This window comes from Pholcus phalangioides, unplaced genomic scaffold (assembly GCF_987345545.1).
Source record: "Pholcus phalangioides strain wild (caught in Gottingen) unplaced genomic scaffold, Ppha-v1.0 ptg000008l_1, whole genome shotgun sequence".
NCBI lineage: Eukaryota > Metazoa > Arthropoda > Arachnida > Araneae > Pholcidae > Pholcus > Pholcus phalangioides.
The window spans coordinates 24,876,150-25,158,950 of record NW_028301601.1 but is presented as its reverse complement, the minus strand read 5'-3'; the positions used below and the strand labels follow the sequence as shown (position 1 = coordinate 25,158,950).

The window sequence follows — 282,801 nt, the reverse complement described above, 5'->3', positions numbered from 1 at the left end:
CCAGACAGAATAAGTTTATGCAGCACGTAATTAAGTTTAATATAAAATGAATATTGTTTTTGGTTGATATCTCCTGAGGAATTTTGAAAATGTATTCGAGCTGCATACATTTCTTTTGAATTTCATTTCACTGATGTTATTCGAGTTTATGCTAATGATTTTTATTTGGCATTAATACAATAAAAACTAATGTTCATGAATTTTACTTATCAGTCAACATATTTTTGCACAGCCCATCAGTGGGTAGAGATTTTTGATTAAAACAGTGCAGATTTTTCTGCTTTTATCAATCCCAACATAATATTTATCACTGCCATTTATTAATACGTGATCCAAAACGTACAGAAAAGTGAACATTTAATGACTTTAAGAGGATATTCCATGTAATTTTCACAGAAATGCATAGAAAGGCATAAAATATCGTTAGATAACATAATTTAATTCAAAAAATAGTTAAATTTTTTCTAATAGGGGGCATATTTTCACTCTAGACCATTAGAGCTAATGTAATTATTTCAAAAATAAATTGTTCATTATTATAAAATTTCCTTTGGCTTTCTGTGAAAAAAAAAAAATCGAAGAATCACTGCAATACAATATATGTTACACAACTAAGTCAGTAGTTTTGGGCTTAATTTTTCCAGGTTTTTGTTAACAGTGTGTTATATCCAAATTATTTTCTAGCGTAAGAGATTGTTTTAGGTATATGTTATATCCACAGTGTATGTTTTAAGCAGAGTATTTAATAACAGGTAAAAATGTATGGAAGTGACTGGGCCAAAAATTGGAGATTACAAACTGTACTGAAATCCAGGGTATGTTATAAGTGTACTTGACTGTATATTGAACTAAAATTTTGTTATACGTTTAACTTGAAAAATTTTATATTACTGATTATATTATTTACCTTGAGGATTTTTTTTATTTAAAAAAAATTACATGAGAGAAAATTCATTAGATTCCCAGAGTTGAAAAAACAAAGAAAAAAACCTTATTGGATAAGATAGGGGTCTTTAACCTTTCAGACACGGCAGGCCAAATTGACACTTCCCATGAACTTTGGGCCACCAACTGATGTAATTTAGTGGCCCCTTAATAGAAAGGGTGTATGGTGCCCCGAGTTAAACAGGGACATAAGTAATACTCTTATTTATTCTGAAATTGTTTCTTTTATTGATTATCAATTTTTATTAGTTCCAAAATAATTTTTTTCACTTATTCTGAAAAAGATTTTGATTAATCGTTGATTTTAAAATTGTTCTCAGAATTAATTCATTTAATGAAATCACTTTAAATGATTATTTATTTTGGTAATTCTGAATTTATTTTCCTCTTTAAATCATTTCTTTCAAGAATTATGTAATTATTCTTCTATTGATTGTGAAATGATTTCTATCAGAAATTATGAAATTATCTTATTGATTTATAAGTTATTTTTTCACTTATTCTGAAATTATTTGCTTTGAAAATTCTAAAATTATTCAAGTAATTCTGAATTGTCATCAATTTTCATCAATTCTAGAATTCTTTCATTTTCTAGAATGATTTCTTTGATCAATCTTGTATATGATTATTATTTATAATTATTAATAATAATAATTATATATATTTTTTTTCATTAATTTGAGAATTGGTTTTTCAATGGTTTCACCCATTTTCTGAAAATAATTGGTGGGCTATGACAAAAATCTCTAAGTACCAAATGTGGGCCACTGGCTATACGTTGAAGACCCCTGGGATAAGCAGTGACTTCAAGAATTTAATGCAAATGTGATAGATCTCTGAACTTATAAAGCTATATATTGTGTGCTATTTATTATGGGGAAATTATAGTACATGAAAAAAGAGAAATTTCTTTGAAAATGGGTGATATCTCACACACACACACACACAGAGAAAAAATATATTTGTAATGTAAGTGCTAAACTATGAAATTTTTGTTTTCTAAATTAAGTCTCACACCTTCTGAAAAAAAATGAATAAATAACTGCTCTCTTTTATAAAAGATAGTTTTTAAATTTAGCAAATGTAGCTGACAGATTCTACTTCCCCCCCCCCCCTTTAGTTTAAGATCATGAAAGAAAAGTTAGGTTAGCATATTATTTTTTTAATCTAATTTTTTTCTCTGAAGTGAAAGGGGAAAAAAATTATTGAGGGCTGTCTTGAATGATGCAAACTATTTAGGACAAGCAGCAAATTTTGAATAAAAGTATATATTTTATATATAGAAATGTGAAAATTTATAATATTTTTAACTAAAGAAATCCACTTGCTTAATTAAAAAAAAGTTAACAAAATTTAAAAAAAATGAAGAAAATTTTTTCTGAGGAAAGAAATGTGGATTGATAAGAAGGCGCTTAGTGTTGTGCTCGGTAATAGTGGGGGACAGTGTCAATAGCTCTAAGTTGTGTAGTTTTTCCGTTTGCTAAAAGTCTTTTTTTACTGATCATTTTAAAATTGACATTTTTTTTTGCATGTTGGAATCATATTTGCAATTCCATCATTTCTAAATGGTTTTATTAATAATCTCAGCAGTATAAGGTTATTATAGATGTTTTTTCTATTTTTAAAGCATTGTCTTTTTCGTCAATAAGTAGAATGATGTAATAGTTAAGAAGCTCTGGTTATACCAATGGCTGTTTTTTTTTTTTGGTTTTGTTAATTGCTTTTATCTCTTGCCATATTTATTTAAAAAAACGTAGCAACAATTATGTTTTTGAAAACATGATTTTCGGAGCTTGCTATACATGTGTTTTATTTTTGAAAAGGAAGTTTTTCTTAAACAGTTGATGGTTAGTATGCTGGTATTCAACTGAAAGCGGTTGGTACAAAGACTTGAAAACCAAATATTCATAAAACACTTCATAATCTGTAGAGCACTCCTGGATTCAAGAAGAGGTCTTGTCTTTCCATTTGCACAATCCTCAGTTTTCTAGATAGATTCAAGGTTTTTCAAAATCATTGCCAAGCTGGGATTCTCAAAGGGTCCTGAGACTTTTTTGATAGGCCTATAGAATTCAGTAGCAAAATAGTCCAACTGATCCTCTTGAATTGATATAATTTAAATTTTTGGAAAAAAAAAAGTAAATACATCATAAAACATAGAGCACCCATTGATGTGCAATTACATTTGATTACAAATATATTGGATGTGTTTTCCCATTACGGTACTTGTTCTAAGGAAACATGGTGCAAATGTTGTGATACGTATGCTAGAATACCATATTATTCTTTTTCGAAAAATTTTACTTAAAAGTAATTTCAAATTTTTATAATTTTTGACAAAACTGTGGTGTCTGTATACAGAGCTTGTGATATGTTATCCTATCTATGTCTGTGTCTTCATACAGTTATTTGACCAGCAGACTATATCTTTCTGCAACAATTGTGTTCTATGATTTTTGCTGCTACCATCAAATTGCTGTGTATTTATGCATTTTATGCCCTTTCCTTCAGCTGCAGAATGATGTTTCCTGCATCAGGGTTGGACTTTGGCAGGCAGGCAGGTATGAAGGGTGCGGCCGCAAAAGGGAATAAAAATGCTTGGATTAAATTTTCACTTCAATTTCTTAACAAAGCAATAACTTAAAATTCAGTCCAAGATAGAGAACCTCTAAGGCTAAGGGAAGATAATCGGTTTTCTAGCCCTGACAGCCATAAACCTTCAAGTGCCTGGGGGCGCACTTTTTGTTCATATTTATTGCCAAATGGCTTTTCTTATGGCCATGAAATAGTAGCTGTGCAGTCATTCTTGGAAGGGAATGTGAACCTGGAGGGCACCAGAGTACCCATGACACCCTGAGGTATTGGGAAACCCCCCATTCAGAAGGGCAGCAATGTTTTTTTGCACTGGGTCACAAAATGCTTAAGTCCAGCCCTGTCTTGCATAGAATGTTAAACTATGTATGTCCATTTGTGGAAGGTTCAAAGTCGCACAAGTGATGGGAATCTGGGTTCATACCACAGTTACACTTATGTCAATGATTGGAAAGACATCTTCCACACAAAAATAATTGGAGCACTCTGTGTAATAAAATCATTTCATTCCTTGGAGAAATTCAAATTTGGAGAATTTGTTTCAGAGAAATAACTTAATGTAGAATAAGTTAATGGAAATATATTTGATCATTGCTGGACAAAACATGTTGTGTAAAGACTACTGTATTTGCGCTTAATGTGTATATGTGTGACTACCTCAGCAGCTGTATGGACCATACTGAGCTTTTTCTCCATCTGGCCATTAGAAATTGAAGTTAAATTTATGCCTTCAACTGAAGGCCAGGGGAATTTTCAACAAAAGCAATAACCTATGTACAATTCTATAACATCAGGGATACTCAAATATATGGTCAGTAATAGAAGCATAGTTTTATATATTGTTTTCATTTATAGAATACATGATAAAGCATGAAAATATGGGAAAATTTAGTTTATACAAGCATAGTGGTTGAAGGAATATTTCGGAACTAAAATGTACATTGGGGTGCACCTTTTCAGTTCCTGGCCCAAATATGTTTTATTTCTGCCAGTCATGGACCAGAAGTTAGAATATATATAAGGTGACATATGAACCACATTTTATGGGACATTCACCTTAATTTTGGCTGTTCTGACTTTTCTTATAAACTGTCAGTTTTTTTCACGATTTTCAACAAATCTTGTTTAGATTTATATTAATAAATCAATAATTGGTGATGGCTTGTATAGATCCTGATGTCCTGAATTTTCCGTAAAGAAAATTCCAGCCTTTTATTACTGATACTTTATTACTGGAACATCTTTCTAGAGCTGGATGAAACCTCTTCGTGGGCTGCATTTGGCTCACAGGCAAGAGGTGGTTGTGCACCCCGATCTACATCAAAGCAAATTTGAGAGAGTTGGATGAATATTTTTGTTTTTTCTGGTATTAACACTGGTCATTGGAGGGAAAATTCAGTCAACTGAAACTAACTTATACAACTCAACATATCCTGGTGATGCGATCACTAGTGGTAATGCCAAGAAGTGATTTGAATTTTGTATGTGCTACCATCTATTTTCAAAGTAAGGAAGCACACAATGCGGGAATGGGTACATGTATCTACAGAGTATTTGAGCAGCTGTTGTTTGATGTAGAAGAGTTTTTTTTATTTTATGACAGCTTGTGTGTGTTTTTCTGATCTAAATTTGTGGTGAAACCAACTTTATATTGCCATGATAAGACACTGGTTAGCCATTGGTATGTAAAGGAAAAAACTGTATTCTCGCATAACTTTACATTGAGAAATGTCAAAATTTTATTATTACATGGCTGAGATCAGTGATGGGCAAACTATTTCAGGAATGGGTCAAAAAACAAAAAGAAAAACTTTATTCCGGTCAGACATATTCTGGCATTCATTCATAATTAGAATTTTTATGCTTGAAAGTGAAGTGGTGGTATATGTTGTACTCTTTGAACACTGTCACAGTTTCATTGTGATTGAGGCGTAATGGTTTATCCTTTACAAGCTGCAAAAATAAAAATATTTTAATAACTTTATGCATGTTAGGGTGTGTTAGGGGAAAAAATGTCTGAGTGTTCAATAAAGATGCTTTGTTTAAATTTGGAGTTTTAAATTAATGAGCGTCCATGCAAAAATTTTGTTCAGCTTGAACAGTCCCCTAATGTTTTGAGAACTTTTGTTTTTTTAGTCACCAAATGAACTTCCTCCATGTAACTTTCATCACTTGAACTGTTCCATTTTGGTACATAAAGCTTTTTATGATTATCCATGAAAGCTATATGAGACTGAAGAAAAATGACGACTTATTAGGGTGAGCACTTACAGAGGTTTCACTGTACATTTCACATGTGTGTAAATTGTAGACCCAATTAAATGAATTTTTTTAAACACTGAAATTTAAAATTTATATATATATATACACACACACACATACACTATTGTTTTTAAATCCCAGATGGAACCTCTAAGTGAGCTGCATCTAGCCTGCGGGCCATAGTTCGCCCATCACTAGCCAAAGTAAATGTGATGACTATACACTGTTTAACATTGTCAGCCTTTTCAAGAGCATTATTTAAAAGGAATAAAAAAACCTGTGATTATGTACGTATTTGAGGAAATATTTTACAAACATTTGTTACAGAATAATGAAAATATTACAGCCCTAAACTAGACTTTTTCATTATAGTTTCTTCATATTTTTTGTAAAAAGAAAATGAGTTTAGCATAGAATTTTGATACACGCATGAAGCTGTAAATAGTGGCTGTGGTTAATAAGCGTTCCCTCTCAGTTTTTTTTTTTTTTTTTTTGAAGTTTTTTGTGTGTGAAGGCATTTTTGATATACATGGCACGTAGTGGTGACTGATGTGCCAAACAATGTTTTCATAAGCTCTAGTTTGCATTGAAGAATTTCACTATTCATCGGGATTGACAGACTATTTGAGAATATTTTGTGATTCCTATTAATAACTATCTCAAGCTGATTATGGCTGTAAATCTCAATGATTATTATTTGTATTAATCTTTATCTCTCCTGTACTCTTTTTTTTTTTTTTTTTTTGTTCTGATATGTACCTATACATACAGTGAAGTAGCTGAATTCGTCCGGATATTGAAAATCCGAAAAGATGTGTATATTGTTAAATTTGTGATTCACATTTTTTATACTGAAAAATTTATGAATAAAAGTTATTTCAGATGTATAATGCTTCATTGTCCAAAATTGATTAGTGAGAAGAAAGGAAAAAACATATTATGCATGTATTTTGATGTTGTGAATTTTCTCTTGTAAATACCATATTTACTATCGTCGAAAGTTTCTCGAATTATATTGTTTGTAGGAATCATAGTTTGATACTATTATTGTCGTTGCTAGAAGTGTAGGCTCATTATAATGCTGTAATGTAGAAGTAGAACGTGTTTCATTTTTATTTGGAAGTATTGTGCATTACTGTATTATTCAAGGAAAGAAACATCATTCATTTCAAGAGTGTAATACATTTTTTTAGTATTGAATTGTCTTATTGTTCCTTTAAAATATTCAGTAACACCGTACTTGAAAATTTTAATATAAGAGAGACTACAGAGAGTAGTAGATCAGAGGAATTTGTCCCTTTTTTCTGAATCAATTTGCGACACGAGCTTAGATAATACAGGAAGCATCAGGATATTGCTTAAAAATAATAATACAATAATATTTTATATACAATTCTTCTCTGCCATTTTCTTTCCCGGCTTTCATTGAATTTGTACATTGTTTTGGGTATTTTGTATTTCTCAAAACACATGTTTTTTATTATTATTGATTTCGGATGATATTTTGATTGAAAAATTACTTTTTGAATATTTGCTCATTATATATATATTATGTAAAGGGTTTCTTTTAGTGTTTTGTAATATAATATGCCAAGAGAAATATTGAGTATCGTATTCAAGAGAGAATGTTGCGAACTGGAACTATTTCTTTTCATTTTGATTATCTGTGGCAATATTAACTTGAGTTGTTATTATTATTGAAGTTTCATTTCATTTTCACATTACGTCTACTTGAAGGGATATTCACTCATAATACATGCCAATGATTGGTTCAAGAGGACAACTACTAAAAAAAAATTTCATTTTTGAGTTGTGAACATCATAAGAACGGTTGGAAACGTCTCTAAATATCCCAGACACACTGCTTATGTTTTGGCCTTTGTATTTGTATAGGCATACGAATATGATGATGATCTCTAATTTAAAAAGTGTCTCTGCAGAATGCAAGCAGACCTTCAACATGATATATAACACAAATTTGTGCCCCTTTCACTTCTGTACTTCAAGACAGATGACAGTACCAGTGAAATCTGACAAAATAAATATGTATAAGCCAAGCATACAAACAAACATGTTCAGGCATGAATGGAATTGTTAGAAATTCCTCAGAGGAATGTTTATGAGGTGCATGCATGGGAAAAGTATTCATACAAATATCTGTCATTCATGCGTTTCACGGAAAGTGTCTGGACAGTTAATTCAGAAATTGCAGTAAAATTTGATTGAGGAAAATTTATTTGATAATGACACTTTTGTAAAATAATGATTGGGGGACTTTTTTTTAACTGCAGCAGTAAGTGAAATATCAAATTGTGTCTCTCTTCAGTTTGGTTAAAAAATTTATCCTATAGAAATCGAATAAAAATTAGCTAAGATTTCTGTGATTCCCTTGAAAAATTTTTCACCATTTAAAAAACGTGAAGAGTAGTATTCACAGTGGGAGAAGGAAAAATTCTTCTCTCACTGCGGGAGCGTAAAAAAAAAATTCCCCTGTTTGCAGTTTTCTTTTGTGAAAGAAAGAGGGCACTCAAACTCAATTGCAAATTTAATACAATAGAAAAAAAACGATACACAAACTCAAAAATCTGGTTTCAAACCATTATCAGAGACAAAATAGTGATTGGGGGCAGGCAAGCACTGTACCACTACTCAATTTAATGTACACCCTCCCATACAGTGCAAGTAAACCTATCGCCACCAGATGAGAACATGGTCCCTTAAGGGGACTTCAGCAGAAGCAAACCCATCAAGAGAATAGAGAAATAATTTTAAAAAAAATGTAATATACAGGGTGAGTACATAATTTCCCCTTGGCACACTTTATTGGCAGATCAGTTTCCCAAATTTCTCGTTCCGCCACCCCTTCAGAAATTTTTCCCCTCTCATCAGCACCCGACTCAAGCCAACCCATAGAATCCCATATTATACTTGTAACTTCTATCACCACCCCTGGACTATCCATTGCCCACTTCGGGAAGCACTGTTGTAGATCCTAGATGCATATTTCCAATTAAAAAAAAAGAATTCAAATGTGTTGACCTCAGATATACCTCATTGATGTTGCAAGGGATTGTGTAGTTATTTAAATAGAAAAATTAGAACAGCATAAATATAAGGGAAAGAAAAGTTCATTATAGGTTATATGCTGTTATTTTCATATTTTTCTCAGATTTTTTAATTTAAATATCTCTTATGAATATTGCTCTTAGAAACATGATTTTTTTTGGCATCAGAAGAGACAACTACAACTTTCAAATTGGGTTTTTTGGCACAGTGTGTCCGTATAAAAAATTAACATTTTTATTTTAATAACTATACAACCCCTTGCAACATGAATGACGTATATGAGCTCTCTACAGTTATTTGGATAATTTTTCCAACTGGAAGTATTCCTCTCGGACAGTGTTTCCCAAAGTGGGCAATATCGCTCCCTGGTGGGCGATGAAATGGTCCACCAGGGAGCGATAGAACCTACTGATTTTACATAGGATCCTATGGGTTTACTTGGATTGGGGGGGCGATGGAACAAAAATTTTGGGAGACTATGCTCTAGGATCAACGATTCGCCATTAAAATGCAGTAAGGGGAATTAAGTACATAATCACCTTGTACATGGCGTATGCCATCTATGCGTCATTTGAAGAATTTCTTCTTGGAAAAAGAAAAATTCAAATCGTCCTGTGATGATTTTAATTGATCATCCGTGGGCGATGGGAGCACACTGAGGGTTAAACACCACCACTGGTCTACCAGAAGTCCAGCTAGTCAATGCTACTTACCGGTGAAAAGCTATATACTTTGATTTTTTTTGTCGTGTCTAAGCTTGAAGGGTTTAGATTTCGGCTGCTATGAAAGAATTTAAATTCTAGCTTTCTATGTGACTGGACTAAATAGGCCTTGAATGAGATTTGACTTGCTTTTTGATTGTAACATTTAATAATGTAACTGGTTTTTTTTTTTGATGGAGGGGGCTGTTGGTGAGAAGGGAGTAGACTTCATGTGAAGATGAAATGAACTCGTCCGTAGTGTTATAAGAAAAAAAAAACCATAGGGAAAAAACGCAAGGGGTATTTTATTGTTGAACAAGAGCTAGTAGTACAATTGTTTTTTTTTTTTGTGATTTTTCGTTGGAATTTGTATTTATGTGTCATGTAGAGTGTTTAATAAAAACCTATTGAACAATTTTTTTTTTCGCTGATGATTCTCTGTAATCTTTGGTTTCACGCCAACATGCTTCGTGTGCGGAAATTCATCTCCAACAATTCACTTCTGGAAAATTCACCGCCAAGAATATTCACAGCAAACAATCGATAAAGTGACGCAGTGAGTGGATACATGGGCATACGCAGGATTCAGAACTTTTTCTTGTGTGTGTGGGGTGGGTGAAGTTAACCTTTTTCCTGCAGAATAATACTATGATGGTTCCCCCCCCCCCGTGTACGCCTATGAATTGGTAAGTGAATGGTTGAGCAAATGATCGAGTGAGTCACTCATACGTTCATTCACTTCTGGTCATTCAATCGCTCTCTCTTGGTAATTCACTCATACGGTTACTCACTCACTAGCTTACTATTCGCTAGCTCATTTAATAACTCATTCGGTCACTCACACATTCACTTTCTCAATTACTCGGTCATCGGTGGGACACTTTCACTGATGACGAACGGTTATCGGTGATTTGTTTTTCAGTGAATTTTACTAGCGGTGGTTTTTCCGTCGGAAAATTGTCGGTGTAAATCAACTGCTTCACATAGGCCCAGTTCTGCCTATAAAGATGAAAAAAAGGGGGGGGGAAGAATAATCAACTATATATAATAATGGGTACAACTGAATAATTTGTAGAAATTAAAACTGGCAAAGTTTACGTTTTTTCCTGTGAGTAGCCATCTCGGCAATGAGAGCGATGACGCTGGCCGCAATACCAGCTGCCAAGAGAGCGAAGGCCCCTTGGATGTCATAGATGGACAGCGAGAGGCCGTCGTTGTCGTTTTTTGGGTCTTCGAATGTCTGGTTACGTACTGTCAAGGTCTCGATCCATTTTTCTAAGATCCCCGATTGACGCAGTTGATGGATTCTGGAAATGAAGTTCCTCTAATTTAGCATGAAAAAAACCATATAATTTTCATAAATGTGATTAATTTATTTCTGGACTGAAACATGCAAGTTTTTGATTTCTCCCAAGATCATAGCGAAAATTTTACATTTACTCCAAGGTAGGATTACATTAGTTTACATTTGCTCAAAGCTAGGGCCAAACTCGTGTCCAGTACAGCCCAATAAACTTTCGCAAATATTTGCATTCCAGGACACTCTCCATGTTGTGACTTGACATTTTTCGATCAATGTGTGACCAGACGGATCGGAAAATAAGGCGGTTTCTTTGATTTGGGGCGAGAGCTGCGCAATGCCCTTGAAACGGCCTGGCCGCGGTGTCCGGCGGCTTAGCGCTTGTTGCTCCGCGGGGATGTTGCTTGCATACTCCGGCAGAAGTTAGAAATTTTTAGGAATATATGGTCTGGGTCGTCGTTCTAGGGAAGAAAAAGAAGCCTACAACACACACATTTGACAAGGGCCGCAACTTGATGCTTGGTCACCCGAGGCAAGCGCCCATTTTGACGCCCCCTTGTAATGTTGAAGAAGAGGTTTTAGAATGAAATTTGCGCCCTCTCGGATCTAGCGCCCGGGGCACGACACTCGTCTGCTTCCTCCTAGTTGCGGCCCTGCATTTGACAATCGTGGAAATTGGTGGAGCGGCCACACTATTCACCCATAACCAATCTTAGAACGTTTTGGGCCAGTCTGGACTCGCATCCATGTACCAGCCAAATAGATGTCCATGGCACATTTAAAAAATTAATAAGTATAAAGTTACTTCTCCACACACTGTTCAGCCTGGCCCAATAGTTGTTCGTTCACAAATATTTGCTACTTCCGATGTTTGCTTCTCCCCCTCGCCCTGCAATTAAGCACCAGTGGCATAGACTGGCTACACACCGGCCCAACTTGGTCCAATGTTTCTTGGCGGATATTTGCTTCCAGAACACTATGTTGTATGTTGCAACTGTTGGCGTTCTTCGACCAATGTGTGGTTAGACGGGTTGGAAAATCGAATAGGAAGGCAGCTTCTTTGACTTTCCTTTCTACGAAGGTTTTAACAACTGGATGTTGCGAAGATATATTTTGGAAAGAGAGAAAATTCAACTGCCCCTGCGGGGAATCGAACCCACGTCCTTTCACTTTCCGGGTGAACGCTAATCCTTTCTATAACTTCCAGCCTCCTCTTCAACACGATACTTATATAACATGAAAATTCTAGCATTTACAATCTTTACTTCAAAATATGGAAGACAGTTGACGCCACTAGCAAGAACAAGCATAACTGACAATGGAAATATGTTAGGGCCATGCGTATAAAGGCGCGTGTACACTAGCGCGCAGATCATGCAATGAAAGCCTTCGCAATTGGTTGCTCAGTAATTTGTACGGTGTTGTGAACGATTCTTGAGCTGTTTTCACTGGACCCACCTGCAATCGGTTTTTTCAACGAACACAAAGAAAAGAAAGGAGCACAAAGGAAGTTGGGTGTACCCACGAGCGGATTAGAACCGCTGCAGGGGGTCGTGCGTTGCAAGATCGGCGCGCTAGTGAACATACGCGCCTTAACATACATCCTCATAATACGTTCTGACATGCACCGATTCGTTAGAAAATTCAACAGAGGAATGTGAACGAGGTGCATGTACGGTCATAGGCGTAAACTTCTATAGGGCCCATGGGCTCGAGCCCCCCCAACATTTTTGAAGACGCGGCTCAGCCCCCCCAAAAATTCGTATGAGTATGGCTTATTCATTTTGCAATGATGAAAAATTTTTTTTTAACCAAAAGTTGTCCTAATTATGAATTAGTTAATGGAAACAATCTGCTCAAAATTTTAGTTCTTTTAAAAAATCTGGATGGTCTTTGGCTTTCTTGTTCCATGACAATACGTTTATCTCATTTCTTCCCTGCCGTTCAATCCCCAATTGCACCCTCCATCGGTTTTCCAATCCTGCCAGAAGGCACGGCTGAGAGGAAGATTCTTTGAGGTGTTGAGGGGGCTCTTTCTTCTTTGCCTGTGGCAAAAACTGAGTGTCTCTTCTTTTGTTCACTGCGACCGGAGGACGGCCATGGCACCGACATGAAAATAAGCCCAAAGATGCATGGTGGGGGGGAGGGGGGAGGTTGAAAATTGGGAAGCAATGATATTGAAACCGAAATAAATTACACTCTATAAATAATAGGTGCCAGAACCTAGAGGCTGAGGCCATTTGAGCACACCCCCCCCCCCCGCAATAAATTTTGTAAGGGGACTGAGCCTCCCAGTAATTACTGAAAAAAACCATTGTGCAATGCATTCTCCCTCTCCTTTGTACACGCTTGAGTCCCGTATATGCGGGAGGACCAATAACTTTTTGGCCCCCCCCCCAATGTTTTTTTGAAAAATATTGGGGAAAAAAGCACATTCTAAATGCCCATTCATAACAGATCTTGAGGACCGATGCCGAAACATTTTTCAGGGGGGGGCTCAACCGCCTTACAAAATTTTTTGGGCTCAAATATCCTCCACTCCTAGGTTCCGGTGCCTCTGAGGGGAATCAAATAAATAATAGTAAAATAAAATTAACACACAAAAAAAAAAGAAAATAAGAAATGAATGGAAAATTTCAAAGCCCCCTGAGCCGGGTACCATTGCATTCTAATACTAGGAATATGAAATTTCCTCCTTATAAATCAGGGATTCTCAAACTATCTACGTTAGCAGCACTCTTATATAGAAATTTTAAATACGGTATTTCAATAAATGTTGAAGAGAGGTTAAAAGGTGAAATTTGCGTTCCCCCCCCCCCCTGGTCCGGCACCCTAGACATTTGACCCCTCCCCCCAGCCCTGTTTCCAGTACTCCAACACTTAGGTAGCCAGGGCCGGAACTAGGGAAGAAGGCAGTTTTCACAGGCGGAATTCTTGTGGGGAGTGCTAATTCTGGGGGGGGGGGGGGTGGAAGAACGAAAAATATCGTTTCGATCGTTTTTTTAGTGGGGAGAGGGTGAAAAAATTACATACTCTTCCCTCCCTCCACGACTAAAATGATCCTGTCTCCGTTGGACCGGGCTTTTGGACAGATCTTTCGCGAGGACCCCGATTTTTTACAGGGAAGTGCTTGGACCTGTCGTAAGCGTAACTTGTATTAAGTCGTATGTTAAGTGCATTAAGTCGTAACTTGTATTACCTGTCGTAACTTGTTTTAAGCCAATGGGATCGAGACTCCCCCCCCCCCTCTTATTAATTTCGGAGAGCTGGCTCAATCTTCCCCTCTTCCCCCCCCCCCCAAAAAAAATCGCATGGACACGTTTTCCACACCTAGACTCGGAATAATCACGTCACGTCAGTACAGTGAGTTTCGGCCTTTATACGAAGCTGTGACATGTTAAAAAAAAAGTGGCGATTTTTCCACAAACACTTTTTCCGGCCATTTTACAGGATGCGACCTCTATTTATCGGAAAATACTGTAATTTTTTCTATGTTCCATTGCAAATTAAATTGGGGAATTTTTCTAAAAAGGATGTAGTATTTCTTACTTATGTTATTCAAAAAATTGTGTTTATTTCAAAATGAAGAATTATTCTCAATGTTTTAATAGGGTTCCTCCTTTCCCGATCAATTATTTTTTACGGACGAATTTCTATTTGTCCAGCCGGTGACCGCAAAGAGGGGGTTTTACATACCCTGTTTACGTTCGCAGCACTGTTAGAAATTTTAAATATCTTGCGGCATCACAGTCGATCTCAAGGAGGCATTTCGATGCTTTTCCCCCCCCCTTTCCCGACAATAAAATGATCTTCACTCCTAGTTACAGCCCGTCCGTGGCATCTAGTGGCGTGTTTCCCGGGGGGGGGGGGGCACTCAGCGAGCTATAAGCACGGCCATGGACTCCCACATACTGGAGAAGGGCTTCTAGCCTGGGATCTTTGGCGGACTTTTAATTCCATGTTTTTTTTTTTTTTCATGATAAAGGGGCCGCACCTTCTGCAGCTGACAAAGAGCATTTCAATAGGGTTCAGTTTCGGCTGCTTCAATGCAGGTTTACTGAATACAATCACCATTTCCTAATTAGAAGGACGGGGAGTGTATAGCGTGTCGCTTTTATGTGGGGAATATGTCACCTGGAGGCATCCGTCCATATGGGGACCTCCCTTCTGATCCTGAAAACTACATTCTTCTTGACGCCGCCGGTCAAGGCTTTAAAAGCTTTTGTGCTTAATGGATGGCCATCCGTGAAGGACGCCGACATAGATGATCCTAATTGGAATATAAAGAAATTACGGTGGTGAAGAAAAATCTAGACGAGGTTTGTGATTCTGCAAAATAAGAATAGCTGTGTTTGGAGCCACTTGAAGTAAACTCCTTGTTTTTCCACTGAAACCCCCCCCCCACCCCCCACAAATGTTGAGATAGACAGTTCCACAGTATTTTATGGTTTGTGTGGACCACATTCGGTTGTGCACGTACAGTATAAACCTTCTGTTAGTAAAACATGTTGTATTACAAGAAAACGGAAAAGTTCCTCGTGATTCCGCACAGTTTCCTGACAGAAAAAGTAAGCAATATTAAATATAGTTACACATTTTTGATAAATTCCTGCATTTTAAGCATTTTCTTTAATGATAATTTATTCAGAATCTTCAAAAACAATCTAGATTTTGCAGCCCTCTAATACTTATAATCAATAAAGCGTAGTATAAAATAATTTTTTTTCTGTTAGACACATCAATAAATTAATAAAACTTACTATATGTCTTATTTTTTTCAATCATATTTAAAATTTATTTAAGAAAAATTTAAACTCCATTTGGCTTGCGTACTTGTAAAAGTGACAATATTTGAATCGAGTTTTTAATAAGAAATTTATGCAACTAAAAAAATTATTATTTTTCTAATTTAAAACCTGATATATGACTCAATATATGAGAGTAAAATAAATCTTAAATAAGTGACATGTAATTTGATTTTGGGGGAAATATACACTGTATCATAAAATATAAATAAATAAATACAGGGCTTGACAAAAATCATTAAAAAATTTAGGCACCAGCCAAATTTTGTAAGAGCCAAGCATGGTTTTTTCACGAGAAAAGTATCTTAAATAATCTTTTTTCAACCTTTCTGGGAATTGATGACCCCTTCCCAGGGCCGCAACTAGATACTTTGTCATCTGGGGCAATTCGGAATTTTGGCACCCCTTGCATGTAGAAGAAGCAGTTAAAGGGTGAATTCGACTCACATTCTGGTCCAGCGTCCGGAGCACCAGACCTACCTGCTTTCTCTAGTTGTGGCTCTGCTCCTTTCTATGTTGGAAGACAATTATGAAATCGGAAAATTTTGAGCCATCACTAGATTCTGATTTAGCAATCACATATACAAAATTTTAGGCGCGAATACAGATTTTCCAGTCACCATGGTGACCTGGCACTTGGGGTTTGTCCAACCCTGGAATAAATAAAGATGCATATACTGTTCTAAATATATTTTTTGTATATAGTCATTTTCATGACCCCGCCCAGGGGATTTCGGGATTCATGAGATCTGGGGGATCCTGGGAGGATATACTCAGATTTACGGCATGACTAGATCTGAATAAATTGCCTATGGCGATAGACCGGAGTTGTGCTCGTTTCAATGAGAGAGAGAGAATGAAAGTATATTTTTACTTGGACCGTGATCAAACTAGAATGGGGCTCAAGGGCAAAGGCTACGCCCCCAACAATCAAATAAATTTTTGTTAATTAAATGCTTTTGGAAAATTGGCACCAACTCAAAAATTCTCTGGAAGAAATTCCGTGTTCCCCCCCCCCCCAATAGATTGGTTTTCTTGGGTAGCTCATGCTCAGGGGTATCCCATTCCAAGGGCGTAGCGAAGAGGAAGACTTGGGGGTCTGGTCCCCTCGTCCGAAATGTGAGAAAATGACCGAAAAAAGGGAAAAAGATGACCAAATCTATTGTTCTATCACTTTGGTCCCCCCCTGCCGAACGAAATTTCTGGCTACGCCCTTGTCCCATTCACTTTGGTAACAATACATTAAATGATTGTTATACAGTCGAATATCCTGTTATAACGAAGTCCAAGAAACCGGAGAAAACACTTCGTTATAAAGAAATTTCAGATTGTTTGCATTGTTCCTATGTATACTTATTAGAGGGATTAGAAAACCATTCGTTAAAATGATATTTTCGCTGTAACGGTATTCGTTAAAACGGGATTCGCCTGTAATTAGAGCCCGAATTTTCCACTTAAAAAAAATGGCTAAATATGAACTAAAACTGAGAAAATATGTGCTAAAGAACAAATAACCAAGCAAAAAACGCAAATGCGTTTTTAAATGCATCTTTTCTATTTATCTCGGTGCATATTCATTTGCAAAAACATTCTCATGCAAATGATTTCTACATGTATTTTATTTAGGAATTTCTAGTTATTAGTACAAACAACATACATTCACTGACCAATTAACATCTTTGACTCTTGTCGCAAGAGCCTCCTAATTCCTGCTTTACCCAGGGCCCTGCCTGTATACACTTCAATTAATCGACGTTTTCACTTCGATTCGAACTCCCAAGTCTTTGGAAAACACCTTTTCTATCAATCGAATCACATAATTTTTCAATTGGTGAAAACGTGTCACTGAAATACAGTGTTTTACGGTTTTCAAAAACCCATCATGAAGAAACGTTGTAAGCGGAAAAACTAAGCGGGACCGACTGTAGTTTCTCATGCATATTTTTTACTGAAAAAGTAATAAAATTTAAGATGATTGACTGGTTCAATCAGGGCTGCAACTAGATGCTTGGTTACCCGGGGCAAGCGCGCATTTTGACGCCCCCCTTGTAATGTTGAAGGAGAGGTTTTAGAATGAAATTTGCACCCCATCCGGTCTAGCGCCCGGGGCACGAGACCCGCCTGCTCCTCCCTAGTTGTGGCCCTGTGTTCAATGGCTTTTGACAGGTACTGAAATAATTATTGAACGGGCTACGGTATGCTGATAGCCAGGGCTGTAACTGGGATTTTTGTCGCCCCCACATTCGATAATTTTGTAACGGTGTTCTCTGTCAAGTAAAGGACGTTTTACATAACGTTTAAATAACACTTTTTTTTCTGTTGAATCTTGAAATGAATACCGTAAAAGTGCTTGAGACTTTAGCAACAGTAATGTTATGACAGTATTATAAGTATATTTCTTCTCAAGCATAAAATTTTGAATCAAAACGACAGATTTTCACAAAATTTTTTTTCGGAAACGTCTGTAAAAAAAAGGTGGGGGGGGGGGTAATTTTCGGAAAAAGTTCGTTTTGCAGTACTGCTTTCGCATTTATACGACGCGTCGTATAAACGAGGTTCTATTAGAGCCGGAGCCCCCCCAACATTTTCAATAAGTTTACGCCTATGTGTACGGTTAAAAGTAGTTTCCAATCTTTGATTGGCGATGACGGGGGGGGGACCACACTACTCTATGACCAACCTTGTTACGTATCGGGTCAGGCTGGATACGAGTGTGGGCCTAGCTTAATAGCAAAAAAGTGATCTGAAAATGTGGTTTGCAGTCTGATTGCCATGGTCAAAAAGTTTTGGAGAATAAAAAATAGGTATAAGGCTCTCTTAGAGAGAGAGTAGATGGTGGTGAACCATAAAACCTTCAAACAACTCACAGTTACGCACTTTTTTTTGACTACGGATAAAGAGGTGTATGTGCCCACCCAAAAGACCATTGAAAATTTTTTTATAAATTGTAAAAAAAAAAAAAATTAGAAAAACATTTGAAAACTTCCTCTCTTTGCGCAGTTTTTAGACAAATTTCCTTTTGATTAAAATTTTTCTTGTTGAAGGTTTCTCCCCGAAATTTCTCTGGAAGAGATTCCGTGTGCAACCCCCTTCCCACAAAACGTATATCTGTAACTCGAGTTAAATTTAAAATGACTCCTGATATTGCAGCCCTCCTGCCATTTATTTGCTGCATGGAATGACGGAGTTTTTTAATCGCACGATTTTCCTGTTGTTTTCAAATATTTTTTTTTTTTACTACGAATTTAAACGGTAAATCTCTATTCAAATAAATGACGCCATCTATGCGTGAAATGTTCAGGCATTTCATTTTTTGTTAAAATATAATGTTTGATCACAACTTGCATTTTGCTGCTCTTTCTTACGGTATACTTTTAGTATACCTTGTTATACGTATAAATACTGCTAGATATATGTTAAGATACTGCCTCCAATCATAGGGTTCGAGAGCCGGAGGCACCGGACCGGCGCAGCCGGCTCTCTCTAGCGTGGTCCAACCCCCTCGGGGTAAATGGCTTACATCCCATAAGGGACAGAGCCTGGGCCTCGACGGTGCGCAGGGTCATCCTCATATAATTTTTGTTTTTCACACTATAAGTTCATAAGAGAGAGAGCCCGCTAAGAGTCTTACCTGCGATCCCACCTAAGACATAAGCTTAGGGGCCCTACTACTTTCCCATACATGCACCTCGTACACATTCCTCTACGGAATTTCTAACGAATCGGCACATGCCGGAATGAGTGGTCTGAGTATATGTGTGGCCCTAACGTATTTATTTTGTCGAGTTGCGCTTGTTTTGTGTTTGTGCCGCCATCGGTCTTCCATTATCTGAAGTAAAAATGGAAATGCTTGACTTTTCATGTTATGCCAGTACCGTGATGTTGGTCTGTTTGCTCTCTTCGGAGAGACTTTTTCAAATTGCATTCGACTTTTTCCGGCTTGCATTCGCACCTCGAAGCTGGGAAACCACAGAAAACCAACTTTAGCCGACCACCACTGTGGTGTCAACGGGGTTCGAACCTGGATCACTGCACAGGGGTCCCTACTACAAGATCGGGAGAGAGCATGGGTCTCCGTGCCGTTCCCGACTGAGCTCATGGTTGGGACTCAAGAGGTTGGAGCCCCATCATCCTATTGGAGGCATATATTCACGAATAAAACGCTTTTATTATAACCATCATTAGAGCTCCCGTGCAAGAACTCTGGCATGTTCTTTGAATAATTACGAAACTGCTTTAAATAATCATGATGACAATCATTGAATCGTAGGTTGTTTATATGAGGTGTCGGTTTTTTCACACTATAAACTCAATATTGAGGAGTACCCACTAAAGATATAAGTTTACGGGGGGCTGGCTCTATGATGTTGGGGGGGCATGATGTGCACACAGATACTCGCGAGGAAAGGAAAAATTTTATTCCCACAAAAAATGTGCCCTCTAATTTTGTTTCTTCCTGATGGAGGGCACATTGTCTTTTATTTCACCTGCTTCTCTGTGCAGAATTTCAAAATAACATGTTACCTTATACAATATAGGGCATTTCATTCTACATGGCAAAAAATTGCTGCATATATGTACATGGAAGTATTCTCATTTATAGTCATTTCTAGACTATAAATGTCCATATTTTGTAAACTTATTAACCATGAAAAAGTGATGCCAGTCTTAGGTACTTTTGTCCTTAGCCAACAAACGGGTAAAACTATCATTTTATCAGCCAAAATATTCCTTTCAGAAAACAACTATACAGTACAGGATGTATTATATTGAGGAACATGATTAAACTGGAACTTCTGCTATCTATCAAATAAAAAATACAATACAATCACTAATGTATTCAAAATGGAATTAATAAAAATAAAAAATGTGTATAAAAAATATAATATTATGATAATATATAACTTTCTAAGCAATAATGTTATTTAAATTTTCAAATTTGCTTCATAATTTTAACAGTTGATGTTTATAAAAAGTAAAATAATATGAGTAATAAAAAAATTTGACCTACTCGATTTCTTATAATTATAATCGAAAAGCGTATAACACAGAAATGGATTGTTTTCGATTACAATTATACGTTGCACTTTGTATTGATATTATTTTACTGTACAAAAACATTAACTGTTAAAAATTTTCATTGAATTTGTTAATTTTATTTATATTATTACTTAAAATATTTTTTGATATCGCATTATATTATTTTTCATTTTTAAACATTATTATTAATTAATTTTTAAAGATCATTAATGGTTGTAATTTTATCTGATAGATGGCAGAAGAAGGTCATAGTTAAATGATATTTCTCAATATAATGCTGTACTATACTGTGTGTGTATGTGTATTATTTACTAAAAGCCATATTTTGGCTGATTAAATTTTCTTTTTACCCATTTATTGGTTGTACATAGAGATTCTCTCTGCTGCGCAGAAAAAAAGACCTGTGCCCACTATCTGGAGAATAAAAAGGACCCTTGGTACCACCAAAATAAAAAATTTTATTCAGCTCAACATGGTTTTTCTCTCATTTCAATCTAATTTTCTCACGAAATTCGAGCAATTTACTAGGACCACATAATTTTAGGACCTCTGATGCCCCCTTCCGGATGAGGATTCATCGTTTTGTTGCCTGTGGGCTATACAAATTTTTCCGCAATTCATTCATCCATTCTAGTCCATTGTTCTTGACTATTCATTTCCCCAAAACAGCCGTCCCGGACTATAGCCTGCTTAACCAACCTCTCGTACCGTGTGCCACTCACTATCTTTCGGTTGTTCACATGATTTCACACTCTCTAGGTCGCTGTTTTCATCCCTCGCTCACCAGGTCATTCTTTTGGTCACTCATATACTTGCACACAGTTTTGGTCACTGCACATTCTCTACGTTAGTCATCCAAGTGGTCTGGATTTTTTTAAAGCGGCGCTATCTCATTAAAATTCAAAACAAAGACTTTACGAATATCAGCAGCTAGAAAGTTTTCTTTCTTTTAAAGCTGTCCGGTATCCGGGATATTTAAGTATTCGGTGGTGTTTGATTATGCGGAACCCCAAGAGAACTGTCACGGAACCCCCCCCCCCCATGTCCTAAATACTACTAGGTCTATCCAGGAGGCTTTGGTGGAGCCCTTGGCTTCCTCAGAGAGTCCAAATAAACACACACACTGATGAATTGATTTTTGTTTCAGAATCCATTTTTTTTTCTTTTCTGAAAAAATAAAATCCGGAGTGTTGAAATTGTGAAAAATAAGGGAGAAATTTCAAATATGTATGAGGAGTTTATTATTTATAGTTTTTAAATTGCATTTTTAATTGGGGGGGGGGGGGTTGCTGTATTTTAGAAATACAGTCGAATCCCGTTATAACGAACTCGAAAAGACCGGAGAAATCACTTCGGTATAAAGAAATTCCGAGTGTTTGCATTTTTCCTATGTAAACTTATTTGGGGGATTAGAAAAGCGTTCGTTAAAACGAGATTTTCGCTCTAACGGTATTCGTTAAAACGGGATTCGACTGTATATGACATCCATATTTGTTATGGACATCTTTTTCTCAGCCACCTCGATGGACATTTTGCTTGTTGTGGCCTTGTATTTGTATTTGACACTTTAAATGACATCCGTAACGAGGATGTCTGGTAACTCAAATATTGCAAAATCTTCAACTCTGGGAAATTGAAGAATACTGCTGTCTCCTGTGTTTAGAAATTTTCGATTTTATATCCAAGAGATTCACCATTGTAATTCGGTTGAAAACTTGCGATTGAGAATTTTCAAGTTTTTTCTTTCAACAAAAACTCTCACATGCACCTTGTAAACATTCCTAATATACTGTAATTGAACCACTCACTTCCTGTTGAACAGTTTCAGGTATGGGAACCCCTTACGGAAAGCGATCCCATATCCGTAATTGACGAAGCTTTCTTTGCCGAACAGGAAGAGGTTCGGATTACGGACGTCCGCCTTGACGGTCATCTCACCCCCTATGTATGCGTAAGGGCGTCGCAGTACTTCCGTCAGCCCTTCCGTGTCGTGCACGACGTAATTAGATTCGCTGGTGTTCATCGAGCACTGGATAGCTCGCAGCGACGCGGCATCCGATTCCTAAACAAAGAGGCATCTATTAATGAACTTCTTCTACTCTTCTTCCATTAATCATTCTTATTTAATCGCGGAAGCAGGGATGTATAAATAATAGAGAGCGTTCACTTACCATGAACATTCCGTACTCGGCAGAGTCCCTGATCGTTCCAGCAACGTGGGTACCTCTCTTTATAGCTGCGACGAGTTCTTCGACGGTGTCTATGGGCTGTTCGGATCCAGGGTTGGCCATGAAAGACATCAGGTTGCCCTTATAGGCACTGACTACAGTCAGGGTGAAGAGCCACCATCCGGTCAATAGCAGGCGGCTGCTCGAGTCTGTCACGTTTTCGGAACCTGCAATTCAATTAGAATGATAGAATGACATCAACCGAATAAAAGCTTTCTCTCTACACTGAGTCAATGCCTATACAAAGTGATTGCTTCGCCCCCACATCTTTCCTTTCCTATATATTTCTTTCTTGTTTCTTATTTTCCACCTGTAAGTGAATTCCATGATTTATAGGTTTTTGAAAATCTCCGTCATTGCAAAGTGGCCAGTCTTCGTTTATGAGCCAATACCTGCCTAGATACTACGTCAGCCATCGCGGGCGTATTGAATAAGCCGGATTGTTCGATTCGTATACGACAGAGGTCTTCAACCTTTTTCTAGTCGCGAGCACTGTTTGTACCCATCACCAAACGAAGAGCACCCTTACGGCAAGTTTATGCATGATATCAGGATGATTTCAATCATTCACAATACAATTTGCACAAAGTATTTACTTAAGACGCTGATCAAGTACTCGCGAGCACTACATTGGACATGAGCATCGAGCACTCTGGGTGCTTCATATAGAGCACCGTGTTGAAGATGACTGGTCTACGACAGAGGTTCTTAACCTGCTGTGTTGCACGAACTCTTTGTATAGCCTAGTAAGACAAAGAGCATGAAACCCCGCTTCCCCGTCAACAAGATAAAGGCCACACAAACACCTTTACAGAATAATATTTAGCATAAATGACGCAAAAACTTGTTAATGTTTTTCTCTCATACAAGCTCATGGATCCCCCTAAAACTTATCCGAGGATGCAGAAGGGGTTCGTGGATCCCCGATCAAGAACCTACTGCTCTATAAAATACACATAATCAGTAATGCCTTTGTTTTTCACCTATTTTCCTTCTTACATATTACTTTTTCCCCTATTCCTTCTCTGCTTTCTTTTCTCAACTGTTTCTTCTCTTTCATTGATCTGCTTTCTGTTTGTTGTCCTCCCTCCTCCATTTTCTTCTGCTCTCTTCATTCGCACCCTTTCTTTTTTCTGTTTTTCCTCCATCATTTCATTGTTTTTCTTTCTTTTCGCTTGTATACTTTTTCCTTTATTTCCCTTTCTTTCTATTTTCTATTTATTCTGTTGTCCGTTTTACATTTTTCGAATTTCTTCTTTTTTATGTTTCTACTCATCTGTCTTCACCTGTTGTTTCTTTCTTCTGTTTCTTACTTTCTTCTTCTGTTTCTTTCTTTCTTCTTCTGTTTTATCATCTTTTTCTTCTGCTTTATCATCTTTTCGTTTCTATATATTTCCCTTTCCACTCTTCCATAATCTTCCTATTATTTTTGGTTTTTTTGCACATTTCTTATTTATTTCATACTCTCTGTCTTTCCTATTTTTCTTTCATTTCTCATCCCCACTTTCCCCCTTTTTTTCCCCGTTTCCTATTATTTTTCATTGGCAAAAAAATTACGGTAATTATACTACTAAAAAGTCACCGAGAACAAGTGCTGTAAGGTGGTTGAGAGAAAATGTTGCACCATATCACATAATTTTGACATAATCTCTTACCTTGAGATACAGTCGCCCTAAAAACTTGGAGGAAAGCATCCCAGAGCGACAGGCTCTTACGTGCGGGAAAAAGTATATCTCGACTGAAATTGTGCACAAAGTACAAAGCAAATCCGAGTACCACGATCAACACCGACAGGACGATCCAAACCTGCAGAGAAAAATACCATATTATCCATAGTATGAATTAAATCTTCTAAATATTGCTATTTGGTTTCAAAATGGAATGAGGATTATTATTTTTAATCAGAGCTGCTCTCAGGAGATTGCAACAGGTGTGTTCGTATCGGGCCTTGCGCTTTGTGGGGCCCCGCACTCATGGTAAATTATTGGAGGCTTTCTTTCACCCATTCTGCAATTATTTATACCGTTAATTCTGAATTTTCATCAATTTTCTGGGATTTTTCGTCTCCCATTAATTCTGAATTCTCGTTAATTCTGGAATTTTATTCGTCCGTTAATTCCGAATTTTCATCCATTCTGGATTTTTTTAAAATAAATTCTAGGATTTTTTGTCTTCCATTAATTCTGAGATTCTCATTAGTTCTGCGATTATTTCTTTCGTTAATTCTGAATTTTCATCCATTCTGGGATTCTTTTATTCTTCTGTTAATTCTGAATTTTAAAAAAAAGCAAATCTGGAATTTTTGGTCTTCCTTTAATTCTGAATTTTCATTAATTCCGGAATTTTATTCTTCCGTTAATTCTGAACTTCCATCACAATTCTGAAATTATTTCTCAATTCCGGATTTATTTCTTTTACTTATTCAGAATTTTCCTCGGTGATGGAATTATTTCTTTTAATTATTTTTGATTCATGAAGTGAGAAATTTTCATTAGTTTCGGGAATGGTTTTTCGCATCAGTTAAAAATTACTTTCAACGCCCAATTTTCATCAATTTTTGTGTTAATTTTTATTTAGTTGCGTATTAAAAATTTTTGTATTAATATTCCTCACTATTGCTGTATATTCTAAAACAAGGGTGGCCAACATTTTTCCAAGCCATGCCAGAACCAAGATTATTTTCGATGTGCGTGCCACTCTACGGATTTTAACGTGCAGACTATACGACCCGTTTCTACAGGACATGAGCATTTATTTCTGTTCTTGTAAAAATTGCCTGGCAGTCCTCTCATTTTCAAAAAAAATGTTCGATTAGTCGCTCTTTTGAGTTCTAAATTGTTTCCATTTTTGAGTCATAAATTCCATTATCGCAATGCAGATCGTGTATGTATACGTATATAGGTAGAAGAAGTTCATCTTACCTACATGTTGAGCATAGCCACCGGAATCTGAGGACTTAGGGAGCTTGGCCCCCACCTCTACAATAAACTTTGCAAGAGGGCTTAGCCTCCCTACCCGTAAGATTTCATGGGTATACAATGTAATCTATATATATAAAATTGATTTTCTGTCTGTCTGTCTGTATGTGTGTGTGTGTGTGTGTGTTCTCAATACAAATCTACAATTTTAGATCGATCGTCGCCAAATTTTGCATATATACCAAATGGGGACCCGACTTGAACGATAGGCTACTTTAAAATTTCGTCAGAGCAGGGCAAATGTCCCAAACGGGCAAAAAACTGTAGGGCAACATGGTTTTTGGGCCTCAACAATCACTTTCCGAACGTTTACTTTGGTTACCGTGGTTCCCTAGCGATGCGTTTCAGACGGGTGTATGCCTTTACAATGGTTTGTCACTTCTTTAATTCTGTTAGTATATGCATATGTATAATATACAAGATATACAAAAGACTGGATGTTGTGAAGATATTTATTATTTGAGATTTTAATTATTTTTTAAGGAAGGAAGAAACTCATCACTGCCTCTACCGGGAGTGATGAGTGATGAGTTTTTTCCTTCCTTAAAAAATAATTAACATCTCAAATAATAAATATCTTCACAACATCCAGTCTTTTGTATATCTTGTATTAACAAGTGGAGAGCGACATTCATGTCATACGTATAATAGTTTATGCTTTTATAATGGTTTGATACATTTTCAATCCTGCCAGTAACGAGGCTTTTTGAATAGACGTCATAATCATCATCAGCATCGTTTTGAGGGTCAAGAAAAGGGTGATCCTCATAGAAATCAGTGTTAAAATTGCCGAATTTACTGTAGAAATGCTGGAATTTTGTGGAGTTTTCTGTCACATAAATAATTTTAAAAATTGTATTGAATTCTAGATTTCTGAAATATTGAGTTTGATTAGAGATATACGAATCCCGGGGGATTAAATATTAAGTAATTGACATGAATGTCGCTCTCCACTTGTTAATACAAGATATACGGAAGACTGGATGTTGTGAAGATATCTCACAACATCCAGTCTTCCGTATATCTTGTATTAAGTAATTAGCTGGACCTACTTTTGAGTTGGATATCCATGCAATCTTCTCAAGCATGAAAATTAATGTCTCCGTATTGTCTTTTGATATTCAACTGCATAAATTCATATAGTTTATGATGTTTTTTAAAATTAATTATGGGCCCGTAAAGTACATCGAAGAAATTCCACAGCTTCAATTAAGCATTTTTGAAAGCTGAAACAGGCAGAAATGGATAACTTGAAGTTCAGGGGAGGGGGGATCGCAGTACTTAGCGCCCCTTAAAAAAAGGAAAAAATATATATATTCGTTTCTATGTTTCTTTAAATCTAGATTTGTTTATTTCATGAGTCGCACAAGAAGTCGCCATATTGGTTAACTTAGACACGGTTTGCATGTCCCTCAAAGAAAGAGGAGATATCACGTGATCCAAACAGCCTCATTGAAGAAAACCCGGGCAGCGCCGGGTATTATAGCTAGTTGTATTATATAAATACATGTGCCCTCCATGCGGACGATCCTGAACCTTTTACAGCACATGATACTTTCAGCAACTGTTAACTTGATGAGTTAATTAAAGATAGTTAATCTTAACGAGATGAGTTAATTGATGGTAGTTAGGGAAAATCGAAATAGTTTATAGATATTATATAATAGTAGTAGTGATTCATGGAAAAACGAGCAGAAAAAGAAAGAAAAGTAAGAAGTTACAGTGAAGGTAAAAGAAACCTACTATAGTATAAGAATGTAGGTCAGGAGGCAAAATTTTGGGTAATAGTGAATCGCATGAGATGGGAAAGTTTAATCCCAGGAGACAGACTGTTGAATTTATGGGAAAAGCTATATTTTGGAATGCAGTTGTATGTAGTCGGAGATAATGAAGGAAATGTAATAAAACGGGACCCTAGTTGAGAATGTTAGGTGGGTAAAATAATATTCGTGTCAAGCTGAAGACCGTGGCACTGGAAATCTTATGAAAAATAAGATAAGGCTAATCTTTGTCGCTGGTCAAATGCATTGATTTACGAAGGAATGTGCGTCTAGACGGTTTCTATGGACGTGGAGCGGATCTAAAGTAAATGGTAGGGTCAAAGGTTATGGGAATGTGAGATTTTCCCAGAGAAGGAGATGGGCCAATGAAATTATGTTTAATACTAAAAAGTGGTTCAGACGGGAAAAGAGAATTTCAAGATGAGCGAATGGAAAGTCTTGAAATAGCGCAAAAAGGTGGAGTTGAAATTATCAATCAAAATATAAAGAGATTTTAACGGAGAGAGAGAGGAATTCCGCAGACTAAGAGAGTTTGGAGTGTTAGATCAGAGGGAGAGGGAGTCAGAAACTTAGGACAGAAGGATGACGTCGAAGAAATTGTGGTCTAGGATCTTTAAAGGGGTAAGTGATGCTCAATATGTATTGTCATGTTTTTAGAATAAGTGCCTCCACATCACTGAAAAAGTTAATTGTTAATGTGCATGTACCTGTGTAATCTGTAATGAATCATCATAATAATGTAAATAAATTCAATGTAAATTTAAATGGGAGTATACGTAATTATTTTCAAGTCTCTCAATAACTTCTAATTAGATTAGAATATGTTTAACCCTGGGTTACTACGGGGATTTGGGGTTGCTCTTCACTATAGAAGGAGACCTCAATCTCAGTAGGAAGTTACACAACGCGATGGGAATAATAGTACTGGCTTAAATGTAAAATGGGAACTGGCTACTAAGCATAAGGGGAGAGTCAACAATGGTGCCGTGACAGTAACGTTACATATAAATGATTTTGGAGACTTGAAAATAATTTTTAAATGTTTATAATTTTGTTTTCAAATAAGTTAATTAATTGAATCTGGTACTTGCACTCAATTAAACACTAAACAAAATGAGCCACAGTAATGAAGTAGAATCATCCGGTGACAGAGCAGCTGTCAAAATAAATACAATTGCGGGTTATTTAGGCCTCCTTAATAGTTTCTCCGGTTCAGAGCCGTCTTATCCGGCGGAATATTTCCTCCAATCTATAGAGGAAATTGGTAGAATTGCGGAATGGGCAGATACAGAAAAATTGATTGTGCTTAAAGCAAAATTGAAGGGAAGAGCCGCTGAATTTCTGGCAAACAGTCCGGAACTAAGAGAGGAAAGAAATTATGAGCGATTCAAGACAGAATTTTTGAGACATTTCAAGAATGAATTTCCTTTAACTTACCATCTCCAGAACTTTACGGGATGTAGACAAAAACCGAATGAATCGGTCAAGGATTTTGCCTCGCGTGTAAAAAATGCTGCTTTCGGTTTCCTGCAAGGAGCAAATTTCAATAGTCCAGATGTTGAACGATTGGCAGATCGTACTAAATTGTCACAATTTTTAGCGGGGCTGAACCCTAAAATACAAAAACATGTATTAAACCATGACCCCCAAGATTTGGCCACCGCAATCAAATTTGCTGCCCTTGTAGAGGGAAATGAGGGAATTAGTCGTAACTATGGTACAGTAAATGCCATAGAGAGGCAAGCAACGGGCAATTCTTTTGAATTGAACACATTGCAGTCTATGTTAGCGGAAGTAGCGAAAGAAAGTATGCTCCAGCGTACATCAATGGAAAAATTGGCTCAAGAATTACGAGAAGTAAAAGAAGGAAATGTCCTTGCTCGTAGGGGAAGAGGGGTCCCACCACAAATGTCAACTACCCCACTTCCAGCTCAACGTAATATGCAGAGGTTTGAGGTGCCTCCGCGATTTTCGGGTCGAGGTTCCCAGCCGAGAGGGAATCTCGCGTGTTTTGGATGTGGGTCAACCACCCACCTATTGCGATTGTTTTCGCAGAGGGAATCCCCGTCAGCAGCAGGATTTTCGTAGGGGACAGGTTTCTTCCAATAACTGGGGCACTAGGAGAGAGACAGGGTTTTGTAAACAGCAGGTTTTCCGACCTCGGAAGTGACGGTCATGGGGTAGGGGAAGACATGTAAATAGAAAAGAAAACATTGTATATAGGATTCAACAAAATCAGGTTAGGGGTTTTCCTCTACCGATTGTGACAGTGAAAGTCGGAGATATAGAATTTTGTGCTCTTATTGATTCTGGTGCTTGTATTAGTGTAATTGATTCTAGTATTATGAATAATATAATGTGTACTGTGAAGTGTCGTCAATTAAGAAATCAAAATATTGAAATTCGTGGTGTAACTGGCCAGACGTTACCACACGAAGCGTGTTATAGCATACCTATAAATTTGGGAGAATTCAAAGTGAATCATAAAGTATATGTCTCCGAGTATGAGCTGAGTAGGGATTATAAGATGATTTTAGGTTATGATTTTCTCCAAAAGGGAGATTTTGTTTTTGATGTCAAAAGGGGCATGTTAAAGAATAAGTTTACAGAAATAAAACTATTGAATTCAGGGTGTGCTACAGTGTCGCAGACAGAAAATGTATGTGTAAATTTAGTAATGCCTAATAAAATTTGGGTGCCCGCGCGTACTCAGAAAGTGATTACAGTTAATGTGCCAGGATTTGAATATGGAAGTGAAATAGAGGTTACGCCAAGAAACAATAAGCTGAGTGATTTGTGGGTAGCAAACTCAGTGGGAAAAATTGACGAGACTGGGAAAATTCAGATATTAATTTCCAATATGTCTGAACAGCCCAGGCATGTGAATAAGGGTACAAAATTGGGAACTGGAACGATTTCGGAACAAGATGATGTTAGAGAGGCTCCAATTCCATTACGGAAAAAGACATTGCCTAGACTGTCGGAACAGGATTTTGACCTAAATAATTTATCACCGGCAATAAAAAGAAAATTATTACCATTGCTCTTGAAATATACACATGTATTTGCCAGAGATGTTACGGAAATCGGGCGAACTACGTTGGCAAAGCATAAAATACCGTGGAATGGAACGCCGATACAGAAATCCCCACGATATAGAACTCCGTATCATTTAAGAGCGGAATTAAGGGAGCAAATAAACGATATGTTAGAGAGTGAAATTATTTCACCATGTGTCAGTAGTCATCCAGCTCCCACTCTTATGGTACGAAAGAAAAATGGCGGGTATCGATTGTGTGTTGACCTTCGTAAGACAAATGAAGCAATTCAATCGGATGAATATGCTCTTCCGTTAATTCAGGATATTTTGGCACATTTAAATGGCGCTAAATACTTTAGTAGTCTTGATCTTTGTAGTGCATATTATCAGGTCGAAATTGATGAGAATGATAGAAAACATCTGTCTTTCAGCAATGAAGAAGGGTGTTATCAATACAATGTTGTACCAATGGGGTTAAAAACAGCACCGGCAGCATTTCAGCGTCTAGCTGACAGTTTATTGTCGGAATTACATGATGAACATATTCATTGTTTCATCGATGATCTTTTGATAGCTAGTCCTGATATAGAAACCCATATCCAGAAATTAGAACGAGTTTTTCAATTGCTTGAAAAGTATAACTTAAAATTAGCACCGAAAAAGTGTGATTTCTTGAAGAAAGAAATTAAATATCTAGGACATGTCATTTCCGAAAACGGTGTGCGTCCACATACCGATAATGTAAAAGCAATCGATGAATTTCCACAACCACGCACAGTCAAGGACTGTAGACGTTTCCTCGGAATGTGTAATTTCTTTAAGAAATTTATACCATTTTATTCGGATTATGCAAAACCTATTACGGATATGACTAAGAAAAATATCACATTTACATGGGGTCGGAGTCAAGAAGAAGCTTTTCAGTATTTAAAGAAAGCATTACGAAATCCACCGGTATTAGCATATCCTAACTTTAATATGGACTTTATAATGTCGGCGGATGCCAGTAAGATAGGAATCGGATGCTGTCTATATCAACGGTATGAACAGGGAAATCATCCTATTGCATACATGTCCCGAAAATTTAAACCGGCTGAGCAGAAATATCCAGCAATTGAACAAGAATTACTTGCCATTATGGAGGGTATCAATTATTTCAGACCTTATTTATTAGGTAGACGGTTTACTGTGGAAAGTGACCACAAACCATTGAAATACTTGCTTAACCTTAAAACACATAATCCGCGATTGACGAGATGGTGTTTGAATTTGTCAGAATACGATTTTGAAATTGTTCATAAACCGGGTCGTGACAATGTCGTCGCCGATTGTCTAAGTCGACAGATAAATACTGTCGAAACTCACTCGACTTCGTTAGAAAATCGAATACGCGAAGCGCAAAAACTGGACCCACATTTAAAACCAATTATAGACATGTTAACTTCGGCTAATGCAGAGCCAGTCAAAAAGATGGTTGAGGCATATTTTATGAAGAATGGTTTGTTATGCCATTATGCTTCAAAAGACATTAGGCCTGTCAGAGAAGAGTATATTGAACAAATTGTAATACCGACTTTAATGCGAAAAGAAATATTGGAAGAAATTCATGATAATTTGAGTAGTCACATGGGTTTCGACAAAACATTTGAAAGACTGCGTAGTCATTATTTTTGGCCGGGATACTATAGAGATTGTCAAATTCACGTTAACACTTGTCGCATTTGTTTAGAAAGACGAAGCCATAATCCAAATAAGAAAGCACCATTGCAACGGAACTTTATTCCAACCGAACCGTTTGAGCTAGTTTCGGTAGATATTATGGGACCATTCAACGTAACTATGTCGGGGAATAAATATGTTTTGGTCATGATGGACAATTTTTCTAAGTTTATTGAAGCCATAGCATTGCCAGATACGAAATCTGAAACGTTGGCGAAGACATTTTATTCCGAAATTATTGCACGATATGGACGGCCTCAATTTTGTCTTACAGACAGAGGTGCAAACTTGCATAAGTCAGTTTTTCGTGCCATGCTTGAGAAGTTGAAGATCAAACCTTTAGCTACCTCAGCATTGCACCCCCAGACAAATAGCAGTAATGAAAGGAGTCATGCGACAATTACGCATACCTTAGCGTGCATGATAACGGAAACCGAAGAATGGGATGATATGTTACCCCATGTTTTAATGTCTTATAGAAGTGCTGTTCATGCGGTGTTAAAGGAAACACCACATTTTGTCCTCTTTGGAAGAGATATGGTAACGGCAGGGGAATTGTTGAAAGAACCACCAGTTTTTAATTATTATGCGCATGAACAATATGTATTGCAGCTGCTGCCAAAGTTACAGAAAGCACATGATTTTGTACGTTCTAGCATGCTGCAAGCAGCAGAACGTCAAGAGCAGTATCGCGACAGAACGGCTGTTGACAAGAAGTTAAAATTAGGTGACTCCGTATATTTATTTACCCCGGGGAAACCCAAAAGAGGGGTGTCTCATAAGTTATGTAGGCTATCCACGGGACCATATAGAATCATTGAACAAAAATCTCCAGTGTTATTTAGAATAAAAAACGTACATAAACCAAAAGATATTCAACTGGTCCATTCGGATAGACTCACGAAAGTATCATTACATAGGCCATATGACCCATTTCCTGAAATGAGGGAAAATGAGTCGCAAGTGGAGGACAGGTCAGAAGTAGAAATCGTAAGTGCAGGGGGAAATTCAGACGACGAAGAGGAAAAAGAAAATGAAGCCAATGGTGGGGAGTTACAACTGCCTGAGTTATGGCATTCGTACATAATCCCCAGAAGACAGACGCAGTTGCCTCCGAATGCAGAGGGGGGAAACCGAAACCAGCTGGGAAACCATGTCTCTCCAGAAAGTTTTCACGTAGACCCCCAACAGTTATCTTTTATTGATGACGCGTGTAGTGTAAATGAAACCGAAAACGAAAGCAGCTTAACTGCCGCGAATGTGGCTGATACTCAGTCAAATTCAGAGGCAACACGTTACAATTTACGTGCGCGCAATGTGTATGGTAGAGTGCAAAAATTGAATTCTATTGACAGGATGGCAGAAAGTACCAATCCTGCTGGAGATGGAGAGTTGGAAGGTGGAACTAGTAATGATGCGAGTAGCAATAATATGAATATTGCTGATAAATTACTTGCTTGGATGGCACAACCTAGTGCATCACAAGAGTCGGAAAAAACGGTGCTGGACCGATTAGCTGATAAATTGGCGAGTAAACTCTTAAATGTCATTGAGGTGAGGAATTGAGAAAAAAAAAAAAAATCCAAAGAAAATTTAAAGTAAATCATATTTATTTAATGAATAGTAATATTAAATTGACTTAATGCAGTGATGTGGAGGGACTAAGGAAGCATGGCAGGATTTGTTGAGTATGACTTCTCCATTTTAAAAAAAAAAAAACAAAAAAAAACACAAGCATTATACCTTAAACGCATTCAATTAATTTCAGATTTTGGTGCTGGCGCTATTACCAGTGGTGGCGCTCAAACACAACGCAGAATATTGTTTGTTTAATGAAGGAACTAAGAAGTGTTCCCATGCGGTCCCCAAAGAATACCTCGAGTATCTCCCACGAAATAGTTGTGCTATCTCAAAGCTATGTAGTCAGTGTGACCAGAAAAAGTGGATTAGTTACATTTGGTCACCACTAACGGAGGAGAAATTCATTACACCTCGCCTGTTCACAATATCACAAAATGCATCATTAACTGGAACGTCACGAATCTTCGAATGTGATAAGGATGGATTTCCTTGTGCGTGCACTACTCAGTTGCCTTGTAATGGAACTGCCGAGTATTGCCAAGAAGTAAATTGCAGTAGGGAATCAGCATGCTTTTGCCACATTAAGGTTGGTCGGTCCAATATTTTTCATTATGACGGTGTTAAAAGAATTGATGAACCCCGCGTAATATCCTTAACATTTTGTGAGCACCCATTAGAATACTCACAAACACATCAACGTCATAGAAGGTCGCTACTTGATGAAGAGGAGGCAATATTCACCTTGAATGGTGAAACTTTGGAATTTCATGATCCTATTGTGGCAGTGTCATCTCCAGGACTTTTGATCGTGCGTAAAGAGGGCCTGGAAACAATAATTCACTTTAATCTCACATCTACTCAAGCCGTAGTTCCAGAAAACTTTCTTCGTTTTCCAGGGACATTGCGATTTATTTTCGTAGCCGAGAAAGGCGGTCACACGATACGAGAGGAGCTGCACGTCAATGGTCGTACGATATGCAGAAAGTTACCGTGCTTCTTTTGTATAGCAGCATTTCAGCATTTGAAATGTCTTCCAGCAACGGCAGCATATTTCGTCTACACCCTGTGTATATTGTTAGCTTCAATAACAATAATTTACTTAAAATCCGCATTGGTGGCGATTATCCAAGTGGTAAAAACAACAGTGGTGGTTGTTTACCAGATATTTCGATTGATTAAAGGAACGGCTCGAATTACGATGATAGGAGGTGCTCATGTGGGAAATCGTTTGCGAAACTCAGTACAACAAACGCAAGAGTATCTTAATCGTGTTGGGATGCCAGAGCATGCAGTGAACATGCTGGTACTAATAGCATTATTTGCTATGGTGCAACCCTCATCAACCCTATGCAATAATCATTTAATCGTGCAATCGACTACGGCAGAGTGTGAAGATGTTCACGATGCGCAATCATGTAAAATGACCACTCAAGCGACGGTGACACTAGAAAATTTACATTACACTCACTGTTTATGGTTTCAGGATGAAAATAAAAATAATTTATTTTCATTGAGTATCAAACTGAATAAAGTTAGATGCTCATGGAATACTCAGAGGATGTACTTTACATTTCCCACGGAATTGAAGGCGGTAGCACAGGTAGCGTGTCCTCAAAATGTTATGTGCGGTTGGGGAGAACACTGTGTTTCTGGTAAAAGGTTCTCAGCCGAAACAACGGAATCTAAACAGTTTCCGGGAATTAACAGATGTATTGCGATTGATGGAGGTTCATCGTCGTGTCATATAATAGACTCGCAGCCTTGTTTATTTTACAGAGCTTTTCTAGTTCCAGACTATCTCCGTACCTACGAAATCAGGGCGATTACAGGGTATACTTGCTCATACGATCTCGAAATGGAGGAAAGTATGAACGGAACATCACAAGCCACTGTGATGAATTACGCGATGTCTACAACGAACGGCATAAAAATAAAAGTTCTAGGAGCTTATGATCAACCGACTCAACTTATACAGAAGTCGCTCATTAGGCGTGTCGGGAAACAACGTGAAGCATATATGGAATATGTTTCGCCAGCAGGGGTGCCTCAAGATAACGCAATCGGGCAGGTTCAAGCAAATGCATCACTAACAAAAACTTTCATTTTCGCGGAAAGTAGCATCGTGTGTAGTGCATATGAGGAGTTGCTTCGGTGTGACATGAAGAATTCCGCGCTCAACCGTATGATTGATAGCAAAGTCGCTGCGCTTCCTCGCACCATAGGCTATCATTATTATTTCATTGATGAAAATGAGCAGTTGAAATCGGAGCTGCTTTTCACCAAACCTGTGAATGTGCAACTCATCTTTGACAACTATAACATTGTAGTTGAAAGAAGAACAGTGTGTCCTAAATTTCAAAGTGAGGAAATCACGACAACTGGCTGTTATGCCTGTGCGCCACTCGCCAGAATGACGTTCATGGCATATTCGACGTGTGCTGAGGGCATGGTGACTGTCAAGTTTGAACGAATCGAGGTCGCTACTAGTACTCTGAGACTACAATCTACACCCACTAAACAGATGATTGAATTCAAGGCGGAAACCAGGTGCATTTCCGACAAGCTATGTCTCTATGGCCGTACCGTACATACCTGCCAGCCGCTGTCGTTTTGCTTAGAAGCTGCAGACATTGAACTGTTGCATCCGAATTTAACTACATTGCAGTTTTACGCAGGACAAGTATCTCCTGATCGTTGGTTTTCCGGTTGGAATGGACTTCCCAGTACATTCCTGTCACACTTTTCAAGAATTATCTTAATGACATTTCTAACGATATTTATTTTTATTTTCAGTTGTTCTACCCTTGTTTCTCTATGTAGACGATAAGAAGAAATGGAGAAGGTCATTGTATATATGATTTATTTAGGTACAAGCAGACTCACCTTATGATTCTCCCATTGGAAGATGATGCTAGCGAGATCTGTTGTCCTATCACATATTCTATTTTTCAAATGGATTTTCTGTTTATCATTTATGTTTAATTGCAAGCTTTAGTTGAGGGATATTTATTCATGTGCTAGTAAATTTAATATTTTAATGTTTTGAAAGAATATATGTTATTACTTATGTAACCCTTAAGTATTTGTGGACCTTGAAGTCAAATAATTTTAGTACTTGCATGAACATAGTCGATATGTGGTGAAGGTAGAAAGTAATAATCATTCTAGCTGAAATATTTGAAATGTTATAGAAAGAATTGCATTATATGGTGTTGTAAAATGAATGATATAAGTATGATTGTGTTTATCATGAAACAGTTATATGTTTTTGAGTATGACTTGCCCCAACCCAGCCTAGTATAGTATACAGTATTGTTGTTTCAATTCAAATCAACAATATGATGAAAGGGTAAATGGAAGAGGAGGAATGATTCAGTAGTTAACTAGTCCCAGGCTGAGAGGATTGAAAATTTGCTGTGAGCAAATTTTTCCGGCAAGGGGAGGAATGTTAACTTGATGAGTTAATTAAAGATAGTTAATCTTAACGAGATGAGTTAATTGATGGTAGTTAGGGAAAATCGAAATAGTTTATAGATATTATATAATAGTAGTAGTGATTCATGGAAAAACGAGCAGAAAAAGAAAGAAAAGTAAGAAGTTACAGTGAAGGTAAAAGAAACCTACTATAGTATAAGAATGTAGGTCAGGAGGCAAAATTTTGGGTAATAGTGAATCGCATGAGATGGGAAAGTTTAATCCCAGGAGACAGACTGTTGAATTTATGGGAAAAGCTATATTTTGGAATGCAGTTGTATGTAGTCGGAGATAATGAAGGAAATGTAATAAAACGGGACCCTAGTTGAGAATGTTAGGTGGGTAAAATAATATTCGTGTCAAGCTGAAGACCGTGGCACTGGAAATCTTATGAAAAATAAGATAAGGCTAATCTTTGTCGCTGGTCAAATGCATTGATTTACGAAGGAATGTGCGTCTAGACGGTTTCTATGGACGTGGAGCGGATCTAAAGTAAATGGTAGGGTCAAAGGTTATGGGAATGTGAGATTTTCCCAGAGAAGGAGATGGGCCAATGAAATTATGTTTAATACTAAAAAGTGGTTCAGACGGGAAAAGAGAATTTCAAGATGAGCGAATGGAAAGTCTTGAAATAGCGCAAAAAGGTGGAGTTGAAATTATCAATCAAAATATAAAGAGATTTTAACGGAGAGAGAGAGGAATTCCGCAGACTAAGAGAGTTTGGAGTGTTAGATCAGAGGGAGAGGGAGTCAGAAACTTAGGACAGAAGGATGACGTCGAAGAAATTGTGGTCTAGGATCTTTAAAGGGGTAAGTGATGCTCAATATGTATTGTCATGTTTTTAGAATAAGTGCCTCCACATCACTGAAAAAGTTAATTGTTAATGTGCATGTACCTGTGTAATCTGTAATGAATCATCATAATAATGTAAATAAATTCAATGTAAATTTAAATGGGAGTATACGTAATTATTTTCAAGTCTCTCAATAACTTCTAATTAGATTAGAATATGTTTAACCCTGGGTTACTACGGGGATTTGGGGTTGCTCTTCACTATAGAAGGAGACCTCAATCTCAGTAGGAAGTTACACAACGCGATGGGAATAATAGTACTGGCTTAAATGTAAAATGGGAACTGGCTACTAAGCATAAGGGGAGAGTCAACACAACTATGCCCACAGAGGAAAGACTAAACAGAAACGCATTGAATAGAAAGAGTCATCACCAAAAGGCCCGGATGTCGTTGCCCTAAAAAATCTTGAACATCACAGCATCAAAATCATATGTAAATTTTTTTTCAACGTTCATCAAAAATAACAATTTTTCTAATAAATGAGTTATAATTCATAAATTGGTTAGAAACACTTTCGTTAAGGCCCCCCCCCCTCCCAACAAGGGTGGGGCTGACGTGCTCAGGCCCAGGGGGCCTGGGACAATTCTTATCATTTTTTTAAAATTCACTATTGAGAGGCCCGAAAAGAATCTGACAGGAAGAGACGTGTTGGTAGATATGAAGGCCACGACTAGCGTGCCTGCTGGGGAAAGGGGTTGCAGATAAAACGAAAAATAACCCCCCTCCCCCCACTCCCGAGAAAATATTCCTAGAAATTCAAGCATAGTTTCATAAATGCTCAATGCAATCAGTATTCATATAACCATATAACTTTTACACTCCTCTCCATTGTCAAAAAATTTAAAAAGTGAAAAATAATATCCTGAAACGCCCCGAAACTAAAAAGAAATGCCCTACAGTAAAAAAAAAAAAAGCAGAAAAATGCAGATGCAAAAAAATGTCATCAACATCCGGGTCCTCGTCATCACATAATCAATATTTTAAGAATACCTACCATACTAAATATAGGTTTGGCAGCCTACAAGCCTGCCTAATTATTTGTTTAAGAGTTAGAATTTCTTTGATTGAAAAATGTGGAATAGAGAGTTCTCCTTTAATTTTTGAGAAGCATACGCGTGCCACTCCTGATACCATGGCGTGCCACGGCTTGGTCACCCCTGTTCTAAAATAATAAGGGCCAAAAGAAAACCCTCCCCTACAAAATATGTAAAATTGGGGCATAGTGTGTGTGTGTGGGGGGGGGTCTTAAACATTTAAAGCGAAGGAGGGAAGACGTGGTCCAGGACTTGCACCGCCACAGAGAACAACAAAAAAGCTCACTAGAGCTACAAAGACTTTATTAGAGCTCCTCGATGTAAGTTTTGTATATAATAGAAATTTTTAAATCTGTATATACTTTTTTTTAATAATGTGTTTATATTCATGTAACTGTATTTTATATGCATAATAAAGCACCGGACACCGCGTAGCCCCCTCATCCGGGGCAATGACTAAAGCTGACAATGGTCGATAGAGCCTGGGCGGTGCACGGTACGAAATGAAATGAAAACAGGTGGGTCCGAAATTGTTGCGGCGCACCTGACCCCGCGTCTGGTAAGGGCGACCCTGGTTGTAATTGTTTGATTTTTCTCGGTAAATTGTTGCAAGCGGTATCTTACGTCATAGTTGAAAGGCCAGAACACGACCATCGTCTTGGACATCTGGGAGGGAAATCTGGTCACGAAAGTCGTGCGGTCGAAGGCGTAGGCGATGCTGAAATCGGCGACGGCGTACCGGTCGGGAGAGACTGTCATCCCTGACATGGCCGCATCAACTTCCTGATAGAAAAAAATCGAAAATATTACTCGCGATGTTTTTTTTATGATTGTTAGATGCATGTAAGGTAAGTTACCGAGATGCAGTTATATACGAGAAGTATTACCTTTCTCGCAATCATTCCCATCATGCCATTCCAACGGCCGTGTTTCACTTGACCCCAGCTTTCGTCTGCGGGTCGGGAAACCTCGTACCTGGTAATACAGTTGAAAAGAAAAATACCATGAACATATGAAGCACATCTTCAAGCTACCGGTAACCAAGATAAGTTCAATGATTTTGAAAATTAATTAACTTGTGCTATTTAACTTTGGAAACAAATAAATTTGAAAATTTGAAAAAAAAAGTGAATTCAATTCCAATGCGGGAAATTTCCCGTCGAAAAATTCACCGAATGGAAAATTCACTACTCGGGAAGTTCACCGCTCGGAAAATTCACCGAATGGATAATTCATCGCTGGGAAAATTCACCGACAAAAAAACTCCCTGACATCAGTTCGACATGAATGAATGATCAAGTGAACGAGTGAGTGGATGAGCGAAACCGACCTTGTTTACTAGAGTTAACTCACTCACTTAATCATTAGAATTCATTCTATCATTCACTGACTGGGTCGCTCCCTCTGTAACACGGATTGGTTAAAATCCTGAATTTACCCAATCCATGTCGATCTAGAATCCTTTCACCTGCGATTGTAGTTCAAACTCCGTCGCGCTGTGAATACGAATAAGAAAGATCGTTTTGGAGGATTTTTAAATGAACTCAGTCGTAATCAAGAACTTTTAAAAGATTTCTTTAGCAAGTTTGATTGTAGTCAAAATAGTCTAAAAAGGTTTCTTTAGTGAGTTTAACCATAATCAAGATCTTTTGGAGGATTTCTTTTGTGAATTTATTTATTACAATATTGTTGGGACCCTTGGGCCTATACAAGAGGACGCGATTGAGAATGACAAAGATATTGTTTAATGTCAGACAAAAAACTAGTGATAGTGGGAGATTCTACAATAGAGCTTGGGAGTTTGTTCCATTCACCAATGGTATGAGGAAAGAAGTTGTATTTAAAGCAATCAGTGGAAGCAAAAATAGGTTTCATTTTAAGGGAATGGTCGAGTCTTCTAGAGATGTAGGATGGTTTGGCTAAGATACCAGAAGTATCCATGTTGAATTGACCATGGGAAAATTTTATAGAAGAATGTTAATCGAGAGAAATGAGAAGAAGAGTAGAGAGAGGGAGGAGATGAAGTTCGTTGTTAAGTTCGGACACAGAAACGAAAGATGACCAGCAGTCGTGAACAAATCGGGCGGATTTATTTTGGATTGATTCGGGTTTGTCTATATTACTGAAGGTGTAGGGGGGGGGGGGTCCCAAATTTCAGCGGCGTAGGAAAGGACAGCGGAGATGATAAGTTTGGTAACAGAGAAGTCTGATATTCCGAGTGGAATGTTTAAGATTGCGGCGGAGGAAGAAAAGTTTGTTAAGACACTTCTGGTAAACGTAGTCAATATGTTTGTTCCAACGTAAGTCGGCTGAGCTTATGACACCGAGGTATTCGATATGTGAAACTTGGGATAACGTTAAATTATTGATGGAGTATTCAAGAGGAAGTAATTTACGGGTAACTTTGATATGGATGGTTTTTGAGATATTGATTGGCATTTGCCATAAGGAACACCAGTCAGCGATGGAAGCCAGGTTATGTTGGAGAAGTTCTTGATCAGATTGATGGTGAATGATACGGTAAATTACACAGTCATCAGCAAATAGTCTAGTGGTGCAGTTTTGAGGGATGGTGAAAGTTCATTGATGTAAATTAAGAAAAGTAACTGGGAGAGGACCGATCCTTGGGAAGGGGTGGTGTCCCAGATTTTACGGGGGCGGATGGTGAGTTATGATCATTGAAATGGGCAAACTGTTTACTGTGTTTTAGGAAAGCCTCCACCCAATTAAGTAATTGTACGTTAAGGCCAAGGCATGAGAGTCCTTCGAAAATTTTTTATCGTAATCAAAATCTTTCAAATACTTTTGTAATCAGATCTTTTGCAAAAAAACTTGTTGCAAATTCAATCGCAATCAAAACTATTTGAAACTTTTTTATGTGAACTCTCAGTCGTAATCAAGATAACTACTACCATCTGTTGACGGACTATCGAATGAATCAAAATGTATATGCATGCTCATCATTTCGACGACAGATGGTATCGAAAAATTTTGATACATAAAAATAGCTGGGATCATCAACTAGGATGAATTAACACGAGCTTAACTGACATGATTCATACTGAAACACCAAGAACGTAACTTACGTGAAATTGATGGCCTTTCCGATGGTGTCCAACATCAAGACATCCGAGCCGTGATGCTTTCCATGGCTGTTTTTCCGTCCGGACACGTAGAATGGGAAGTGCTGCAATAAGCGAATGAAAACACACCTACTTAAAAAAAAATAATATTTTTTTTTTTTTTTGCATAATTGTGTTTCCCTTGCAGTGGGCAGTGGCGTATTTACGGTGGGGGGTTAGCGGGCTATAACGCAGGGCAGCAAGTTCGAAGGGGGCGGAAAATTTGAGGAATAAGCGGTCAAGAAATTTTTGAGCCGATATTGCCACATGGCGATGTGGCCTGGATATCTTTCGGTCAAGAAAATTATTAGAATGGAAGAAGGACGACATAATTTGTATGACTAAATATATTCCTAAATATGTCTCAGTGAGTGACGAAAAGAGAGTGACCACCTAGAGAGTGTGAAAGCATGTGAATGACCAAAAAAGTGATCTACAGCGTGTGGAAGTATGCGAATTATCAAAAGTATGATATCCAAGAGCAGTGGTGCTCAACCTTTGGAAGCCCACGGCCCAGTAAATCTCTTTTGTGTAAGTGAAAGGCCCGGTCATATACAAAATAACGAGAAATTAATGGGAAAAATGAAACTGCGAATCACTTACGGCCCGGTGTGACTAGTGTTATGGCCCGGCGGTTGAGAAACACTGGCCTACCATGCGTAAACGTGTCAGTGATCAAAAGAGCGACCAAAAAAGCAAGGAACCATGTTAGTGAGTGATCAAAAGAGTGACCTATATCGTGTGCAAGTGCGTGAGTGAGCAAAACAGTGTGCAAGGACCTGTGTTTTAGGACCTGTGGGTGCTCGACTTAAGTTTCATGTAGAATATTTTGATTTCTACATTAATTCATGGGAGTGCTCGGGCCCAAGCTAAAAAATACTGTGGGTGATCGAGTGCAGTGGTCCCGGCTCCAACGCCACTGACCATGTGAGTAAATAAAACAGTGTGCAAGCATGTGAGTGGCCAAAACATCGTGTAAGGATGTGAATGACTAAAAGTGTCACTTAGAAAGTGTGTGAGTGACTTGGAGACACAGGTGCACTTGCAGGAGTCGCGGGGGAGGGGAGTTATAGCACAGGGAGGAGAATTAGATTAATGAGCTGTCAAGAAAATTAGACTAGGATTGGTAGATAAGGGTGGAAAAATTCGTGCCCACAGGCGGCTAAACCATGAACGCGCCTGTGGTAATGGTCGGCGTTACCTGCTCCATGGCGAACTTCAGCTTCTCTCCGTTCATTTTCCTCAAGCTTTCGTATCGACTCTTGCCAAAGAAATTGTCGTAGTTCCGGAAACCAATGTTCGGTGACCACGAGTTTATGACGGAATCGTTTCTATCGGCCAGTCTCAACGAGCCGTTGCCATCTTTGACAGGTGTCACGATGTCGAACCTCTGTCCGGAAACGTTCACCGCAAATGCGATCTGAGAATGATGAACGGGAAGCGAACGGGGAACGTCCTCGAGTTGGGTCGAGTTCTTGAAAAGGACGATCCAATGGATCTTCTCGCTGTCCCGGAACAGATTGTCCGTCACTACCTGAGGAAAGAGACCATCAAGGAATGAATATTTCAACATTTTTCTGAAAATGTTATATATCAAGGCAATATATACCTTTTCTAGATATTACGTCGAGGTGATCTCGGAAAGAAAAGTCACCAAGTCTTCGCTGGGAATCGGAGCCGCCCTCGGATGGAAAAATTCTGGAATTCTGCTTTTTTATCTAGAAAGGAAAAATTCTGGAACTCTCTGCATTTTAATTTTTTGGAATTTCGAATTACGATAAATTTCTAAAATTATTTCTTGTATTTATTCTGAAATTTCGTGATTTAAATTTTCTGAATTTTACTGATTTTAATTTTCTGAATTTTTCATGATTTTAATTTTCTGAATTTTTCATGATTTTAATTTTCTGAATTTTTCATGATTTTCATTTTGGGGCCATTCAAGTATTACGTAAGCAGATTTTCAGCCATTTTTGACCCCCTCGCTCCCCTTGTCAGCAAAAGTCAGCAAAACACTGACCCCCTCCCCCTCCGTCAGCAAAATTTCGTCAGCAGCTTAGAATATTTCATATCTTCAAAAAATGGTGGTTGATGATGACGTAAGCAACCTTCAAACCCCCCTCCCCCCCTTGTCATCAAAAGTCAGCGAATCCGAAACCCCCTCCCCCCCCCTCGATGCTGACGTAATACTTGAATGACCCCTTTCTGAATATTCATGATTTTCATTCTCTGAATTTTCATGATTTTAATTTTCTGAATTTTCATGATTTTAATTTTCTGAATTTTCATGATTTTCATTCTCTGAATTTTCATGATTTTAATTTTCTGAATTTTCATGATTTTAATTTTCTGAATTTTCATGATTTTAATTTTCTGAATTTTCATGATTTTAATTTTCATGATTTTCATTTTCTGAATTTCCATGATTTTCATTTTCTGAATTTTCATGATTTTCATTCTCTGAATTTTCATGATTTTCATTTTCTGAATTTTCATGATTTTCATTCTCTGAATTTTCATGATTTTCATTTTCTGAATTTTCATGATTTTCATTCTCTGAATTTTCATGATTTTCATTTTCATGATTTTCATTTTCATGATTTTCATTTTCATGATTTTCATTTTCATGATTTTCATTTTCTGAATTTTCATTTTCTGAATTTTCATGATTTTCATTTTCTGAATTTTCACGATTTTCATTTTCTGAATTTTCATGATTTTCATTTTCTGAATTTTCACGATTTTCATTTTCTGAATTTTCGATTCGCCCTCTCTCCCACAGAATAGTCTCCCAATAAAAAATTCGGAGCTAAGGGAGCCCGCGAAATTATCAAGACGTCTCTGGCCCCACCGTTATTTTTGCACTGGGCACTGTGTCTGGTGAGGTCCAACCTGTTGGGAATCGAATCCAGTTCTTACAAACCGGGAAAGTATGCTACCGTACACACCGGCCACTGGAGACACGACCCTTCCTTCTGTATTCCACGCCCCCTAGCTGGGACGGTAGAGAGAATGAGAAATAAATAATGCAGGGCCGTGTCTCTAGTGGTGTAAATGGTGTCGCACTAGCATGGTTTGCAAGAGCACCTGGATTCGATTCCCGGTGGAGACCAGATGACTTTTCTTTCCGAGTTCACCTTGGCATAATATTCAGAAAAAGTGTCTATATTTCTCTTTCATATAATCATTAATTGAACGAACATAAGCACTGTAAAAATATCTTTTCTTGGCATTATATCATTGCTGAAAAGCAGTTGTTATCAATAGCGTTAGGCAAGAGTAAAAGTGATTTTTACAGTGCTGTAAGAAAAATCCAATCAATCGAACCATTGTTGAAGCCTCAGCGCTTGCAAGAATTTGAAAATATTTTCGTTGTTGTGAATCTTTTAATACAGCAAAACCTGTCGAAGTTGGACACATGCGGTTCCACTGAAATCTGTCCAATTTGGAGAGGTGTCCAAGATATAGAGAGAGGTACAAAGAAATATTTTACGGCATCATTAGGAGGATTCAACTAGTAGAATAATATCCAGTTGGAATAGTATCCATAGTTAGAATAATCTACTAATTAAAGTCTTCTAATGATATATTATGACCAAAAACTAACTATACTCACAAGCAATTAACCTTTTGAATAGGTATTAGACAATAATTATAAATGTGACCGCCAATTTCGTTGAATATTGATCCGGTCAATGTTCGAAATTTGGACTTTGACTGGCCATTTCGCAAAGTGGCTAACAACAGCTTCAAATACATTGCCAAATATTCAAGCCGCTGTGGTGGTTGAGTGGTTATAGTGACGGACTCGCATCGCGAGGATCCGGTTCGAACCCCACCGGTGCCACAGTGGTGGTCGGCTGAAGTTGGTTTTCTGTGGTTTCCAACTTCAAGCCGATCTCCCCGTTAAAAAGTCTCACCACAGAGAGCAACAGGCCTGCAACGTTACAAATATTCAATCATTACACTTCACTCCCAATTTGAAGTATAGATGGCAGCACTGAAATATCAAACACAACACTAGCTATACACTCAGACTGTTAGGTGCACTCACTTTTTCCCAGACTCTGCCACGAAGCTGGGCTGGAAGAGATCTCGGTAACGGGATAAGTCCGGTGGCAGAGCCCCTGGCGTTCATTCATGCCAAGTATTCCACACAACGCACATAGTTAGCAGACAATGAGCTTTGCCTGTTCAAGATAAGAAACCAGTGGGGGGGGGGGGTTGTCCAAGGTAAAGAGATGTACAAAATATAGAGCATTCCGGACATGCTTTGATATAGGATTATGGCCGGTTTCACACAAAACTGTCCAATTTAGGGAGGGAAGGTGTCCAAGATATAGAGGGAGAGGGGGAGCACCCACTACAGGGTGCTCCATAACTCTACCGCGAAGATGAGAAGAGTGATAGCACATGTCAAGACAAAAAAATTTTCCAATATCCCCTCATTAAATCGAATTTCCACATATGCTGAACATAAGTCATTTGCGATCCTAGGCTCTATTGCAAAACTTGCGTGTGCTCTCACTCCTGTCATTTTGGCGGTAAAGTTTCGAGGGCTCCCAGTACATGGTATTGTTATGGTTAGCAATGCTTTTGATGTTGAAAACTTTCGATTGAGATCGAATTCATGATGTTCTTAAATGATATCTTCCATAAATTTGATTATTGCGAGACGCACGTCTTACCATTTCGTATAGTCCTCGAACAGAATCGTTGTCATACACGATTAGGACGTTGATTTCACCGTTGTCGAACAGCAGCTTCTCGAGGATCTTGACGACAGATTCGGAACTTCTACCGCTTGTTGACGACGAATTCCGACTGCGCATCGTGATCAAAGTCCCGCTGAACTCATGCAACAAGAGGTCATCGAAGACGGACACTGAATGGCAATCTGCTCAACATAAACACGTAGCGAATTATTATAATTTTCATTTCATGTTAACTCAACGTTCTCATTGTTTAGGAAAGTCCTAAAATCAAGATGTAATTTTTCGGATCTGTCATCTTAAAATCGTACTTACCTTCGTTGCGAGTTGTGATGACGACCAGCCATCGCCATTCTAACACTTGTCGCATAAGTTCTATCACGAACTGCCCGACTGAGAAAGCACTGAGGACATCTGGTGGAGAGTTTTGTACCGACTCTTGCTCTGCTAAAGCTATTATGCCAATGATAACATTAAAAATGAATTGAATAGTTTGTTTTAACAATTTATTAAAAAACATTTTGATTTCAACACTCGACAAATCATTGATTGATTAGAAAAATATTATTCTTTGTATATTTGCAAAAAAATTTTTGGTATAACTGCTAAATTCTATAGTCACACTTTCACTGGCTTACGGTACTGCTCTCTGATACCGAAGGCCGCTAGTGACGTTAGTCTGGACTAAGGCGATAAGGATTTTCAAGTGGCTATAGTCTCGGGACCACGTTCGCAGAATTCTCACGAATCGGAGTTCACCATGTCAGCGTAGTGTGTGTAGCGGCCTTTACACGAGTACAAATGCTTAAATGTCTCAATGACAATATTGGTTTTACTCACATTATGCCATAATACATAAATAAATGACACAAGACAATACACGGTACAATTGCTCATTACTGATACTATATTAAATGAAACTTAACACGAAAACCTAGGCATTTACCATTTTCACTTCGATGGGAAGCTAGCCCCTGACTGTGCTGGACTGGGTTCGAATCCCATTTCGGGCATGGATGTGTATACTAACACTAACAAATTCCCTGGACAGATCTTACCGATCTCTTGGGAATACGTGACGATCACGTCATTTAAAAAAATATATGGCAGCACCAGAGAGTACAGCATGAAACTTACCACTGCACCCGAGTGATGCAAAGATGCTTGTCTTCTACCAAGAAAGTAATCGTGAGGGCCCACGGGTTCAATCAAGGGGAAGAACGTAGAAAAGCAATTTCCTTTTGATCATTCTGGTCGCACCACGGTCATTTCTACACACGATGGCTAATTAGACCTGGATCGACAATTTATTGCCGATTCCGAACTGCAGCCTTTTTTTTTATACTCACCGAGTTGGTTGGTGCGCTAACTCCTCACTGTGGGAACTCCTGCGGTAGTAATATTTTTCTGTGATCATGTCGCCGTATTTGTTGTACCCCTGCGTCAGGACGAACCGGGTATCGAACTCACGACACCTCTAAACATTCTTTGGTACTTTAGGCGAGTATCTTATCGACCTTGGATACCGCGCCCAAACTTCTTTAACTACCGAGCCTGGGGATACCAGCGATATATATAGATGGCGCTTTCATTTCTCACCCAACTCAATCGGTAAAAATTGCCGTAGGGTCATATCGCCATACAGCAATTTCTATTTGGTGTGCGGTAAAATAGTAGTAGTAGAACATAAAACATGCATATAACTCTGAAAACATACACATTAGAGCCGCAAATACATTCAGAACACATATTTCGGCATGTACCAATCCGTTTGAAATTCCCGAGAGGAATGTTTACGAGCTGAATGTACAGTTATAGTATTAGTGGTGCCTAAGATATTGCAATGAGCTCTAGCCTAAACAAAAACAATTCCACAAGAATGTCTTTAAAATTAAGTGACTATTGCAGTTAATGAATGAATAGCTTGCCTTCGACTTACCAATAATCTGGGATATCAGAATCAGTTTGGTGACCACATACTGATCTTTCATAATCCACGGACAGAGCTAAGCATTTTCAAACAGTTCCTGTCTACTCTTCGCAGCTCGAGTCCCTGAGCTAGAGTATTTTAGTGCTGTCAAAGGATACTCAAGCCAACGATGGCTGCTGCCATCAGCGAAAGATTCTATTCGTCGCATCGTTTTTTCTTTTCAATGACAAATTGGGAAGCTTCGATGAATGTCAGAAATGATAAATATAACAATGACAACGTTTTCCTAATATAGGGGCTGGACATCTACCACCATTCGTACCTCATTCGTCTCTATTGTTATCTCGGCATCTTAATAGATATTTGGTAGAAACGGAATGATCGATAAACTCGAGTTGCAGCTGTGGCTGTTTCACAGCCATTGATAAGCGTGAATGCGTATAATTGGATACTTTTCATTCGATATATTAGAACATGACTGCTGTGACACGCAATAGTTTGTCGCCTTTCTTATTATACGTAGAAATGGAGCTGAGAATACGTTATTTGTATGATTGATATACGACCGGAGCAATAGGACTTCAACTGATAGATACAGAATTTACCCTTAAACGAGTAGCTTTGCATAAATACAAAAGGATTCTTTAGACCAGGGTTTTCCAACTGGTGATATCTCATCAACCGTCCGTCGTAGAGATGTGATTCCAGTTTAAAAAAATGCTCAACAGGCATTCAAAAATTACACTGTACCAGTTTTGAGAGTGAAAATACAGCGTGAAACAAAATTAAAAAAAAGTCTAAATTTTTATACTGTCTCCCCGTGCTCTAACTTCCAATTAGAAAGTTGTTGCCCTGTGTCTCTCTTGATGCCAGCAAAAAAAAAAAATCCATGTTTTTAAGTGCGATTTTTACAGATATATTCGAATTCGAAAAACGGAGGAAATTTGTGGAAGAACACCGTTTAATGAGAGTAAAATGGTTTTTCAGCATTTAACGCTGCTCTTTCCCAAATTTTTCCTCTGCTTTTTGAATTCGGAATATCTCGGTCAATATTGCACTTAGAAACATGGAATTTTTTTGAGAGACAGAGCGCCAACTTTTTCATTGGAAGTTAGAGCACAGGGGAACAGTATAAAAATTTAGATTCTTTTAAAATTTTGTTTCACACTGTATTTTCATTCTCAAAAGTGGTATAGTGTAATTTTTGAGCACCTGTTGAGCAGTTTTTTTAAATTGGAATCATGCCTTTACGACAAAAGGTTGGTGAGATAAAGGTTGCGCTGGCATTTACGGGACACTGTATATACTTCAATACATTCATTTTATGGGTGATTTTTTAAGCTCTATACGGCCTATTTAAGGCCCTGTATAAGCAGTACGATTCGAGATAGAATTTTTTTAAATTATTTTTCAGGCTTTCTATATATACGTGTCGTCAACTACGAAAAAAGTTATCAGCTCGGAAAAAGAAAAAAAACATTGAGCATTTTTAAGGGTTAAAATGCTTCCTTTATGAATGTCATATTAAACGACTTGAATGTCTTTCAGAGGATAGATAGGGCTCAAAAATTATGTTTTGAGTAACATGTGGGACTTGGGACTAGCCACTGGAGTGATATACACCCGTGTGACTCCCCACCTGAAACTACGGTGTACCCCGATTATAACGTTGTCAATAAACAGTCTTACAAAATCATTGCAATCGGGAAAACGCTTCAAATGGCAAATCTCGGTAACTGTTAGTAAGAGTAGGGACCACGAAAATAGCACACCTTACTCATTACACGTGACTTATCTTATGAGTTGTGTGACCGTACATCTCGTATTTTCCCGTAATTTTAGCCCTTTCAACTTTTGTTTAAAAATGTCCCGTTTCTTCACGAATTTTTAACGAGTAGCCAACTTCATTTTTAATTCTTATTGAAACCAAGGATTGAACTATTAGCTTGATTCACCTATAAATATGAATATTCATGTCATATATTTATCACGAAAAACGTTTTATTTCGTGGAATTCATTTTAATTCCACTGCAGTTTACAGTGTAGAGCTTCATTTTTCACCATTGGAGATTTTTTTTTCAGTGATTTTAGAAATAGCTGGCTGCTTTGATTACCTTTGGCATCATTTTTGGCAATAATTAGCAATGATCCGTATTTTCTTGTATTTGGAATCACAATTTTCCCCGAAGAAGTATGGTCAGCCTATTTGTTGCGATGATTAAGTGATGAGACTGACCTTTATTACACATCACGAACAACTTATTATAATTATTATGATATTTCGTGAACAGATGGCGCTTTTGCAAATAATTTTTTGATTTGTGCTGCTGAATGTTTAGCATCTGTGTTCATATAACTCAACGTAGAAAAATATTTTCACCATGGGGAACAAAAAATGATACTAAATCACCAATCCGTACCTATTGGTTTTTTTTTCAGTAAATATAGTATGCATTATGAAAATTGTATAACTATAAGTGTATTTGTGCGATGAGACGCATTTATTAATTTGTTTTTTAAGCATTAAGTTCATGTCTTAATAATTTGTTTCCTTATGCATATGTCATATGCTCATGCATTCCATATAGGACTACGTGACGTATGCCAGTCTTATAAATATGAAAAGTATACAAGCGCAGCATAACACCATTCTTCGTCAGTTTACCAGAGCTCCAGGTATATAAGAGGGTAAAACACCCGGAAAAAAAACTCTTGCCCTAACATAATCTTGTACCATATCAAGTGAGCTTGCAATTTTGCAAATGCTCATTTTGACAGGGTACGGTTATCTGAACGCTCACATCTTAGAGATATTGTCTATTCTGACCCTAGAATCCCCACAGTACACTCAAAGCCAATGGACGTGCTGAGCGTGAATTGGTTGATGATTTTAAGAACGCAATCTATGCAGGGTATTTGTGTACAAATATAATTAATTAGCAAAAAAAAAAAAAAAAATAACCCCCCCTTACCTCGCTTATTCATATGGTTACTTCTATATCTTATTCGTGTATATTATTATTTCTAGCTTGCAGTTGTATTTTCTCCTTATTTTTACAATGTTATCAATATGGTTCTTTTTCGTATTCTTGATTATTATTATTTTTTGCTGGACAAATAATATATCAAATTCATGTGATATTGCAATTTCTGTAATTACAATACAGAAATAGTGTGTATTATGTCTTCAATTATAACTTTTTCCCTGACGTTCTTGAGTATAGTTATATGACCGATGTGCCAGTCCATTACTGTAGTGCCGACTGAACTTGCTCAGTCAGCAATTTTGGCTCACACCAAATTTTAGCATGAACTGATCTTGTGTTGATTAAATGTCTCTGATTAGTGTCTCTTAATGTTTAACATTTTATAATGTTTGTGTTTTTGGATATCATAACATCAGTTACTTTTCCCCCCCTTGTATGGCTTATAATTCTTTCGACTGTGTTGTTTTGTTTTATGTCGATGAGCACTCATTTTGTGAAGATATGTAAACAATCCTCTCCTGGTTTCATTCTTTACATATACCTACAATACACAACTTACGCACATGCACAAACTTGTCTTTCCCCTTCACATACCACCAATGGTGATCTGTAAGTCGCCATACAGCCTGTAAGGGCTGGGAGCCGACTGAAACGTTCAGTTATGGTCTGGTATAAATTTCCTTCAATTTACTTGCAAATTTATATATATTTCGCAATGCCAGCACGTTTCTGCGTGGTGCTGATCTGGTATTCGCCAACACGCATCAAAATTCAATTTTACTCCTCCGAATTTCGCTGAAAGAAGTGAAAAATACTCCGAATTTTTAAGTAATTTTTTTTAGTGGAGTTATTTGTCACTGATAAAGAAGAAAATACCCCTCTTTTTTTACAAAGATACCCTTAAAATTTTGGAGAGTAGTGAAATTACTCTTCAAAACAGGCCCGTCATTTAGGGAGGCAGGGGGAGAGCAGTCCCCCTGGCTTTTGAAAATACACTAAAAATGGTATATATATAACTTCCCCCCCCCCCCCCGGAAAAAGTTGAAATGACGGCCCTGCTTCAAAATTAGATTTTCGGATAACGTTGCGCTGATCTTATCCACTGACTTTTTAAGATGTCATAGACAATACAGTAAGACCTCGGTGTAACGTCGACCACTCTTAACGTCGCTTTGCTTATAACGTCAGTTTTTGGAAGTCCTACTAGTGAATAAATAGCATGTTGGTTTTATTTGTTATTAAAGTTGCCCCGCTTTGAAATCATTTTTATTCGGTCTCTGACTTTATGCAGAGGAATCCCGTTCAGATTATGTTCAAGAGCCCGGATCAAAGCATTATACATTATGAGAAATCGCAAAACTGAAACTTCTCTGAAAATGCCTTTCTCCCATATTTAGTCGAACTTGGTTACAACGGCATCAAAGATTCAACGAAACTTTGACCTTTCTATCCGAGGTGCCGTTGCAACCGGCGTTTTTTTTCCAAGACATTTTTAAAAAATAAAAAATATAATCAGATGTAATCAAACACAAAAAATAAAGTTATTTCTCTATAACCATATCTCATCGAAAAAAATACAATGAATTTCAGGACCATAATAAACATGGGGCATCACCAATTCTTGCCGAAAAATGTGGCCAATTGCCAGCGAAATTGCCGACATTTTTATCGAAATTTTCTAGGAATTTCTTGGAAAACGGGAACCAAGTGACGAAAAATGTGTCATTATGTCCAAGGTCGTTGCATTTTCATCGACGTTATAAGCAAAGTTCATTAACATTATTTCCCGAAGGAATTAGCCTGGGCCACCAATTATTCACTTTACAACAGAGGGGTCGTGACAACAGAGGTCGTTTTAACAGAGTTTGGCTGTACTTGGAGAAAGCATCACAACATAAGTTGTTTTATTTGCGTGTTGAGTTTTGTTATAGGCTACTGTAAAAAAATCATAACTGAAGAAAAATACCCACAAAATTTAATTGTTTAAAATCCATATCAGCAAAATCACGTAAAGGCCTATGATTGGCATATTCTCGCCAAGAAAATTAGAGGCGAAATTGCTAAGCATTACTTATACGTAACCCTTGGCGAGGAAAGAAGTGCTATAAAAAGTCTCTGCGGTGATTTAGGATGTATTTTGTAGGAAGAAGAAAGGGTAAAAAAAAATTACGAAAAAACATCATTAACCAACATAGGAAAATGACATTGTAAAGCAGTTTATGAATTGTGTAAACCACCTTTATTTCCGATTCTTGTAAAGGTTATGAATTAAAGTAAACTTCGTTAAAAGAACGGGTTTTATATATAAAAACAATCGGTTAAGGTGGAATTATAGGAATACACGGAAATATTCCGTTTACGGGTCATATGAATGGCGAAAACTGTCACGTTATATCCATAACATTATTCTGTACGAGAATCAGCCGGGACCTCCAACTATTGACGGTATAGCCAAAGTTTCATTATAATCGAGTTTGTCTGTATTTTTTTTGCTGATTTGACTTCTCTAAGTAAAGCAGATAGAGTTGAATATTCTTTAAAAGCTTTCTGAAAGGAAAAGAGCCGATACTGTACATTTTTTTTACTGGGAGACCTGCAAAATGATTTCAATATACTTTTCCACTCTCCAGTAACAACGCTGTGGACATTAGGAAAAAAAATACAAAAGGACATGATCGTCGCAATTCAACAAATTTGAATTTGTTTCTTGGCCGAATTCTGAGAGATAAATTGCCAACTAAGGTCCACTCTAAAATAGTCATAACTGACTCAATGCTTTTTTTTCGTATCTATCAAAAATCACTTTAAAGATTATGGCTATTTCGGTGAGAATATGCATGAAAAACTATTCATGAAAAATTCAGCAACGCGTTTTTAGAATCTACAGAAACTACGTGGATTCGATAAATGGAAATTATGTCGTTTCGAAGAGATTTGAAGTCCGAGTTGAATTGAAAACGTCGAATAATTGAGGTTGTGCGTCGAATAAATGAAATGCCTTAATACTGTATTAAAATTGGTAGGAATTAATCGAATAAATGTGGAAGTCGTATAAATGACAGACGTGAAAATGACGTTCCAATGTATTGCATGAAGTGGCTCCTTATACAGTTGAACACCAGTATACGCACCATAAGTTTTTAAAGGTCCCCGAAGTAATTTCTCAACAGTAAGGTCTTTTGCTCGTCAGTGAAACAAAGAGTAGGCTTTCCCAATCCTTCACGAAAGACTTCCCCCTGCTCGTCATTGAAGCAAAGTAGTTTTCCCTACTCATCATTAAAACAAATCATGCTTTCCCTGGTCTTCAGTGAACAAATTCTCCCCCCCCCCCCGATCGTCATCAAAACAAAGATTTCCCTGCTGGTCACTAGAACAAACTGGGTTTTCTTGCTCGTCACTAAAATAAAGCTCAATGTCCTAAGGCGAGCTCAACTAGGAAAGGAGAAGCAAAAGAGAGCAAAAACTCGCTTCCTGCTCGTTTCCTTGCTCATCACTAAAACAAAATATGGTTCCTTGCTTGCCATTAAAGCAAAGTAGGTTACCCTGCTCTTCACTAAACAGAGACTTCCCCTCCTCTCGTTCATCAAAACAAAGACTTCCCCTGCTCTCGTTCATCAAAACAAAGACTTCCCCTGCTCTCGTTCATCAAAACAAAGACTTTCCCTGCTCTTTCATCAAAACAAAGTAGGTTTATATAACTCTGAAATAGAGTATGTTTTCTTGTTCGCCAATAAGACAAAGTAGGTTTCCTATCCTCACTAAAACAAAGTAAGCTTTCCTCTAGCCCATCCTTAAAATAAAGTAGGGTTTCCCTGCTCGTCACAGAAACAGACTTCCCTTATTCGTAATGGAAACAACGCAGATTTCCGTAATCGTCACTGAGACATGTGAATTTCGGCAGCATTAAAAACAGAGATTTCTCTTAGAATCTGTTACCTGTTTTATACATATACAAAACACTGTTTTGAGCTGTACCAACGCTGCCAAATGATCTTCAATGTTCAAATGCGAAGTTTAAAAAAAAGAATATTTCAAAAACATATAAAAAGACAACAGCGACACGAGTAACACACTCATGTTTTTATTGAAATTTTCTCCAATAAATTTTTCCTTTTCAAGACAGCGAATAAACATCACGTTTCACGAACGTCATTTCTCTCATTTCATTCTCGAAATTCACGGTCAATTATTGATTATTGATTATATGATTGTCGGAAAATACAATAATCTATTCACTGCCGGTATATCGAATATATATATAAACACCCTTGTTATATATTTATTTCTTTTTTTTTTCTGGAAAAGAACCAATTTTTTTTTTGCCCATCAATAAAACATAGAGACATCGATGCCATCGAAGCTTAACAACAAACGAAATCGAACACAGCAGCAAATTACATTGCACCAAAAAACTCTTCATCTACTATATAAATTACATCATCATCATCATTATTACCCTGACTTGATATATATATATATATATATATATATATAGGAGTACATATACATATTTAAAAATATCTCGATTTTTCGCTAAACACGAATAAACATAAAATTCGCTGTATACGAGTATATATCTGAATTTTATTTTACCCAAACAACACATACAACGTCAACACCTTCCAAGAGATCTAAAAATTTTCATTTTGTTTTCCTCCTCATTAATAAATCTAACACTAAGGCTGATGACGTTAGCCAATGATAATAATTATAATAATATGTATAATATATATATATATTATATATATATTGGTATATATATATATATGTATACTTAAAAAACAATGACGTCACAAAATATATCAGGCACGTGATCAAAAAAGAGCTTGTTGGTACAAAAAATGATTGACATTTGTACGCAATGTAACACATTTTGACATCAAAATAAAGGATTTATTTTTTGCTTCATCTAACGATTTATTTCATGTCGGATTTATATTTCTGATGACGAGGATTTATTTAAACTTGAAGCTCGGATTAATGCCGCGGATTTATTTCGTCTGACAAACAGACTTTGATGGCAGCGGCAAGAACAAGAACGCCATTTTTTTTTTAAATCTAAAAATTTATTGAGTAATGTGATTCCTTGTACACGAATATAAGTATTATATATGCCATTTTGTATGCATTTGTATATATATATATAGGTATAACAAGAAGCTATAATAAGTTGATACTTTGCCAAAATATAGCCGTTAAAAGTATTAGGTAGGCTAATATATTTGTTTTGTTTTTTTAATACTAAGTAGAATCGTTTCTTTTTTTTTTTTTTGGATTTGATTAATATTCGTTTCAAAGTTCCGTGGGATTAAAGAGAGGGCGTAAGAAATTCGTTTTGACATCTATTACTTTATTTTTCTCATGTACAAATACTTGGAAAATTATGGAATAAAAAACAACGAATCACATTCCGTAATCGAATCACGAATCGCCATAATTATGAGCGTATTAACGTTCTACCGAGTGATTTCGATTGGTTGAGCGTCACGGGGTTTAATCTGAGATAAGATTCAATGTCGACGCTCTACCGAGTGATTTCGATTGGTTGAGCGTCACGGGGTTTAATCTGAGATGAGATTCAATGTAGGGAAAATACTCGGTTTCGTAACACTGGAACAGTATTTTTTTTTTGGCTGTACGACTTGTCAGTGAAGCAACGTTATGCTTCGTGACTCAGCATTGAAGTTAACTTTGCTACGTGAGAGTGGAATCAATACGTTCACTTGGTTGAAATTAACGGGTTTAATTGACTGAAATCAGTTGATTAACTTTACTGGACTCAATGAATACACTTGGTTGAAATAGATGGGTTTTACGGGGGTTTGTAGGCTGAAATCAACGGGTTTACGTGTCTGAAATCAATGTTAAATTGGTTGAAATGCTTACTTTTGACTAAAATCAAAGAGTTTACTTGGCCGATATCAAAGAGTTTACTTGACTGAAATCGCTGAGTTTACTTGACTGAAATCGCTGAGTTTACTTGACTGAAATCGCTGAGTTTACTTGACTGAAATCGCTGAGTTTATTTGATTGAAATCGCTGAGTTTACTTGACTGAAATCGCTGAGTTTACTCTGTTGAAATAAAGGGTTAACTTGGCTGAAATCAATGGTTTTTTTTGGCTCAAATTAACGAGTTTCTTTGGCTTAACTTGGTTGTTTACTTAATGATAATTGAAATTAATGATCTTCTTTGCCTTTCTTGGTTATTTACTTGGCTGGAATCAATGATTTGCTGCAATAATTAGGCTTACTAGGCTGAAATCAATGGGTTCTTTTAGCTGAAACCAATGTGTTAACTTGGTTCAAGTCAATAAATTGTTGGATGGGTGGTACAGCCATAAATGGAGTTTTATTTAGCTTTGGGGGTTTTTTTTGATGGGTTTACTTGGCTGAAGTCAATGTGCTTATGCAGTGGCTTAAATCAGTTAATTTTCTTGGCTGAAATCGATAATTGGTTCAAATTAATGGATTTAATTGGCTAAAATCAAGGATTGTTGAAATAATTTGATTTAATTGGGTGAAATTAATGGGTCTGAAATCATGAAATAAATGGTTAAAAATATCAGTGCCCACATAAAATCAATGATTTTCATAGATTGGCTTATTTAGCTAGAATTAATGGGTTTACTTGACTGAGAGAGAGAGAGAGAGAGAGAAATCAATGGGTTTACTTGACTGAAATCAATGAGCTTATTTGCCTGAAATCATTATGTTCACTTGACTGACATTCATGGGTTCACTTGACTAAAATCCTGAAATCAGTGGCTTGCTTGTCTGAAATCAATGGGCTTACGAAACAACATTGAAGTTTTACACGGCTAAATCAATAATCAAATCGGTATAATTCAATACTAATTTTGTATCTTTCATTTTACACAAGATTTCCTAAAATATAAATCGGGCTCAAGTGGCCCCAAAAAATGTTTGAACCCCAGATCTGTTATCAAATATATACTCAATGATCAAACTACGAGACACGTTCACAACGGAAATAAAACCCATAACGTGTGACCCCGCAAAAAATTTTCTTTTTAAATAATTCACATTTCTCTGAAAATATTAGATTTGGGACCCGTCACGTATTCTCATAAAAATAGTAAGGGAGGGGGAAACAAATTTACAGAAAATTTCTATATAAACAGAAACACACACAATAGAGCATTGTTTGACCTAATCGTGAAGGGAAAAAAAGAAAAGAGAGATCTTATATAAAAATACGTGATGGTCATTTCCATCTTATCCGGTCGTAAAGCTTGCTTGCATGGTTGACCACAACGCTGGGAACGTGATTCTAATAAGAAATATATACTGGGAACTTTTTCCTCTAAGAAATCGGATTTATTATTGTTTTTAAATAATTTGACGTTCTCCTTTTGAAAATGATGACTGTAAATCCATGGCGCTATGGATCCATTTGTTAGAAATTGATTTATATTGAATTATCACTAAATTATATGACCTACTTAAACGAATATTTGGTTGGTTCATTTAGATGACAGTATTTTGTGCGCATAACACACACGTCTCAGACACTAATGAACGTTGCGGTATGCATCAACTCCTTAGAAATTCCACAGAGGTTTACGAGGTTCATATGCGGTTTAGTAGAACTCAGCAGTCTTCTACTATTCATGCAATTTGAGAATGATGGTCGAAATTCAGTAATGCGTACAGCTTGCATAAGAGGCCGTTCAAGTATCACGTGAGCGCGCGATGGGGGTAGGAATCTACCTTTGCTGACAAAGAGGGGGAGGGGTTCGAATGATGGTTACGTAAGCAATAGGGTATGAGAATATGGCATTGGGAGATGATCTATGATTTCTGAAAGTACATATGCAAACAGGAAGGCCTTATCCTTCAGGTACTTGCAAGTAGAGGGAAAAAAATTGATCTGCAAAAAAATTTTTTTTAACTGTGAGGGGTGTACGTTAAGAGTTTCACTATGATTTTTTTGTCGAGTACCAGCAGTGATGAACCGAAGCACTCTACTACAAAAAAACATTTACTTCAGCTGAAATTTTCTTGGCATGCCTTCAAAAAGCATTGCTAATTTTTCTTAACAGATTTTTAGAAAACAGAAATAATTACCTTACAGAACACGATTTAACTCATTTCGTCTTTTCTCAGCCCGATACTCTTGCGACTTGAAAACAATTAGTGGATGATATTTTAATTATTTTAAAGATATATCTTAATTATATTACCTAGTCTGAATAGCCATCTTCAAAAAAAAAAAAAAAATCACATCATCACTTATTTTTTTATAACTTAAATTATTCTTAAAAAATTATAATTCTTTAGTCTTTAAACTAATTCCGATGTCGATTTTTGCGTCGTTGCAGCCATTTGTCAATGTCATTGGACTGTTTCCGGTAACTGCCACAAGATGGCGCTTATATAACAGGAAGAAACGGTTTAAAAGAGTTCCTATTTAATTCTCGGATCAATAAAAGCTGGGAGAAAAGGCCTTTTTTACTTTATTTTATTTATTTTTTCCTCACCGAGAATTTCTTTTCATACTTATTCAATCCATACTTTTAACTCTATTTGGAGAAGAAGAAGAGACGGGAAAAGTTAGCGAAATCATTGCCGAGTCTGGTTATTTGTGGAAAAGAGACACGTCTCTGAATTTTTTTGGGGAAATTATATTTTTCTAACAAAATATTAAAAAACATTTCTCATTTTTTAAATTTTAATCGGACGTGTTTCTTCGAATTTTACAGCGATATTCGAAACCCTGCCATTTTTTTTAAACTTTTAAATTTCGATAATGGATACGAAGTGTTTGGGAAAATTTATATTTTCCTGCTAGATATGCACATGGCGTTTCTGAACTTTATTCTTATTGGAACATTTTGTGACTAGTTTTTTTCGCGTTTTCAAGTATTCATAATGGATATATTTTTCTTAGAATTTTGTTCTGAGAGAGAAATGAAAATTACAGTCGTTTTTGGAATTTCTGAATAGTGTGGAAATTTTTTCGTAAAGTGTAAATAAATAAATTAATAAAATTACCAAATTGAATGTAGATGATAAAATGAATAGGTAAATTCAGTATAACTGAATGTGAGATCTGCTTCTCAAAATCAAAAACTAGGAAAATAAAATTAAAAGGAAATTAAAAGCAAATTAATGTTGCATTTCATGAAATATTCATGCTTAAATTTATAAAAAAACATACTGCTAAAATTACTTGAAAATTTATTTCAGAATTGATAAAATCGTATTATTATATTGCAAGAAAAATATTTCACTATTATGGTTAAAATATTATATATTTTTACTTTATGTTAAAATACTCTGCAAATACATGCTACTTAGAATAAATAAATGATGAATTAAGGAAGAAAAATAAAGAAAATCGTGTAAAAAAGTTGATACAATGAAATTTTAAATAAAATAATTCATTAAAACAGTGCTAAATTTAATTAGTTTTTAAATCTAATTCAAATTGAGAAATAAAATTAAATAGAAAAAAAATAAATGAAAAATAGGTGAAGGTATAGAAAAGTATTCGAAATTGTGTGCTATATGTAAGCAATTATAAATGGAGTAAAAAAGTTTCGAAATAAAAAAAAACTAAAATTACAATTAGAAATATATTGAAAAAGAGAAAAAAGTATTAATAAAAAATAGTAAAACAAAAGTTTGGAAATTATTAGAAAAGTAAATCCAAAAAAAAAAAAAAGAAAAAGGTAAAAAATTCAATTGTAAAGCAAAAGAAAACATGAAGAAAAATATGCAAAAATGACAAAAAGCAAACAATTAATGAACAATTTAGAGGAGTAAAAAATAAAAATAGTGGAAGAAATATATGAATTATAGGAAAAAACCCAAAAATAAAAAATGTGTAAAAAATGTCCAGAAAAATAGATAAGAACAAGTAGTATCTGCGGTAAACTGAAAAAAAATTCAGAAAATATAAAAAATAAAGCTTCTCAAAAATAATATATGATATAAATATATATAAATGAAAATACTGCAAAACAAGATACAGAAAACGAGAAAAAAAAATGTTGGTAAATGAAAAATAAGACTCAGAGAAGTACAATAAATGAAAATATCAATGTGATGGGAAAAAAATGGAGAAAAGTTTTGAAGACATTAAAATTTCTAAGGAAGAAAACTTGGAAATATTTGAAAAAACAGGTGTAAAGGAAAAAAAAAAATCGAAAAAAATTAAGGAAAAGAAGAAAAATCATGATAAAAAGAACAAAATTATGAAAAAAAATACAAAGAAAGAGAATTATACAAAGAAAGAGAAAAAAAAAGAAAAAAAGTAGAAAATTATGAAAAAAAGAACAAAATAATGAAAAAGATGAGAAATATTACGAAGAAAGAAAAGAAATATGAAAAAAAGTAAGAAATTATGAAAAAAGAGTAAAAATTATGAAAAAAGAGTAAAAATTATGAAAAAAGAGTAAAAATTATGAAAAAAGAGTAAAAAATTATGAAAAAAGAACAAAATAAGGAAAAAATGGGAAATATTACTAAGAAAGAAAAGAAATATGAAAAAAGTAAAAAATTATGAGAAAAAAGAGTAAAAATGTAAATTAAATTAAATAAAGTAAAGAATTAAATGAATTAAAAAAAAATTGTTAAAAAACTACAATCCAGTAAATGAATTTTTTTACTCCAAGTATAACCGGATATCTCATAAATTTTATAACAATTAAATTAAAAATAATTGCAACTTATGATTCAAAAGGTAATCAGGAAAATACTTGTTAGCTTACTTTAATCGAAAAGTAGATCAACTTTGCCCAAGAATAACAAGAAGTCACCAACGAATAAAGCATAATATGTATTTTTCGTGTATTTGCCTTATTCCTTGGTGACTTCTTAATAAGCTTACTTTTAAACAAGGATTTGCGTAATTAAGAGAGAGAACTCGTCATCAAGATTTATAAAAGTGTGTGGAAATGCCTTTTCGATGACACTCAATCATTCGAAATCATTGTCTTATACAATCAATACAGTCCAAACGCATTACGGAGAGTTAATTAACTGAGTTCGATTAATTTCAGGCCACGTTAATTCTCCCACACGCAGTTTTTCCCCTAACAATATTATACTATACATTTCAAGCTGCAAGAACACATCGGATCATAATGATACCACGAAAAATAATTTTAAAAAAATGCAATACGATACCGCACAACAATCACACAAAGCACATGAAATCAATTAATACAAAGCTCAACGGATATCATTTTTCTCTCATCGACATGATAGAGAAAAAAAATTGAAAAAAAAACATGAAAATATTTAAGTAAAAACTTAAATTTTCTTCTTTTTGTTTTTAGCTGAACTTTGGAGCATTACGCACTGAGGTTGACATAGGAAATCAATCGATCGATTAATGTTTGCTATTAAATCGATCACTCAATTCGGATAACTCGATTAATTGGCGAAGCGATCTATTTTTTTCCCCCCGAACCTATCGATCAATGAACGACTCTCTGGATCTGTTGGTGTAAATCAATAATTTATGGAACCAATTGAATATATGGATTCATATTTACCATTAAATTCATTTTTTTTTTTACTATTGAACAAGACATTAACCAGTAAGTGGATATGTGATACAGTCGAACTTGGTTAATTCGAATTTCGGATAATTAAAACATTTACGAACTCCCCTTAAGTCTTCTATCTAATTTAATGCTAAAATTTCTTGTTTAATTCGAACTTTTTAGATAATTCGAAGTTGGAGGGAAAAAAATCATGATTTTTGAATGAGAAAATTTATATTGGGAAAAATTCTAGAGGAAAATTTGAATTTTGGATCCCTGTGACTTTGGACTAATTAACCAAGTTCGACTGTATTAATTACGTAACCGTGTAATTTTTATTATTTAATTGACCGGTGCATGTATCAATAATATAGTCGATCTCATTACCTGATGGGTAACTGGTAGATATATAGTCGAATCTCGTTTTAACGAATACCGTTATAGCGAAAATCTCGTTTTAACGAACACTTTTCTAATCCTCCAGAGAAGTTTACATAGGAACAATGCAAAAACCTGGAATTCCTTTATACCGAAATTTCGGTATAACGAAGTGATTTCTTCGGTCTCTTGGAGTTTGTTATAATGGGATTCGATTGTATTTGTTAATTCGAGGGATGTTTAGCCAAATATTGGCTACACTGCTGTAGAAATGCCATGCAACCGGGCCAGGACACGTCATTTATTCTACAGGGACTGTCTACTACCACTTAACCATACATGCACCTCATAAACATTCCCCCGGAGAATTTCTGACGAATTGGGTTTACATGCAGGAACGTGTTGTGTGCGCGTGTATATGCGTGGGTCCCAATGTATTTGTTGTTGATGGAGTCATCTATGTAGTGTGTTGATGTGTTTCCTACTGCTTTTCCGCACACCAATTCTGGTCATATCGCCATGCATCAATTTACTATGGATCGAGTTGGGTTGGAAATAAAGATTTTCTCATCTCAGATTCACTAGGGAAAGTACTTGTTATTTTATGTTCTACCTCAGGATCGAACCCACAAACCTGAAGCCATCAGGTTCGTGGGTTCGACACCATCAGATGGTGTCCCCTGAGGCGAGAAAGAGTTCTTAACCAATGGGTCAAATTACCCAAGTGGGCTGAGGGCCCCTGAAATGTGTCGTACAAATCCACTTTACAATCCGGTTATAAATCAGTATGTTGCGTCACTGGTTGCAAAGGTCGAAATGATTTCGTTGGCCTGGGCTGGGTCCCAAATATTTTTCGGGCCATCATGTGAGCTATGATTTTATATAGAATATTTTTTTTGGGATAGGTCGCACTCTACACAGGAATGCTGAAAAACATTTATCCCAAAGTATGAAGAAATATATGTAATTCGATAATTAATGAAGAGTAAATGATAATAATTAGAGGAATAATTCCAGAATTAATGAAAATTGAAAATTAATGAGAGAAATAATTCCAAATTTAATAAAAAAATAATTAAAAATTAACGACAGAAAATAATTCCAGAAAATTCACAATTTATGAAATAAATAAATTTTAGAATTAGCGGAAGCTTTCAATAAATTGGGGCCAGCTGTTCTATTCGGGGCTTTCGACTCAGGCTCTGTTGGCCCACTTGTTGAAAACCCACGGGCAGGTGGTATCAGTAATTTCGAAAACTAAATATTTTGTTAATCGGGGGAATATTTTTATAACAATTATTAAATGAAATAGACCGATATCGGTCGCGAAATATTTTGGGCCGTGGCTGAAAAAGGTTAAGGAAACTCTGGACTAAAGGGTAGGAATGTAACTAAATGCTGGTTTAATGACATTTCTACAGCATTTCTTAAGCAATGTGATCGTAAAAAAAGGCATCCCTCGCAAATTTGAATCTGGTTAGTCAGCTGTTTCGGCAAATAGATTTGATGCATCAGTGAACATTTGCTGGCCAACTAATCAATTGGTATATTTCTTTTTATCGCCGCGATAACCAGCAAAGGCTAATCAATCATCATACTACCCGTGATAAATGTATCAATCGGTTAGTTAGCCAGCCGACAGATTGATTGATAGATCACTTCGACTATCTCGAAAAAGTTTTTCGATGTGTTCTTCTCGCCCCTGGAAACGAAATATTTCGGAAAGACTCGATGATAAGGATGAAGGATGCCAAGCTGCCAATGTGCGCCAAAATGCTCAAGTTCAGCTCTTATCACACTTCTCAAAACTACGATGAACACTCACTTGGATACCACCTGCACCATACGATATAACAACGGCACCAAGCACATGTACATACATACAATACATACGCACGACGACGACGACGACGATGACTACTATCACGATGACTAATTGGAACGAAAATATATTGTTGCGTGTATGTGGCACTCGAGATACCACGAACCACATTCGTTATACGATCAGAGGCTGTCTGGTCTGCGCCCTGCAGCACAGCGACGCGCAGAACATTCTCAGGTTGTACCTGAACTTCGGGCTCATAGTGACGTACACGACCAGCTTCCAGATGCAGTCCGAGATCCCGAGCCACAGCAGCCAGAAGTGCAGGCCGTGGTTGTCGGTCTCGGTCCCGAAGGCGACGAGCTCGTAAATCCTGAACACGAACCACGGCATCCAGGTCACCCAAAAGATAAGGACCGACGCGAAGCACATCAAGTGGTCTGGGTTCGACAGCGTCTCGCTTATGGACGTCGCATACTCCCTCTCCTCCTTCGTGAGGCACCTCCTCAGCCTATATATAGTACTCAGGATGTAGTAGTAGGTATAGACGATGGTCAGAACGCACGGAACGAGCACTAGAACGGCCAGGGTTATGCTGTACGGCACCATGTTCCCGAGGTCCAGCATACACACGTAGCCATGACTGTAGAAGCGACCTTTGGAATAACCTAGCAGCGGCGGACAACACAGGAACACTGAAGTCAGCCACGTAAACACTATCCAACACTGACATCTCGTCCTCGTTTGTATGACATCGTACCTGAGGGGCTTCCGGATGGCCAGGTACCTGTCAACCGATATCCACATGAACGTGTACAGACACACGGACCAGAGCGTGAGCGATACGAAGCCACTGATACGACAGATGATGTCGCCGTAGACCCAACGCTGAACGATTGCCGGGTAGACGGACAGTGGAGTGACCAAGACGCCACACAGCAGATCGGCGGCCGATATCGACAGGGTGTAGAGGTCGATGGCCTCCTTGGGTCCCTGCGATGTCGTCACCGTCGCTATGATGAGTACGTTGGCCGCTATGATGGACACACACACGACGAGAATCACGGCTGCCTCTACGATGTGCTGGACACTGATGGTGTCTACGATGTAGCCGCCGTCATCCATCTGGGAAAGATGGCGAGAAGAGCGATGGCGTCAGGCAATGTCGATGGACGTCAGTGATTTCTCTGAGGGACAGCGTAGACTTGATCGTGCTTTTGATGTTACGGTTGCTCCGAGTGAGATCTTCATGCGTTTTTATTGGCACCTGAAGAGAGAAATGAAATGTTAAAACCAACAAAAGTGAAACAAAGGAACTAAATAGTATTTGTATCGAATTCAATGTTCGATCATTCGATCGCCAACATCGAATAAGATTCAGTTCGTGGGCCATTGTATTAGGTGCGATCAAATGAAAAGCTGACGAGGGAAGCAAAAAAAAAAAAAAAATACACAACATATTTTTTGCAAAAGCCGAATGTGGTGTTTTGCGCAGTGCGATGAGCGTGATATCAAGTGAGAGATATATCAACATGGCATCACGTTTTCGTTGAAATAGTCCTTGATGAGAGTCAGTTTGAGAGTACGCTGGCCGTCTAGTTCAGTTTCAGAGCTTCACTTCGATGACCAAAGAATTCAATCAGCTGCTGTCTTTGAACATTGTCTTCGAGAAACAAGAAACTCGACCAGCCGGTGCCTTTGGTCCTGTTCTTCGCGATGAAAAAAAAATCATCCTGCTGATGTCTTTTGGTCCCGTTCTTCAATGAGCAAAGATCACAATCAGCTGCTGCCTGTGGTACTGTTTTTCAATAAGCAAGGAAAACAATCGGCTGCTGTCTTTGGAGACTTCCTGTTCTTCGATGAAAAAATAAGAAAACACATCTGCTTATGTCTTTGGTCCTATTTTTCAATGAGCAAGGGGACCACAATCGGCTGCGATCTTTGGTCTGTTTTTTCAAGAGAGTTCGTTAGCTGAAGTTTTAGATCCTTCTTCGACGAGCAAAAAGCTAGATAAGTTGCTGTCTTTGTTCTCGCTATGACACTATATAATCACGTGTCCCCAGAAGAGAGACTTTCACTTTGGCCAACTGCCAGAGTCCAGAATGCTTGCTTGGAAGATGAGAATTCTAGACAGCCCTCTGAACTTTCAACATTTGTAGAGGTTGATTCGATTCCTGGACCGCAACCTACATCTACTCCACAATAAGACACGAGCTGCGGGATCAAGGGGACGGCATTCGCGCTCGGAGGACCCGTCTTACGTGCCAACAAGAGAGGTAACACGGTTACCTATTAAAAAGTATAATTTACGGCCAAGAAGACATGCATCGGTTGTTTCATCGACACCTAATAATCGATACAATTTACGCCCAAGAAGACAAGTGTCAACTGTTTCATTCTTTTCCGGCGGGTGTGAATGAAATGGAGATGCCGGACATATAGACGTAAATTTATATCTTATTACAGCTTGATTGCTGAGATTGGTATATTCTAGATTGGATAAACTCACTTCCAGATTCTATCACATACAAGACAAAAATTATTCTTTGATTATTTATATAAGGACTATTACGATTACGGACTGATTATCTGTGGATGCAGTCTTCTATATGATCACAATTTGTACGATTATTTGTTCCAGATTATTTATTGTATATATGTATATCATTGTTATTTTAACATAAATTAATAAATTTCCGGATACACCCATTCCCCGGGAAAGCTTCGATATCTCTCTGAGATGGGAAGCGGGGTATGTCCGGTCCTTCAATGTTCAATGTCTTTGTTCTCGTTCTCCGATGGCCAAGGACCCCTAGTCGTTTGTTGTTTTTGGCCATATTTTTTAATTTCAATCAGCTGATGTGTTCGGTCCTGTTTTTCCATGAGCGAGGACCACAATCCAATGTAAACTTTGGTCCTGTTTTTTTTTTCAATGAGCAAGGAACCATGTTTTCGTTCACGTTATGTTCATGTTTTTGATCTTGTTCTTCGATGTAAGGACCATACACAATCAGTTGCTGTCTTTGGTTCATCTTTTTGAATTACCTCAATCAAGTGAAGTCTTTGTTCATGTTGTTCAATGAGCAAGGACCACAATCAGCTTCTGCCCCAGGGTCATCGATAATAATTGTCGCAATGACCCCTATCAATAAATAATACAATTGCCAAGGACAGCTGTGTGACTTTCTTTTACACGATAACCGTCAAAATATCAACGGATCCACTGTCAACAGACTATGATACTCGGGGCCGCAACTAGATACTTGGTCGGCCGGGGCAAGCACGTATTTTGGTACCCCTCCCCCCCTGTAATGTTGAACCCCCCCCCTGTAATGTTGAAGGAGGGATTAAAGGGTGCAGTTTGTGCTTCCCTCTAGTTCAGCGCCCAGGGCAACAGACCCGCATGCTTTCCCCCCAAGTTGTGGCCCTTGATTTGCTGCAAGACATTGCAACACTTCCACCGTGCCATCAAGAAAAAACTCTTTGAAATATCGAATGCGGGTGTTGTGTTTTTTTACGATAATTCTGGCTCACATTTATACCAAAAACAACCAATATTTTCATAAAATTTCACGTAGTTTTTTGCAACACCCACCCTACAGTTCAGACATGTCACATAGTGACTATTGCTTGTGTGTGTTTGCCCTCTTCTTTCTCTCTTCAGAAAATATCTGAAAGAAAAGAGATTAAACCGAAGGGGAAGTCCGTCGTGGAAAATTAGTTACTATCACAGTCCAAGGACTTTAAAAAATGAGATTATTTACTGATATCACAGACCTAAATCAACCAGTTCTAACTGGTAAGAATATTTTTCTGTCAAGGACTGCCGTCACTTTTTTGCTAGGTCAACCCTGGTCTAGTCTTGATGAATGGTACTGGCTTACGCAAACTTGCTATGTCGCAGTATCAGTTGGAGCACGGTTCGCAACGGAAGAAAAACCAGGCCTCGGTATAAAAGAATAGGGAGAAATTTCAAAGAGAGCAACCGACAACGACAAGTTATGTCCCCAAAGTGCGCCGCCATATTGGCTAATTCGGTGTCACAGTCTTTTCGAAATTTCCGGTGCAAATTATGATATCGTTGCGGCGTTTCGAAAAATTCGGATTTTTCCAGTTTTAATTTCACACCTCCGTGATCACATGCAAGTTATTACGCATAATTTGTACACCACTGAAAGAAGATTAACATTTTGTGACTAAAGCACGATAAATGTTCACAAGTTACTGACCACGCAGGTGTGAAATTGAAACGCGGCGTTGAAATATGAACACGTCAGAAAACGATTCTATTGTACGTACAGTAATTTCCTGCGAATAATAAGCGGATTACACATTGAAAAACATCTGAATTTCTTAGAGAGGATTATAGGCCCCTCTTCCCCCTGCGTACTGTCTGAATTTTTTTCCCAGATACTGGAAATTTTTTTTTGTTGGAAAAATGAATGTGTATATATGGGTGAGAAAATAGAATATCAGGCATTTTTTTTCAATTTCGTCACTAGATGGCGCTTAAGAAGTTTTTGTACTCTTGCTCAAATTTTAACGCCTTTTTATACCCATCATGTCAATTCCTGCGCACCTGCAAAAATAATTGACGAAACAATGGCTAAGAGGATATATTATGCCACAAAGGCACTGCAGTATCTCGGAAAGACCGATTACAGCTTTGGCATTTTTTACAGCTTGGAGCCTATTTTAAAGGTAGAGATAGAAAAGCGCACAAAATAAAATATATATATATATATTAGGGACCGCATCGTGGGGAAAATGACAAGAAAGACAAAATATACAGGTTTTTATGTACTTAAGCGGAAAAACAACGAATAATTATACAAAAAAAAAAATAATAATAAGTAATAACAATGAAAAATAAAACTAGACTAACACAAGACTGCATTGTTCAGGGCTGATAAATTGGTTTTAATTTTTTTTTAAATTTTCAAATAGATCGGTATATAGCCCAAACAGCAGTTAAAATAAAAAAATAAATATGTTTGATTTTGGAGTTATATTCGCACTTGATACTTGGTTAAAATTGGAAAATGCGATTCTTGAGCCGAAAAGTTCTGTAAGTGGGGCATTCGGAAAAAACGTGCTCCCAAATTTCACTTCTCTACGTAGATTACAAAAACTGCATATTCCGAGAGATCCACTGTGAAATATTTATTTCTCAGTCTAATAGCTGGCGAACCAAAACGAAGCTGTATTGATACTTGCTTGAGACGTATTCTGAGTTAATTATTAAATAGTCTTTCAAACATGAAAATGTTTTTAATTGATCTATAGCACACTGCGGTATAGGAAGTTTGTAAAAAACTGAGGATCTTTTTTGTTCACCCTGCAAAATCAACCGTTCTAGGACGTAGGGTTTGTAATGCTTAATCACTGCGAGGTTAAATTAAAAAGAAAAAAAACTGTATCCAATCTCGTCAAAAATGCCCAGCCAATTGAATTTGGTATCGTGGTCATTTATAAGTTTGTTGTATAGGTTTTTCAGGCAAAATTTCGGTAATATTTTACTTTTCGTGTTCAAAATCCGCAAATAGATCTTGAGCAGGAATTTTTTTTTCATTATGACTGATACCTGGGGTTGACCTAGTTCAATACGGAGACAACCGGGAATATACACTGCTCAAAACAATTAGGGGAGCACATGGTTTTAACAAAATTACGCAAAGATGTATACTGCCGTAACTGTGAAATTCGATTGCGCGGTATGTATATTTTTTTGAGACAAGGTGACTTGAGGATGTCTCAACAACGTGATTTACCGGAATCCATGGCATGGCGTGTTACAGGCAGACTGGAATCCGGGCAAACACAACGTAGTGTCGCGGACGCTGTTGGAGTCGCCAGAAGTGTTGTTGCAAGGCTGTGGAATCGATTCCAAGAAACACGAAATGTTAGACGTCGACCAGGGCAAGGTCGGCCACGCGCCACTACAGCAACTGATGACCGGTATGTACGGTTAACAGCCCGTCGAAACAGAACAGAGAATGCTACGCAGCTGCAAAGACGGTTGCTCTTGGCAACAGGACGAAGGTTGTCCAGCCAAACAGTACGTAATCGGCTTCATGAGGGAGGGCTCTATGCACGTAGGCCAATGGTCTGCATTCCGTTGACCCCACGCCACCGTGCGGCCCGAAGAAGATGAGCTGCTGAACATCGAGATTGGGAGCAACATGATTGGAGCCAAGTGCTGTTTACAGACGAGTCCCGATTCAGTCGGGAGTGTGACACCCGACGTGTTCTGGTATGGAGGGACAGGGGCACTCGAAATAACCCCGCATTCGTTCGTGAAAGGTCACAATACAGACGAGCTGGTTGGATGGTATGGGGTGGAGTCAGCATAGGCGGACGTATGGACCTGCATATCATTCGGAATGGCACTTTGACGGCCCGAAGGTATGCAGACGAGATACTGCGATCTCATATCATCCCTTACGCTGGAGCCATTGGAGATTCCTTTGTTTTCCAGGATGATAATGCCCGACCGCATAGAGCTCGTCTGGTGGAGAACATGCTTGAAGCTGAAACAATAAGCGTATGGAATGGCCAGCGTGCTCTCCTGACCTGAATCCAATCGAGCATGTTTGGACGACGCATTGCTGCGCGACCAAAGCCGCCTGTTACTGTCCGAGACTTGCAGATTGCACTTCTTGAGGAGTGGAACAGTATTCCCCAAAGTTTGATCGATAACCTCATCGCATCCATGGCAAACAGGCGTGCAGAAGTCTTAGCTGTTCGAGGAGACCACACGCCCTATTGAAACTCACGCATCATGTCTAAACAGTACTTTTTTTTTATCGTTTACATGTAACCAAATTGTTGCCCTAAATCATCTTTTCATGTTTTTTCCATATTTTCAAAGAATTAAAGCTTAATTCCAAATTTTTTTACGTCTTTTTTCTGTATTGCGCATTGATACGCGTGTACTATCCATTGTATCCCAATACGTGGCTGTCTCGCACGGTTTTCTTCACTTTTTCGCTTGCTCCCCTAATTGTTTTGAGCAGTGTATATTGGGCAAGACAAAAAATTTTCTAAAAAAGAGTGGAAAAATATGTTCAAAATCATCTAAAAATTTTGATGCCCATTTACTGGGAAGAACTGATATAACTAACGAATGAAAGAGTTTCAATGCTACTACTTTTAACTGAACAAACCTTTGTCAATATCGGCCAAGAACTCATGACCACTGCTTTGGCTTTTGCCGAAAATATACAGTGCCAAAGCTAGAAAATTGAACCCCCAAATACGCATAATTTTTTCCCTTATGAAATCGTGATCAAAAATCGTTTTAATTTCGTAACATTTCAATCGGTAGCTCCTGTAGCTGTGATCGAAAAATTCAATCTTTATTTTTTTTAATTAAGGAAAAATTAGTTTAAAACATATTTGTTTAGGAATCGTTATCTCTGTGCACGTATGAGTTTTTGAGAAGTCACATATCATTTGTTTATTTTAATAAACAGTTAATTATTAAAAGTTAATTACATTAGTCACCAGCCATTTCATATCTGGCGTGTGATACATCAATTCTTAAGGAATTTTTGGGTGTAGAACCAGCACCTCCTAGAGATAGAACTCCTCCGAAGTCTGCTTGTGACGTCAGTAAATAGTCCATTTTCCCTCAAAATATTCAGGGGAAAAAATTCCCTACTCTTGCCAGTATCATCGTTGTGAGGGAAAGAAATGATCGGGCTCAGAATTGGCGATTTCTATGCCCCACATCCAATCACTATGCGGTATTTGTGAGCCAATCATAAAGATTCTACGCCAAAATAAGAAGAAACGTAATAGGATGCCGTGTTTCAAAATGTGGCAAACTTGCTAGGTAGTCTGAATGACATTTATGGCAAATAGTGCAGAGGCCTTCAGAACCCGAATCTGTTATTAAAAATGCGTTGACACGTAAGGTTTTCATGTGATTTAGATTTTTTTAAATATTTTTTAAAGGTTTTTGGGTTGCTTGTATAGAGATTTCGTGACGAAATACATTTATAAAATTTAATCTGTGACAATCTTAAACTATTAGTAATCACACATATATACCACACGGTGAGTCTGTAATTTGGAAAGCACTGAATCACAAACTCCACAGGAGAGTGAATTAGACGCCCGATCTTCCAGAAGAGTACAGACCTGATTATGACACATCAACCCTAACTTCATAGAACAGAAGGACCTGGAAACTAGTTCATGTGATTTTATTTTTCGATTTAAAGCTTTCTAAACAGCGAGCTGAATTTTTGAGTTCTGGGTTGAAAAAAAAATTGAACTTTGCTGAAGGAACAAAGATTTCAATTTTCAGATCAAGAAGTGACTGTTTTTCCTATACATTTTGAAATGCAGAATTAAATGTGTGTTTGTGTTTCTCGACATAAAAGGGCTGATGATAGAAATGGGTGTTCAGTATGACCCACAGGAGGGGTGACTATTGATTCTAGTAGTAAAATCAGGTTAAAAGCAGTTTCATTGCATATTGGTAACGCCTTTCAGTGAGCTTATGCAGTGGATAAAAACGAAACATATCAAGGCACGACTGCTACTGGAGGCAATCAGATATGAAGATTATGAGTGCAGATATGTTGTGATGGTTGCCGCCCTTTTTACATATTTACAGGGTGGATTCACAAAATACTGCTGGTTTTTTTTCTGTCTGTGGGACAGCAGAGACACCAAAAGCCACTACGAAGCCTAGGAGTGGCCCGTGAAAAGATCATATATCATTGGAAAGAATGTATATAAAAAAAGAAAAACTCCACTGGTTGAGCCAAGTAATTTTTGCCAAGCCCATTTTACTTTCACTTTATATAAAATTGGGCTTAATTGAGAAAAAAGCTGTTGATAAAGGACAACAACAAGAGTATGGGATCCAAAATGCCATTAAAAACTCAAATACAAATACAACGCCACAACAGGCAAATTGCCCAACGAGGTGGCTGACTTAAGAACATCATGGATCCCCGAGCCATTTGTTGGAGGTCCTACCTACTACTGCTACACCCCGCCCACACCCCCCCCCCCCCCCGTGGAACCCCCAACGAATCGGTACATGCGGGAATGTGCGTGTGCGTGTAGTGAAACCTGACGTGAAGTTTTTTTTTGTTTCTCTGTAATGCTTGTTATGTGTAGTGCTGCCATCTGCCACCAGTTTTTCTAACCATGAGTGAAGTGTTATGATTGAATGATTTATCGTTGTAGGACTGTTGCTCTCTGTGGCGAGACTTTTTAACGGGGAGATCGGCTCGCATTTGCGCCTTGAAGTTGGGAACCACAGAAAACCAACTTCAGCCGACCACTATTATTCTGATTTCTTTCGAAAATTTTAGGGACTTTAGCGATGAATGACGTGAATGTGTGTGTGCTTTTAGCAAGGCATTCTTACTATGGAGCATTGCTATCGGAGACATTGGGGCCCTTCAATGATAGGGTATCGCTGTTTGTTTTTAATGAAGGGAGATAGATGATGCAATTTAAGAATTTCAAATCAAATGCACCTAAAACTTTTGAAATACATTATTAAGTTTACAAGCTTTTGCAGAAAAATTAACTGGAAAGCATCAGTAAACTCTGAGAGCTCTTTTTTTTTCTCAAATTTATTAAAAATCAGTCAATATTAGCCAATATTGCATTTTTGTATTGTTGTGATAGTTGTATATCGCAAAACTGTGACGTAATAGAGAAAAACTGTTTTTTTACTGAATTTTTACCCCTAAAGTTATGTAAATCCACCTATTTGCTAAGCAGATACAGAAAAATAGGTTTATTTTGTTGACTAGTGTTATGTTACAATACGTTTCGATCGCTCATAGAGGATTAGGAACTATTAATGATGAGGATTTTAAACCAAAAGTTTGCAGCTGCGGTTATGTATATAGGAAATGTGGGTATTATGGAATAGGGGTGAGATTGAATATACCCCGGATTTTTAATCCACCTTCAATTATGGCCGCCGAATGGAATAGTAATAATCTCCTTCAAAAGCCTCTGATGCTCTACGTCTACACACACACACAGTTAGCGCGTCACGCGATTTCTACCATCATACAGACTGCTATAGGTGAAGCTTTGTTTTTAAATTTCCAGTAATACTCAGGCGAGTATACAAAAGTGTTTATTAATTACTGAAATAATGCCTCATGGTTTGTAACTAATGTAGTACATTACAGGTATTTTATTGTGCTGTGCTCATTTTTTGAGCTAGTGATTCTTTTCGATTGCATATAGATGAGAAGCTATATTTTTATTGATGGTGCGTCTGGTTTTATATGGAATGCTATAAGCATAATCTGAATTGGGTTTTGTACCATCTACTGTATCACGTAAAGTACTGTAACACACTGTGGGACAGTAGTTCTCTACCTTTGGAAGCCCACTGACCAGTTGATTTATTCTTTTGTGAGGGTAAGGCCCTGTCATACACACGACTAATAGGGAATAAATGGGGGAAATGAGACAGTGAATCATTCACGGTCCAGTTTGACTGAAGTCAGGGCGCGGCAGTTGAGGAACACTGGTATAGAGTATCTCCCTTCACAAGATACTTTCGGAAGACAGAGCAGAAGTCTGGGAATAACGTGTGTCGTGTTCACTGTGGGCTCTCTTCGACAGTTCTTGGCGGAGACGGAAGATTGCGTCTGTTACTGTTGTAAATGGACTATGACCCCACATCATCAACTTTAAAGCAAATTATGCAATTCTTTTATATTTTTCATTGTCTTATAAGCGACATATTTAAATTATATTTTTTAATTTTAGTTGCATAGCTCTATTGTGAACTTCCATTTTCCATACTATCCGACTATTTCATATTACTACCTTGATACCATTTTTCAATACCTTTTTATCCAGACATGATATAAATATTTTGAATGCATTTGTTGATACACACCAAGGTTTTTTAATAGCTGGCTGATGCGAAGATAATTTAGGAAAGAGAGGAAATTTTTTCAACTGCCCCCGCGAGGAATCGAACCCTCGTCTTTTCACTTTCCGGGTGAACGCGCTAGACTACAGAGGCAATGAATATCTCAATCTTTCTTTGGAGCTCGTGTGCGTTCACCCGCAGAGTGAAAAGGACGTGGGTTCGATTCCCCGCAAGGACACAGTTGAATTTTCTCTCTTTCCTAACTATATCTTCGCATCAGCCAGCTTTTAGAAACCTTCGCATGCAAAGCGAAGAGTGGCATCATCTTCGGACGTTTGTTGATGCAAAAAAAAAAAAAAAATTTACGAAAATACAGGTTTAGGGTTTCTGTCCTCTTTCAAATTGGGGTCATCGGAAAAATAGAAATGATATCTCTATAATCCCCCCACACTTCCTATACAGCGGCAGAAAAAATTCGAACAGAAAATAATAGTCTTAGTAAGTACTTGGGGGTCGTTCAAGTATTACGCAAGCAAATTTTTAGCTATTTTTGACCCCCTCCCCCCCTTGTCAGCAAAATTTCGTCATCAGCTCTGCCCCCTCTGAATCCAACTCATATTTTCATAAAGGGTGGTTGATGACGTAAGCATTATCCAAACCCCCCTCCCCCCTTATCATCAAAAGTCAGCAAATCGGAACCCCGCCCCCCCCATCGATGATGACGTAATACTTGAACGGCCCCTTGGATATACTTTGTACATTGATTTTATATAAATACGGATGCGTTGCAATTCCAGGAGTATTTTTCAAGACAACGTCAATATGACACCTTTTCTAATCACGGCCGATACGTAATGACTAGTGCCCGGAAGTTTATCCACTAAAAACGGTCCGAATAGGCAGGCAAAAATGCACTAAAAAATAGACATTAATAATTAATGGAAGAAAAGAAAAACAACTAGCAGCCTAGATAATAAATGCCCAAAAAACTGGCAGAAAAGTGGTTGAACTTACTCCGTTTTTACTATTTCAATTATAGTTTATAATAACTGCATTATTTTCAAAATTAAATCGATTTCATGCCAACATTCATGTCTAACATCATCCGGCCACAGAAAGGTTAATGCAGGGCAACACTAAGTTTTCCGTTGTGATCTCTCAGGATTATGTTGATTCCAGGGCCAGCATTACCAGACGTGAATCCCGCAGAGAAAATGATTGTGAGGCTCTTTCGGATACGAATAATTCTTGTTTATTTGTTGCATTATTTGGAAAATGCATTAGCGTAAGGGATATTGCCACATACGTGGGCAGATACTTCAAGTGGACGCACGTGTCACACGACTCCGAGGGCGTCTTTGGTCAATTCAACGGAATACAAAATACTTAAATTACTTTTAATGGTTATTTGCAGCGAATTTGTGTGGTGTAAAAAAATAAAATGATTCCCAATACAATATTGGCCCCAAAGACCAGAGCCCTCTGAACTCCCGCACGGCTTGGGTGAGCCAAGACGTTAACTGATGACCTCTTGGGACCGGGATCGATCAGCTATGCACACACACACATACACAATCCTTTCCAATACATGAGCAAGATATATGTTGTATAAGGAAAAACAAACAATTTTGTTAACCTTCTCTCATACACAGCTGCGTTCGTCTGAAACGAAAACATTTATGTCTAACATCATCCGGGCATAGAAAAGTTAATGCAGGGCAAAACTAAGTTTTTTCCATCTCTCCAGTACTTACACCTTATTCGTGTTTAAAAGGGCTGGAAGGGTGGGAGGAGGAGACTTTCTGATAATAATAAATACTAAGAGTTAGGGATTTTAAAAATATCGTTTTCTGAAACTCTCCATGCTCAAAATTTACAGGTTCTACCAAATATGACCTCGAAAAAACTTAAAACAATGCTGAGATAGACATTTATGGCAGGAAAAATTCAAAAAAAAGGCGTTTTTGAATAAAAAGTTCGTAATTAGGCAAAAACAGGCATTTATGGTATTTTGTCGGAACGTCCATGGTTTAGTAATGACTTTAATATAAATGATGAATTTTTTTTTTATATAAAAGATCACTCACCACTTTCTCAAAGATAATCAGTCATTGACGACAGTTTATTCCACCGATCACAAAATGTCGGCCACACAATCACACTTCCACTCTGTAAATCGACAATGACCTCTCCCAACAAACAAATCTTGAGCGTTGAACGTCCAAGCCGTTCGTTTTGGAGCATTCCCAAGGTCGGCGAAATTCACACAAACTGCATCAGTAATTGATTAAAACAAAAGAAAAGCGCCAACGTAAACTGCAACGAGTCACGGGAGGGGACCTAATAATTATTATAATAAATAATGCCCGCCACGTAGCAAATAATCACGAACGAGTTCATGTAATTCTTGACCTTAACATTTTTTTTTTGCACTAGAGAATTCTATTGCTAAGAAAATGATTCTTATTCTCAGAGCGCCATCTTCGCGTGACATTATCGAATGATCATTACCCGTAAACAGTTATTTCATATTAAGGTTCACTAAGTATTTGGGTTCCAAAATTACGTATAATTACGTTTATTAGCTCCTGAGAAAAGTGGGGCGGAGCTCATTTTCTCTGTAAATGTTGTGAATGTGATCGTAAACAGTGGCTTAAAAATCTCAATCGTACCAGAAAAGTTGGAGACGTCACCATTGGCGATAACTTAAACCTTGATTGGTGGTAACGAGCTACTAAACCACACATGTACCTCGTCCACATTCTTCCGGAAATCGGACCTAACGAACTGGTGCACGTTGGAATATTGCGTGTTGTGAACCTATCCGTGAGGTTTGTTTCATGCGTAATGCTTGTTACCGTGCTGCCATCTGCCATCAGTTTTTCGAACTGTGAGCGAAATGTAACGGTTGAATAATTGTGTCGTTGGAGGCCTGTAGCTCTCTGTGGCGAGACTTTTTAGCGGGGAGATCAGCTCGCGTTCGCGCCTCGAAGTTGAAAAGCGTAGGAAGGTGGTAACGAGCTGCCGATTTTTTTCGAAATTAGAAGGCGATACAAGCCTTAAAATATAACCACGATATAATGCACATTCATTAAATCCTCTGATTTCTAACTGCCAAGGTGAACGTTAGATGGCAGCACCTACTTATTACAGTGCCACTAAAGTGCTTTGGAAATGTGTTGCGTCACTCAAGTGATCTATAAAATATACCATAGGTCGCTCGACAGATCTGTAAGTATGACACGAGTAATTCAAGTGATCTGGAAATCTGCCGCGGGCCACGTAAGTCATTTGGAAATGCACCGTGGGCAGCTCGAGCGATATCTAACTGAACCCTGGGTAATTGAAGTGATTTAGAGCTGCACCAGCTCCTGGAAAGTGCTCTGGAAGTGTGTCACGTGTCACTCACGTTATCTGTGAATATGCCGCTGGTCACTCGTGATCTGGAAACGTGTCTCTTAGTTCACTTTTACAAGATTTATTTCGAGGTCGCGGGCCGAATCAGATGAATCCCAATGCTACATTTGGCCCGAGGGGCATGGATTGAGCGCGATGAATTAGATCAGCGTTTCCCAAAGCGGGCGTGGAAAGGTCCCGGGGAGCGGTAGAAGCCTTGTGTTTAGTACAGGATCCTATGGGTTGGCTTGAGTTGCGAATGTTTCTCCGACTGTCTCGGGAATGGACGGAGATAGAAGGAAGGTGGGGGGGGGGCAATCCCCCCAGTGTCAAAGTTGGAGTCGGCTGATGTAATGTACATGTGCATATATGAGTTGCATCATCATCACCATCGTGCCCCCCAGCAATAATGACCGTGTCCCCCCCCCAGACTTTCAAGTCTATCTCCGCCTATGGTCTCGGGTCAAGAGCCAATGTCTAAATGATTTCTTTCATCAACTGCTTAACACATCCGACATTGAATTGGTGACGATAGGGTCCTAAGATACATTTTGACCAACTAAATTGAAGACCAAATAAGAATATGACTTACATTCCTGCGACCGAAACGTTTCTCCAGCACCGAACTGGCAATGGCTCCCTCTCTAGCTCTCGTGATGGAAAATGACATTAAGCACAAGCCTCCAGGAAACATTTATAGCGGAATAAATATGATTCCACTCGTCCCCATTTCTAGTTCTCATCATCAAATGCATCTCCATTAGTTACCCCCCTCCCCTCCTCCACCTTATTCACTCACATACATAGAGAGAACAAACACTGCAATTTTCTTTTCCCCTCTCAATCGGTTTGAACGATTGGCTCACGTCATCTCCAGCTCATCCAATCAACAAAAATGATGAGCGGGAAGGAAAGACGAATTAGAGACAAGGTCAAGTCACGACGATGATACAAGAAGAGTTTTGGTTGGTGGTGTCTTGTTTCTTTTTGGTGTGTAAGGTTGTTTAATGTGATGGCTACGATGTTGGAATAGCATAACAGCTATCGTCCAATCTGGAACGCTGATGTGAGCTGTCGAATCAAGAAAGGCGTAGTATAAAAAACACTCTGCTTGATTAGCTTTATTCATGAATACTTTAAAAAGTATTAACTTCTTTCATAATTTACTGATGGGTACTGGTTATCTCTGCGTGTGTGAATAATTTATCTCGTGAAGGATAAATATATTCGAATTTATTCCTAATTTTACAGGAAGGAAAGTGAAAATTTCTCGTGTTAAATTTATCAGAGGGTCGCCTTTTTTTGCAAGTGGTCGGGTTTAGGGCCTGGGTATCCATAAAATAACTGTTGTGATAAGGTACTAGATTGAATACAGACTTTTAATCTATTGAGAGCCCCCGACAGGCCCTAACTTTCAACATGGTACTTGCATAACATTAAAATTCCAGCATTTAACATCTTCCGTTCAAAATCTGGAAGTCAGATGGCAGCACCAGCAAGAACACGAAAAAAGCCCAATCCTGACAATATAAATACGTTAGGGACCACGCATGAACTTAGAATACACATTCCGGCAAGTATCGATTTGTTAGAGATTACACAGAGGAATGTATACGAAGTTCATGTACGGCAAAGTAGTAGTAATAGTAGTTAGGGAATTAATTTGGTTCAGTAGATATATAGGGACCTCTTCCACAGAAAATCCTAGGCTAGGAGTTTGCTTCGTGGGTCTGTTTAGATTACAAGATGCTTAATCAGATCACGACTTAATGCTTGAAGCACAAACGCATGTCCAGTCAGCCGCCTAAATCCTCTCAGCGGCATTGACGAGTTATCTCGCATTAGGAAAAGCATTTTATTTTAGAAATGATAAGCCAGATATTTTGTAAAGTTGGTTTCTCAGTTGGAAAATGGAAACAATATATTGGTTAGATTCGCACACATGAACCCGATAGGCTTATTGGTCCATCTCCATGGCCCTCAGATTCTGTCAGACCAGACAAGGCCCGGGCTCTGTCCCTTCCAGGACATAAGCCCTTTACCCGAATGGGGAGATCCTCTGGGGGCTCTTACATTTTGGAGTCGAGCCCCTACTTTAGGATCGTTGTTGGGCTCCAAAGGTAGACCGATCCTTTTGCTAATTTATGACATGGCGAAATATAAAAATGATGGTAATTATCCCGGGCCCCCAAAGCTGAAGCCTGTCCCCCCCCCGAAACTCAGAAGGAAGTCTACTTCATGAAAAAAGATATGGCATTTTACGGGACATTTTTATGGGGTTTATTTCTTTCTGCTATGCGTTTGAAGGGTTAATACATGGGCTTCTGATAAATTTGCATAGCAAGAAATATCAATTTTGATAGACTTGAAGGAAAAGGGGGAGAGGGACAGTGCAATTCTTTTCATGAGGGCCAATGATGCTCCAGCATCCAGGTCTGTTGAAAGATACTTTGTGCGTTCATCATGCAGTTGATAGTTTAGTGATGAATGATTGATTAATGAAGTCAGATAGAGACTTTGATTAGAATTTCAAACATCCCGTGCCAACCCTTCCCGATCTCGAGGTTCTTTAGCAGAACACACTAAAGTGTAGTGTCACGCTAGATGAGTATCAAAGCCCTAAAACAAATTTCAATGTTGTAATTTTATCTAAATAATTCACGGCACTTGTGATCATTGTGCGTAAACACATTGATACGAGTAAGGCCGGGATTACACTGTAAAAGTTTGATAAAAGTTTTTATAAAACTTGGAAAAATGCAACCAATAATCGTACCCCGGTTACATTCGCGCAAATGCACCCGATAGGCTTATTGGTTATATTTTTTAAGTTTTGTAAAAGATTTTTTATCGAACTTTTATAGTGTAATCCCAGCCTTAGGCCGGGACCTCTAAAAGTGGCGCGAAACTTACCTACGTCATTATTGCGACAATCTCAGAGGAGGCTAAATTTCTCCCTTATTCGTGTCAATGTAAGGTTTGTTAATATACGGCAGGAGATAAGAAGATTCATGCATATTATTTCAATTTTATGATATTAATTCAAAAATGCAACCAATAATCGTACCGGTTACATTCGCGCAAATGCACCCGATAGGCTTATTGGTTATATTTTTTAAGTTTTATAAAAGATTTTTTATCGAACTTTTATAGTGTAATCCCAGCCTTAGGCCGGGACCTCTAAAAGTGGCACGAAACTTACCTACGTCATTATTGCGACAATCTCAGAGGAGGCTAAATTTCTCCCTTATTCGTGTCAATGTAAGGTTTGTTAATATACGGCAGGAGATAAGAAGATTCATGCATATTATTTCAATTTTATGATATTAATTCATTGCAAAATCAATTTTGGGGGTTCTGACCCAAGGGAGGATGTAAAGATAGATTCCATAACCCCCCCCCTCCCCCCCCCCACACACACACAAATTTGAAATGAGATTGATTCTAGAAACTCTCAACGTCTGATATTGATTTCAGAACCCCCGACTTTTGAAACTGGTTCCAGAAGCCCGTAATGTAAGAGTGTTAATATATGGCCAGAGGGATAAAAAGATGAGCTTTATGTACAATTTTTAATTTTTATATTATAAATTCATTGTAAAATAAATTTTCGGGGGAGGAAGGACCCTTTCAACGATGTGGTGGTCGAGTGGTTATAGTGACGGACTCGCGATGCGAGGATCCGAGTTCGAACCCCACAGTGGTGGTCGGCTGAAGTCGGTTTTCTGTGGTTCCCAACTTCAAGGCGCAAATGCGAGCCGATCTCCCCGTTAAAAAGTCTCGCCACAGAGAGCAACAGTCCTACAACGATAAATCATTCAATCATAATACTTCACTCATAGTTAGAAAAACTGGTGGCAGATGGCAGCACTACACATAACAAGCATTACACAGAAACAAACTTCACGTCAGGTTTCACTACACGTACACGCACATTCCCGCGTGTACCGATTCGTTGGAGGTTTCGCGGGGGGGGGGTGGTGTATGGAGGCGGGGTGCATGTGTGATGTAGCAGTAGTAGGTAGGGCCTCCAAAAAAATGGCTCGGGGATCCATGATGTTCTTAAGTCAGGCACCTCGTTGGGCAATTTGCCTGTTGTGGCGTTGTATTTGTATAAGAAGGAGGGGGGGGGGTAGGTATGGTTTTTAGTTAGATATCTTTTTGTTATTTGAAAATTCGGAAATTTTTGAAATTTAGTCTAAATACAGAAACCCTGAACTTTGGAGATTGATTCCAGAAACCTCCAACACACACACACACACACATTTGAGAATGATTCCAGAAACCCTCAATGTTTGAGATTCATTTTAGAAACCCTAACGTTTGAGATTGATTCCAGAAACTTTCAAAGTTCGAGATTGATTTTAGAAACCCTGAATGTTCGAGATTTATTCCAGAAACCCTTAACCTTTGATATTGATTCCAGAGAAACGTTTTTGATTGATTCCAGAATCCTTCGGGGGTTACACTACTAGTATCAATGTTTGCCTTCATTTTTAAGTATATATGATCTGTCTACGGTAATTATTTTGTAATGAATTCTTTCTATAGGGTTAGTGAAATTTCATAACCCAAGACTGTCAGACCAGAGAAGACCTGGACTCTGTACCTCCAGGGATTTTAGCCTTTTACCCAGTTGAGTTGAGCCGTGATGGGAAGAACCCAAGACTCTGGAATCAAACACGCTCGGGCTCAAACTCAGATATCAATTTTTCTAATATACTCGTTGACCGCAATTCATTTCACGGCCATTTTCCCTAAATGTCAAGATGCTTAAGTACGAAATGCCAGAAAAAAAGTTTCAAGTGGAGCTGTTTTCTGGAAAGGATGGGGAAGGGGGGGGGTGGAATTATTACATATGTAAGTGGATGTAAGAATGAGAATAAGAGAAATTTTTAGGACGTTCGCCAGAAAACTCATTGTTCGTTGCCAGCACCGAGGGAGGAAAGAAAAAAAAAACTTAAATCGATTTCGGAAGTCATTTTGAACGAGTAGAATCTTCCAGAATGAAGAAATGAGAAGAGAGAAAGAGGATAAGCATACGAAAGGAAAGAGTTAGGCGACATTCTTTGAGCGTCTGTGAATTTGAATACATTCACACCTTTATTGTTCATTTCTGAAAAGCGCGGGGGGGGGGAGGGGGAGGCATCCAATTCGTCATCAACTTCTTCAATAAACGTCCCACGCATCGTACGTACTTTGATTTCATTCGAAGATTTTATACAGATTATAAGCACTTCGAATTCCAATGGGAAACTTAGTCTAAGTACATACATCACGAGTATGCCGTCACTCCTGAGAAATTACGTATTAATATTTTTTTTATCAATTTTTAACAAGGAGATGACCTCGCATTCGAGCGTTGAAGTAAGGAGCTACAGAAATCCAACTTTGTCCGACGGCCACTGTTCCACCTGTGGGTCACGATGTGAGTCGTAGTCTTGAGTCTAAATCTTGAATCTGTCACGTTGACTACACGACCAGCAACAACCACCGTGCTCGGTTGGTAATTTAAAGTAAGCGACTCTTTGTATTTATAGTTCCTCTATCGAACATACTTACATGTGAACTTCTACTATTTTTACCAGGCTCCTAACATTCTGGAGCGGAATTCTATTATAAGGTGACACTGTTTTTCAGGGGGGGGGCGCAAAATGTTATGCATCAGTTTTTTACTTCAAAACGCTCACATAGCGTGTATGAAAAATTTAAAAACGCTTTTCCATGTAAGATAATGATACAAGCTAAACATGTGATGAATTTTGAAATATCTACATTAAATTGATTCTTTGTAACTAATTTTCAAAGTATAATTACTGCATAATATAAACATAAACAAAGCATATAAACATATGCCTTGGGGGTCATTCAAGTATTACTTCAGCATCGTCGGGGGGGAGGGGGTTTCGGATTTGCTGACTTTTGATGACAACGGGGGGGGGGGAATTTGAAGGTTGCTTACGTCATCAACCACCCCTTTTTGAAGGCATGAAATATTCTAAGCTGCTGATGAAATTTTGCTGACGGAGGGGGGGAGGGGGTCAGTGTTTTGCTGACTTTTGCTGACAAGTGGGGGGGGGGTCAAAAAAGGCTGAAAATCTGCTTACGTAATACTTGAATGGCCCCTTGTAGGAAAGTACTTAACAGTTCCATGTCCCTTTAAAAATAAGGTCTATTATTGGGCATACAAACTGAAGAGTACTGTAACTTTTTCAATTTTGAGACACTAATATCAGTCGACATCTCCTTGAAAAAAGTACAAAAGTAGTCTCTCCACAGACGCACAACACAAAACTACAATTAGCAAAGAATCCGGGCATCTGCCACTTCCGATCCGGCTGATAGATGGCAGCACCCTCAAACATCCAGAAGCACAAGCGCTAACAATAATTCTTTCCTGCGGGTTAAAAGCGTAACACCGTTAATAGCAGCGCTAACTGCGACCGGAGCGAAACGAATGGTAAAAGCTTTTCCTCGCTTATTTTTTTTTTTTTTTATTTATATTTAGCCCCTCCAGACCCATTACTCCCTGTAAAAAAAAAAACACGCTGTTTACTTAAACTAATTTTATTATACTCATAGACTATAAAAAATAATAAAGAAAAAGAGGCGAACATGTTCTCATAAAACTTTGACGTGACGGGAGAAAATAAAAATTGCGGATACTTTTACCATTAGGAAGTCCCGGCCGTCGGGAACAGTAAAAAAAAAAGGATTGCGACGAATAACTGCTATCATAAAAATTGAACTAAAACAGACATTGAATAAAATATAAGCGTTACGTATATGGGGGGGGGGGGAGAAAAGCGTTTCCTTTCTTGTCGTTTTCTCAGAAAATAGGAAAGAAGGAGGTTATCTATGTGTTTACGATTTATCTTTTTCATCTCATTTAGTTCCACCGTGTTTGAGAGAAGTAATAGCTAAGTTGGAGGGGGGGGGGGTTGCCCTCCGTGTTTGTGACACTTGGAATTTATGGAGTCCTGTGAAGTTTCAAGGAAGAAAAGCATTATTGAGAGAAGTAAGGGGGGAAAAGATAAATATTCATTACCCCGCGAGGGTAATATTCCTCCCTCCAATAAAGTTTTGCTGGAAATATATCGCCTGTAATTAATAATACGCGATGATGTATGTATTGATGTCCCGTGTCGATTGGACGATTTGAAATTTGTCTTCTGGTATTTATTCATCTATTTAAAGCGTTATTGAAAGGTCGGGTTGGGTTTACGTCACAAAGGAAAAAAAATAAGAAAATTAATTTTAAAAATATTTATTATCTTTTATGATAAAAGATAATGAACATGAAATTTGTGAATGTATGTGAATATGGAAAATATAAGTGTACACAAATTGTGAGTGGATTAAAGTTTGCATAAAACAATTAAAATTGCAGAACGAAATGCAATTGACATAAATTTTAAATAAATTAATACAAGTTCCATACCAGAATGTTTATGAGCATAAATTTTAATCAGAATGTTTAATCTGCATATATAAATTCAGGAAAAATAATAAAAATTGTGTAACAGAATGCAATCTGCATAAATTAGAAAATAAATCAAAGTTTCATGAAACTCGGAAAGAAATTTATTAAAAAAAAACCGAATTGTGAGAGAAATACAGAATAAATCGCATGGGGAAAAATAGAAATTCTGAACGAATAGAAAAGACATAGCATTAAAAATAAGAAATTACACAAAAAAATATAATAGAAATTTTAAATGAAATTGCTTAAAAACAGTTGAAAAAAAATTGCTTGGGGAAAAAAATAAAAGTAAATTGCATAGAAAAATTTGAAATGAATCACATAAAAAAAACAGTAAGTTTGCATAATGAAATAAAATTTCATTAAATACTTGTTGCCTGTACATTCCGAGTTGCTATTTGAATTTATACATACAATTTGGAAAAGTATCGCTAAAGAAAAACTATAAATAGAGCCCGGATTTTTAGGCACTGAAAATGGTCAAAACAGGCTGGAAAAAAGGCACTAAAAATGCCTAAAATAGGCACTAAAAAAGTATTCATAATTAATGTAAAAAAAGAAAAAAAACCGAAAGCTATACGATATTAAGGGTCCAACACCTGTCAAAAAATTATTTGCCCTGACACGATCTAGTGTTGCAATTTTTGATTATAGTATAACGGCAATATTAGCCAAGTTAAATCGTGTCATACAAAAAAATAATTTGGATTTAATTGAATATTTAATGTGTAATTGTCCATCATCCAAAATAATACTGGCCGAAATTGACAAATAATTATATCCAAACTATAATATCTTCAAGGCGAAATTATCGAAAAAAATTGTTTTCATAATAGAGACGTATTTTTCCTCAAAATTCTCAAATTCCAAGCTTTATATTCAGTCGGTCTGTATGTATCGAGTTTAAAAAAAAAAGATCTTTCGCATTTCGGAAATGATTTTTACATATATCTAAAATATCTTGCTGTCGAGGACCACAACAGACAAAATGCCCAACGAGGTGGCTGCATGAGTTGCATTCCTGAAACAAAAGCATTCATGTATAATACTGTCCAATGAAAGTCCAGTTGATGCAATAGTGAATAATTTTGATTGAAATTTTAATTCTGTTTATTTTAACTCTAGAGCTTTTACAATCTCGATGCGAATTCGACGGTATGAGTGTTGCTATCTGAAAACTATGTATAGCAGTGATTAAAAAGTGCCAACTTCTCTATGCCCAACAATTGGCGTTTTTTTCTATTTTCCTATTTTCTAATTTTCCTATCTCCTTGGGCACATGTCTGTGTTTGAAAAGATCGGAGGGGAAGGTTCTTTCCGATAAGATTGAAAAAAGAACGATTTTAAAAGAATGACGCTTCGAGGTTCTTAATGCTAAAAATATATGGCCTCTAAAATTCATGAACGAACATAAAACAATGTCGAAATAGGCATTCATTGGCAGGAAAAATAAAAAAAAAGGCATTTTTCACAAAAAAAATTTCAAAATAGGCAAAAAAAGGCATCTGTGGCATTTTGCCTGAACTTTCGGGATCTAATAATAAAAATGATTGTTTGGAGGGTTTTTTTATGATGGTCGAGAGGAAAAAAAATCATGGCATTCTGATCTAAAATTCGCGAAGAAATATGAAATTAAAAAATGTTTAAAAAATACCGATTGAGACTACCGATGGTAATTTAAAGTACCACTTAAATTACCTTTAATCCCTCCCTCCATAACATCTTCTACATACGTTGTTGGGAGTTGGTATTTTGAAGTACACATGTCCATTTCAAAAAATTAGAACATCCTGAAATTGCTCTAATTGGAAAGCCCAAATTAACAGTAAGGTTGAAATTTCCATTTTCATCTAAGAGGCTCTTAGAGAGTATATCGGTAACAAAAAATTCGTATTAAGTGGATTGAATGCGTTTTTAAATGCCAAATTATTTTTTAAACTTGGTTTCATAAAGTTATAGCATTCCACTAAAAACGGATTATCTCATGAATATATTCATGCAAATTTACGTCATTTTGATTGATGGTTATGTGTATGCTAACCTAGTATAGTTTAATGTTCGTACTACCGTTACTACTACGAAACTACATGTGTATTTGTCTGGACAGTATAAGAAAACACGTGCTGATATTGTACGAATACATTGTAAACTGGCCATTTTTGGCCTTGACTGTCAATTTTATGCAAGGCATGAGATTGATTTGCCTCGGGCACGGGTCTGGATTGAACCTCGTACATGAATCCCCCATGCCGATGTACGAATTTCCAAATTCCCAAAAAAAAATCTACGTATTCCATTTACAAACGAAGTCTTCAGCTGCTGGAACCAAAAAATAGAGACTAATGAATCAGGACTTCTCTGGATGGAGGTGTGCATTAGTCTCTCTGTACTGTTTGATGCCAGACTTGTATGAAGACGGAAAATTCATTTGCCATCAGGACTTTTCCCATGTGAATTGCAGTAGCATCAATATACCTTCTTCGACAAGGTCAAAATCTTGATGCATCAAGTTCACGGTCAAGACCAACGATGGTCACTGTACAATGTCATCACGACAATATCAGCACTCGTTTTCTCATACTGTCCAAGCAATTGCACATGTATTTTTGCGCTTGCAGAAACCAGGGAAAACATAAAACACGAATTCAATCAAGTTGATGTAAATTTGCATGAAAATATTCATGTGATAATCCGTTTTTGGTCAAACCCTATAAGTTTTTGAAACAATTTTCGGGTGCTCTAATTTTTTGAAAAAAAGGAGAAAAAGTAATTTGGCATTTCAAGACACACTCAATCCACTTTATGCAATTTTTTTTTTCCTACCATATGCTAAAGGAGAACTTCGTAGAAGATGAAAGTGCAAACCACTATATGTATATACCCGCATCGTTGGTAATTTTGATAAATACTGAAAACATCACTTTTACAGTTGATAATGCATAATAACCACAAGTGCCTTGGTAAATTTGATAAACACTTGAAATTTACCGCCTTTATCTGTGATTATGCATAATACCCAAGTGTAATTGATTAATTTGATAAAAAAGAAATAAAAATCCAGCTGAGTCTTGTATGTATGGTGAATATATATAGTCGGACCTCGATATAATGATAACAAATTTTACGATCGTACCCCGATATAATAATAAAATGCATGTATGAATTATCATGTAAAGTATATATATATCATATAGTGCGATTTATCATGTTTACCAACTACGCGACGCTTTGTTGTTATGGATAATCACCGGTAAAAGTGATAAACTTATGGAAATTTAGCATATTTACCAATGACGCTTGGATACTATGCATAATAACCACATTTACGTAACAGGGATAACGGAGTTTTTTACCATGAATTTGTCACGAAAATGCAAATATACGCTAGACCTAGAGAGTTAAAACACGCAAATGCATATGCATTTGCATAATTTTTCTTTTTTTGGCATTAATGCATATAAATACATAAAATCAAAGAATTTCCAGAATAAGTGCTATTTTTTAAGATTCATTTAAGCACGATAACATTTTTTTTGTAATTTTTCCAATAAATATTGCTCATAACGCCGGTTTTTTTCTTGCAGGGGGGGGGGGGGCATTTAGCGAATTAATAGAGTGGTTAGTATTTTCCAAATATCAACTGTTTTATTGTAACGATATTTCTTGACAAGAACTTGTGAGCGCTGTATAACTACTTTATGATCACCAGATAACAGCACAAATGGGAAACAACTAGTTTTTTAATTATGTTAATAGATAAAATTCAGTTAGATGTTCCATCCCTGTAAAAGTGTATACTTCATTACACTTTTCCGTGATGCAGCAAAACACTGCTTCCAACAAAATTCTTCCTAACAAATGTATAAAACAAATTATGGCCTTCTTTGTGGTAAAATAAATGGATATTCATTATGATGTTCATTCAGAACGTATGAATTGCTATTTTTTGTTTTTATTGCAAGCGTGTAGTGCTGACGAAACTTTCAAATACCAAGTTAATTAATTCATTATGTGCTAGAAATTTTTGGAAAAAAAATTGTTTTTTTTTCCGTTTTTATTCTTTAATTAGCACAGAAATGACCTATAATGTGATGACTTATGATGCTATGGACAAGGGCATGCGCAGGATTGACCTTTGCGGGGGGGGGGGAGGGGAGAAGAAACTCACCATGTTCCAGGAGGGGCACAAGGAGTTTATTAATTTGAACTTTCAGTTACTGGGCTTCAAAAAGCATTTTAAATTAGCAGAAATCAATTAAGATAGCACATAAAGGTTTCTCTAACTTTTCAAAATTTTAGTTATTTTGAAAAGTTATTTAAAGGCATTTTAAAATTTTGATTGTCTTGGTGGGGGATTCTAGTCATGGACAAGAATTAAAGCATTGCTGAAGAAATCGTAATCGAAAATATTGTTTAGCAAATTTCTATCAAAGAAAGTAGTTAAGAATTTATCACCATGGGAAAGTGATTGAAAAATTATTATTAAGCCATTGTTCTCGACAAATTATGATCAAGAAAGCTTTCGCAGATGAATTGTTTTGTATAGATTTCGTCGAAATATCGGTGAAGAAACAAAGACCTAGAACAGTGTTGAACGAATTTCGTTCGACAGCACTGTTGGGAGAGTATCAATCTACAGCATTGTTAGAAAAATACTCCTCTAAGCATCGAGAACAACCGAACAATATTTTTTAGAGAAAATTTATCAGGAATATTGTTGATAATCAAGAGCATTTTTGGGAAGGAATGATCAAGAGTATTTTTAAGTCAAAGATGATAATTGAAAACATTTTATTGATTTAAAGTAGCAATAATCGGAAACACTATTGAGAAACTACAAAGCGAAAGAAGTGTCGGTGAAGTAATTAATCATTAAGAGCATTGAGAAGAACATTTTCTGAAAAAACATGAACAAAAACATTGTCAGAGATGAGGGAGAGAGCTAAAACAACATTTTTGGAAAAAAAATATTTGTGAGAAAAATATTTATCGAGACTTTTGTGGCGAAATTAATTAAGGGGTCTCATTCATACCTTTCAACATGGTGAAAAACTGTGCTCTAATAAAAATATCATTAAAAGTACTATTTAACCATCGATTTATTTCAAATTTTTTACACATGTTTGTGATTGTATGTGCTATCCTATGCTGTTATAAATTTTTGCATATCTTAGTTACACAAGGTTTTGTAAATTTTCAAAAAAATGCATTGAAAACAGCGTGCACTCATGATAAAATACCATGACATCAATGTAATTGAATAAAAATTGATTAAAAATAAAGGAAACTGTTCAATTCATGAAATGAAGCAAAAAGTTGAGATTTCATTAACCCAATCTTATTTAAAATTAAATTTTGATTTAAAAAATTTTGGAATTTAAAATTGAATTTTGATTTAAAACATTTTGGAATTTAAAATTGAATTTTGATTTAAAACATTTTGGAATTTAAAATTAAAATTTTAAAATTTAATTTAAAATAAGATTGAATCACTGAAATCTCAACCTTTTGCTTCATTTCGTGAATTGAACAGTTTTCTTTATTTTTTATCAATTTTTATTCAATTACATTGATGTCAGTATTTTATCATGCGCGCAAGCTGTTTTTAATGCATTTTTTGAAAATTTAGAAAAAGTTGGGTAGGTATGTAAGATATGTAAAACTTTATACCAGCATAGCTCATACAATCAAGAATATGTGTAGAAATTTGGAATAAATCGATGGTTAAATAGTATTTTTAATGACATTTCTATTAGAGCATAGTTTTTCACAATGTTAAAAGATATGGGACCCCTTAACTGCTAGAAACCAATAATAGTCGATAAAAATGCTACTGATCATTCTTTAAAAAAAAATTTTTTGAAGCATCATTTTGATTGTTAAAAAAAATTTAACCCTCTCTACGCGATTCGTCTCGATAAAAACGTATTGAAAATTTTTTTTTGTTACAGAAAACGGATGTAAATTGGTGCTGTTAGCATATTTTTAATTAAAACGATACAGAGCAAAACAGCAAATTAATTAGAGTGTATTTTTTGGTCAAATAAAATGGTTTATTAAGGGTAAAGTATACAGTTTGCTTTTATTTTAATGTTATTTATGAACATAAAATCTCGCTTAGAAAATTTCTATATTTTTTACGTTGAAAAAAATTTTTTTTTAAACAACCAATGTCTTGATTGTTTTAATTCCCCTCAATTTTGTGCGATTTTATAAACCTCTGAACACATAAAAAATTTCAGCAGCTCTCAAAAAAAGGATACAAACAAGGAATCAACTCTACTCAGATAAATTAATTTTCTACTGGAATGAGATACTAAAAGATGCATACAAGAAAAATTGCGAAAAAAGTAAGTATGTTACGGTAAATATGCGATATAAATATATTATTATGCATAATGACCGGTTATTAAGCATATTTACTAATAATCTTGGTAAGTTTGATTAAATTTATCCCTTTTACCGGCGAACATGCGTAATACCCGAGCATCGTTGGTAATTTTGATAAATACTGAAAACATCACTTTTACAGTTGATTATATGCATAATAACCACAAGTGTCTTGGTAAATTTGATAAACACTTGAAATTTATCGCCTTTATCTGTGATTATGCATAATACCCAAGTCCAAGTGTAATTGATGAATTTGATGAAAAAGAAAAAAAATCCAGCTGAGTCTTGTATGTGTGGTAAATATACTTGTACACTGAAGAGCCAAAAAAACTGGTACACCTGCTTAATATCGTGTAGGTAATTGACACCATGAATCCTGCAGGGCTGTCCATAAATCCGTAGGAGTAAGAGCGGGTGGGGATCTCTTCTGAACAGCACGTTGCAAGGCATCCGAGATATGTTCAATAACGTTCATGTCTGGGGATTTAGGTGGCCAGCGGAAGTGTCTAAAGTCAGAAGAGTGTTCCTGGAGCCACTTTGTAGCAATTCTGGACGTGTGGGGTGTCGCATTGTCCTGCTGAAATTGTCCAAGTCCGTCGGAATGCACAATGGACATGAATGGGTGCAGGTGATCAGACAGGATGCTTACGTACCTGTCACCTGTCAGAATCGTATCTAGACATATCAGGGGTCCCATATCACGCCAACTGCACATGCCCCATACCATCACAGAGCCTCCACCAGCTTGAACAGTCCCCTGTTGACATGTAGGGTCCATGGATTCATGAGGTTGTCTCCATACCCGTACACGTCCATCAGCTCGAAGCAATTGGAACCGAGACTCGTCAGACCAGGCAACGTGTTTCAAGTCCTCAACAGTCCAATGTCGGTGTTGTCGGGCCCAGGCGAGGCGTAAAGCTTTGTGTCGTGCAGTCATCAAGGGTACACGAGTGGGCCTTCGGCTCCGAAAGCCCATGTCGAAGTTGTTTCGTTGAATGGTTCGCACGCTGACACTTGTTGATGGCCCAGCATTGAAATCTGCAGCAATTTGCGGAAGGGTTGCACGTCTCACGTTTAATGATTCTCGTCAGTCGTCGTTGGTCCCGTTCTTGCATGATCTTTTTCCGGCCGCAGCGATGTCGTAGATTTAATTTTTTACCGGATTCCCGATATTCACGGTACACACGTGAAATGGTCGTTAGTGAAAATCCAAATTTCATCGCTACCTCGGAGATGCTATGTCCCATCTCTCGTGCGCCGACTATAAGACCACGTGAAACTCACTTAAATCTCGATAACCTGCCATTGTAGCAGCAGTAACCGATCTAACAACTTTGCCAGATACTTGTTGTGTTATATAGGCGTTGCAGCTGGGTCCTGATTGGTTCCATATCTCTTTATTTGCATACTCATGCCTGTACCAGTTTTTTTGGCTCTTCAGTTTATATAGTCGGATTTCAATATAATGATAACAAATTTTACGATCGTACCCCGATATAATGATACAATACGTTTATGAATTATTATGCAAAATATATCATATAGTGCGATTTATCATGTTTACCAACTACGCGATGCTTAGGTGTTGTGGATAATCACCGGTAAAAGTTATAAACTTATGGAAGTTTAGCATATTTACCAATGACGCTATGGTACTATGCATAATAACATTTACCGTAACAGGGATAACGGGGGGGTTTTTTTACCATGAATTTGTCACGAAAATTCAAATATACACTAGCCCTAGAGAGTAAAAGTAACCTAGCATATTATATATGCAAATGCATATGTGCATATGCACATATGCATTTGCATAATTTTACCTTTTTTGGCATTAATGCATATAAATACATATAAATACATAAAATACACAAAGAATTTTCAGAGTAAATATTGTTCATAATGCCGGTTTTTCCTCCGCAGGTGGAATCTAGCAAATCAATAGAGATGTTTGTATTTCCAAAATATCAACTGTTTTATTGCAAAGCTATTTCTAGAGAAATGTCAAACTTGTTCAATTTTTTTAGAAATAGTATCGAAATTTTTTTGTTACTGAGCAGCTAAAACAAACTAAAAATTATAAATGCCTAAATAAAAAATATGCAGAACTTTTTTGCAAATGCAGTATATACATATGTGGAGATATATTTTGCAAATGGATATACACACTAAGAAATATAAAATATGCATTTTTTAAAAACATATCTGATTTTTTGCAGGGGATTGTTTTACTGCATAGCTTTTCATTTTCGGTACATATTTGGTAATTTTTTATTTTTTTAAGAATTTTTCAGTGCATATATTGGATTTTTTAATGCATGTTTTGGCTTTTCAAGTGCATGTTTTGGCTTTTCAAGTGCATGTTTTGGCTTTTCAAGTGCATGTTTTGACTTTTCAAGTGCATGTTTTGACTTTTCAAGTGCATGTTTTGACTTTTTTAAGTGCAAATTTACAGATTTAGAAAACATATTTCATCCCTTTTTAGTGCACATAATCCATGCTCTGTGAATCACATTGTAACGTATTATTAAAATGAAGATTATAAATATAGAAATTAGATTATACAGTGAATTCAACAAACCTCCCACATTATAAACGCTCAATTTTTTCTTTCTAGTCGTGTGGGGTCATATTTTAATTTCAATTTACCATTTAAAGTTGTTCACACATTCTTCCGACTATGATCTAGTTTATTATTTTGGAGTCACGGTGATGAAATTCCAATCTATTATAATTGTGATGAGATCTGTACGATTTGCAATTCTATACTCAACGGTAATATTGTACACATCCCATTTGATTGTTATTTCTTCCCGAGTCTATGGTAACAAATATATTCCACCACATTGTGAATTTATTGATTTTACCGCAGATAGATTGATACAATTAATAAAATAATAATTCATAATATATAATTTTTATATTATATATACATAATTTTTTATAACAATGTTTGCTTGTGTTCCAAATAGTTTTTCTTTCCTATTCCTTTTTAAACAATTATGATGTATGAGAGGTGTTGTGTCTGTGTAACGGGATGATGGCCTATGTGCAAATAAAATGCTATGTTAATAATGGTATAATGGCGAAAATTCGTATGATCATAATTATTTTGTGAGTATTATGTATCGCAAGAAATTTCCTTTTTATACAGTAATTTGGCCATTTTATGTATGCATACGAAATCTTTACAATCACTGCACAGTGTTAATGTGGATGTGTTTCTTTGTATGTTTCTTGCATGAGTATATTTCAAGGTTTATATATTGATAAAAAAGTTGTATGTAATGTTAGTTATATATGCTGCGGTAAATGTGATAAATGCGGTTGTTATTCATACTTACCGATCGCTTTGGTAAGTTTGATAAATTTATCACTTTTGCCGGCGAATATGCATACCTAAGCGTCGTTTGTAAATTTGAAGTATACATGAAATTTATCACCTTTATCTGTGATTATGCATAATACCGTAGTGTAATTGGTGAAGTTGATGAACATGAAAAAAATCTCAAATGTGTCCAGTATGTGTAATGAATATAGTTGGATCCTGATATACTGATAACAAATTTTACCATCGTACCCCGATATACTATATAACAAATTTTACGATCGTACCCTGATATTGTTATACAATACATGTTATGAATTATCCTGCATAGTATATCACATAGTACGAATTATCATGTTTAACAACGACGCGACGCTTGAGTATTATGCATAATAATGCTGGTAAAAATGAAATTTTTTTAGTGCTTATTAAATTTACCAACGATTGGTATTATCCATAATTGGCGATAAAAGTGATTAATTTAGGGGACTTTATCAAACTTACCGAAGTGCTCGTCGATTACGCATAATAATCGGATTTATCACATTTACGGTAACATATATATAACATACATATATATATACTAATAAGATAGAATGTAAATGCATACATAACTCGCTATTAAACGGCTCATTCTATTACTTTATATTTTGAAACAGGAAAAAAATTATGTTAATTAAAATCAGTTCCATAACCATCAATTAACTAATTGTTGAAAAATTTATGACGGTTGCCATTTGACAAGCAGAGGTTAGATTATTTTTTGTAGACCTACTGGAAGGACACCCTACTCCATGCATCTTCAACCCGCTGCTGGCGAGTACCATGGTGCTCCCTGAAGCACCCAGAGTGCTCTATGCTTGCGTCCGATTTGGTGCTCGCGAGCACTTGATCAACGTTCTAATTAAACACCTCGTACAAATTGCATTCAAGGATTGAAATGATCCTGATTTCATGCATTCGTATGTCAAACGTGCCGTAAGGGGTGCTCTTCTTTTGATGATAGGTACAGGTAGTGCTCGCGATTAGAAAAAAGTTGAACACCTCTGCCCTAGTCCCTTTGGGGAGTCAGTCACACAGTGAATATTCCTAATTGATATATTTTTTGTGATTCCGTTTTTGTCTTTCCGCACAAGTTTGTCATGCTTTTGCTGTTGTCGAATTAAAAAAAATTAAATTCATTTTTATTAATTATGAAAATGTAATCAATGTTCTTCAAATAGTTTTGTCAATTAAAATTATTCAGCTAAAAAGTAATTGAGATTCATAATCGAAGGTAAATTCATAATTTCAGAGAAACAACAGCCAGAAAACTAATAACAATAGATAATATGTTATTGATAACTCCGCCAAAAAAAAAAAAGTTACTGTTAGGATTGTAGCTTAAAAATCACTTTTATTTCGAATTTTTTCAAGAAAGGAAAATTCCCAGATCCGGAATCAATGGCATAAATATGAATCCCGAGTCATCAAGAAAACATGAGCTGTTAGGAGAACGAGTTGAAGAGACGGTGATTCTCTCTTGTTTCCTCACACAACCCGTAATTTATGCAAATGCAATGCCTATAAGCCCCTCACTTCTCGGCGATGCGAGCATTTGGAGAAGATATCCGTCGGGAAGGAAACAAAAAAAAACCTAAAAAAAAAACTCAAAGGAAAGCCACCATCACGTCCCGAATGGAATAAAAAATCGTCTTCTCCACAAGCTGCAAGACATCGAGTTGAACTTTGACCTTTTACGTGAACGACCGATCTTGTTGTTTGGTCACCTTCGCGCGCACGTGAATCAGGTGCGAACCTTTAGTAAGGCATTTATTGATGCACATTGTTTGGCAGGGAAATATATAATAAAGTTCACACTTCAATTAATTAATTAATTAACATTCTATGGTCCCGTGTATATATTTGAATATACATGAGGAATACGTGGTCAAAAAACCAATTAGACCTATTTATTTTCTCGATTTCTTTGGTATTTTATAAAGTGTATACATCTTTTAATGGTTATTTCCAGTACAAAATACGATGAATCAAAGAACAATCAAATGGGGAATGTGTACAAAATATTACCATTAGTCCAGAATTACAAAGGGTACAGATCTCGTCACAATTACAATAGAATGCAATTTCTTCTCACTGTCACTCGAAAATGATAAACTAGATCTGAGTCCGAAGAATGTGAGAACAACTTTAAATGGTAAATTAAAATTAAAATATATATGACCCGAATTAGCAGCAAAGAGAAAATTAATTGCTTATTATCAGGCCAGGGTGTTGTTCACATTTGCATTTCTTAAAGGCTTTTTGACTTTTGGGGCATTTTCTCAGGTTTCTTTTGTCATTTTTAAGATATTTTTTCACTTTTAAAAATTTTTTCAAAATAAAAAGTCGGCTAAAAAATTTTTCAACAAAAAAAAGCCTTACTTTCAATCACTTAAACTTGTATCTTCCTTTATAGATGACAAACAAAGTTTAGAATCAATTCCAGGTAAAATTTAGTATATAGTGAAAATTCCAAGAGCTGGCCACACTTGGCTAAACAATACACTAAATTGAATTCAAGAAATTTTTGTCCTATATGGGATGTTGGGGGGGGGGGGGGAGAGGAATTTTCATTATATAAAAAGGAACTGGTATAGGACTTGCATGTACTGAAGACGGAATTTTGAAATCTGCAAATTCATTTTGAATGATTTTGATCCGTGAGAATGCTGCACACAGTAAGATTTTCTAAGCTTTGTTTTGCCCTGGGAATATTGAAGAATTGTTGACGTGCATTTGATCAATATTCAGCATTCTGGTTTCCACCATTTAGTCTTTGCAGAAAAGTATGGACCTTATTAATGCTATCGATAAAGTGCTAAAGTGGGGTAAGCCAATTTTCCATCATGAAATTCGTAAAAATAATGGGGTGGAAAAGCGAACTTGTTGCCTGCAGAAAATTTTTTGATGTGTTTACGGGAACGTCTAGAAGTTTCGAAAAATCGAAGAGAAATTGACACTGTGAGTAGATCAGATTCCCCCCCCCCCTAAATATCTCCAAAAACAATTGTTTTGTTTGTTGTCTTTCCAGAAATTTCTATTTTGTCTTTAGATTTCCCAACCCACTCATAAATTATTGGAAAATTTTTTGATGAAATCTAATGTTAAGAATATGAATGCGATTTTCAATGGGTACTAGAAGAATTTTTTCTTTCAAAATAATGCTTGTGTGGTGTCCAGTTTCTAAAGAAAATTGTGTTTTTTAATAGCATTTTTTGTCATTTTTGGGGAATTTTCATTTCAGTTTTTAAGGCATTTTTTCGAATTTTTAGGGTATTTTTTCGAGTTTTTTGTGAAAATTTTCTGGTCATTTTTCAGGATTTTTAGATCAACAACATACAGGCCTTGATTATAACCTTTATGGTTATAGCATGTTGCAATCTGATTTATAGAGCATGGATTATATGCACTAAAAAATGGCAAGATATACTCTCTAAATATGCAAATATCCACTTAAAAATGCCAAAATATGCACCTGAAAATTCCAAAATATCCACTTAAAAATTCCAAAATATCCACTTAATAATTCCAAAATATCCACTTATAAATGCCAAAATATGCACCTGAAAATGCTAAAATATGTATTAAAAAAACACAAATATGCACTTAAAAAATTATTGCTCTAAAAAAATAATGGTACGCTAAATTTGGGTAATAGATAGGGACCATACATAAGGATAGCTATATTCGGTTAGAATGTTTTACTTGAGATTCTTAGTTAAAAAATTAGTATTTTTTAATTTTTCTGATTGTTTAAGGGCAACAAAACATTTCTTAGTCGACGGACATCATCATCAAGACTAAATTCGCTTTATTAATTGCTTTTAAATAATGTTTAATTTTTTTTACTAGCAATGCTGTTGTTGCTCTACCAGCAACGTTGTTGTTGTTGTTATTTTCTCAAACAAAATGTTTCTTGTTTGGTTTTTCTACTTTTGCAACTCTTTCTGGATATATTCGAAGAAAAAATAAATTAAATTTTTTATTTCAGGTATGCAAAAATATATCACAGTAAAATTGCCTCAGAATTCTTTCGAAAATGTTCCCTATTACTGTTGCTTCTAGACTATGCTTCCGATTGTTGCTTCTTCTAAACAATGTCCCAATTGTTGTCTTCCTGCAAGCCATCCCGAGTGCTGTTACTTCTTGAGAATGTTCGCACTTATTGAATACACTCAATTCCCTGAACAATACACTCAATTAATGCTTCACTCAATTAGAGCACTCAATTATTGTTGCTTCTCGACATGCTTCCGATTGTTGCTTCTCAACAATGCTCTTAATTGTTGTTTCCCGGCAAATCATCCCGATTACTGTTGCTTCTGGGAAATGATTTTGATTACTGTTGCTTCTCAGCAATGCGCTGCAAATGCTCTTAATTATCATTTCCCTGCAAATGGTCCCAATTTCTGTTGCTTCTCAGCAATCAATGCTCTTGGTTGTTGTTTTCCGGCAAACACTCCTGATTATGACGAAGTACGAAAGCCGGGATAGCCAGATCTGGAGATTTCTCTCTATACTCCTGATAATTGTTTTCCTGCAAATGCACCTGATTATTGCTTCTCTGGAAATGTTCCTGACTATATTTTCCTCACATATGCTCTGCCAGCAATGTTGTTGTTGTTGATTTTCTCAAACAAATGCTCTTGTTTGGTTTTTCTACATCAACGAATATCTGATTTTTCTCCCCAACAATGTTTTTCTCTTTTCTCTTACAATGTGTGTGTTTGTGTGCATTTCTTTTTTCCTCTAACAATGTGCTTGGTTTTTCCGTTAACAATGTTTTTGTTTGATTTTTCCACTAGCAATGTTTTTGTTTGATTTTTCCACTAGCAATGTTTTTGTTTGATTTTTCCACTAGCAATGTTTTTGTTTGATTTTTCCACTAACAATGTTTTTTCCGCTAACAATGTTTTTCTTTAGCTTTTCCACTAACAATATTTTTCTTTAGCAATGTTTTTCTGCCAACAATGCTTTTGTTTTGTTTTTCTCCAGTGATATTCTTCTTCAGAGTTACTTCTAAACAAAGGTATTGTCCATTTCTTTCACAGCAACGTTCTTGTCAGGTTTTTCTCCTAACGACATTATTATTTGGTTCTTCAACAATGCTCTCGTTCAATTCTATGAAAATATTTTTTCTCAGTACTTCTGAATGCTCTCGATTTTCACACTCTCAATACTTATATCATCCGATATCATCAATATCGATACCAATACTCTCTCTCCCTCCGTCTCTCTCAACAGTTCTTCCGATCAATAGTTGCTAAATTGCTCTCAAACGAAATTGATTACAGTAAAAGCAATGCGACGAGATATTTATTAGTCTAGAAACTAGGTTTTCGATTGATTTTGTTAGATCATGTGGTAGAAGTTTTTAAAAATTGTGATTTATTTGATCAAAACTAATAAAAAGAACTAAAACATGCTCGTAGATTTTTTTTAATATTCATGTGTTTGAGCCATACACATAGAAAACGATTCATTTAATGCTCAATAATCGACATGCTCATAATGTTTTGGCTTGTTGGAATATTTTTGGAAGCATTGTTAGAAGTTTTTGCTTATTTTGATTTGGAATTGATGTTTCAAAATGTTTTTAGAGTTTTAATAGTTTTTAACACAGTATTAGAAAACTCGGTAGAAAGTTTGATTTCATGAAATTTTATAGAAATTTGATTTCTATCCATATCATGTGTAGTGGCTCTATATAAATAAAACTCTTAATACCACTAAAACACAATTAAATTCTCGAAGTTCACGAATTAATTTTTTATTAATATATACATATATAAACATATGTATTTTAAAATTTTTGAATTTTTAAGATAGATAGGATAATTTTATTTAGTCAGTGTTGAAACTCAGACACAAAACATTTAGGGGCTGATAAAACTTATAAGCCCACGAAAACTTTGATATATGTTTGTAGGTACAAATAATAACGAAAGAGAAAAATTCACATATACAGGGTGATCCAAAAGTCACGCAACCCATTCTAATATATTTCATTTTCAAAATTCTATCAAGAAATAAATTAAAAAAAAACACTGTATAGTTCAAATAATACAACATTTGTGGATACAAAAATGAAGTTTATTTCAAAATGTTACAACGTGCATTCAAATTGTGAGCCTTTTGCGTGAATGCAAGCTCGCATTCTTTTCGCCAGGATTCTAGCCACTCTTCTCAGAGCACTCACCTTTTCAATATTCGATTGAATGCTTTTTTTTAGTTAATCAATGAAATGGGGGATTATTCTTGTGCTCACGTGTCCTCACGAGAAAAAATCAGGAGATTGTTTTCAGGGTCCGGTAATCTTGGTGGCCACAATCCTTCTGTAATAAGGCGGTCATCGAGAAATGCGTGCAGTAATCCGTAAACGTGCAGATTTTCGGTGCACCTAATTCTGACATTTGATCTGATCTGGAGCTTTCATCTCCGGAGCAATCCTAACACACGACAGGGTTAAACTCCAATTTCTTTAGTTTTTTTTTTCCTTTAGCTCACGCATCCCATGCTAACTCAGTAGAGATGGACGCCCACTTCGTCTGCAACATTGTCTTGCGGTCTTCAACATTTACAGTTTCCCGAAAATGGGACACTAATCGGTAGAATGTTGTCTTATTTGTATTATTGGGTATATAAACATTGTTGAATTCACTTTTGTACGCTTCGATAACGGCTTCAAACGAACGAGTTATTTGCTTCTGAAACAAAAAGCCATCTTGATCATACAACAAACAAAGAGCCAGTGAACACAAAAATCAGTGCACATAGGAAATTTAAAGAAAAAAACGACTTTCCATCTTTAACAGTATAGTGCAGCTGTCTATGAAAACTTTACATTTACAATAAGTACAATTTCAGAAATTAATTTTTTTATAATGGGCTGCGTGACTTTTGAATCACCCTGTATAATATTAAGAAATATGTGGCAACTGGAATAGAGTTTATAGACAAAAAAAAAATCCGCATTTTGCGACGTATGCAACATAAAGAACGATTACATTACAATGTCAAATAGATAACTTAAATCTTCTTGAGTTAACAGCGAAGATTTTAAATTTTTAGCAAAAGATATACATTAAGATTGCTCACTTATTAACTGATGAAGTAAATTAAATATTTTGAGAGCTAACTGAAAGAAAAATTTTTGGGAACGAGTATATTTGGCCTTGGTACCTGTATAGTGTGACGTCTATAAATATATATTTTTTAGAATTATGTTTAAAAGACAAATCAATTTTTATTAATATTTATACAAATTTTTTTATATTAGTAAAATATTATGAAATCGGAAATTTTCAGTGTATATTTTATTCAAATATTATAAAAATTATAGAACAGAATGCCATACTTGATAGAAATACTATTCATAATTTTCGCATTGAAGTAAAGTTAAAAATTCCTTCTAAAATTTTAAGAAGGAATTTAAAAACTCAAGATTTTTAAATATTTGTTAAATAAATTTCGAAATGAAATGAAAAGTCTAGTTTTCAAATTTATTCGAAAAAGAAATGAAACTCAAATTTACGAAACTTTCTTTTCCTACACAAGTTTTCTTCATTCATGTTTACACAAAAAAAAAAATTACTTGTGCTGTTATTCAATGTTTGAACTTTCGTTAGCATGAAAACATTCTTTTGAAACAATTAAAATTCCAATTTCAACTTACTTAAAATTGAAAACAAGTAGAGAGGTAATTTTCTCGTATTTGAACATCGAGTTTCCTGATTAACGCAAATTTCCATGCATATTTTATTTATTCATATTTTCTTCTGAATTGAAGAACTATTTTTCTGCATACTACTTAAAATTTTGAATAGGTTATGATTTCTTTGTATTAAATTTTCTTAAATTTTTTAGTTCGGACATTTTGAATCTCTAATTTTTCTAATTATGAGCTTCAAAACGTTTGATAATTTTTCTTCAGCGGACGGCAGTTCATAACTTTGTTTTTTAAGAACGTTTTCATTTTTAACACATACTCAACTGATTATCATAAGTGATTACATTAATGCGTTTGAATCATGCATTTTTTCTGGACATACGCACATTGTCCAAATTTTGTCAACATGTTTTTTTTCAATGTATAGTAATTGTTGACATTGCATCGTAATAATCTTTGTACAAAAATTTACTAGTTGAACCTCTTAGTTTTAAAAACATGAGAATTTTCTTCTTATGAATTATACTCTGATAAATCTAACAATCGTACATTTGGTTGATTTTATTATTATTTGTATAATTATCACAAAAATTAGAAACTTTGCCTGGTTTTAATTTATACAAAAATTGCCACGTTTTCAAGACAAATAAATTCAACTGGTCGAATGGTCGACGCGTTTCGGCTCTTCAATGGAGGACCCTTCATCAGGACCTCGTGGTCAGAATTCACACGAATTTGTATAATATCTGAAAATGTTATCTCGTTAACTAGTGATTTCGTTTGAAAAAAAGATTCAATATTTTAAGGGGACTGTTTATCTCTCTCATCTAATGATCAATTTTGTGTAAATAATTACACTTTTTAAATTCATTTTATAAAATCCAAAAATGTCTCATTTTTATAGGAAAACTTTATAGGACTAATTCATCAAACAGAAAACAATTGTTTTAATGAGGTTTGCATTATTAATTTTTAATGTTCCTAAAAGACGGTGTTTCTGGATAGAAATGCATGGGGAGCCAAGAAAAAAATGTTTTTATAATGCGGATTTTGTTGAAAATAATCACAATTTAAGTTTTAATGCCAGTAAACAGCAATAGAAACTTGAAAGAAATTATGTTTTTCAATAATTATATAAGTATTTTGAGAATGTGAATCTTTTTCTTCAATCTTCAAGCAATATTATGACAATATTTGTAACGAATGCAGATCTAAAAACAATAATAAATTCATCCTAACTCCCATAAATAGTAACTTTTTTGTAAGAAATGTCTTCATACTGTGGCTTTTGTTGGAGATAATCGGAGAATTTGCTTTTTAATGCAGGTAAACACCAATAGAAACGTGAAAGAAATAATGTTTTTCAATGTTTATATGAGCATTTCAAAAGATTATTAATTTTTTCTCATCAATCGGTAAACAGTATACTTGTTGCGGAACCAGATCTAAAAACAATCATAAGTTCATCGAAACTCACTTCAATAGTAACTGTTTTCAAAAGAAATGTATTCATTATGTAGATTTTGTTGAATAAAATCGTAAAATTTTAATGCCCTTAAATAATTACAGGTAGTTGAAAGATATTGTTTTTTAATAATGATATGTTTTAAAATTCCATAAAAAAACATTTAACCTTGATGCGGTTTCTGCATAATACTTAGCAGTACCGAAAAATTATGAATACAAACACACATTTGTTTTCATCTTTTATAATCTTGAAACTAGAATTTTTAGTTTTAAATTGTTCTGTAGGGAAATACAATTTTTTCTCACGAATCTTTAAGCAATATCATGGCAATGTTTCTTTGGAACACAGAGATTAAAACAATCATAAATACCTTTAATTGTACCTTTTTGGTATAAAATATTTACAAAATGTGACTTTTCTTGAAGATAATCAGAGTTTATAATTTAATGTCCTTAAATAGTGATAGAAATTTGAAATAAATTATGTTTTACAATAATTATATAAGTATTAAGATTGAAAAATTTTTTCATGAATTTTTAAGCCATGTTACGACAATGTTTGTTGGCAAACAATCACAAATTAATCACATAACTCACTTAAATAGTAACGTTATTTACTAGAAATGTTTTCATAATGTGGATTTTGTTGAATATAACCGCAATGTAGGTTTTAATGCCGGTAAACAATAATAAAAACTTTAAAAAATTTATGTTTTTCAATAATTCTATAAGTATTTAAAAATTGCTAATTTTTTCTCATCAATTGTGAAGCAATAATGCGACAATGTTCTTTTTTTTATCACAGACCTAAAAAACAATCATAAATTCGTCAATATTCCCATAAATAGTAACTTAAAACATAAGAAATGCTCTCACAATGCGAGTTTAGTTGAAGATAATCATAGCTTAAATTTGCAGGCTCTTAAATAGTAATATAATATAATATTAACTATAAATTTTATAATTATGTGCTAATTATTTAAATTTGATGCAGTTTCTGTATAATACCTTTCAGCATAAAAAAATAATAAAAACAAACATTCATTTTTGTCTTTTATAATCTTGAAACTTGAATTTTTAGTTTAAATCATTGTACGATAAATTAATTTATTTCTCATTAATCTTTCAGCAATATTATGATAATGTTTTTTTAGGAACACGGACCTAAAATCAATCATAAATTCATCATAACTCCCATAAATAGCAACTTTTCTTTTTCAAATAAGAAATGCCTTCATAATGTGTCTTTCGTTGAAGATAACCACAATTTAAAGTTTAATGCCGGTAAACAGTAATTGTAAGAAATTACTTAAAATTACAAGAGCTTATAAGAAATTATGTTTTTCAATAATTATAAAAGAATTGAGATTTTAAATTTTTTTTTCTCATCAACCTTCAAGCAATATTATGGCAATGCTTGCTTGGAACACTCAGTTTAAAACAATCATAAATCCCTTAAAATGTAACTTTTTGACATAAAATATCATTAAAATGTGCCTTTTTCTTAGAGATAATCACAGTTTATAAATTCATCATAATTCAATTAATTACTAACATTTTCTACAAGAAATGTGGAAAATGTTCAATCAAAATCACAATGTGATTTTTTGGAAGTTAATCAGAACTTTTGATCACAACTTTAATGCTCTTAAATAGCAAAAGAAACTTAAAAAAACAAGTTGCATGTTTTTAATAATTATATAAGTTTGAAAATTATATGCTAAGTATTTAACCTTGAAGCAGTTTCTGCGTAATACCTGGTAGCATAAAATTTATTTTTGTCTTTCATAATCTTGAATTTTTATTTTTTAAATGAGGTGCAAGATAATTGAATTTTTTCAAATAAAATATTTACAATATTTTACAATACATATTTGCATTATTTTAACAATGCTTGCTGGGAACACAGACCTAAAAACAAATATAAATTCATTATAACTCTTTAAGTCGTAACTTTTTTATACGGAATATATTCAAAATGTGTCTTTTGTTGAAGATAATCACAATTTAAATGCCCTCAAATGGCAATAGAAACTTGAAAGAAATTATGTTTTTCAATAATTATATAAGTATCAAGATTTTCAATGATAAGCCATAGTATGACAATGTTTGTTGACAAACAATCCGTTTTTTAAGAGAAATGTTTTCATATCGTGGATTTTGTTGGAGATAACCACAATGTAAATTTTATCGCAGGTGAAAAATGATAGAAACTTGAAAAAATTATTTTTTCAGTAATTACATACATATTTTAGGATTGATAATTTTTTTCTCATCAATTGGTAAGCAATATTATGAAAATTTTTGTGGAGAATACAGACCTAAAAACATAAATTCATCATTACTCCCATAAATAGTGATCCAAATGATGAGAAATGGCTTCACAATATGAGTTTTGTCGAAGATAACTATAGTTTAAATTTTCAGGCTCTTAAATAATAATATAATATCATATGATACTTGAAAACAAATTATGTTTTTTAATAATTATATAAGTATCTCGATTGTTGATTGTAAGCTATATTATGACAATGTGTGTTGACAAACAATCATAAATTCATCATAACTCACTTGGAAAGCAACGTTATTTAGAAATGTCTTCTCTCATGATGTGATTTCTGTTGAAGATAATCACAACTTAAACGCTCTTAAATAACAAAAGAAAAGTAAAAATGATTGTTTTCTAATGACTATTTAAGTTTTAAGATTGTAAATTAAATATTCAAGAACTTAAACAATATTGAAAAGAATAAATACGTTGAATCGAAAAAATCAATTCATGTTATTTTCCCATAGGAAATTGTCGGAAACAACTTGTTGTTTACCGAAGAGACACCGCATATGTTTCTGTATAAGTCAATGGATGTGTGATACCGTATAAACAAAGCTTACCTCTGATTCTTCCTTCCGGTGTGATTTTCCTAAGACATCTTGGACAGGGTCTTAAAATTCCTGGCTAAAGAGGGATAAAAACGCGTGACGAGTCGGTCTTCCAAGGAACATCGTCGACATCATAATCCACGTCGTCCCCACGGGCAGCATCATCAAACGCGAGAGTAGAAAGATCCCGGTCTCACCCAACACAACAACCATGACAAAACGATGGGATTTATTATCGGAAGTATCGCCCGGATGAAGATGGTGGGGCGAACAAGTAGGGACCCATGACCACGAAAGTATAGTAGATACCGGGGAGGCGGAGGGGTAGAAGGATGTTATTGATTATTTGTGTGTGTTATTACACCAGCCTTTATTCAACTTCCGAGATTGTCCGGAATCCGATTCTCACTCGGAACAACACCGCACGTACGAACGATATCGTCCATCATTATCACGAGTGGACATCCGAAGACTTGTTACTTCCGTGAATTTTTATGTGATGCGAACACGTGGCCGTCTACAATATCACTGCGGTTGTTGCTACCCTATGAGAGATGGAGGTGGGGGGGGGGATGTGGAGCCGCCCCCCCCCTCCCGTTCGTTCCCTCCATCTCCACTCTCTCAAGACCCGAAAAATCCCTTTCTGCCGGAACGGGACGTTCTGGAATTCCCTAAGATTTCCCTTAAAAATTTCCCTTTTTTCAGAAGCACAAACGATAAAAAGAAAATCATTTATCATTTGAGACGAAAACTGAATAAAGTTCTTCCATGGGTAAAAAAAGGGGGGGGGGGGAGATGAAGTATTTCGCGGAAATAACTCGACAAAATACGGCTTTATGTATTATGGCGTATAAATCACCATATTTATAACTGTTTTTTTATTTTTCTTTGGAATTTTCTCACGTTTCCTTGATCTTAGAAGAGAGAATTCCTTTCTTCCATCTCAATCATTTTTAAAGATGCTTTTCTGGAATGTACTGTAGGTTGGCGGAGCAGCTCTTATTGGTGTTCTTGGTATTCTTTTATCGGGATAGAGAAAGAGATGACTATATACAGACGTGACGCCTGTGAAACTTCATAAAATGATTCAGTACCATGTTGAAATCATGTGGAAAAGACACAACTTCGCGTATTTGTGAAGCGTTTATAATTTTTTTGGTCAGCGTTCACTTTTAACCCTTGCGGGTTGATTTTTCTCACTGTGGAATTTTTTTTTTTTTTTTTTTTTGAGCGTAGGAAGTTATGCCCTCGGTCAAAAGATTGTGTAAGTTTTGAGTAAGAAGTATTGTGAATATGAACTTTGGGGGCGGGGACTTTCATCAGAAGGGTTGAATTTTCAGGTGGTTTTTAAGGTGACTTCCAGGCGAAAGTGCCTGAGGGAAAAGGGTGATTTATTACTTACAATTCAGCAATAAAATTTTGAAAAAAATTGCATGTGAAGATGAATATACCCTGCTTCATCGTGGCTGAAAAAATTTTAACGAAGTGAATTATTTCTTCTTAGCAAAAAAAAATTAAAAATATATGGATTTGCACATTATGTAAACATAACATTTGTTTCTAATGTATTTTTTGAGTGTCAAAAATGCAAAAAGCATCTCGAAAATTCCAAAAAATGAAATTTTGGTTTGGATATGATATAAAATTGAGAAAATAAATGTTATTTCACTGAACTGAATTTTTGGCGAAAAAAAATTATGTTGTTTTATTTATATGTAAAACTGTGATATTTTTAGTACTTCAGCTAGATATTGTATACTGCTTGTATCAACACGCAGTATTTCATGCAGATTGTAACTTTGACATTTTTTTGTGCGATGAACTAAAAGTTTTGAATAATAATGAAAAATGTTTGAGATATCATCGTTTACGTGTTAAAAAATACAAATTTTTTCTTTAAAAAAAATACTTCATTTATATTTTCAATCCAAAATACTCATATAAATCAACTAAATTTTCAAACATATCTCTTGGCTTTTAATTCATTCCACAGAGCTGTTTAAAATACAGTGGGAAATTTACATAGAAATATTTTGAAAAATGATTAAGAAATCATGTTCTTCGTGGTGAAAAAGCAAAAAAAAACAAAAAAAAAACCCCGCAAATCTTTAGAAAACGCATTCAAAGACTTCATATTTCAATCTAAGATAATTAAATTCGTTTTACATTGATTCGCAATATAATTTCGCTTCTAGATATTGTAGGAGTGAAAACGAAAGCGTTTTGGATTTTAGAATAATTGCACTTTTAAATGAACACAGAAACGATTTCAAATTTTTTGTGAAATTCGTGATTTGAAGGCAAGCAGTCACTTCAAAACTTTCATATTTAATTCACTACAGTCATAAAATCATTTTTATATGGCTATTCAAATAAACATTAGTAATTTAAGAAAGTTGAAAATGTTACTGTTAGTTGATTTGTTCATTCAGTTTTATTTAATTCTGACTGTGCCTGTAAAGCCCCGGTATTTGATTCGCTGCAATACAACTAATATTGCAACAAAGCCACGTTACTACACGAATTTCAAAGGACGCAACAGGTGAAATGCCCGTCGCTAAGAAAGTAACGGCGAAAGCGAAGGTGGATAAAGAGATAAATTGAACAATTATCATAACAATAATACCTATAAAAAATATTAATGCGAAATATACACTGTGTTCTATAAATCCATAAACAGATTAAGAATTCATAAAAAATTGAACGAATTGATGTATTTGAAAGCAGTTTGAGAAAACGATAATCTCGCGTAGGAGGACCCTTTTCTGGTACAGAAAAAAAAGGTAGTTCAGGTTTCCATTGATAGAAGACACTGCGTGAAATCTAATCTCTGAAAATGTGGAAATCAGAATCCTATAAAATGCGGGGTGTACGATAAACAATTCATTGCTGTTACTGGTGCTTACATAAGGATTTTCATTTATATGTTGACATATTGATGGATAAAGCACTAGTGACGAAGTAGTTTTACATCAGCCGCGAATCAACGACTGAAGCTTTACGAAGTTCAAACTTTCACTCACAGATTGCTCTGTATCACAAGAAAATTCGACATGACACATAAATACCACACGCATCCGTGAATAGTTCATGTTCATTACGATTTGCGTTATATAAAACTGTTGCATGCCAATATGAGCGACTTTTTGTTTAGCTCGGGGTACATTTAAACTTGTGAGAGGGTGCTTATATTAAAATGTAGTAGTTTCATGTAACGCAAATCGTAATAAACATTAATTATGCACCGTTTTTGTGACATTTCATGTATTTTGTCGAGTTTTTCGTGATACAGCGACATCTGTGAGTGCAACTTTGAGCAATTATTTTCGATTCATGAAAAAAAAAATCCCCCTCCAGCCCATGACATGATGAGTATTTTCATGCAAACCGCACCTTTCTACGGCATTTTTTTTTATTAGTTTTAACATGTGTACAGGACTTTTTGCCCACCCTGTATTTCTTCCATATTGTATACAGGGACGAAGTATAGTGGTTAAAATGCAGCAATCCAAAATAAAAGCAATCGTAAAGCAGCCTGTTCTATGATCATGTCGATACAATACAATGTTCATTATATTGCGACCATCAAGTTACGCTGTAAACTAAAAAACCATGTTCATGGTACTCACACGTGTTAATTAGCAAAACGAAAGGAGAGACCAGTTAGTACAACCACGCCTGTACAGCCTTAATATTTGTTTCACGGCATTAAGAGTATATTTGCGGTAATACTAACATGCAGACATACAAACATGAGACGTACAAACTTTCATATTGCGTGGTTATGGTTATGTAGGTACTGAGAGTATTCAGAGTAAAGTTTCACATTCCAAGGCCATCTTAATGACACACCCATTTCAAGATCACGTCTTCACACCGAGGGGGGATGACTCCAATGAAGGACTCATAGTACAAATCCCATATGATCCCATAGTCACTAGCCGCCGCCCCGGCTAGTGATTATGGGATTTGGCAGAATGATTTCAGAAAGATATAGAAATTGGTAGGCAGTAATTTCGAGTTAGGTAGAAACATCATTATGTCATTTTGCTCGGGGGTCCATGGTGCTTTTTCGAAGCCCCTGTTAGAGGCACAATTCTATGACGATGTATTTGACTATTATCATCATGATAAGTGACATCAAATGATTTTATTTCCGCAAAATATCCATCCTGTTTTCTGGTTATTCACCGGATTTCACTGTCCTCAAACCAGGGTCGCCCTTACCAAACGCAAGGCCCTTTAGCCCGATTTATTTATTTTTTTCTGTAAGAGAGGGAATCAAAAATTCACGAAATGAAACCATGGAAATTCAGAATAAATGGAAGAAAGAATTCCAGATTATTGATCAAAATGCACCAAAAGAAATAATTTCAGACTTGAGATGAAAATTTTCAGAATGAAAGAAAGAAATAATGCTAGAAATTGATGAAAATGAATATATAAATGAAAAAAATGAAAGAAATACATCTGGACTTGATAAAAATTCCGAATAAATGCAAGAAATGCTTTCAGAACTGATGAAAATTCAAAATAAATGAAAAATAATTTCAGAATGATCAAAATTCCAGTACTCCAGAATTACTTCACTCATATTTTTGAAACATATGACAACCATATTTTTATGGGCATCTTTTTATCAGCCACCTCGTTGGGCATTTTGCCTGTTGTGGCGTTGTATTTGTATTTGTATAGTTGGAAAAACTGATGGCAGGTGGCGACACTACACATAACAAGCATTACTGAGAAACATACTTCACTCCAGATTCACCACACGTACACTCACATTCCAACATGTACCAATTCGTCAGCAGTTCCTCAGAAGAATATGGATGAGGTAAATGTGTGGTTTAGTAGTAGTAGTAGTACTCCACAACTGATGAAAATTCAGAATTTATTAAAGAACAATTCCAGATACGGTAGAAATGCAAAATTTAGGAAAGAAATAATTCGAGAATTATTTCTCTCTAGATGAAAATTCAGAATTTATGAAAGAAATTAATGCCTCCGAAAGTGCGGGGAGGCCCCTCAAACTACGCGGGACCTGATGCGACCGCACCTGTCGTACACCCCTAAGGGCTGCTCTGACTTACACTCCTGTCGATGATCATGAAATAATAGATTGTTCATTTTTGCTGCTTATTCGACAAATGTCACTGTCTCTTTACAGAATAAATCTTTCACTTTCACAACTTCCAAAGATCGTGAAAACTTTGATCCAATGCCAAATAATGAAACTTTAGGGTCTATGAATGACTTTCAATTACATAGAAAGCCTCAAAAATGTGGACATCTATTGAAATTGACATTTTTACACGCATTAAAAAAAAATGAAATTTGATATTAACGAGTGAATAGCAATTAATTAATCTGTAAATCAATGAATGAATTCTCTAGTATCTAAAAGACACGTTAATGAGTGGGATTAAGAACAAAAAGACAAGGGTGTAGCCAGTGTCGTCGACAAAGTTAGGACCGACTGTGGGAAGGAAGGAAGGACATTTCAAAATGGTGCAATGTCCAGACGGACATCGATTTTCTCTAGGTGAGCTTTTGGCGGCTCGCACAGAATTTAAAAAAAGAGAGTGTGCCGATTTATCTCGCTTAGTTCAATAAATAATTTGCATTGATTTACGATTATTAACAGCTATTGTTCCTCTCATAATTGTTTCAATTTCAGTAATTATTGCATGGGAACATTTAATTTCAAAACTATATTAGAAAAACTACAAAAAAAAAAGAAGACATTGTATGATTTTTTTTTTCTTTTGTTATCTGCAATACCGTGAAACCTCTTTTAACGGATACCCCCCTCAGATGCGGTCACCCTTCTTTTACGGCCAAATAATAATTTCTCCTCGTATACAGAAATATGCATTTCAAACCCCTGATTAACGGTCATGTTTTTTTACGGATGAATTTTTTTTGTTCTGCCGGTGAACGCAAAAGGGAGGTTTTACTGCAGTAAAAAAATGTTGTAGGAAAGGGAAAACGCTTTTATATGGTTGAAAATGAACTGTTGGGGGAGAAACATTGTTATCATGGTAAGCATTTCAAAAGCCAACGTTAACGTCTAAGATAAGAGAAGTATTACTGTTAGCACAAGAAAACTGATGAGTATTACTGATGCACCTTACAAGTCAGCTGTATTAAACTCCTAGACTAAAGTTACTATTCTTTTTCGGCTGCGACCCATAATCACCAATATAAATAACAGGAAAAAAGCGGTGTCCGTTAATTTTGGCTGTTCTTTCCCAACTTTCCTCCGATATTTGAATTCGAATATCTGAGCGAATATTGCACTTGGAAATATGAATTTTTTTTTGTTGGCCTCAGGAGAAACAAGGCAACAACTTTCTAATTGGGTTTTTGAGGACAGAGTGTCCGTATAAAAATTATTATTTTTATTTTAATAACTAAACAACCCCTTGCAACACGAATGAAATATCTGAATTCTAGGTGAAAGTTGTTAGTTTTGGCGAGTTCTGACCATGAGTTTAGTTACTCTGTATGATGCATATTATGCTTAGCACACGTACTGGTAAGTTTGAAAAACACGCAATTCAGTTACAGCTCACTTCTTTGGTGGTAGTAATATGGTAGTAAGTTGCCTCAATGGAACATTAGGCTACTTCACCAAAATACCGACTCAGGCCACACCGCTGCATTGCAATTTACTGACATTAATGAGATTGGTTGGAAATCAAGGCACTGTCTATCGGTGTGGTCGCCTCAAGCCGTTAGGGAAAATATCTAATCTATATCCTCCCTCGGGATTTAACATGGGACCATGACAGCAACCTTCACGTCAGTAGACGAGTATCTTACCACCACGCCACTCGGGCATCAATGCTATTAGGCTGGGTTATTTACGTGAAGGTTAGCCCCGTTAAATAAAAACCAAACGATTTACAGAATGTTTCGGTTTCGAATATTTGTTATTATAGTCTCGAAATAAAATTGGTTTGTTAGAAATATCAGAACATTCTCATGTACACCAATCCTCGCTACCTTAAAATTTGTCCCACTTGAACTCACAGTGTGTTTTCACTTTTTCTTAAATATATAGTAAAATTTCTAGTAATTCAACTACTTCTAATTCCTGCGTCTTCTTATCAAGACTGAAAGACTTTTCTGGCGAGTTTCGTCCTCAAGACATTTCATCGCCTTAACGAAGACTAGGCAAAGCATAAGGTCATCTCGTTACTATCATTTAGAAAGTACAAATGTAAAATTAACTTAAAATTATATAGTCAGATAACTTTTTATTAATTATTCAAAACATTAAAACAGATAGTTTTAATGTTTTTATGATTATTTATTGCTTTGAAACTTTGCGTGAATACTCGTGAAGAAAAAGATTTGGTGTAAAAAGCCAGTTCTATTCAAAAATTATAGGCTTTGTGGCAGGGTTCTTCAATGTGTGTGATAACACACATTCTTCCTGTGGGATAAATGTGGTACTCGGAGCTCTTCTCTGTGGCCTGTGGACAATTTTTTGGGAAATAGCTGAAGAAGGTTGAAAGCAAATAATAATCGATGAGGCCTTCATTCCATTGTGCATCTGACACATTACCTGGTCCTTTTATTCTGGAACGTCTTAATATCATCCCTCTCCCCACGAAAAATGTGATGTTCCGTGGTCCCGGAATTTTTTGGAGGTCCATCAGTACCAAATCTCATCATAAAGCCAGTCACCCTCCCGACACTACGCAGAGGCGCAAGCAGTATTGACCTTTGGAGGGGAAACCGAGTGCGGGTCAGTAGGCTAAAGGAATGCCTTCCAGAGTAATTCTGTGAGTAACTAACCTTCAAAAAGCATTTCAAACAACAGAAATTGACCGAGATAGCATATAAAAGTATTTTAATGTTTTTTTATAAAAACATTTTTAAATATTTTTATTCAATGATAGCCTTGGGAGGCACGTGTCTCCTATGCCCACCCGCCCCCACTTCGTACGTCTCTTTTCCGAGACTTACGGGCCATTCCCGAATAGGCCAATGCGTTAAAATGGCCTTGGTTTAATAGGAGGTTCTGCTGGATGCTGAAAGTAGTCGTTTTACCCGCAATGTGTCACTCAAAATTCACTCGCTTCATTTCTTCACGTCTGAGTATCTTTCATAGCTCTCAGTGCCCCCTCCCTCCAACCACCTGTTGTGGCTTCTCCCGGAACTAATGAAAATCGGGACTGGAAAAAAAAAATCAGAACTAATGAAATAAATATTGAAAATTAATGAGAAAAATAATTGGAAATTAATCACAGAAAATATCTTCCATTTAATTTTTCTCCCGTGGCCTCCCTTAGAATATTGCAGGACCGCAAGGAATCCATTGAGTCCATTGAATCCATTGAGAAGTTGTTACACGAAGCAGTATAGGTTACACCCCCCTCAACATACATTTTCTTGATCATTTCATATGTTTTTATTGCCGTTTCACTCTAGACGAGAACGAAATTTGATTTCTTGAACATGGTTTGAGTCTAAATAAGAATGATGACCTATTTTTCTCTTGAGATTCGCTGAATCGTGTTGCAAATTGACTGAATTGACTGCAAAAAAAAGCCGCCGAAAAGAGGTCTATTAAAATTCGTAATCCCCATTGTAGTAGTTTTGATCATATTATGAGGTGATTATAATCAAAAATCATTCTCACTCAATGTCTAATCGATCTGAACTCGGTGCTATCTTAACACATGAGCCCATCCAGGATTTTCCCTGGAGATACAACTGCATTGGGGACTTCATTGAAATATGAACCAGTACTGTAGTGCACCACAAAAGTTTTGGCACACAGTATATTCTTTACTAAAATTCAAAATAATTGGTAAATTTTGTTAATAATTTTATCAACGATCAGAAATCATGTGCATACTTATTCTAAAACGCATGAGGTAAAGATTTCATAAAAACTGAAACTTCAAAAAAAAAGATTAAAAAATTGAATATATATTACGTGTCTCAGAAGTATAGGCACAGAATAAAATTTATGCAAATTTCAATATGTCACGTAAACTTACGCCCCAAAGGGGGTGCATCTGGTGGTTGCTACATGAACCTTGAATATTTTCGTGAGTCAAGCACCACGCCAAAATTCCCTCAGTCCTCAAACGAAGAAGTATTGTGGATATAGGTACTGAGTTCACAAGGTAAATTTGTTTATGAAATTTCTATTTAATTAAATATATTTGAACGGGGCATCTATAGAGTGCTAGCATGTGGCGAACATTATGAACCAAAATCGAGATCTTGAAGACCGCGATTGACTGGTTTACGTGGCGCCCGAAAAATGCGAAGACGTTCTTCGCAACAAAAACATTCGGTTATGATGGAGAATCCTCATTGGCATTCTTAAAGGTAGACAGAATTGTCCGAAATTCACCAAGAAACACTTGAAAGTCATTTATTACAATTTTGGAGAAATGTTGGGTTTCCAACTAGACTTTTCAGCACGATGGTGCTTCCATTCAGGCATCAAAGTAAACGAAAGATTGGTTCAGAACTAAACACGTCTCGGTCCTGGATTGACCATCCTTCAGTCCGTGCCTCAACCCTATAAAAAACCTATGCGGTACCCTTACACGTGTAGTGCATAGCAAAGGAAAACAATATTTTTGTTTCAGTGCTGAAAAATGCAATTGCGAATGCATTGCTTTATTTTACCCAAAATTACTGCATAACCTTGTACTTTCGACGGAATTACGTGTATTTGATGTATAAAAAGCAATGGCGATCACATAACTTACTAAACAAATTTTCATGATTTCTAAGAAAAATTTTTAACATTTGTGCCTGGACATTGTTGCATTTGATTGTTGAGGCGCACTGTATGTTTGTTGAGAGTAATAATGAAGTTGGTAGGTAAACAATTCAAGCCGGGTAAGGCTCTTCCCCTAAAACATCACTCATCCCGTCGCCCCCAATACTGTTGAAACATCTCTGCATGAACCTTCTCGCTCATCTCATCACACAAATTTAAAAATAAAATAATCCAATAATAAATAATAAAAGAATAATAATCCAGTAATATAAAAATCCAGAAATTAAAATTTTTGCAACATGAAGAAAATTTAATTTATAAATTTTGCTGAGAATGTTACCGAAAAATAAAAATGGAGTATGTAATCACTAGCAAAACTGCAAACTAATTGCTTCTCAGGTGGCTAATTAGGAGCAATAATAACAATAAAATTCTTTAAAATCATCGCTAAATAATTAGCTCAAAACTCGAGAGCCGTTCACAAAGAAATCACTCGAAGCAATTTGATGATTTCATTAGCCGTCGTCGTTTGTTATTTTCTGTCCCGATTTCCGGAAATAAAATAATAATAATTATCATAATTTCAACAACAACAAAAAATAAATAAATAAAGAGAGAAAGGAAAGTTGGTTTTTTTTGTGTGCAAGTTCGAAATTTTCCCTCGTTTCCTCGGAACTCGGATGAAAAATCCCTATTCTCCGAGGCTGAAAAATCCCTATTCCCAGGGATTCGGATGACGGCGATCGCGTTGCCATGGGAACGCGGAGGGGCGTGGGAATGAAGTGGGTGTGTGTGTGTGTGTGTGTTCGGAATCCCAGAATTCCGAGCACGTCGTATATATAACACACTGCCCTTCTCCTTTATTTTGTGGATTGAGGAAAAAAACACGTCTTGTATACGTTTGGAATGATCATTGTGTAAAAATTTTGGAATCCCTTCAAGATGGTGTGAAAAAATTCTTGGAAAAATATATTTCTGATTTGGAAATGAAATATACGAATCGCGGAAGATTCATTCGGAGAACTGTATAATTTTTCAAGGGGATTCTTCCAGTTTTCATATTTTTGTGAAATTTTGCTTAATACAGTCATAAATACAGTAGAATTTCTTTTATCCGGTTTAGCTGGTCCCAAGAATCAGTGTTTTTGAGAAAATCTGGTTCAACAGGGAAGATTGAAAGTAGTGGCAAATCATTTACGCCAGTAGATTTCAACGCGCATCTCGAGGGGCCTTAGAATTTATTTGCCGTGGCACAACAACTATTTAGAGAAAATACATAATTAATTAACAATGAAAAATTATTAAGCCCCCAGGACACTGAAAAACTGTACTGATAAATTTAGAATTGTGAAATTTTTTTTCGAGTTTCTCACCAGTCACATTATGCATTTCATACATTTCCCCCATAGGGCCAATGTGACGAATTCGCCCCCCCCCCTCCGATCTCCTACATTTTAGATGAGAAAGTACAGTATCTAAAAGGATAAAATTCGTAGAAAAGCTGAAAGTACTTTAATGCAATTTTTTTTTTTTAATTATTGAAAGAAATAATTTCATGATTAATAATTAATGACACTGAACTCTAGTAACGACCCTCTCTAATAACGAGACACGACCTTGTGTTTCACTGTAGTGCGTGAAATAAGGAAGGCAGGGTCGTGTCTCCAGTAGTGTAGATGATAGCATGCTTGCCCAGTTTGCAAGAGGGCCTGGATTCCAGTCCCGAAGGAGACCAGATGACTTTCCTTTCCGAGTTCAGGAGTTGACGTAGAGACATTAGTAGCCTCTCTTAACGTCAGCAAATGGAATACTTGTGAACTCGCTCGGCATAGTACCCAGAAAATATCTGTTTCCTTTACTAGCTAGAGTTTCCTTTGATACTAGCTTCCCGAACGGGAGAGGAGGGGATAGTCCATCTTCGACATTTAACCTATGCCACTATATGTACATATTTTTCAGTGAATTTCTTCCCTTCCTGCCAATCATAGTATTCACCTATGACTGACAAGATCTATCAGGACACACATGGATCTTTTTTACACATGATTCTCACTCCGGCAAGGCACGGAGACCTCATTTACATAGGAGCTTCTATGATAAGATGTAGCACAATGATTAATGACAATAAATAAGTTAATTAAGCCCTCTTTCATTTTGCCCTGGGGTTATGATGCTTTTGAGATGGCAATAGAGAGACACCTTGTTTGGATAAATGTTAAAAATTGGTTTGAGTTCCGTGGAACAATCTCATAATCATCAAGGGTTACGCGAGAAGTTTTACGTAGGAAAACCTCTGGCGTAGAGTCATACGGGTAAAATATACGAGCGCAACTAGCAACACGTGGCTTGGCCTTCGAGATAGAGCCAAAGGGGGCCAACGAGTCGCAGAGGTTAAAAGACATTGATTTAGTACAGTGTAATAGACATTGATTTAGCCAGTGAGCACATCATCGTCACGGAACAATGAGCCAGAAAAGAACTTTTTACGATTCCCAGTAGGAATTCCTGAAGAGAATTATAACTATAGGCGAAGGAACTTAGGGGCTGAGCCTTTCCCCAATATGCGCTTGAGTCCCGTATCAACGGGACAACTCCCCCCTTCCTGGTTCTTTTAATTAAATATTGTAACAGCATACTTCATATTATTACAAGTACGTACTAGGACGCATATTGTTTAGCAACAGACAGAATTTAATTTTTCTCGTCGCTGCCCAGCCGAAGGGGCTACCTAACGACTTACAGACTGTTTTTGCTAGCTAATATATAATTTTTAATTGATAAATTTATATATATTCATATTATTTCTATTATTTTATACTAATCATTGTGATATCTTACGATTTTCATAGCGTTATATATTTTTTATTTGTAAATTTTTAATTTATTAAAAGTAAAAACTCAAATTAAGGAGTAAAATTTTGAATGACGTTTTACATAGCAAGCAAAAAGTGTTTTAATTTTGTCGATAGACGGCAGGGCGCCACAGTTGCCATTTCACATGTACTAAAACCTCTTTATCGATAGGACGAGGTAACACATTCCAGTCTGATAGGATGAAATGCATATTAGCATTCTTCTTTGATAACCGTAGAGTACAAACGTTCCCCGCTTCCTTATAAATGAGGGGGGACTGAAGAGAGACAAAATAAAGCAGTTTGACAAGTAAGCTGAGCACTTTTGCGACCCATCCCAGAGAGATATACGCCTTAATCTGGTGATCGGACGACTCTACAGCAAGCCTACCCAGCCGAGAGGCCAGAAGGCACTACTTGCGTCTTTATGGGTCAAATTAAACTTAGGTTAAGCAATACCCCCTCTACCCCCTATCCGCAATCTCCTCCTCTTGACTTGGTATCCCCAGACACCTTTATTCCATTAAAATTTAACGGAAAGTTTATAATAAATCTACAAATTACATTACATTAGAGAGGGAGTCTGTTAGTAACATGCATACGTTGATTTAGTATACAGTAAACATATTTACACTATTTACAAGTCTGCCATCCCTCCCCCCTACACTTCATAGTTAATTTTTACCCTCAATCTTCTTAGTTCACGCAAGAACACACCACACCTCCTATGTCCTGTCTGCAGATTCAGCTTTCTCGACACGTTAAGAGAGTGGCAATTACTACATTGTGTCTTCTCCTTGCAAGAAGCCTCCTTATGGTCTCCACTTAGACAGTTTCTACAAATCTCCTTATGGGAATATTTTTTTTGCCATATGTCCATACCCGCCACATCGGAAGCACTGTAACGGCTTCAAGTACTCACGAACATTGCACTGCTTCATCCAAAACAAAAGTTTCCCTTTTGCAATGCCTCATTAAATGTCCTAAGATCAACTTCAACTACCCAATTCATTCTTATTTTTGATAGGAACCTTGTCACAATCTTTCTTGTACCTCCATGTCCCTCTCCTGTCAAGGCTGTCTTTATCTCCTCCTCCCCAATTTCCTCTGGAACATCGAAGAAGACCAATCTCGGGTCTCCTCTACGATTTTCAACCAGTTTGACAAGTAAATATCACAAAAAATTTATAAAAGAAGGATGATGGGCAGGGGCGTCTCTAGTTCACCTACTGCCAGAATGCAAAGCCTCATGTGCCGCCCCTAGAGACGTCCCTGATGCAAGGCTGAAATGGTTTTAGCAAAGAGAAACCTGAATTTTCATCCATCCGAAGTTTCACACTATTAGTTAACAAACAAAATGTTCTTGACCTTACTTCCTGCCTTTAAAGAACTGTCCTGTTTTTATTTTTTTGGTCCAGAATTATATCCAATTTTCTTAATTATGCCAGCTGGAGATGAACATTGAAAACGCCAAAATACCCACTACTAGAGTGCGAAGGGTTTCTGATGCTTCAGACCCGGACAAATGAGGTGTTAAATTTTTTTTTTTACCTTTATTTGAAAGCTCCCGAAAAAAAAACTGGATGCAGCTGACAGATCTCCAGCCCGGGACGAGATTCTCGGCATTTTTTTTTTTTCACACTAAAATTTACTATACGGAGCCCCGTAGAAAATCGGACCTGGGTCCCCGAAAATCAAAGCCTCGGGGGCCCCTGCCTGCGGGGGGGGGGGTGTGCATAGCCGAAGCAACATTCAAACATGCACACATGTGATTATGAGTCTATTCTTGTTTCTGGTATCACGGCCTTTAAGCCTTCTCTCTTCCCCCAAGTTTTTTTGTCAACATTTCCGTTGTCACTCACGAACGGTATCCATTTCTGTTGTATCCGTGTGTCAGGAAAGTTTTTGACAAGGACAAACCGTGTATCGAACTCGCGACACCGCTAAACATCCTTCTGGTACTTTAGGCGAGTATCTTATCGACCTGGTATATCGCGCCCATGTCCCTTTATTATACGTTTCTCAAAGATCTGATTATCTTATGATTTATTCAGGCGGACTGAATTCTACATTCGAACCTTATTAGGAATCAGAATTCATTTGGAATGTAGAATGTGCGTTTCACCTTCATTAATCACCAATTATTGTACCATTCTATTTTTCGGGTAACCCTACGGTGTGGTAAAATGGGGAATGAATGTGGGACAACTTTATTCGCAAGTGCTATTCAACCTAGTATCTTGATCTGCTTAGAGATTTAGTTTTGTACATGTGCCCCTCTGATGGGCCATTAGAACGGGACATGGCACTGAGCCACATAAATACCGCATAAACAAGGATATCTGAGCTTACTTGGCGTTAAAGACAGATCGCATTCTGAATGATGTTGGATTACTTTACGGTTCGATATGCCTTGATGTGGCTCAGCGCCACTTACAGCTCTCGTTGCCATCCGAAGATCATAGGGTCTCGCGAACCCGACAAGCTTTGGCCGCAACTCGAATAGATACGCGCTCGTGAACGCGATTTTTTGCACCATAAAGTTACCAGAAAAATGAAAAATTGTGCCATTACTGATTAATCATTACTCACATTAATGGTATCAGAAACATTGAAAATCATCCATAAACGTACGCATATGTATACACGCGTACAATCCTCATTATGGAGACAATGGGAAGAAAGCTTTATTAATCGATACTGAATTTGATTTTGTCCGCGTCACGTGCGATTTTCTCCGGAAAGAACTCATCCAGCTCAGGTGCTGAAACAGTCATTTGACTATCGTAGTTCTTACCGACATTTGACGTTTTGCGTATCATCCAACCGATGGGACACCTGCGATCGTGGTTGTTGCTGTCGGTACAGCTGCACTTGAATTTATCAAACCAATTTCCTTTCTTATCCTGTTCCAAGAACAATCGTTGATCGTTATAGTCTTTAGGAGCTCTGTCAGAGGCTTCATCGTCTGACTTTTTCTGAAATAATATTACCATCATGATCACTAGAACAGCTATGGACAAGATGCTGAGTATGTTCAGGCTGACCGCCATACCCAGCAGAATCTTGCGGCCCATTGAACCGGCGCCTGCTTTCTGTTCCTGTTGGACGCTGAATTCTTTTCTGCCACGGTTCTGGACACCGGGCTCTCTCCCCTGGACGTTTACGACGGTGTCCGAACCCGCGTCAGGTCCGGATGAACTCTTGAGAGAGGACAATGACTTTCCTGTCAACTTTCGTATTTCTTCGTTCATGGCCTCGTCGAGTTCGCGCACTCTAGAGTCGTGAGAAGTATCTCTCGGTTTTTCTACTTTCGTAGCATGCCCTGTCTCGACGCTGGGGTTGTCTTTCCGTTTCATCTTCGTATCGGATACGTCTTTGAGTTCTTTCTGGAGTGTCCGGTGCAGTTGCTGCTCCAATGACTGCTGGAGATCCGCCTCCAACGTATGGCGGAGGTCGTTGATAAGATTCGTCAATATCGCCGTCACGGTCGCACTATCTGGTTTTTCTGTCCTGATCATGGTTTCATCAGAGACCAAGCCACTGGAATCGATGCTTTCGTGCTTCGTCTTGACGCGGCCGTGAGTTTTTTCCGAGACTTTGTCGACGTGTGCCTTGATCACTTCGACTGTCTTGGTCACTTTGTGTTCCGGTACCGGAGTAATGAGATTCTTTTTCGGAGACTCTGTAGTCTTAATTGTGGTGGTGGTGGACGAAGTCGGAGCCTTCGTCGTCGGAGCTTGCGTCGAGGATGTCGTGTTCAATTTCAAGTTCAATTTCTGATTCCCATTTGTATCGTCAACTTCCTCTATCTTGATAATTTCTGCGGATATCTTGTGGTGCTCCGATTTCGCGGGAGGTGTTTTTTTCGGCCGAGCCGTTGTCGTTGTTGTGGTCGAGCGATGTATCGGGGGCATTAACTTACGCACTTTTCCTTTCTCGTCGGACGTTATAAGGTAATCACCGCTTCGGAATTTCTTTTCGATGACTTTCTCGATTTCGGCTACAATGTCTTCACCAACACTAGGATCGATCACGTCTTTTTTCTGTTTCGTGGCCTGTCCAGGGTCAGGATAGGCTTCCGATTCTTTAGAAAGGACAGGTATTAATCTGCGTAATTCACTTTCGCTGTCCCTCGAAGTCTTTCGGTTCAGAATGTCCTTATCCGGCGCTTCCTTCGAACGCTTCAAACTCAACACGTCTCCCGCAGAGAACCTAGGACTTGGTAGGCCATCTGCCAAGTTTCTGCTGGATATCCATCTACGGTCTTCCTTTGACTCTCGCTTGCTGTGAGTGGAAGCTTTCGTTGAGGGTTGAGTGACATTTGATGACCGCATCGTATTAGTCGAGGGTTTGTGAAGGGACGCTTCGGCAGAAGTCTTTTTAAAATTCCTAGCGATCATGGGCGAATGAACCGTCCCGCTTCCGGTTTTATCTTTTACTGGACTCGGAGTGACCTTAGATGCAGGTTTCTCGAAGGAGTATGTTTTCAGTGATGCAGTATCATTTTCAAGAGCCTGTAAGAATTTATGACCCTCAGATCCGTTCGGAGATTTCCATGATTCCGCTATTGCTATGACGCTATCCACTTCGTCCGGTTCGAGATTCTTGAAAAAGTCCTCGAGTTCCTTGCCCTTCATGTGAACCAATCTCATAAGGATTCCAGCGCTCTTCGGATCGACTCCGCCGATCTTTGTCTTTGAGACGGTGATGAGAGTGTAATTGCTTCTCGGATCGTTACTGATGAGGTCCTGAGTCGAATCGTTCTCGGACTCGTCGCGTCGAACCGTTTTCTCGGAGACCTCGTCACTTTGGGGCGGTGGCTGTGGTGTCATGGTAAAATTGCCCTGTGGAGAGGCAGTGGAAACTGAACGAGAAGGTACGACAGCCTTGTTCTCGTCACTTTCGTTGTTTGGATAGTCCGTAGCATGTTCCGCAGAATGTTTAGTGGGTATGTTTGGATGGTCCGTAGCATGTTCCGGAGCATGTTTATTGGGGATGTTTGGATGGTCCGTAGCATGTTTATTGGGGATTTTTGGATGGTCCGTAGTATGCATAATGGGGATGGTTGTCACTTCGATGGATGTGGAGTTCTCGTGGCTTCTAATGATTTCTTTCAGCTTTGATTGTTCGTCATCTGCACTCCTATGATCTACACCATCCGACATTTTCGCCCTGGACGTCAAGTTCTTGATTATGACGTTCTTACGATCTGGATCTAATTCATTTATGGTTCTGATGATGTCTTCGTCAGACAGCTCACGTTTCGCGGGAGTACTTTCGGTCTTAGGAGAGTCGGTCGTTGTATCCGAACGGTCCGCGACATCTCGAGCCTTATGAAAGTGATACCTCTTATGGCCTCCGATTCTGGATCTCTGATTCACTCCACTTCGCGAATGCGATTTCCGTGATCTGTCGTTTGGATATCCTTCGCGGATGTCGTTGAGCGGTACGACGTGTTTCAAGTGCGCATCACTACCTTGGTCGTAACTTCTAGGGAAGTTCGGATTTTGTATTTTCGGACTGCCGGATAGCCGGCTTTCACTAACACCGCTGTCATCGGACAGAGAACGGAATTCTTGCATAGATTTTCGGTACGGAATCGCGTGGTGGGGATGCACTTCAAGTTTTTCTCCACCGGGACCAGGCCCTTCCACTTTCCGTATCTCTGGTTTTCTTCTCCATACTTTGACGTAATGGACGGGTTTACGACCTTTATATAGTTTGGGATTTTCCAAATCATTTCCGCTCTGTTTGGAGTCGTAAACGAATGCTTCGTTGTAGGAGGCGATGGTTTCGAGCTTCTTGTCTTTATTAGCAGGGACGTTAATTTGCTTCTGCTGTGGATCCTGAACCTTCTTTAGTTTGCTCTTTTTAGCCGCCATCAAGGATATCTGATAGTTCTCGGCACGTATCGGGCTCTGTGTCGTGGTCGTTGTCGTCGACGTCGTCGTCGTACGGACCGTCGTGGGGCCGGTGTTCAAAGCGATTTCATTCTGCTCCACTTTCTCGAGGACGGTCTCTTCCTCGACGTCCTCGTATTCTAGCGGGGTCTTGTCGATGCTGTCGTTATCGTTCGGAAGACCGCGTTCGACCATTATCTGGGGCTTTCGGTGCTTATGACGGAACCGGATTCGCTTCTGCGGACTCCTTTCCGTATCGGAGTTGATCTTTTTAGGGCCCTTCGCGGCCATGCCGCTGATGCCGAGCAAGAACCCTCTGAATTTCGACTTCAACGAGCCTCCTTTTTTGATAACCTCGGAGCTGGAAATATCGGTGTTCTCGTCGTCTTCGTTCGAATCTCGCCCGTGAATCGACGATTTGTCTCTGACGCTCCGCTCTTCTACGTTTCCATCGTCTCTTTTCCGAGAGCTATGGACTTGTCGACCGTGGTCCTTGACGTTCGGTTGGTTCTCGCGTCCCCTCTCGTTCGGATCGCCTTCGTATTCATCTGAATGTTCGTATAGTTGGTCTGAAATCTTATCTGGAGGCTCTACGTTATGAGATTCCGTCCAGACTACAAGCGAGTATATCGCCATTATATACAGCACACCTAAATATGAGAAACATTTGGACCTTATATAAGTATGACCGACTTAAATATCGAGACACGAGAATGTGTATTTTTGTACGTACAGATCAACTTGATAGATTCCCTAATCCAGCGTTCATGTTAGTAGTCTAGAATATTTGAAAAATAAGATTACAAATCATTCAAAATAAGTCCTATATACTGAGGTCTGCAGGTCTGCACGCAAATTTGGGGCGAAGCGAAAATATGATGCGACAAAAGAAGAGATTTCATTTTGATGTTCGACTGAACATATCTCGATAATTAATGTACTGGTATGAGCGTCACTTAAATCGCATGGGGGGGGGGGGTCTGTGGGCTTAATTTGATTAATTTGAATCTCACAGAATGTACATGGTCTTCATCTGATCGGCAAGGGGGTCTGGAGAGCACAAATGTTTTAAGAAGCACTGTTCTAGATCGAACATTACGAAAAAAAAACTACGTGACATGAAATTCCAAAAGGCTGATTAGCAACAAAAGCAAACCAACCATGACTCCCCTCCCCACTTTGTCCCCAAGGCAGGGGTTTCAAACTTTTCCACCCGTGGTACCCCCTTTTCCTAATCAAGTCCTAATCCGTGGCTCCCCAGAGCAGTTTAACAAAACCTCTTTGCAAAACCTTTGTCAGGGTCGCAGCTCCGCGGAGCCCCTGACGAAATTTGAAAACGCACCATGGCACCGCGGGGCACAGTTTGAGAACCCCTACCATAAGGGATATAAGCTGGTTATCCAAAAAAATATGGGCAATAATAGAAAAAATCCAAAGATGGGTAACCAGTAAGGCTCCTTAGTTCAGCCACAGAGGCTGATTAACAGCATGTTACGTAATATTTCGCAAGAAAATATCATTTTTTGTCCGGTTATTGCATTTTAATCTCATTAAGCACTGTATACTTGATACTTTTTAAATTGTCAGTCTCTTAGTTTGAAATCAGTAACTTTACTCGGAGGATTCTTTCGTGGAGGAAGATATATTCAGCGGGGATGCATTCGCTGGTGAAGAATGGCTATTGCATCAATGTATGATCCTACCGAAAAACGAGCGTCAATTCATTAACGTTGCTAAGTAGATCGTCGATTTGGCTAACCTTTCTCGCATTTGGCTCCAATTGCTTTAAATTTGTTTTTGTTTGATTAGCCAAATTGTTACAAAGGGCCCAAATTTACTAGGGTTCCCACAGCACGACATTTTGCAAGCAAGCAAAAAACTGAATTCCCCAGAATATGAGCTTCGATTCGCCAGCGTTTCCAAATATCGTGACGATTTAGCTAACTTTTCTCTCATTTGGCTAGAGTTTTTTCTTTCTGATCAGCCGAATCGCTACAAATAATAACATGCCGACAGGAGAGCCTGAGAGGACTTTACGAGATTGACCATTATTTCAAGTCTTCGTGTGAACTATAGACCCCCTCCTCAACTCTAATTCTGAGCATAGACATACAATCAAGGACTCGTACCGAGAATGTCATATGAATTTCGAGTGGAACGTAATTTTCCTGAGAGTTCTTCACCATTGAAAACGAGATATTTGCCTCGGGAGTGACTGACGACCTTCTCATCCTTGGTCCGAAGTTACGATCTGTTCTCGAGGCAATTAAAATTTTGCAATAGAAATTTATTTTTTCAGCCCTAGCTAAGGACTGACAATAGGCTTAAATAGACCGGATTCCTGTTAAAGGTGTCGAAAATCAGTGATACACCCCCTAAGGACCATAAAAAAGGGTAGTACTTACTTATAGCTCTACTTGACATTTAGGCAAGAGATGTAATCAGCTTTCATACACATACGGAAAGACAGAAGTTATGACAAAATGTAATATTAAATATTATACAACACGCAAAAATAAAGATGCTCAATATACGTTGAAAAACCGTCAGAGAGCGTTCGATTGTTTCACGAACAATGAGGTCCATCGAACAGAACCAAAGTGGTGATGTGATCCCATAATCATTAAGAATCCTTCGGTGTCTCTTGAGATGGACCAGCTTATATCCGTTAGTGGGACAGAGCGGGAGTCACGGTTAGTCTGATGGTGGTGGTGGCCCCATTAGAGGTCCCAGGTGGAATTCTGAACTTTTTTCCGATCCGTGTGGAAGGACACGCGATGTCAACAAAAGGTAAAATTAGTTTTGTGAATGTATTTTGCAAGGTTTGGTGTCGAACCTTTTTTGGTTCTCTGGGCCACATTTTGGGAAAGAACTGTTCAGGGTCTCATTGGGGGAGAAGAGCATTTTTTGGGTCCACATTGGAAAGAAAAAACTGTTTACATGGAGTAAAACTGTTTAGGAAAGGAAAAACTGTTCAGGGCCTCATTGGGAGGGGAAAGAAAAGTTTAAGGCCTCATTTGTTGGAAAAATACGCTGTTGTGCGTCCCTCCGCCATTTGGAGAAAAATACCGCTCCTGGCCACACTCGGAAAGCAATCTATAGGTGATAAGAGCACTTTAAAGCCAAATTTATTCCGCCAAAATTGAAGAGTTGTAAATCAAAAAGGTCTAAGTGCCAATTTTTTTTTTCTTTTGAGTTAGCGGATTCAATATCCCATTTATAATCCCGTAAGGCAACCGTAACAATCTCTCTCTCATAAGGGTCTAAGTGAAAATCTATAAGTTGTCAGTTTCTACAGCACTCACTAGATAGTAGAGGGCTCTTCTCCAACGGGTGTTGTTTGGGGTTCAAATTCTATTTCCTAGGAATGAAACTTTTGGTACATAGACCCTTTTAATTTTCAAGTCTTCAATTGTTCATCCAATTTCCTTTATAGCAAACAACGCTCGAAATTTACCAGAAACAGTATTGAGATAATAGAAAACGCTTATTGGCCTTTTTTTCAACAGCAGTGCTGGGCCGCGGGCTTTGCCCCATTAGATATTTCTGCCCATTTCGAGTTGATATTACTGACTTTATAGAAAGTATTGTCGATCAGAAAAAGAAAATATTGTTGCAAAAACAAACCTATCACTAACTAAAATATCTTTTCTATGGTTATTGTAACATTTTATTTGGCTTCTCGATTAGGATTAGCTGAGCGCTAAGTACATCAGTTTGGTTCCGAAATGGGAAGAAAATGTGCCCTTTAAAAAAAATTAGCTCTATAATAAATTTCTTTATCAGAAGAGCATTGACAGGCACCCGAAGGAACTTTTACGGCCTGAGACGTGAGTTGAATCTTAATTAAACTTAGGGCGTTGTCGGAAAAAACATCCATTAATTTTATACCTTATACCCGCTCATGAAATCATCTCCAAAGAAAAAAACTCATCAAGAGTTTTAAAATACATGGAAACGTTTAATGTACCGATTGGGTTCGTGCTGTGTTAATACTTTCCGGCAAAACGAAGGCAATTATGAATATTATGCAAACTTTATTTATGATACAATTTTTTGTTACTGAAGAGAAGAGAGGATGTAGAGCCTCAGGAGAGAGTTCTATGGGTCTCGACGGAAACTTGACTCACAGGGTCTTGCGAAATGGGCCGTACAAATTAACCTACAGCTAGGGATTCTTGAGCTATTTGGCCCGACCCAAACTTGATTCGCAGGATCTTCTGAGAATATTATCGTACGAATCTACTCACAGCCAGGAATACTCAAGTTATGGATCATAACCGAGACTTTATTTTTATTTTATATTGGATTGAACACAATACATAAAATACACAAAACAACTGAGAAAATGACATTACGATGACAGTCACTGTGACTTCAAGGGACTAAAAATCCATCCAGTGTGTCAATATGGATTAGATTAAACAGTTGATTAGATTGTGCAACAGCTTTGTTGAAGTACTAATTGGTTAATATTTTATTTCACAAGCCATGGATTCTCGGGGTCAGAACAGAAACTTGATTCACAGGGGCTTTGAAATAAATCGTACAAATTCCTTTACAGCCAGGAATTCTTGAATTACGGGTCCCGACCGAAACTTGACTCACAGGGGCTTGTGAAATGGGTCGTACAATTCAACCTAGAGCCAGAGATTCTTGAACTATTTGGACCGACCCAAACTTGATTCGCAGGGTCTTCTAAGAAGAGCAGTACGAATCCAATTACAGCCAGAGAATTCTTAAGTTATGGATCATGACCGAAATTAGATTCGCAAGGTCTTGTGAAATGGGTCGTACAAATCCATTTATAGCCAGGGATTCGTGAGCTATAGGTCACGACTAAAACTTGATTCGCAGAGGCTTCCTAGATGAATCGTATGAATAACGTCATTGGTTTCACTAATTTCGAAGAACAAATAGTCCCAAGAGTGGCAAAGAAATGGCAAAGCTGATCTTGTTGTTGATTTTAGGTCGCGGCTGAGAAAGATTAAGAACCCGTGTTGCACCTGGTGAGTATTCTTCGCACTAGGATACCGAACCTATGCGCTGATGTTGCTGAAACAACGCCGATCATTTTCATGTCAGCAGAACCGTCAAACTTTGTTTTTTGTCGTTATATTCTAATCTCTTGGCAAGTTTTAGAATATTTTAATTTCATGAATCAGATAGAAAAAATTGTATTTTCTAATTTTTTAGCAGTCCAGTCTACTTTAATAGGTTTTTTAAAATCATAAATATATAATGTTAATTAAGAAGAAAGGGAAATACTGAAACGCATTATTGAGGTATATTGCGAAAATTTAACATTTCATAAACCTCTCTTACAAGTTTCGAGAATATAATATTTATATATACTTCATATAACACAAACGTGTATTTTCTGTTGAAAAAATCAATTGCTGAATGAAAGACTAATAGGATTTTAGATTTGATTTGCATATACTCTTCAAAACTGAACCAAAACTAACCATTGCATTTTTTTTTTTTGATTGATTTGTATTTATTGTAGTCAAAATGACCTTCAAAAATATAACTACCGTATATACTCGTATATAAGCCGACCCCCCCCCCCTTCAGGACCACCAAATACAAATACAACGCCACAACAGGCAAATTGCCCAACGAGGTGGCTGCTTAAGAACATCATGGATCCCTGTTCCATTTTTTGGAGGCCCTACCTACTACTGCTACACCACACATGCACCCCGCCCACACCCCCCCCCGTGGAACCCCCAACGAATCGGTACATGCGGGAATGTGCGTGTATATGTAGTGAAACCTGACGTGAAGTTTTTTTTTGTTTCTCTATAATGCTTGTTATGTGTAGTGCTGCCATCTGCCACCAGTTTTTCTAACTATGAATGAAGTGTTATGATTGAATGATTTATCGTTGTAGGACTGTTGCTCTCTGTGGCGAGACTTTTTAACGGGAGATCGCCTCGCATTTGCGCCTTGAAGTTGGGATCCACAGAAAACCAACTTCAGCCGACCACCACTGTGGGGTTCGAACCCGGATCCTCGCATCGCGAGTCCGTCACGACCAAAACCGCAATAAATTGAAAACCCGTGTATAAGCCGACCCCAAAAAATCCGTGCATTTTTTTCAGAGAAAGAAAATCTTATATTTTCATGCAAAATGAATAGCTTGCGGAAATTTACAATGAAAATGATTCAAACTTTCAAATCCGTTTCTTCGGAGTCTCCAAACTCATCGTAATCCATCAGATCATCACTGGGGGTGCGGCATCTTCGTTTTTATCCTCATCTGGGCTGTCATCGCCATTATCACTTTCAAAGAGGATATCATCTTCAGTTCCGTCCATCGCATTGCTGATGCAACAATTTTTGAAGGATCGGCGGAAACAGAATTCCACGCCTCATGTACCCATTGGCACACTAGGCCAATGTCAGGTTTCTTCAAGGCACCACTTTTTGTAGTTTTTTTTCATCGGAACTCATCCATTCGATCCACAAATTCCTCAAATAGTCTTTGTTGATGCTCACATCTAAGGGCTGTACAATCGACGTTAGCCCACCTGGTATCAAAGCCAACGATGTTTTCGATTTCTTTGCCTCAGCTTTCAAATTATCGGTTATGTCGGGTTTGAACATATCCCATACCAATAATGCCGGTTTCTCGAACACTGCTACAAAATGACTACTGATTGCGGGGGTCGATATTTTCTCATCAAAAACTGACCCGAATATAAGCCGACCCCCCACTTGAGGAACGAATTTTTCCACAAAAAAACTCGGCATATGCACGAGTATATACGGTAATTAGGATCGATATCTTTACTAGGATCATTTGAGTGTTAAGTACTCTCATGTATACCTCAAGTCTTAACTTGAAAAAAGAATCATTGTGTTAAACCATTTTAAAACCGTTATAAATGAAAGTAAGCATACAGTCGGCTCCGCTTAGCCGGATATCAACGGTTCCAGCACACAATATCCAATTAAGGCATCCGATTATGAGGGGGAATAATTCAATTGCCATTTTACAACGTTAGTACATTTTGTATGTTGAAAACTGTTGAAGGATAAATTTTAATAAAATTTTTAGAATAAATAAGGCATCATAAGTGAATTAATTGAAAATAATATTTTATTACTCAAAATTTTACTTTTAGTGGTTGATGTGTATTAGCAGTTGACGAGTGAAGCGCAATAATCGATTACGCGGAGAAAAGCGTAAGTTTATTCGTTGTGTATAAAAGTATATTCTTTTGTTTATAAAAGCGTAAGTTTATAAAAGTTTTATTCGTTGAAATTATCATATTAAGCGAAGAACTTTAATATTGCATCTATGGGAGAAATTGTGGTGACGGAGGAATTTATCCGTTTAAACACGGGTATTCGTTTATCCTAAAACGCGTTCTCAAATTTTTTCTCCAATCAACGACTTATCTGCGACTGAAATGATCTCTTCGAGAAACCTTTGCCAGAACCGGCACACAGTTTGAGAATCCTGCGTTATCCGACTATGCGGGGTCGACTGTATGTGTACCTCAGGAGCGAAGAGAATAAATTACCCAGAATATAGCTCATCATGAAATACTCGTTCAACATTAGCCATATTCAATCACAGATCAAGCTTTACATGTATTGCACGGCAAATATAGTCAGACCTCTGTGTAACGTCACCACTGGGGACCGAACAAAAATGACTTCATAAGAGGGGTAAACTCGATAGCGAGTAGTTCTAATTCACTAATATGCTGATAGGGATGAATAAAAATTGTCTTTACAGGCCTGCGACGCTAAAAGAATCGAAATGGCTCGGATTTCTATGACTACATATTTTTTTTTATGATTTTGCATATTTTGCTATTTTTACGCGATACAGCATTATTTTCATGATTGTCAGTAATTTTAAGGCATTGCTTTTACAATTTTTATTAATTTCAAGGCATTGTTTCATAATTTTCGTTAATTTTAAAGCGCTGTTTTCATTATTTGCAGAATGTAAGGCATATTTTCACATTTTAGACTAGAGTATAATTTTGTATATTTCGGCAGAACAATGAAGAGGGATTTCCCCTCCCCCCCCCCCCGAGCTCAGTCTTCACTAGCTTCATTTCCCACAATTTGCAATTTTTTGACGATATTAGAAATAATTGACAATTTTACTTATATTTGGCATCATTTTTTTTGCGATGATTGTAGATTTATCGGTGACATTAGCAACAATGACATTAGCAAATTCGCATTAGCACATTTGTGTGGCTTTGACATCATTTTAGACAATGATTGTCGATTTCCATTAATTTCCTCGAGGAAATATAGTCAGCCTATTTATAAAGTTTTTACGGAATATTTTTAGATTTTTACGGCAAATTTTGTTTTTAGGGCATAATTGCATTCTTATGGAGCATATTCCATCGGTTTTTATGTCAAAAAATTCATAGTCCTAGTGATGATGTTATAACGAGGTACGTATAATGCATTCGGGCAATATGTAATACACTTTTGTTTTTTTGATTATTCGAATTTGAAACATGATAGAAACCTAAAACTTGTATTTCTATTAAATTTTGGATTCTTGTCTTAGCATTGACAAGTAGTATAGTATTTGAAAATAATTATTATAATTGAAAAAAAGGCATTTAAAAAAATCATTTTCGTCAGGCGATAGGGAATAGGGAGGTTCAAAAATGAAGAAAACTAATTTGAATTGATCAAAAACAGCATTTAATGAGTCTGTGACAATCAAAAATGAAAATTTCATCGTTTGTATTTGTAGTGCGCTGGTGCCATATTTACAAGGATCCAAAATGCAATCTTCCTATTCTGCCCTGAAATAGTCAAGGTGGGCCCACAGAGAACAGGATGCACATTATTTCTAGACCTTTCCTTTTTTATCTTACTAAACTTTTTACATTAAAGAGATATTCTTGCCCAACTCAGAAAATACTTATAGTATTCCACATTACCCGACACACCATCTGTGAAAAAATAACGTTCCATCTAGACAGCGCAATAAAATACAACACCTGTGATGTACATTGTATTTAGTTTCAAATTATTTGGCACATTTCCAATAATCAATAAACTCTTGAGAAAACTAGCTTGAAATATTGAAAAACAAATACACATTCTCCTATACCAGCCGTAATGATTGTGGCAACGGCTCTATAGCATCATGGGGTCATTTTGAAACTGTTTATGACTGTTCCGCTTGAAGGCCATGTCTGAAATCGGAGAAAACCCGATATCCACATAGTACCCAAATGTACTATACATATAAAAAAAAGTATTCAATCACTCTTACAAGTTTCGAGAGTACTCAATTTTTTTTTTTTACAATGCATATTTTCTATTGAGAAAATCGATTGTTGAATGAGAATCTTTGACCGATGAAATTGGCCCTTATTTGCATAAACTACCCGAAATATCTCCGTATGAAATTTCCGGTCAACGTTAGCTCGAGCTTTACATGCATTGTACAGTAAATGCATACATAAAAAAAATTGAAATCCACATCATACATTTATGTATAACAAAGCCACCGTTTTGACACTCACTTCAGACCACAAACCTCTTACACTATCCTCCTAGTTCCGAGATGATGGAAGAAGTACCTTGGAGGAGATGAATTGAACACTCGAGTTTGAGCAAACTGCTGCAATCCATCATATCCCTGACAAGCCAATGGGATAAAAGAGAACTTTTTTACGCTTGCTTAGACTTCTAGATACTTCTCGGGAACCAAAAAAAACTCTCAAAAAACATAAAAAAAAGGACGCTTTTCCAGAGCTCTTTTTCCACATCCAACAGCAGGAAATGAAATGAAATCATACATTACCCAATAATAATAATAATAATAATATCGAGTCAACATACGTGATAAAATATCATCAGCATCATAAACGAAAAATCCCTTAAGTCAAAGACAAATATTATTTCTCAGTCGTTAATGGAGGTCCCTAATAGATAATATTATATTTATTTTTATTTCGCTCTTAGTTATATTGGCCGACATCGCCGTTTTGAGACCTCACCCGTGAACACGTGATGAATGGCTGCGGACGCTGGCCATTCTCGAGAATTCTCTCATGTCATATCGTAGAGCAGGGCTTCCACTTGACCCTAATCGATTCCAGAAACCAATGGAGGATAAAAAGGAGAGAGACGTTTTGCCCTGGAGTGTTTATTTATTTTTTTTTTCTTTCTTCTGAGATCGTGAAGGGATGTGCCGCAACACGCACGTGCCTCGATGTGTTTATACGTAAGATAAATGTTTTTCTTTCCAATGTGCTCTCGAAGACGTTGCTGTAATGGGCGTTAAATTAATCTCATCGCTCTTAATACTCCCTAGAATGGCTGCATAAACCAGTGGTCCCCCAACGTGGGGCCCCACGCCCCAAGGGGAGAAATATGATTTTTAGGGGGTTTGATTTTTAAGAGGATTGGTATACGCAAATTTTCCCAAAAAAAAAACACATTTTTGAATTTCTCAATTTTCAAATACAATGAAATTTTTTGCGTCTTACTGTTCAAGTTTTTGTTCTACCCCTTGTACTAGAAATATTTTTAAAATATTTCAATATAAACCGTTGGCAGACATTATATATATGCTAATGTTTTCTAAAATGCTCTTTTCTCAAAACTTAGTTTTTGTTAGATAAAGAATATTTTTTCATACACCACTCATTCAAGTGTCTTAAACTTTGTGTGTGTCTCAACACTATGGCGTGTGTTACATACTTTCACACGGGGCTTTTTCATTAAAATTATTTAAGAAATTTTTATGGCACAAAATATGTTAAATTTTGGTGATTTTTGAATAGCTGCACGTTGTTAAAGAAAGAAAAAATAACCAACAATTATAAAATCCTAAATGTTCGTATTAAGTAGTATAAAAATATCCATAGTATTTGAGAAAAAACAATTGAGTGCCTAAAGTGAATAGAAAAATTTCAAATGAAGGAGATATTTCTCATAGGAAAGCATGGGAAGCCTAGATCATGCACCAACCCCCCTTAAAAGGGCGGAAATTTTATTCTTAATGGGAACAATTTGAGAATGCGTTATTAACCCTTCAGGCAGCAATGGCGAGATATCTTGCCTCCTTAAAGCCTCTTATTTTAACATTGACAAGTCCAGGTATTTTGTAAAGTTTTTCTATATGGAAATTTTCCTTCACCCCTTAGTTCTCACTTGCTGAAAATCGGAAGAGAACCTATTTCATTAAAAAAGATATGACATTTTGGGAGGGGGGGGGGGGAGTTGAGTGATTTCTAATTGCCGCTTAAAGACAATGTTTAGGCATTTCATATGGTTATTACTATTAAATATTGTTTTTTACATGTTTACGCATTTGAAGCTTTTATTATGTGTTTGAAACTTAATTTGCTGTTTTTTGTTATCAGTTGAATAATTAATTTTTTTGCGTTTTTTCGTTCCTTCATTTTTCCTTTCCATGGATGGCATGTTCTTCGGAGGTTTTACACCAGACGTTTTCAAACTATGGTCGACGGGCCACACGTGGCAAAAGCTTTTTGCCGTGGCGCAGCGTCAAAAAAAGCTCACAGTTATAGATTTAGATCAAATCTCACTCTGAAATTTTGGCCATATCTACCCTACGTTGGGATTTACCATTTCCAATGAGAGTTTAGTCACGAGTGCATTCAGAGGACGGACAAAAAATGTTTTTGATCGACCCGGAATCACAAGAAAAAGCTGCAAATGACTTGGAACTTTGACAAAATATTGTATTTGCTTTCCCGGCAAACTTACATTGCTTTAAAGCGATTGCCAGTGACTAATGTTCTTGTCCTGAGCCTGGCGCGCCCCTGCACTACGCCACATGCTGTCCAGAAACGACGCCCTTTCACTTCCGTTCGCCGGCTGCCCATCTACACAGACATGGTTGCTTGATAATCACATCGAAAGGAATCAAAATAAAAGATAAGAAAAATGGTGAAATTCCTTGAGGAACATCCTGAGAAGATAAGGGATCCGTCTCCTCCAGCTCCTGTAACTCCGGTACTAGCACCTCCGTTAAAGAGATCGCCGCGTCTTCCCCCTGACAGTGCGCTTGTGACACTGTTTGCAAGCGAGGAGCAGGATGAATCCTAAATCTAATCAAATGTCCCGGAGATATTTTAAAGATCTTCAACTGTGATCAAAAGCGAACCAGACTGAGTGTATTGAACTGATCAAATTTCTGATCGCGCCTTTTGCGATATGATTTTATACAACTGTCTATGATTTTATCCGTGCCCGTTGCACTTTGACTCTAACTTGATTAATTTGATTCTTCGTTTTACATAATTTTTAATTTCCTTGCACTATATGTAATCTTTGACGTATTAATTAATATTGGTTTTGCCGGAGATGCCCTGGACCTCCCCACTCCGGCGAGGGGGGGGGAGCGAAGAGCTTACGTTGCTTCTTGCGACAGAGCCTGGGTGTCTCGCAGTTTAACCAGTTTCTCCGGTTTAGTGGTCTAGTGTGCGCTCACCCGGCAAGTGAGAGGACGTGAGTCCGACTCTCCAAAGCACAGTTACTTTTTTCCTTTCTTCCTTTCCGGAATTCATCTTCGAATCAGCCAGTTCTTGAAACCTTCGTATAAATATTATATAAACCAAAAATTTTGTGATGTAGCCTGTAGGAAAATTCTATTTTAGTCTCACCTCGAGGAATTATGGGAATGTACAGTATGAGAGGAACTATCGTACTATTCTTTGCCCTTGGAAGAGGATTCCACACATACATTGCAAAATGACGTACGCTTGTCAAAAACGCAACGCACCGAAACACCTTATCATAATATTATCTCTCTCTCTCTCTCTTGAACGAGGTTATCACTTGCGGAGAGTCCCATAAAACGTGGAAAAAGTTTTCTCCAGCAATATTAAAGAAAAGTTTCGCTTTATGAAGAGTTGTTATATAGTTTCGTGTGACACAGAGCATGTATAGCACAGAGAGGAGACATACTGCAATGTAAGCCGACTCTTCAAGTGCTTTTCCCGTTATACGCCATTCAATTGGAAGCTATAAAAATACTTCTCTTTCTCTCTCTCTTGCCTCCCCGATAAAAATGCTTAAAATTCCTACTCCTTTGGCTCTCGTGAAATTTTATTAACTTTTGCCGCTTCAATTCGATGTTGTTGGGGAGAGCAGGGGAGAGAACACGCCATCTAGTGATTTCCTCTCCATTCAAACCTCGAAATATGTATCTGTAAAATATAATAATTTCATGGTTGAATCGTTAAAGTAAATCTTTTCCAAGTTGTGACGTGTCATTATTTATTGATGAAATAATGGGTTTTTCATGGGCGTCCCGTAAAGATGGCTTCCAGTATAATTTCATGCGGAACTCGACTGGTATTTGCTATATGGGGTTACGGAATATACAGCATTTGTAACTGAATGTTCGAGATAAATTCTCATGTATTGAATGGTTATCATGTTGGAAGGTAGGGATTCCAAGACTTGTTACGCCCTAGGAATTGAGTTTGGAACTTCGAATATCTTGATCTGACTTTCGAATATCTCACGAGACTACTGGCTGATCTTGGAAAAGATAAAGGGCTGCTACACGATAGTCAGTAATCATTGGCCTAATTTAATGTATTTGTTTCCAGGCTAATAATATTTAGTATTTCTCATGCTCTGTGAAGACAAATATTGAACTTTTGCTAGATAGTGGATATTTTCCTAGTGATTCCTTAACCGGCCATTCCTTAAGTTTTGCCAAACGCGGCAACCTCGCCCAATTCATAGTTCCTCTGCGGCTCCTCAGAATAGTTTGGTGGATATTTTCCCAACATAAAAGAACCACTTCAAAGCATAAATAGGCACACAAATTAATATCTTCAGCTCGACGTTTCTGACAAAGGTTAGGTCATCCCTAGGAGCCGTGACGCACACATTGAGAAACATATCATAAACCCAGGCGAGATCTCTCATAACTTTTTTGGACCATTGATATTTTCCAGGTGGTTCCTTGTGACTCATTCCCTATACTTTTCAGGTGATTTTATGTGACTTCTAAAGCATGGATATTACCTTGGTTATTCCTAGATCATGATCATTTCCCAAGTGATTTCAAATGGCTCCTAGACCATTGATACTTTCCAGGTGATTCATAGCGACTTCTATAGACCATAGGTATTTTCAAGGTGACTCTTAAATCAGCTTCAGATATTTCTCAAATATTCCAGGCAGGCGATATTTTCTAGATGATTGCAAGCGATTCCTACATTCTTGATGAGGTTTAATCAGTGTCGACCCCCAACATATGGACGCGACCTAATACAATAAGTATATAATCCGGTAGGCAGGTACGTCTAGCCAGTTAGGAAAAGCCAGGGCACAAACAAAAAAATCAACGAATCCGAAAATTGACGTTCCCGGTTGAGCTTGTAGATAGATAGATAGAACCGCTCACAACCCCGGACTGATGCAAAGCACCTTACTTCCGTTACCTCAAAAGAGGCAGAGTTGTAGAGTTGGGTCAGAAAAAAGATTTATCGTGGTGGCTTTCCCTTGCTCGCAAATATCGAATCACTCGCGTCGTTCTCCCCCATGAAGACAGCCATCAACTCGATGCAACGTACAAGACATTTGACTAAAATGGATAGCTGAAACCAATGACTAGGGAGAAAAATTGCTCACGCTCCCAGTGGCACATAAGGGCCGGAGACCGCAGCCTGGGATTTCGAAAGAAGCGTGAAAAAGACTTGTGGGGCATAAGTTGGAGTAAGAAGAATAAGTTGCATGTTGAAGTAAGAAGAATAAGTTGGCATGTTGAAGTAAGAAGAATAAGTTGGCATGTTGAAGTAAGAAGAATAAGTTGGCATGTTGAAGTAAGAGAGATTTGAGAATGTTCTAAATACACACACAATATATACAAAATATAAATACAGTGCCTCCACTGTGACGGGAAACAAAGTCTCCGTCCAACAGTCTAGGCAGTTTTGTTTCCCCTTTCCTTTTACGGAATATGCAATATATGCACACACACAGCCTCCACTGCGACGGGAATAATCAAACAGAGCCTCCGTTGACAGTGCTGGGCATTCACATTTGAATTACACGCATACATTATTTACATTACAAAATCTCCCTTTTTATACTATTGGGAATTTACCTAAACATTACTATGAAGGTAAGGTCGAGCAATATTATATTGTTCAAAAATACTTATAATTTTAAAACTTCAAAAAAAAACTAGATTCAACTATAATTTTTTTGACATCTCAATTGCTTTAACTTGATTTAAAATATCTCGGTTTTTATTTTACATGTTTATTGATGAATATTTTGAAACTGTCATATATTTATAAAATTCTTGTAGATTATTTTACCGTCCATAGATGGCGCTCATAACAAATGATCGAAGAGGAAGAAAAATGTTAAGAATTGAGAATTTTATCTAAGAAATCTCCGAATGCAATGATTACTTTTCCATTTGAGTACTAGTTGTTTTATTAACAGAATAATTTATCAATTTTTGATTTTAGTGTGTTATTATTTGCAGTTCGATTCCCCTCCCCCGTACTTTGAGCTGTGACCTCTGGACAGGCTTGTTTGGTGGATCCACAAGCAACACTCCCTATAGATACTATAGGGGGACTTGCCCAAACCCTCTAGGCCAGCGGTTCTCAACCAGTGCTCCACGGAGCCCTTGGGTCACCGTGTGCACTCCCCAGGGACTCCACGGCCACTCGAGGACAGTGAAAAAAAACCAGTAAATTTGAAAAAAAAAAATAGTTATAAATATTTTAAATAACATAAATAAATCAGTAACTTTGATGAATAAATAAAAAATAGGCCTACGGGGCTCCCCGGCATAGAAATTATAGACCAGAAAGAGCTCCGCGAGTCAAAAAGGGTTGAGAACCGCTGCTCTATAGGAGACCAGCTTATATTCCCTATGAAGGGCGGAGCGGGGTTCGTGATCGGTTTCGGGTCATCGCGATGACCACTCGACCACCACAGCGGTCAGTTGCTAATGGTGGCACGAGACAAGCTTAGAGTTAAAAAAAAGGTTTTTTTTGCTTTCCACCCATTCTCGCCATTTGCCACAGAGACTCCAACATCAGGAACCATTTCATCGACTACCGAATTCAACAAATTTCTCTCTCTCTCTCTCTACCTCTCTCTCTGTCTCTCTCTCTCGCTCATCTTTTTGTTTATTTAAGAACATTTATTTCATTTTTTTTCAATAAACAAAAAATTCTGGTCCACTGATCAATTGATTTTCCACCTAAAAACCAAACAAAAAAAATATTTCTACTAAAATTAGGATTAACGAGTATCTTTTCTTCTTTCAAAAAAAACAAAGTCAAGGACACTTCAATGATCTAAGGAACAAGTGCTAATCACTTTAATTTCTTAAAGCTTTCAAAAACATCGTAGGTAGCGCTTAATATATGTAGGACACCAATTAATAACCGGATTAATTCTCTTAAAAGCGAAGCATAAGTAAATAATTAAGGGGACAAAAAAAAAAAAGAGAAGTTCGAAATGTCAGATCAATATGTGCTTCGTGGAACGCAAACATGAACTGGATCAGCTTCTTATCGGAAATCTTCGAAAATGTTCAAAATGAAATGCGTCGTTTTCTACATTCAGTTCCGAGACTCCTCAGTAGTATCATTCCATTAAGAACTTTCTATAATTGAGAAAATAACAAGCTCAACATTATCATCTGATATCGTGTGTGCTTTGAAATGTTGCGCAATCATGCTGTCTTTCCCTATCTTGACTAAGATGCTACATCAGGGTTCTTCGAACTTTCTGGCATTTCGGGTTAAATTAAAATTTTGCATAAAGCCTTCATGTTATGTACAGTGCATGGGCCGATTTGCTCTTAAGGTATCCGACTACGTTCGAGCGCACTTTTTTATAAAATGGTACTGGAATGAACTATAATAGCATTTTTCTTTCATAGAAAGTCTCTCGAAGTGGAGAAAACAGTAACAAATTATGGTCTACCTATGTCATTTTCTATGAAAAGGTCAAGTAATTCAAATGTGAATGCCCAGCACTGTCAACGGGGGCTGTGATTGATTATTCCCGTCGCAGTGGAGGCTCTGTGTGTATATATTGCATATTCTGTATAAGGAAAAGGAAACAAACTGCCCAGCACTGTGGACGGAGGCTTTGTTTCTTCGTTTCCCGTCACAGTGAAGGCGCTGTATATACATAGATAGATAGAACCGCTCACAACCCCGGACTGATGCAAAGCACCTTGCTTCCGTTACCTCAAAAGAGGCAGAGTTGCGTCGGAAAAGTTATCAAAGATTTATAGTGGTGGCTCCCCTTGCCCCGTGCTCGCAAATATCGAATCACTCGCGTCGTTCTCCCCATGAAGACAGCCATCAAGTCGATGTAACGTACAAGCCATTTGACTAAAATGTATAACTGAACCCAGTGACTAGGGAGAAAAATTGCACGTGCGCCCAGTGGCACATAAGGGGCGGAGACCGTGACCTGGCATTTCGAAATAAGTGTGGAAAAGACTTGTGGGCAAGTAAGAAGAAGTTGGCATGTTATATATATTTTGTATGTACATTGTGATTTAGACCATTCTCAAATCTCTCCCACTTCAACATGCCAACTTCTTACTTGCCCACAAGTCTTTTCCACACTTCTTTCGAAATCCCAAGCTGCGTTCTCCGGCCCTTATGTGCCACTGGGGGCACGTGCAATTTTTCTCCCTAGTCATTGGGTTCAGCTATACATTTTAGTCAAATGGCTTGAATGTTGCATCGAGTTGATGGCTGTCTTCATGGGGAGAACGACGCGAGTGATTCGATACTTGCGAGCACGGGGCAAGGGTAGCTGCCACTTTAAATCTTTGCTAACTCTTCCGACACAACTCTGCCGCTTTCAGGTAACGGAACTGATGCTTTGCATCAGTCCGGGGTTGTGAGCGGTTCTATCTATCTATCTATCTACATTTGGAATAAATATTTTCATCAAGTATTGTATTATAAAATGAAATTTTGTTCTGGGTGGGGAAAGAAAACCTCAGAACTTTTTGATAAAGAGAAAAATATTCTTTGAAATTTCTTCATGATAAAAAAGGAAAAGAAAAATATTTCTTTTTCCCGTTTTGGCAACACTAAATGCGAGGATATATATATATATATATATATATATATATATAGCGAGACGTGTAAATCTACCCGTGTCTATTTTTAGTAACAAGGAGAATATCCCTCGCCTCTCCCGAATCGATCAGTCGGGGATGCTGGAGATCGTCACCATGGCAACGCATAAGAGATGCTCTACCAACTGAGAACATCTATTCATAAGGACCCTCTATGATAATATATACATAGTACCTACAAAAAATTATCCGGACACCTATGTACTTAGGCGGCAGCGGCTATTTTCGGTATGGAGCATTTTTTGGTGGTAATATTCTTAGGCGAACTGGAAAACTGCCTCAGGAAAAGTTATTTATTCAAGTACATATAGTTGTTGTTTGTTGTTTATACAGGGTGTCCTGTAAGTGCTGATGACGCCACCTTTATCTCACGAACCGTCCATCGTAGAGGTATGATTCCAATTGAAAAAATGCTCAAAAGGCGTTCAAAAACTATCCTGTACCAGTTTTGAGAGAGAAAATATACAGTGTGCTGCAAAATAACAAATCTAAATTTTTATACGGTCCCCTTCGTCCTCTAACTTCCTGTTAGAAAGTGTTTGTCCTGTATCTCCTGAGACCAACAGAAAAAAAATCCCAAGTTTCTAACTGCAATATTCGATGAGATATTCGAATTGAAAGGAGCGTTGTCCGTTGGTTTCTGCTGTTCTTTCCCCTCATATTCTCCGATTTTTTAAATTCAATTATGTTAGCGGATATTGCACTTAGAAAGCATAGGATTTTTTCTGTTGACCTCAGAGGAGACAGGGCAACAACTTTCTAACAGGAAGTTAGAGGAGGCGGGCATCGTTTAAAAATTTAGGTTTTTCATATTTTGTTACACACTTTTCTTTTCTTTCAAACCGAGCACAACTCAGGTCTATCGCCATCCATGGGCAATTTACTACCTAGTGAGTTGTGCCGGAAGAGTAAGTGTGTTTGCCTAGCAGTCTGAGTGCGTATCTAGTGTTACTTCTGATTTTCAGAGCTGCCATCTATATTTCAGAAGTGAAATATAGCTAGCATCTACATTTGTTACACACTGTATTTTCACTTTGAAAACTGGTGCAGGGTAATTTTTGAACGCCTTTTGAGCATTTCTTAAATTAGAATCATACCTCTACGGTGGATGGTTGATGAGATGAAGGCCGCATTAGCAGTTGCAGGACACCCTGTATATACTGTATATATCACGGTAAATCTGATAAATCGGTTGTTATACATAATAATAACCGGTTATTATGCATACTTACCGATCGTCTTGGTAAATTTGATAAATTTATCAATTTTACCGGCGAATATGCATAATACCCAAGCGTCGTTGGTAAATTTAATAAATGCTGAAAACAGTACCATCTTTAACTTCGATTATGCATAATACTTACGTGTCGTTGGTAAATTTGATAAGTACTTGAAATTTATTGTAGATATGTATGACTATGTATAATACCCAAGTGTAATTAGAAATTTGATAAATGTGAAAAAAATTCCAAATTAGTCTGGTATGCGTGAGAGAATATAGTCGAATCCCGATATAATGATAACATGTTTTGCGATCGAACCCCGGATACTATACATGTATGAATTATCATGTATAGTGTAGTACGGTCTATCATGTTTACCAATGGCGCGACGATTGGGTATTATGCATAATCACTGGTAAAAGTGATTAATTTAGGGCAAGAAGTTACATTGTTGGTGTTGTTTTTTTTTGGGGGGATGGGGTTGGAGTGATATGTGATCTTTGAATCACTTGAAAAGGACACATTATCAGGAAATTTCAGGAAAAATATCCATTGTCTATAAACCCAAAGGGGGAATTTTATTCTCTATATCTATTGCCTATGAATCCACAGAAGGAATTTTATTCTCTATATCTATTGCCTATGAATCCACAGAAGGAATTTTATTCTCAATATTCGTTGCCTAGGAATCTCCGGGAAATATCCACCATCTACGGATCCAGGGGGGGATTTTATTCTCAATATCAGTTGTCTAAGAATCCACACAGAGGGCATTTTATTCTCAATATTTATTGCCTAGGAATCTCCATGAAATATCCACCATCTAGGAATCCACGGGAGGGATTTTATTCTCAATATCTATTGCCTAATTTTACGTTTTGAAATCGTTCAAGATTAATAATAGGATTTCTAGCCTACATCTCTGCGGGATGTAGGACGTATGATCAATTTATACAAAATAAGTTTGTTAATGATGGAAAGGGCCGGATTACGCCTGAAAATTTTGCCAAGGGCTCCTCTGGCTTATTTGGCTTCTTTAAAAACTTCAGAACAGTGATGGGCGAACGAAAGATATTTATCGAAAATTACACCAAGGTATTTACATGTATCTGATAGATGGATAATATTTCCTTGCACGTTTATAAATGCATTGGGGGAAGCTCAATTTTCCCAGTTGCCCACATAAAAACAGTTTTTCTAGCATTCAATTGGGACCGACTTCGAAGACACCACTCTTCAACTATTTGGACTATCTCTTGAAGGTTTGATAAGGCGCATTCGTTTCCTTGTTATCTATACAAATTATGGCTCTTATCATCAGCATAAGTAGCAGTAATTCCAATCGGTAGCACTGCAATTTCATTCACGAACAAACTCTGAAGTGTAGATCTACGCACAATTTTACCAGACCAGAATTGCTGATTCCCAGCCCTATGGGCCGCCTGTCAGCATACAAACTGGCCAAGGCCTATGAAGAAAGGAAAGTATATATTGTTTGTGCCAAATAAAAAAAATAATTTGCTATTTTTAAATTTGTTATTCCGAATTTCCTGCAAAAAATGCTTTTGTAGTTTGCTTTTTTCTCGCTAAATACTCAACTGAATATTTTCACCAATAGGCGGCAGCACATTAGTTTTGAATTTTTATTGGAAAATAAAAGGAAAATTTCTGAGGGAAATTTTGCTCGTCGAGATTCACAGAGAAGGGCATCACTGACCTCCGATGAAAAAAAGTTCCTCGTAAGACATAACACTAAATTTGAAAAATAAAATTCATCGTATTTTCAATCGATGAATTTTAAAAATTTCATATAATTTTAATAATTAATAATCTCAAAATTCATAAGCTCGTCATTAATATTATAATATCCTATTTGATACGAATGTCCCTCTTGGCGTCATTAGTTTTTGTTCTTCCCCCCCGATTTCTCATAATCATTATTAATAATGTAGCATACTTTATGCATCGGTATTCAAGATGTCCGATCTCAGAACAATTAATGCAATGCATATAAATAAATATCTGCAGGCAGAAAATTCCTTCACGATGCTCATCTCCAGTTCTTCTATCGACAGATGCCTTGACAATGAAGCTGTCATTTTGCGTGACATCTGAGATGTCACGCAAAATGTTTATTGACGCACCACGATGACGCATTATTCTATTGCGAATTTCGACTTATCAACAGAAATTTCGGAAATTCAAATCATCTATATTTGGGGGCCCTGGACACGTACCTCGTTTGTCCATCCGAGAAACAGGCCCTGGCGGCATCGAAGCCGTCCCCCTCGCATAGGCTCAATCGACACGGCCAGTTGTTGTATAAGAGGGACACACTGCCAACATGAATTAGAATCATTTTCACATGTTAGAGTGACTTAGAGTTTCCATCCTATAGGAAAATTGCATGCAGGGGCTGGTCGAGCTTACCTACTGAACGGGTGTAAAGCCCCATGGGCTGCCCCCTACACGTGACACTTGCTGGAGGCTGACGGGGCTTAAGTCTAAGGGACCATGGGTTAAACCTGATTTTTTTTTTTAGTGCAATGTCGCTCATCATTATTTATTAAGTAAATTATACATGGCCATACATCCCGCTTTTACAGGGAAAAACTGCCCTGCTCTTTTATATGAATTATTCTATTGTTTTCTATTATGCCAGATAATCTAGTCCCCATTACACATTCATTTATTGATGAGCCATTATTACCAGGGCCGGCTCGGGAAAAAATATCTACCCGTGTGAGACCTATTTTTGACACCTCCTGCCTCCCTTTTTTTTGGTCGATAAAGCTTTCCCCCCCCCCCATTCAAATCGGATTAGGCACCTCCTAGTGGTGCCCCATGTGGCCGGACGAGTGGCACGGCGTAATTGCTGCCCCTGATCATTACTTACACTTGTCCTGTGAAGTGCAATTGTAAAGAAACGCGACTTTTATTGAGAGATTTATTTCAAAAGCATTTTTGGTACTCCAAAAGACTGGACAAAGGGAACAGTGGGTGGATTTATGTCTTTGCCACATGCGGGCAGTTCAAATTTTGTCAACCTTCTTCAGTTCTAATTACATATTCTTGACCACCAATCACTAAAATTTGCTCCTCTCTGAACATGCTACCCTGGGCTATGGATAACTCTTTTAACCCCCTTTTGCAAATATGCTTGAGAGAGAGAGAGAGAGAGAGAGAAGCTGTATTTTTCCTTTGCCTTTCTTCGACCGTTTCTGAAAAATTACTGAGTGCGAGCACCAAAATTCATACTTACCCCCCCCCCCCCCCTTGTGGCAGAGAACGTTCTTATTTCTAGTATTGCTCAGGTTTTCCTCAACATCTCTGTCGTCAAGGTATGGCTCAAAAGCGTAATGCCATATGAGTTTTTACTATTGGCAATTTTTAAAAACGACTTCTAAGTAGAGCTTAAGCTGTACCCTCACCCTTATAACCTGCCGCTCTGATGTACCACACCCCTGGCCTGAATCAATACACATCCACATACGGCCCCATACAGAGACCGCAAAGCCCAAATTCGGACCTTGACTTTAATTAGGTGAAAGAGGAATTCGATTTCCCCAACCGAAAGCCGTGCACGTGTGCAAACGAACCGAATAATGACTATCGCACAGAGGACTATGACCGAGAAGTGTGTGTGAACGTCTGAAAGTGACCATTATGCGTGTGTTTTATTTCACTATTCATAAATTCGAGACGTTTGCACAGTCACCATTAATTTCCATTGTCTGCCCGGGCACGCGATGTCTCTTCTTTATTGACGATCGATGAGATGTTCGATTACGGGATCTGGTTATGATATAATTCAGAAAGAAAACGAAACCCGGAAATGGTGTTCGAACATGAGCTGTTGATGGGGTTTTTCTTTTCCCGAGAGATTATTTACCGGTTTCTGGTGTGAGTGTGTGTACCGGTTATTCACCTCAAATGCAGCTGTGTGGTCAGTCATTCGTCTTCTATATACGCCGAGATACATTAATATTGACGAAATAAATTATCTGTAAGTGATCATGTAACAACGAATTTCATCATGGTACATACCTGAAGAAAGAAATTTTCTTTCTAATTTAAAATTGTTCTAAAGTTTTTTTCTAGAAAATATAATTTTTTTTTTCTCGTCAAAAAATACATCTGGGATAAAGTTTTAGGAATTAAATTTTTTTTCTGATTGTGTTTTAAAATTTATCGAAAAATTACATTTGTGTTGAAGTTTGAAAAAAACCATTTTTCTCTAGAAATTTATGCCGGATGAATTTTTTAAAAATTACTTCAAAGAATTGATTTTTTTTAATAACCTTTATTAGAGGAGAATTTTTTTTGTAATTTTCGTGAAGAAAAATTTTTTTTTTTGATTAACGTGAAAAGGTTCAGCTCTGGGAAAAATTTTGAAAAAAGTTATCGAAAAAATTCCTGCTCTGATGAGTTTTTTACAAATTTATCAGAATTTTGTTCACTGATGAAACTTTTTTTTTTAATTTTTCAATAAATTAACTCTTGCGGAATTTTGAATTGATACAAATTTAAAAAAAAAATTATCACTTTTACTCCCTCTCTCTCTCTCTCTCTCTCTCACACACATACAATTTCAAGAAAATTCACCAACATGTTTATTTCAGTACAATGTTCGTACCTTTAGAATTGTCGAAGGGCCAGACTTTTCACAATACAAGATAAGAAATTAAAATCTTCGTCGTTAAGTGGCTGGCTCTATTTGGCACCGCTTTAATGAAGTACCTGGAAAAACATTTAGATCAATGTAATTCAACCACTGGAAATTTCCTGCCAGCCCGAGAAACATTTCGCCAAATTCTCAAGTTTGCTGCTACATGATTGGAGAGCTGCATTATCGCGGGGTAAGAAGAATGCTCTTGAAATTTCATTGGAGAATAATCGAGAATATTCATTTTTCAGAACATTAATCGAGAATACGATTCAGTTTTCAATGGCTGAAACATTTGAAACAAAACAATTTTTGGTATAATCACCTCATAATACAAGTTTTAGTTCGAGAATATATTGCCAGAATATTCTCGGTCATACCGAGAGTTTTCAGAAGTTTTTGAAAAAACCTTTAAATATTAAAATAGTTTCTTTTCAAAATTGTATAAATTCTCAGAAATAAGTTCAAAGCAAAGAAATTAAAACAAAGTTTATTGGCAAAGGAAGCTATTCTTATAATTACCTTTCATTCTAAGAAGATACAGAACTGTTATTTTTTTCAACATGCATACACTTAAATTTTGTATCACTCGTATATCTTTGCAAGTTGTACAATTCAGCCATGTTGGTTCCATTTTCTAGCATTTAAAGTTAATATTGTGGGATATAAACTTCATTTTTTATCCCACATCTTGACAGAAAATACTCTTGAATATTTTCTCTGGAAGAACTACTATTATAAATTAATGGAGAATATTCTTATCGAGAATAATAAGAATATTCTCAAGTTATTTATAATAGTATATAGTCCTTCCAGAGAAATATTTTCCTACAGATTATTCTCGAGAATTTTACATCTCTAAGATGACTACATAACACAGCTCAAACATATTATAACAGGCATACAAGATAGTGAATTGGATGATCATTTTGTATAGAATTTGTTGTTGTTGTTCATCGACAAAGCCGAGAATCTTCGTAAGAATTTGTAGATTACAGCAACTCCAAAATCCATTGTGGAGTTGCAAACTACAACCACTCCATGTGCTTTGTCTAATAGTGTCAACATCTCGTAGTCTTTCAAAGAGTCATAACAATGCATCAAAGCCGTAATTCAACTGGCATTCATTATTATCTAATTATATAGGAAGAGAATTTGTTCATATATAAGCTGGATGCTGATTCACATCGTCTTGAATTAAAGGGGTTAAATTTTTGCTTATTATTAGGAAATAATACTGCACAGCACTATCGCTCCGTGAGAATTTTAACTAATTATTTTCTCTCGTGTTAGAGAAAAATCTGACACTGATGTCTAAGGACGCAAACCGATATCCCGTATGTCAATATGTTGATTTTGTGAAATCCGTCCGAATTTATGGGACACCCTGCAGTACATCTTACAATTTATTAAAACTTGATATGGTGAAACTGAAAAAAAAAAATCATTAAAATTTCCAGTACAGTGAATTTCTAAGAAAAAACAGAAATATTGTTAGCTGATGAAAGTGAAGGAAAAAATCCTTGAATAAATGCCCTAAAATTTTGGAAAAATTTCGCTGGAATACTGGAATATCAACACATAATTTTGTATCTGATTTCCTCCAAAAAAATACTTTATTAATAATTGATAATTCTGATGAAAATAAATTTAGAAAAACTTCTCACACATCAAAATGTAAATGAAAATTAATTTTTTACCGCTGATAATATACCAGAAATTGTTTATTCAATATTATCTTATAGAAGCCTTCATTTTTTGGAGAAATATTATCTTCTACTCAGAATTTCATTTAAATAAAATTTTCTACTTATAATAAGAACCAACCTGAATTTTATTACCATATTTTCCTACGCATAAACCGAGATTATACGTTAAAAACATCTGATATCTACTGCGGATTATATAACACGGCGTCTTAGTTGCAGTTTATTTCCCCGAGAAGTTGGAACAGAAATTGGAAAATTAATATTAAATATTAAATTAAGAATTGGAAAAAAAAAACATAATACAGTCGGCGCTCGATATATAACGACCCCCTTTCGTCCCATCGAAAAAGAACGTCATATTGGTATTTTCGTAATTTCGAAAGTAAAACATATTGATAGCCGTTCTATGAAAACATTCGGGACTGATCCTACCGATCGTTGTAATGGAATGGTCACTATAACGTGAGGTCATTATAACGAACGTCGACTGTATATGTAATTATTGACAACGTAATTTGTGAGAAATAATTTTTTTAAGATTTATAGATATCGTATAATGCGATTAGAAAAATCGGCATATTTATTCCAAAAACGTGGCAAACAAGCACTTCCGTTTCTTAGGCCGGGATTACACCATAAAAGTTTGATGTCTTTTTATAAAACTTGAAAAGTTTAACCAATAAGGTTATTGGTCACATTCTAGAAATTACAACCGATGACCTTATTGGTTGCATTTTTCAAATTTTATAAAAGGACTTTTATCAAACTTTTATAGTGTAGTCCCGTCCTAAGTGCGGGATTGCACTATAAAACTTTTATAAAAATTATTTTGCAAATGCAACCGATAAGCTTATAAAAAAAAAATCATATAAAATAAAAATCCAAATTTTTTGTTCCTTCAATATTCTCAAAAATGTATTTATTCATTTTCCAAAATTACTAGGATCTCTAGAGAACTGCTGATTTTCCGAATTAGGACGCCATATTCGATTATAAGGTTCGAACCTACTTTCGAAAAGATCCGGGACGAGAAAGTAGAAGAAAAAGTAGGCGGATGACATGTCATAAGATTCATTTTTCTCTCTCATAATTTCGTAATTGATACAAAATAGCTTTTGGGGTCAAGTTTTTTTCTTTGGTTCTAGGTGTATGTCAAGGTGAGTTTGTCTCTGAAGAAAGGGAACAGAGCCGCGTGAGACCTCGAACTTGACACGCTGCCACAAAAATAACTGACACACTGTTTGTTGTGTTTTCCATAATTTTAGACATTGGTTTTCTATAATTTTTTGAAAATACTTTAAAAATTCATAAAAAAATCATAAGAATTGGTAAATTTGAATGCGGATTGTGAAAAAGTTATTCGCACGAAGGGGATTATTATTATTATTTTTTTTTTTGCAGAAAAAATTTAGTCGATAGAAGGTGGCAGGAATGTTTCGAGCTGAACTTGACTTCAATATCTTCTGCGTCAAAAAGCTTCAGCTGGCCAGTCGTGGCTGAGGAGACACAAGTTCACCAGTTGTGTTTTATCCACCATGACATCACAATGAAAACTTTATGCAAGTGTCCCTAACAGAGGCACCGACATGAGGAAAACATTTGAGTAGGCTGAATGTTGCTGGCCGTCCTGTATATACGGGACTTGAGCGTAGAGATTGGATTGATTGATGACCGGTCAGAGCTGTTGCGCAAGCGTAGAGAGGAGAGGGGAGGGTACATTGCATTGTTTTTTTTTCCTAAATAATTAAGGGGGGGGAGCTCAGCCCCTAGGTTCCGGCGCCTATGGTCCGTAACGGGAAAATTCAGGAACGACCTGTTAATCGTACACCTGCATTTTATAGGACCCTGATTTTCATATTCCCAGTGATTTGCTTCTAATGCAGCGCTCTCTATCCGCAAAATTTTTAACCTTTTTTTTTTTTCTGTACCGAAAAAAAAAAACCCCTTTCGCGTGAGAATGACTTTTCCACATCCACATTGAAAGTTTTTAAACAATTTACGAATTCATGTTGAAAAAATGCATGAAATATTTCATGTTCATTTTCATGCTGCACATTGGTTTGAATGCAACAACCATTTTATTTCAAGTATTATCACTGTTAGTTTTGATTTTATTCGCTAGGTGACAGCAGGTGTCTAATTCAACGTAGTTTCTCGTATTTATAACAGCAAAGTATAAACGTGAATGAGATACTCTGTATAAAGATCCTGTATAGATGATCATAAGTTACGACGCACCTAATTTGCGATAAAAATTTGAATCTATGGTGTGATATGGGTCGGGTGGTCACTTTATAAGTTTCTAAAGCACACACACACATTGAAAACCAATAAGAGTTACACATCAGATGAAACACACTTTCATGATCTTTAAAGTGAAATAACTCGTATTTCAGCAACAAATTTTCATTAAAATCATTTTTTTATGATATCGTAAAGCTCTAGATAGGTGTTGACCAACACTTGGTTCCATTTTGGTCACGACAGCATCCACCAAAATCACTTCTGATAAATAGGAACGAGGACATCGACAATGCGAAACCGAAACCATTTTGTTGAAAGGCGATGGGGATTTACAAACAATGTTATTGCCATTTTTTATGATTCGTGTTGTTGAAAAATATAGGAAAGAGAACCGCATGAATACAATATACATAAATAACGTAGACACTCGTGTGGAAACGTGTTTCGCGTCTTGCGAATGTTTTTAATACATGTTACGTATAGCGTGTATTTTATATATAAGGGAAGAACTTACAGAACATACAGAAACACGAGTCAGGGTGGTGGGACTTGCTGTGTTGATCTCTTGTACTGTTGTTCAGTTGATATATTCTCGATTCAAGACCGCTGAGTGAGTATCATGCCCTTAACAATGGGTTTTTAGTGATTATTATGAAAACACAATATTATTTTCACAGATTGTAAGATACATTTTTTTATTGTTTATTGATGTTTTTGAGAAAATAAAAGACACTATGAAGACACAGGTATTCGAATACAACAATGATTTTATTTTTGGAAATTGTTTACCATGTAGCAATTAGTTTTTACTACAAATATTATTGTTGAGAGAGATGATTCCAGAACACTTTTTATTTTCATTTTTAACGGTACAGTTTTATTTATTTATTTTTTTTAATAATTAATTGCAATATACTTTCAAATTGAATAATGGTTTCTCTAGTTTTTAAATTTGGAAATTCTACAATTTTATAATTCTCTCTTTTGTAAATTTAACCTGCATTTTGATTCAACAATTTCATGCAATACATTTTTTAATTCGATCAAAAATACTTTCCCCCCTAAATTTATCAATTTATTTTTTCTTTTTGACTGTAACGAATTGCAACAATGTCTTTTAATTCAGAAACATATTTTAAACTTAATCTTTGTAATAAATATAATAATAATGTTTTTCTTTGCAGGTTTAACAATTTTTCTCTTTGCAAGTTTGACAACGATTTTTTTTTTTTTTCCAACACATATAGCACAATAATTTCTCTTTCCTTTTCATTTTAAAGTAAATAAAAAGAACACTTTTTTTTTTTAATTAGTTTTTTTTCCTTAAGGAGTAGCAACATTTTTGAACTCAACTGGTTTTTTTTTTTCAAATTCAGCCACACTTATTTCTGATTTTATCTCAAATTGAACAATACTTACCTCAAACTCAACAATAGCTATTTCAAATTCAATAATACTTATTTCAAATTTAATAGTATTTTTATTTTCAATTTAACAATTTATATAAGCTGGCTACTTTTCTTGAGGTTAACAAACAATGCATTCTCTAAAATTAGTGATATTATTTTCGCGAATTCAATAATATTTACCCATTTATTTCAACTATTGTTTTTGGCTTATCCATTTGGTTCATTTTTTACTTTTTTCCAATTCAATAATGTTTATTCGGTACCAATAAAGTCATGTAAATGCTTGATTTCTTTTATTATGTGTCTAGTAATGTCTTAAGAGTGACACTAAATCTTTAACTTTTATCGAGATGTCTAGGAATGAGCAGGCATAAGATTTGTTGAGGATGTGTCTAAGAGAGAGACTGGAGATAGTTATTAGGACTCGCGATGTGTATATATAGATGTGCCTAGGAATAGCTAGAGATATTTGAAAAAAAAATCCCCGAAAAAAAACACGTGCTGTAAATGTGTCTAGAGGAGGTGGACTTTCATGGTAGACTTTATAAAAACTTTTCATGGACTTGTCGAGGAATGACTAGAGATAGTAAGTTACATAGGGTTGTTGTAGACGTGTGTAATACTTAGAGATAATTAAAATGACGTGTTTTGATGTGCCTAGGATAGTAATAGAAAGAAGATATAATACAAGAGATAATAATAAAGCTTTGTAGATGTGTGTAGGAATGTCTAGTGATAACTTGCGAAGACTTGTGGTAGATAAATTTCTCAGCCACCTCATTGTCAAATTGGGCATTTTGCCTGTTGTGGCCTTGTATTTGTATATATTTATATAAGTGCTGGTATAGCTACAGGTAGTTAAAAGACGTGTTTTAGATGTGTTCTATGAATCACTAGCGATAGTAGTAAAGACTTGTAGGTGTGTGTAGACATTACTGGAGATTATAATAAATATCTGCAGATGTGTCTATTAATAGTTGTAGATAGTAACGAAGACTTGCAGATGTGTCTCGGAGTTTCTGTAAATAATTTTGAAGACTTGTAAATTTCCCTAAGAATCACTACAAATGATAATAAAAATTTGTAGATGTGTCTAGGAATCTCTAGAGATAGTTAAAAAAAATTTCAATAAACATTGTTCATGAATATGTGAAGTCGTCTAGGAATGCCTAGAGATAGTTATAATTTGTATAGATGTATCTGGTAACGTCTAGAGGTAGTCACAAATATATGTATAGATGTGTCTAGTAACAGCTAAAGATAATGTGTCTAGATAACATCTAAATAAATATTATTTGTATAGATGTGTCTAGTAATCGCCAGAGAGATAGTCGCGCTATCTAAACAGGTGTTTCTAACGAGCTTCAGTTTTCACCCTCATGTTAAAACAGCCAAATTATTTTCAGTAAAACCTCAAAAATAATAAGTTACATAAAGATATGTTTATTTTTGGCCCAGCAGTTCATTTCAAGCATTAAAAGCCTAATCATACTACGAAATCATATCTGATCAGCAACAGAGACACTTAATCTCTCATCAATGTCACGAACCCGAGACCTTTTCCGATGTTTGATCGATGATCGATGAGACACCATAATCATACAACAATCGATCACCGCACTCTGGGTTCTTATCGTCGCCACACACAAGAAACAAAAAAAGAAAAGTTTAACTTTGAAATATATTCAATAAGATTCCGGAAGTTCAAGGGATTTTTCGTGGATATCGGCTTTGAACTTCACCTTGGCTTGAAAACAAAAAAATAAAAAAGAACAGAAAACAGAAACCTGCCCGAAATCCTAGATAAGAAAAGAAAACAAAAGAAAGAAGCAAAAAAAGTTGTTTCGATTATTTGTTGCGCCTTCTCTTCTTTTCCCATTGTAATAATAATACGTATAATGATTGTAGGGCAGACGTTTGTGGCCTCGGGCAAATATATCAGGTTGCTGCTGACCTAAGACAGAGGAATAGACTCCTTTGGCCGCAGTGGCGGACACTATATAAGTAGGTTTTTCTTTGCCGCTTCTCCCATCACCAAGGCGCTCTCTTAAAGCTGAAGGACCGTGTGAATTATTAATTCCCGCGCGATCATTATCATCATTATTATAGGCACTGAAATTGTACGGTGAGTCTGTTCATGATTATTTTCGAAAATTATTTTATGCATCAACAATTTAATCCTAATAATGTAAAATATATTTTAGACTTTTTTTTTGTCGTGTGGATATTATTTACGGTCGAACCCCGTTATAAGAATTTCAATAGACAGATACTTTTGTTCGCTATATCCAATCTAATAAAAGAACATCTTATAGCAGGGGTTCTTCAACTCATAACCAGCTGGACAAATGTGGTCCTCAGAACTTTTTGTTGCGGCTCGTCGATCATTTTTAGAAAATAGCCACTTTACATAGAAAAACGATTAAAAATTCCAAAAAAAAAATCGAGCTTTTACCACTTAAACCTCTACCGCTGTATTTAGAGCTGTGCAATAGTAAAGCTGGCTGTGCATTTGATGCATTAAAAGGGCCGTCCGGGGGAACCCGATCCAAAACAGTTTTTGAGGCCTATGTTATTTAATATAAGCTACATATTTCGAGAGACCAAATTCGACAACCAAATGTATACATTTACAGAAACTGAAAAACATCTTAATGAAAGAGATAATTTTAGAACTATTGAAAAAAATAATTTCATAATTGATGAAAGTATTATTAATGAAAAAATATTTACAGAATCACGTAAGCGCACGACTACTGATAGAAATATTTAGAGAATTATTAAGAATAACTTCAGTATTGTAAAGAGTAATTTCAAAAGTATTAAAAGTTCATGAAAGAAATCAAAAATTTTTTCTGAGGAAATAACTTCATAATTCTATACCTCAGAACCGTCCTATCGTATGTCCATTTTTGTTGATTTTGAGCTCTTGTAGTTCTCATTCTGTAGTTTAGGGCTATAGTACTGTATTTTAGCTAAAATAAGTTTTAAATAAAGTAGCCAAAATCCCAGAATACAGCATGTCCCGATATACTTTTCAAGGAATTAATGAAATAATGAGACATAAATTATTGTTTTCTCTTTATACTGTAAAATCCTTCAAATGGACATACTATGGCATGGTTCTGAGGTACAGAATTAATGAAAATTTAAAATTAATGAAAAAATAATTTCAGAATGATCGGGACAAGTTTTAGATTTAATAAAAGAAATGATTATAAGAATTGATTATTGAAAGGAAGTTGTTTGAAAATATTCAAATTTAATGAAAGAAATATATTCCGATAAATAAAGTGTTCAATGATTTGCGGAACCACGTTTAGTAACTGAGGATGCTGCGGTGTGACTTAATGGGCCGCGGGCTTCGTGAAAAACAGTTGGTGGTCCGTGGGCTTCGTGGGAAGTTTTGATTTGGTCCGCCGTATCTTAAAGGTTGAAGACCGATATAGAAGGACGTGATGTCTAGATATATGCACATTTGTATTTATATTTATGTAATTGTTTATTATGTTAGTTTAAATTGTAAAAAAAATGTTTAAAAATAAATTTTTCACATTCAAAAATCAAACAAATTCATAACTTTTAAAAATTTCTAAATTTAATTCAATATTTTTTGCATTTGAAATAATATTTCATTCCACTTAAGTCAGATAACGGAATTCAACAATGGTTTCCAATTTTAACAATAACTCAAGATTTTTGTTCTTAAAATAGAACCATGGTTTTCTATTCAACAATGTTTTTTTTTTAAATTGAAAAATTGTACTAAGGATGATTTTATTACCGACCTGCATACATGTATATTTTTTAACTTAACGATGATTTTTTACCTGAAAATAAATGACAAACTGATCAAAAATAATTTTTATGCCTGAAACAATTGTTCCAATTCTACAAAATATATTAAATTCAATTTGAAATTCATTTCCAAATCCAGAAATAGTTTTTAGACATAGGAATGATTTCCAATTCAACGATGGGTTTTGAAAAATATAATTTTTTTAAATTTTAAGAAAATTGTTTCTTCAATTAAAAAAATAATTTTTTCTATTTTAAAAAGATTTCTTTTTAATTTAAATCCAAAAATCATTTTTACAACTCAGAATGTTTTTTACTTTGTACATAGGTCAAAAACACTGATTTGTAGTGCAACAATGAACACAAGAACTTAAAAATTTGCTTGATTCACTATAATTTCTTATTTGAAGTGCAATAGTAGGTTTCTATAACTATCTTTACTCCTTTATAAAATTCAACAATCAATTTTTTTCATAAAACAAAAGTTCATAGTAAACCTTTACAGCCTGTAGGGCCTACAACTAAAAAACGTAAATGTGTGTTACGGTAAATGCGATAAATCGGTAATTATGTACAATGACCGGATTCATCACATTTACCGTAACATATACAGGGTATTTGTCTTGCAAATGCGACCTTTATCTCATCAACCGTCCTTGGTAGAGTTATGTTTTCACTTTAAAAAATGCTCAAAAGGCGTTCAAAAATTACCTTGTGCCAGTTTTGTGGGTGAAAATGCAGTGTGTAACAAAATAAAAAAAATCTAAATTTATATATGTTCCCTCTAACTTCTAGTTAGAAAATTGTTATCCTATCTCTCCTGAAGCCAACAAAAAAAAAATCCAAGTTCCGAACTGCAATACTCACCGAGATATTCGAATTCCGAAAGCAGAGAAAAGTTGGAAAACGACAGCGTAAATGAGGGGAAAAGAGCGTCTCGTCCGTTAGTTTTTGCTGTTCTTTCATAACTTTTCTCCGATTTTTGAAATCAAATGTCTTTGCGAATATTGCACCACCATTAGAAAACATAGAATATTTTTTTTTTTTGTTGGCCTCGGGAAGGACCGGGCAACAACTTCTTAACTGGAAGTTAGAGGACAGGGGGATCATATAAAAATTCAGATTTTTTTTTTTTTTGTTTTGTTACTCGCTGAATTTTCACTGGTATAGGGTAATTTATGAAAGCCTTTTTTAAGCATTTTTTTAAATTCGAATCATACCTCTACGACGGATGCTTGATGAGATAAAGCATCATTAACACTTACAGGATATATTCATTAAAAAGACTATACAAAATTAAATAAGTAAAGTAAACCCTCAATAACGGTACAAGAACTGTACAAAATAGGGTATTCATTCAAAAATGTAATTGTTTAAAAAACAATAATAATTGACCATATATAGAAATTCTTACCAATTTGTTTAATTCAGTAATTTTGGTGCTTTAAGTATTCCCTGGAATTTCGAGGGAGGTTTGCGTACCCTTTCCAAATGCTTGCGTACCGTTAGCGCGTGTTAGAATAGCGTTTTTAAACCTACGGTCCGCGGTGATGGCATAGGTGGTCAGCAGGAAGACTTAGCAAGTGAGTACTTGTCATTTGGATTTTTCGAAATTTTGTTGCTGTAACCGCAGCTGCTAAAGCTAGGATTTTGTTTGTAATCTCACTCTGGAGCCCTTATTCTGAGAAACCCCCTATATCTCGAATTTCATTCGTATCCGTTGATTTTTACGGCTACTAGGGCCCTCGTATATCGGTAAAGTTATTTCATGACCACCCTGTACTTAGGTAGTAGTAAGTGTGAAATCCAAGGAATTTATAGGAAGCATATCCTCCTACAGTATAGTGCATGTAAAATATACTTCTTGTATAGTGTTCCATAAGACATGTTCCGCTGTTGTTTTTTTTTTATTTTACTCTCTTTCTTTTCCCGCAATTTCTGATTACATTTTCCTGGTATCTCAGCATGTCCTGTCACAAATAAGGTCTAATGTCTTCCGCCTATTTTTTGTACTTGCAGAATTATACAGACATGAGATCGTGGTGGATACTGGCAGTATTTCTGTCCATACAGGTAGGTACTGTAAATTGGACATTCACCATTAACCTGATACCTTTTCTACAGTAAAATAAATTTTCCTACATAATGACTATAGGTATTAACTAATTTGAAAGAAAAACAATACATAAGGTGACCTAAAAGTCGTTGACACATGTTAAAAATTAATTAAAAAATCAACTGGTCGGCATGAAAAAAGCGCGATTCATACTGCAAGGCTTGAAATGACGTGTTGAATTTTTGTTCTCTTAGATTCAAGAAATAGTTTGAAATTTCATTCACAGATAGCGCTGTATAACGAAAAATTTTAAATATATTATATTAAATATAAATATATATAGTATATTTAGAATATACTATATTTTTAACTTAATTAATATATACTAGAAATAGTACATTTAAAATACTATATAGTATTTTAAATACAAATACAAATACAACGCCACAACAGGCAAATTGCCCAACGAGGTGGCTGACATCATGGATCCCGGAGCCATTTTTTGGAGGCCCTACCTACTACTGCTACAACCCCCCCCCCCGCGCGGGGGGGGGGGTAATTTAGTATATTTAATAAACTATTAGATATACTAAAAGTTTTAAAAATATTCTATATACATAAAATTTATTTTTTCTGTGTGTGTGTGTGTGTGTGTTCTCCGTACAAATCTACAGACCAAACCCTGGTCTGTAGATTTGGACCAATCCTTGCCATGCAATTATACCAAACAGAACCCGACTTGAACGATAGGCTATTTTAAAAGATAATCAGAGCTGGGAAAAAGGCCCTAAATGGGCAAAAAAACTATCGGGCAACAATTGTTCTTAGGCTTCCTTCGACAATGACTTTCGGAATGTTTACTTTGGTTATTATGGTTCCCAAACAACGCGTTCTCGACATGGTAATCCCTTCTCAATGGTTTGCCACTTCTTTTATGCCCCCAGTCTATCGTGAAAACCCGGACAGCGACGGATATTTTTAATAGTAACCCATAAAATGGGACGCAAACAGTGCACATAATACATGTTCAGCACTATTTTCATCACGTAGAACTTCCTGGTCCTTTCTTTTTTGCTGAGCCTAAAAAATATGTTTGCAATCAAACATCTTTTGGCATCAAGAGGGTGCCCCTCATTGTGGGAAAGTTGTACGTGATTCACTTAGGCATGCAAATTTTCCGGTTACGGCTAAACATTGTCAAAAGCAAGTAAAGTTGTCAGTTACAGCCAAAAATTATTCAACGGTAAGTGAAGTTCTCAGTCGCAGTGAAAAAAATTTTCCAATTCTAAGAAAGTTGCCAACTATCACTAAAATTACTGAAAAATCGCCATTCGCGGAAAATAATGGGCACTGCAAGCCTAAATGTAAGTCACCTAAAATCATATATGTTTGACAAATATATGAGATACAACAACAACAACAAATACAACGATTGTTGAGATGTATATATAACGATAATCATTTCACCAAAATTAATCATGAATAATGCCATAATTATTATGGCATAATTCGCGTCATGAAAATAATCCTAATTCTTGATTTTAATAGTCCGATTAAGCATTTTTTAAAATAGGAGAAAAACGGGATATTATATAAAAAAAGTTGGAACTGCCAAAATTACTGAAATATCCCATAAAATAAGGACATATGGTCACCCCCCCCCCCCGCTCCGATATATACAAGTTTCTGGCCCGCGAGTGGCAGAAATACATCATATCTGGCCCGCGGACTGAAAATGTTCCTCCTACTCTGTTTTATGTTACAATAAAATTTCGTATTACGTCACCCAAATGCGGAAATGATTTCTAATGTGCATTTCTTTTACAGATCACGGTGGTATTCTCGAAATGCATGAGGAGAGGAATCGAATGTATCGATTACGATGTGACCTCGAAGAATTCCGTAAGTGATGGAGTCGAGTTTATTCAATGCGAAGCACAGTGAAACCTCGATACAACGATATTCTGCAGACTAAGAAAAAAATATCGTTGTAGAGGGGTTACCGTTGTATCGAGAAATAGCATAATCATCACGCGCCGCCAAATGCATGCTGTTCTTGGTATCTCTCTCTTCTCTCTCTCTCTCTCTCCTGAATTGGCATTTTTAGTACCCCATATAAAATGCATTTATAATAATAACGTGATCCTCACGTATTTCCAAGAGATCCGTAAGATCTGTTCGAGGAATTGTTAGTGTTAATAGGCATCCATCAAGCCCATACCTGCCAACTTTCTACAGCAGAAAGCCTCAGCGCGAAGCTTTGGCATCACTAAAGTCGTCCATTTCACCTGTAGCCATTGGATATGGCAAGCCGATGTATCGTATGCGAAATCTTTACCTTCTTTTGCAGTGTATTCAATGACTATAGGACGTCGCGAGCTTCGCGGGGGGCTTTCTGCTATACAAGGGTGTTGGATCTGCAGTCAGAGGCTAGCTCCGTAAACACTGGACTGCCGGGCGGCGTAATACAAGTAGTAATTCGCAGCAAAAAGTTGTAATTGACAAGTTGAAATGAATGAAATTCAGTTATTGGTTTCACCCTTAAAATATTTTACTACATGAGATTCGTGTGCATTAAACAAAAAGTAGCTTCACTGTAACTTCATTAACAACTTTCAGAGGATAGATTATAGTAATGCAAAATGTCGATGTTATTAAACATCCTCGAAAGAACAAAATCTTGTGAGGGATTTAAAAATATATTGAAGGAGAATTTTGAGAATGAAATATACAAGGATATCGTTGTAACGGTTTCGAAACATCCTCAAAAAAGCATCGTTATAGAGGGATTTATCGAAGTAAATAACATCGTTGCATCGAATGAGTTTAACATTATATATAACAGTAAAGAAAATTCGAAACAAGGTTTGAAAAACTATTCGATGCAGCGGGATTTATCGTTATGTCGGGTATCGTTCTACCGAGATTTCATTATATATGGGAAAAACACATCTCTAAGAACGGCACCCTTTAATACCGGAATTCTGAAGTAATTCACGAGAGTGATAGAGAGGTAAAATAACGATTTAAAAAAAAATCCAGATCGGGAAAGATGTATCCTATTGGAAAGCGTTCCTTATATATAGAAGTTTCACTGCATTTATTTTGGAGTACACACTGAAACGAGAATGTTTTGATATAACACCGTGAAATGTCCATTGTAGGAATACGAAGAGCGGCAGTACCCAGAAACTATGTGGATCAGCGCTACGATCAAAGGGTCATCTCTGTCCAGAGCGCAGAACGCTCTTTACAAGAAACTCTTCAGGTACATCCAGGGAGATAATCTCAAAGGTAAGTTGGTGATTATTATTTTTTTTTATGGTCAATTAATAATTTTTGGTCCTCACCCGATGGTTCGGTCAGAGAGGCGTGAGCCCGTTGGCGAGGCAGGTTCCGTAAATGACCTCTCCGCTTTCGTGGGCATCTTTTTCTCAGCCACCTCGTGGGACATTTTGCCTGTTGTGGCGTTGTATTTGTATATAATTGATGGTTATTTTCAGGTTTTCTTGATGAGATCTGAGTTTTCGATTTGTTTTTCCAGGAGCTTTCATAAATAGCACTGCGCCCACGAGGACGAAAGTGGTGCCTTGCCAAGAAGACGACTCCTTGTGCGAGCACACGTATACCATGTCCCTTCTGGTACCATCCGAGCAATACCAAGACGCTCCCATCCCAACAGATGTTGATTTGTTCTTCGAGAAAGAGCCTGCGAAGCGCTATATTGTCAGGTACGTTACACCACTTGAAACAGTATTTTCCAATAGGACAAAAATTCACGATGTGGGATGAAATATGGTCATCAGAAGTTTTCTCAACCCTTTCAGGCCCTGCATTGATAAATGCATGGGTTGCTTTTTCTCACTGTGGATTTTTTTTCACCTCGGTTAGTTAAACCCTGGCTTATAGGGTTGTGTAAGTTTTAAGTTATAAATATAGTGTATATCAATCAAGTTTGGGGTTTTCATCAGAGGGTTGATGCAAGCCCCCTTAATAGCACTTTATAAGTCAGCATGCAAGCACTTATAGTTGAACTTTCAGGGGGTTATTAAGATTCAGGAGAAAGTGCCTCCTAGAAAAGTGTGATTTATTACACAGAATTTAGCAATAAAATACTGGAAAGAATTACACGTGTTTATGAATATAACCTGCATTATCTTGGTGGAAAAAATTCGAACGAAGAGAATTATTTCTTCACAAATAAAAATCGAAATCAAAATTTGAAAAATAAAATAAAATAAAAATTTGCTGACATTTTGATTTTAATGTATTTTTGAGTGTCAAAAATGCAAAAAAAAAAAAACTTGAAAATTCCAAAAAAAAAATGAATGCCCGGGTCTGAAAGGATTAAGACGTATCACGTAATAAAGGGTTACGTGAGTATGAGTATGACCAGTAACAGATTCTGGAATGGTCAATATAGGGAACTGTGTGACTGGTTAAAGTGTGAGAAATTGGAGTGGCCGTTTATGAGATACTCGAGTTGGAGAGAAAGCCCAATTTAACACAAATTCTCAGCTCTATGAAACCGACATTCTACTAGCGTAAAATTATGTGTACGCGTGATGTTGTAAGAACACATTGTACAATGCCCAATTCGGATTTGGTCATGGATTTTATTCATCAATGGCTCGGACTTGTATTAAAAATCACATACTGTGGTCGTAGTTGCTGCTGTTAAGTCGATATTAGTTAGATGCCTTGCATTTGATTAGCTTCTCTTTTTTTATGATACCCTAAGTGTCTCGATGCCATCAGCAGGCATCAAGGGGCCCCCCACCGAAGCATCGATGAAGCTCCCCACGATATGAATACTAATTCACCGCACACCAACTTCAGTTATATCACCAAACAATAATTTACTACCGATCGAGTTGTGTCGGTATCTTCCTCGAGAGAAAGTCATGTTGTACTCCTGTCCTCGTCTTTAACAGATGGGACTTCTGGCGAGGACGTATCGAGAGGGCTCCATTTATCGGTTTTCGCCTCAGATTCGGTAGGGAAAGAATTTATCTATGTCCTTTCCGGGATCGAACTCGCGGCAACTGATAGTAGCCTTCGTGGCGATAGACGAGCATCTTACCACTGCGCTACTTACGCGCCAACGGCTAAGACTGGAGTCTTGATGGAGATTTTGCTTTTCACATCGGAGCAAAAACCTCAATTACTTTGATCGTAAAGCAAAGGCCAATTCATCAGAGAACCACCCTCAATCTTGCTGCCTACATTATAATTCTAGGAGTTGAAGATAGAGAGATAGTTAGAGATGGCAGTTCCATTTGCAATCAAAAGTTTTCCCATCCGCACTGCTGTACGAAACTACTGCTGCAATGCAAGAATTAGCATCGACCCTACAAAGCTGCGCAAATGTTTGAGAACCTCTAAAGGGAGGCGCCTAAAACCGTTGACACAGCGTGTTAAACATTTCATTGCCCACGGGCCACTCAGCTATACAACACGCATGTTTGCAAGGAGCTCGGTGGGTTGCAAGTCACACTCGTCGGCTGTGCGCTGCAGACCGCTGCGGACCTGACACGGAGACAAACAAACATAAAGCCGTGTTAAGAATTGCACTTGTGAGTTTCTAAGACACTAACCCCCCTTGGCGTACAAGCTGTTGGCGATAAATTTGAATGTATCTGTGTTAGACGTATAGGCGATACATATGGTAGCCTTATTCGCACGTTTAAAAAAATGGAAGAAAGGGAAAGAAAAAAAAGCGATAGGCGGAGGGGGAAAGGAGCAGTACAGACAGTAGATGATTAGATAAGAGAGTCACAGACAGATAAGGGATGCACAGTACCTTGCTTTTTCACCCTCGCCTACGCGTTCTTTTTCTCACTTCCGCGTACGGTATATAATACAAGGATTAGTTCTGAGAAAGATACATTACGTGTGGGGGGGGGGGAGATGCCGTGAGACCGGGAAGGGGGAAAAGCTGAAGAGAAAGAGAGACACACAAGCACACGCCCCCCCCCCACCCATATCTCCGCCCATGACCAAAGTGCTATCCTCAGTCAATGCAGTATCGCAGTCAGGGTTAACAGCCGCTAGGCCGCCGGTGTCTTCAACATATCCACCCACTAAATTGGTAGCTTTTCCCGACGTCTCTTGAAATGTTTTAACGTTTGCGACGTTGAAGTGCAAATCACTGTGAGAGCTTGGTGTCCCCATCCGAAAATTCAGGATCAAGACTTTTGATTGCTGAATTTTCATTTCCCAGTCAGTGTCGTCTTAACGCATGGGCACGGCCCGGGGGCCTCAGAAAAATGAGAACCGGTTCAAATTTTCGAGAATTCGCCAGGTAGGGCCTCAGCAAAATCACTTGGCCCGGGGGCCCATGATGCTCTTAAGACGCCCCTGTTTCCAGTTGGAGGGCGCGGAATGTGATTTTTTCAGAATTATTCAAAATTCTCGCAGAATTTTGTGATATTTATGTTGTCACCACAAGTTGGGAAAACCGACAATTCGTGACTTTCACCGTGATGTTTGCGATTTTCTCCTTTTTTTTTTTTTTTGGGAGATTTCTCTCCATTTTCCTTGACTTGTGATGCGGATGAGGGGAATTCTGGACTTTCCCCCCCCCCCCGCAGGATGAGAATGTTACGGTGTTGCTTGGTCATCATTGATTGGCTCTTCGGTCAGAATCACGGCCTGTGATTTGTCGATTTCCTCCCCTTTGCTTTTCGGTAGAGTTTTACGCGGAGAGGGGAAGGAACAGTGTGGTTTAGCAGGATTTCTCCAGTATTTGCTCGGCTTGTTCGCTAATCTTCCATCAGGAACTGGATTTCCGTGGTTAGCAAGCCGAGCTTCTTGAATTCAGCTTTCCTGTCTGCAACCGCGTCGTAATCCCGCATATCGTAAAGTACTTTGTCCCAGAGTGTTGCACTCCTAGAGATGTACGAAGAATGGAATTAACTATTATGCATATTGCTGCTGCTACTTGAAATTACGTTTTACGCTATTATATCATAGATAAATTATCATTATGAATATTATTTTCAAAATATATTGCTTTAGAAACCAGTCGATGTAAAAGTAACATATACAGGGTGGGAAAATGATCAGTGAAAACCTACAAAATATATGAAATAATGAAAAATTATCGAATTGGGTACAGCTGTTGAAACTGTTGTGTTATCAACATGAAGGAATTTTTTTTAACAGAAGGAAAGAATAGTTACGAAACTTATCAGTAGGTGACGGTAACGAAAAAGAACAGCTGACTGAAAATAGCATTAACTGGAACAAGAACGCTTTTCATGGCAAACTTAAGGATTTTTTCCCTATTTAGTGCGAATTTTTAAATTTCTTACGGACTTTCTGCTCACCCTGTACAATGTTTGTCATATTGCTTTCATCATAGAATTCATCAAATCAATGTCAGATACATGATTGATTTTCCTATCGTCACAGGAGTTTTGGAGGACGCCCAAGTGAGAACCGTTGGCTGAACGAGGCCCAGATCCTGGCAGATTTATCATCGAAGGATTCAGACGTCGAACAGGATCATTACTACCTGAACTGGTACGATCCACCCCTGCAACTGTTCAACCGACTCAACGAGGTCTGGCTCAGCAAGACCACACCTAATAAGAAGATCTCCGGAGACCAGTTACAAGAGGAAACTTTCGGAGAGGACCTCAACGAGATCTGTTAGATGACTGTCTTATCGTGCTTCTCAAATGTCTTTGGTGTCCTGGTGACATTCAACAAGAATATTCCTCCATTCCTCCATGATTTCGAAACTTACTACGTTATTCATGTAACTATGTCTCTATATTTCAATGTCCGACTCATTTTCGAGTCGAGCGTGACTCGCCCTGTCGATGAAGTCTATTCGTCCATCGAAACACCCACCGATTCGGAGCTGGGCTCCACTTCTTTGATCACTTGATGATTTTGAGAATCATCCTGGTACATAGGTTTTTTTGCATCATATAAGTTGTCATAATAATTGTAATCAATGTTCACACGTGCACCCAACATCATGCGGCATATTTCACTCTTCGTATAATTTTTAGAGATTGTTATTATTTATTATAATATTAGTTATATCATGCTCAGCCAAGCATATTTTATGGATATCATACTCATAAATAAAATTATCATCACCGGATAGTGAAAAGAACTGTAGTGCATTCTTTGACTCATGAAGGACATATTAATTTGGGATCATGATTGCTTTTTGACTGAATGTATTTTAGAAGAGGCGAGAGAAAAAATATTCTGGAATGACACTGTAAAATGTATTATCGGATTTTCCGTACCAGGGGTTCTTAACCTTTCTTTAGCCGCGACAGGAAATAAATATCAAGATCAGCTTCGCGACCCCATGGAACTATATTTTTGCAAAATTTGAGAAACCAGTTACGCAATAAGTGTATCTATAACAAGGCTGTAGGTGGATTCGAACATCCCTTCCCCCCTTCTATAGGGGGTATTGATTTGAACAACCCATCTAGGAGGCCCTAGCGATTCAAGCTTGGGTCGTGACCCACAACTCAAGAAACTCTAGCTGTAACAGGACTTGTACCAAAGCCTCCTAGAAGTATCTACTAGGAGAGAGGAGGCTTTGCTTGTACCGTCCATCTCGGACGCCTCTGCAAATCAAATTTGGTCGTGACCCATAGCTCAAGAATCCCTATCTGTAAGAGGATTTATAAAACCCATCTCGGAAGCCCTCCGAATCAGCTCGGGTTGTGAACCATAGCTCAAAAATCCATAGTTGTAAGAAGTTCTGTACGACCCATCTAGGACGCCCCTGCGAATCAAGTGTGGTCGAGGTCCATAGCTCAAGAGCCCCTGGCTCTTAATGGATTTGAACAACCCACCTCAAAAGGTCTGCGACCCAAGTTTGGGTCGCGACCTATAGGTTAAGAACCCATGGTCTGTACCAAGGGTGTTCAACCTTTACGACAATGTAGGTCATTGCATTGGTTTGAAAACGGGTCGCGGAATCCTCAAGTTATCAGTAAATATGCAGCGGGTCACTTGAATGATCTGGAAATATGCCGCAAACTACTTAAATGATCTTAAAAATGCGCCACGGGCCCCTAAAGTGTTCTGTAAATGTGCCGCCTAGTCACTCAAATGATCTGTAAATGTTCCGTGGATCACTGAAGTGATCAGTTAATGTGCCGTAAGCCTAAAACTATGATCTAAAACTGCGTCGGGGGCCACTTGAGTGGTGCGGAACTGCACCATGGGTAACTTGAGTGATCTGGAAAAAAAAAAATATGCCACTAATTTCATTTTTACAAAATTAGGATCGAGGTCGCGGAGTGGCCAACAGCCGGTCAACAAAAAAATGAAAAAAAAACGATTATATTTCGATTGACGAAATTGTGGTTAATGTAGCGAAAAAAATAATTTCTGGTTTGACAAAAACAATTTGTATTTTCAACACACAAACATAAAACCTCTTTTGGTGGCGGATTCAGAGACCACCGTTGGGAGGGTCGACTTTTTTCACATCAAAGATTGATTGACCATACGTCCCGTATTGTCCGGAATAGTCCTGCCATCTTGTTTTTTTAAAAGTGCCCCGTTTTTTAGTCGAAGTTTTCTTCAATTTGTTATTTAATCAAAAACATTGATACGAGTAATTTTTAACAGATTTATTGAACGCAATATTATCATATTCGGATTCTTCCCCTCTCATAGATCCGCACCTGACCTCTTTCAAGTCGCGTGAGGTACACACGAAACCGAGACCTACCCAACAGGTCCGACGCCTAGATTTTGGGCAGGGAAGTATAAGTCAGCATCCAAAAAAGACGTACATTTTTTATGAAAAAAAAAACTATAAGCTTTAAAAAAAATTCAGCAATTTTTAAGGACTGAGGGAACAAATAATTTCAGAATCACCAAGGATGCAGAATTTGAGTAAAAAAATAATTTCAGAATCACCAAAGATGCAAAATTTGAGTAAAAAATAATTTCAGAATCACCAAGGATGCAGAATTTGAGTAAAAAAATAATTTCAGAATGGGTGACAGAAATATCCAGAATTAATGAAAATACAGAATGAAAATCAGAATTCATGTGAGAATTTCAGAATTAAGCAAAAAATTGAAAATACCGTTGAAAGAAATGATTCTATAACTAATGAAAATTAAGAATTAATGAAATAAATTATTTCCAAATTGATGAAAATTCTAAATAAACGAGAAAAATTATTTCAGAATTAATGGAAACTCATAACTGAAACAAATAATTTTCAGAATTATTGAAAATTCGGAATAAATAAAAATAAGAACACGTGCAAGAATTTCAGATGAAAACTCTAAATTGAGTGAAAAAATTTTTGTAACTAATGAAAATTAAGAATTAATGAAATAAATAGGCCTAAAATATATCAGAATAAGTAAGACTTCAATAATTTGGAGGACACTCATTCGAAGTTTTACCCAGGATTAAGATGCCATTGGATTTACCTCAAATTTGTCAATTCACAACAGATTCATCCACAACGAAGCAAATTTCGTAAAGCGGATGTGAAATGAGAAGCACTTGCGGACCCCACTTTTCACGTTCAGTGAATTTATAGCGTGAAAAAAGAAAAAGAAATTGTTTTGTCACGGGCCCCAGGGCTAGAACACTGTCAGCCCCAACCTTGTGGGGGAAGGGCATACCTCGGACACTTGCGAGGCTAGAGAGCCGATTATCTACCCTGGGCCGCATTCAGATACTCTTTCAGCCGGGCCGTAAGCATGCTTTTTTCCTCAGTGTAATTTTGAATAATTTTAAAACAATTCAGCGCCTTCACTAGTCCATTGCTTGTGGCACTGGATTCACTAGAATCCTTCTATTGTTCTCCTGTTGTCTTGGTGGGGGGAGGGTTCTGTGGAAAAGCCTAGGCCAGAGGGTTCGATGTCTGGATTTTAGAGGTTTGGACAGAATTTTAAGATACTCGTTTTGCGTTAATATTTAATTGTTCAGTCAAACGTTAAAATCAAAATGTAATCAAAGTATTTCATCCTGTTTAGCGGCAGCACCATTCGCACCTGCCTAAATCCGGCCCTGGATGGAAGCTGCTACTTGTCAGTAAATTTACACACTAAAATTCAAAATTCTCCGGAAAAAAATAAACCAGAAAATAATTTTCACAACTTGTAACTACATTTTTATTCACAAAACATCAATAATAATAATAATATAATCAAATATCTATGTAATTAATAATATCAGGAGCTCAACATTCAAAACATGAAAAAATACAAAAATTCCAATGTGTTTTTCCCCCTTGTCAAAGACTAGAATTTCCATTTCCAGCAAAAAACGCTCAACAAACAGAATATAAATATGCATTTGATTATGATAATATATTTCCATTATTTATAAAAAATCTCTAAAGGTATAGATTCGGAAAAAATCTCTTTAAAATTCATAAAATTTTCATAAATGAAACAATTTTTTTTCCCTCAAATGTGTGTGTTGTGTCTTGTAAGCTCTCCGTCTCGAAAAATTGGGCTACATCCATGACCACAAGGGCATTCTCCGATCCCCCGAATCAAGTTTTTTTCCAATTACAAGAATCTTTTTTTATTTTGGTGTGTGTCAATCTGAATTTGTGCATTTCTTTCTATGTAAAATAAATTTCACACACATTTCATTTCAAATAGCCGGACAAAAAAAAAAATCCTTATCTGTTAAAACATGCATATAATACAAGAATGAGGAGTGGTTGCTTTCTAATTTCGGAAAATTCCTCGACTAAAAAATATCATTACACATGTGTGGTTTATTATGCTGCCTCTGATTAAAATGTGACAAAAATGCGAAAAAAAATTCTGAAATATTGATGGATTTAGAAAAGAATGGTTAATGTCCAAAATCAATGATAGGTCTTCCATAATGATTGGTAGCATTTTATGTTTTACATGGATATTTGAATGAATGTCCTGCTATATTGAATATTTCTTTATTTCTGCTCATAAGTTATTTCCCCTCTCCATGTGTGGACCATAGTTGCACAAAATCTGGCCTGGGCTACAAGCAGTTCTAGCCCACGAAGCAAATGAAATTTCATATTTTTCAGATAGAGTATAACCATAGATATTGGTTTGTAGTTTAAGAGTTCTGTAGAAATGAAAAACAATCATGCACAAACCTTCGTTTAAGAGACAATGTGAATAAGGGCCATCTCTACTTAACGGACAGATGTCCTCTGTGCCCTTGAATTATCCATTTATTTTTAATTGCTGAAATTGCCTGGAATTAGTTTCTGCTGATAGATGGGTATGAATAAGTTAATAACAAATATTAATAACATCTAAAACCAATTTTGAGGTCTTTGTATGTTCATTCAGTAACTTGGGTGGAATTTAAAAATTAAAGTTCCCTCTAGTGTGTTAATACAGGCAATACAGGAACTGAGGAGGCTATCGAGGCGTTTCACTGCATCAAATATTTCATCGGTGATTTTCAGTTGTATCTGATGAAAAAGAAAAAGCAATTCAAGTTATGTGACCCGTAAAAATGAATTTCAAGCCAATGTCCTGCTAATGGATAAGTTCACTCACCAATGATATAGTCGACAGTCGTTTTTAAAAACACATACAGAATTGATAATTAATACATAAATGGAAGAGACAATGAAAAAAAATGGAAGATATAAAAAATGAGTTAGTCATTCACTTTTATTGGTGATTTCCATAAAAATCACTTATTTTTGTTAGCTGCCTCACATTATTTTGGTAAATATGGTTCCATAAAATTGATGTAGGATAACATTTCACATAGATCTAGTTTCTCTGAAATATTTTCAGGATGGGAACCGCTTGATACAGAAATGATCTATTGCTGATCAAGCACAATCTTTTCTTTATGTTGGCGTTGCAATAAGGGAAATACAACAACAGCAGTTGGCTGAAATAGAGTTTGATCGTCTCTCAACTTAGAAATTGCCTATCGATAACCATTTTATGATCATACCATTTCTGAAATTACCAGTTGATCCGATCATAATGCACAAAAAGCAAATTATGTTGTCAACACATCTTCAATTCATGGTCACCCTGGCCAACAATCGAACACTTCCTGGTATGTGTTCGCAAAACACCTGTATATTGGTGATTGACTCTTAAGACACACAGAACATCCAAATTGAAATTTACTTTTAATTACAACGAACTCAGAGGCAGCTGAAAGAATAGAGTAACCATAAAAAAAATAACAGAAAAAAACAAAGTTTGTAAAACAAGGAATTGACAGAAATGAGAGTTTGTAAAATAGAATGGATTTTAACATTAGCTCTCTACAGCATGCTGTTCTCGACAGAGGACCAGTTTGCAAAAAAGAGCGTGTTTGTAAAATTGGAGGTTTGTAAAATCGAGCGTCAACTGTATTAACAATCAAAACAAAATCAGTTTACTTGATCATGTAGTGATGAAACATACGACCATGCATGAACACTGAAATTAAAGTATGATTAATAAATATATCTTAACAGGTATATTTACTGAAACTATGCATGAATTTTTCTTTTTACCTGGAAAAATAATGTTTAAATGATGGAAGTCCAAACAAAACATAACTTGGGAATAAACTGACAACTGTGTTCAAATGCAGCAATGCCACCGCCACATAAGCATTAGTAATAAATTTTTTGTTAATACCTTTAACACACCATTATTGGAGTCAAGATTAGCTCAATGTTGTGCTGTTTCATTACTCATGAAAAATGCATGAACTTTGCATCTTACTGAGCTTTTGAGTACCAGACATACTTGAAATAACTTATAATCATAGAAAAAAAACAACAACAACAACAATACAGCCTGATAGGCATGGTTTCGGGCAATTCTGTTTTTCTTTTAATCATTTTCCCCCAGATCAGCTATGCCGTAAATTACAGCATCTATAAGCATTCAGTCGCGGTAATTCTACTTTAAATTGTTATTATGACAGGCATTTAAGCTTCGAATAAAAATGACATTTTTTTTAGAAAATAAAAACAGTAAAAAACAGCAAATGCAATAAGATTTTTCCTATTGAGACTAATAATACAAAAATAAACATACAAGATAACAATGTTAGAACAAACAAGTACATATAACATATGGAAAAAAAATTATAAAATGAATAAAATAAGAAAAGTACATAAAATTGGTTGTTTGATAGCACCACATTGGAATGTGTTACTTTAAAAGAAAACATTTCAGAGTATCTTTTCCAAGAAACCGGTTCGAGAGAGTGTGGCGGGGACAATAACAGGAAACAAATGTAAGCGACCAAGTTCCGCATCAGATATTAGCATACATCTTCCAATGCAAATTAAAAGCATATAATCCCAATAACACCTGCAACATTTTTTCTTTTATCAACAACAAATAACATCTAGAAGTGAATATTTTTTTGGAGCCAACACTGGATAATACATCATATACGCACGTAAATAACAACAAATTTCACATTTAGTATTGCATTGAAATTGCATCGCTTTGTAGTTTGTTTTTTTTTCGTTTTTTTTTAAATGTCACATTTGGCAGTGCACGGCTAAAAAAAATTCTTGCATACAAAAAAAAGAGGATTTTTTTTCATATGTTTGAATCATATAGAGAAAGAGATAGACAAAGGCATGCAAATACAGGCTCGGCAGAGATAGTAATGCTAAACTAATTATTAGGCGAAACTACACTAGAAAGAGTACAACGATCCCTACGAGTAAAAATGTACGATCAAAAAATCTGATATGAAAACCTGCATATTTTCAATGCTTTTGGGCTCGACCGAATAATCTGAGTGAAAAAACAAATTTGAATAACATAAGATTCCAACAAGCTACTGATAGATGGAAATACAGACAATTTGAATATTTACTTTCGCAGGGAAATAAGTGTCTCTCTTACTAAAATTAGATAATATATGGAAGAGTAGATGACTTTGCCTAATAATACCTAAAAAAATTGTCAACGAATAAGGCAAATACCAGGAAATACTAAAAAATTCCTAGGAATTTTTAGTATTTCCTGATGTTTGCCTTATTCGTTGATGATTTTTTGAGTATATCTCCTTGTTTTAGGTGATAAAATTTAAAGTTGGTTTTTCAATACCATATTTTCTCTTATAAAGACACTTGTTTATCAAGACTGGCGGATGTTCATACATCAGACATTTTACTAGCGCACTGCACTTGTTAATTATTTTTACAAGCATGAAGCGATAGTTTTCTGCTTAATAGGCCTGCATAGCTCTCTATCATATTTCCCAAGTGTAATAAGATGCTGCTAAGTCTATGTTAAACCAGAACAACTGTCAATTCAGTTCAAGAAAAATCAGGATAACACAAGATCTACTTTTCATTTAAAGGGAGCAACATTTTTCACGGCATTGAAAGATTTTAATCATTAACTCACACTAGTTTAAAGAATTAAAAATAATAATAAATATAGTACAATATAAATACTTCATCATTTCTTAGCCTCTCTTGTCACATGGGCGTAAGCATCACAGACAAAAAAAAAACATTGCCACAAAAAAGCTTGTTAAACACATGTGCCGCATTAACGTAAGGGTCGTGCCTTTCCAAGATAAAATTGAACTTTTGTGTTTACTATATTTCTTGCATTCTATAAACAGATACTCGTTGAAAAGTATACTTGCTAAACACTCAGAACAACTTATGTGTAAATGAAATGTAATTTAATTCATTGATACTGGAATGTTATACGATAATGTACATAGTCAATGTCTTGAACATGGTGTTTTTTTTTTCAAAACAAATATTAACATACATGTTGCATCACAGTAAGCACTGCAAGCTTCAATTTTTTATTTTTTTTTTTTACGGCAAATAGGTCAAGAGATGCAGTAAACATACTTATGTCAGTGGTTACAAGCCATTTTGTACACAAATATACAAAGTGGTTTTTGTGGTTCTCAAAGTGTACAGTACCAAATTTTATCAGAGGTATTTCACTGAGTTGAGGATATTGCTACTCAGTGATTTAGAAGATATTGAGTATTATATATATATATATAACCAATTCAAACAACTTTCATTCCCACAAGGGTGCTATAGACCAATTATAGAAAAAATCCCCAAGATGAAAATTCGAGAGCATGCACATAAAAATTACTTTTCTAAGATTCAAATGACTGCTCACATATTTCAATAAAACAGCTCAGCACCAATTTGTGACACAGGCTCCGAGAATTCAGAAATAAAATGAGGGACCATGGAAGTATTTCTGAATTCATCTGACACACATAAGTAGCCAATATTTTCCAGATATGTTGATTATAAGTATTATTTTATCACATACATTTCCTATACAATTCACAAATGCAATACATATCGTATTCCAATGATTCTTAAAATGTGAACACAATAAATTCATTCAGCAGTAATAGATGATAACAGAAACAGAGTTATTGTGCCTTTCATTCATGTATTGTAGTAATAGGTGGAAAATAAAAGTATAAGTATTAAATAACAAGTTTTTAGTCTACAAAGGAAACAATATATAACAAACACCATTCGTTATGTGACCAGAAAGAACAACAGAATCAATAACATATAGACCCACTAAGCAAGTTTGCATATTAATCAATGTAACAGTTTCTACTCTGTAACTCTTGTTCTAGATGCTCGTGTATCATTTCACACTAACCTCAGCAATGTTTGAGGGCTCATTGTCCTGTTACACATCTTTCTACTTTTATGAAACTAAAAATAAATCTACATTCTGGTGATTTCACAATGTCTGTAATTCTGATTCCTATACGTTTTGGTAGAACTATTAAAAGAATAAAATTTAATTTAAAGAACAGCTAAGTAATCAAGATAAATAGCTTTGTTCTGCGACATCACAGCATAACATATATTAAATATGGCTCTAACTCCATGGATAGTTATGTTTTTTCAGTCTTCTATTCGACTACAAAAACGGAAGTTATTTACGTACTGATGTATTTAAAAAAACTGAATTGCTGAATTGAAGGAGGAAGCGAAAAAATAAAACTTTCCACATTTTCAATTTTGTTTTTTTACAAGGAACAAATTCATTATATTAGTGGGAACGATATCCTATTTTTGTTTGTTATGCACCAGTAGGCTGTTTGTAATGATTGAACAACTCATCAAGTCAGATTCGTTCCATATTAGGTGGTTTTTATTGCCTCCTTCAATCAACATATTTTTATTTATTAAGGGAACACAATATCATACAAAGAGAGAGGAAAACCACCAAGAAGCCGACTTGGCTCTTACTGGTGATTAAATAAAACAACAACGAAATTATATCGCAAAACAAAGACCAAAATACAACTTCAAAACTTGACACCACAAAAACATTAGAAAATATGCACGACCAATAAAATGCTTGGAATGCTAAGAGCATCAAAAAATCCCTAATGAATATGAAAAAACATTGAGCAGGGATGATATTGGGGAAGTAAATATGTCACACGCAATCACCGACGTAAACAAGACACGACACTTAGGATCCTTTTGACATAATGAAAACTGCACACTGCACACATGTAGACATATATCGAGATAATAGGAAGGAGAATATATGTATGTATATTTGAAGCGTACATAAAATATATGTACGCTTTAAGAAACAACTACTGGAGAAGTCAACTATCGTAACATAGAAACAGCTACTAGTTATCAGAACAAGCACAGACATGATATATTGTCTCATTCATGGAGCTACACATTTCTTCTACTTATTTTAAATGATTTGAATATTACAGATGAAAAGAAATATAAACATTATCTCGTCACAGTATCCTCCAGAAAGAGAGAAGAAAAAAAAACGGAAAACAAAAATCATACTCAATGTCATGACTTTGTTCAATTCCAGGAAAACAATATGGAAAATAGGTAAGAACATTTTTTTTAAATGAGAATTTCATCAACACCTGACACTTTCTCAATATTTTCCATTCATGCGTAAAAAAATCATTGTTACTTCTAAAAACAATACATAAAAGCACTTTAGACAAAATAACAATACAACACGATACAAAATCGAATCAATAAAAATGAGGCAACAATACCAAACAAGAAAAGTTGAGTGACCAAAATATATATATAAACAAAGCAAATGATTATTGTGTGTGACAACTCTAACGGCAGATAGCAAACATCTCTCTTTAGCGTTTCACAAAAAACACAAACAAATGAAAAAATACATCAAACATCAATGAATTGATCGCCACCAAAACACTGCAATTTTGTTTTATCATCACACAACATCAAGATGATTACGATAATTACCATATCTTTTAGATATAACGCTATGCTAAAAAAAAGTGCAATTTTACTCGACAGATGCCTCAGATTCCAAGTTGGGTATGGACTTCTTGACAATCCAGACTTCATTCCTGCGGTTGAAGGGTTTGAATGGAGGATCATATCCAGCACAATGGTATTCTGAAAGATCCACGTTCTCACTTTCTACTTTGGACTTCAGGAAATCGAATTCACGTTTCCAGTCGGCAGCCTTGGCCATTCCATTGAAAGTTCTGAAGCATCAATAAAAACATGATATAGTATAAGATACACATATATATTCATTCAATACTAAATCAATGAACTAGAATGAAAAGACAGAAGGCGTGTGAAAATAAAGTGAGAACTAACTGCACAGTGTCAAACAAGGCTGTTTTTTGAAAAAGAAATTTACCAAGGTTCATGACAGAGTGAATAAATTCAACATATTGGTCATGGGCTGAAATAGAGGCACAGCTGAAAACACCATTATTAGTCAAGAAATCCTGTTACAATAGTGTCCTTTGCAGAATTTCTAACGAATTGGTACATGTTGGGATGTGCGTGTAAGTGTTCTGAACCTAAAGTGAAGTTTGTTACTGCATAATGCTTGTTATGTGTAGTGCTGCCATCTGCCATCAACTTTTGCTACCTATGAGTGAAATGCAGTGATTCAATAATTGCACCATTGTTACAATCAGAGGTGCTGCAATTTTTCTAAATTCCTTCTCAGAAATAAGCTCATTCTATTTTTTTGCCAAGAGAATGTAAGTCTTCTTAAAACTAAAATTACAGTACAGACTCTCGACCATCCGGCTTGCGACTATCCAGCATAGTTTAAAAATAATAACACATTAATAAATTACAATTAGATTGGATTTTGGATTTAATGGCGCAAGGACCAATTTGATCAAATTGAGCTAAATAAATTACAATACAACCTTTTTCACATTTGTGTAATCATTTATCAATGGAAATAATTTTAAATAATTTTTGTGAGAACTTAGCCTACGTTTTACATTTATGCTTTTGTTCATTTTGAAAGTGTATGTTTTTGTACTATAAAGCAGCATTTTCCAACCTTTTGACTAAGTGGATCCCTTTTAGTAAAGGTCAAGGCACCATGGAGACCCTGTAGCGAAGGTCAATTTCCATGCTGCCTCCCCATCAAAAGTGTTGTTTCAAATAATTTGCATATCATAAAAAAATTGAAGCCAGAGGTTTTCCCAGAGTACAGCAAATTTTCTCAGTAAATTTATAGTGTGAAAGAAATATTTAAAAAATGACATTTTAATATAAGAGTAAGTATACAAAGGTTTTTAACAGCCGGCTGATGCGAATATATATTTAGGAAAGAGAAAATTCAACAGCTTCTATGGGGATATCGAACCCATGTCCTTTCACTCTCCGGGTGAACGCTCTAGATCACTAGACTACAGAGGCAACTAATATCTCGATATTTCCTTGGAGCTCGTGTGCACTGAACGGGACTGTACATAGACAGTCGGAACTAACTCAAGCCAAAGCTCACAATTGCTGACACTGCCACCAGATGGTGACTTATCCGAGGATGACGTTACTCTCCACTATCCAAACGATCATCATTGTATGGATAGCGAAGACTGACATCATCCTAGGATAAGTCGCCATCCAATCATAAGTGGCATTGTCAGCAATTGTGAGCTTTGACCTAAGTTAGGTCTGACCATCCATGTACGTTCCCGTTCAATACACGTGACCTTCAAGGAAAGATCATGATATTCATTGCCTCTGTAGTCTAGTGCGTTCACCCAGAAAGTGAATTTGATTCCCTGCAGGGGCAGTTGAATATTCTCTTTTTCTATATATCTTCACATCAGCCAGCTATTATAAACCTGCGTATGGATAGCAGAGAGTGACATCATCCTTGAAGAGTAAGTAGGAATACATAGGTCTAAAGAAAATAAATAAGAACAATTTCATCATATGAGAATAAGTTTCAATCAACTTTGTCCCAGGAATGAGCTTATTTTCCTAATGTTTTACTACACATTATGTACAGACAGACAGATATGACCGCTGACTGCCCAGAGAGACCATCTTGGGATGGTTTGCGCTCTTTCCCAAGGGGATGGACGGTCTCGGAGAGCCACATTATGTACTTATGTACAGTATATTTACAATAAAATAAATATAGGGAGGTCTTTTCATCAACCCCCTCAAAAGTTGTTTCATATGATTTTTCAAATAATCAGAGATTTTAGAAATTTGAGGTAGTCTCTGTCCTGTATACCTAAGATTGTCGAGGCTGAGCTATAAAATAGAATGCTATGAGAATTTTTTGAATTAGGAAAGTTCATAGGTTCATTACAGACAACCAACTATTTAACAGTAAACGTTTTGGAAATTCTTAAGATACATGCGCATCTAAAAACACAATGTTATTTTATTATAACCCACTGAATCAAGATCCAAATTATATTTCCAAGCTTCATGAAAAAATTTTGTACATGTGCAAACACAAGGGGGTAGTAGCATTAGGGGATTTTAATTATCCGGGTACCAATTGGGAGAATTATTAGCTAGGGGACAATATGACAGATTTTCTTAAGTTAGTGCTCAATAATTTCTTGTATCAGAGGGTATCAGAAGCTACTATAGGTACTTCTATGTTGAATATGATTGCCACTAGTTCTGGGGATGTTGTTGAACATGTTTTTGTTGGAGACAGCTTATTTTTTAGTGATCATCTGGTTATTAACTTTTTTGTAGCTTCTTCACAGATAAACCGAACAATAATAGAATAGTTCTTTGTTTTCGAAGAACCAACTTCAAACATTTGAGGGGGAAGATTAGGGTAAATTTTTACAGACCAGTTGGTATCAGTAGGTGTGGTAAATCAGCGAGAAGAATTCAGAGAACAAAACTTTCCACTGTTTTACATGAGGGCATACCCTTTGCTCATAAAAAGCAGGTTTGTTCATTGTACCCCCACCCCCTGTTCACGGATAACATGTGGAATCTCTATCTTGAAAAGAGAAGGGAATTCAGAAAGTGTGTGTGTGGAACAGGTGAATTATTTACTGAAAAAAAGATATTGAAGAGTGATTTTATATATATATATATAGGAAAGTAAAAAAGGAAGTTGAATCTTGAATCTAGACTGGCAGATAATATTGGCACTGGCCCAAAATCATTTTTCAAGTATATCAACAATGGATGTAAGGGGACAGTTAACCCCCTCTCAAGAGAAAAATCTAGCATGGAGAGTTATGTAGGCATGCATAATGTTTTCAATGATTTTTTCACTGCGGTTTATAATAGCGAAGATTATACCCAAAGTATATATCCTCATGACACACAAAGACAAAGTTGTGATATGATAAAGCCAAGGTGATAAAGCCTTCAACAGTATTCAGGTGGAAGACGTGTAAGTCATAAAACTTCCAAAAAATGTATTTGCAAGCAGAGAGCACCAGGACCAGATGATATTTATCCTAGGGTCATTAGGGATTGTGCTAATGAACTGTTTGGGCCAGTTACAGATTTACAGGAGTAGTGTTACTGAGGGTATTGTCCCAAGGAATTGGAAGCTTGCTAATGTGGTTCTGATATTTATATTTAAAAAGGGTAGTCGAGGAAACAGTTTTAAATTATCATCCTGTGAGTTTGATGAGCCATCTCTCAAAAATATTGGAAATTACTATTAAAAGTTAATAATTAGTGAAGTGGATAGATGAAAAATAATGTGATGTCAGAAAACCTTCTTGGATTCCTGAAGGGGAAGTCATGTGTAACCAACCTCCTTTGCTTCTACGATCACTTGACTAAGGCTTTGGGACATGGCAAAAACGTCTATGTTGTTTATCTTAATTTCCAGAAGGCATTCGATCGGGTAATTAAATTTCAACATGGTAAACTCTTGAAGCGTTTACACAAGACTGGGATTGAAGGGCAACTTGCTGAATTGGATAGAGTCGTAGAATTCTCAGATTTGACAGCTGTCAAAAGTGGAGTCCCTCAAGGAAGTGCCCTTGGGTCAATAATTTTTTCACTTTTAATTAATAAGCTCGATCAGGGCATTGATGGGATTATTAGTAGAAAATTTGCAGATGTGAAGCTAATGGGAGTTAGTCGGGAATCCAAGCAATAGGGAGAGATTCCAGACTAACTTGAATATGATTGCGGCATGGGCTAATTAATGGAGCATGACCTTTAGAGTTGATAAGTGCATGGTCACTTTTTCTGGTTCAAACAATCCACATTTCACTTACGAGTCAAATGCCATTACTACCTCTGATGCAATTAGGGTCGTTGATTCGAGAATTCTCATTGTTGACAAGTGGCTTAGGTTTTCTGAAAATTGTTCAACAGTGGTAAAAAATTGAATAGAATGTTTGGTTTCATTCTTAAAAAAGTTTTTTTGCATTCTTCTGCTTTTCCGAGGCTTAGTTTGTCCTGTACTGGAGTATGCCATAAGGTTTTGGAGAATGTACCTACAGAGGATATAGACTTGGTTGGCAGGTTGCAGAGAAGAGCTAAACATGCTCTTGTTGACACACAAGGCTTCTTGAATATATATATATAAAATTGATTTTCTGTGTGTGTGTGTGTGTGTGTGTTCTCTATACAAATCTACAATTTTAGATCGATCGTCGCCAAATTTTGCATATATACCAAATGGGACCCGACTTGAACGATAGGCTACTTTAAAATTTCGTCAGACCAGGGCAAATGCCCCGAATGGGCAAAAAACTGTCCGGCAACAATGGTTTTTGGGCCTCAACAATCACTTTCCGAACGTTTACTTTGGTTACCGTGGTTCCCTAGCAATGTGTTTCAGACGTGTATATGCCTTTACAACGGTTTGTCACTTCTTTAATCCTGTTAGTATATGTATAATAGTTTATGCCTTTATAATGGTTTGCCACATTTTCGATATACTCTCAGTAATGAGGCTTTTTGAATAGACATCATAATCATCATCAGCATCGCTTTGAGAGTCAGGAAAAGGGTGATCCTCATAGAAATCAGTATTAAAATTGCCGATTTAACTGCATAAATACGGAAATTTAGTGGGGGGGGGGGGTTTCCTGCCACATCAATAATTTTAAAAATTAAATTGAATTCTCAATTTTTGAAATATTGAATTCACTTGGAGATACGAAGCCCAGAAAATTAAAAATATGAATAATTTGCCGGATCTACTTTTGAGTTGGATATCCATGTAATAACATTGATTTCAACTTATTACATCTTCTCAAGCATGAAAATTAATGTCTCCGTATTGTCATTTGATACTTATTTGCATAAATTCATGTGGGTTAGGATATTTTAAAATTAGTTATGGGCACCGTAAAGTGCATCAAAAAAATTCCACAGCTTTAATTAAGCATTTTTGGAAGCTGAAACAGGCAGAGATGGATAACTTGAAGTTCAGGGGGAGGGAATCGAAATATCTAGCACCCATCAAAAAAAAGGGGGGAGGGGACTATTCATTTCTATGTTTCTTTAAATTTAGATTTGTTTATTTCATGAGTCGCGCAGGACGTCGCCATATTGGTTATCTTTAGACACGGTTTGCATATCCCTCAAAGAAAGAGGGAGATATCACGGGGTTCATAAAGCCTCATTGAAGAAAACCCGGGCAACGCCGGGTATTATAGCTAGTATGTTTATATTTCTTGAATATGCTTACATTGGAGGAATGCAGGTGTGTGAGGATATGATAGAAGTGTTTAAAAATTTTCAACAGAATGGATAGGATGGGCCACAAGTTATTAATACACCTCAATCAACTGCTTCGACAAGGGAACACCAGTACTCAGTACTGTTTAATAAGGGACCATTCCAAGTTGTGGTTCCCAAGGAGTGTTTGAGTTTTTCACTAACAGGGTTGTTAATAGCTTACCTCTGGGGGGTTAAGGATTTTAGCACAACTGATACGTTTAAAAAGCAGTATGATATAGACATAGTGGGATAAATCAAGAGAAGCTATCCATAATCTTTTTATGGGCCAAAGATAACCATAATCTTTTTATGGGCCAAAGATAACCATAATCTTTTTATGGGCAGTGTATTATCAAGGCACAAATGCGAGCCGATCTCCCCGTTAAAAAGTCTCGCCACAGAGAGCAACAGTCCTACAACGATAAATCATTCAATCATAACACTTCACTCATAGTTAGAAAAACTGGGGGCAGATGATAGCACTACACATAACAAACATTACACAGAAACAAACTTTACGTCAGGTTGCACTATACGTACACGCACATTACCGCATGTACCGATTCGTTGGGGGGTTCCGCGGGGGGGGGGGGTGCATGTGTGGTGTAGCAGTAGTAGGTAGGGCCTCCAAAAAAAAAAAATGGCTCAGGATCCATGATTAAGTCAGCCACCTCGTTGGGCAATTTGCCTGTTGTGGCGTTGTATTTGTATATCATTATTAGTTTGGTGATATATGCCTTTATTTTGGGTATTTTGGTGATATTTATCATCCACATTTTTTATGAGAATAATTTTTCAGCCTCTTTGTTGGGGAAATTTGCCTATTGTGGTATTTGTATTTGCAGTGCTGCAATTTCAATGAAGATGTGATTGTGACATAATAATGTGTAGGAAAGAGTTTGATATTCTCAGATTAAAATGGGGCTACGCAATCGCCAAAGATAGAATATTTTGATAGAAATTGTGCTCACCACAAATGAAATTTGAAATCCCTGCTAGAAATTTAAAGGAACCAGATAAGTGATGGTCAGATTTTTTTAATGCGAACCTATACTCACATAAAAATAAATTAGTGTGATGCAGTACATATTGTATTCTAGAAATGTTGATGGCAGATGGTAGCACATCTGTATTCTGTGTACAGCAGTTCTGTGTATTGCTACACATAACAAGCATTACACAGAAACAAACTTTACGTTAGGTTCACAACACAGACACACCACATTCCAACATGTACCAATTCATTAGAAGCTCCGGACGAGGTGCATGTCTGGTTTCGTAGAACATTTCATTCTACACAAGATAAAAATGACTTTGTTCACAGGAAAAATACAGTATGCAATTCATTATAAAAAATTGCTTTGGCTTTTTCAAAGCATCCAAACTTTTATGTACCAATAAGATTTTTTCTGTAAGTTTCAAGCGCATTAAATCAAACATCTGCTTGCAGGTAAAAGCTATTTTACCGCGAGTATATTTTGCTAATAACTTATATAGTGTCATATATTACTCGAAGTGTCACTGTATTTCAAAGGGGAGGGGGCCTGAACTATTATCCATGATATTTCTAGTCATTTTTGATTCTTTCAAAAAGAGGAATTTCACATACATCAAAACCTCATGGATATAATATAAATGAAGGATGGACAAATTTCTACAAAAGTATTTAAGTTTTTGGCTTTTCATAGAGTTTGGTTAATCTTTTCAGTTCTTCCATGTCGGGTACAAGATTCAAAATAATAAATGTCTGGTCACAGTTTTTATGTCCCAGGGCAAAAAAGGCAATAGATATGTCCAGCAATGACATAAGTAAATTTATGTCTGTACGATTCAATTTGCAACAAAATGGCAGGCCTGATTCATTTTTTCTTCCTTAATGTTTTTCCTGTGGAAAAATCTTTATTTGCAATTTGCATTGCATCCAATATCACTAGTTATAAATGTGGCTAAAATAATTTTTAAAAAAACTCGTACCTCACAAAAATCTCCCTCGGTGCAGTCTCAGAAAGTGACAGACCTTCATCCATGGGGTTAGGTGGATTCTCCAGCTTAGCAGGAAGGAAAAACGACACCGAGTAGTCCTTGCTTTTCTCTTCTGCAGGACTTACATGGAAGAGCACAGGTGATGTCATATCAATTGATATCCCTGCAAGGAATTGTACGTGTGGTAAACAATTAAAAGCCCACGGAAACATCTATATAATTTGTCAGCTAGACATTTTCAAAAACCCATAACTTTCATGGCAATGCAATGAATTCCAACAAGACAAAAATAAGAAATATTCACACAAACTCATGATGTTTTACTTCATTTCACCAGTATAAATTAAACTAACTCATCTGTAAATTCCTAGAAAGGAATTTAATACAGTTTTACCTTAGCACTAGAAGAGGGTTATTTGATCTGATCTGGAGCTTTCAACTCTGGAAAAACCCGAACACGACAGGTGCTTAACTCCAATTTCTTTAGGGCTCTATGAACAGTACAACATTTCAACAATTTCTCCTTTAGTACACATATTCCATGTTGGCTCAGTGCAGACGGAAGCCCACTTTGAAACTGGAAAGGTTGAAGAATGCAGGCAAACTCCAATTTCTTTAGTTTTTTTCCTTTAATTCATGCATTCTATGCTGAGTCAGTAGAGATGGACTGCAACTTTCTCTTGTGGTCTTCAACGTTTACAGTTTCTCAAAAATGGAACACTAATCGGAAGATTGTTTTCTTATTGGGCGCAGAAACTTTTGGGAATTCATTTTTGATCGCCTCAATAATAGCTTCAAACGAATGAGTTGAAAAATATTGCTTAATCATAAAAATTCTTTGCTTCTGGCAAAAAATATCTTGATCATGCAACAAACAAAAAGTCACTGAGAGTATCAGTGTACATAGAAAATTTGAAAAAAAAAACCTTTTCATCTTGAACAGTATAGTGCTGCTGTCTATATGAAAAAACTTTTAATTTACAATCAGTAGAATTTGAGAAATTAATTTTTTATAATAGATTGCATGACTTTTGGATCACCTTGTATTTCTATATGTACCTCTATTTCTCTTTCTGAAAAGTTTTGCGATATTTCATGCAAAATGAAAGATTTCAGTTAATAGAAAACACATTGAAAAAACAGAGGAACTTTTTTCAGAGCGCACACTCTTTCCTTACCATCAAACCAAACAGTCTGGACATTCTAGTAGCAAACCTTTCCCATCTGCATGTATCAGGAGCTGACCAAATCAGAAATGGATGGAGATACCTACAAATTCAGCTGGGTTGTGCTAAAACCATCTTTAGCAGACTACAGCTGGTGTTAGTTGAGTACATAGTATATTAAAAAAAGTTTAAAGAATCTCCTTTTCCTATAAGCTCTCATCAAAAGTGGCAAAAACGAATTGCCACTCATTGAAGGACCTACTGGTCAAATCAATAAAATTTATTTATTTGTTATTTATTTATAAGCTCTCATTTATTCGATTTCAAACCTGTTAATTTTAGGCTTTGATAAGTTTGTCTTCCTTATAACACTCACTCCTTGCTGTTTTAAAAAACTTCTCTAATTTTTGGGCAGCCCTAGAAATGAATAGAATATTTTTGAAAGGCTTCAATGCAAAGAAAGCTATTTCTATCATGGCCTGCTCTGCCCAAAATGCAGAGTGTTACAAAAAGAAGCATCCGATTTAAACAAATCATAACATTCAGCTTTTAATCCATTTAGATTGAATAATGTATAGGTAGAAAGAAGGAAATCTCAAGTTTCACGCAGTTGCCAACAGGTAGCAGTAATGCTTTTTGGCCACCACTTCAGTATTTGTCAAGATTGGCTTTTCCTAGAGTTAGAAATCGATTTGGATAACTTCATTTTCCAACAGGACGGGACACTACCACACTGGAGCTTGGACGTTCAAGAACTTTTGAACAATCTCATTCCTAAATGATGGACCTGACGATTTAGTAAAACATCACTGGCCTCCAAGATCACCGGACCTCACAGTGTGAGATTTCTTCTTGTGGGGGTTTATAAAAGACTACGTTTATGTGCCTCTCTCTTCCAGCTACATTAGTCGAACTAGAGATTTGTATAACAGCAGCAGTGTATGAAAGCATGCTCGCAAAGTTTGGGACGAATTTGACTACCGTATAGACATATACCGTGCATCCCAAAGTTGTTGAGATGCACGGTATATGTTTATACGGTAGTCAAATTCGTCCCAAACTTTGCGAGCATGTTTTCATCCATTGCTGCTATTATGCAAATTATAGTCGAATATAGACCACCTTTAATTTGATTTGTAAAAAACCTTTATGATTAGCCAGGTAATATAAAAATAATCTTAAGTGTCTACGTGTGTTTAATATTTTTCATAATATACGCATTTCAAATCCGACAATTCTTTTTGAAACACTGTATATTTGCTGATAATTTATTTTCATTAAGGTATCCGACTATGTTGAAAACGTCATTTTGGAAGAAAATATGGATTTTCATTTTTTTAATTTTTTATAAAAGCCCTATTTGTTGTGATTCCAAAACGGGCCTTGTTTTGTTTATATGGTGCTTAGAATCAAAGTTACGTTCACTTTAGTGTTGCGTTTTTACATACAAGTAATACGCGAATAAAGAATTTAAAAGTGTTTTTCGAAGAATGCTATTTTTGACATTTTACTTGACTTTGTGACATGATTTATAAAAATTGATGCATTGCATCCTTACGAAATTTCAATGTGATATTTTGCTATATATTGTTGAGGTTATGAACCAAAATCTAAGGTCTATCACATATATTTTTTAAATTACAGTGTTTTATAGACAAAATGTAGGATGAAATTTCAAAAAATTCACACATACTTAAACATATTTTGGTGTAACTTATGAACATATCATGCAATCCTTTAAATTTTGGTTCATAACCTGCAACATTACTAGCTAAATGCACTGTGAAAATCACAAAGCATTTCATTTATAAAATTTTTTGCAATCATGTTTCGAATATCACATAAATTTTGCCTAAAATTTGACATAAAAACAACTTTTTCATAGAAAATATAATAGATGGACCAAACTTTGTCACTGTTTTCACCATTTCGAGACACTTTCTATTGAAAAATGTATTTAAAGTTCAATCCAGAACCATTTTAAAGAAAAGTGACAAGAAAGGATACCTTAACATGACTAACCAAAATTATTATCAATATTGCCTCTTTCCAAACAATCTAAAGTTGTTATACCTGCATCATTTTTCTTGTTGATGTAATCAAACAGACGATGGAAATCTTCCCTGGAAAATTCATCGAGAGTCTTTTCAGATATAGACAATGTCACCCAGCGACATTCTGGATATGATCGTAGCTCATAATCCTGAAAAAAAAAATTCTTTTAGTTTAAATGCATTTAGATGAGTACAATGTTGTCTAAGAATAAGAATTAGCGACTCAAATTACTCAATAACAAAAATTTAATTCTTCAGTAGTCATATATACCGTACCAATATTTTAAGCATGAAACACAGGTGTGCAATGGAAAATTTATATGTGATTACTACAGTGGTACCTTTATTTATGGAAGAACTTATACTCACACAAACCATACTTTTAGTTAAAATATAACTTTCTCATAATAAATACTTCAAACCCAGGGGTCAGCACGGATCATGGCCTCAAAATTAGTGAAAATAGTGACCAAAATGTTTGAAAAAGTGACCAAATAGTGACCGAAATGTTTAAAAGTGACCAAATAGTGACCAAAATATTTTTAGAGAGAGAGACCAAATGGACAATGAATTTTTATTACCAAATTGAATGAATTGAAATTGAATTTAGTTTCAACTTTGCATTTCAATAGAACTCATTGAAATTGCTTTTTTTACATAATAGATAGAAATAATTAAATCAAACTCAAACGCATTCTGCTAACCAGAAAAGTTTTGAATAACTTATCAAATTTATCAACAACTATGTGTGAGAGAATAACTACATTACATCCTTTTTAAGTAACAGCAGTAATGCCTTCCCCCATGTTGCTTTCCACAACCCATCTTAAAATCAACTTAAGCAGGAAAAACTTCAAAGCGGGAAAAATTTTTCCCATTCAAAGAAGGGAAAAAAATGAAATAACACAAAATTTGATGAGAGAATTTGTCCTATCTACATTCCAGTGGATTTTTCATTCATGTTATGCTATGAATGACAGTATACAAAATGTACTCAAACTTTTTTTAACTAGTACAAATTTGATTTACATACCTAGGTTTGTATAATATGTTCCAACAAATTTTAAGAAATTTACTTAATGATTAAAAACCATAAAATTAAATTTTTAACATTTTAAATTATTAAATTAAAAAATTATTTAAATTATTAAATTGAATAAATTATTCAAATTATTAAATTGAATAAAGTATTCAAATTATTAAATTGAATAAATTATTAAATTAACTTAATTATTTTAATTATTATATGTTGAGGGAGGGGCAATCCACCCTCCCCCCCCCACCAGCGTCAATGGCAGAGCCTACTGATGTATACATATATATGATGTATATCAATTGTCATCGTGCCACACCCCTAAGACCTTAAAGTATCTCCACCTATGGCTGGACTGGGAAAAGTGGGCGAGTACTATTTTACCAAAATAATACTGTCCTTGGGTGAGGGAAAAAATAAACCAGTTTTGAAATTTGTAAAAATATATATTTTCCCTTTTTTTACACACAACATACACCCCTGCAAAAAAAAAAAAAACACATTTACTCCTTTACCCAGAAACACAGGGGTGGGAAGTGACAAAGTCCATTTCGGAGCAGCTTTGAAGCAGCAAAATTCAGGATTCTGAGCAGTTTTGGAGCAGCAAATTCAGGATTTGGAACAGCAAAATATAGGATTCGGATCAGTTTTGGAGCAGCAAAATATAGGATTTGGAGCAGATATTTATTGGAGCAGGGAAATTAACAAGAATATTTTCGTTAACCCTCATCCCTTTTCAAAATAAAACTGCACTGTCTTTTGTTATCAAACATCATTTTATCAGCTTGTTTTTTGTTTTTTGTGTTTCAGGCTTTTGACACCTTGTTTGAAAGAGAGGCTGTCATAAAATTTTTCACACCAGTCTATTTAAGATGATTTTTGCTTACTGAGGGCACTATTTGCTGTCTTGAACAGCAGCACTTCAAATGAGCAAAAAATTTTCTATAAGTTTTTTATACTCGGAAAGAAATTGTTGCAAATTGGGGGAGAATTTCGGAAGAATCAACACGACGTTTGGCGATTAAGTACGCATTATTTGGCGAGATTAGCGATCTGACACTCGTTATTCGGCAAAGTTTCTAAATTAACATTCGTAATTCGGCGAAAACACACTTTTTACTTCCGGAATGGAAATTTTTTTCACGAAACATCTGGATTTGACGCAATGACGATCGACTACAGTAATTTCTGCTGCATCCAGTGGCGACTTTTTTTTAAACGGCAACCGACTCGCATTTGCACTTTAAAGCTTTTTTTTTTTTTTTGAAGCCGAGCACAACTCAGGTCTATCGCATGGGCAATTTACTACCTAGTGAGTTGTGCCGGAAGTGTAAGTATGTGTACCTAACAGTCTGAGTGCGTATTTAGTGTTGTGTATGATTTTTTAGTGCTGCCATCTATATCTCAGAAGTGAAGTGAGTGTTGTGTAATGACTGAATATTTATACTGTTTGTAGGACTGTCGCTCTCTGTGGCGAGACTTTTTAACGGGGAGATCGGCTCGCATTTGCGCCTTGAAGTTGGGAACCACAGAAAACCAACTTCAGCCGACCACCACTGTGGTGACGATGGGGCTCGAACCCGGGTCCCCGCGATGCGAGTCCGTCATTATGACCACTCGACCACCACAGCGGCGCACTTTAAAGCTGAAAGACCATTGCAAACTATCTTCAGTTGCACAATCACGGATATTATCGGGGTTTCACGATGGAAAGGCCGATAGTTTAAATAAGGCGTACAGTGGAATATATATAAAACACGCGCTTAGAAAGAATCGTTTCACGGTAAGCAGGAACAAAAAATTTTTGGCGTCCTTTAAGAAATTCTGGACATACGAAGCAAAATTAGCTATTTGGCGCAGAAAAATACGAAAACACTATTGGAGCAGGATGGCGCAAGATGTTAATTTTGGCGCGGTGTTCCTACCCCTGGAAACAGTATAATTTTGGCCTCCTCTCCCCCCCCCCCCGTAATTTTTAACAGAAAAAAAGACTCAGCGGCCTTCCCCGGTAAATTTCCCATGAACCTTGCAAGCACCAACGTGGCGACTTTTTTTCGAGCCAAGGAATCGCCGTTTTGCGGTAGTCAATTCAAGATGGCTGACAAAGGTCACACAAAAAATTACAAAAAAATATATAATTTATAATATGAATTAACCTAATATGCGAAAATCGATAGAAATATATTGGGAAATACGGATGAATTACGGAAAAATTAGGATGAAATGAACACAAAAATCGAATCAATAACATACGGGGTTTATAAATGCGGTTGATACAGAGTTTATGGATGCTGCTGTCAGGGCTACCTATTTTAGCGCGAAAACAAGTCGCCACGTTAGCGCAGACTCCTCCCGTAACTTTCAACGAACAAAAATAGTGAATTCGTCCCCATCCGGGACACCCGATTTACCATGGCCGTAATACAATTGTTTTTTCTGGAGGGGAAACGTAATTTTACTGCCCCTTGACTGTGAAATTCGATAATTTTGCAAAGGAATTTTTATTGCCTTTTCTTAAATATACCATTCCATCAAAAACGCCGTCCAAGGCATTGCCGCCCACCCCGCTTTTGGATCTGATCAAGGTATGTAGCAATCCGGGTCGCAAGTACGAACGAAAATTTACTATCGCTCGCGGCCGGTATCCACTCTTTTTAACAAAAAATGAGTAAACTCGGCACCTTTCCTCGTTCAACACCCGTGGAACCAGACCCCCGCCCTTTCCTACTGCGGTCATAACAGACTCGAGACGAACGTTTTAATAACTTCCGAGGTCTAAAAATAAGATTTTTTTACACATCAAGAATGGTGCGCAAGATGTCGATATTTGTTGGGGGAGCAGAGCGTACCGACTGAGCTGAAGAAAAACAATGATCAGAAGTTCATTTTGAACTCTTTTTCCATAAAAGTTGCAAAAACAAAAAACAAGATCATTTTCGTTCATCAAAAATACGGCCGGCAATCAAAAGAGAGAAAAATCGAATCCCGACATACATCCATGCGGAAAAAACAGACATCTCACCTATAGAGAAAAAACCAGTCTATACATCCGTGCTCCCGTGAGGGTACGCCGCCGCCGATTTGCATACAGCGTCGGAACAACCGGTTCCCGCACGTGCATGGAGAGAAAAAAAAAGGAAAACAATCCAACAATATTAAGTCAACAATCAGTATCGTGAAGATGCTCTAAATTAAGTTACGGCCCGGGCATAAAAAAAAATTAATATTAGGCCCTTTAAATTAGGAAAAAAATGTGAAGTAGGGGCCAAAGGCGCGCTCTGTGTGCCCATCGTTAAATCCACCTTCAGTTACGGCTCGCATGCACGTTAACTGAGTTTTTATCAGCCTGATGACAAATTTTCATCTGATTTGGAAACCCTTATGTTAAACTAAATGTTGAATTGCAGGATTCTGTGATCTTTTCATAAATAGTTCTCCTTTCGATCAAATTTGGGGGTACGGTTTCGTGCTGAGATTTAAATCCAGTTAGAAAAATAGTACGAATTTTATTTGTCGATAGATCGCGATTTTCAATCGGATGATTTTTTTTTTATTGTAAGTAAATTCAAAATACATGCGAGCTTCTTTAACCTTGGCCAGCTACAAGAGTATTCTCCAAAGCGTATTAATAATACGCTTAATACGTATTAATAATACGCTTAATACGTATTAATAATACGCTTAATACGTATTAATAATACGCGTCTTTAATACGCGCTTTGGTATTCTCCCGCTGCGCGTAAGTTAGTTTCTGCACGGGCTCTCTAATCGTCATTTCAAATAACATTTAAAAAAATTAACAAAAGTAACGATAGAACAAACAACAAATGTAACTTAATCGATGCTCAGAGAAAGGAATTTGGCCCTTAGGACTAAAACTTTTTAAAACAAATAAAATAAAGGATCAATTTTAAAATAAGATGAAAATGAAAGAACGAGTGAGCACGTGGGGAAATAAGAAAGAATGGTAGTATAGGGGGGAAAAAATTCTTGTTGTAACTACGCCTTTTACGCTAGTTTTTTTTCCGACCGGCTTTTCCATAAAATGACGATTCTTTAACCAAGGAGCTTACTTTTTCCAAGCGCCTTGAAATCAAGTTATGCTGACGTCACACGGTATGCTCCCGGGAAGATAAGATGCCTTCGATCGTAGTTCAATGAAGGGAGGGAGAAAATTAGCGATATTGAACAGGTAAAGTTCCTCCTTGAAGAAAAGAAAAACACTGACAGCAGAAAAGCGCGCGACACAGAGGTTTTTTTGCTAAAAAAGTGGAAAAAGTGACCTGGGCCTGAAAATACGTAATAAAAGTGACCAGTTTCTAAAAAAGTGACTTTTAGTGAAAAAAGTGACCCGTGCCGAGCCCTGCAAACCCAAATGATTTATTCCACAACCGTCTCTCTCATGCAAAGAAAATCAGGATGATACCATAATAAAAACAGACAACCTGTCCTCTTTGAAAGCTCTCAAAGATACACTCACAACACATCCAATGGCCCATGAAATCTGTAACCTACTTATTCACAACAGCAACACCCAACTGTTTTTAGATCAAGGCACATAACAAAGATCCAGGAAAATATTCAATCATTACACTTCACCCGTTCACCCATTTTACTTCTAAAATATAGGTGGAAGCACTGAAAAATCAGACAACTCTATATGTGCACACAAACTGTTAGGTACACGCTCACGCTTCTGGCACAACTCACTAGGTAGTAAATTGACCACCGCGATAGACCAAAGTTGTGCTCAGTTCAAAAGGAAAAATGTCTTCTAGGATGTGGATAGAGAAAGTTGTCTTGCACAACAGCTCTGTGCGTGAGCAGTCAATCAATCAATCAAAGTAGGGATTTTTTTACAATCACAGTCAAAATTTGGGAGACAAGAATTTTCTGGGAGAGGGGGTTGAAATTCGGGAGGCGGCAGCTACAAGTGTTTTTGGATTACGAGCACATTAACAGAATGAAATATGCTAGTAAACCAAAGTAATACTGTGTTTATCTTTGTTTGGGTTCCATAGTCTAATAACTGTCCAAAGTTCTGTCTAAATGGAAATTGAACATAATTAGACACACACCCAAAGAGTCTCAGAAAAACAAATGAAAGGAACATGCTGTTAAAAATAAGTTTTGTCACTCTTACATCTGTTTTGCTTAGCACTTCAAACTGAGGACTTTCAGTGCCGACGATCGCACCTTTGACAAACTTCAGAAAAGCCATATCTATTATCAATTGGAATCCTGGAAAAAAGAAAAAGGTGTAAAATAGTAACAAGTGTTGAAAAAGAAAAATTGATTCAGTACGTAATATAAAAATACAATAAATCATTGAATTTGATTGCCATTATGTGATGACAATGAAAATCTTTTAAGTACCAGTTTTTTTTAATATTTACTTAAATAATAAATTGCATAATTAAAATTCAGTATCGATCATTTGAAATTACTAGTAATTTTATTTTCAATTAAAAACACAAATTTTATTTATAATTGTGATGAAAATTGATATTTGATCGTTGTATTCGACCAAATCGCTATTCGTCCCATCCTAATTGCTAGTTGAGAGCGAATAATTTTCTTTTAGTCAGATGTAAAATTGTGACAATTGTTGAAAAAAATCAAACCGCTAGGGAGTTGTCGAAAATCAAAACGATACGGCTCCAGACCAACTTAAACAGAATTGGAGCATGGGCAAATGAATGGAACATGATGTTTAGCTCTGACAAGTGCATGATCATGAACACAACCCGTGTTTCACTTACAAGTTGAATGGCATCACTATCAAATATGCAACTAGGGTCACCAATTTGGGAATTCTCATTGACAAGCAGCTTAGGTTTTCTGAACATTGTTCAGTGGTGGTGGTCATAAAAATGAATAAATACTCAGTTTCATTTTCAAAAAAGGTCTCTTCGAATTCTCCGAAAGTTCTCTCTCTCTCTCTCTCTCCTTCCACTTTTCCCAGGCTTAGTTTGTCCTGGACTGGAGCATGCTGTAAGGTTTTGGAACCTTACACCGTCAATCGACTGCTTTTACAGGGGGACACCAGTATCGATTGATAAGGGACAATTCTAGGTTATGATGTTGCAGGGAATAGGGTTGTTAATAAATACAATAAGCTTACTTCCGAGGGTAGTAAACTCTAACACAATTGTGACACTTTTAAAAAGAAGTGCAATAAATATGTTGGGGTAAATCGAGAAGCTATCCATACTTAGGATAAGATGACCATAAATATTTTTATGGGCATTATATTTTATCATATATATATAGTTGTGGTTATATTTAAATGTGTAGTATTTAAATTAAGATAATGACATGTAGAGTTAGCAGCAATTCTATAACATTAAAAAAAATGAGAATTTATTTAAATTGGTGAGAGCAGATGAGCTGCTGCCACCCTTTGCAAAAGAAACCTCAACTGGTGCAAGTATATGGGTTTCTTCTATACACTCCCACGCACAGACAGCATGACCTATATTTACACTACTGTTCTCAAGCACATTCCAAGAATGCGAAAACATGGGAGGTACATCAGGAAATGTTTCTATATACCTAGAAATACAACAAAGAAACAACTCCAAAGAAAGTGGACCTGGAAAAGCCCAACTGGAAAAACAAGCGAGATCGACTACATCCTATCTAATAAGAAGCATATGATCTAAGACTGCAGTGTTCTAATTCAATACCGGAAGCAACCATCGACTGGTAAGATACTTAACACGAGAATGGAAAGAGCAAAACTTATCAAAAATACAAGAATCGTCACCGATATGGCAAATCTTCGCGAGAACATTGATATAAATTTCTAAATCGTTACAGCTGAAAAACCGATTTGATTTGTTATATAGCACCACTGAAGATGGACAAGATGTTCACCACACAATGAACAGAAATTTAATCACTACTTTAAAACAAGTAGCAAAAGAAGTCACTGGTGAATCAAATCGTTGAAAAAAATAACAGAAGAAACAAAGAAATTGATGAAAGACTAGAGAGAATTTCAGATTAAGAAGAATGACCTTAAATCAAAAGTGGAATATGCAGAACTTTGTAAGACGGTACGAAAGCAGATTACAGAAGATGTCAGGAAGTTTAACTGTGATATTGTAAAGAAAGCACTGGAAGATAATAGGAGCTTAAAATCAGCAAAACGAAAACTGTGTGTTGGGAGAAAAGAAATTTTTGCACTAAAAAGGAAAGATGGGACCATCTCAAAAGATGGAAATGAAATTATTGGTATTGTTGAGAAATTTTTATAATACTCTATACAAACATGAAGAACAGAGGAAAGGGAGAAAGTGTCGGGTTCGATTCCCAAAAGTAATTTATATTACTTTCAAAACAAGTGAAGCTCGTTTATGTGATCAAAACAAATGTTTAAATCATTGTTCACCGGAAATACTTTATGCATACTTTATGTGAGCAATATGTGATTGGAGATGGCGAATTGGTGGACCCCCCACCACGTACCGGGCCCGGGCTTGATTTGTGGGAAAATTATGGATTTAATTAATCTGGAGCACTTATCCTACTATTCATTAAGTTCCCCCCTCCTCTCATGTGGGGCCCCATGGGCGCTGTATGCAGAGAAAATCCCCATATAACAATACCCTCTATCTGTATAACAATACAGGGTGAACGTGCCATGTCTTGTCAAACAAGAGAGGAGGGGTGTGTGTGATAGGTGAGCCCTAGTTCAACATAAACACCTTACCAACCCTGTCCTGTCTTGAACTGTTTTCGAGTTATATGGTGAATAATTGATTATGGGGAAAAAAATGTACTGAGTCTGGCAGAAAGCCGAATTTTGTGAGTATTTGAACAACTCCTACACCGAAAGCTAAGCACATATTTTGAAAGAGCAGAAAGAAAAACGTCTAAGGTGACTGGAGGTGCATTTATGGTTTTGCCGCCTGTGGGCAGCACAAATTTTACCGTCCCCCCCTCTCTCATTCCAGTCTGGTTTTCTTGACCATGTATTCTTGGAATTTGCCTCCCTATACAAAAACACATTTGATTCCCCCCCCCCCTCAGCTTTTTTACTGTGCCTGTATCTCTAAGTCGCTCTTTTGGTCGCTCACATGCTTGCATGACCCTCCCACCCAACATCTCATAGGGTGGGATTTTAGGCACGCCCTTACTGTTTCCGGCTCTCGCATTGCCCCCACAAGAGTGGGGGCTGACACTGCTTCAGCTCTGGGGGTCGGGACAATTATCATCATTTTTATTGTTTTTCATGCAATAAATTCACCATAGAAGGCCCTGTGAAAAGTCTGATTTGTGGACCTGTCAAAGATCCCAGCCTAGGGGCACTGCTACAGGATGTGGGGAATGGTGTCCACATGCTTGACTATAGGTCACTCTTTTGTTCCTTCACTAACCTAGTCTCTCTTCAGGTCATTCACAGGCTCTCGCGTACTCTGTCACTTTTATCGGTCCTTCACTGACATGGTTCCTTTGCCCTCTGGGTCACTCTTTTGTCACATTCTTGCACACACTGTAGGTCACTACATGGCTCCTCAATCTCTAGGTCACTCTTTTGGTCATTCACATACTTACTTACACACGCTCTATGTTATTCTTGTGGTCATTCACATGTATGACACACGCTCTAGGTTGCTCTTGTGGTCACTCATGCTTCAAAACTCTCTAGGTCATCCGTTTTGTCACTCACTGACCTAGTTTGTAGGCAGAGATAGATTTAAGGTTTCACTGTATGTGACAAATTTTGCCGCCTTCTTCCCATCCTAATTTTCTTGACCATTCGTTCCACAAATTTCCTGCCCCTCTTAATTTGCAGATCTTAGCTACAGCCCGCTAATTCTTCCCGCTTTCCCGTAAATACACCACTGAAGGTAACAGCAATTTCATTGAAATATCTGCATTTAACAGCAAGTTATAAGCGGCGAAAGATAGTTGAATTTCAGAATCAAATTGTTGCCAAACTTTTTATATTGCCGATTCTGCAAACACCCTTCTAGCTACAGTTGAATTTACCAAAAACTTGTCCATTGCAACAGCTTTCGAAATAGCCTACAACAAAGCTTATAGGTGTTCTGGTTCATGAGAAATTCAGCCTTTTGTTCTCAATTCATCACTGAAATCTGCCAAGTAGATATTCAATGACAATTCGGAATTGGCGCATACAGATCTTGGTTGACAATTTGATTTGCAGAAAAAAAAGGATTTTTGCTAATCAGAGCAAACATTATTTTTCTACCCCACACCTTTAAAATTGGATAATTTCATAACAGTGTTCTTTGTTTTCACCTAAAATCACTGCCACCTAAATTTTGTCATCCGAGCAGTTTCCCCCTGTCCCCCCTCTAGTTCCTGCCCTGGGTACAAGCATAGGGAGCTCGCACCCCCAAGCTGACCAAAAAAAAAAATTAGTATTTAATATTTCGATAAAGAAAAATTGCAATATAAAAAAAAATTTTTTTTGTTATTTTTACCAATTTCTGTTAATTTAAATTCTTTTAGGAGGGCGGTAACTAAATATTTATCAGGAAGAAAACCTCCAATGTTGATCCAACCCCTCCAAATGTCGATCGTGCATATCCCCACCGAAAATCCCAGCCCTAGGCCCTGCTGCAAGATCTAGTGGCATGAATGTTCAAATTTTAACTTTTGGGTTTATCAGCTGGTTAGATCACTTATTTTGCTTCGGTTTTGCCACAAATGTGCAAGTGCAGTAATTATCCCCCCCTCCCAATTGAAACTCATTAAATTAAATTTATTTATTTATTCAATATTGCTTGGCGGAGGCCTATACAAGGGAATGCGGTGGTAAAGTTTGGCAGAAGAGACGATTGATGTTACAAAGGAAATTGGAAACTTTTGTACGATCAAAAATGTTTGGTGGGAGGTTGTTCCAATCGGTTATTGTTTAAGGAAAGAAACTAAATTTGAAACAATCAGTGGATGCAAAGATGGGATTCAATTTGTGTGAATAGTTAATTATTTTTGGAAAGTATGAAGCTGGAGTTAAAAAATTAGAAGCGTCGACATGAAAATGGCCACGAAGGACTTTGAAAAGGGAAGTTAATCCAGAGATATGTCTATGGGGGAAAAGCAGTTGAATATTGAATTGGCAAGTTCAGTGACGGAGGCAGAGGATGACCAGCAGTTTAAAATAAAGCGGACAGATTTATTTTGAGTAGATTATACTTTGTCTATATTGGAGAGAGTATGGGGGTCCCAGATTTCGTAGGCATGTGAGACTACAGGAAGGATATAGGTGTGAAAGCAGAGATGTCTGTTTTTTTATGTTTTATATATATTATATTTTTGCACACATGTATATACGGGGTGATTATAAAAAAACTATCCCGACATATGGGCCCCTAACTATCATACCATTCACAGAAACTGAATGAAATTTTGGCATAAGGTATTTTGAGGTATGCGCTCAAGAACGATATGGAAAACAACAGTGTCACTCTAACAGTTACGGTTACAGTGAGAAAATTTCAAAAATATCAAATGGCAAATCCAAGTTTTTTGTATTGGAATGCGATCTCCATACTGAAAAACACTAAATAGCGTTGGAATGGCACCTGTAGCAACGAAAATCCCCAGAGCTAGGCAAGGAAAAAGTAAAAAGGACTTTGCCGTGCACCAGAGCATTAATGTTCGTTTCATTCGTCACACTGTTTCTTCGGCTGAGATCCCAGCCTGATTAGTCCTCTACAAGGTCATGTGGAAAATTTGTGAAACACAATAAAATGCTTTATTTTATGCTGCTTCTCTGTCCTTATTGGTTGTCCTCACTTTTAGCCTATCTACCGCTGGTGATTTTCATACTACAGTTGCCGTTCGAACGCTAGTGTTTTTCAGTATGGAGATCACATTCCAATACAAAAAACTTGGTGTTTCCATTTGATATTTTTGAAATTTTCTCACTGTAACCGTAACTGTTAGAGTGACACTGTTGTTTTCCATATCGTTCTTGAGCGCATACCTCAAAATACCTAATGCCAAAATTTCATTCAGTTTCTGTGAATGGTATGATAGTTAGGGGCCATATGTCGGGATAGTTTTTTTATAATCACCCTGTATATATATGTGTGTGTGTTTTTTGTTTCTGTTTTTGTCTTTTTGCACCAGTTTTTTTTTAAATTCTGTTTTTGTCTTTTGTATCAGTTTGCACTTGTGTTTTTGTGAAGAAAAGAAAGAAAAAAAGTTTTTACTTAGAATTGGGTCATTCTCACGATATTGGACAAAAAATTTTATAAAAAAAAAGAATAAAAACCAAAAAAATTCGTACACTTCTTTACCTGCTGATAAATGAAATATAATCAGAGCAATAAAATTTGTTAAAAATTCACGGTGAAACAAATTAATTTAAATTGTGGGTGTGGGATGCGTGAATAGTGGTTTGGCCAAATATAAATTTCCTAATAATTTGTCAATAATAAATAAAATTTGTGTTTTTAAATTGGAAATAAAATTACTGAAAATTTCAAATGATTTAAATTGAATATTTTAAAAATTGGTGATTGATATTCGATAAGATATTGCTATGTTGCTGAAAAATGTTGCTGCAAATTTAACTCGGATACATTGCATATCAAGGTATCATTTTTTTTAAATACAAACACAAGGTAACAACAGGCAAAATGCCCAATGAGGTAGGTGGTTGACAAAAAGATGCCCATGAGAAATATCGATGTCATATATTTCAAAACCACAGCAACCCGCGATTAAGAAAGCGATTATAAAAACTGACTATATATATCGTCGTCATCAGCAACGACCATCCACTGCTGGATGAGTCTTCTCAAAATTTTACCATTTTACTCTGTCATGCTTTAGCCATCCAGTTGACTCGAGCCACTTTTTTGATCTCGTCGATCCATCTTGCGTGGGGACGCCTTCTTGGACGTTTAACGGGGGTACCAATCTAGAATACTTGTGGTCTATCTGTTGTTCTGTCTTCTGAAAATATGTCCAGCCCATTTCCATTTCAAACGTTTGATTCTTTCCATGATATCATATACCTTTGTGTGGTTCCTTATCCAAGTGATTTGTTTTCTGTCTTTTCTTGTGATACCTAACAGGGGCGTGGTAGCCCGGTCGATAAAATACTCGCCTAAAGTACCAAAGGATGTTTAGAGGCGTCGCAAGTTTGATACCTGGTTCGTCCTTGTCAGAAAACTTTCCTGACATAGGTACAACAAAAAATGGTGACTTGACCGCAGCAAAAAATTGCTACCGCAGGGAGTCCCCCATCGAGGGGTTTGCACACCAATCTCTCGATGAGTATAAAAAGCAAGCCTGCCATTCGGAATCAGCAATAAATTGTAGGTCCCGGTCTAATTAGCCCTCGTGTGCAGGAAATGACCGTGGTGCGACAAAAATGATCAAATGATACCCAACATATTTTGCCATGCTCGTTTGTGTTGTCTATAGCCTTTGTATCGTCTTGTGAGTGTCCATGTTACAGCTCCATAAGTCTGTGCTGGTAGCACACACTGGTTGAACACTTTTTCTTTTCAGGCATAATGGCATGTGGCTCTTCAGAACTACAGTTTTTGCCAAAAGTGCTCCATCCAATCCTGATCCTTCTGTTTATTTCATTAATGGCTCCATTGTCCATGGTCATGTTCCATTCCCATTGTCCATTACTGCTGATAACAAGAATGTTATCGGCAAAATGCAAATGGTTGAGAAATGGTTGAGGGGGGAACTTAATGAATAGTAGGATAAGTGCTCCAGATTAATTAAATCCATAATTTTCCCACAAATCAAGCCCGGGCCCGGTACGTGGTGGGGGGGGGGGTCCACCAATTCGCCATCTCCAATCACATATTGCTCACATAAAGTATGCATAAAGTATTTCCGGTGAACAATGATTTAAACATTTGTTTTGATCACATAAACGAGCTTCACTTGTTTAACTTCAAGCTCACTCTTTTAATGAAAGTAATATAAATTACTTTCGGGAATCGAACCCGACACTTTCTCCAGAGATATCCCTTCAAGGTAGGGGGGAAGAAGAAAAAAGCAATAAAAAAAAAATGGGCGGAGTGAAATATGCACAAAATTGCGGTTTTTTTTAATGATTGATGAGAGGCGAGATAATTAGATGTATTATAATATGTGGGGATGATAATTAATTATCTAAATGTTGGATTTTAGTAAATAATTTTCGATGAAATCTTACCGAATAATACGCTAATCAACAGCTGTCAAAAAAAGATGGGAGGAGGGCAAGATGACATTCAATCTTTGGAACGGCCGTGACCAAGCGAGGAAAAAAGAAAAGACACCGCGTAGACGTACTGGATTAATAAAACTTAACCATGTGATTGGAAACTTTACGGGACATCTTCCAACGTATTTTCTGGTGATTTTGGCCGTGTTTGTATCTTATTTTATGAAAAGGTTATGCAAATATTAATGCTTCATTGGCATCGAGCTTATATTACTGGAGGGAGCATCCAGCTGCCGCGACGTCGCACAGTGGTGTGTTTTGCGAAAAACGTGGTCAAAACTCTTTACTCGCCTTGAAATTTGTTGCATATTCTTGAAAACTGTTTGGAACAATAAATATTATCACAAGATATTCAGAAGACTGGATGTTGTGAAGATATTTATTATTTGAGATGTTAATTTTTTAAGGAAGGAAAAAACTCATCTCTGTCCCTACCGGGAGTCGAACCCGGGTCCCTCGATTGCCGGACGAGTGCTCTGACCACTAAGCTACAGAGGAGACAGAGCTTTTCCTTCGCTAGAGCGTATATATGCCGAACGGAACCGTGCAATGGACGGTGAAACCGATCAGCTAATAGCTCATGGACGACGAACCATGAGCTATTAGCTGAACGGTTTTGGCCACGATTTTCGCAAAACGCATCACTGTGCGTCGTCTACATCTGACTCGGTGCAAACAAACACGATCCCCCCCATGGAGATCAATGTTAAAATTGCCGATTTTAGCATAGAAATGCGGAAATTTACTAGGGTTTTCCACCACATCAATAATTTTAAAAATTGTATTGCATTCTCGATTTTTGAAATATTGAGTTCGCTTAGAGATACGAAGCCCAGAAAATTAAATATAAAATAATGAGCCAGACCCAGTTTTGAGGTGGATATCCAAGCAATAACATTAATTTCAGCTTTTTATTTATATCTTCTCAAGCACGAAAATGATAATTAATGTCTTCGTATTGTCATATTATCCAATTGCATCAATCCGTTTTGAAATTAATTCCGGAATTATTTCTTTATTAATTATTATTTCTTTCATTACTTCTGGAGTAATTGCTTTAACCAATTCTGGATTTGTTTCTTTCATTAATGATGAAATTATTTCTTTTACTAATGCTGGAATTATTTATTTTACTGATTCTGAAAAATTATGTCTCATTAATTCTGGCATTCATTAATTTTGGAATTATGCCTCATTAATTTTAGAATTATATCTCATTAATTTTAGAATTATATCTCATTAATTTTGGAGTTATATCTCATTAATTTTAGAATTATATCTCATTAATTTTGGAGTTATATCTCATTAATTTTAGAATTATATCTCATTAATTTTGGAATTATATCTCATTAATTTTAGAGTTATTTCTTTGATTAATGCTGGAATTATTTATTTTATTAATTCTAGAATTTTTCTTTCATTAATTTTGGAACTATCTTTTACTTTAATTCTAGAATTACCTCTTTCATAAATTTTGGAATTATCACTTTATTAATGCTGAAATTACTTCTTTCAACGATTTTGAAATTATCTCTTCCATTAATTCCATAATTTTTTCTTGCATTAATTTTGGAATTATCCCTTTTTCTTAATTCTGGAATTATTTCTTTCATTATTAATGCTGAAATTATCACTTTCATTTATTTTGGAACTGAAATTATCTGTTTCATTAAAACTAGAATTTTTCTTTCATTTATTCTGGAATCATCTTTTATTAATTCCGAATTATCTTTCATTAATGCTGGAATTATCACTTTCATTTATTTGGAGCTGAAATGATCTCTTTCATTAATTTGGAACTGAAATTATCACTTTCATTAATTTTGGAATTACCTTTCATTAATTTTGGAATTACCTTTCATTAATTTTGGAATTATCTTTGGTTAAAATTTCTAAATTTAAAAAAAAAAACACGTTATTAATCTGCGTGATTTTGCTTCAAAAAATGCTTGATTAAAGCTGCAGAATTTCTTCAATTAATTTATATGGGCCCATAAATAATTTCAAAACATCCTAAACTATATGGATTGATGCAAGTGGATAATATAAGACAATACGAAGACATTAATTATCATTTTCGTGCTTGAGAAGATATAAATAAAAAGCTGAAATTAATGTTATTGCTTGGATATCCACCTCAAAACTGGGTCTGGCTCATTATTTTATATTTAATTTTCTGGGCTTCGTATCTCTAAGCGAACTCAATATTTCAAAAATCGAGAATGCAATACAATTTTTAAAATTATTGATGTGGTGGAAAACCCTAGTAAATTTCCGCATTTCTATGCTAAAATCGGCAATTTTAACATTGATCTCCATGGGGGGGGGGGGGGGTCGTGTTTGTTTGCACCGAGTCACGTGATCTTCCGACGGAAGATGTTGGGGGACATCATTCTCAGCACCGCCAAGGCGGAGACCGCTGACGTCATGCTCCCTCTAGTAATATAAGCTCGATGGACCTGAAATAGAACTCCTTAATACACAAGCGTATGAAGGCGTCTTAAGCCGATTTTTGCTAGGAATAGAATTGTTTAATTCGCAGCGTGAACCGAATTAGACTATTTTGCGCCGACAGAAACGTGTTACATAATCACGCTACGCGTTTGTGTTTTCCTAGCGAGGCGCATCAGATCAGGGTGGCTATATAAAGTATATGGCTTTGGCATCAGCTAGAACTCCTTAATACACGGCGTATATGAAAGCGTCTTAGCATCAGCTACTCTGTCGTCTGTATGCTCCGGTTTGAAGGGAAAGGAAAGAAAACACAAAAGAGTGAAGAGAACATCGGCAAAACCGCGGCGTACGAAGCATTAGACTACTCCAGGAGCAGTCCTCCAATCACGCCCGACGTAAAGCGCTGTCGTGAGCCGTATTGCGCTCTGTAGGAAAACAGTCATACTGCTTTTGGTTATTGGTGAGTGGACGGTGTGTCGCGCTGGGCGAATCACGTCGCGCGCGACACAAGAAACCTGCTCCTAGGAAAACCCACTAGCCGTTAAAACCCAAAACGGCTCAGTGATATGATTGGCTGATGAGGGAGTGACGTCAGTATAAACGTACTAACGTGGTTTCATTAATTTATCATATTTGGCAAGAAATTATACTTTTCAATCTTAGAAACAAATTGCCAAGATGACATTATGTTGCTATCTTTCAAAACAGAACTGTATCTGGAAATCTCATGACCATGTAATCTGTATTTTACGGGACAAAATTACGTAGAACTCAGAAAATTGCAAAATTTCCCCCGTTATCACGTCATTTCTAGTAAAAATACGCATTTTGTGGATTTTCGTCTTCGAGAGAAAAAAGTTTTTTCAAACCGTGAATTTTTAATTCTAATGAAAATTTCCCATCCATGAAATTTCTCGTTTTGAGATATTGGTTGCATTCAATACTACTGTGCTGTTGTTTCATACATGCTCGAACCGTGGCCAACTGTGGTCCTCGGACTTATCTGATGTGCCTGCGACCTCAAACTTAATTTTGTAAACATTTTCAGATCACTTGAGTGACTGCCGCACAGTTCCAGAGCACACTTAAAAGGTCCGTGGCACATTTACAGAGAACTTGAATGGCTCTTGGAACAGTTTAACATCAATCACTCAAGTGACCCACGACATATACACAGATCACTTACCTGCGGCATGGTCTAGAACACTTGAGCGAACCCGACACATTTCCAGCTCATTTTAGTGATCCGCGGCCCATTTTAGATCACTTAAGGGGCCTTTGGAACAGTTCACATCGCTCAAGTGGCCAGCGACACATTAACAAATCAGTCAAGTGACCCACGACATAATTACAGATCACTTAAGTGATGTGCGGCACAGTTCCAGAGCACGTAAGTGGCCTGCGGTGCAGTTCCACATATTACTCGTGGCTCAGCTCAAGTGGCCCGTGACACATTTTCAAATCAACGAGGAAGTGGCCCGCGCTCTCCTAAAGATTGAGTATCCTTGCATTACAGTAATGTTGAAATGAAGGGTCAATGGCAAGATTCCGGTTGGTCCGTGTAATCACACGGACTAAACTTTTTTCACTTCCAAGCTTATAAGCGAAAAAAGTTTCGTCGATTCTTATCAGTATAGTGTTTTAACAATAAGAGAGCCACTAGATCAAATGGACCCCAGGACCAGGGCAGCAAACAGATTTGGTGCCCCGGACCAGAGGGGGCGCAAATATATTAACCCCACCTTAATATCAGAAGGAGGAGGCACCAAAATACGTGCTTGCATTGGCTAACTAAGCATCTATAGTTGCGGCCCTGTCCAGAAATTTATTTTTGAGGGGAGGGGACAGAGTAATAGAGAGCAAACGATTATACCATGTTATAACATATATCTCTGTCATTTTCTTAGGTTTTGAGGGGATGGACCCCCCCTCTCGGCACTGATGGACAATTGAAGGCTTTTACTGATTATCAAAATTTTTTTTTCAAAAATGCAATTTTATAATTACTTGTCATAAATTTTCAATTGCGTATTTCTTTCATTCATTCTAAATTTTCAACAATGGGGTTATAATTAACTCTCACATTAGATTTTAATAATGTATCTCTTACAATTCTAAATTTTCATAATTTTTTATATGTTCATATTTTTAATTAGTTTTCATCATTATATATATACTGAGTATGTTATACTAATGTGCAACATACTGAAAAAAAAAGTGCAGAACCGCTGACGTAGCAAGATGGGGTTCAAAATCCCCAAGTAGATGCCTACGCGTGGGGGGGGGGGGGGGTGCTTAGGGAACCTATATGCCCTCCCCAAGCTATCAGTTTTTTTTTTTTGCGGTGAAAAAAAATGAGCACCTCTCCTTAAGAAAATCCTGCGTACGCTACTCAGCAGAGACCAACGGGGAGATCAGTAATTTGGCAGATTTTTTTAATTGCTGGAAAAGAGACGTTGACACAAAATGAAATTTTGTTCGAACAACAAACTATCATATTAAATTCTTTGGTGCCAGTCTTTCTATGCTTTGGTTTTACACTTGAAGTATTGCACAAATAAATTGAGCTATTCAAAATTTCGTTTGTTTGTATGCGCTCACGTTATCAGGTTTCACCCAAGTTTTGTGCTTTAATCACTAGAGGAATGATGGCTTGGATGGGAATACAAGCAACCTATTGTTTTTACATTGCTTTGCACTAAATATTATGGGAAAAGAATTAGTGGCCCCCTGCTGTAAAGACAGTGCAAGAAATATTGTGTCACTGGCGTTTTTCTCGAGCTAATTGACTCGGATCCCAGAAAGCACAAATGTGGTAAACTTTTTCTCGCTGTAGATTTTTAACTTAGTGAGTTCAGCCTTGACTTTAAGGATTGTAGGTGTGTTATCATTGAATTCAAGGTCTAAAAGGGTAATAACATTTTTTTTGTATAGGCTACCATTATTGCCAAAAAAGCAATACCCAAATACCTTTATATTTTCAAAATTCAATGTTATTCAAAATATCTTCCACTTCTCGAATATCAAAATTAATAAGCTGGTGAATATAAATTAATACAGTAACAAAGGATAGGAATCAGACTTGTTTAGAAAAAGTTCAAAAGCACCTCCGCTCCAAATCCTAGCAAGTCTTCAGAGTTCAATAAAAATTTCACATCATTTTTGCAAATAAATCACAAAATAAATTGAAATTGAAGTATTTATTGATGAAAAAATATCAACTAATGTTCATTTACAATACGTATGATTGCAGCCACTATGCACATGCAAAGAACTTTCTAAACTTTCGATCATTTCTACTTTCTTAGCATAAAAGTGTCAAACTCCTTTTGAATGTTGTCTTTTTGGTGATTAAATGTTTCCTTGAGAACTGAAACTAATGAATCTGATATCATCTAGTGTTTTGTGGAGAAAGACCCCAGCTTTCATTTTATCTGAAAAGAGAATGAAAACAATTGTAAAATACTAGACAAGCAGTTATGATGAAAAAACATTCATTTAACAATACAAATACAAACTGAAAGGCCACAACAGGGAAATTTCCCAAGCGAGGACTGATGCTGGGAATAGGTTTTTAACTCAAGCAAGGACGGTGAGCAAACAGATGGTGTTCCAAAAGAGATGGGATAGTTTTAAAAAGATGGCAGAACAGGTGAAACCCCATTTTTACCTTAGCATCATGCATGGAACAAAAAACGTGCTACAATACACTTGAGCAGAATTGACTTCTGAGAGGAGGGGTGGGGAGAGACAAGGAATTTCCTACAGAAAAACTTTGAGTTACCAACCTTTAAAAAAATAATTTAAATGATTGAAAATGATTACAATAGCACGTAAAAGGTGTTTTCTTTTGTAATATTTTTTTCTGAAAATATATGAAATCATTATTATAATATATTTAAAATTTTGCTGACAAGGGAGGTGGAGGGTATTGGAGGAGGCCAAAATTCTTCTTACACAATACAGTAGACGCGGTTTATTGAAATCATGCATAATGCTATCATTTGGATATTGCTATCAATCACTAATATAAAATATAGAATGGACCAATATTGTAGCATAGGCAAAAGTTCATTAATAGTTATCAGGACTTATGGCTTTTGTTATCTTTTTTTTTTGCATTTAGAAGCTGAGGTTTAACCATACTTTTGTAGGAGATTAAAAAATGCAACACCCCCCCCCCCCCCATTGACAAACATTTCTGTATTCTGGATGATGATTTTTGCTTGCACATAACATCGATAGGCTATCTGAATATTGTCAGCTGCTATAATCCATGGACGTGTGAAGCTGCTTTTGTAATGAACTTCCGGCAATGCAGGCACACAAAAGGTAAGATAAAAAAAAAAAACTTCAAATTCTCAATCAATTATTCAAATCCAGTTTTTGCTTGAAAGACTGTCTCGAGGGATCTATGGAACACATACTGTACATAAATTAAACACATGACTGAATTAAAAAAAAAAGATTTTAGCTTAAAGGGAAAAAAAACCCAGCATGATTTTTCCTCAAAACAGTCCTAAATAATGTTTTTCGACTTTTCAGAGACTTAATGACTCCTGATGTTGAAAGGCACACTGCAATAAAATCAGAAAATTTTGTGCCACCCTTAGACTCCATTTTAACAATCGCATGAATTTCAGGCGACCATTTACCCATTTTATAATCACCACGTCGACTGAGATTTGTAAAGCCCTGAGCTATATGTAAAATGAAGTTGCCCTGTTTGACCAAGTAGGACTCAAGATCATCATTTGGCTTCTGGGTATCTTTCGGCTATAGTTATCAATTGGTTATTGTTATCAGAAACTATACGAGTCCACATTTTGGAAGAAAAAAATATTGGTTTGTTTTTTTCTTCATTTTTTATGAAAGCCCCATTTTTTGTGATTCCAAACCAGGCCTTTGACGCTTAGAACCGAAGCTATGCCCACTTTAGAGTTGAATTTTTACCAGGATTGGCAAGTTTTTGACGGTTTAAACATTCACATCAAAAACCTCAAATATTGCTTTTCAATATAAAAATTCTCATTGGAAATGCATATGTTAATTACATGTAATGTTCAAAGTGACTGTTATACAAAGAATAAATACTTAATATGATTGTAAAATAACTTTCTACTCTAAAGAATTATTTTGGACAATATATGTTTTCTTTCTTACAAATACACTTTTTAATAAATATACACTTTTTTAATAAAGCATAGCATAAATGCTGAACGAAAAACTATGGAATGACTTAATATTCTTCAATCCAAGATGATTCTTGATCCTCCAAAATTTCTTTAACTGCGTATATATGTGTATTGATATAAATCATCTGCTGTACTCTTTTCATAACAGAGAGGTATTTAAAAAAGTTCTTTTACATCATATATGTAATGTTGTTTTCTGTTATTATTAAATTATCTAAATAATCACTGATATTCAAAGCGATACCCTTATCGTGCATAACATTAGAATATATCTAGCAATCAAAATAATAAATTGTAAGACTAAAATTTTCTCTAATTTGGCAGTGCTGGCTTGTATATGATGCTTAAGAAACTCTTGTAACTTAGTGCATGAGTAAGGATAAGATTTTTTACTATGATATGTGGTGGGTTGGTAAGATAAAGAGTTAGAGATGGGAAGAGTTCAGGGTACACGGGTTCAAGTCCACCCACCTTCAAATAATTACACTTTGAAGTTTGTGTGGTTCATTGGTTAGCGCATCAGGCTGGAGATCGGGGTTTTATCAGCTGTCATGGGTTCGAATCCCGACATGAAAAAGTTTTTTTTTCCCAACTTCAAGGCGCAAATGCGAGCCGATCTCCCCGTTAAAAAGTCTCGCCACAGAGAGCAACAGTCCTACAACGGTAAATCATTCAACCATAACACTTCACTCATAGTTAGTAAAACTGGGGGCAGATGACAGCACTACACATAACAAGCATTACACAGAAACAAACTTTACGCCAGGTTGCACTACACGTACACTCCCGCATGTACCGATTCGTTGGGGGGTTCCGCGGAAAGGGGGAGGGGTTCATGTGTGGTGTAGCAGTAGTAGGTAGGGGCTCGGAGATCCATGATGTTCTTAAGTCAGCCACCTTGTTGGGCAATTTGCCTGTTGTGGCGTTGTATTTGTATTTGGTATATTTACTAGCATTTATAATGCAATGGTTTTTTTGACTGAAGCTGTATCTAAATATGCAATGGGCATCATGTCCTGCCAGTTCTTTGATTAAAAATACTTGTTAAAACTCTAGATTTATATGACCTAAGATATAAAATTTTTAGGTGAGAATAAATGAGCACAATTGGTGTATTAACAGATGCTACACGAGAAATTTTATATGGAATAAAATTTTGTGGGTAGATCAGAAAATTTAAAATATCAAAATAGATATTTTGTGGTCAGTAATTATAACTCAAAATATAAAAACATGTTAATCTACATAAAAACGTTTTGTTATTCAACCTATCTATCAGGTTAACAAAAACTGTGACATCAGTAAGTTTTTGACTGTTTTAATACTGAGCTAATTTCTGAGGTAAGAAACCTATCACACATATTTTGAGTAAACAGCTCCACTTTGCTAAGTAAATTGAACACAGGTAATCAGTAGTGTAGATAAAATGAAACATATGAAAGTGTTTTTCATAATGTTATATACTTATTGTGTTCAAAACATTATCCAAAAGCATTCATTTAAGATTTTGACGGTTCAAACCAGTTTTTGACACTTATGTCTTTTGACCCAACCCTGGTTTTTACATCAAGTAATCTGTGAATGAAAATTTTAATGGCGTTTTATGAAGAATGTTATTTCTGACATTTTACTTGGGTTTAAAACACAATTTCTAAAAATCTATTGACTGTATCATTGCAAAATTTTATTATATTTTGCCATTTATTATTAAGTGTCATAAACCAAAACCTAAGGTGTATAAAAATCTTAAGTATTTGTCTAATTGCAGTGTTTTACATACACAATATGTTGTTAAGTGAGATTTCAAAAAATTCTCATGTACATTAATTGAGTGAAATGATACTTTTGCCAAAATTTGGGATTCAAATCGGAGTGAAAACATAGTGTAGTTGAAGTTATATGATGCATAAATGAAATGTAACTTTTTTTTTAAAAAGTATAGAGAATAATTGAGGCTAAACCTAATCGTAATATACATGAGAAAGTATAATAAATTAGTTATATAAACAGGGTTCCACTGTAAATAAATGATTTCCCAAATTGTCTGGAAATACAATATCCTGTTTCCGGAGGCTCAAAAATATCAGGAATTTAGAAACCCTAATGTCAGCCTCTCTCGCAAGAGTTTTCTTTAGGAGCAGCACACAAGGCTTTGCACCCAGGCCGCAGTCAAGCTCGAGCTGCCCCTGGTGGAGGGGAGCCATGGTACTATTTCTAATATAACATTGATTTTTAGATTGTTTCTGTAGTTTTCATGGCTATAACATTTTTGAAAAAAAAAAGAAGGCACAATTGAATATAGAAAAATGTAGGTTAGCGTATTAATGACTTCATTGCTACCAACATGTCATTAAGTATAGAGGTATAAGCTCAATAACTAGAAAAGATGCATTAAGGAAGGGGGAAGAATCACAATTTCTTACCTCTCTGCTTTGGTAAGAGCCAAAGGTTTGCCCAAAGTGACTTTGCCAGTGCTGTACTTCGATTCCTCAACTTTCAAATAATATTATTTCAGCAGGACACTAGACATTCATCTTTCTGCTACCCTGACTTTTGCAACCTCTATGGCTAGTGCATCTGCTGGCGAAATTTCCTGCCCTATGACAGACAAAGGTCTTCCACATTCATTTTGTATCATTCTGATGCTGCTTTTGATAGAAATATTTTGACTGCCTTTCCAAAGATCAAAATCTACAAAAAAAAGAAAATCGTGTATTTAACAAACACAACTCAGGGCCAGAACTGAGGGGGGGGGGGGGGGCACAAAATTCAGAAGGGCTACTAATTTCACATGGGGAAAAAACACAGTTGCAAAATCAATAATCAAATTCTAGTGGTGGGAGCAGCAAAATCACACTTGGCCCCACAAAAATCACAGTAAACCCTTACAGCGGCAATCTTGAGATATCTTGTTAAACTTGATCTACTTTATTTTGGTCACCCCGAAATATCTCAATATCTCAGGTTCTTTTAGCACACTTTTATAAACATAAGTGGCAATTGCGATGCACATCAGGAAAATTTTAAAAATCGCTTAAAGGGTTAAGGTTCTGGAGTAATTTCTATTTTCAGTCATTTTAAAGTTGTCGCCACTGGCGATTTCATGGTGGGGTGAACAAAAAAAAAAATGTTTTAGCTTTGTGTTTGCTTTACACGCAAACAAACATATAATTTAAGAAATATGTCAGATACTAAAGATATGTTTACAGAGATTAAATGAATTAATGGAAATACAGTGAACAAGCGTTATAACGACCACGTTCTTATCACTACCCAATTCTTCAATGTTTCCTGTAGCGGAAAAACCATTATTTTATTCTAATTAGCTCATTTATTCAATATAAATTGAAATCAATTTTTTAAATGTATCATGATATCCTCATTGAACCTTGGTTTTCCCGCATGCTGGAAATGTACTAGACTACAAATTTCAATAAGCTGGATTCTCCCCTAATTTTTAAGGCATACCAGCTAATGCAGGAAATAGGCTACTGTAACTTTGATACCAGTGTCATCTTAATGCATGGGACCACCCCAGCGTGTGGGGTTCCCCCCCTGAGGGCATCGAGAGCAGCATGACTGAGATCCGGTTTAAATTGGACAGTAAGCATGGCAATTGGTGGGCAACAATTTGTCCTGATGGGGGGTCCCTCATTTTTTCCTAATTTTTGGTCGGTTTGGGAAGGGGCTTTCCCCCCCCCCCGGCACTGCGTACGCCTCTGGGGCCCGTGATGCTCTTAGAACGCCCCTGCCCAGAAATTTTAATGATGGTCGTATCACGATTTCTTTGATTCCAGGAATTTTAGGAAGTTTCTGTGCATATATCTGCATTAATAATGCCACCCCCTCCCCTCCCGATAAAACAATTTTCTCAATTTAAGGTATGGAAATGCCGGTTTTACACAATACGTTAAATCGAAGTTCGACACTTTATTACGAATAATTTTAACAAACGAATCAACTCACCCAGGATCGATGAGAATACATGCTCCTCGCATTCAATTTCATGTCAATAGCTTTCAATCAGATGATTGCGAAGAATGTTGAGCCGAGTGCTTTCACGTTCTGAACGCATCAACAGTAGTCGAAGTAGAATGTATTGTTTGTTGGCCGTTTATTTTCGTCATGGAATGACAATTACGAATTACAAACCCGAGAAAAAAACAAGCGCAAAACGTGAGGGAAAATGGCGGTGCGAAAAAGGAAAGCATAAACAAAATGAAATTTCGACGCCAACCATGTACTGCCACTTTCTTCACCAAATCCCTCGCAGCCGATAACCCATTCATTTTTGTTACATCATCGGCAACATAATCCAATCATATCACGGAGCCGTTTTGGGTTTTAACGGCTCATGCAAAGCGGTTCAAGATTTTTTATACAGCTTTTACACAGCTTTGGGCACATGGAAAACCCGGCTTGAAAGATCAAATTTCCAGTTCAGTTATTTTTTTCAAAACCCAAGGAGACATCCAAAACAAAGGACTTCCAAACAAGCAGACGACAGGTAAGATCATAAAAAGTGAATTTTCCACACTTCATTTTATAGTAATGTGCTGCCATCTAATCTCAAATTTAAAAGTGACTCTTGTGGTGATGATGAAGTTTAAAGTAAAAACTATATTCTTTATTCCGCTCAGTTCCTTATAAACAAAGCTCATAAACTGAACTGGAAATTCAAACTAAAAGTTCGGTTATTTTATTTGAGCATAAGGAGACGTTCAAAACAAAGAACCTCTTAATGAGCAGACGACAGACAAGAAGTCGTTTTGTTTGGTTCCTTACAAGCTAAGCTCACAAACAGAACTGAAAGTTTGACTTGCCAGTTCAGTAATTTTTTTCAGAACACAAGGAGACGTCTAAAACAAGGATCCTGGAAAGAAGCAGACGACAGAGATTCTAAGGCTTGATTTATATACTGTTGGTGCTGCCATCTAATCTCGAGATTTTAGACTACTCATACAATGATGAAAAAAAGGGAGAGCTTTGTTATTTTTTAGCATAAAATTTTTTTATGAGACGAAAATTTCGCTAACAAAATTCGTACATTTGCAATAATTGATTTTATGTAGTAAAGATTATAACTTTCCACAAAAAAGAAATTCGGACAATATGTGTAATCGAACACTTAAGTGAAAATACGGATTATGTTGCCTTCAGATAGGGTTACCAGATTCAAAACTGAAAAAGAAGGACGCCTGTTGCGAACCTTTGGCAGTGCCATGTTAACGCATGCCCCCCCCCCCTCCCAAGCCATGCCCGAAGGGCCTTAAGAGAAGAGGTGCTTCCGAGAAACGAGACGTAGTTGAATTTTTCGAGAATTCTTCAGGTAGGGCCTCCAAAAAATCCCTTGGCTCGGGGAGCCCATGATGCTCTTAAGACGATCCTGCCTGTCAGCCCCACCCTTGGGGGTCATGGAATTCCAGTACTTGATTCCGTTACTTCTATTAATTTACATTAATTAAACAAAACAGCAATAAAGAATTCGGAAAATGATCAAAGTTATCGAATTGCATCGTATATTTGATAAAGAGATGATGAAGCGTTCTCAAAGTATGAAAAAAAAATGTATGTCTGTTCAATATGATTCGAGCCACGATGAAGTGTCAGCTGGTGGACCACGCGCTAATTATTATTATTAATTTATGAGTTTTGTAAAATTAATTTAAATGCCATTCCCCCTCTCAATGGATCGTGTTTGATTACGATCAAGACTATCAACGCGTTCCTGAAAAAATGAGTTATAAAATGTGCGTTCTTTTTCTGAAAAAAAAAAATCTCCTTATCAAGATTTATGTTCGTAACTCTAAAAGTTTGTAAGTCGGGGAGCAACTACATAAATTTTTTAGAGGGGCCGCAAAAAATTTTTTGCACGCGGCCCAATGCAAAAAAGGGATTTCAGTTCCAATAAGATTCCAATTCTCAGACCCGGACCTGTCTCCGATTTTTGAATTTGAATATCTCAGGGAACAATGCAGTTAAAAACATGTAATTTGTTTGTTGGGCTCATAAGAGAAAGAGCAACAACTGTCTAATTGGAAGTTAGAGGAGGGGGGGGGGATCGTATAAAAATGTATATTTTTTATTTTGTGTACACTGTATTTTCATCCTGAAAACTCGTCATCCAAAAACGGGGTTGATTTCTAGTCACATTTTGGGATTTTTAAAATTAGAACCATACCACAACGACGAACGGTTGATGACAAAGGCTGTAACAACACTCCAAGAAGAAACCATTGAATCTTAGAATGGTCATAATATTACCAATAGGTAGGAGCGCAACTAGTGGGGAGGGGGGAAGGCGGAACTGGTGCCCCGGGCGCATCACAAAAGGAGGCGCAAATTTAGCAACTTGCTACAGTTGCTAAAAATGAATTTAGTGAAATTTTACAGCGCAGATTTTGACTCAGAAAAAAAAAGTTGAAAATAATGTGCCCAGGTATGTCTTTTTTATTAAAGATATCAAACTTAATCCTCCATTATCACCCTATCTCTAAACAAAATCATAAAACTAATCCAATCATTTGTAGACATATTGTACATTTAGTTTATTTCAAAACATTCATAAAAAAGGAGAGAGAACTTGCATCAGGCAGTTAAATAATTTAATTCTAGATTCAATGTACTTTTGTATTTACAAACGAGCAGCTGAAAATAAATGCCTCAAGAAACAAACACAGCATGAAATCAGACACAACATAAGAGCGAAAATTACACATAAAGCTAAACATTTACATTTGGCTTTTTGATGAAACACATAATGAAAATGAACGATAATGGAAAAAAAAGAGACAGAGCGAGAAATAAACGAAACTTTCGACTAGATTGATTCTCTTTTCTGTAACCTCAGGAACTTCTTAAAGTTAAATTTCTCTTTTTCTTTCACTGGTCTCTCATTAACGGAAGATTCCTCATTGTCTGTTCCAATATGATTAACACATTTCCCATTCGTAAGATTCTTCAAGGGTTCACAGTCAGATGACCTTTTCGTCTTAGAACTCATAAAATGTTGATTTGGCATGTTACAGAGGATGCTTCCTTTGCAGTTTTCACACATGTGACCCACTTTTCTGCCGTTGTGGACAATCCCATTTGGATTTGCATTTGAGAATATTATACCTGCAGCTAATGTTTCATCATTACCAAGTTTCTTATCAAAACCGGAAGAGATAGCTGCATTTTTCCTTGGTGACATATTGGGATTAGAAGCGGAACGGTGGATTCCTTTTCTCCTCCTACTTTTCTTTTTGACCTATGAAGCAACAACATAAAGCATTTAAAAAGCAAAACTATTTAATATACACTGTGTAAGAATCTTCTAGAACATTTAACGCCAATAATACTATTACAGTGGAACTTTGGTTAACGAGCAGTTTGGTTAATGGGCAATTCGCATAACAAGCAAAAATTTCTAACAAATTTTGACTCTGTTAACGAGCGATGATTCACATTACAAGCAAATATTTTGTTTTGTTCATTTATTTTTACGTTATCACAACTGAGCTGTTGATTTTTTGCTTTTGCCTTATGGAATTGGGGAAAATATTCTCCCTTTGTTTCCAGTAAGTGTGCCTGACTTGGAAAATTAACACATGCGAGTGTGAATATTTACAATACGAAACTAGATGTAGCATTTTAGCAACGTGTACGTGCGCTTGAAGTATTTTTCAAATTCTGCTTGGAGAAAACTGTGGACTGATTTGTATTATTGAATGTGACTTTGAAGGGCTAGCTCATGAACAGGAGCCACTACTTGTCAAAGAGATTATGTGCTTGGGGAAGACCATGGACTGGTAGATGAAGTGATGGATCTCTTTCGCATGCACCAGCAAGAGTTTACGGATGCTATTATCATCTGAGGAAGGGAGAAGTAAGGAGATGTCCCTTGCATAAAATGAGATTAGAGAGATATGTAGAATGTGGGGATCTGTGAAAAATTCTGTAGAAAAGAACCACCCAAATAAAGTTGTAGCAGTGTGTGAGCAATGAATCTGTCCAACGAACACAGCAAAAAATTTCCCATCACCTAGAAACTCTAAAAAGGAGGCAAAAGCAAGCGTCATTGAATAAGGCTTTTTTTGAAGTCATGCAAAAAGAATAAGTTTGCAAACAAGGAGTCTGTAAATCGTCCTAAACGATAGTCGTCCTCTGTCGTCATTTAGAGTAAGTTAATAGTCAATCATGTCTGTAAACACATTATCGTATTGTATGTTTATTTATGGCATTAAAATATACATAATATATATATAAATATTGTATTATATATTATTATTGTGTTTAATTATTGAATGCTGTTTTTATTAGTCATTTCTATGTGAATGAATAATTGTGGAATGAATTATCAGAGTTTATTATTTCCTATACGAAAGTTTGATTCAAATAATGAGCACGTTGGCAGAACGAATTAAGCTCTTTACCCGAAGTTCCACTGTATATTAGTTTGATACAGGACGATACTCATGGACAAAACTTCAAGATATGATACAACAGATCTCAACAAGCAACTCGTCGTACAATGCATGTTCCCAACATAAAACTTAAGTGGTAGATGGTGCTGTCATTGAACGCATAAAGCACTGGATTTTGCCCCTTCCAGCATTGAAAAACCATTCACTACACCTGCGGCCCTACCCCTGTAAAATAGCATGTATCAGCTTATAATTGGCATGATTTATAAGGAGCTTTAATTATTGAATGCTGTTTATATTAGTCATTTCTATGTGAATGAATAATTGTGGAATGAATTATCAGAGTTTATTATTTCCTATATATATCCCCAATGCAGACATTGGGAAAAATCCCTCAAAGCTTTTTGATCTGGCACGTGGCTTCTGAAATATTTCTGGTGCAGTCTCTGGGATTCCAGCGCATTCCTGTCCACAGCACCATACATGTGCATGTTTTCCTGATTCCTGAAATCTACGATAGAAATGATAATAGGCAAAACCATTGTTTTATAAGTTTAATGACAGTGTGATCTAGTGATTCACTGGTTGAATTATGTTGCAAATTATATATTGTGGTTGAATTATATTTATATATAATAAATAATAATAGTTATTAATTATATTATTTATCATTGTTTACTCCATGAATTATATAGCGAAAATTGTTTCTTTTATGCATTCTACTATTCCTTGAAAGTTTGCCCACGAGTTTTGAATTGCATTATATAAATCAACATTAGTTCGGTGATGGAATATTATCAATTGCAAGGCACCATTATGGTAAGTTCTACACGTATAATTTAGAGATTATCAAAATAGTGCTTTGAATTAAAAGGGTCTTCTGTTGCAAATAATCCAAATTACCAGAGAGAAATATCTGTTTTTGATGTGGTTGCTGTAGAAAACTAATTTGAAATATATGAGAGCATCGTATATACAAAAATAACAGACATAAAATGTACAAATGAGAAAGTTCATTTAATACATGAAAGCAGAGTCACTAAAAAAACCAAACTGTTAGCGCCCATACATTCTGAAGATGCACCTACAGTCTATGATTTTTGGTAGCCTCCCCTGAATGGGCTGGGATTTTTCAAGGCACCCAGTAGTATAACTGTATTATCATGGACATTCCAACAAAAACTGTATCTTCTAAGTAAATCTGCATCTATTCTGTACAATGCGAATAGCATTGGGCGATAACTATGACTATTCATTTACTCAAAGAGACAATTGGGCAGAATTTAAGTACAACTTTGAAGTTATGTATCAAAACACACACACAAACGTGTCTAGAGAAGCAGTTCAAAGACTACTTATGTTCAATTTTGAGAAACCATAGAAAATTATCCTGAGCTCTCCATTGCTAAAAAAGAAGTTGAGATTAAAACCTTATATTTCTCAAGAAATAAACAGTTGACTTACTTTTGCTGTTGGAGCAGCAAACTTCGGAACAATGGGCTCAATCACGACTGGCTCATCTCCTATAAAAAAAATATATGAGCACAAAAAACCCCTTATATATACACATTAATTCTCAAAGTAAGAAGTAAAACCTTGTTTAAAAATGCAACTTAAATATAATGGCTGTGCTAGTTGAGAATACAAGTGTGCCAATGATTGTGCACCAAACCTGAATTAATTGTTATCAGATAGGTAGCTGAAAAGCTAAGATATGTCTGTATAGTAGGACCTCTATTACTGTGTTGTTATATCTGAGGTATTTTTAATTTTTTTTTAAAGTACGTGAAATTAAATGCCTTATGAAACCTTCTGCATCGCATAAACTGGTTCAACAACAGTTACAGCATGTAGTGAAAGCTTCATGTGATGATTTGAAAGACATTTTACGTAATCGTTGCTGTAAATACACAGCACAATATTCACTCAAGGTAAATATACTGTGTTAATGCAATTTTTTATTGCCTTATAAAAAATTTAAATTTAAGTAAATTTACAAGTTAATTATAAAGTTATTATTAATAAAAACAAAAGTTCAGTATTATCCAAGTTTTTAACTATCTGAGATAGGCATAGTCCACATTTACCTTGGATAATGGTGGAAGGGGTGAGGAGACACCCAACTGTGATTGAAATGATCACATATATAATCTTAGATTCAATTTTAAAAATTTCAGTAAAACCTCAAAAATAATGACACATGAAGAAATAAGTGTAATTATGAAATGCAGTAAAATTACTCTTTCGCAAACACCTGCAGGTTAAAAACAATACTCAATAAAAAAAAAAGTGTGAACATAAAAAAAATTTCCTTATTGAAGGTTTATAAAATAACTAAAACAATCTAACATCATACAAGTAGAGGTTCAAAACTACATATATGTATTTTCAAGCCTGAACATAAATTAGGTTCAATGTTTTATTTTACAGATTACAAGAGAAAATGTAATATATAGACAACAATAGAAGAAGAAAGACGGAAACAGTAACAAAACTAATGAACTATATTTGAGAAAGATTTTGGACAGATTTTATTTATATTGCTTTCCATATTCTTTAAATAATGATTTGAAATACATTTTAGTTTGTTTCCTTAAAAGAATTCACTATTCTGATAGGACACATTACCACTTGACACTTTCTATTCAAGGCAAACACATATTTGAAAGCATTAAAAAAACCATTTTGTCAGCACTAAAGTTTCAAAATTGTTTAATTTAGTAAATTCCTTTTTAAAGTTGCATTACTTTTTCTTACTAGTTATATAGGTACAGGATTTAATATAACTATCACACTATACATCAATGTATCTTCTCCTATTGGAAGTCTGGGTCCATGAAAAATTTTGAGCAAATCATATAGCTGCTATATAATTCGGGTGTAAATTACATCATTCAAGAGTGCAACTCAGCTATGCCAGTAATCAAAATCAAACATAGAAATTGAATGGCTATTGATGTAGCTTTGTCTCTGAGAGATACATATAGCCATGTAAATCTAATTATCAAAAAAGAGCAGCAGATATTTTACAGTAATAAAAAATAATTCTTATAACATCAGTTTCTGGTTCTTATTTCTGCCTCGGCTATCATCTGGTATACAAAACATTTTCCCCATTTTTTTTCTTGAAAGCTGAGAGTGCAATTTTTATCTCTGCTATTTTACAGCATACCAACTCCGGTCATATATCACCATACAGCAATTTTCAACCACTGCAGTTGAGTGGGAAATGAAGGTGTCATTTATCAGTGGTCGCCCCAGGCTCAGTAGGTAAATAACTTGTTTCTAATGTTTTTACCCGGATTCAAAGCCGTAGACCTTGACGGCAACCTTCATAGTGGAACACAAATACCACTGCACCACTCTGACTTAGTTCCATCTCTGCTGGTCCGCAGATGTAAAAAAAGTTGAAGACTGCTCATATACACCATGGTGGAGCAGATATGATGATGATAGTCACTCTGAATACAAAATTTTAACTGATTACGAGGTTGTCAATTTCGATCGAAAGCCATTGCCCTTTAGTCACAGATTAACACTATTACAGTGTACAGTGGTGGAAGCAGTATTTAGCAAAAAGAAATTCAAATGAAATGTACCTTGTTGCTATACATCCAAATTTCCTGTGTATAGATAACAAAGTTGTGTTGTGCACAGGAGGGAAACTACTCATTGAAATAAAAACAAAGATAAAATTCCTAACCAAAATTGATGGCAAGAGTGGACAAGATAAAATCCTAATGAAATAATGGTAAGGCATTTGAAGGGTCCAGAGATTAAAACCATTTTACAGCAATTTTTTTCAAAAATGATATAGGGTGCCATCTCGTAGCATTCATTTATACCGCCATACATTTTTGGGATAGAACTTTAAAGCCGAAAGAAAAAGTAATGTTTCATATACTAAGGAAAAACCCCTTTACTTCACTCATTCAGGTTCACATACTTGCCAACTACTACAGAATTTCTGTAGTTTCTATGGATTTCTACCATAAAATATCAAACTGGTGAATCATGAAGTACTTCAGTGGTCTGTTTTTTTACAAACTTCTTTTGTTCAAGTATTTGAATTCCATTATCCTATCCAGTACAAAATGACATCATGCAAAGACTGCATCTCCAAAGAATAAATATCAAGCCAAGAACAAATATTAAATTAATAACATCAACAATTGACATAAAAAGGTGAGGTTTACGCTAAGCTGGGGGTGACTGGGACACTCGTCTCCCCACGAAAAATTCTGCCCTCCCCCAACAAGGCACGCTACATCTGTTATAGTGGCCAACAGTTCTTTTTGATAAATAAAAGAAAAATCAAATTTCATACGTAGATGGTGCTGTAAAACAAAAAACTTGACATCTATCTATATATAATTGATTTTTTTGTTTGTGTCAATTCAAATCTAAAATTTCATACCAATCTTTGCCAAATTTTGTATGTGTATCAAACAGGCCCTCAACTTAAATGATAGGCTACTTTAAAAGTTCGTCAGAGTTGGGCAAATGCTCGATAGGATGAAAAACTTGTCTAGCAACAATGACTTTTGGAATGTCTACTTGGATTACCTTGGCACCCCCAAACAATGGTTTTTACTTTTCTAATACTTCCTATATATGAAGAAAATCTGGGCAGTGCCAAGTATTACTGTCAGTTTGACACAGAATGTCAGATTCACAATTTTTTTTTGAAAGTTGAAGAAAATTGATTTGAATTTAAAAACAGGCTCGTGGGGGTGTAGCAGTAGTAGGTAGGGCCTCCAAAAAATGGCTCGGGATCCATGATGTTCTTAAGTCAGCCACCTCGTTGGGCAGTTTGCCTGTTGTGGTGTTGTATTTGTATTTGTAATTTAAAATAAAAAGTCAATTTTTTAAGTATCTGTCGCTGCTAAAGTATGCATTACTGAAATGACAATATTAGTTTTACTTTTTTTCAAAATATACACATGCACACTGAAAGCACAGAGAGCAAGAATTTTTTTGCTGCTTGAACACCAAAATCTTATTCACTCTCCTATAACAAAAAAGTGTAGGATATAATAATGGTTTCATGGTAAAAGAGGAAAAAAATGTGTTTAAATCCGCTAATGATAGGACGGCTCTTGAATTGTGAATCCTGTGTGATCTTATCAGGTGCTGCTCTGGGAGGGGCACTAAATCTGAAATGAAAGGTAAAAAAAACCGCTTTGTTGACCAAAAAAAAAAAACATGGTTGGGAATGCCTAAATTGGTCTTGCATGGGTAGAACCCTCTTTGCACCTGTTTTTGCAATGTGAAATTGTCACAACCAGCAACAGTGATGAAAACCACATGACTGCATGGCAGCTATCTGCAAAACTGCAGATATCTCAGCTGAATTTTTAAAGATTTGGTGAGTCCCCCAATGATCCCCAAAAAATTTTGAATGGCCGATTCACGATCCAATCCCATACGAATTTTCACAAAGGCGCTTGTGCAATTTTTTGGAAAGCAAATCAAATTTATGCCCTAGATACACTGTCTTTGAATACAGGTAGATAGCTATGAAAGTACTTTTATTTTCAGTATAAAACCCGCAGGAGAAAAAAAAACTCTGAAATCAGAGAATTTGGTTATGTGCCCTTCATTCAACGTAAGTAGATATTTCATCAGCCTATTCTTCAATAGCCTGTGCGGATTATACTAATAACAGTACAGGACTTTCTTTGTACTTCAAAGAAGCAAAACTAATTTCTAAGGTCATCAGATAGAGCAGGTATGGTAAATGGTGGGAAAGGGAATTTTTTTTTAAAAATTGTGCATTCCTCATGTGAATAAATTTTTAAGTGCTCTTTTACGAAATTCCCAGTATTTGACACACATAAGCGGCATATCTGCATACCACAAACCAAAATTTGTACTAATGAGCAGAGATTCTGTGTCTTGATGCACCATGTAGCAAGAAAACTGTTTCGCCACAGTTTGGCACAGCTCTGGCATCCCTGAACTATGTCATTTAGAAATAACTAGCTATATCTGTTATTTTTATTTAACCCAGAAAAAAAATGGTGTTGAATAATCTGTAATAATTAGAAAATGCTCATGAATTAGAGGTATCCTGAAACAGTAATTCAAAAAAGCAAGTTATCAAGAGAGGATAACTGAAATAAAAAACAAATGAATAAAATACACATAAAATTGATACACAATGGTTAAATGAACATTTGTACCAAGTTTCCTTACCAAAAATATCACAGATGCCCTCCAATATGGCGAACTAGCAAATAGGGAGAGCATGGCAAAATATCAGTTTTAAAAACAAAACATTGTGATTCTTGAACACAAATCATCTACAACATATATCAGCATATGACAGCACACGAAGAACCGATTACTCAGTACAATTTGAATTAAGAATGACTGTTTATAATTATTTTAAACAATTGAATTTGAGAACAAAATTCAAAAAATGATACCAATTGAAAAATTAAACATCAATTTTAATGATAAAATCCACATAAAAATCAAGCAAATTACTCTTACTGTCCCAAAAAAATTGAGGTTGGGTTGTTTTTTGTACAGGTTAGGAAGCATTTTCATGAGTACATGTATCAGCAATGTAACTTTATTCTGATGGTTCTCAACCTGGGGGGCCATATGATCTCTTTGCAGTCCAGGAATATTTTAGGAAGAGGGGGGTGGAGGCAATTAGTGAAAACCAAGAGCTATGGCAAGTGGTAAAGAAGGCCACAAAGAAATGTAAAAAAATATAGATGCGAAGAAGTGAAGAAAGCACAAGAAGTGGAAATATGAGGGGGGAGGGAGTGTGACTATTTTAAGAGCCTTCAAAAGAACAGGGTCGTAACTATGTAGGAGCAACCGAGGAAATGTCCTCAGGCCTAGAGAGCTAAGCTATGAAAGCCAAACATCCAGGGCTTAGACTGTAAAATGCTAATTATCTGGCCAAAGAACAAAAAGCAAACTGCATGCATACATGTATAATTATTTGAACATGTAATTGGTATAACATGATGTTACCAATGGATACATAAGTAACATTTTATCAGATCATTGCATAACACATCTCACATTTGAAATTCATCAAACTAAGTTTTTATGACGAATTATATATTTTTCACATTCTATGTCATAGTTTTTATATTTCATGCATCCGTGTTTTTTTATATACTATGTACTTTTTAATTTTCTGGCATGACAAGGGCAAATTTTATTTTTTTTGGTCATTTGTTTTAGCAAAGTTTGGGGTGGAATAAAGTCACTTTTCAGGGAAAGTTCTATTTGCATATAGAAGATGGGTATTCCAATAATTTCACTAGCATAGTAGGTTGGAACATGGGTGGCTTTTTATTTGGTTTTGAGGGGGAGAGGGAGAAAATCCAATAGAAGGGAAAAAATCTGTTATATTAGGTAACAACTGTGTGCGCCACAATTACTGAAAAATGAACTTCTTTCTACAGGGCTGCTGACCTGAAGAAAATAACGACGCTTAAAATTGCCTGTCATCTCCTAAATACAAGACTTGTGCATGTGTACACAGGAGATAGAGACGTTTATCTGCATCCCATATTCCAGGCTCAACTTCTTTACAAAATTGATTGGAGACCCTCAAATAGCACCATGCTCCAGCATCTATGACTCATGTTTATCAATCAGATAACAAATATATACAATGGCCTGACATTTTGAAATTGAATAAAAAATTCCTTTGAAGTCACAAAACCAAAAATACAGCACATGCACACAGTAAAGCACTGATTATACAAGTACTTACTCTACTGTTTAAAACAATTAGGAGTGGTGGGGGGGGGGGACGACATTGAAAACACAAAAATTCTAAAAGGCACCATGCATTTAGTTACATATAAATTCAAAAATCTAGAGTTTCTACTGCAAAAAATATCTGCTCTCTGAACTCATTACTACTACACATACATGAAACTTGTGAACATTCATCTGGGGAATGTTTAACAAGCTGGTGCATGTTAAAAAGTGTTTTGCGAGGATACATGCATGGTCTAAATGTTTTTACAACATCTGAGTATATGTATTTTGTGTTCAAATTCCTCTGCCATCTGTGTTCTATATTTAAAGTAAAAGTAGCAGATACATGAATTTTTCTGTTTATGTAAGTACTCTGTTGAAGACTTACCCACCTCCCGTAGAGAGACTTTTTCCCAAATGGAAGACTGGTTCACATTCATTTGTCAAAGAAACCCAATGTTGCTACCCAATACTTCATCTGACACTATGTAACACACCTTGTACTTACCAACACACCTTGCATTGCTTTGTGAAACTTTTTTCATTCCTCAGAGGACATTGTGAGGACATTGCTAATTCAGAAGAATGTTTAGAGCAATTTCAAAAAACTGGTTCCAGCATGTCTTTATTCAGTGAATGATAATCATGTTGGGCTAAAGACATACCAGTTGATGGGGGAACCTATTCCAGAAAAAAAATCCCCATGCTGTACAAGTTAGTGTCCGAGTATTAAAATCGTTCTCATTTCTCTATGACTCTCCTATGTGTGTTCAAAGTATAGAGTTTCCAGCTTCAACCTCTCTTCTCAAAATTTAAATTATTCTTTCTGTCTGGGTAGAGAAAAAAAAACATGAGATAAAACTCTAAAACAAGGATTCCCAAACTTATGTTTTTAAAAGTTTTCGGGTTTTTTAGCTGATGGGACGTACAGTTTTTGTCTTTCAAAGTTTTGTTTCCCCAAGTGGCGAACATTTTCAAGAAATAAAAATCTGAAGATTTTATTATCTGAATGAATTTTCAGGACTCCCACTCAAAAAATGAGAAAAAGTAGGAAAATGCAGGACTAAAAAGTAGGATGGGGGAGGGTAACCCCCTTAGTCACCATAATCATAGCGTAATGGAAAAAAATCCCTAAACAATTTTTTTAAATAATTAAAAAAAAATTTTTTTAAATTTTGAATTAACTTTTTTTTTCCCCTAGCACTATTTCAGTCAAGCTAAAACAAAATGACAAATGACTTGGTTACAAAACCAATTTTTGGCCAAAACAGTGCACTAGCAACCACAGATAATTCTTTGCTGTCTCTCCTCATATATATTACATTCTTTTTTGGAGTCTTCCAAAGTGATGAGCTTGTCAACTCTCAACTTTCTTCGACAAGGCACGGCAAATTTTGGAGACGTACATTTTTTAAGAATGACACGCCTTCGAGACCACTTTCGAAAGCACAATGCAAAAAATGTGTAAATTAGAAGATCCGACGTATATAAGGCAAGGTGAACCAGATAGTTTTACTGAGTTGCTCATCATTTTTGAAATTTTTCTGTTTTGTTCACATTTTACTGTTCAATGCCAGTGTAATCATTTTTGACAAATGAAGCACTTCCGTTTCTAGCTCTTCGCTGAGCATTGTAAATATTTTGAATGACTACTATACTTGAACCCTCAAACTAAGCAAATGAAAAATTAATCAAATGGTCCACATACCCCCCCCCCTCTAAATTACCTTAAAAATGATACAATTTCTGCTTTGGCAGAATCATTAATTGCATTCTCCAACTTTTGTAATATTTCGGCAATATATGAATGATTTCCTGCTCAATTACACAAATTTTGTCGATAGGATTTGGTAAAAAAGTAGGAAAAGTAAGACAAAAACTGGAAAGTAGGACAAAAACTAGAAAGTAGGACAAAACTGAGAAAGTAGGACAAAACTGAGAAAGTAAGACAAAACTGAGAAAGTAGGACAAAAGTAGGACATTTTACTAAAAAGTAGGAAAAGTAGGACGAGTGGGAGCCCTGAATTTTGCTTCACATGATGGCCACGAAAGCCTTGTTTATTTCATTGTTATGTTTTCGTTCGAAAACTTCATGATTGCAATACCTTTGAAAATAACATTAGAATTTTAAGTGTCTTACCATTTTAATTGCAATTTATATACTTAGCAAGCATCTTATTCCATTGATCCCGAAAAACTACAATGTCAAGGTACTTTGGGGGGGGGGTGTGGCAATAAATCGTCTGGATGCTGGGCAAAAGGTGGCAAATTAGTCTGGGCCGTGACTGGTTTGTCGGGGCAAAAGGTGCCTTTGACCTTTCCACTGCGATTCAAAATTTTATATTCATTGGATTTAGATTACTGACAAGTGCCGCAAGATGTTCACAATTTATATCTCATTCACAAGGGTTCCACAAACAGAAAGTTTAAGAATCTCAAAAATAATGTATCTAAAGTGTTTTAGTTTGAATTCTAAGAATCAGTGTTTCAGCATTGATGTAAAAGATTTTGAATGACAGCAATGTATCTAGTTTAATAAAAAGTGTAATGATATAACCATATTATATGCAAACAATCATGTTCATTGTTATGGACACTACCAATGAATCACAGCTGTATTAAAATTTTATTCATCAGGAATATTATATATATATATATATTTATTTATATATATACTTATGGATAAATTTTTTCGAAGACAAAAGCACATTATTTGGCACATATTGATGTCCTGAAAGATTAGAATGTTTGAGAGCACAAAAATACACATTTACTGCTGCAAACAGTAAGTATTAAAACACAGCCACAACGTAAACCATTCATTTGCAACTAGATACCACAACTGAAAAAATGTTTTAAAGTAAAAATTGTAGAAAACCTCACCTGAAGGTATGACCTCTTCGCTGACAGACCGTCTTTGTATTTTCACAGCAGGAGCAACAGGTGCAACATCTGTAGAATTTCTTCGTTTGAGATCATTGGAAGCAGAAGGAGCAACTTCTACTGGTCCTGTTACAATTCGCTCTGGTGTGCCGACTCTTGTCGAGAGCATGAAAGAAATGTGGCGAGCATACAAAGACATGATGGTAATCATGATGATGACTTGCGTTATTATCAAGAAAACATAGGTCTCCACCATCTGTAAAATAATAGGAAGTAATCACTGCTATTTTACAACTAAATGTGACAACTTCTGAAAAAGATTTTTAAAGTTGATTGTGATAATTTCCACGAAACTCTATGGTATCACTGAGAACCTTTTTGTTCATAAACATAATTTCACGCACAAAACTGAACATTGGAAATCGCAAAGTCAAGCGTTTAAACATAAATATAAAATTGAACATACAAATAGTCTTACCCGCCGTGTTGCATTGTCTTGATCAGAAATGAGTTTATCAACAGCTTCAGTAAGATTTGCCACTTCAGATTGTAGTTGACTTATCACCTCTTGTTGCTTCATATCCTTAAAAACAATGCCATATTTTAACTCTCTTACCGTTTTCATACTTCACAATGGTTAATTCTAAAATAAATCTAAAAAACATTTATAAAGCTATGTAATGTACATAGAAACTTATCAAGAATGTATAAACATAAGTGAAGTATAAAAAGCCAAAAAATTTCAACATGGTTGTTTCTGATACAAACACAAAATATTAGTCACAACAGGCATCCAATAAGATGGCTAGAAAAAGGCAAAAATGTTATTAAAAATGATAGATCAATTCAATCACCAGGGCTGGTTAAGTCGTAAAAAAAAAGGTCTAAAATAATGTTTATTTTGACTTTTTTCCAGGGCACTGGAAACAGCACTTTTAGTGACTCATGTGGGCAGATATGCTGCTATGAAATTAATTTCAAATATTTTGTGCTGCTCTCCGCCTGCAATTTAGTGACTAAACAAAGAAAATTTTACGCACAGACACCAATTTTTCGTTCCCATAACTAGGATTCGTTTAGCCCTGTTAACCACATAACACAGATTGATGATTTGTATGTATTTTTATATCTATATCCATTCTACAGTACATTCAATGCCACAATCTGGTTAGTACAATAGAACCTGCATGAAACTGAACAAGAGAGCGAAATAATATTCCATTATAATCAGCTTTCGTTTCAATAAGTTACAAATTAAAACTTTAATCGTTGATAGGACTATTGACTCCATTTATCTAAGACAGGTTTCACTGTTCATACAAAGTATGATAGACTGGACACCATGCAAAGATGGTGAGTTTCGGAAATAAAATTCAAATGACTCCGCAGGGAATCAAACCTCCATTCCCTCATAGTCTGGGTGAGTGCTCTACCTTTAGGTTATAGAGGACTGACATTTTCTTCCATCAGAGTGTATATGTGCGCTGAATAGGATTGTGCATGGGAATCCCCCTAACTTAACCAGTCAAGTGGTTACGACGGCGTTTGCCGTCGCTGCCATACGTAATGTTGGTTCCTACGATGGCATTTGCAGACACGCAGACTTTTTTCGGTCTTTTTCACCAGTCAAGTGGTTAAGACGGCATTTGCCGTCGCTGATATACGTAATGGTGTTGCCTACGACGGCATTTGCAGACACACATACTTTTCGGTATTTTTCACAGATATGACGAAATAATTTGTCATACATGTGCTGCCATCTCTGTACAGCCATCCTTCTACTTTATTATCTCATCACTAGATGGAGTTGACAATTATATTTCAAGGTCTGAGATTATTATTGCTATTATCTTTGTCACGCTTTGCAAAGCTGCATCCCCATCGTTTTTGTTTCAATTTCCAACTCTCTTGCGAAGATGCATCTGTTTTATTACTCATATATCTTTTATCAAAGGTTCAACTACTATGGTTCCACATAAATCCATCAACAGCATTTCTTTTAGTCACAGGACATTATGACCGCCCCTCCCCACTTTTGGGGTGTCATATTATGTCTTGACACATTCGAGCTATTAAAAAATATGCTATAAAAGATATTTTAATATTTCAAACTTGCAAGAAAAGGGAAAAAGCACGCGCATCTTCAAAAAAAAGTAGGCACTGTGGGTAACGCTCGGAGAAATTAATTGGACAGTTGACTGGTTAATAGCTCCCAGATGGCGACACACAGAGAAAAACCATCTTACTCTGTGTCACTCATACAAAGTATGATAGACTAGATATCATGCTTAATGGTAGAGTACTCATTTGGACTATGAGAGAACAGAGGCATATGCTGACAGGCTCTTCAATAAAAATGGTCATGTAATTTTTTTTTTAAAAGGTATCATCATCTATGTTTTTCATTTACAATGAAGGTGTTAAAGGCGATAAGAGGCTCAAACAGATCTGTATATATATTATCATGCTATGGAAAATAATAAAAATATAACTACAAGTACATAAGATGGTGAGTTTAATTACCAAGTGATTGAAATATCTGAACTGTGTATTTTTATTTTTTAAATTTCTTGAAATAGTTAGAGATTCTGACAACATAGACTATACCTTTTCTGCTGCCTTCCTGGCTGTGTCATTCAAAGTGCCAATGGTTCTATTGAATGCCCGCTGCATCTCTTCCATCTGCCGACGATACCTCTGACTAAGCTCTTGAAGATACTGGCTACTCAGAGACATATTCAACTCTAAAGCTTTTATTCTATTACTCATGCGCATGAATACAGACTCCTTCTGAGCTAAAGTGGCACTTGTGACAACTGTAGTCATAGCGGGATCTCGAACATCAACAAACCGTTCATCTACAGACCTCAGTTCCTCAGAATAATCATCAATACCAGAATCGACGATAGATGTTGGTACAACAGCATCACCGACAGGGGATTCTTTGACTTGAGTAGTGTTTTCTAATTTGATAGTGTGAATTTTTTTAGAGATATCTAGTTGGACATCAGATTCTTTGGTTATATTTTCTTGAGAGATTGGTGTTATACTGTCTTGCGATGCAGAAGGCAATGAATCTTTTGCTGTGGTTGATGCGACCACTTCAACAGAACTAGATGGTATTGAATCTGAACCAGCATATTCAACACCAACTTTAACAGCATCCTTATCACTGTCACGTGGAATGTCAAGCGTGTCTGTTTTCACAGAGTCACTGTATGATGCTCTCGGTTCTCCCTGACTGCTAGGTAAAGTCTTAGTAGGTGATATTATTTCAGAATCACCTTCGCTATGAACATGAGAAGTTTTGACAGACTTCACACTAGCTTTTAATTTTGATGAATCCAAGGGAAGTTCTTCAGCACTGGGCAAAGATGGTGTCTTCTTGCTTATACTGGAAAGAGTTGCAGATCCATTGTGGTCTATAATCACGCTAATTATGGTAGGAGGAAGACTTGTGGGCTTAGAAGTTTGCATTGTAGTATTTTCAGTAGAATATTCTACAGGTACATTTTCCAGAGTGATGACATTATCCTTAAACCAATCACAAATGGTATTGAACAACACTGGGCCAAGTGCTGCCTGAAAAAAACGGCATTCTGGAGGAGACACAGAATAGTGGGATGGTCGAGACATATAAATACATTGATCACAATGCCTGAGGTGCCTGAAAAGGGATCGCCTCATAGATGTTGCAGACAAGAAATAGTCTGAGTCTATGACTCTATTTGGCTTATCTCCATCAGTGCAGGAATCATTGATCAATCTATGCAAAACAAAATAAAAAAATAAAAAATTATGTAATAAATAATGCACCAAACCATCGAGAAAATAAAAAGTATTACTTAGAACTACAATTATCATTCAATTTTATGAACACGTTTGTTTCTACTACTACTTTCTTTCAAATAGTTTAATTTTTTTCCCCCACAAAATGTTTCCCCGGACTTTTGCTAAGGAACTAAGTATTTTTCATCTACCTGACTTTCCAGGGTATTGGGAACCCTTAATGTGTCATTTCTTTCTCATACCCATGAACTTCTGATTTCACAAAACTAGTTCTTCAAGTTTGTAAATATGAGCATCAGCTGTATTTGCATTTCAAAACATATATGCGAAATTAGTGTAGCTTTCATAAAACCTTTAATGGAAAATATTCGACATAGAATGGAATACAGCTGGAAGAGCTTTGTGCCTCTTCTTAAATATTTTAAAATTATATTGAACAATAATGCAATGTGTCTGACATGGAGATCTACAATTTTGAATGGTTTTGACCTGCTGAACAGGAATATCACCAAGTTTACAGTTAAAAATTACTTTACAAGAGTTATACAGTGGAAAGTGCTAAGGACCATAAAACAATGTTATCCGGAAAAATGGTCAACTTCAATGTTTGCTGACAATTGTACGAATGTCCAGTACAAGCAAAACAAAATATATGTCAAAAACAATGAATGAACTATTATGATATTATTACATATACAAATACAACGCCACAACAGGCAAAATGCCCAACGAGGTGGCTGAGAAAAAGATGCCCATAAAAATATGGATGTCATATATTTCAAAAATACAGCAACCCAATTAAAAATGCAATTAACATAAATTATAAACAATATATACAAATGATGAAATATTATACAACGCCCATAAAGAATATTTATAGTTGTCTTATTCTAAGAATGGATAGCTTCTCGATTTACCCCAACATGTTTATCGTATTTCTTTTTAAACGTGTCAATTGTGTTACAATTTACTACCTCCAGGGGTAAGCTATTCCATTTATTAACAACCCTATTAGAGAAAAATTCCCTGCAACACCATAACCTTGCATTGTCCCTCACCAATCGATACTGGTGTCCCCTTGTCAATTGGCGGTGTACTAAAAATGGTCCATCCTATCCATCCCATTGAAAATTTTGAACACTTCGATCATATCTCCCCGACACCTGTGTTCATCCAATGTAAACATACTCAAAAAATAAAGTCTCTCTTCATAACTCAAGCCCTGTGTGCCAATAAGGACACGCATAGCTCTTCTCTGCACCCCTTCAACCAAGTCTATGTCCCTCTGTAGGCATGGTCTCCAAAACCTTACAGCATACTCCACTCCAGGACGAACTAAGCCTCAAAAAATGAACCCGATATTGAACTATATGTATTTTTGTTGTGCCTTTACGTATATTAATGCTGAATTTCAATATATTGAAATTTCTACATATTTATGTTGTTTTTTCTGTACACTTTAATTTTTTATATATACTTATGTTGTGTTTCAACGTATTGTATTGTGCAATTATATGTGCACTAAATATGCAATTTCTGAGGAAACCGCAGCCAATCTAACTTTTTAATGGTCAAATTCATGTTCAACACATCAAATTACATAAGAAATGACTTTTTGCTTGGACCATGAAAACTGTCAAAATTTGTTGCTTATTTAGTGTTACTTATTAACTAAATAAATGAACTCATTTATGCCCACACCTTGAGGTGCTATGAATTGCATTTCAACACTGGGATATTTTGTTGAAATTGCACCAATTAAAAATATTTTAAGAGATTTTTTTAACACATCAATAGAAAATATTACACTGGATGACAAGTGTCCTCAATTAAGGACAGCAAAATATGACAACATATTTGAAAAAGAAGTTGAAGTGAAATGAAATTGAACTGTGTTAGTTATTCACATTAAACTGTAATTTATGTAATCCATTACAAAAGAATCACTTTCATGAAAATAACAATATAATGTTGATAATATAAGGTGGGAAAACAAAATTACCCACAAGATAATAAAATACACCAACTTATAGAGCTCATTTCCGAACCAGAAATGGCTTCTCAATAATTTGTTTGATGCAGATCTCCAAGTACGGTTGTCATGTACGTGTACTAAAATATTGTACAAAGCTAAATTCTGGCTGTACTTAAACGATTACAGTGGGTATAAATGGCTTAAAAAGATTATATTCATGGCCATAGTTAACATGTTTCTCTGCAACTCAAGTATTATGCTTTTGGAATTAGTACCAGACAATTCACTTACAAAAGTAGAGGACATTTTTCGTAAGAAAATGAACAAATGTAAATTTTTCAAACATTCTTTTAAACCCAAAAAAATTAAATTCAGGGAACATAAATTTTGATTAAATCTAATTTAAACAAAACATGTTTCCTAATTTACCAATTAATACAGTACTCTTTGAAAACTGACATTGGTCTTTTCAATGTATTCTGTGATCATTACTGAGCTTCACTTTTCCCAGCATTCCGGGAATGGACCAGACTCGAATATTAAAAAAGCTAGTGTACCATGAATTTTATAACATGGCAGATAATGCAGGGGAAAATGGTGAAACAAATATTGCAACAAAAACAGTGCATTAGGATCTCCATTATCTTAATTTTGATTAACAGATGTTCTGGCTATCTGAGGTGATTTTTAAATATTTATTTTGACATATTAGATGCAGTAAATGGTGTATAAAACACTTTGGATAACGACAAACTGGTTCAAATGAAACCTATACCTGTAGCAAGAGCTTTATATGTTACGTGAAGGTACTGTTTACAAAATATATACTGTAGTATCCAGGGTGTCCTGCAAGTGCTAATGCTGCCTTTGTCTCATCAACCGTTTGTAGAGGTACGATTCCAATTAAAAAATGCTCAAAAGGCATTCAAAAATTACTGTACCAGTTTTAAGAGTGAGAATGCAGTATGTCACAAAATAAAATCTTTCTAGGGTCCCCTTGTATGGTAACTTGTAATTAGAAAGCTGTTGTCCTGTCCTTTCCGAGTCCAAAAAAAACAAACAAAACAAACATGTTTCTAACTGCAATATTCACTGAAATGCGCCAAAAACCGAAGAAAAGTCGGGAAATAACAGAAAAAACTAATGGACAATGCTCCTTTCCCTCATTTATGCCATCCTTTCCCAACTTTTCTCAGATTTTGAATTAAAACATCTCAGTGAATATTGCAATGAAAGACATGGGATATCCTTTGTTGGACTCACAAAAGACAAGGCAACAACTTTCTAATTGGAAGTTAAAGGACAGGGAGACCATATAAAAATTTAAAAAAATTTATTTTGTGGCACATTTTTTTTTCACTCTAGTGATTATTAAACAAATTTTAAGCATTTTCAAAATTCAAACCATACCTCACATTAAGACAAATGGTTGATAAGATAAAGGCTGGATTACCATGTACAGGACATCTGGTAGAAAGGATGTAAAAAGTTTTTATACAATAATTCTATGATACAAGAGGAAAGAATCAATACATTTTTCATCATAAATACTAACTTGCATTCATCAGCAGACACATTCTTCTCAGAACCTTTTTCCTCATCATCTATAGAAAGATAATTAAAATTGTTGTAAAAAATACAATGCCATATTAGGCAAAATGCCCAAAGAGATGACAAAAAAGATATGTGGATGTATATAAAATATATGTGGATGTCAAATAAAACAAAAATTACAGCACCCCAAAAAGCAATTATCTAAAAAAAACCTCATACACAATACAGGGGATAAAATCATATATACAACCCACAAAATTAAACAAATCAATAAGCATAATTGAATTTGTAAATAACGTATAATCACTTTTTATTTTACTCAACATTGCAAATGACAGTGAAATTCTTCTGAGAAGCTATTATCCATTCATGACTTTTCAGAGAAGGGGTCGCCTGATATGAAAGTGAGCTAACATACCAAGAAAAATTAGTGTAAACAGAACCTCTTTATAAGGACTTTACTGTATCTCTAGATAACACATTCTCCATTCAAGAAATATTTTGATGGAAATAAAGGATTTTGCTATATATAAATTTCACTAAATTTATTATGGCATTTGAACAAAAATGTCTGAAAAAAAAAGTTTAAAGTGAACATCAGACTGGCACAGCACTGAACTCATTCTACTAAGCATAACTATTAAAAATTATAAATGAAATATAATTTTAACAGACAATACGTGGTCAACTCAGAAAATTCACAGTATTCACTGAATTCTCAAAATACCATGGAAATATTTCAGAAGTTTTCATAGCAAAAACAAATAAATAGAAAATTTACAAACATTATTTATTTCTATAGTTAAACAATTGAAAAACTCCAAACGGAAAAACAAAAAATTGAACTACCTTTAGATAAATCCCGTGGCCCCAGCACTTGAGCGGCTTTCTTCACAATGCTATATACAGCATCAGTAGCACTACCAAACAAATTAGATGAACTTTTGTCCTCAACAGGAAGATCTATAAAAAAATTTACAAGTATTCAATAATTACCTTCAAATGATTTACCCACATACCTCTATTTAAAATGAATACCCTTTCAAATAATTTATTTCAAAATTTTCAAAAGTTAAATGATACCAAATATGGCATATATTGGTAAAATTTTAAATGAATGACATTTCAAAAAAAAAAAAAAAATTACACAATAATTGTCTAAAATTAATATAAAACAATATATTTACTATTTTGACATAAAAGAAGACACTATAAGCATTAAACTTTGTGATCAAATAAAACGATTCCAATTATGCTGCCAATTTATTGTTGTGAGAGGTATTTCCTTGATATACTCAAATTCATAGCAATCACTGCATGAACATACACAAATGTTCATAAATGATGCTTCTTAAGATGGATTTGAGATTTAGGAAATGAAATTAGAGAAGCCAAGGCTTGAATTGCATCAATGCTTTTTAACAATCTTGACTTGGCTACACACACACAATTTCTTCTTATTCGACTCTCAAAACATACCTGAAAAGAAATAATTTTAGAGGGAGGATTAAAATGTCCCATACGTCATGATCATTCAAAAGGAGCTAAATCTCAGAATACTTTTTCCTCAGCTATGAAGAGCAGCAGCAAGATTAGAAACACTTTATTCATTGAGTTCATTTTGAAAAAAAGATAAATTCCATGAAGGACAAGTTCAAGAAAGTAATTGAAAAAAAAATCCTCATTTTTATGACAGCTCTTCAGTTAAACTTGAAAAATATTGATGGAACTTCTATACAAAGCATAGAAGCAATAATTAAACAATTATGAAGAAATTTCCATGTATTGAAACGTCTGGACATGAATAATAATGGTACATAATAATATTGATTTAGTTTCATTCACAATTTTTTTTCCTGTAAGAAACGAGATGTTCTAGCAAAATAGATTATGATATAGGTTCCCTGTATTACAAATGAATATGCACAGTGAATTCAAATGACTATGAATTCAGTAGAAGAAAACTCACCAAGACGATCAAGTTCATCTTCAGGTGGAACATGATGACTGGACAGAGTTTCCATCTCTTCGTATTCATCAACCATAGATGTACCAAATATACGAACAACACTCAATGGGCAGTAATGTTCTTTTCCATAATGACTAAGCAGCTCAATCTAAATTTTTTTTTACAGACAAAACAATTATAATTTTCATTTTAAAAAAATTGAACCTCAATATTTATTTCTAAACTTTTTTCTTTTAAAGATCTTTACATCTCAAACATTATTGAATTTGTTCTCACACAAAAAAACCATTATCGATATTTGGCAGCTATTATCAAAATTGAGATTTTTCTTTTATTTGCTCTCTATGATATTAGTTTAGGTGATACTGTCAGTAACAATTACTACAGCATAGACTTCTTTGCTTAATAACACTTGTTAGGAGTTTCCAAACTTCCACAGTATTCTGAGAGTTATAATTATGGTTTTGTATGGGGGGGGGGGTAGTAAAATAGTCCTTAGCCTTATATAATCACAAATGGAAAAACAATGGAAAAGACCCAAATACACAATGTGTTCGTATATTCACCTTAAGTACAATTATTCAATCATTACACTTCACTCAGGTAGAAAAATTAATGGCAGCACTGCACATGACAAGCATTAAACAGAAACAAACTGTTTGTTAGGTTCACACCACATGCATATTCCCGCATGTACTGATTCGTTAGAAATTCTGTAGAGGAATGTGTGCAAGGTGTGTGTGCAGTGTAGTAGTAGCAGTGGTAATGGTGGCAATAATAGTATATTCACCTTTCCGTTGTTTCTCCATTTGAGATTATGTCCTTGAATCCTTTCCACATATTGAGGGTACTTCAGATTCACTCTATCATCAAGGATTCAGGAGCTTAGACTCAATGTAAAAAAGTAAGGTGATCTATGCATTGCAAGTGTTTTTCATGTATTACTGTTAATAGTGACTATTACCACAAGAATATAGACTTTTTTTACACCTTGGCTTTACTTTTCTTACATTAAAAAGTCCCAATTGCCTACTTACTTTTATGTAATAATTATTCTCATGTATAACTATATATATAGCTGATTGAATCATTCAAATTTTTGTTTAACATTTTTCAAATGTAAAAATTTAATTATAGGATATGGTGATAGCTCAACATAGCTATAAAATATATATTTTTTGGCTAACAAAGATTTCATGATTTTTCTGCCTCAGTTAATTTTCAGTGATATGAATGCACGCTGACCTAACACAGCAGCATTGTGTGCTGAATTTTCATACAATCATCCGAGCTATTATCATTAAAGACCAATTAATTTATGTTTGCTTTGGAATCATTTTCCAGATGTACCTTCATTTCTCTTTCTGAATGTTTTTGAACCATTTCATGTAAAATTAAAGATTCAGCAAAAAATACATTTAAAAAACATAGCCTATTTTTCAAAGCACATGTTCTTTCAGTGCAAGACTCAGTATCAAATTGAAGAGTCTGGACATTCTCAGAGCGTATCTTTTCCATCTGCATGTATCAGACACAAAAATTAGCTGACCAAATCACAAATTAATAGGAACACCTTTGAACTCAACAGGATTGAGACAACACCAGCTTTAGCAGACTACAGCTTGTGTTGTTTGCGCATATAGCATATTATAAAAAGATTTCAGTATTTCACCTTCCTATAAACTGTCATTTATCCAATTTTGAAGCTCTTCATTTTAGCCATCGATCAGGTTTTCTTTTTTATAGTGCTCCTTGGTTGTAAAAAAAATGTATCTAACTTTTGGAATAAATAAAATCATTAAAAAAACTGCAATGCAAAGACAGCTATTACCATCATGGCTTGCTACAGTTTGGACTTTCTAAAAGCAAACCTTCCCCCCCCCCCACATGCATCAGACACAGAAATGAGCTGACCATATCACATATGGATGGGGTCACCTATGAACTAGAGAGCCAGCATTAGTCTTAGTAGACAAAAAGCTGGTGTTGGTTGTGTACATGGTGTAAAATAAAAAGATCTTGAGTATCTCATCTTTCTGTAAATTATCATTATTGAAACTACTGAAACAAGCTATCTTTGTTAGCCAAGGCATCACTGTATAATGCAAACAGAAAATATACATACTTTTATAAATTTACCAAATCCCTCTTGTTTTAATGGAAAACTTTGAAGAACTCTTTGTTCAGAAGCTGTGAATGTCCCTAAAGGGATCCAGTCTCTTGTAGGATAATTATCACTTGAATAGACAGCAAATTCTTTTGGGCAGGAGGAGAACAGTTCAAAGTTTGCCAGCTCAATCTGAAAGAACAAGTGAAAGCATTCAAAAGTGACAATGTTACATTTATTAATAAAAACCACTACATTGAAAACACAAAATATTAATGAATAACATTGGCAAAATTAAAAAAAACAAAAACAAACCTGTATATTTCATTTTTTTTTCTCGTTAATTCCTATATATATCCAAAAGAACTTTAAAACTTAACAGTACTAGTATTTCCAGTGGTACATTGGAAGAAAAATCTAGAAATTCTTCGCACCAATAGATTGTCTAGTTGCCATGGCAACCTGACGCCTGGGATTTGTCAAGTCCTGATTGAGAACATACACGAATGCAAACAAACACATGCACAGAGATAGAAAATCATTAAAAAAAATGTAAATAGTAGAGCATGCATATAAGTAATTTCATTCAAAATTTCTTTACATTGAAAATTAGTTGTATAGAACGGGGTGGCCGATCAGCACAATGGGGGGGGCTATTTGATATTAGTTAATTGAAGAAATTGCAGTTAATGTGAAAAAAATATATATTTCTGATTCGACAAAAATAATTAATATTTTCAACGCACAATGCCTTGTATACAGGTACTCAATTTTATAAATATAAAATCCTGTATTTTTAATTACCTGAGAAGCCTGAACTGATTCACACAGTTCAATTATGAACCAAATTTTAGCTTTGCAAGGGTTGAGCATGTATTCATCAACTAATTCATTGAGAATACGACTAGCTCCTTCTCCTTCTGCATTTGATGCAACTATCTTTGAACCACACTCGTAAGAAGCATAATTTCTGCGCCGTTTTTGACTAGTTAGCTTTTTCCCGGGAGGTCCTGATGAAGGCACAGCATGTCCTGCAATATATATAAATATGTATATCTGTACATATCTCATGAACAATCAGGAAAAAAATCTTTTCGAAAAAGACATCATTATTTCGAAACTACCTCCTTTCTGTTGCTCTGCCAGCATCATTTTCTTCCATTCATCAAATGAGGGCATGGCATCAGAGTGTGGATGATGATGGTGGTGATGATGACTTTGGTCAGAAGAATCAGTATTCAAAGGTGGCATTTGAGAAGAGCCATCTTTGACTTGAGGAATGTCACTCTTTTCTGCATTGTTTGGACTAGAAGCCTCAGTGACAGTGAATTTGTCACTGCTGGTAGGCGTGATGTGTTCTTTATGCACTTGAACAGGGTCTGCAGCCGAAGACTCATCAACAACATCTGTACTTTTGTCTGGAATTCTAAGAGAAATAATATCCATGTAAAGATTGAGTAGATATGTTTTAATATTATTTCAGGTTGTTAGCTCAAAAAAAAAAAAAAAAAAAAAATCAAGATAATTGAGAACAGAAATTCAGAAGTAATGCCTCATACAAAAATAGTTAATTAAATAAAACTGTTTGAGATAAAAAAAAAAAGACACTTATATTGATGAAAAATGTAATATGCACAATATATTAATTTACTCATTAATATTGACTTACATGTTATCTTGCAACTGATTCAATGGAGAAAGATCGGGTGACTCTGGAATACTGCTCTCAGATGTTTCTTGACCTTCATTATGAGATGCTAGTTGCTCATGTATAATATCAGTGTTATGAGGATCTGACTGAGTGAGTTTGATTTTTCTATAATGACAAATACAAAAATTGTTAGTAGATATGTAGACTTTAATAACCATTATAAAACTAAATACAATCATTTTCTTAGTTATATAGTTATTTTTGATTTCTTAGGATTGCAGTAGAGTTTTCCATAGGACACAATTTAACTGCATTTTTCAATGAGGCCATCCATCCCCTTGAGGAAGAGCGCAAACCATTCCTGGATGGTCTATTAGGGCAATCAATAGAAATGTCTATATGTGTGCTCCTCTATCTACGACGAATGTCACTACTCGAAAAAATGAATTTTTGAATGAAGTTTATTTCTTTCCCAACCAAATTAAGTCATTCGTTAGATTGTCAGCATAAAACCTCCTATGTTATCCCAAAAATGTAATTTTTGAATATTGTCTGTTTCTTCTTATGAATAAAGTAATGTGTGTGTTCCAAAATATTCTTTTCATCTAAATATATTCTATTCAAAAATAAAAGCTTAAATCAACTCGTGGCACTTTGAACTTTAGGAAAAATTTTAAAATATATTCTTTTACCCCTCATGAAATGCAAATATGAGGGCTATTAACTTGACAGTTTTAAAAGAGACTCCAAAAGACCATGATTACTTGGTTTTGACAATCGGATCAGCAGCTTCTTTTCGCCTGATTTTCTTGAATGGTTCTCCAAACTTCGGAATTTTAACAGGATTATCAGATAGTTTTGCCTGCAAGTTCATACCAATAGATTAAAAAAAATGCAGACACTTGTGATTTAATTGCAAACTTGAGATCATGATTTGCTCATGATAAAAAAAATGGTAAAAAAAAAAAAAAAACACGATAAAAAGCATCATTCTCAATCAGAAAACTGCAATATATTGGGTGAATAAAGTGTGAAATAAAAATATATTTGTGTTCAGTTCCTCATCATTAAAATCTCCTTTATCCTTTATTTTGTTTCTTGGCGAGCCTCTAGGAATTTGATAATACTTATAGTCAAATTTTGTATCATACTTGGAACACTAATTAAGTTATCTTCTATAGAAACTCATGGGAAATCATGTTTTGGATAACAAGAATGACACCAGAATGAATTGGCTTTGTTAGCTGAATGGTGTGAATAATTTTATTCATTGGAACAAGTTCAAATCAACTGCATCGTTTGAAATGTGCACAATGTAGGGGCAGAGCATAGGAGAATGGATGTGAGTGAGGAAGGCCTATTTGTATTAATCTTAACTTAGCATTTTTCCCTCAGTTTAGGGCAGTTTTCCCCATCATTTTTGATGTCGCAGACCCCCTCCTCCTTCCTGTATTTAAGGTCGATGCTCTGCCCACCCCCTGTACTGTCAGAAGGCCAATTTCAACACCACCATCCCATAAAATACAAAATGTATTGTTTTTATCATTTGATTATCATAAAAATTTAATTACATGTCAAAGTACAAAATGTGACATTCATTGCAATGGTAGTAAATGAAAATGATCATGCAGACACCCCAGGGATCCACAGACCACAGGTTGAGAAACACTGATTTAAAGAATAAAAATGCTGGTCTCACCTCACTCATTAGATCAGAGTCTAGATTAATGTTTTCAATGTTTGTGACAAGCGGCACATTGGTGTGTTGTTAAGGTAGTAGGTGCAGTGAAAATTTTGTAAAGAAATTGACTAAATTATTTTTAAAGGAGTTCAAGTAACACAACTTATAATTGCTTTTTAGGAAAATGTAAATTGTCTTTTTATCACAATTTACTAATAAATTTTGTCTGGATTAGTAATTAATCCATTAAAACTGTACTTTTTAAAATCACAATTCAATTGTGCCATGAAAGTTTAACCGTAGGTTAAAGTGTGCTGAGAGATAAGAATGGTAAAAAAAAAAAACCACTGGTCTAGATTATCTAATGGATGTCACCGAAAAAAAAAAAAGCAATCTCCTACAGTTTAGTTAGTATTTTTGCATTTTTTTAGCTTCTTTGAACACAAATGTTTTATGAAAGTAAGTTATATTATCTCAGCCACCTCGTTGGGCATTTTGCCTGTTGTGGCATTGTATTTGTATTTATTTGTATTAAGAACTGGTAAGTGTAAAATACATTTCATACCTCTGGTCCTGTGTTACTTGAAATTGACTGCTGAGATTGGCTGCTTGAATGAGATGATTCACCTGAATTAGATATCACCTGTAAAATGCATTAATATTAGTATTCCAAGTATTTTTTTAACAAAAGAATTGAGGAGGGGAAGACCATAGCAAAAAAGGAAAAAAATCACACAATCTCCAACTAGCAAAAACTGTGCATAAAAAAAGTATCAATCCAAGCAACACTACAAGTACACTTATTTATGTCTTTAGATCAGTAGCCCATCTTGCATATATCTGGCAAATAGATGAAAAAAAAACTACACAACCTGCTCTAGAGGAAATATTGTCTGAAATCCTTAATGCATTAAAAACTTGTATTGTAAATTTGTGTTTATCCACCAAACAGTACTTTTGGCAGAAAACCATTTTTTGCTAAAATTCTAAGTCTTTGATATAATTCAGCCTGTCAATTTTAAAGAGTTCCATTGGCTCAAGTACAGTATAAAGTGAGGTATAAAATTAGGAATGAACTCACAAAAAAAAAATCCTGGGATATAATGTACTACTGGCTTTCTAAAGCGGTAAAATTATTATAGCCAGGCGCACCTAAAAATAAGATTACCGCTGTAGGCAGGTTCAAAATACAATGCGTAGTTAAACAGGAATTCTGCAAGGACCAAAGAATATATCGTTATAAGCAGGTTTATCATTACGTAGACAATACCATTATGAATATAGGTTTCATTGTATTTTGCTTAGTTGCAGCAATTCTTGTTCAAACAAGGAATTAAACAAAAAATTTAAAAAAACTTACAAACTCAATTAATTAGCTCTTGCTCTGCAGAATTTTCAAATCTTAACTTATCAATTTTTTTTATCAGTGTTTAACAAAACATTCTAAATCAACTTAATTCTAGTTAAATGTTGATCCAAAAAATTTGAATTAACTTCTGGGAAATATTTTCACAGTACAAATCATTGACATGGCTTACATTATCCTGTTGAACATCAATATTTTCAGATGTAGGTGATAAGGAAGAAGCAATGCTTGGTTCATCGATCGGATCAGTTTGCTTGTACTCTGAATCAAAGGAAACGCTACTGGTGCCGCTATCAGCATTATCACAGATACAATTTGACCTAAAGAATGGCAAGTAGAATAAAATAATTCATAAGTTTAGCATCTAATTATGGGAAAAATATATTATAGGAATACATTTATATTAGTTATGAATACATATGAAAAAAATTCTATCAAAGGCCCTGTATCGCTTCCCAATATTCAAATTTGAAAGTGATGTTAATCATTTCCATTGGAGCTCATTACCAAGCAATTGTAATGGACAACTGAATCCTTATATCTCTTATCTGTGCCCCCCCCCCCCACCACAAACCCACTGTATTCTAGCAGGTCAGAAATTTCAGCAAGAAAGTCTTGAACAAAATTTTTTTCAATGTGCTAATGCTTGAGCTTCCCAGGATAAAGCCACACAACAGTTTTTCTTCACCATTATGAATATATTTGAATGGAAGGCATAGAAATTTAACACAAAAATATAGTTTTTAAACAACATTGTATTGAAGTAAGCATACACAAGGTACAGATTATACATTGCATTACAACCACATGGAGAAGTAGCTATAACATGGTTTATAATAGAAAATTATTTGGTTCCCTTCCACAGGATGTTTTTTGATCAAATCTGATACAGAAAACCAAAATTTCAGCTTCTCAAAGTTCATTTTAACTTATTTACTGGCCTATATATTTGTAATTGCGACATCTTTTTTTTATTTTTTTTACAGATTCTTGGTGACCACTTATTCTTGACACTATAAAATCACCAAATGCAAAAATTTCTCAATACACGGAAGAAACCAGGGCAGCGCCCGGTAATATAGCTAGAAGTAGTAATCATAGCGGAAATAGACTTAAAAGTCTGGAATAAGGCACGATGATGATTGCTGGGGGGGGGGGGGATGATGTCATTTAAAATGTTAGCATAACATTAAATCAATCGGCTCAAACTTTGACGAGGAAAGGGAGGTATCACCCCCCCCCTCCCCCGTAGCTCCTTCCCTCGGTAGTAGTGAATAAAACCGTCAAATTGATTACGTGTTGAAATCCACAGCAAAATAATGGTGAGCCATTAAGTACGGTGGGGTACAACAGCTAAGATATTAAAGAAATGCCCAGAGCGAATGTTAATGCATTTTCAGGCAAAGTTTTTGGTGTTCCTACCGCCAAGTGAGCAGGACCAAGTTGACTGATAGGCGGTAGCTCGGGGGTTCTGAGAAACCAGCCAGCCACCCCTCCTCAAAAATGTAGGAAAATGACCCACATAAATGGAATCACGTGATTAATTTGTCCCTGCTATCAATTCAGCCCCCCCCCCCGAAGTAATAAATTTCTTGCTATGGCATTGCCCGGCTGTAACAGCTCGTAGACTTAGCGTTCTAATCGACCAGTGCACCCGAAAATTTATCAAATCTCATCTGTGAAAAGCATTATCTCGCTATTCAAATAAAATCATCACACTGGGGGAAAGAGCCAAACTAAGGTCAAACAACTTTTCTTGGCGTAGGTTTACTTGTCGCCAATAAAACTAACTCTACCTTTGTTTTCACGCGGCTACGCATCTTTCCTTCTCACTTTTTCTAGTCTTGTCTCTTCCTACTCCACATACCAGAGGAAAGATTTATTAAAGAGTCTTGTGCCACTCAAAAGCTTCTTTTAAGATTAAAAAAAAAGCCCCCCCCCCAACACTCTCTAACAAACACACACACATGAGCAGCAGAGTAGAATAAACATCAACCTTGAGAAGAGCCGAGCAGCGAGTTCAGCGTCTCAGAGACGGGAATTTAAAAAAAAAAAAACCCCAAGTGGGAACGAGTGAAACAAGTTTATTTTCTGTGTTCATGTAATAAAGACCTTGTTTATCAAATTATCTCTCTAAAATAATAACCGTTTTTCCGGTAGAAATGCTATTTGGATCCTCGCAGTTTCCTATTTCAAGGAAAAGGAGCTGAATGGCAGGCATGGCGTCATGTAACGACCTCCACGATTAGCTAGCTTATTGGATATCGATTACAACCGAATGCGTATCATTTAACCTTTAAAATATTACGCGCATTTCCTTATCTTAAATAGTATTACGAGATGTCAGTATCACTATCGTATTTGATAAGAGCTTCTGGGATCCGTTTTATGATTAGGCGCATTGTGCGATTCGACGTCACGCGTTAACGCATGCGGGGGTGAAATCGTGCGGCCGGCCAACACTGCATTATCGCCAGATCCGTAGATGAAGTTCGAGGAAATGAAGGCCAGAGAAACTCTCAACATTACGAAGATCATTTTTGTGCAAGGTTTCAATTCCATATTAATGCATACGTACGACCACGGGCAGGACTTACGCAGGTATGATATGCGCAACCACACATGGCCGTGAAACAGGGTATAACCCAAAGCGCTTGAGGAATTTACCCTCAAGCGCTTTGGTCTAGCTCCTTTACTCAAAAAACTTTGAAGCATCACACAGTGAAAATCCTGTTGAGAATCTCCAGAGATTTAGTTAAATAGTTCCTCAAACTGATTCGATAATAATAGCGCAAACTTGATTTTTAACTACACCCGAGTAATAATTGCAAAGAATACGCCCACTTCTCGGGCGACATTCCAACTTCATCTGCATATCAAATCTTTAGCTCAAAAGTCTATAAATTTATGAATGTCATGTGGGAAATCTGAGTTTTACGCCTTGTTAACAAATACACAGACAGAAACACCCCCCCCCCCCGAGCTAGTTTTTCACGACTCTTCCATCATAGGTGGATGTGGGAGGAGGCGATCACCCCCACTTTAGCGAAAAATTTGTATTATTAGCCTAGGTGGGATAGCGAACATCCCCCTCGTTCACTATTACACATCCTCGGTGATTAATCCGCACCCCTCTCCTCGAGGAGCCTGCATCCACTTACGCCTCCCACATCTGAGCCAGGATTTTTAGTAGACTCCAGATTGTGAAGTTTAGTTAAGTTCAAGAAAAAATTTATAACAAAATATACGGTTGATTTCTAAGCTAGACACATATCAGCCCTTTGTGAGAGGGATAGGTGTAGTGAAATGCATCAGACATGGGCCGTAAAATTGCTGTCGCACCCGAGCACAAAATATCCGTTTGGCACGGATCAATACAATATAACTATTAATCCGAGAAGTCTTAGGTGATAAATAAAATGCTACGCAGAATTGATGGATCACAGAATTTGTCATAAATTCAAGAACGTAATATACTCCTCTCTCTTGACGTCCTACAATAACGTATCTTTTGTTTTTATTTTTTCACGGTCACGGCCCTTGAAAACAGCAGCAGTTTTTTTCCTCCCAGCCCAATCCCATCAGCATAACAAAAGCGCGTATTTGGCTCCTCCTCTGTAAAAATAGACGGCTAGCCAAGCATTTTTATTGATTCCAGCGGCGAGCACGCGCTCTGAGAGGCTTCCACATCACAACATCCATCGACGTGGTAGTATAATAAGTCCAGTGGCGTCATCATCACTTCTTTCTACGCATTTTCTTCCACGTGATTCACTAAAGCCGCCGTCATTGAGACTCCTCAAGCAAGAGAAGAGACCTTGAGTCGCACCGCACTGACTTGAAGAAAAAAAAACAAGAAACATACCTAGGAGAATAAATGCACCGGGGGAGACAGAGCGGCATTGACGAGGAGCGAAAACAAACACAGAGAATGATCATTTATACATTCTTTAATTAGAAATATAGATTATTAAAATGCGTGGTAATGGATGAAAATCCTCCGAGTCGGTGCGCGTTTGTTTGGCTTCTGTTTATTTGCAGAATTTTTAGGACTTCCGAAAATAAAAATCTCCTATGGTACACAGAATAATTCTGAACAAACTTTAAGGAAGAATAGAGTAAGCTAAAGAACAAAAATGTTAGAAATGTATGGCGCAATACAAGGACTGCAACAAATTCCTTATTTACAATGAATTCTTTCCTACTAGTAAAGGGCAGGCACGGCTTAGCCTGCTTGAAATATGCCCTTCTGGTAAAGTATTTAACCAGGGGGAAATATCAGAAAGAACAGAATAGCCTGAGCAGGCTCTGTCGTCTACGCCAGTGGTTCTCAACCGGGGGCCATCCTAGTGGTACTGGGATACTTCAGGGGGCCCGCCACAGAAGAAAATGTAGAAAGGGGCCATGACAGGTGGTTTGGAGGGATGCAGAGAGCTGAGAAGAAAAATTAAGGTGACTATTCACTTACAGAATCTAACAAAACCACCCATAAAACCCAGGGCCGTCTTAGGGTATGGACCCACCCGTGCCTCATGCCTACATTTTGCAGCAGGATCCCTAGGATGGGGTTTTTTTGCAGGCCCTCGGCTACATTTTGCACAGACCCCTCTTCTATATTAAATTGTAGAGTGAAAAACAAAAAATTATGAAAACCATATCAGGTTCCGGGCTGCAGTTCTGTCAGTCCCACTCTTGTGAGGGGTCATGCCCGGAGGTCTCATGTCCATAAGTGGATCCCACCTTATGATATTTTGTATAGTACAATAAATTTTGAAAATAAGTAGGAAATATGTAGGCTGCTTATTTCCAGCTAACTATGAGACTACCATAGCATCACTTTGCCTGGGGGGGGGGGGCATGATGTTGAGACGGCCCTGAATAGAACTCGGACTAACGGGGAGCTCAATAAATTATAGGCCAGTGGTCTGGAGGCCAATCTTATTTGCAAAATTTTCGTTCAGTATAAATTCAGTGAAAAAATCAATTCAATACGTATAAAGGATCTGAGGGCCGTAAACTCTGGGTAAGACGGGGGGGGGGGGGCTACGAGAAAAAAATATGGTTCAAAGGGGGCCCACGGGCAAAAAAAGGTTAAGAAACACTGGTCTACGCGATATATGCTCATTGCCTCGAAGGGCGTTGTCGTGCCGAAGAAAATTCTGAGCTAGAGGGAGAAAAAAAATTGGGTCCCTATCGCGGATCAAAAGGCCCCCCCAAGTCACGCATGTGCCTTCAGGTACAATTTCAAAAAGCATGTGCAAGGTCAGGCATATAAGAAAATAATCAGATTGTACAGTAGTTCAGAGGCTATAGAAATATAAATATAGGAACTATTTTATGGTGCCTAGAGGACTCTTTGACAATGTAACGTGTAAATACAAAGTGATCGTTTACTACAGTAGTTTTGCCCACTATGGACAGTATTCACGAATTCCGAGAAAATAAACGTTATTTTCGACCAAACAGTATCTAGACATGCGGAGAGGAGAATGCGTTTAAGTAGTAATTCTCAAATGCGTGCGTACCCCCTTAGATACCGTATGTAGGCAGATAAGTTATGTTTGTCCCCACCCACAACTTGGTTGGAAGTGCGCGAATAGCCAATTCACATCCTTACTCTTATAAGTCACACAGTACCAGATCTCATTATCATGAGGCCCCTATGCATTCAAGGCCCCCCGACAGACCAGTCACGACCCAGGCTCTGTCCCTCCCGGGATATAAGCCTTTTACCCTTGCGGGTTGGGTCGCGCTGGGGAGATTATATTCAAGGCCCCCCGGCACGTGCTCGGGTAAAATTTCTTAATGCCGTCAAATCAGTTTCATCGCACCGACATCAAATGTTAACCTTTACAGCGGCAATACCGATATATATATATATATCATCGAACTTGATCTGCTTTATTTCAGCCACCCTGAAATATCTCGGGTTTTTAACACGCTTTTATTTCCAATGTGGCAGTTATAATGCGGATCATGAAAATTTGAAAAACCACTTAAAGGGTTATCGTTAATCGAGTATCATTGCCCCGATTTATTTTCTACGAACACCCTCCTTGAAACGCACATAATGATATTACGATACATAATTCACAAAACGCTGTTCAAATAAAACAATTAGCGGGTGTAGACTGTTTGTTCGTTTTATCACACAGCAAATAACATTTTTATGCTTTGATGTACGATTAAACAGGTATATTTTATACACGAAAAGTGTTTTCCAGCTCTGTCTGTGCGTGTTGAAAAAGAATGAAAATGAAAAAAACTACAGGCTTAAGAGAGGGAAAAAGATAAGGAAATATAAGATATATATATATAAAAATAAAGAAAATAACAGTAATCGAAATTTCCTTGATGCAATGAGTTTGTTCACATCGCCTTGGACGAGGCGTGTTCGTGCGAATATGCTTATGTGGAGGAAGAAAATTAGATTAGAAAAGAAGATCCTCGATTAACGATAAACACATTAACATCATGAGTCAGCGCAACGAAACTGATATGACAGAATTGAGAAATTTGTTTATCCCAAAACCGTTCACGTGTGTGTGTGTGTGAGAAACATAATATAAAAACCCTGCAAATGGAGAAAAATTTTCTATTTGTAATATCCGCCTAATTGTCTGAGAGGCGCGCGCGGGAGCCCTATATGACGGAATATTTTGAAGGTTCCTAAAGCAGGTGTTTTACGAGCCGTTTTCTGGTAAATATTTCTGGTGTTTAAAACAAAAAAAAAGATACGATTCATCCAGGAACCTCTCGCATTAGAGCAGAAGTCTTCAAAATTTTCCTGGTGGCGGATCCAGGGCCACGTATCGGGAGGAACGAATAATTGTGCTGGTTCGTAAGATAGCCCAACATTTTACGGGACAGACTAATTTCTTTTGTCTTATCCGGCTCTTGGGAACGACGATCCTCCTTACCCGAATCTGCACCCGACTTAAACCAGCATAAGTTGAATCGTTGAATGCAACTTGGATGGAATGTTTCAATTGGAAATTGTTCGATCAACACCTAATCGAGAACGAAATCAAGCGCAATTCATAAAGCACCGCGGTAAACACGTTTGTCCCGATACAGTTGTTCTCAAACTTTCGCCAGCCACAGATTCCTTGCCAAGACAACGCTTATCCGCGGCTTCCTAGAACAGTCTGAAAAAACTCCCAATCACTTTAAAGCACTGAATAGGAAATCATCACAGCCAATCGCTCGCTGTGACGCCTGTAGGAGCTGCGACGTACACTTTGAGAAACTGTCCAAATACTATGTAGAGCCGGACCTTGATTTAAGGGCGCCCAAGGAAAAACAGGCATTTATTCCTCCCCCTCTCTTCCGCTACGATCAAAGATTGTCGATTAGAAAACGAATATGTAAAAAAACTGTCTGAATTTATTTTTTCCATAATCTATCTACTTATTGTGAATGGCAGGGGGGGTGGCGCTTACATCACAAACAGGGCGAAAAAACACAAACAAATAAACATACAAAGGAATAAAATAAACAAGCATGTAAAATACCAGAAAAAAAAAATACATGATACAAATAAAATACACACTACTATTAAAAGAGGTGTATGTAAAATTACATAAAAGAATACAATGAAAAAGTTAAAACCACAACGACGTAGTAGCTGGCTCAGAAATGATAAAAACTGAAAATTCCTCGGGAAAAAAATGAAATAAAAATAAATTAAAAAACAAGCATCGAAGATGGGGAGACGGATCATGGGTTTTAAAGCTGAACGAATGAAAAAACTATGGTATCTTATTATTTCCGCAGAATGGAATTCTGATTGGAAATTCGTGGGCTTGTTGAGCTGATGTGAGGGGATCGACTGCTATGAATGAGCAGTCATTTAATCACTTTTGTCGTACCACGGTCATTTTCTGCATACGAAGGCTAATTAGACAGGGACCTACAATTTATCGCCGATTCCGAACGGCAGTTTGTTTTTTTATACTCATCGAGGGGTTGGTGCGCTAATGCCTCGATGGGGGACTCCCTGCGGTAGCAATTTTTTCCTGCGGTCATGTCACCGTTTTTGTTGTACCCGTGTCACGAAATTTTTCTGACAAGAACGAACCGGGTATCGAACTCGCGACACCTCTGAACACCCTTTGGAACTTTAGGCGAACATCTTATCGATCTGGGCTACCGCGCCCATGAATGAGTAGTCGATCATGTAGTAATAGTAGTAATCATGTCCGGGTATTATAGTAAATTTCATAGAGTAATTCTTAATTCTACCCTGCTGTTTTTAGAAAAAGGAAAATAACACAGGAACACTTGATCAATAAATATTAACATTCAGATCTCGCATGCGACAGTTATTCTCAAAAATATTTATTAGAATTTATCAGTTTTCGGGACCGATACAATGAGACCACTGAATCCGATTGGTCAACCGGTAAGTGCTCGAGAAATAAAAGAAAAAAGACAGTTTCCTAACAGGAATCATCGAGAAATTCTGATGACACTTAGTTTTAAAAAAAAACCTCATTATCGCAAGTTACCGATTAGCATGACCATCACCCATAATGACTGAAAGGAAAAGGTTCAAGGAACAAAGCAATATTATTTCATTCCGAAATATCTGCATATTGCATTCATGTTGACATCACAAACCTGACGTCTCTTCAGTTGCGTCATCGACGTAGTGTTTTAGTGCATCCAAACAAAATTTTATTTTTGAATAATGTGATTGGAGTACGATTTGGGCCTGATTTTAGCATGAGCGAGTTCACCAAGGTCACCCTGTCCTCACAGCAATTTGTAATCACCAAAAATATTTTATGATATATTCGCTAACTAACAAATCTTTTATCCCAGTCCTAGAGCCAGCTCAGATCGAAGTGGGAAGCAAGGTTTGATAGGCCGAAGAAAAATTTAGGCAAAAGGCCATATTTTCTCAGAAGCCACCCGATAAAAACGGTGTGAAATATTATTTTTTTTACTTCTCCAGGACCGATTTCTTTTCATGTTGGTAATAGTTGTAGAACGGGGGTGGTCGAGGGTTATAGGGGCGGACTCGTATAGCACGGGCGCCGCAGTGATGTTCGGCTAAAATTGGTTTTCTGTGGTTCTCAACTTTGAACAGCGGATGCGAGTCGATCTCCCCGTTAGGCCGAACACATACTGGGGATGTGAGCGGAGAGGTACGAAATAGCGGCGAAAACAAATGTACTGTTTTGTTTTGCGCCTCACATACTCGGGCAGCGAGACGAGGGGGAGAAAGAGGCGGCTCAAGAGGTACGCGATTCTTTCAAGCCGGTTTGTTTTCATCGCGAGGTAAAATCAGACGCTATTTGGGGATTGGTCAGTTTTCTCCCCTTTTTTTTTCTCCTCACTCTCTTGGAAAAAAAAGAGAACTTCTGAAGGGGGATCATCATCATCACACCCATTTCGTTTCGAGGGAGTGCTTCGGATTTTTTTTCACTTTTGGCGCTCTCTCTTCTTTTCGATTCCCATTTTTTTGTGCTTAACCCAGTCTATCCTAATATAAAAGTTTGACGATTGTTGTGACAGCATTTTACGGATTAATTCCCCCCCCCCCCGTCATTTTTTTAGACGTGAATATTTTTCAAAATTTTACTGGGACTAACGAGATAGATATTTCGCAAATTTCCGCCCATCCCATTGCGCTTTTTGCATGGAAAACTACACTATGTGCAAGAGAACTTCCTTCTGATGAACGGACAGTGCTGCAACTAGGGGGGGGGGGGTTGGTCTGGTTTCCTGGGCGTAGTATCAGGAGGGGCGCAAATTTCATCTTTTCAATTGTCTCTGAATAGCTTTTAATAAGAAACGTACTGCCGTACTGCCATGGGACGTAGGCACCAAAACATGGCGGAAGGGGGGGGGCTATTTCAACCCCCCCCCCCCCCCAATAAATTTTGTGTTGGGGACTGAGAACCCCCTTCCCCAATTAATGAATAAATAAAGCGGGGCACTGCATCCTTCTACATACGGGCTCGAGGCTCGTCACGGGACGACTGGCAACTTTCAGCCCTCTCAATGTTTTTTCATGCCCACGCCTTTGCTCTGGGCTGCAAAATGTAAAGGGTGGCAAATTTCTGTCGGAAACTGGAAAACCACTATAAAATCATAAGTTATATACCACTATAAATCATTATGCAGTCGCTGGGGCGGAAAAATCCTGACTTCCCCACAAACACATCAAAAATCTTTTAGAAAGAAAACTTTATCTATGTATTGTCTATACCGGTGGTTCTCAACCAGTGCTCCACGTGCACTGGTTGAGGGGGCTCCACGTTCACTCAATTAAAGTAAAGTGAATCAGTAAATTTTATGACAAAAAAAAAAAACGTGGCGTACGGGACTCCGTCGTAGAAATTATATACTAAAAAGGGCTCCGTGACTCAGAAAAAAGGTTGAGACTTGCTGGTCGACACTAATTTTCTACTCAATACTGAACATGTTCTTAGAATTTCAACGAAAATTTGTAGAGATTTTTCCAGGAACGTCATTTCAACATTTTCCAGGGAAGGGGGCAGGCAAAGAACATGAACTCAATTTATGTATATCTACTCTATAATATAAAATCACAAACTCGAAAAGGGCCTGTTTCTAAGCAACCGAAATTAGTGACGATTTTATGTTACGGAGGTGAGTGACGTTTTTTGAGTGATGGAAATCGGTTACGATTTTAGGTCAAGTATTCATTTAACTCTAGCATATTCGGGACCCATTTAACCCATCGGGACCAAGTTACGTGCATGTACTGAGAGGCTCCCACATCCTACAGCAGGGCCCCTAGACTGGAATAGATGGCGAGCCCCCAAACCAGCTTTTCGGGGGCCCTCTGTGGTTAATTTATAGTGTGAAAAATCAAAAAGTGATAAGAATCGTTCCGGCCCCTGTCAGCCCTGCCCTTGTGGGGGAAGGGGGGTCATGCTGAGAGGTATGTATATGTATCCTATACATATAACACCAGTGCTCCCAACACACAGGGTCGGAGTACCCGGGGGGATTGCACATATACCTTAATGGGGAAGTTAAAAGGTTTGATTTCCAGGGCCCTTGATGGATCTCGTTGTTTTCTTGCTGCTTTAACATTGAAAAATTTGCGATAGCGGAAGCTCAAGCTATATCCAGTCTGGGGAACCCATAAAATTTGCGAATTCGGTCACGGGTAATTGAGGAAGGGGGGCCCGGAATTTATTCGTTGGTAAAATGAATACAAATGAACATTTGCCGTGGCACTCACAGGGGGGATGTATGACAAGCTCCGAGGGGACCGTTTCATTTTGGGGGCCCTGGATGAATGTCATTCTTTTCTGTTATTTAACGTTTCAGAATTTGCAACAACGAAAGCACAAGATAAAGCCAATCTGGGGGGCCTCACTAAAAGTATGCGAATTGGTGTCCCAGGTAATTGGTTGGGGACCCTGGATTTTATTCGTTGGTAAAATGAATACAAATGGAAATTTTCATGGCGATCGCACCGGGGATGACCGACAAGCTTCCAAGTCGGGGGCCGCATGTTTGCAGGTTCTCCTTAGGGGGCCCTGGATGAATCTCATTCTTTTCTGTTGTTTAACATTGTACAATTTGCAACAGCGGAAGCCCGAGATAAATCCAGAATTCAGTCTGCGTCCCCCACTAAAAATCTGAGTATTGGGTCCCTGCTGCTGAATGGGGGCCCTGGATTTCATTCGTTCTAAAATTGATAAAAATTTAAAATTTTCGTGTCCCCTCACCGGGGAGATGTCCGACAAGTCTCCAGGTCGGGGCCCCATGGAAATGTTGACAAGTTTCATTTTCGGTGTCCCTTGATGAATCTCATTGATTTTTGTTGTTTAACAATGTAAAATTTGCAACACATCGGTAGCCCGAGATAAATCCAGTCTGGGCCCCACTAAAATTCAGCGAATTGGAGTCTGGGGACCCCCCATGGGCAAGTTTTCTGGGGGTACTTGATGAATCACATTTGTTTTTTGTTGTTTTCTTATTATAAAATTCGCTTCTTCAGTAAGCTGGTGCTTTCACATGTCCCTTTCCATAGTACGCTGATGAAGTGGAACGAAATAAACAAGATATGTTGTGATGAGAAAAGGGGGGGGGCAGAGCCCCCTAGTATATATATATATATTTGTATGTATATATACCATTTTTAGTGTATTTTCAAAAGCCCCCCCCCCCCTCGAATGACGGCCCTGTATTTGTCAACACGTTGATGGATTAGCAGGGGTTCTCAAACTGTGCGCGCCAACCTTTGTCAGGGGTGCAGCTTCGCAGTGGTCTTGACAAAGGTTTTTCAAAGAAATGCTTTTCTTACAACTGCTCTTCACATAGACGTACGCAGAATTTTCTCGGGGGGGGGGGGGGTTCAGATTTGTTTTTCCTTCTGGGGGGGGGGGTTTACGTTTTTTCCGGCAAAATAACACTATAATCTTGGCTTAAGGGGGGGGGGGGAGTGTTAGAACCCCAAATCCCCCCTTTGCGTACGCCAATGGCTCTACATAAGAGAAATGGGCGGTGCGGGTGGAAAATGTTTGAGATTGAGAACCCGTTTTTTAGGAAAACGGATAAACACCGTGATGATTGCTCATCGCTTACTAACATTGTCGAAACACGGTTTCTGTTTTTTTTCTCTTTTATTTTATTGTACTGAATATCTGTTATTTCCGTGGATTTGAATTGGAATGTCGTGTGTTATGAAAGAGACACGAGATTTTTTCTGATACAAATAATGAACATCTCACACACAATACATATCTCTATATTTCTTACAAAATCAAAACCAGTTTATTGCATCATCCGCGCGTTCATTGAAATTGGTTATGTATAGAACACTGCCAAAAGCAGTGCCATCTTAAGGCATGGGTCCACCAGGGCACGACCAGGGAGCAGGGCCGTCTTAAGAGCATCATGGGCTCCCGGGCCAAGTGATTTTTCTGAGGCCCTACCAGGCAAATTCTTTAAAATTTCAACCAGATCTCATTTTTGTGAGGCCCCTTTTCTCTTCAGGTCCCTGGGCCGTGCCCGGGTGGGTCCATGCCTTAAGACGGCACTGCCCGGGAGACCTCAAGATAAAAAAGGCTTCACAAAAGAGAGATGTGGTTGAGATTTTCGAGAATTTGCCTGGTAGGTAGGGCCTCAGAAAAATCATTTGGCCCTTGGGCCCATGATGCTCTTAAGACGGCTCTGCATATAGGAGGAATCTATAATTCTGGGATGTCATAAATAATGGATCCACACTGATAATTTGTGCTTAACGACCACGTATACATTTATCGCTAATAACAATCATTTTCATAACGATACGGTGGCCATAAAAAAATTACAGTTGCGTATCGAGGTGTGTGGATAACTTCTCACTTCATCTCATTAACGGTGATATTTTGTTTAGAAAGTATCGAAATTAGCTTCTGCGGATTATAGGCATGTATTTTTATTCAGTGTATAACTAATTCTGTTGTCTCTCTATCTTGATTGAAGTATAATTATTTAAATCTTTATGCAATAATATTATAATATAACAACATTATGCAATAATATTATAATATACTAACATTATGCAATAATATTATAATATAATAACATTATGCAATAATATTATAATATAATAACATTATGCAATAATATTATAATATAATAACATTATGCAATAATATTATTCGAAACAACGGTTTGATACAAGAAGTCATTAAAAACATATATCAGGACTTGTAGTCTTTTGAGGATTAATGGGTTTATTGCAGCGCTTCTCAACCTTTTTTGACCCACGTAGCCCTTTCCGGTATGTAATTTCTATGGCGGCGCCCGGGACGCCTATTTTTTATTTATTCATCAAAGTTTCTGACCTATTTTTATTATTCAAAAATATTAATAATTATTTTTTTCAAATTTACTGGGTTTTTTTTATTTATTTTCCTCGAGTGGCCACGGAGCCCCTGGGAGTTCACACGGGGCCCTAAGGGCTCTATGGAGCACTGGTTGAGAACCGCTGGTTTATTGGAATCCTCCAATATTGCCAAACTGATTGATTTGGCATGAACAGGCTGGTAGGGTTACTAGTTGGCGAGATGTCACTTTTCCCGCTCAAAGGCTTCTCTTCTTTACCCTTCAGAACGCCTGCGGTCATTTTCGCTCTCTCCGCCTCGTCAGTATGTGAGGGGACATCGAGATGAGCATCGATGTATTTTCTCTTTTGAAATCGCTCTCTTTGTCGACTCCCCAGTATGTGTTCGGCCTTAGTCTCGACACAGAGAGCAACACAACACTACAAATATTCAATCATTACACTTCACTCAATCTGAAATTTAGATGGCAGCACTAAAAATTCATACACACTCACACTTCCGACACGACACAATCGGTAATAAATTGCCCTGGCGATAGACCGGAGTCGTGCTCGGTTCGAAAGAAAGTAGTAATTGTAGTCTATGCTCCCATCATCACTGATGTAGTCACGGAATAGCACATCAAATGACGCACAAAAAATTCAATCTGAGCACATCGCACGGAGTACTTTCATTCTGTAAGGACCCGGGTTTCTCAACAAGCTGGGTTGCAGAGAACAGGGAGAGTTAGAATAGTGATATCTTAAAAGCACCCGGAAAAAAGAAAGAGCACCCATATGACAATTCCGAAATACGGTCGGAACCAAATCATCGTAACGCTAATGACTGATGCGACTTGATCGGGTCGTTTAATTTAAGAGTTCAATACCTCCGAGTAAGGAATCGGTCATAAGTAAAAACCGGAAGTTCAGACAAAATACGTTTTTTTTTAAATTTTCGTACCATAAATGTGTGTGTGCCCATTTTAACACAGTTTTAGGTTTAATTAGTGAATTTCAGAGGCCATAATCTGTAAAACTTGGATATTTTGAGCATCGAAAACTTCAAAAGGATTATTAAAATTTTTTTTCCCCACAACTCTCAGTATTAACTATCATTAGAAAGTCCCCCCCCCCCAATTCCAGCCCCTTTTAGACGCAAACAAAAGATCTGAGATTGGTGTTGCCATGAATTAACTTTGATTTGACCGGAAGGTATTTGACGTGAATGATTTTGTTTCAGATGAGCAAACAGCCCATGTTAGAAAAACGGGGGAAAATATTAGAAATTTTTGTTTTTCCACATGCTTTGCGTCTCGCTCAGGCGTTCCAATGCGTTGTATGTGTATAGCAAACCGATAATTGTCCCAAGATGTCATGAATGGACGTCATGCCTCAAACAAGTCGGGGTAGGAGCAGACAAGGATCTGGGGGGGGGGGGCATGTTTTTTTGCACCATAAATGCACTGCAAACAACCATGGCTATATATATTTTACACAAATATTTTTTGGTATTCTTTAAATTCACCAGAGTCGCCTTTACAGGGTGTGTGATAGATGCGGCCACACAGGGCCCCGTGCTGAAGGTGTCCTGCATATAGGGGGCCTACGTGATAATATAAAAAAAAATTGTTTTTTCTTACTAATATAGAACAAGAGCAATGTTTCAACTACAGAAATGATAATGGTTATTCCAAATAGTACAACAAATAAATGAGAGTTATTCGCAATTCGAGGTAGCCCCCACAGATAATTTTCTCTACTGGCTTCGAGTCTGGTAATGGTAGCCCTGGAATGGGCCTGATCCTGTGAGGGTCTTATAACATTTTATTTCGAGCCTGAAATCAATTTAACGTGGATAAAAATGCAGTTATTATAAACTGTAATTAAAACAATAGACGGATTAAGTGCACCAAATTTTCAACAAGTTTTTAGACCCTAAATATCTTTGTTATTTATTTTTTCTTCCTGCCAAAAATTATGCCACATTTTTAGCGCCTAAACTTCCAGGCTAGTCACAAGCATAGAATATTGTTGGGTGTTAGGCGAACCGTGCCTCTATAAGCACAGTAAGTCATTTAATCATTTTTGTCGCACTACGGTCACTTTCGCACACGAGGGCAAATTATACCGGAACCTACAATTTATTGAAGATTCCGAACGGCAGCCTTTTCTTTTATACTCAGAGAGGTTGGTGCGTTAACAAATCGGCGTGCTTCCTGTGGGTAGCAATATTTTTTTGTGGTCATGTCACCGTTTTCTGTTGTACTGCCGCAACAAAAAAGTTTCTGTTAAGGACGAACTGGGTCTCGAACTGACATCTCTAAACATTCTTTATTACTTTAGGCGAGTATATTATCGACCTAGGCTACTGCGCCCAAAGCACAGAAGGAGAATACAGAAAACAGCAGGTTACAAATGCCTGTGGTAATAAATTCGCAAAATTGTATTTTTTTTTTTGAAAAAAAAAATGTAAATACACTGAAGCCATTTTTGAGTATAAATATCATTTCCTCATCCTCATTATAATATATCAACCTGGAAGGTAACGAATGACACGTATTTAGCAAAAAAAAAAAGTTAGTTCTAGGTCTGGTTTTTGACAGACACATCACGTCTGTGCTAATAACAAACGGCCCAAGACACACTGACGTCTGAGCGAAAAGCTGCAGCTGTGCTTCGCCGCTGGAACAAACGCCACTAATAACTCGTCAGAATTGTTTATTCAGAACAATACCTTCGGTCCCACATAACCATAAATCCATGCACGCAACCTGTTTGCACAGGTGTGTGTCGTCAGCCATTTATACTTCCATACTTCAGGAAATCAGAATAAAGAATTCACCTTGATCCGTTATTGCCGAAGAAAAACAATAACAAATACCATAACGTACATTCTTGAATATAATGCCGGCAAATTCCTTGTACGCTGGAACTGATTTACGCATGGGCAAGTAGAACATTTGCCTAGGCCACCCAAATTGGAAAAAAATCTCTTCAGCGCCAAACCATCTTTGACTCCGAACCTATTCAGAATGTAGTATTTATGCAATTTAATTATTACAGTCGAGCCTCGCCATAGCACACCTTCGGATATAACGAAAGGAATTTTTGGCCACGTCCCATACGATGTTCTCAAATCAAATCGGATAGACAATTTCCGGTGTCATTTCATATTGACACGAAAAGAATTTTCCCCACGGCTTTCCACTGAACAACCATATTCGCTGACTAACCAAACACTTTGATCATAGTTGTCCGCCATCAATGCCTTCTTCCTGGGGCCCCTCTCTTTCTTTCAAACCGAGCACAACTCACGTCTATCACCATCTACTACCGGCGATTTACTACCTAGTGAGTTGTGCCGGAAGTGCAACTGTGTACGTACCTAACAGTCTGAGTGTTGTGTTTGATTTATCAGTGCTGCCATCTATATTTCTGAAGGGAAGTGAGTGATGTGTTACGATTGAATTACATTTGTAATGTTAGGTCTGTTGCTCTCTGTGGCGAGACTTTAAACGGGAGATCGGTTCGCATTCACGCCTTGAAGTTGGGAACTACAGAAAATTAACTTCAGCCGACCACCACTATGGCGACGGTAAGGGTGGGTTCAAACCCGGGTGCTCGCGATGCGAGTCCGTCACTATGACCACTCGCCCACCATAGCGGCTCCTGGGGCCCCTGCTTGTACTCATTTGTCTGTCAATTTTTTTTTACACTTTCTTCTTTCAGTCGCGTCTATAGCCACCCGCCTGGGCAAGTCCACGGATCATCAAAAGTTCACAACTGATCAAATTACAATAAATACGTTAGTCAGACTTCAATATGGCGAACTACTACTGCTTTTCCGTACACCAGTTCCGGTCACATCGCCGTTCGATAGTGAGGAAATACCTTACCATGTATGTACTTCCCCGGGATCTAACCAGCGGCCCTGACGGTAGCCTTTATGGTGGTAGCGAGCACATTATACCAAATGTGGCGAACTGGGACACATACCCCATTCTCGTCGAATGTCAAAAAAATCTTGTCAAATATTGCCTATATACGACCAAACTTTATCATGCTATCTCTGCACAACTCAGAAATCCGCCGAGACTGGCCCTTCAAACCGGATTAGTTGATTAAAGATGTCATTTGGTGAAATAACAATGCGGCCTCGTTTTGAATCAGAGGCTACTGATATGTGGGCTGTGTCAGGGCGTGATATTTCCCATGCTAATTTATAATCGCCGTCATTCAGTTGATAGCCGAATTTCGGACTTGAAATCTGCAAGAACGAGTCATTTTCCGATACCCACAAATTCACTGAACATGCATTATTCCCTAGCGGAGCCATCTTCAACCTGTTGCTCGCGACTCCATGGTGCTTCCGTAAGCATCAAGAGTGCTCAATGCTTGTGTCTATCAAGTGCTCGCGAGCACGAAATTAAATTAATCACTCCGTGAAAACTTCATCTCCAAGGATTATAATTATGCAGATTTCAGGCATACTCATGTCAAAGTTGCCGTAAGGGTGCTCTTCGTTTGATGACTGGCACAGGTAGTGCCTGCGACACAAAAAACGTTGAAGACCCCTGTTCTAGCACCTATCCCAAGGCTGGGCAAATTGCAAAAAAATCTAAGCATCAGAACAATTTTTTTTAGGCGCCGAAAAAAAAAAAATTTACCAGATGAAAAAGGTCTAAAACAAAGCTTTTGATTGAGGACAAAGTGACCCTCTTTTATGTTGACAGATATGCTACTATAAATTCCAAACATTTTGCGCTACTCTCAGCTGTCAATTTAGTAACTACACAAAGAAAATATTCGGCACCAATACAGATTTTTTCGCCATAACCCAGGGGTTCTTAATCTGTGTACCGCAGCGCCCTAGTGCGACAGCCCTAACAAAGGGTTTTTGAAGGAGATTCAAAGCCACATCAGGGGTGTACCCAGCGATTATGACCAAGTCAGAAGTTCGACTATTTTAATAGGCCAATTTTTCAAAGATGGGGGAAAAAAAGATTGAAATTAAATCCCTACTCCACCACCATCAATTCAGTTGACAATTTCACACGGAAACACGGGTCAGCGTTTCTCTTTTCAACACCACGTTATTTTCTGATATCAAATCCCAGAGCCAGAATCTGAACGCGTGATTTTTTGAGTTTTGTTATACCGCCCTACGTGTACAGGGCTAAAATACACAGCAACAACCGGATGTATCCAACAGATTCGTAATGTGCATTGGAAAAAAAATTGTACACCATGAAATTTCCGGCACATGTTCTCGTGTGGCCTATATATAGGTCTATAACACTTGTTTTGCTTGCTGACTATGAAGGGAAACAATTGCTGTAGTTTTTTTTATTATTCAGTTTGAAGATTCGAAATAGCCAGCAACTCTTCCGGTATTAAGTAGGCGCGGAGTAAAAAAAACAACTGGAGAGAAGGGAATACGATGATTTTTTTTTATCGAGTCACGCATCAGCGAATGACCAAACAAAACCGTCCCAGAAACGGAAAGTCGTCAACTGGTGCGAAAAGAAGAAATTGAAATTCTTACAAGGAAAGGGAATATGTAGGAAATTGCCAGAGCGGGTAGTGGACGATGCAAAATATCCGATTGCATCATCGTATTACGAACGAATTTGAGTAGTGCTGTAACTAGATATGAAAATTCACTTCGCTTACTGAGGAAAATATGAATATTTAGTGCGCCCCGCTTCACAAAATTATGAACGGGCGGTCAAAGAAGATAGGCCCACCTAAACTTGAGACCTTCTAAAAGAAACGTTTCAAATTTTCTACGAAAACGAAAAACATTGAAATAATAGAGAAATCTGTAGGTCACGATGAAAAAGGGCTCGCGCAATGGAGGTGTGCCTTATCTCATTTTTCACGACGCTATCTTCTTCAAAGTGACACGTGTTGCGTTTTGTGTGTATCATATTCGAATCGAGTAATACGATCAATCGATAAATGATAAATAATAATCGACAACGCTTGTGTGAAACAGTCGGGGTGTGTAATAGATAAAGCTTTTTCCACTTTCCCGGAAAGAATGGAACCTTGAAAAGTTATTTAATTGATCACAATCGAGCAAAAGAACCATGGCTCGGAGGCCCCGGATAATTTTTTTTTGAGACTAAAAGTTGCATAGAGTAAGTACATGGATAGCACTGACTAGAAAAAAGAGGAGGGGGGGGGGGAGAGAAAAAAATTTAGGGTCTAAAAATTTGGTTCCGAGACGATCAATAACTTCAATTTTTTCTTGAAGTGTGTGTGTGTGTGTGTGGGGTGTCAGTTGAAATATGATAAAAATCCACAGACAAATACACGGCTAGACAAATCCCAAGTGCCAGGTCTCCATGGCGACTATAAAATCAGCATTGGCACCTAAAATTTTCAATAGGTGATTACTAAATTTGAGTCTAAAGATGAATTTTCTGATTTCATGACAGTGCATCATTCAATATGGAAAAGATTCACCTAGCTGTGGAAACCTTATTTAAAGCCGTTCTCTTGAGCAAAACCATGCTTAGCTCATGAGAGGTTTAGCTGTGTGTTGCCTAAATATATTTTTTTCAATTCATCAAGTGCTGAGCAAAAAACAGGGCTGATTTTAGAACAACTCCCGAAAGATCAAGACTCATATTGCGAGATTTTTCCCCTCTCCATGTTTGAATTCAGTGGAAAAGCGCAATGCAAGGATTCTCAAACTTTTATGTTCACGGAATGGCATTAGAACATTGAATATCATGGTACCAATGAAAGATTTTGAGGCATATTTGGCAACACCCAGCAAAGTGCTATTTCTTCAGATGGGAGTAGATTGAAAGTAACAATTAACACAGTCAATATATGTTTTCAATGCATGGCAATGACAGCTACTATATATATATATACAGTACCTGACTTTGACTATTAGGAGCGCCCCCCCCCCCCTAATCCCAGGTAAAAAGACAACAGAGGAAGCCCTCCACAAGTAAAGTAGGCTATAAGACTTTCAGATTACTTGGCAAATGAATGTATCAACACTTGGCTCTTCCATGGTAAATGTATCCCTTATGAATATAGGAATCAGGCCCATAATGCTGGTAACCAGGGTTGGGTTTGACATTTTTTCTAAAACTAATTTCTGTCATGAGCGTCGAAAACTATTGAAAACCTAAAAATGAATGCTTTTTGGATAACAAGTCAGTGATGGAAAAAGCTTACAAATAATTGGCATTTTTTAGTTTTTTGGATGGCAATTCTCCCCTATGGTCTCCGGTAAGCGTTCCTCAGTTTGAAATTTAACACACGTGCGAGTGTGAATATTCACGATATGAAACTAGATGTAGCATTGTAGCCATGCGCATAAAGTTTACTTCAAGTTCTGCTTGGAGAAAACTGTAGGTTGATTATCATTGCTGTACGTGACTTTGAGGGGGGCTAGCTCACGAATACGAGCCACTACTTGTCGAAGAGAAGGTGTGCTTGGGGAAGACTATGGGCTGGAGATGCATGAGGCATTCAAGAACTAGTGGTGAAAATGTTTAGAAGTTGACGGTAGAAGAAATGATGGATTTATTTCGCAAGCACCAGCGAGAGTTTACGGAAGGTATCTCATCTGAAAAAGGGAGAAGTAAGGTGTCCTTCACATAAAATGAGATTAGAGTAGAATGTGCGGATCTGTGCAAAATTCTGTAGAAAAGAATCGGATTGGATTGGATTGGATTTTCAATTTATTGGCGCAAGGACCAATTTGGTCAAACTGCGCCAAAGCAAGACATAAAAATGAGAAAAATGTCATTCTGTCATGTCAAAAAACTAAAACATATAAAACGGAACATGGAACGTAAAACAATGACATAAATTGTAAAAACTATAATTTGTCGTATAAACCAATGGCTTTGATGAATTTAAAAATGCGAGATGCATCGCTATTGTCATTTAAAATGTCATGAAGTGAAAGATGACTATGACCAAAAGCGGTCGTAAAATGATGACGATGATGTGAACAAGTAAAAGCATGAGCAATGGTCAATGGACTTTGACAATGAAGGCACTCTGGTTGACTCTCTCGTAATAATAAATATGATTGTGTGAGGCGACTGTGTCCTATGCGCAACCGGGCAAGCAGGACTTCCTCCTTTCGGTTAGTCCTGCAGCTCGAACGCCAGTGGCCAAGTGTGGGCTTGATGGCATGAAGTTTATTATTAACTTGATTGTTCCAATGATCCTGCCAGTGGCGATGCATCACTTCCCGGAGGATTGAGAAGTGGTCACTGGCAGGTACCAAAAGGCTATTGTCAATGTTAGTTGTTGTTCGAGCTGCGTTGTCTGCTTTTTCATTGCCCGGTATTCCTACATGACTTGGTACCCAGTAAAATTTTACTGTGGTACCGTGATGAATGAGGTGATGCAGTTCATGAAAAATGGCATGAATAAATGGATGAATGTGAAAAGTAAAAGAACACAATGCTTGCAATGAGCTAAGAGAGTCGCTATAAATGATGCATCGTCGGTGGCGTTTGCGTCGTATATGACGTAGAGCCTGAAGGATTGCGTACAGCTCTGCCGAGTAAATAGAAAATATGTCGGGAAGTTTGAAAGATGTCTCCTCACAGCAGATGTAGGCACAACCGACATGCCCAGGGCTCTTAGAACCGTCGGTATATATGGGAAAGTACCTGTTGTACCTACCCCTGTGCCTAAAGAATATCTGTCGATATATGACATCTGCTGTGGTGGCTCTAGAGTATGATGATAATGAAAGAGAGACATCTGGCAGAGACTGCTCCCATGGTGCCAGTTGCCAAGCAACTGGGGCCACACGACTGATGTCTATTTGTAGTTCTTCCACAAGTGCCCTCATACGAAGACCGTAAGATGGAACACATGAAGGGCGAGCAGCAAATAGTCTATGAAATGAGGGATTAAAAATTACACGATGAAGTGGATGATCTGGTAAAGACTTCATTTTGAAATAATATTTCAAGGAAAGTTGCTGGCGTCTTGATGTCAGTGATGGCTCGTTGCATTCGACATAGAGGCTTTCCATGGGAGAAGTTCGGAAAGCTCCAGAGCAAATGCGGAGAGCGAGATGATGAATTGGGTCGAGCACACTCAGATAACTCCGAGGTGCTGACCCGTATACAATGGAGCCGTAGTCAAGCTTTGATCTTATTAGAGCTTTATACAAGTGAATGAGTGACTTACGGTCTGCTCCCCATGATGTAGACGAGATGACCTTCAAGAGGTTCATCGTCTTCATGCAACGAGCTCTTAATTGTGCAATATGAGGTTTGAAAGTAAGCTTTTTATCGAATGTGATGCCGAGGAATTTTGTATTTTCTACTATTGGTATTTGACTATTGTTTAGAAACAATTGTGGGTCATCATGTAGGTCTCGACGCCGACAAAAGTGCATAGCGACAGTTTTGTCAGCGGAAAATGAGAAGCCGTTATTATGTGCCCACTTGCTGATCTTGTTGAGTGCGGTTTGCAATTGTCTCTCGGCTGTCCTCATATTCACTGATTGATATGATATCAAGAGATCATCCACGTAAAGTGCGCCAGTGACAGACAACGGGAGTTGGTTCAACACCCCGTTGAGTCTTAAAATAAAAAGTGTAACACTTAAAATGCTACCTTGAGGTACACCTTGTTCTTGAATTTGGGGAGCTGATAATGTGCTTCCGATCCGTACCTGGAAGATGCGGCGAGCGAGAAAGTTCTTAATGAAAATGGGCAAGTTGCCCCGCAAGCCGCTATTATAGAGGTCGGAAAGAATTCCGTGCCTCCAAGTACGGTCGTAGGCCTTTTCTATGTCAAAAAATATGGCTAGCATATGCTCCCTCTTTACAAATGCTTGTCTTATTGATGTCTCAAGGCGTAACATATTGCATGTTGTGGACCTGAACCGTCTAAAGCCGCTTTGATGTTTCGATAAAATATTGTTAACCTCAAGGTAGTGCATAAGGCGATAGTTGACCATGCGTTCCATGAGCTTACATAGACAACTGGTCAAAGCAATAGGTCTGTAACTGTTAGGTTGTTGAGGATTTTTGCCAGGCTTCGGGAATGCAAGAACTATGGCTGCTCGCCAGGTGTCAGGAAATGAATGGCTGACCCAGATCCGATTGAATAATATGAGTAAATGTGACAGTGATTCTGGTGATAGATGCCGAATCATGGAATAATGAATAGCATCGGGCCCTACAGATGAGTCAGGACTTCGCTGCAAGGCCGTCGTCAGTTCATGAAGGGTGAACAATGAATTGTACCCCTCCGGTGTAAAAGGCCGGAAGGTGTACGATGTACGTTCGGCCGATGATTTAATGGGATGAAACGATGGGAGATAATTCGCATCACTGGAGACAGTGGCGAAATGGGCGGCGATGGTATCCGCAATATCCCTCACATCGCTGATGATAGTGCCATTGGTGTTTAAAATGGTGATTGGATGAGACTGATAATGACCATTGATTTTTCGGATCCGGTCCCAAATGACTTTCGATGAAGTAGATGAATTGATTCCCGTGGTAAACTTTTGCCAGGACTCGCGTTGAGCCTGGCGCCTGGTTCTTCTCGCCATCGCCTTTGCTTTTAAAAATGCCAACTTGTTGTCATGGGTAGGATACCGCCGGAACCTACTCCATGCTTTCTTTTGTGCTTTAATAGTCAGATTACATTCGTGGTTCCACCAAGGTTTAGGAAATTTAGGAAGTTTCGAGGAGACTTTCGGTATTGTTTCATTTGCTGCAGAGATGACACAACTGGTGACAAGGTCAACAAAGAAAAGAATCACCCAAATAAAGCTGTAGCAGCGTGCGAGCAAGGAATCTGTCCAACGAACACTGTAAATTCCCATTTCCCAGAAATCCTAAAAAGGAGGCAAAAGCATAGTGTCATTGGATAGGCTCGTTTTGAGCCTTATCCAAGTCATGCAAAAAGGATAGGTCTGCAAACAACAGTGTAATGTCTGTAAATTGGCCTAAACGACAGTCAATGATGCTTGTAAACATCGTATTGTATGTTTATTTATGGCTTTATTTATATTATGTATATTTTATTGTATTATATTTTATTATTATTGTGTTTATTGATTGAATGCCATTTTTATTAGTCATTTTTATGTGAATAAATAATTGTAGAATGAATTATACGAGTTTTCATTATTTCCTATGGTGAAGTTTGATTCAAATAATGAGCACATTGGCGGAACGAATTAAGCTCATTAACTGAAATTCTACTGTATATCAAAACTAAAAAAGTTTTTTTTGTAGACCTGTATAATTTTTTCTTTATATTGCTATCAAAATGACTGCTATCCGTCATTTTAGGGCAATCTCTCATAATTCAATATTGCCCATCCAATCCATTTAACCCATAGGTTCCCAAATTTTCTGTTCTATCACTACCTTTTTCAGAATATTTTTTTTCATCGCCCCCCCCAACTAGAGCCAACTCATAGGATCCCATATTATGCCTGTAACTTCTACCAACCCCATGGCATTTCACATCCATCAACCAGGGAGGGGGGGGGGTGATATTGTCCTCTTATTGAAACACTGGTTTAACATGAAATATTATAGCTCTAAAAATATGTTGAATTGAAATTCCCCCACACTGATCAAAGAGCTGACAAGCTTTGAAGCTGTGATATTGATGTATAGAAATATAAGGTTTCCTCATACTCTATTTCTTTCTTCAGGCAACAAATTAAGCAATTAATATTAACCCCTTAACTGCCATGGGGTATATATATATACCCTAGGGAGCCTGTGTGTTAACTGGCGTATAAAGTATATGCCTTAACTCTTCGCGACTGAAAAAGAGTAGCACTGGGGAGCGGATCATGTAAGATTTCGTCAGCAGTGAAGGGATTAACAGCGCAAAATGATGAAAACCATTTTGCTTGAATAGGAAGGCTGACGTATCAAGAAGCCGTAACTAATTTTATGATCACTATTGGTAAAAAATACACTGGTATTGTTTGATGTATATAGATATTATATAATGCAGTAGTTTTAATAATATTATAGATTCCTGGGCAGAGGCAGACTAAAAGTTTAGCCACCTGTGGGCTACAAAAATTTTGCCGCCCTTCTCTTACTCTTTTTCTTGACTCCATTCATTTTCCACCCTGTGCTTTAACCCGCTCTGCCCTCACCCAGCTAGCTGTAAATACACCCCAGTGTTTTTAAATCTTTCTTTTGATTGCTCACATGCTCGCACACTCTTGTAATTATCATCACTAGCATGCTTGTGGACTCATTTTGATTGCTATATATCATGCTTGTTGCATACTTGTTTGGTTTCAGTCCTATGGTTGCATACTATTTTGGTAACTCCCATGCTTACACATTTTTGAGGTCAGTGGTTCTCAACCTTTAAGCCCACGGCCTAGTTGATTTCTCTCCGCAAGTTGAAGGCAGTGCCATCTTAAGGCATGGGCCCGGCAGCCTCAAGAGAAAAGGGGAAAAAAAGCAAAAATGAGATCTGGTTGAAATTTTCAAGAATTTGCCTGGTAAGGCCTCAGAAAAATCACTTGATCCGGGGGCCCTTGACAATCTTAAGACAGCCCTGGTTGAAAGCCTGGTCATACATCCACCTAATGGGAAATAAAACAATGGACCACTCGCGCCCTGGTTCCACTAATGTCAGGGCCTGGCGATTGAGAACCTCTTGTCGGAGGCAGATATATGGTTTTACCGTCTGTGAGCTACAATAAGTTTTTTGCTTCCCCTCCAATTCTTATTTTCTTAAAAACGCATTCTTAAAATTTGTTGCCCCTCCAAACTTGCTGTTGCCCGCCACACCCCCTATAAATACACTCATAGTGAACACCCAAGATAATTTGGTACTACAATTCCCAAGGGAATGTATGGAAATTTATTGACAGATACTTCGAGCTAGGTAGGTTCCTCTAAGCAAAGGAATAGGTCAGCGAGTGACCAAGACCATGTGCAAGCACGTGAGTAACCAAAAGATTAACCTAGAGAGCCAATGAATGACCAGAAGATAGGTCTGAAGCATGTGAACAATTAAAACAGCGTGCCTACATGTGACTAATCAAAACAGTGACAGCAAATAGACGGACCAGATCATTGAGTGATAAAAAAAAAATGTGATTTGAAGAATGTTTAGGCATAGGAGTGGCCAAAAGAGTGCGTAAGCATAGAAGTGACCTACAGCAGTTTCCTCAACTGCCGGGCCCTGACATCATTCATACCGGATACCAGACCGAGAGTGACCAGCCGTTTCCTTTTTCTCCCATTCATTTTCCTTTATCGTGAAAGGCTTTCAATTTACAAAAAAAAATTATGAAAACTAGCCGCAGGCTTCTAAAGGTTGAGAACCACTGACCTAGAATATGATCATGGAGGAAACTAGAAGAGTGACCTAGACAGTGAGGGTCCACGTTAGTGAAAGATTAACCAAGAAATTGTGCATACATATGACGAGTGAGATATGTAAAGAGTAACCTAGAGTGTATGCATGCATGTGAGCAATTGAAACAGTCTGCAAGCATGTGAACAATCAAAAGAGTGACTTGACCAAATCAGCGAGCGATGAAAAAGTATCCCAGAGAGTCTGTATAAGCATGGGAGGGAACAAAAGAGTGTGCAAGTATGGAAGTGAACAATAGAGAGGAACCAGGCCCCACAAGTGAACGACCAAAAGAGTGACAGAATATATTACCAACAGTGTTCAAACATTGTAGCAACCAAAAGTGACATGCAGAGGCATCATATTCGCTGGGGCTAAGGAGGCTATAGAGAAGGGTGGTTGATTTGAAGAATGACTAGACAAGAAAATTTTTTGTAGCCCACAGAGACGGCAGAACCAGTGCCGTCTTAAGGCACGGCCCGGGGGCCTCACACAAATGGGATCTGAGATTTTCGAAAATTTGCCTGGTAGGGCTTCAGAAAAATCATTTGGCCCGTGGCCCATGATGCTCTTAAGACGGCCCTGGGCAGAACCATAAATCCGACTTTGACCCCGCTGTCCAAGTGTGCCCCATGCACTGACAGTACAGTTGTAAACGAAAATTGGTGTTTAACAAAGCATAATATTTCAAGCCGGGGGGGGGGGGGGGGGGAAGGCAAAGATATGATATTTGACAGTAGGGCAAACATGCGAAAATTTTTCATTGGCGAAACTCCGCCACACAATTGCGATAAAAATCGAAATGATCCATTCGGTGTTGGGGAGTCCCGTGCACTCGCTTCCATATGGGGACAGGGCCGTCTCAGGAGTATCATGGGCCCCCGGGCCAATTGATTTTTCCGAGGCCCTTACCAAACAAATACTCGAAAATTTCAACTAGATCTCATTTTTGTGAGGCCCCTCTTCGCTTGAGGTGCCCGGGTAGGCCCATTCCTTAAGACTTCACTGATGGGGGGAAGCATGAAACATTAATAATAATGTAATAATTATGAATCAACTCACCATAAACAGCACAAAGAAACGAAAAAAATCACATTCTTGAGGGTAGAGCTGACGCCCATAATTTCTCGCCTTCCTTCCTTCCCAACCACCAAGAAGCGCTTCACGTCCCGTCGTAAACTAAATTAGAATTCAAATAATTCAGCGCTAAACGAAACTTTATCACCATATTTGAACGAAGGAAGAAAAATAATTACCGGGGCTATTATAACAATGACGTGTTATAACGCCGAACCGCCATTTATGAATAACTGAAGGAACGCACGACAGCGCAGACGACGGCGCGCTGCAACTTGTCAACAGATGACATGACAGATGCTCGCCAACCAGACGATTTTCATCGCAGCCCCGAGATTTTGGCGTCAGAACAGACGCCAGCGGACAAAGTTATCCGTGTGTTTATTCGTTATTTCTTACTAGATGGCAGCACTAAGCCCGATGATGTATAGCAGTGGTTCTCAACCGGGGCCCAGTAATTCAAGGGGGCCATGCATGGCCCCCACATCCTGTAGTGGGGCCCCTAGGCTGGGATCTTTTGCGGGCCCCTCGGTCAGACTTTTAACGGGCCCCTTCTGTAGCTAATTTATAGCGTGAAAAAGCAAAAACTTATGATAATCGTCCCGGGCCCCCTCTATGTGGGGGCCATGGGGCCATGGCAGGTGGTTTGGAGAGCTGAGAAGAAAAATTAAGGTGTGAAGAAATAAAGATTTTATATTAGTGACTAACACTTACAGTGAGAGAGAGAATCCAACAAAACCACCTATAAAACCATGCCCTATAGAATTCTATAGGGCATGGACCCACCCAGGCCTCACCGCCATGGCCCCCACAAAGGGAGGGGGGGGGGCGCTAGCTCTAGGGCCCGGGACAGTTCTCATTATTTTTTGCTTTTTCATCGTATAATTTAACTGCAGAAGGGACCCGTGGAAAGTCTGACAGGGGGCCCGCAAAAGATTCCAGCCTGGGGGCCCCGCTCCAGCGTGTGGGGGGCCATGCTCACCGCCTACATTTTGCAACAAGTTTCCTAGGATGGGGTTTTTCTCAAGTCCCCGGCTAAATTTTTTAGACCCCCTTCCCTATATGAAATTTATTATATGAAAAACAAAAAAAAAATGATGAAAACCATATTAGGTCCCGGGCTGTAGCTCTGTGAGTCCCACTCTTGTGAGGGGTCATGTCCAGGGGCCTTATGCCCATAAGTGACCCCACCTTATGATATTTTGTATACTACAATATTAATTTTGAAAATAAGTAGGAAATATGTAGGCTGTTTATTTCCTGCTAAAGTATGGTACTACCATAGCATCACTTTGCCTAAGGGGGGGGGGCCATGATGTTGAGACGGTCCTGATAGAACTCGGACTAGCGGGGAGATCAATAAATTATAGGCTAGTGCCACTAGCCTAGTGGTCTGGAGGCTAATTTTCTTTGCAACATTTTCGTTCAGTATAAATTCACTGAAAAAAATCATTTCAATACGTATAAAGTGTCTTGCTTCTAGATGAGCGTTGAAAACTCTGGGTAAGACAGGGGAGCCACGAGAAAAAAATATGGTTCAAAGGGGGCCACGGGCAAAAAAGGTTAAGAAACACCGATGTATAGGATAGGCCGACATAGTCAAGGTAAACTGAGGAAGCAGGAGGCCTGCGCGAGCATCTTCGATGACGTCATTTCTTTCGGTTTACACAAAAGATGGCGTACTTTTCCGCCAAAAAAAAACTTACCACTTCACTAATTTTTCTCAACTAAAACAGAACCGCTATAAAGTCTAGGTCAATTCGTCGCGTTCAATTTGTCGCAGCGTCAATTCGTCGTGATACAAACTCATCGCGGTACAAATTTGTCGCAGGTTAATTTCGTCGCGGTACAAATTTGTAGCGAAGTCATTTCGTCGCGACAAATTTGAATTGCTTTAAAATTCATATGTTTGTTGTGATCTTATAAATAGGGTATGTCATGGCCCCCACATCCTGGAGCAGGGGTCCCAGGCCAGGATCTTATGTGGGCCCCCGACCAGATTTTTACGGGCCCCCTTTATGATGAATTTACAGCGTGAAAAAACAAAAAAAGGTGAAAATCATCCCGGGCCCCAGGGCTGGAGCTTTGTCAGCCCATCCCTTGTGGGGGCCATGGGGTATATAGTTGCTTTAGGCGCAAAAAATGTAACTTTTTTCTCATTTATTGGAAATGTTCCCCCTTCCCATCTCTGTTATAATTTTTAACAAATGAAGGAATGTATTAATTGAAGTCATCGAGGGACATTGGAACATACACCAAGATAATAAATTGGGATCCAATAAATTTTTGAAATTTAATTTTCACCATATAAGCCGCATTTCTCAGGATTTACATTTCTCGCTGTGAGGGGCGTTGGGGAGCATACCAAGATGCTAATTTGGGATCAAATAAATTTTGAAAATTTAGTTTCCATCGTATAGGCCGCGCCAGGGCCGCAACTAGGGGGGAGCAGGTGGGCCTCGGGCTCTAGACAAGAGGGGGGGGGCGCAAATTTCATTCTGAAACTTCAACATTACAAGGGGGCGTCAAGATGCGTGCTTGACCCGGGTGACCGAGCATCTACGTAGTTGCGGCCTTGAGCCACGCTTCCCGCTTTCTGTAGGGATTTCCATTTCTTGCAACGAAGGGCGTTGGTGGTGAACATCGAGATAATAAATCAATAATTAATCATGATAATAAATTGTGATCAATGTGCCCCCCCCCCCTCCCAGCACGATTTCCGTAATTCACTCTATTAAATGTATCCATGCAGAGAATATATCTTTAAGGAATTTTTTATCGACAATGTATCTAAGTTTTATGTGTAACAGCTGCGAAAAGTCTTATTTTCAAATTATGTTTTTGCAATGCAATGTACATTTCTAATCACTTTGTATTATCACACCGAAATAATATTCAAACACTTTGACCATAGGTGCCAGAAACTGGGGGCTGATGCCATTTGAGCCCCCCCCCCCACTCCAATAACTCGTGAATATATAATGCAATGCACCATTTCGCCTCCTGAGTACGGGGGAAGTCAATTATTTACGGAATGAATTGCGATTTTGAGCTCCTCCTCCTTCCTCAATGTTTCCTCCATAACGGCACCTTTGACTGGCCAAGGATGCCGGAAGTGTTTGGAACTTGTGGGTTCTTGTCTTGATCTTGAAGTTGGAAATTTTGATTTCTGAATCATTTCTCTGTGTGCTCATACCCATTCCATAAAGTACCCTGGGCACCCACAGCATCCCTGTCTCTGACACCACAGCAAATGTCAATCAATTTTTGATTTTTTTTCCCAACTCTAAAGTAACAATTCTGAAGTAAAAGGAATGAAATCACAGACTTTTAATTAGCCCATTGTATGTAACCAGGGCCGCAACTAGACGCTTCGTCACCCGGAGAAAGTGCGAATTTTGGCGCTCCCTTGTAATGTTGAAGGAGAGGGTTGCATATAAAATTTGTGCCCCCACTGATCCAGCGCCCGGGACACGAGACCCGCCTGCTCCCCATTAGTTGCGGCCCTATATGTAACTTCATGTAAATACATTACACTCATACGGCTCCAGTCAACGATTAGTAAAAATTTCTTCTTACAACACAAGTTTGAACTAACATTAACAGACAGTATAAGATTATATAAAATGACAAGTTCAAGTGAAAGGGCGTAACCAAAATTGAGTAATTGGTGATCAAGAACATGAATTAGAAAGGAAGACTGGAGGCAAGGTTTGAATAGTCCACAGGTGGCAAAGCTATAAATCCGCCTCTAATTACAGCCTACATTTATTAGGATAATTTTAATTTTAAAAACAATTCGTACCGTGCATATAAACACACTCCACAATATCTATACCTTTATTTATTTTCAGTTCGAGTAACATTTTATTTAAACACTTATCTAACGTGAATATCGCAATAAAAAGCCAGATGATGATTAATAGAATAACAAGTGTGATGCTATTTTAGGCTAATTCATTCAATTGCATTAAAAGTTTTTCTAATTTCGAAACATGAATTATGACGAAAAAACTTTTAAACACACACGCAAACCAACAGATCATTTCCACGTTCGGTTTTGCAATATTCCATGTACTTGCCAACAGAAAAATGTAGACCAAGCACACCAACCTTGTACCAAAAACTTAGACGCTAATGAAAACTATGTGAAAATATTCAAACAAGCCAGCCAAAGATATGCGACTGCTTATAAACGTAAGATTAATGGTTATATTATATCTATGCGACTGACCCATAGTCGTCTTTCCTATTGGTGATTACATTGTCTTTGTCGGTGCTCATCCTGTAAGCAATATGAAAACTTCATCGAATCGTCATTCACAAGCACTGTACATTTCTACCCTTGATCTGCGCCCAACTCACTTCGCTGTGAAAAACAAAAATCCCAAAAAAAGCTGGAAGTGCGGCATATACGGTGAAAATTAAATATTAATTTAATTGAATTATTAATTAATTAAATATTTCAGGTTCTTATGGAGATAATGTAATGGGGCAGATAGAAATTTACCGTTAAAGATAGGCTCACTGTAATTTAGGGAATATCATACAAACTGAAATTTTTCCACATGATATTGAAATTTTATCACAGCAAAAATCAATTATTTAACATTTCAAATTTTTATAACTGACATTTCAAATATAATTAAATTTTTATATGCAGTTAAATTTTTAAATGTAATTGATATTGTAATTTTAATTTCGATGACCTTTCCGCATTGACAAAAAATAATTATTTTCAGTTAACTGCGTGTACACTTTTGTTCATGTGTTTCATTTCCCGTGTAAGACAAAAACCTACATACAACCACGCGTGGAACATGTACAGTGAAGAATCGACGGTTCGACGAATTGATTCTGCGCTGTAATATATAAATTGACGTCACGACGAATTGATTCTGCGCTGTAATATATAAATTGACGTCACGACGAATTGATTCTGCGCTGTAATATATAAATTGACGTCACGACGAATTGATTCTGCGCTGTAATATATAAATTGACGTCACGACGAATTGATTCTGCGCTGTAATATATAAATTGACGTCACGACGAATTGATTCTGCGCTGTAATATATAAATTGACGTCACGACGAATTGATTCTGCGCTGTAATATATAAATTGACGTCACGACGAATTGATTCTGCGCTGTAATATATAAATTGACGTCACGACGAATTGACACGGCGGCAAACTTGTACAGCTACGAATTAGAGCTGCGACAACTTTGTACCGCGACG

The 282,801-nt window shown here is 36.7% G+C and overlaps 5 protein-coding genes and 1 long non-coding RNA gene across 9 annotated transcripts; 1 reads left to right on the top strand and 5 right to left on the bottom strand.

Annotated features, from left to right (window-relative positions):
• Positions 1 to 7,294: 7,294 nt before the first annotated feature.
• LOC149084078 (glutamate receptor ionotropic, delta-1-like) lies at positions 7,295 to 60,330 on the bottom strand. Its single transcript, XM_089234428.1, has 12 exons — positions 60,241 to 60,330; positions 47,549 to 47,686; positions 47,210 to 47,418; positions 43,723 to 44,055; positions 42,486 to 42,586; positions 40,287 to 40,374; positions 40,024 to 40,182; positions 24,595 to 24,745; positions 22,883 to 23,106; positions 22,520 to 22,773; positions 10,665 to 10,873; positions 7,295 to 10,565 (listed from the first exon to the last, which is right to left on the bottom strand). The coding sequence occupies exons 2-12, from the start codon at positions 47,601 to 47,603 to the stop codon at positions 10,546 to 10,548; spliced, it is 1,803 nt and encodes a 600-aa protein (XP_089090554.1). The 5' UTR covers positions 47,604 to 47,686; positions 60,241 to 60,330; the 3' UTR covers positions 7,295 to 10,545.
• Positions 60,331 to 66,042: 5,712 nt separating this feature from the next.
• Positions 66,043 to 66,993, bottom strand: DopEcR (G-protein coupled receptor DopEcR). Its single transcript, XM_089235260.1, has one exon. The coding sequence runs from the start codon at positions 66,991 to 66,993 to the stop codon at positions 66,043 to 66,045; it is 951 nt and encodes a 316-aa protein (XP_089091386.1).
• A 92,165-nt stretch (positions 66,994 to 159,158) lies between these two features.
• Positions 159,159 to 171,283, top strand: LOC149084076 (heme-binding protein 2-like). Its single transcript, XM_089234426.1, has 6 exons — positions 159,159 to 159,423; positions 163,116 to 163,169; positions 164,980 to 165,054; positions 166,317 to 166,446; positions 166,697 to 166,883; positions 170,569 to 171,283. The coding sequence occupies exons 2-6, from the start codon at positions 163,128 to 163,130 to the stop codon at positions 170,810 to 170,812; spliced, it is 678 nt and encodes a 225-aa protein (XP_089090552.1). The 5' UTR covers positions 159,159 to 159,423; positions 163,116 to 163,127; the 3' UTR covers positions 170,813 to 171,283.
• A 7,592-nt stretch (positions 171,284 to 178,875) lies between these two features.
• On the bottom strand, positions 178,876 to 206,573 carry LOC149084075 (heme-binding protein 1-like). Its single transcript, XM_089234425.1, has 5 exons — positions 206,498 to 206,573; positions 198,470 to 198,567; positions 192,313 to 192,442; positions 189,065 to 189,236; positions 178,876 to 181,635 (listed from the first exon to the last, which is right to left on the bottom strand). Exons 2-5 carry the CDS (start codon positions 198,545 to 198,547, stop codon positions 181,431 to 181,433), a joined length of 585 nt encoding a protein of 194 aa, XP_089090551.1. The 5' UTR covers positions 198,548 to 198,567; positions 206,498 to 206,573; the 3' UTR covers positions 178,876 to 181,430.
• Positions 206,574 to 212,187: 5,614 nt separating this feature from the next.
• Positions 212,188 to 218,624, bottom strand: LOC149084074 (uncharacterized). Its single transcript, XR_016193024.1, has 3 exons — positions 218,164 to 218,624; positions 216,621 to 216,888; positions 212,188 to 212,436 (listed from the first exon to the last, which is right to left on the bottom strand). It is a non-coding gene; the product is annotated as an uncharacterized LOC149084074 (long non-coding RNA).
• Positions 218,625 to 220,785: 2,161 nt separating this feature from the next.
• On the bottom strand, positions 220,786 to 277,850 carry LOC149084073 (SUN domain-containing ossification factor). Of its 4 annotated transcripts, XR_016192943.1 has the most exons (17): positions 277,546 to 277,849; positions 249,490 to 249,637; positions 248,517 to 248,594; positions 247,035 to 247,132; positions 246,289 to 246,435; positions 245,744 to 246,045; positions 245,424 to 245,650; positions 244,638 to 244,811; positions 242,513 to 242,660; positions 241,393 to 241,506; positions 240,545 to 240,593; positions 235,833 to 236,991; positions 233,704 to 233,808; positions 233,226 to 233,481; positions 228,804 to 228,837; positions 224,070 to 224,128; positions 220,786 to 221,449 (listed from the first exon to the last, which is right to left on the bottom strand). XR_016192943.1 is itself a non-coding variant. In XM_089234422.1 (16 exons), exons 1-16 carry the CDS (start codon positions 277,602 to 277,604, stop codon positions 221,018 to 221,020), a joined length of 3,567 nt encoding a protein of 1,188 aa, XP_089090548.1. In that variant the 5' UTR covers positions 277,605 to 277,850; the 3' UTR covers positions 220,786 to 221,017. The 4 variants fall into 4 exon arrangements, 3 of the variants coding, with proteins under 3 accessions (XP_089090548.1, XP_089090549.1, XP_089090550.1); XM_089234422.1 differs by lacking the exon at positions 228,804 to 228,837 and having other exon boundaries at positions 233,692 to 233,808; positions 277,546 to 277,850; XM_089234423.1 differs by lacking the exon at positions 228,804 to 228,837 and having other exon boundaries at positions 277,546 to 277,842.
• Positions 277,851 to 282,801: the final 4,951 nt, after the last annotated feature.

Coding starts and splice junctions, on each gene's coding strand:
- LOC149084078 (XM_089234428.1), bottom strand. CDS start 47,603: ATGCGACAAGTGTTAGAATGGCGATGGCTGGTCGTCATCACAACTCGC. Junction 47,419..47,548: donor CATCACAACTCGCAACGAAG/GTAAGTACGATT, acceptor TATGTTGAGCAG/ATTGCCATTCAGTGTCCGTC. Junction 24,746..40,023: donor TCTGGCCTTTCAACTATGAC/GTAAGATACCGC, acceptor TTTTCTCTGCAG/GTTTGGATCGTCCTGTCGGT.
- DopEcR (XM_089235260.1), bottom strand. CDS start 66,993: ATGGATGACGGCGGCTACATCGTAGACACCATCAGTGTCCAGCACATC.
- LOC149084076 (XM_089234426.1), top strand. CDS start 163,128: ATGAGATCGTGGTGGATACTGGCAGTATTTCTGTCCATACAG. Junction 163,170..164,979: donor CAGTATTTCTGTCCATACAG/GTAGGTACTGTA, acceptor TTTCTTTTACAG/ATCACGGTGGTATTCTCGAA. Junction 166,447..166,696: donor CCAGGGAGATAATCTCAAAG/GTAAGTTGGTGA, acceptor TTGTTTTTCCAG/GAGCTTTCATAAATAGCACT.
- LOC149084075 (XM_089234425.1), bottom strand. CDS start 198,547: ATGGCTTTTCTGAAGTTTGTCAAAGGTGCGATCGTCGGCACTGAAAGT. Junction 192,443..198,469: donor AAGTGCTAAGCAAAACAGAT/GTAAGAGTGACA, acceptor TTTTTTTTTCAG/GATTATGAGCTACGATCATA. Junction 189,237..192,312: donor CAACAAGAAAAATGATGCAG/GTATAACAACTT, acceptor AATTCCTTGCAG/GGATATCAATTGATATGACA.
- LOC149084073 (XM_089234422.1), bottom strand. CDS start 277,604: ATGGGCGTCAGCTCTACCCTCAAGAATGTGATTTTTTTCGTTTCTTTG. Junction 247,133..248,516: donor CAAGTAACACAGGACCAGAG/GTATGAAATGTA, acceptor ATGAACTTGCAG/GCAAAACTATCTGATAATCC. Junction 236,992..240,544: donor GTGTCTGCTGATGAATGCAA/GTTAGTATTTAT, acceptor TGTTTTGCATAG/ATTGATCAATGATTCCTGCA.